The sequence below is a fragment of the Carcharodon carcharias genome, chromosome 6, assembly GCF_017639515.1.
Source record: "Carcharodon carcharias isolate sCarCar2 chromosome 6, sCarCar2.pri, whole genome shotgun sequence".
Taxonomy (NCBI): Eukaryota; Metazoa; Chordata; class Chondrichthyes; order Lamniformes; family Lamnidae; genus Carcharodon; species Carcharodon carcharias.
The window spans coordinates 72,137,141-72,389,830 of record NC_054472.1 but is presented as its reverse complement, the minus strand read 5'-3'; the positions used below and the strand labels follow the sequence as shown (position 1 = coordinate 72,389,830).

Below are 252,690 nucleotides of genomic sequence, written 5' to 3'. Positions count from 1 at the left end.
AATGCTTTATCTTAACCCTGCAGAATTGACCATGCGTCCAGCAACAGCAAGGACCTCAATCAGAGCTATTTTAAGCAAGTTAGTTGCTGATTGATTTTGACTGGCTGTTGCTGAATTATTAGAAATGTTTGGTGGTTTATTTTCTTGCCATCTGATTCAGCTCCGTTGCACAACCCAAGCATACATGGGAAGAATGCATATAATGAAAGTGATGCTGCCACCCGAAATGGCATTGGGTGCTCAAACAACGCATCCACTGCCTGGAATGCTCTGGAGGAGTCCTGTAGTTCTCTCCAGACCATGTCATAAATTAATTATGCTCTACTGCAACCTGCAAAACCTCACCATCATGAGGGCACAATCCTTGTTACCATGTATGAGGTGAGCAGCTGAGGTGGACGAAGGGGTGGAAGAGGCAGAGAAGGAGAAGGCAACTAACACAGCCTCTTTCTGGTCGTGCTGCCGGTGATAGGCTCATCTGACTGTGATACCACTGAAAATAACCACAATTTCCCATTTTATAACAGTCACACACCTTACCATTCCTCTGATACAGATTGTCCAGATTATCGAAGTGTCCATTTGGCCACAATGCTGAAATAAAAGCCACCAAAAAACAAACATTTCAGAATAGCTTTATCAAGAAAACCATCCAATATTCCATACAAAAGTCAACTGATCACCCTTGTACATTTGAGTAGTGCCTGTTTTCCATGTGTCTTTGCTTGTCCTAGTGGTCCTACACAGTGTTACCCCAGTGGCTGCAGCATAGCTGGTGAAAAACTGCTGACTTTCATATGACCATACGAATTAGGAGCAGGAATAGGCCATTCAGCTCTTCAAGCCTGCTCCACCATTCAATAAGATCATGGTTGACCTGATTGTGGCCTTAAAACCACATTCTGCCTACCCCCAATAACCTTTGACTCCCTCGTTAGTCAAGAATCTATATATCTCTGCCTTAAAAATATTTAATGAAGCTGCCTCTTGGGGGAAGAGAGTTCCAAAGATTCATAACCCTCTGAGAGAAAAAATTTCTTCAGTCTTCTGAACTTCAATAGATACAGGCCCAGTCTGTCCAACCTTTCCTTGTAAGATATACCTCCACAACCAATCCCAGGTATCAGTCAAGTGAATCTCCTCTGAACTGCTTCTAGCGCATTTATATACCTTCTTAAATAATGAGACCAAATCTGTACACTGTACTCTAGACGTTGTCTCACCAACACTGTGTACAACTGTCGCAAAACATCCCTGTTTTTATATTCCTTTCCCCTTGAAATAAACCACAATATTCCATTTGCCTTCCTAATCACTTACTGTGCCTGAATACTAACTCTTTGTGATTCAGGTACCAGGACAACCAGATTCCTCTGTACATCAGAGTTCTGCAATCTCTCAGCATTTAAATAATATGCTCCATTTCTATTCTTCCAGCCAAAGTGGACAAGTTCACATTTTCCCACATTATACTCCATCTGCCAGATTTTTGCCCACTCACTTAATCTATCTATGTCTCTTTGCAAACTCCTTATGCCCACTTCACAACTTACTTTCCTTTCTTTGTGTCATCACTAAATTTAGCAACCATACATTCCATCCCTTCATTCAAATCATTGATAGATATTGTACACTGCTGAGAACCCAGCACTGATCCCTGTGGCACTCTACTCATGACATTTTACCCACCCGAAAATGACCCATTTATCCCTACTCTCTGCTTTCTGTTCATTAACCAAACCTCTATCCATGCTAATATGTTACCCCCCTATACCATGAGCTCTTATTTTGCATTGCAACCTTTGATATGGCACCTTGTCAAATGCCTTCTGGAAATCCAAGTACAGCACATCCACAGGTTCCCCTTTATTGACGTTGCTTGTTACTTCCTCAAAGAACTCCAATAAATTAGTCAAAAATGACTTCACTTTCAAAAAACCAAGTTAACTCTGCTTGATTACTTTGAGATTTTCTAAATGCCCTGCTATAAGCTTCTTAATAATAAATTTCAGCAATTTCCCTACGACAAGCGTTAAACTAACTGGCCTGTTGTTTCTTGCTTTCTGTCTCCTTCCTTTCTTGAATAGAGGAGTCACATTCATTATTTTCCAAACTGATGGGACCTTTCCTGAATCTAGGAAATTTTGGAAAATTAAAATAATGCATCTACTATCTCAGCAGCCACATCTTTAAAAACGCTAGGAAGAAGTCCATCAGGACCTGGGAACTTGTCAGCTTTTAGTTCTAATAATTTTCTAAGTACCCTTTGCCAGATTATTGTAATTATTTTCAGTTCCTCCCTCCCTTTCACCTCCTGACTCACAATTATTTCTGGGATGTTATTTGTATCCTCTACAGTGAAGACAGATGCAAGATATCTGTTCAATTCATCCGCCATTTCCATTATTAATTCACCAGACTCTCTTTCAAGAGGACCAACATTCACTTTACTTACTCTTTTCCTTTTTAAATATCTGCAGAAACTCTTACTCTCTGTTTTTATATTTCTTGCTAGCTTTCTCTCTAATTTATAATTTCTCCCTCCTTATTAATTTTTTTTAGTCATTCTTTGCTGATCTTTATATTCTGTCCAATATTCTGACCTGCCACTCATCTTTGCAGAATTATATGCTTTTTCTTTCAATTTGATACAATCTTTAACTTCCTTAGTTAGCCATGGATAGTGTGTCCTTTCCTTAGAGTCTAAATTTCTCACAGGAATGTATCTTTTCTGAGTATTCGGAAATATCTCCTTTAATGTCTGCCACTACATCTCTGCTGACCTATCCCTTAACCTAGTCCTAAACCAGTCCACTTTAGCCAGATCTATCTTCATGCCCTCATAATTGCCCTTATTTAAGTTTAAAACACTAGTCTTAGATCCATTCCTCTCTCCCTCAAACTGAATGTGAAATTCAATCATATTATGATCACAGATACCTAGGGATTCACTATGAGGTTATTTATTAATCCTGTCTTATTTCACAATACCAGATCTAGTATAGCCTATTCTCTGCTAAGTGCTAAAATGTGTTGCTCTAAGAAACTCCTAAAACACTCTATGGGCAGAATTTTCCATTTTTGAAACGAAGTGCTGTGGTGGGAAGTTTCCCGCTTAAACTATCCACATGCAAAAAAAAAATGAGTGCACAGTGACCTTCAGATGTTCTCCCAGTCCATAGGGCATTAGATCCTCCCACAGAATGTGGCAGATATGATCCACCAAATCTCTTAACAAGCATAGACGGGCACAGCATTGTCCGTCCCTTAGGTGAGTCTTCTTCGGTTTACCCTTGGTCGTGCGAGTGGCCATTGTGGGATGGGTCTAACCTCCTCATCCTCTAGGTGTTGCTGGGGCTCCCCTGAACAATGGACCTGAGGCCAGGCCTCCTCTCAAAGCTGGGCTAGTCGCTGCTGGGCCCTTCACCGCTTCCATCAAATCACTGCCTTCAAGAAGGCAGCATTGAGCATAGGCTCTATTACTCGATCCCCCTTCCCCTGGGACTTATGGACGCAAGAGATTAATGAATACTGGGCAAACATAGCAGACTTCCCACTCACATACAGAAAGCCACTATCATGACCTAGAGCTGCGTCTGCGCTACTAGATTTTCACTGATACAGTCTTACAGCTGAGGCGCACACTCACACATCTAGGTGACAATGATGCCAACCCTGATACTTGACATCTCAATCCCACAGAGCTTGGCAGAGGTTTGGACACATTCATGAAATGTGCCACCTTACTAAAGGCACTCATGCAATCTCTGATCTGGTATGCTGATCAAGCTCAATTTGCACTTCAGCAATGACTGGAACCCCTTTGGCCCATGATCCATGCCAATTGAAAAAAGCACATTAAAGGCTTTCATTGATGATCTGGCAGATATGCAGCAGCTGAGCTTCCTTCTTGGTTGCCTGCATTTTCTATTCTCTTATTTCACTCTGTTAAAGCTCAAATGGAGCAATTGAATTGTGAAGCCAATGACTCCTGCAGGCTCTTGTTAAAGCGCAACAAAAGGCAATGGTGCCATTTGCACCTTCTGAAGGAAGTCTTCCTCTTTTCTCTCAATTCTAACTCCATTTCAATGTTTAGAGTCCAAGCAGTTAGAGAGTGTCCCCTGAAATGGGCCCCTGAAAGCAGCCCTGGGCTTCTCCCATGCCGACTCAAACATCTCCTGTTCAGATTCTTTTCCAGTTTCGATTTCTAACTGCACCACAACTTCGCGATAACAAGTTGGTGCTGATAAGATTTTATTTTGAGACAGGGAGCTTCAACCCTCCCCGTGTGAGTGTTCAGGTTCTTCCAATCTTCCTGGAGATCCACAGTGTGCAAGTAGAGCTCCCTCCTTTTATTCCCCAGTCTCCCCAGTAATCCTGGATCCCATAGTAATTGTGGTCGATATTCCAACCCTCCCACCTGAACCCATCACTGTGAATGTCCCCATTCCCAATGTAGACCTCACCCCTCCCCACCTCGAGGCTGTATGCACACTCATGTACAGAGGAGACCAGCCCCCAGGAGAGATTCAAATACTCTCCCCTGTACGACTTTTTCCCCTTTTACAAGCTGCAGATGCCTCCCCTAATCCTGACCATCCCATCTGCAGCCCAGTACCAAACCAGACAAGACCATGGCCATCAACTGTAAGACCATGACCATACCCTGCAAACCAAGCTGTGCCATATCCCAATTGAGCACACAGGCCTTACCTCTCCCTGGAGTGGGGCTGCAACGTGCGTGCCATGAATAGCCATGTAGCATGGCATGCAAAGCACCAGGATATCATTTAAACTCTCACCCTGACTATGAGGTGCACTAAACCACGGGACTGCCTTTAATCTCTGCCTCCGACCTTCTGGCCCCAGACTAGAGACTATGACTGACCTCTCCCGTTCCTTCTTTACTGATGAGAACACAATCTCCACCACCCTCCACCCTTCCTACCCATACCTCATGTGCCACACTAACACAAGCCCCCCTCATATTCTGGAGTCTGCATGCACACACCCCCATTCTCTATCTCGTATGAAGCCCTGTCTGAGCCCCAGATAACATCTCCCTGGAGTACAGAGAAAGTTAGTGAGGGTTGCAACCATACTCCCTCACCAGTGTAGCATCTCACTGACATTGGTGAGAACCCGGATTGGTGCTGTTGCAGATAGGATTGAATGTTACACACACCTTGAAGTGAGCGAAGTGAGAGCCAACAACTGCACGCCACTTATTTCCAAACATGATTAAGACTGGTCTAATTTCCTCCTGAAGTAACACTAGATTAGGACGGGCTACGTGATGCCTGCCAGTTGCGCTTTAATGAGCATTCATGGCATGGTAATGAATGCAAATGGTGTTCCCACCATGGATCAGCAGTAAACCCGACCCACCATCAGACCACCATGAAAATGGTGACGGGGAAATTCAAAACTGATTTCCTGCTAGTGCAAATTCGATTTTTGGCCTCCTCCAAATTTTCCAGTCCCACCCACCACAAAACCTGCTGCAGGCAGGAGGGAAAATTCTGCTCTATGAACTCATCACCCAGGCTTCCTTTGCCAATCTGATTTGCCCAATATATATACAGATTAAAATCACCCATGATTATTGCCATATACTTCTCACAAGCCCCAATTATTTCTCCCTTTATCCTCCAGCCTACAGTGTGGTTACTGTTAGGGGGAAGATAAACAACTCTTACAATTGAATTCTTATCTTTACTATTTATCACCTCTACCCAAATTGAATCTACATCTCCAGAACAAAGGTCATCTCTCTTTATTGTACCAATGTCATTCTTAATTAACAGAGGTCCCCCACCACCATTTCCTAGCTTCCTGTCCTTCCTAAGTGTCATGTACCCTTGAATATTCAGGTCCCAGTCTTTGCCATCCTGCAGCCATATCTCTGCAATGACTGTCAGATCATACATATTTATTTCTATTTGTGCTGTCAATTCATCTGTTTGTTATGAATGTTATGTGCATTCTGATAAAAAGCTTTTAATTCTGTCTTTTTACTTTTTTTGCAACTTCTAGCCTTATCTGCTTGTTCACTCTTAAGTTTGTACTCTCTGTCCCTTCCTGCCATGGTCCTTCCCCTCCCACTACAAGTTCCTCTCCAGTGCAGGGCAGATGTCCCGAATCCTGGCACTGGGCAAGCAACATAGCCTTCTGGATTCCTGCTCACGGCTACAAAGAACTATGTCTTTCCCACTTACTATACTGTCCCCTACTACCACTACATTCCTATTAGCTCTGCCCACTTGAATGTCTTCCTGTATCATGGTGCATGGCCAGTTTGCTTATCCATCCTGCAGCTACCACTTTCTTCCATACAGGCTACAAGAACCTTGAACCTGTTGGACAATTGCAAAGGCTGAGGCTCTTCCACTTCTACCTTCTGAATTCTCATACCTGCCTCACTCGTAGTCATGCTTTCCTGGCCACTGACCAAATCAGAAGGTCCTATCCTTTGGGGTGTGACTGCCTCCTGGTATAAAGTGTCCAGGTATCTTTCCCCCTCCTTGATGCATTGCTGTGTCCGCAGCTCGGCTTCCAGCTCAATTACTCTGAGCTGAAGATCCTCAAGCCGCAGGCTTGCAGGCGTGTTTGTCCTGGATCACCCTGATGACCAGGAACAACCGCATTCTACAATTGCAACATATTACCTGCCATGCCATCTTTATTAAATATTGTTCTGGATCGAGATGGGAGGACTGTGCATTAATTCTAGCCCCACTCCTCCACAGGTCATAACAATAATTTAAATATTTAACTCAACCCCAAAACTCGCCAACTGTTTTGCTTTGATACCATTATTCCCAGCATAAAAAGGCTTTAAGCAGGCTTCTTTCAGTAAACACTAAAAAAATTGAGTTATTATAAATCAAATTACTTTTTAAAAACAAGTTAATAAATGGATTAAATACTAGCTGTGGTTTAGAAAAGTAACAATTTTCCACTCTTAAAAAACAGATATCTAAACCCCAAAATAACATGATTTATTCCAATGAGATGTTTCTGAGGAAACTTTAACACAAAAGTGGGGCAGAGAGTGTGAAAGAATCTTTTTCTTTTAGCTTGCTTCTAAGGCACCCACACACACTCTGACTGAGAGTCTTTTAGACTAAGAGGTTCAAAAAATACTTCTCTTAGGCCAGGTGTTTTTAACCAATCAGCAAGAGCCTTTAGCTTGGCAACAGCAGTTCTTTGTTAAGTTAGAGAAACAAAGTATCTCTTCCCTCTCCAGGTGTTCTCACTGGACATCTCTGTTGACCCATGGTTTCTTGAAGAATAGCATATTCACAGTCCTGAATTAATCTTGCAAACTTTTAAAAATAACTCAGGAGGAAGAATGTCAAAAATTTGATTTCCTTCAATTTTTTTCCAAAAACTGGTTCTTCACAGTATTAATTAATTTATTTATTCTTAATTCATTTATAATTAATAAACTCTGCTATTCCAAATAGGCTTTACTACTGCTAGTAAAGCTTACTGCAGCTAATAGAACCTCACAATTACTAATAAATTACGAGTTCTGAAAATAAATGAGCAAAATATTCAACTAATCACTTACCTGTTTTCCTTATGATATCACACTTTGATTTTTCTCATAATACGGCCACTTCAGAGCCACAGATTGGACTGGATTGGATAGTTCTTCTAGGTGGTGGTTACTGCCTCTTTGTGCCTGCTCTCTTTCAGTATAGGATCCTGCAAATGCTTTTCAGGATTACTTCAAGCAGCTCTCGCCTCGAAGGCCTGGCTGTGGGCTGCACCATCTCGACATGCTCGGTAACAGTCTGGGCTAGCTAGCTGTTGGACAACAGCAAGGGCACAGGTGGAGTGACAGTGGTGGAAGGACAAATGCTGTAAACCTGAGGGTGGACAGCAGGTTTGTGCTCCATATAACCACTGCCATCCTCCGGGGGCGGTGCCTCAGCAACCCTAGCAATTCGTTGGAGCACAGGTTGCTGGACTGCTGTGATATCCTGAAAACCTCTTTGAGCACTGGTATCTACAGCAATGATGGAAGCAGTCATCTCATGGAGTTACAAAATGGCTTCAACACAGAAAGAGACCATTCAGTTCATTGTGTCTGTGCTAGCTCTCTGCAAGAGCAATTCACCTAGTGCCACTTTCCCAACCTTTCCCCATAACCTTGACATTTCTTCCTCTTCAGCTAATCATCCAATACCCTTAAAAAATCCATGATTAAACATGCCTCCAGCACACTCAAAGGCAGTGCATTTCAGACCTTAACCACTCATTGCATAAAAAAGTTTTCCTCATGTTGCCATTGCTTCCTTTGCCGATCACCTTATCCTTCCACCAATGAGACAGTTTCTTCCTATCTGCTCTGTTGAGATCCCTCGTGATTTTGTATATATTTATCAAATCTCCTTTCAATCTTCTCCAAGGAGAACAGCCCCAGCTTCCCCAATCAATCTACATAATTGCAGTTCCTCATCCCTGGAACCATTCTCAAGAATCTTTTCTGCACCTTCTCTAATGCCTTCACATCCTTTCCAAAGTGTGATGCCCAGAACTGGACACAATACTCCAAATGAGGCTGAGAACAATGTGGGAATTAACTCATTTTTAAATTACTTTTAATTTGCAACCATTAAACATTCTCTTTAGGAATAAAACCCCCACAGAAAAAGTGGTTCAACCATGACTAACAAGAAAAATTAAAGATTTAGTCTTAGTATACAGTATTAAATTAAAAGAAGAGGCTCATAATGTTGCCAAGAAGAATAATAAACCTGAAGGTTCAGAGGATTAAAAAATCAGCAAAGGAAGACCAAGAAGTTGATAAACAAAGAGAAAATAGGATATAACAGTTAACTAGTTGAGACATAAAAACAGATTGTAAATGCTTCTATTGGTATGAATAAATGAAGATACTTGCTAGAGTATGCATGGGCCCATTAGGGGCAGAGAAATTATAATGGGGGACAAGGAAATGGCAGAGACATGAAACAAATACTTCTTACCTTCAAAGTAGAAGACATATTAAGCTTTTCAGAAGTAGTAGGGAACCAAGTGTCAAGTCAAAATGAGGATCTTAAGGATATTGGTGTGAATAAAAAAAGTACCAGGGAAATTAAAGGATGAAAAGCTGACAAATCCCCTGGACCTGATCACCTACATCCGAGGGTTTTAGAAAAAGTGGCTAGAGATAGTGGATGCAATGGTTTTGAATTTACAGAGTTCTCTAGATTCTACAATGGCCCTTTTGGGTTGGAAGGTAGAAAACATAACCCAGCTATTCAAGAAAGGGGAAAGAGATAAAACTGGGATCTATAGATCAGTTAGCCTGACATCAGTAATGGGGAGGATGTTCAAATTTATTATTAGGGATGTGATATCAAGGCATTTAGAAAATCATAATATGACTGACCAGAGCCAACTTGGATTTATGAAAGGGAAATCATGTTTGACAAATCTGTTGTAACTAACAAGGTGGATAAGGGGAACCAGTAGATGTAGTGTGTTCAGATTTTCAAAAATAATCTGATAATGTGCCACATAAGAGATTACACAAAATTAGAACTCATGGGGATAATATATTAACATGGTTTGAGAATTAGTTAATGGACAGAAAACAGTCAGTAAGAGTAAATGGGTCACTTTCAGGTCAGCAGGCTATAACTAGTGAGATACCGTAAGGATCAATATTGGGGTCTCAGCTTTTCATAATCTATATTAATTAATTAGATGAGGGGCCCTAGTGTAATGTATCCAATTTTGCCAATGATACAAAATTAGATGGGAAAGAAAGGGAGGATGCAAAGAAGTTGCAAAAAGATTTAGATAGAGCGAGTAAGTGGGAGAGAACATGGGAGATGGCAAATACAATGTAGAGAAATGTGAAATTATACATTTGGGCAGGAAAATTGTAAAAGCAAAATTATCTCTTAAATGGTGAGGAACAGGGAAGTGCCAGTATTGAGAGGGACATCCTTTTACACAGAACGTTAACATGCAGTTCCTTCACCTGCAGTTCTGTCGCCTGGTCAAAACCCTGGAACTCCCTTCCTAACAGCACTGTAGACGTTCCTACAACACATGGACTACAGCAGTTCAAGAAGGCAGCCCAGCATCACCTTCTCAAGAGCAGTTGGGAATGAGAAATAAATGCTGGCCTAGCCAGCAATGCCCACATCCCATGAACGAATGAAAAAAAGAGGCACAGCAAGCAATTAGGAAAGCAAATGACATGTTAGCCTTTATAACAAATAGGATTGGAGTATAAGAGTGAAGAGGGCTGTTTAGCTCAGGTGATTAGTGCCTGTTCCTACTAATCTCAAAGTTTCAGTTTCAATTCCATGCTGCTAGCTCCATTTCTTTGTCTGAATGGTAGGCATTATATTTCTGCCTTGTGGTTCTAATTCTATTAACTTTCCGCCTGTTGTTTTAGAAAATATTTCTGCTGGTTGGGGAGTCTAGGACTAGGGGGCCTTTTGTAAAAATTAAAGCCATACATCCAGAAGTGAAATTAGGAAATACTTCAATATGCAAAGGGAGGTCGAAGTTTGGAACTCCTTTCTGCAAACAGCAATTGATGCAAGATTAATTGTAATATAAAAATTAATAGATTTTTGTTAACCAAAGGTATTAAGGAAGATGGGAAAAGGCAGTCCACATAATATCATTGGATGATGGAACAGGTTTGAGGGAGTAAATGGCTAAACCCTGTTCTTAGGTCCCTATGCTCTTAGGTTTTATTGTAATTATATAGGGCCCTGGTGAGAACACACCTGGAATACTGTGTACAATTTTGGTCATTTTGCCTAAGAAAGGAATTACTTGCCTTAGAGTAGAATGATGGTCCACCAGACTGACTCCTAGAATGAGGAGGTTGTCCTATGAGAGAGATTGAATGGAGTAGGCCCATATTCCCTGGAGTTTAGAAGGCTGCAAGGTGATCTCATTGAAACATTTAAAGTTTTCAAGAGGCTTGACAGGGTAGACCCTGAGGAGGATGCTTTCTCTGACTGGAGAGTCCAAAACATGGGGTCACAGTCTCAGAATAAGGAGTCATACATTTAGATTGAGATGAGAAATTTCTTCACTCAAAGGGTTCTGAAACTTTGGAATTCACTATCCCAGATTGCTGCAGATGCTCAGTAGTTGGATATATTCAAGACAGAGATTGAAAAATTTTTAGATGGTAAGGGATATGTTTTTTTTTTCATTATTCATTTACGGGATGTGGGCTTCACTGGCTGGGCCATCATTTATTACCCATCTCTAATTGCCCTCAAGAAGGTAGTGATGAGCTGCCATCTTGAACAGCTGCAGTCCATGTGCTGTAAATACACCCATACTGCTGTTAGAAAAGGAGTTCCAGGATTTTGACCCAGTGACAGTGAAAGAACGGTGATATATTTCCAAGTCAGGATGGTGAATGACTTGGTGGGGAACTTCCAGGTGGTGGTGTTCCCATCTATCTTCTGCCCTTATCCTTCTAGATGGTAGTTGTCATTGGTTTGGAAGGTGCTGTCGAAGGAGACTTAGTGAACTCCTGCAGTGAATCTTGTAGATGGTACACACTGCTTTTACTATACGTCGATGGTGGAGGGAGTGAATGTTTGTGGGTGTGGTGCCAATCAAGCGGGTCTGCTTTATCCTGGACGGTGTCCAGCTTCTTCAGTACTGTGGGAGCTGTACTCATCCAGACAAGTGGGAAGTATTCCATCACACTGCTGACTTGTGCCTTGTAGATGGTGGACAGGCTTTGGGGAGTCAGGAGGTGAGATGCTTGATGCACGATTCCTAACCTCTGACCTGCTCTTGTAGCCATGGTATTTATATGGCTAGTCCAGTTCAGTTTCTGTCACCCCCAGGATGTTGACAGTGGGGGATTCAGTGATGGCAATGCCATTGAATGTCAAGGGGCGATGGTTGGATTCTCTCTTGTTGGAGATGGTCATTGCCTGGCACTTGGGTAGCATGAATGTTACTTGCCATTTGTCAGCCCAAGCCTGGATATTGTCCAGGTCTTGCTGCAGTTGAACATAGACTGCTTCAGTATCTGAGGAGTCATGAATGGTGCTGAACATTGTGCAGTCATCAGCGAACACCCCTGCTTCTGACATTATGATAGAAGGAAGGTCATTGATGAAGCAGCTGAAGATGGTTGGGCTGAGGACACCACCCTCAGGAACTCCTGCAGCAATGTCCTGGAGCTGAGGTGACTGACCTCCAATAGCCACAACCATCTTCCTTTGTGCTAGTTATGACTCCAAGCAGTGGAGAGTTTTCCCCCTGATTCCCATTGACTCCAGTTTTGCTAGGGCTCCTTGATGCCACACTTGGTCAAATGCGGTCTTAATGTCAAGGGTACTCACTCGCACCTCACCTCAGGAGTTCAGCTCTTTTGTCCATGTTTGAACCAAGGCTGTAATGAGGTCAGGAGCTGAGTGGCCCTGGCGGAACCCAAACTGGGCATCAGTGAACAGGTTATTGCTAAGCAAATGCCGCTTGATAGCAGTGTTGATGACACCTTCCATTACTTTACTCATGATCGAGAGTAGACTGATGGTAATTGGCTGGGTTGGATTTGTCCTGCTTTTTGTGTACAGGACATACTGGGCAATTTTCCACATAGCCAGGTAGATGCCAGTGTTGTAGCTGTACTCTAACAACTTGGCTAGGAGCCCGGCAAGTTCTGAAGCACAAGTCTTCAGTACTATTGCTGGATTATTGTCAGGGCCCATAGCCTTTGCAGTATCCAGTGCCTTCAGTCATTTCTTGCTATCATGTGGAGTGAATCAAATTGGCTGAAGACTGGCACCTGTGATGCTGGGGACCTCCAGAAGAGGCTGAGATGGATCATCCAATCGGCACTTCTGGGTGAAGATTGTAGCAAATGCTTCAACCTTATCTTTTGCACTGATGTGCTGGGCTCCTCCACCATTGAGGATGGGGATATTTGTGAAGCCTCCTCCTCCAGTGAGTTGTTTAGTTGTCCACCACCATTCACAATTGGATGTGGCAGGACTGCAGAGCTTAGATCTGATCCATTGGTTGTGGGATCGCTTAGCTCTATCACTTGCTGTTTATGCTGTTTGCACATAAGAAGTCCTGTGTTATAGCTTCACACCTCATTTTTAGGTATGCCTGATGCTGCTCCTGGCATGCCCTCCTGCACTCTTCATTGAACCAGGGTTGATCCCCTGGCTTGATGGTAATGGGAGAGTGAGGGATATGCCGGGCCATGAGGTTACAGATTGTGTTTGAGTACAAATCTGCTGCTGCTGATGGCTCACAGCGCCTCATGGATGCCCAGTCTTGAGTTGCTAGAACTGTTCAAAATCTATCCCATTTAGCACGAAGGTAGTGCCACACAACATGAAGGAGGCAGGACTTCGTCTCCACAACAACTGGGCAGTGGTCACTCCTACCAATACTGTCATGGAAAGATGCATCTGCGGCAGGCAGGTTGGTGAGGATGAGGGCAAGTATGTTTTTCCCTCACCACCTGCCACAGCCTCAGTCTTGCAGCTATGTCATTTAGGACACGGCCAGTAGTGGTGCTACTAAGCCACTCTAGGTGGTGGACATTGAAATCCCCCACCCAGAGTACATTCTGCACCCTTGCCACCCTCAGTGTTGAGCACAACTTGGAGGAGCACTGATTCATTAGCTGAGGGAGGGTAGTACATGGTAATCAGCAGGAGCTTTCCTTGCCTATGTTTGACCTGATGCCATGAGACCTCATTGGGTCTGGAGTCAATGTTGAGGACTCCCAGGGCAACTCCCTCCCGACTGTATACCACTGTGCCACCACAATCTGCTGGGTCTGTCCTGCTGGTGGGATGGGACATACCCAGGGATGGTGATGCCTGGGACATTATCTATAAGGTATGATCCATGAGGATGACTATGTCAGGCTGTTGCTTGACTAGTCTGTGAGACAGCTCTCCCAATTTTGGTACTAGCCCCCAGATGTAGTATGGAGGAATTTGCAGGGTGGACAGGGCTGTGATTGCCATTGTCATTTCCCATGCCTAGGTTCATTCCTTTTCTGTGACTTTGTAGGGGTTTGTTAAGCCGTTTCAGAGTCAACCATTGTGTTGTGGGTCTGCAGTCACATGTAGGCTAAGTGAGGACGACTGCTTAGTGAATCAGATGGGTTTTTACAACAATCAACAATGATTTTATGGTCATCATTAGACTTTTAATTCCAGATTTTTATTTGAATAGATATCTTATTGAATTCAAGTTCCGCCATCTGCCATGGTGGGATTCGAACCCTGGTCCCCAGGGAATTACCCTGGGTCTCTGGATTACTAGTCAAGCAACAATACCGCTGTGCCAATGCCTCCCATGCAGGAAATTCAAGTTAATGATCTTACTGAATGGCAGAGCCATTGAATCTGCTGCCATTGCATTGCACTTGGGAGAAAAGGGGAAACTGGAAGAAGAGGGAGGGTGTCGGCCAGGACAGGGGAGACCAAGTATGAGAGATGGGTGTAGTAGTGCAGCAGGAATTGAACAATATAGAATCAAAGAATCATAGAATGGTTACAGCACAGAGGAAGTCAGAGGAACTCTGGCCACAAGAGCAGGTCAAGGGCTGGGAATTCTGCAATGAGTAGTCACCTCCTGACACCCCAAAGCCTGTCCAACATCTACAAGTTGGCTCCAACAACATTCAGGAAGCTCAATGCCATCCAGGAGAAAACAGCTCATTTGATTGGCACCCCATCTACCAACTTAAACATTCCAGCACTGATGCACAGTGGCAGCAGTGGGTACCATATGCAAAATGCGCTGCAGCAACTCACCAAGGCTTCTTCAACAGCATCTTCCAAACCCACCACCTCTACCAACTAGAAGGACAAGGGCAGCAGATGCAAGGAAATGCTACCACCTGCAAGTTCCTGTCCAAGCCACATCATCCTGCTTTGGAACTATATCACTGTTCCTTCACTGTTGTCTGTCAAAGCTCTGGAACTCCTTTCCTAACAGCACTGTAGGAGTACCTACAGCAAATAGACTGCAGCAGTTTAACAAGGCAGCTCACTACCACCTTCTCAACAGCAACTAGGGATGGGCAACAAAATGTTGTCCTTGTCAGCAATGACCACATCACAGTAAAGAATTTTTTAAAAATGACAAGTTAAATAAATGGACACACAGATGGCTCGTGGATCTATGTATAGTTAAACGTGAAGTATAGAATTATAGAGAATTTCTCAGGTCAGAGTAACTTGGCATGTGTCACTGAAGCAATCATAGTGCCAAAGGAAAGATGGAAGAGGTTGGAGGATAAGTTGAACAGTTCCTCTCTGAGCTAAACAAGTTCCTGGAATCAAACCACGCACTGTTCAAACTAGGAAAGGGGTGTGAGTTGATCTGAGTTCTGTTTCTCAAAATAAATGGTACCAGTCTTAAATCTATTTGGGGAAAAAGTAAACCCCAAAATATATACACTTAATAGAAAATCACTGAGGGATATGGATAAACAGAAACCTAGAAATTACAATACATAATTGATGGAAAGCAAATAAGAGCATAAAGTATAAAAGTGTGTTAATATCTACAAAACATTGGCTAGGTCACAATGAAGTACTGCATGTAGTTTTGGGCACCTAACTGCAACTGACATTAAAACCAAAAACATTGTCAGGAACAAAGATTCAGTAGCATGTACCAGATGTGAAAAACAATTGTCATGAGGAGAAACTTAAATTCCTGGGATAATTCTCACTGGTGAAAATACTAAGAGGAGACTTGTTAGAGTTTTATAAATTCATGAAATGTTGTGACAGTGAACCATGAAAAACTGTTTCCTTCAACTGGGGAGTTAATGGCAAGGGAGTCATCAATTTAAAATTATTATTGAGAGTAAGGAGCAAGGTTCAGAGAAACTTCTTCATGCATTGATGTTGGAAGATGAAATGCTTTGCCAGAGGGAGCAGTTGAGGCAGAAACCATTGCTTCTTTTAAGGGAAAAATTGATAAATGTTTGTTGCAGAGGCAGAAACAAGGTGATGGGAGGAGGTTGGGTGGGGGTAACATGGAGAGATGAGCAGTGGGGTTTGTTTTGGATTACCCCATCAAAGCGCTGGAATAGACACAAAGGGCTGAATGGCTTCCGGTGCTGAGAACTTCTATGGTTCTTTCATTCAGTGAGTCAAGATGAATTGCAGCTGTGGTATTGTCACTGGACTAGTAACCCCCGATGCACAGACTAACTCTCTGGGGACATGAGTTCAAATCACAAATCAGCAACTGGGGAAAGTAAAATTCAATTAATTAATAAATCTGGAATAAAAAGTTAGTCTCAGTAAGATGATCATGAAACTACCAGATTGTTATGAACATCCATCTGGTTCAGGGAAGGAAATCTGGCCTTCATGTGACTCCAGAACCACAGCAATGTCATTGACCCTTAACTGCCCTTTGAAATGGCCTAACAAACCAGTCAGTTGTATGAAACCATGACAGGAAAGTCAAATAAAAATAAAACCAGATGGACCACCTGGCACCAATCCAGGCACTGGAAAAGACAAAGTTACACCCAGCCCAGTCGGCCCTGCAAAGTTCACCTCAGGAGCATCTGGAGACTTGTGCCAAAATTGGGATTGCAATATAGTCTGTTCACTGAATCACACATGTCACAGACTCTACCACCATATCTTGGTTTGTCCTCTCCCATCTATAAGACAGCTTAATTAGAGTGGCAGCACAGTGGTATATAGTTGGGAGGGAGTTCCCCTGAGAGTCCTCAATTCTGACTTCAGACTCCATGAAGTTCCATGGCATCATGTCAAACATGGACAAGGAAGGCTCCTGCTGAATACAACCCACCATCCTCTCTGATGAAAAGTAGTGGCAAAAAAGCTAGTAAGGGCACAAAATGTACCCTGGGTAGGGAACTTCAATGTTCAGTACCAAGGGTGGCTTGTTAGCACTGCTACTGACTGAGCTGACCGAGTCCTGAAGGACTATCTGCCAGACTGGGGCTGTGGCAGATAGTAAGAGAATCAAGAAAAAAGAAAAACCTACTTGGCATTATCCTCACCAGCCCATCTATTACACGTGCATCTGTCTGTGACAGCGCTGATAGGAGTGACGCCACATAATCCTTGTAGAGGGCAAGTCCCACCTTCACTCTGAGGGCACCCTCCATCATGTTGTGCTAACTGGGTTAGGCTCAGAATAGAACTAGCAACTCAAAACATGAGGCATTGTAGGCCATCATAATCAGCTGCATAGTATTCCACCACATTCTGTAACCCCATGGCCTGGTATATCCATCCATCTATCATTAATATCATGCCAGGGGTTCAATGAGGAGTACATGAGACCATGCCAGGAGCAGCAACAGTCATACCCAACAAAGAGATGCCAACCTGTTGAAATTACAACTACGGAACTGTATGCATGATAAGCAGCATTCTATAGAAAAAGCTAAGCAATCCCACAACCAATGGATCAGATTAAATGCCTGCAGTCCTGCTACATCCAGTCATGAATGGTGGTGGATAATTAAACAGCTGACCAAAAGAGGAGGTTCCACAAACGTCCCCATCCTCAATTATGGTGGAGCCCAGCACATCAGTGTAAAGTATAAGGATGAAGTATTTGCAACCATCTTCAGCCAGGGTTGCTGAGTGGATGATCCATCTCAGCCTCCTCCTGAGGTCCCCAGCATCACGGATGGCAGACTTCAGCCAATTCAATTTACTCCACATGATCTAAATGTAACGTACCCTGATCTTAGCTGAATTCTTGGAACAAAACTAAATGCACCAGACAATGGTTTTGGTGCAACAAGTACCAGAATTTATTAAGTAAATGAACAAAAATACTTACCGATAGGCGATAGTTGACAAGCTGCTTTCAATCCTTACTCCTCAAAGTTGCTTGGACACAGGTGATGTTGTCTTCGGTTCACTCTGATGTCTTCTCTTCTCTGGCTCCTCCTCCTATGTATTGAGGTCCTCAACGTCCTTACTTTTTATATACTCCCCAGGGGCTGCCTACATGCAGTTTTGCACATAGCCCCCTGCCTATGTGTAACCTGGCTACCTGACCCCTGGTCTACGTGTGGCCTGGCCATGTAACCCCAGATTCACTGATGACATTTTTGCACTGCTCACCATCCGCGTGACACCGAGGTCTATGTTGGTGCCAAAAGTGGCAAGTATGCTTTTTTAAAATCGTTAATCTTTTCGCTTCTTCATTGCTGCAAACAGTACAAGCAAATACTATTACAATTCAGAACTTCTCCACAAATAATACAATCAACACATTGATCAGAACATCTTCACAAATTAAGACACATAGATACAATTTTCCACATCAAGAAATAGTATGCATTGGACACAGCAACGACTATGGACCCTGAAAACACCCGGCTGCAGTAACAAAGACTTGTTCTCCATAGCCAAGCTGTTCCAGTACAGCTACAAAACTGGTATCTAACCAACAATGGGGAAAATCCTATCCACAAAACCAGGACAAATTGATCCAGCCATTTACTGCCTCATCAGTCTACTATTGATCATCAGCAAAGTAATGGAAGGTGCCAGCAACACTGCTATTAGGCAGCATTTACTCAGCAATAACATACTCACTAATGCTCAGTTTGGGTTCCACAGGGCCATTTGGCTCCAGACTTCATTACAGCCTTGGTCCAAACATGGACAAAAGAGCTGAATGCCAGAGGTGAGGTGAAGGTGACTGCCTTCGAATTCAAGTCAGCATCTAACTGAGTTGGCATCAAGCAGCCTGAGCAAAACTGAAGTCAATGGGAACCAAAGAGAAAACTCTGCACTGGTTGGAGCCACAAAGCACAAAGGAAGATGGTTGTGATTATTGGAGGCTAATCATGTCAGCCCCAGGACCTCGTTGCAGGAGTTCATCAGAGTAGCGTGCAAGGTCCAAACATCTTCAGCTGCTTCATCAATGACTTTCCCTCCATCAACTGGTCAGAAGTGGCTGAAGATTGCACAGTCTTCAGTACCATTTGCAACTGTTCAGATACTGAAGCAGTTCACACCAGCACACAGTAAAAACTGGACAATATTTTGGCTTGGGATGATAAGTGGCAAGTAACATTTGCACTACACAAATGCAAGTAAGGATCATCTCCAACAAGAGCAAATCTAAGAATTTCTCCTTGATGTTCAACGGCATTTTCATTGCTGAAAATTCTACAGCAAGTAACTTACCTCCTCACTCCCCAGAGCCTATCCATCATCTACAATGCAGAAATTCTCTCCACTTTCTGGACTACAACTCCAACAACGCTCAAGAAGCTCAAAACCATCCAGAACAAAGCAGCCCACTTGATTGGCACCCCACCTACCACTTTATACATTTACCACCACTACATGAAAGCTGCAGTGTAGCAACTTGCCAAGGCTCCTTTGACAGCACCTTCTAAACCCACACCTCTATCACCTAATAAGACACAGCAGAATGCATGAGAATACCACTACCGACATTTCCCTCCAAATCATGCACCATCCTGACTTGGAAACACGTTACTGTTCCTTCATGGTTGTTGAGTCAAAACCTTGGAATTCCTTTGCTAACAACACTGTGCATGTATCTAGAGTCATAGAGTCACAGAGTTATACAGCACAGAAACAGGCCCTTTGGCCCATCATGTCCCCGCCAGCCATCAAGTACCTATCTATTCAAATCCCATTTTCCAGCAATTGGCCCGTAACCCTGTATGCTATGGCATTTCAAGTACTCATCTAAATACTTCTTAAATGTTGTGAGGGTTCCTCCTCTACCAGCCTCTCAGGCAGTGTGTTCCAGATTCCGACCACCCTCTGGGTGAAAATTTTTTTCCTCAAATCCCCTCTAAACATTCTGTTCCTTACCTTAAATCTATGCCCCCTGGTTATTGACTAAGGGGAAATGTTTCTTCCTATCCACCCTATCTGCCCCTCTTAATTTGTATACCTTTATCAGGTCCCCCCTCAGCTTTCTCTGCTCTAAGGAAAACAACCCTAGCCTACCCAGTCTTTCTTCATAACTGAAATCTTCCTGTCCAGGCAACATCCCGGTGAATCTCCTCTGCATCCTCTCCAGTGTAATCACATCCTTCCTATAGCGACCAGAACTGCACACAGTACTCCAGCTGTGGCCTAACTAGCGTTTTATACAGCTCCAACATAACCTCCCTGCTCTTATATTCCATGCCTCGGCTAATAAAGGCAAGTATCCCACGTGCCTTCTTAATCACCTTATCTACCTGTGCTGCTGCCTTCAGAGATCTATGGATATGTACAGCAAGGGCCCTCTGATCCTCTGTACTTCCTAAGGTCCTACCATTCACTGTGTTTTCCCTTGCCGTGTTAGTCCTCCCAAAATACATCACCTCACACTTCTCAGGATTAAATTCCATTTGCCACTGCTCTGCCCATCTTACCACCCCATCTATATTGTCCTGTAATCTAAGGCTTTCCTCCTCACTATTTACGACACCACCAATTTTCATGTCTTCTGCCAACTTACTGATCATACCTCCTATATTCACGTCTAAATCATTAATGTACACTACAAACAGCAAGGATCCCAGCACCAATCCCTGCAGTACACCACCCATCACAGGCTTCCAATTGCAAAACAACCTTTGACCATCACCCTCTGCCTCCTGCCACTAAACCAATTTTGGGTCCAATTTGCCAAATTGCCCTGGATCACACAGGCTCTTACCTTCTTGACCATTCTCTCATGCGGGACCTTGTCAAAAGCTTTACTGAAGCCCATGTAGACTACATCAATTGCACTACCCTAATCTAATACAACTAGTCACCTCCTCAAAAAATTAAATCAAATTTGTTAAACATGATCTCTCCCTGACAAAGCCATGCTGACTATCCCTGATTAATCCCTGCCTTTCCAAATGGAGATGAATCCTGTCCCTCAGAATTTTTTCTAACAGTTCCCCTACCACTGGTATTAGACTTACTGGCCTGTAACTACGTGGTTTATCCTAACTACCTTTCTTGAATAATGGTACCACATTCGCTGTTCTCCAATCCTTTGGCACCTCTCCTGTGGCCAGAGACGTATTGGAAATTAGCGACAGAGTCCCTGTAATCTTCTCCCTTGCCTCGCTTAGCAGCCTCGGATACATCTCATCTGGGCCTGGGAATTTATCCACTTTTAAGCCCTCTAAAACCATTATTTCCTCCTCCCTTTCAATGCTAATTTGTTCAAGTATATCATAGTCCCCAACCCTAATTTCTATATCTAGATCATCCTTCTCCATAGTGAAAATAGATGAAAAATAATCATTTAAAACCCCACCTACATCCTCTGGCTCCACGCACAGATTGCCACTTTGGTCCCTAATGGACCCTACTCTTTCCTTGGTTATCCTCTTGCCCTTAATATATTTATGAAATGCCTTGGGATTTTCCTTTATCTTGCCCACCAGTATTTTTTCATGCCCCTTCTTTGTTCTCCTAATAATACTTCCTATACTGTACTAGGGCTTCCGCTGTTTTCAGCCCTCCATATCTGCCATAAGCCTCCTTTTTTCCCTTATCCAATCCTCTATGTCCTTTGACATCCAGGGTTCCCTGGACTTGTTGATCCTACCCTTCACCTTAACGCAAACGTGTTGGCTCTGAACTCTCACAATTTCCTTTTTGAATGACTCCCACTGGTCTGATGTAGACTTTCCTAAAAGTAGCAGCTTTGGCCAGATCCTGTCTTATCATATTGAAATTGGCCTTCCCCCAATTCAGGACCTTAATTTCTGGTCCATCTTTGTCCTTTTCTATAACTACCTTAAATCTTACAGAGTTATGATCACTATCCCCAAAATGCTCCCCCACTGCCACTTGCTCGGCTTCATTTTCTAAGATCAGGTCCAGTACTGCTCCTTCTCTTGTTGGACTTTCTATGTGCTGGCTCAAAAAGTTCTTTTGGATGCACTTTAAGAACTCTGCCCCCTCTAAGCCTTTCACACTAAGACTATTCCAGTTAATATTGTGGAGGTTGAAATCCCATACTATTATTACCCTATTATTTTTACACTTCTCTAAGATTTGCCTACATATCTGCTCCTCCATCTCCCACTGACAGTTTGGAGGCCTATTGTACACTCATGGCAGTGATTGTCCCCTTTTTGTTTTTAAGTTCTACCCATATGGTCTCATTTGAGGAACCTTCTAGGATGCCATCCCTCCTTACTGCACTAATTGACTCCTTGATCAATAGAGCAATGCCACCTCCTCTTTTACATACCTCCGTCATGCCTAAAGATTCTATATCCTGGAATATTGAGCTGCCAGTCCTGCCCTTCCCTCAACCATGTCTCTGTGATAGCAACAATGTCATATTCCCATGTGTTAATCAATGCCCTCAATCCATCTGCCTTACTTGTAAGACTCCTTGTGTTAAAATAGATGCAATCCAGCCTTGCATTCTTGCCTTGTGCCAGGTCTATATTTGCTCTGCCTTCCAGACTGACTTAATTTCTCTTCTAGATTTGGATGTGCATCACTCCCTACTGTCCCTCCACTCTGTATCCCATCCCCCTGCCAAATTAGTTTAAACCTCCCCCACAACAGTACTAGCAAACCTCCCTGCAAGGATGTTGGTCCCATTATGTTTCAGGAACAATCACAAAGATTGCAACAGTTCAAGAAGGAGGATTACCAAGGACATTTAGGGATGGGCAATAAATGTTGGCCATGCTGGCAGCACTTGCATCCTGTAAACAAATATAAAAAGACTCAAAACAAAAACAGAATTACCTGGAAAACTCAGCAGGTCTGGCAGCATCGGCGGAGAAGAAAAGAGTTGACGTTTCGAGTCCTCATGACCCTTCGACAGAACTTGAGTGAGTCCAAGAAAGGGGTGACCTGCTGAGTTTTTCCAGGTAATTCTGTTTTTGTTTTGGATTTCCAGCATCCACAGTTTTTTTGTTTTTATATAAAAAGACTCAAACTGGTGGGCTTACAGTCTCTGCAGCTAATATGTGTCAGTGGAGATGAACAGTTCTCAATATGTCAAATAAATAGAGAATTCTGTTCTCACATGATTGATACTTCATCCTTTCTTAGCCATGTAAATATTCCAGCCATACAGCAGAGATCGTTTCAGAAGCTGTTGAGATATCATCAATTTGTTCATTTTGGCCTTCTAGATGAAGGAAAAGCTAATGAATATGAGGAGTGGAGTAGCTCTGAGGGAAAAAAGGAATCTTAAGTTGAATAAAAATTCTGTTCCTTTAGAAATATGGTGACCTATAAACCATTACTTTTTGTAAGCTGATACAGCTTTCTCCCTTATGCTGAAATAGTTCCTTTATTAGATGGTTTCAATTTACTCTTAGCTCACTTAATTACCAAGTACTTCCAATTAGAAACATGAAACCACCCTGTCAGCATGCAAAAGCATAATAGAATTCTGCCTTTTGGGTCGTGTCAACTCTCCTATATTAATGGATTTTGTGCATTTCATAAACTAATAGATGAACATACAGGCTATTATTTGAATTGGAAATATATCAGGTATCAGTTTGACATGATGACACAGAACTTGTTGCCAAAATAATGGCAAGATTAAAGGAGCTTACCGTTATAAATGTAAATCATGCATCAAATTCTGACAGGAAAGAGCTACCCCGTAAATTGTGAACGCCATGATTTACCAGACGATTTGTGCTGCTCCACTGTTAGCCTCATAAAAGCAGCAACTATCCCTTTATATCCCCATGAGTTTCAAGAAGTTGCTGCATTTGTGCATTAATTGTCCATTAAACTCCCCACAGGAAGTTAGGGTGAAAGCTTAACAGCATAAGTACCCTTTTAATGAGGAAATTTATGTTCCTGTAATGCCAATCAACTTTTCTGGCCCAGAAAGGTAGCAATTTAAGCTGTGCAGTCTCAGCCCTATGGATAGTAAATCGTAGTTAGAGATTTTGAAACTTAAAATGATTTCCTTTTAATTTGTTTCTTACTTTTTCCTTCTGTCTTATTTTTCTTGGCTTTCCCAGCACAGGAGAGAAACAGCCCATGACTGGAGGAGCAGCGAGCAATGGGAAAATGAATGGCAGTGCATTAGCCTTAGGTCTGAACACTGGAGCGGCGACAGTGAGAGAGACTGCAGGGGAGGGAGAGGCAGCATGTGGCCCACCACACACTCTCCCTCCCCTGCAGCCTCTCTCACCATCGCCGCTCCAGTGCTCAGACCTAAGGCTGCCAGCGGGTTGGGGGGAGGGGGCCATGGGGGAAGTGGGGCTGCCTGCCAGGTAGGGAGGAGAGCCTGTGTGGGAGCATCTGTCTGCCAGGGTGGCGCGAGGGAACAGGCTAAAAGGGGGTGGGTGGAGAGAGGTTGCCTGCTGGAGGGAAAGGGGTCACAGAACATCTTCTCCATCTGCAGAAGCAGTGAGCAGGTTTCAGCGCTGCTGGGAATTACTCTGGATTGACCAACGTCATTTTCCACTGTCATCCTAAAACTTAGAATACAATGATCACTGTCCCCTAAATGTTCCCCCACTGACACTTGATCTACTTAGCCCACCTCATTCTCAAGAACCAGGTCTAGCAGTTCCTCCTTTCTTGTTGAATTGGACACATACTGCTGTAGGAAATTCTCCTGAACACAATCTAGGAACGCTTGTCCCCCACTGCCTTTTACACTATCACTATCCTAGTCTATATCCGATTAAAGTCCCCCATTATAATGACTCTATGATGTTTACACCTCCCTGTAATCTCCTTGCAGATTTGTTCCCCAATATCCTTCCCACTAGCTGGTGATCTATATATTACATTGAGCAATGTAATTGCACCTTCTTATTCTTTAGCTCTAGCCAAATCGATTCTGTCCTTGAATCCTCTGACACATCCTCTTTCTCCAGTGCTGCAATACTCTCCTTAACCAAAAACGCCACCCCTCCTCCTTTTTTCCCTTTCCAATATTTTCTGAACATCTTGTAATCAGGAATATTTAACACCCAGATCTGCCCTTCCTTGAACCAAGTCTCCGTTATCACCACAACATCATAATCCCACAAGGCAATCTGTGCCTGTGACTCCCTAATTTTATTAACTGTACTCCGTGCATTCACATACATGCAGTGTAACCTGATTTAGACTTCATTACTTGCTCCCCTACTCCAACTCATTCTATTAACTTACTATTCTCTATTTTAGTGTTTTCTGCCTCTCCCAGCATTCTGTGCACCCTGGTATTACTTTTTAATATTCACTCCTGGTCCCCACACCCCTGCTGAGTTAGCTTAAACCCTGCCCAATAGCACCAGCAAAACAACCCGCAAGGAAGTCAGTCCTGGCTCTGTTCAGATGCAACCTGTCCAGCTTGTACAGGTGTCATCTTCCCCAGAGTCAGTCCCAGGGTCCCAGGGATCTAAGCTCCTCCCTCCTGCACCAATTTTCCAACCACACATTCAGCTGTCTTATCTTCCTATTTCTGTACTCATTTGCAGGTGGCACTGGGACTAATCCGGATGATTACTATTTTAGAGGTCCTGCTTGCTAATTTTCTACCTAGCTCCCTAAATTCTGATTACAAGACCACATCCCCTTTCCTACCTATGTCGTTAGTACCAATGTGGACCACGACTTTTGGCTGTTTGCACTCCCCCACAAGAATGTCCTGCAGCTGTTCTGTGACATCCTTGACCCTAGCACCAGGGAGGCAATAAACCATCCTGGAGTCACTTTGAAGGCTGCAGCAATGCCTGTCTGCTCTCCTAACTAAAGAATCCCCTACCAGTACTGCCCTTCTGCTATTCTTCCTCCCCTCCTGTACAGCTGAGCCACATGTGATGCCATGGACTTGGGTCTTGCTGCACTCCACCAAGGATCCACTGATATCCAGAATGGAAAGCCATTTAGTGAGCAGGACCTCTGGGAACTCCTGCACCACCTGCCTGTTTCTCTTGGACAGCTTGGCGGTCACCCATTCCCTATCTGCCTGCTTGCCCCTAACTTGCGGTGTGACCACCTCTCTGAACGTGCTATCCACATAGTTCCCTGCCTCATGGATGCACCTCAGTGATTCCATCCACTGCTCAAGCTCTGAAGCGCGGAGCTCAAGCTTGTGCAGCCAGTGACACTTCCTACACATGGGCTCACCTGGGTCACGAGAAGTGTCCACAACTCCTCATGTGCCAGAGGACGGGCATTCTGCTTGGCTGAGCTGTCCTGCCATGCCTTAACCTTAAACTTTTAAATCACTTTTTTTCTTAAAATTTAGTTACTTTAACTTGCTTTAACCTTACTCTTGTACTATTAGTTATAACCTGAAGATTAGTAGAAAGTAGAAATTCCTCGCCCTTACTCACAAATCAACTCCCCCTCCTGTGCTTTAAAATTCTTACTTTCTCTGTGCTTGTTTAGAAATTTACGTTTCTGTACTTGCACTATTTTCAATCTCCCAACTGTCTCTCAATTCACGCTGTTTTATCTCCTGAATTCTCGCAGTTTTATCCCCTGAACTCCAGCTGTTTTATCTCCTGAACTCCCACGTTTTATCTCCATTTAGGACAGCGAGGAAAACTTGTGATCTCAATCTGTCAACGTGGACTGGAGCTGTGTACCATTCAGGCAACGACAGCGAAAGATTTTGTAGGTCACATCTACCAGGGGTCTGTTGAGTCTGAAAATTAGGTAAGGACATCTATTTTATTATGTAAGCTAGCCAAACAACTTCCAAAGAAATCTCTCCTCAAGTGCTTTTATGGATGTTATATTATTCTCTTTCTGTGTCTGTATAATAAATAACTTGCATTTTTATGGTGCTTTTTATGACCTTAGGACATCCCTAAGTGCTTCACAATCAATGAAATACTTTGGAAGTGTAGTCACTGTTGTAATGAAGGAAATGTAATGAAGTAAATGATCAATTATTTTAGGGGAGTCTAAGACTAGGAAGCATAACCTAAAAATTAGAACCAGGTCTTTCAGGAGTGAGAAGATAGAAGTTTGGAACTCTCTTCTGCAAACGGCAGTTGATGCTAGATCAATATCAAAGCTTGATCAATTGTAATCTTAAATCTGAGATTAAAATCTGGGATGCTTTTTATTGTATTCTGTACCACTTAATTGCTTTTTACTTATGTAAGTCCTATCTCCCAGTTACTGTGGCCAGCAAAATCTGTGGGTCCACTTTCATTATAACTCCAGCAGAAGGTCCATGGAATAGGTTGGGTCTTGGATAGGCCAGTTCCCGGCCTGCACTGCTGTTGCCAGAAGTCCCGATAGGGACAGAACCTCTGATTGTATTTGGATGTGAGGAACTACTTTTGATGCAAAGAGGCTTACCAATACCAGGCAAGGCATGATCTACCTTGGGATCCGAGCATTGATGGGGGCATCAGGGATTTCTTGGATTCCAGGATCTGAGTCCAGGAGCTAACTAATGTTAACCAAGAATCCAGGCCTTCTCCAATAGGTAAATGCACTTGTAATGGCACAGATACCAATCCAGGGATATAAATCAGGAAATTTTCTCCATACTCTGACGAGATTAGTGATGGATACCCTAATTGGTAGATCCAGGTATCTGTGCCTGGATCAAATGCCTCTTGGAGTTCAGGGCCCTTTCTTGAGAGGAACAAAAAGAATCAGAACCAGCAAAACTCCACAATGTGTTGCAGGCAACCTGCTGCATGTTTCCTGCTGGGTCCCCTATTTTGAGAAATGCAGAAGTGCATAATAAGGTAAGGAATGAGTCTGTTCACTTACACAGTGTTCAGCTCTGTTTACAATTCATTTGATAATGAAGCAACCTATGCTAGCCTACAACAGGCTAGCCTGACAAGTGGCAGGAAAAATTTCTACCCTGAGTGACAGATAATAACAATCTTGAACAAGAAGAAGCTCAGCCACATCTGCCTGACTTTTAACAGCTCCACTACCAGCATCAAAATCATGGGATCGCTATTGACCAGAGGTTTAACTGGACAGCCATAAGTAGTTTGTAAACAAGTGCAGTGCAAAGGCTGGGGAACCTGCAATGAGTGGCCAGATCTCTGAAAGCTTCTCCACCATCTATGATGCAAAAGTATGTTGGAAGACTCACCATTCATAGTTGAGAAGCTTGACACCATCCAGGATAGAACAGTCACTTAATCAGCCTTATTACCACTGGATTTAGTAATCCACCATCAGTGTACTGTGGCTGCAATATGTACCATCTACAGAATAGTCGCTTGTTAGAACAGAATTTGAACTTTGCTGAAAAGGGAGACATGTTGCTTACGCTTTTTGTCTTGCACTGATCAGGACAAATGCAAGAAAGCCAAATTTCAAACAATCACAACAGGATGCTACAGGAGAACAGGGTGCTGATTGGTTAGCAAGTCGATTCTGAATAGCCGAGGTGTTGCCGTGGAGAAAACAACAGAGAACAAGGTAATTCAAAAAAGGTGCAAGGATTGAACACACTCCTTTTGTTTGCAGAGAACAGGTCCCCGCATATGAATGTATGCCACTTCTAGCAAACATAGATGAGCCAAGTTACAATCTTGAATAAAAGCAAAGTACTGCAGATGCTGGAAATCTGAAACAAAACCAGAAAATGCTGGAAAAGCTCAACAGGTCTAGCAGCATCTGTGGAGAGAGAAACAGTCAACGTTTTGAGTCCGTATGACTCTTCTTTAGAGTTATCATGAATGATTATCTTAAATTGATTATTAGTTTAGTTATTAGCACACTTAGGATTGTTCAGAAAGTGCTGCCCAATCACAGAATCAACTCCGACAAAGGATGTTGTGTTTTAGATTTTGCAAGCACGGATGGCTAAGTACAGTTTGTACTCTGCCTATTATGAACAACTGATTCAATCAGCCAATTTCTGGAACGCACAGCATATATAGCTGGCATCGCATGGCACTGATATTCATACACAACATTGCTCAATTGTTTAGGAAGCAGAATGTCTTTTTGGACTGACAGCAGCATCCTGTTAGTTCAAATTACCACTTGTGTAGCCATCGCATAGCAGCAGTATGGAACAGCTTAATTAAACTGTTGTTCAAATTTTTGAGATACTTTGCCTTTCCAGGTAATTTGAGGTAGACCAGGCACTTTTCAGGTCTGAAAGTGATGGCCTTAAGCCCATTTTGTGAATTAGTGTGATACACAGCAAGCCATCTGATCAGGATAGCCATTGTCCCACAGGATAAATCTGATGCACTTTATTTCTACGTCAAGCTTATAAGGTGAACAAATGTCTAGGCTCCTATTTAAAAGATTGCTGATGAGGCAAATCTTATAGCATGAACCTATACGAATCCCAGTATGTATAATGACTGGTGAAGGCAGGCTTGCGTAGACAGTAGTGGAGAACCCATTAGTGGATTTTTGAACTAGAATGTTGAGGAAGGGAGTGCATTAGACTGTTCTCATCTCAAAAGTGAATTTGAGTGTGAGATGGAGCTTATTAAGGTCTGTAATGGAATCCTTACATGTGTCTGCAGATTCAACCATACTCAACTTGCTCTTGCAAAACCCAAAACATAACATCTGCTGCTAGATGTGATTCTGCAATTGGGCAGCACTTGCTGAACATTCCTGAGTGTGCCAATTAGTACACTAACAACCAATTTAAGAGAGTCAGTCAAGCTTGTAACATGGCTCATTTATGCTTGCTAGAAGCAATACACATACATATGCAGGTACCCCTTCTCTACAAACAAACAGATTATGTTCAAGCCTGTGCTTTTTTTGAATTACCTGGGAGCTTGGGAAGCCTATAGCTCTCCATTACTTTCTCCAGGGCAATGCATCAGCTACTCAGTGTCCACTTGCGAACCAATGATCACCCATTTCTTCCGAAGGATAAATTGCTGAATATTGACTGGTGGCTTGAAATTTGGCATCCTTGTGTTTGTCTTCAGGAATGCATGGTGTGAAAAGCTTTGGCAACATGTCTCTCTTTTCAGTGATATCTACAGAATGCGCTGTAGCAACTCACCAATCTTACTTCAACGGTACCTCATTCCCTGGTGATCTCTCCCACCAAGAAGGGCAAGAACAGCTTTATTGCCACCTCCACATTCCCGCTAGGCCACACATTATCCTGAACTAGATGTGTATTTCTGTTGGTCTGTTATCATTTGCCCATTTTCCTGGAATTTCCTACCTATCAAAATTAAAGGAGCACCATCAGCACAGTAGTGGACAGTGATTCCATGAAAACAACCACCATCACCCATGGGAAACTAGAGGTGAAAACAAAATTTTAACAAACATTGACAGCTGAGCCATGCTGTTGGTGCTGACCAATGACAAGGCAGCAGGAATGGCTGCCTATGTTAGCTAATGCATTAGGTACTTATTTCATGTGTGTGTTGCCAGCACATTGGCTGAATGGGTCGGTGATCCCTGTGCTATATAAGGAGGCTAAGGCAAAAAATATGTGCAGGAAACCTTATCAGCCACCGAAAGATCTGTACTGTGGTATGAGTTGGATGTAAGACACTAAGTGATTCCATGCTATTGCAAAAACTACATAGTTAATTACATATTGGTCATTGCAAGGTCAAGCAGATATGGTTGGCACCTTTGTGTGTGAGTCCAAGTTGGCTTTAGTGTCTACTGATTTCCCTGACATGACTTTTTTCATCTACTACACTTAAGACATGAAATATTGTGGTTGAGTTGCTTTCAAATCACTGAGGTAACTGCACTTTCCAAAGGGCATTCATTGTGCTTGGTGTATTGCAGTCAGAAGCTTTTGCTCACCCACTACTTTCAACTGGTGTCTCGATAGGTGCTCAGAAAAGCAGTTTAAGATTGTAATTTGCGGGAAGGGATGGGGAATCAGTGCAGTTAAGTTAAACTGGCCATTTTAACTGCTTGTCACCTACCTTCTGCTGGGTGGGCAGTGTTAAAATTTGCTCTCAAGATTCAGCTGCTTCTCTCAGTTCACCAGCATTCACTCCACGGGTCGCTCTGGAACAAACAGGACAAACAACTGTAAATGTTAGTTGGCAACTATGTTAGCACTCAATATTAGTGAACCATAAATAGTTAATACACAAAATATTTGTTCAAAATTTTAAAAATGCATTAATACTGGAAATATTTGCTAAGACACAACACAAAAATTATTTTCAGAAAATTGTCTTTGTTTCATTATGTCCTTTTAGACTTAGAGTATAATTAGTCTCTCTTTACAATCTATTTATAATGTATGTATATGGTGTTGGGTGGGACTTCTGCCCAAAAGTCAAATATTTGAAAAGTCCTCATTAGCATGGTGTATCATTCCCATCATTACTCAGACCAAGTGAGTGAAGAATAGAGGCACATTTTCAATGGTCAAAATGCTTGCTTTCCAATTTCCAAAGCTCCACCAAGCTAAAACCTGTCACCAGTACCATTACTAACAAGTGGAAAATTGCTGCCACTAAGTCAGTTTGAAAGAATGCCATTATTAAAAAATGTAATTAATATTATAACTCCATGATGGTACAGTGATTAGGATTCAGTGCTGTCACTGCATCCTGAGTTCAATTGCCGGTCAAGATCTATTTGAACAAATTGAAACAGGCTTGTTAAATAAGCACTTCCTGTTTCTAACATTTCTAATGTTACCTTCCTTTGTTGTGTCTCCCTCAGTATTTTTTAAGCATGTATGTTTCTCTTGCTCTTTAAGTGTAATGTTCTGTGCCACACACACTGCCCTATTCCAGGCTGCTGCCATTGTTGTTCTATAACCCAATATCCAAAAATAATTACAGCACTACAAGACAAAATTACTGTATCTAGGATAGATCTTTTCTCTTTCTTTGTTTCTTGTTCGTTCACAAGATTCCTGCCCCAGGCAGTTCAATTTGTGAGTGCATGGGTTGAATGAGCTGCTGATATTCCTCACTCTCTCACTTCATTTGGCAATGTATCCAAACATTTATATGAGGCTCCTCAAATAGCACACACAAAATCAGGAAGTGGCTAGATCTGAACTTATGCATGAACATGCCAGGAATTCATGTCAAAGCTCATTAAAGCAACGCCTTCAGACATGTTTCTTTACATAAGTGGGAAACAACTGTATCGTTAATGACTGCACTTTAGTTTATGTTTTCTCATAATCGTTACAGTTGCTAGTTAACTTCTTTGTCAGCAGTGCTCACAGGTTAAAGTGCAAATTTCTGAATTTCGAGTTTTGATTTGAATTTTAAAAAGAGTTGCTTGACATTCTTTTGTAGCTGATAATATCCTGATGGAGTGTGACTGTGCCCCACATATTTGGGGCACAGTCAGAGAGGGTGTTCCCAGCACAAAGCACATGGTACACTGGAAAGATGCTGAGGCTGTGGGAGCAGGGTTTTTTTTATTATTCATTCACGGGATATGGGCTTCGTTGGCTGGGCCAGCATTTATTGCCCAGCCCTAGTTGTCCTTGAGAAGGTGGTGGTGAGCTGCCTTCTTGAACCGCTGCTGTCCATGTGGTGTGGGTACACGCACAGTGCTGTTAGGAAGGGAGTTCCAGGATTTTGGCCCAGTGGCAGTGAAGGAACAGCGATATATTTCCAAGTCAGTATGGTGAGTGACTTGGAGGGGAACTTCCAGGTGATGGTGTTCCCATCTATCTGCTTCCCTTGTCCTTCTAGGTGGTAGTGGTCATGGGTTTGGCAGGTGCGGCGAAGGAGCCTTGGTGAATTCCTGAAGTGCATCTTGTAGGTGGTACACATTGCTGCCACTGTGCGTCGGTGGTGGAGGAAGTGAAAGTTTGTGGATGTGGTGCCAATCAAGCAGGCTGCTTTGTCCTGGATGGTGTCAAGCTGCTTGAGTGTTGTGGGAGCTGCACTCATCCAGGCAAGTGGGGAGTATTCCACCACACTCCAGACTTGTGCCTTGTAGATGGTGGACAGGCATTAGGGAGTCAGGAGCTGGGTCACTCACTGCACTATTCCTAGCCTCTGACCTGCTCTTGTAGCCACAGTATTCATTTGGCTAGTCCAGTTCAGTTTCTGGTCAATGGTAACCCCCAGAATGTTGATAGTGGGGGATTCAGTGATGGTAAGGCCATTGAACATCAAGGGGCGATGGTTGGATTCTCTCTTGTTGGAGATGGTCATTGCCTGATACTTGTGTGGCGCGAATGTTATTTACCACTTTTCAGCCCAAGCCTGGATGTTCAGCAAGTCTGGCAGCATCTGTGAAGAGGAACACAGTTAATGTTTTGAGTCCGAATGATCCTTCAACAGAACTAAGTAAAAATAGAAGAGAGGTGAAATATAAGCTGGTTTAAAGGAGGGGGGGGGCGGCGGGGTGGAACAAGTAGAGCCAGTGATAGGTGGAGATAACCAAAAGATGTCACAGACAAAAGGACAAAGAGGTGTTGAAGGTGGTGATATTATCTAAGGACTGTGCTAATTAAGGGTAGAAAGCAGGACAAGCAAGGTACAGATGGCCCTAGTGGGGGTGGGGTGGGGTGAAGGAATCGAAAAAGGCAAATATAAAACAATGGATGGAAATACATTTAAAAATAAGGAAATAGGTGGGAAAGAAAAACCTATATAAATTATTGGAAAAAAAAGTGGGGGGATCAGAAAGGGGGTGGGGATGGAGGAGAGAGTTCATGATCTAGAATTATTGAACTCAATATTCAGTCCAGAAGGCTGTAAAGTGCCTAGTAGGAAGATGAGGTGCTGTTCCTCCAGTTTGCGTTGAGCTTTACTGGAATAATGCAGCTGGCCAAGGATGGACATGTGGACATAAGAGCAGGGTGGAGTGTTGAAATGGCAAGCAACATGGAGGTCTGGGTAATGCTTGCGGACAGACCGAAGGTGTTCTGCAAAGATGTCACCCAGTCTGCGTTTGGTCTCTCCAATGTAGAAGAAACCGCATTGGGAGCAACAAATGCAGTAGACTAAATTGAGGGAAGTGTAAGTGAAATGCTGCTTCACTTGAAAGGAGTGTTTGGGCCCTTGGACGGTGAGGAGAGAGGAAGTGAAGGGGCAGGTGTTGCATCTTTTGCGTGGGCATTAGGAGGTGCCATAGGTGGGGGTTGAGGAGTAGGGGGTGATGGAGGAGTAGACCAGGGTGTCCCGGAGGGAACGATCCCTACGGAATGCCGACAGGGGGGTGAAGGGAAGATGTGTTTGGTGATGGCATCATGCTGGAGTTGGCGGAAATGGCGGAGGATGATCCTTTGAATGCAGAGGCTGGTGGGGTGATAAGTGAAGACAAGGGGGACCCTATCATTTTTCTGGGAGGGAGAGGAAGGTGTGAGGACGGATGCGCGGGAGATGGGCCGGACACGGTTGAGGGCCCTGTCAACGACCGTGTGTGGAAAACCTCAGTTAAGTAAGAAGGAAGACATGTCAGAGGAACTGTTTTTGAAAGTGCCTAGTAGGAAGATGAGGTGCTGTTCCTCCAGTTTGCGTTGAGCTTTACTGGAATAATGCAGCTGGCCAAGGATGGACATGTGGACATAAGAGCAGGGTGGAGTGTTGGAAATGGCAAGCAACATCAGAACAAATGCGACGGAGGTGAAGGAACTGAGAGAATGGGATGGAGTCCTTACAGGAAGCGGGGTGTGAGGATCTGTAGTCGAGCTAGCTGTGGGAGTCGATAGGCTTGTAATGGATATTGGTGGACAGTCTATCACCAGAAATTGAGACTGAGAGATCAAGGAAGGGAAGGGAAGTGTCAGAAATGGACCATATGAAAATGATGGAGGGGTGGAAATTGGAAGCAAAATTAATAAAATTTTCCAGGTCCAGACGAGAGCATGAAGCAGCACCGAAGTAATCATCGATGTACCGGAGAAAGAGTTGTGGGAGGGGGCCGGAGTAGGACTGGAACAAGGAATGTTCCACATACCCCATAAGAGACAGGCATAGCTGGGGCCCATGTGGGTACCCATAGCCGCACCTTTTATTTGGAGGAAGTGAGAGAAGTTTAAGGAGAAATTGTTCAATGTGAGAACAAGTTCAGCCAGACGGAGGAGAGTACGGGTGGATGGGGATTGTTCAGGCTGCTGTTCGAGGAAGAAGCAGAGAGCCATTAGACCATCCCGGTGGCGGATGGAGGTGTAGAAGGATTGGACGTCCGTGGTGAAGAGGAGGCGGTTGGGGCCAGGGAACTGGAAATTGTTGATATGATGTAGGGTGTCAGAGGAATCATGGATGTAGGTGGGAAGGGACTGGACAAGGGGAGAGAGAATGGAGTCAAGATAGCAAGAAATGAGTTCCATGGAACAGGAACAGGTTGACACGATTGGTCTGCCGGGACAGTCCTGTTTGTGGATTTTGGGTAGGAGATAGAAGTGGGCCGTCCAAGGTTGGGAGACTATGAGGTTGGAAGCTGTGGAAAGAAGATCTCCAGAGGAGATGAGGTCAGTAAAGTCCTGGAAACAGTGGCTTGATGTTTAGTGGTGGGGTCATGGTCCAGGGGGAGGTAGGAGGAAGTGTCTGTGAGTTGATGCTCAGCCTCTGTGAGATAGAGGTCAGTGTGCCAGACAACAACAGCACCACCCTTGTCAGTGGGTTTGATGACAATGTCAGGGTTAGACCTGAGAGAACGGAGTGCAGCAAGTTCAGAGAGAGACAGGTTAGAGTGGGTGAGAAGAACAGAGAAATTGAGACTACTAATGTCGCGCTGACAATTCTCAATGAAAAGATCAAGAGAAGGTAAGAATCCAGAGAGGGAGCATCTTCCGACTAGGCACTTTACAGCCTTCCGGACTGAATATTAAGTTCTACAATTTTAGATCATGAACTCTCTCCTCCATCCCCACCCCCTTTCCGATCCCCCCCCCCCCTTTTTTTTCCAATAATTTATATAGGTTTTTCTTTTCCCATCTATTTCCATTTATTTAAATGTATTTCCATCCATTGTTTTATCTCTACCTTTTAGCCTTTTTTGATTCCTTCACCCCACCCCACCCCCACTAGGGCTATCTGTACCTTGCTTGTCCTGCATTCTACCCTTAATTAGCACATTCCTTTAGATAATATCACCACCTTCAACACCTCTTTGTCCTTTTGTCTGTGACATCTTTTGGTTATCTCCACCTATCACTGGCTCTATTTGTTCCCCACCGCTCCCCACCCCCCACCACCCCCCAAACCAGCTTAGATTTCTTCTTTTTCTACTTAGTTCTGTTAAAGGATCATTCGGACTCGAAACATTAACTGTGTTCCTCTTCGCAGATGCTGCCAGAATTGCTGAGTTTTTCCAGGTATTTTTGTTTTTGTTTTGGATTTCCAGCATCCACGCTTTTTTTGCTTTTATCAAGACTGGATATTGTCCAGGTCTTGATGCATTTGGACATAGACTGCTTCAGTATCTGAGGAGTTGCCATTGGTACTGAGCATTGTGCAATCATCAGCGAACATCCCCACTTCTGACCTTATGACAGAAGGAAGGTCAGTGATGAAGCAGCTGAAGATGGTTGGGCCTAGGACACTACCCTGAGGAACTCCTGCAGTGATGTCCTGGAGCTGAGATGACTGACCTCCAACAACCACAACCATCCTCCTTTGTGCTAGGTATGACTCCAACCTGTGGAGAGCTTTCCCCCTGATTTCCATTGGCTCCAGTTTTGCTCGGGCTCCTTGAGGCCACACTCTGTCAAATGCTGCCTTGATGTCAAGGGCAGTCACTCTCATCTCACCTCGAGAGTTCAGCTCTTATGTCCATGCTTGAACCAAGGCTGTAATGAGGTCAGGAGTTGTGTGGCCCTGGCGGAACTGGGCATCAGTGAGTAGGTTATTGCTAAGCAAATGCTGCTTGATAGCACTGTTGATGACCCCTTCCATTACTTTACTGATGATGGAGAGTAGATTGATGGGACGATAATTAGCCAGTTAGATTTGTCCTGCTTTTTTGTGTACAGGACATACCTGAGCAATTTTCCACATAGCCTGGTAGATGCCAGTTTTGTAGCTGTATTGGAACAGCTTGGCTAGGGGCGCAGCAAGTCTTGGAACCCAAGTCTTCAGTACTATCGCCAGAATATTGTCAGGGCCCATAGCCTTTGCAGTATCCAGTGCCTTCAGCGTTTCTTGATATCATGTGGAATTAATCAAATTGGCTGAAGACTGACATCTGTGATGCTGGGGACCTCTGGAAGAGGCTGAGATGGATCATCCACTCGGCACTTCTGGCTGAAGATTGTAGCAAATGCTTCAGCTTATTTTTTGCACTGATGTGCTGGGCTCCTTCATCATTGAGGATGGGGTTATTTGTGGAGCCTCCTCCTCCAGTGAGTTGTTTAATTGTCCACCACCATTCACGACTGGATGTGGCAAGATTGCAGAGCGTAGATCTGATCCGTTGGTTGTGGGATCGCTTAACCCCATCTATCACTTGCAGCTTTTGCTGTTTGGCATGCAAGTAGTCCTGTGTTATAGCTTCATCAGGTTGACACCTCATTCTTAGGTATGCCTGGTGCTGCACCTGACATGCCTTCCTGCATCTATCCCATTTCTATCCCATTTCGCACGGTGGTAGTGCCACACAACACGATGGAGAGTATGCTCAATGTGAAGCTGGGACTTCGTTTCCACAACGACTCTGCGGTGGTCACTCCTACCGATACTGTCATGGACAGATGTATCTGCAGCAGGTAGATGGTGAGGATGAGGTCAAGTATGTTTTTCCCTCCTGTTAGTTCCCTAACCACTTGCTGCAGACCCAGTCTAGCAGCTATGTCTTTTAGCACTCAGCCAACTCGGTTTTTAGGAGACAGCAACTATTAAAGGGCTGCTGGCTTCACTTAAGGCGGAACATTTTTTAAACTAATTACTTTCATTGAAATGGCCTGATTTGTGGTCAAGTATTGGAGGCCAAGCAACGGACGGTTCAGCAATGGAGTGAAGCCCTATATGGAAGAGAAGCAAAGTGAGATTTTGTAACAAAGCTCCCAAGAAACATCCATTTTAAATGGATGCTGAGCAATCAAGCGATTTTCAGGTTTTCCAAACAGATTATCAGTAGCTCCCTTAACTTACATGGAACCCAGCGTGAGTTTTGTGGTGAGGTAATTCTCAGGCTCAAAGCACATGTCACCCTATATTGTGGGATGCTGTGCAATGTGGCACTGAGTATGCCAGAAGCCTCAGCAGCAAACAATACAGGACACACAGACCTGGATTTTTACTCCCCAGTTGGGTTGTAGGAGTTGGGAAATTTCCTGGCTCACTGCGCCCAGCTTGCGAGTAGCTCACGTGAATGGCAGGATTTTCACTCTGAAGGGACAGGTGCCGCTGCCCCCGGATGCAGATCAGAGGCAGCTGAGGCAGGCTGTTTGAAAGACCTGCCAGGGTTCTCTGGGACTTAATCTGAGTTATCTTGTTAAACATTGAGCTCTCTACCCCTCACCCTGGCCCTATCCATGCCCTATCCATGCCAGTCCATACCCCCACCCAATCCAATGGCCCCTTAAAGTCGCCATGCCAACTTAATGCCAACTCATGCCAATCCACCCATCACTTTTTGCCCTTATACCCTCTGTGCCAACTCATTGTGTATCAATGACGGGCAGACCTCAGGAGCCATGTTGAGATGAAATATAATGAAGTTCGAAATATCTATTACAGCCTTTACTATAGAAAAATAAAACTCTGATTTATGAAAGCTGATTCAAAATGTTTAAATCTCAAGTACTTAATTCCTTATAAAAACAAACAGAAATGTATTCATAAGACAGCTGACCTTTTTATAATGTTTAAACTGTCAAGCAAACTGTGAACTTAGGATCCCCCACTGAGATAATGATAGATTGTGGAAAGCAGCCAAGCATTAATAATCACATAATTTTAAACCCTGGGGAAATGTCAACAAACTGCTATTGTAATTGCTGGAACAGATTTTTTTCAACTCTCCCTGACAGAGGCAGCCTATTTTTAAATGTTTTTAAAGGGCTGGTTATTTAAATAACTTAACAGCTTGACAGTTCTATAGACCATATCCAACCTTCAGGAGCATTTTTGGCTACTCTAAAAATTTGTAATTTCCACAGCGTAGAGCGAAAATGGGATCTGTTTGAGCTCAGCACTAAGTTTGGGGTACCATCATGTGTTAATCATGCCCTGCCTCCTTTCCCCTACTAATGAAAATGAAATCTATCAGAAACAGGGACTGGACTTCCAAATCCAAATCTCACCCGCCATTTTTAAAGGTCCACGGAGTCTCCACAACTCTGTGAAAATCCGGACAACAGTGTTTCATTGTAGGACTTAACCTGAGCACTGGGGACTGTACTTTGCCCTCCATATCATACAGCTGACGCTCTCTACAGCTGGTTCACAGCAGGGAATCTACAGTTGAACTGCTTGAAACTTTCGCACCTGCTTTACTTTTTACTTAAATTCTGGAGCAATATGCCTGACCCTCAGCATTCAGCATCAAGGGAAGCTCCAGAGAACTGTCACTGACTCTGCACCCAATTAGAATGTATCTGTTTTTTCACACAAGTTGTTGTGATCTGGAATGTGCTGCCTGAAAGAGCAGTGGGTGCAGATTCAATAGTAACATTCAAAAGGGGAATTGGATAAATACTTGAAAGGGAACAAATTTCAGGGCTATGGGGAAAAGGCAGTAGGGGAGTGGGCCTAATTGGATAGCACTTTCAAAGAGCTGCACATGCATGATGGGCCAAATGGCCTCCTTCTGTGCTACATCCTACTATGATTCAGTACGACTCTCATTCTAGGCTCTAGAAAATGAGCACCCAGTCTGGTCTGATTATCCAGCCAGTTCAACTGACCAATCCAGGTTTGAAATTGCTAGCACTTTAGATGTAAGACCATTTTTCTCTGATGATCTAGTATGATTAACTGGGATGGGAGTAACCACTCCCTAACTAGGTTATTGATATAATGTTATTCTGGACTACTCTGCTTAATATCTAAACCAATATATTTAAAAGCTCCACAAGCTTGATTCCCAATTTTAAATTGTAGTCAAATTTTATTAAGAACACACTTCTCAAATTTTGCAGTACCACCCCATAAGAAATCATCAACATGCATCATGAAAATGCCTGAATGTGTTCCTTTATGATACCAATAAAAAATTGAAGGTTCTGCTTTTAGTTGAACACAACCCATTTTCAGCAAAACAGATCTCACTGAAAATTACCACACCCCAGAAATATCATTCCGCCCATAGACATATGTGTTTAGTTTCCATGGTTTTCCTTCAGCATCTACTACCTATTTAAGCAGCTTCAGAAACACTTCTCTCTGAAAAGTTTCACCCCGCAGAAACACAACTTTTATGTTGATTGGCCTATGCTCCCATGAATGAGGACAAAAGATCTAAAATGATTTTTAAGATTACTTTTCCAGCAGTAGAAGAGTCCATTCCAATATCCGTATCACCTAGACATTCTTCAAAATACCTAGCAACTTGCCTCACTTTGGCCTTATATCTCATCTGCAAGAGTATTTCAGTATAAATCCATCCATGTGACAAAGCTCGTTGCCCCTTAACTGGTACCTCAGAATAAACTGCAAGCTCTCTCCACTTATTTAATTCACTTTATTTTGCCTCTCTTATTAGTTTATCCTCAATTTTATTGACATGCACAAAAACTTCACGAGGATTTCTGCTTCTATTTCTGTTCCAAGGCTGTTCTGTGGCCTTTTATTTCATTATCTAAACTATTCAAGCTACAGCCACTACTTGCACCTTTAGGTCTGCCAGGACTATCACTGTAATTGGAGCGTTTTTTTCTGGTACGTGATCATTTTCTAATGCAAGAGTCATTTCTGAATCCACTACCCGTGCTTGAATTGTGCTTTCTTATTCTCCACTTACACCCCTTTTTGCCAGTCCATGGACCTTGCTTCTTGGTTATCAACCTGAACATTGAAACAGTATCTAAAATTGCCAATAGCTTTCCATGACAACCCCACAATTGTCAAACCCGTCCATTCACTCAGAGAGGAAGTACTGACATCCTTGAAGGTGGATAAATCACCATGGCCTGATGGATTGTAACCCAGCTTGTTAAAGGAAGCCAGAAAGGAAATAACGGATGTTCTGAGGATCATTTTCCAATCCTCACTAGATACAACCGAGATACCAGAGGACTGGAGGACTGTGAACATTGTATCAATATTTAAATAGGGTGCGAGGGATGGCCATAAAATTTTATGTTGGTCAGTCTGACTTCAGTGGTGGGAAAATTATTCAAATCAATTCTGAGAGATGGGATAAACTGTCACTAAGAAAGGCAGGGACTGGTCAGAGATAGTCAGCATAGTTTTGTTATGGGGAGATCATGTCTGACTAACTTAATAGAATTTTTTGAGGAAGTAACAAGGAGGATTGGTGAGGATAGTGCAGTGGATATTGTCTACATGGATTTTAGTAAGGCATTTGACAAGGTCCCACATAGCAAACTTGTCAAAAAAGTGTGATCCCATGGGATACAAAGGAAGGTGGCAAGTTAGATCCAAAATTTTCCCAGTGACAAGAAACAAAGGGTAGTAGTTGATGGGTGTTTTTGCGAATGGAAATCGGTTTCCAGTGGCATTCCACAGGGCTCAGTGTTGGGGCCCTTTCTGTTTGTGGTATATATTAATGATTTGGACTTAAATGTGCGAGGAATGATTGGGAAATTTGCAGCTGACACAAAAATTAGCCGTGTAGTTGATAGGAAAGAGGGTAGCTGTTGCCTCCAGAATTATATTAATGGTTTGGTTGAGTGGGCGGAAAAGTGGCAAAAGGAAATTCAATCCAGAAAAGTGTGAGGAAATGCATTTGGGGAGAGAAAACAAAGCAAGGGAATACTCAATAAATGGGAAGATATAGAGAGGAGTTGAGGAAGTGAGAAACTTTGGAGCACATGTTCACAGGTCCCTGAAGGTGGCAGGACAGGTGGATAAGGTAGTAAAGAAAGCATATAGAATGCTTTCCTTTATTGGACAAGGTATTGAATACAAAAGCAGGGATGTGATGATGGAACTATATAAAATGCTAGTTAGGTCACAGCTGGAATTTTGTGTACAGTTCCGGTCACTACATTACAGGAAGAACATAATGGTTCTGGAGAGAATACAGAGGAGATTTACAAGAATGTTGCCAAGGCTGGAAAATTGCAGCTATGAAGAAAGATTTGATAGGTTAGGTTTGTTTACCTTAGAACAGAGGAGTTTGAGGGGTTGATCTCATTGAGGTTTACAAGATTATGAGCGGCCGAGATAGGATAGTCCAGAAAGACATGTTTCCCCTAGCTGAGGTGTCAATTACCAGGGGGCGTAGATTTAAGGTGATTGGTAGAAGGATTAGAGAGCACATGGGGAAAACCTTTTTCACCCAGAGGGTAGTGGCCGTCTGGAATTCACTGCCTAAATTGGTGGTTGAGGCTGAAACGCTCAACTCATTTAAAAGGTACCTGGACCTGCACCTGAAGTGCTGTAACCTACAAGGCTATGGACCAGGTGCTGGAAAATGGGGTTAAAAATAAGTGGCTAGTTTCTTTTTATCTACTTTTCTTTGGCCGGCGCAGCTATGATGTGCTGAATGGCCTCTTTCTACATTAGAACTTTTCTATGGTTCTATGGTACTATCTAAGTACCCAATCTGGGCATTTGGTCTTTGGATGTGCTGGCTTTGTCCTGTGTGCCATGATCACTCACATTACCACTATTCAGCCCTTGATCGATTTAATTCAGTACCTCAGTACCTTCATCACAAAACACATGAACACTTGAGGTACAAGGCATCTTGTTTACTTCTATCAGTCCAGAGCTCTAATTTTGTAATCATTTCCAATTAATCATGAGAAATGAACCTTAGCTTTTTGATTGTCATGTTTAATAAGCACTGTCGTCCTGTTATGACCTTTACCTTTCCAGGGTCTTTCCATTCCTCATGACATTGTCTTTTCTAATACCTAAGTTTCCTAAATTAAATTGCCTTGCACGGTCTTAAATGATGCCTCAGAGCTCTCAGAATTTTCTCTGAGATTTCAGCCTTCTTGAAAGCTCATCTGTCTGCAGACAAAGCATTTAACTATGCAGAAAAGTTGAACTAATTGTATTACCTTCACTGGTAGAAGGACTATCAGACAATACAAATGGCAATTTGGGATGTCCCTCAATCACAAATTGATCGGGATTGTATCCTCCAACCATCTGGAGTGAATTATTTTCACGAATTGACCATTCCAGGGTGGTTGTCAACTTAACAAATTTTATGCAGCATTTCATTAATGATTGTATAATTCCTTTCACAGAGACCATTGCTGAAAGGACTCTCAGCTGCAGTGTTCACATCTTCACATGTCTCTGAACTCATCATTGGCAAATTCCCCTCCATTATCAGTCAAAAACTTTGCATCCCCAGTTTCGTCCCAATCCATTTCTCCATAATTTTGTCTAGAATTACTCTTGTTCTTACCAAATATTATTATGGAAATGCTAAATATGGTCACAAGATCTGCAAAATGTCAAATGGAAATATTTCTCTCTTTGTCTCATTCTATTAGATCCATGGCAAGTACCTCATTAAAGTCATGTGCCAATGGAAAGCTGACAATAGGATGTGGTGGCATCCAATGATACTTTTTACAGATTTCACACTTCTCACTAATCTCTTCTATCAGCCTGTATGCTCTTCATCAATCGCACCTACATCCTTTAGTAAGATTTTAAACCATTGACAAATAGGTGAGAAAATTGCCTCTGTAAATTTAAGATAATTTGCTTTGTTCTCTCTGATTCTTATCACCGGATGCCATTAATACTTGTCTAAGACTCTGACAAGAAATATTCGGTTTATCTAAGGGGATACAATAACGTCCTGACTAGGTAAACTGCAGATCTGCTGACTTTCCAAAACCAATTGCCTTATCATGCTCTATATCAAGTTTCATTTGTATGTTTTTCATAGGTTTACTCAACAGCATGGCACCTCACAAGGGACCAGATCGGTACTTCTCCAGGTATTTCAGATGGAATTAAACTTTCCTTAGTGACCTCAATATGTTGTCATCACCACATGAAAAACAAATAGTACTTTTACCTTCCTTCACCTTGCCTCAATACTTAGCACTTATTGTATCAAGGTAACAATTTAATTAATTTGTTTCACATACTGTTGAAGAGCAAGTATTATCTAGCACTGCACAGTTAAACTAATCTGCAACTAACAGATTCATCACAGGACTCAAACCCCTTATGACTAGTATAATTTTTTTTTTATTCACCATTAGCTTGATCGTCTACTCTATAATTCTCTACTTTATGTGTCATTTCAAGGATCCTGCCTCACTGCTTTGGACAGTTCATCATATTTTAAGACACAGCTAAAGCACCTCTTGACAATTCTTTGGGAAATCCTGGATTCATTTGCCCATTATTGTTGTCCTAATTCTGTCCTCTGCAATAAAAAACAGGCCTACTAAAGGTGTTTTTATCTTTATTCTGTCTTTAACCCTATCATTGTATTGACACCTTTGTCCAGTATCTAGACCATTTTGAAACCTAGCAATCAGTGAGCCCTTTATTCTTTGTGTTACCATGGAATGTCCCATTTGCTACACAAAGGCTTAAGAAAATGATTGTTTCCACAGGATTTTTTTTCAAGGTAGCAAATATCTGATCCAACACAGTATCCCTCTCTGAGAACCAAAAGCTAGTCAGAACAAGGAGCCTGTCCATGTGAGATAGCTTTGCACATTCCAGCATTTTACACCCTAGCACTGATCGAGGCATCCCCAGATTGATTTCTGTTAACCTTTTCTACAATCTGTTGAAGCCCATGATACATTTCTCCATAGATTTCAGAAAACAGATGGCCATTTTTTAAAAGTATAATCATGCCTTATAGGCATTTAACAGATCATCTTTCATATGAATTTTGTCCAAGAACTTGAATAGAGGTTCCAAACCTTCATCAGTATCCAACTGACAGGCGTCCAACTCACCAAACATTTTACTTCTGATTTTACTTCTCATAGGAAGCAACAACAAGGCCGTACCTTGTTTCCTCTTTGGTAGGGATGTGACCCTTGTTCACATGTCCACTTCATTGTTCCACTGGTCATATAGTTCAGACTCCATGAACATCAGAGGGTAATCATACCTTAACAATTTATACTTGCTTTCTGTAATTTTTCAAAATGACTACTAGGATTGTCATTTTCTGAATTTTTTTCCCTTGGCTTCCAACCATCTTCTGTTACCGTGTCAATTCCAGAAAGCCAGTTGGTGAAGGATAGAACTAGACCCAATCTGTACACGTTTTTATATTTAACCCACAACCACAGTTTTAGTCCATGTCCATTTAAGTGAATCTTCAGTTAATGCTGTCACCTGCATGCAAGTAAACAACATTAGTATGCAATTAACACTGCGGATCCCATTATTCCCACTATGTTCCTGTTATTGAGCATGCAACATGAAGACAGCAATTGGGTTCAAAATTGAATATATGTTGTTATGTTAAAAATGATATGTTATAAATGATATGCTGGGTCAATATCCTGGGACTCCCTTCCTAACAGCACTGTGGGTGTTCCTACAACACATAGACTGCAGTGGTTCAAGAAGTCAACACACCACCACCTCCTTAAGGACAATTAGGGATGGGCAATAAATGCTGGCCTAGCCAGTGATACCCACATCCCATGAATGAATAAAAAATGAAATAAAAATAAATAAATAAGAGTACACAATATTAAAGACACCTGTAACACTAACTGTATAATGGACAGCTGAAAGTAATACACATGTAAAATCATTTTGTCCTGCATTTGCTGGAGTTTAATAAGTCGCCAGACATATATTAGTTAAGTGCTTAACAAGATTGTGCTAGTCCTTAGGCACAACATTCAAGAAGTTACTGAGTAGAAGCTACTAAATATGTTATGAATAGGAGATAACATTACAGCACCCTACTTTATTTTGCAACTTAAGTACCGTTTCAGTTGCAGACTGTGCATGACTCAGAGAAGGGAAAGATAATACCTTAAAGTGGGAATTTTACACTCAGGAAGGTTAGGCATGGCTATGAATTGGCCAAAAGCAAATCAGCCAACATCATAATCCTGCAAAAGATACCAAGAATTTCCAGATTCTTATGAGTGACCAACATAAATCTACAACAAAAGTCAAGAATTTTTAAGTCACAGTTGTTGAACATTTAAAAGATAAATCACTATCCATGCTTTGCAACTTTCTTTGTTATACTAACTTAATTCATTCACAATTTGTTTGAGCTTTTATTGCTTGGCTAGATGATGACGAGAAACAGGAGGTATATACTATATGTGACCAGCTGATCTCCTATGGCACTTCACCAAGCGCTGTTTTTAGGTGAAATGGAGTTAAAGGGTGTGGGATAATCACCCAGGGTGTGTAATGTAACTCAGCCCCATTTTAAAGTTATGCATTCAGCCCTAATTTCATACAGTATTTTGATTTTATGCATTAATAATTAAATAATAAAGCAGAGAAATTTGAGCTTAATATTTACAGGCAAGGGGAGGCAGGTTTGGGTGATTGTGAGAAGTTAAATCTCCTAAAATTGGCATGGATCAGGATCAAAATATGATCCTGCCCTCTTCTGTGTTTCACCTGGGCCCACATGAGGGTAAGTGGAGAATGCCACTGTAGCTGTCGGGTATGTCATTTAAATATTAAAATGGAATTACGTAGGATATGCAGCACAGAAACAGGCCATTTGGCCCAACCAGTCCATGCCAGTGTTTCTGCTCCACTTGAGTTTCATCATATCTTTGCTCATCTAAGTCTATCATCGTAACCATCTTCTCTTTCATATGCTTGTCCCTTTAAATGAATCAATACTATTTGCTTCAACCACTCTGAGTTCAACATTCTCACTACTTTTTGGATAAAGAAGTTTCTTCTTATTCCCTATTGGCTTTCTTGATGACTATCTTATATTGAAGGCCTCTGGCCATGCTCTTCCTCACAAGAGAAAACATTCTCGCTGTAGCAACTGTATTAAAACCTTTCATAATTTTAAACACCCCTATTAGGTCCTCACTCGACCTTTTTTCCAAGGGCAGCTTTTTCCAGTCGGTGAGCGGGGGCAGGGTCCACTCGCTGCCGCATAAAATGACATGGGGTGACATCAGGCATATGTCCCTTAATTGGTCCGCCCACGTAAGATGGCGACATGCCCCCATTTGGGGGCGCCAATTGGAAACCTGCCTGCCTGCGCCCATGCCCGCTCCTGCACAACCCCCCTGACGGGGGGAAAGTGCTGCCCCAAGAGAAAAGGGGCCCAGCCTGTCAATCCTTGCATACCCACATATTTCATTCTTGTAAATCTCATTTCTGGTATCATCCTTGTAGGTCATTAAGTTGTGTTTTATCTAAAGATTCTGACCTTAACAGCTAGGGGACCTATTTTCTAAGCTGTGAGCAACTCGCCAGGATCACCAAGGTGAGTGCATAGTGGGGAATGCTTCCATTGTGAAACTGACAGGCTGGGAATCCTTTGATCAGTGAAACTGCAGAGCTCCAGCCACAGCCAGGTGAGAGGCTACTGCTCCCAGCACTCCTTCGCAGAGTGTGCTTTCAGTGTTTGACAGGTAATTGGCAACTTCTCGATAGTGACTTCATCTATCTCGCACTTTATTGATCTTCAGCTACATTTCTCTGTTACCAGTCTTCATCACAGCTTGGGAGTAGTTTATGCAGCCCTATTTTGCATCTCTGACAAAGAGCAAAGGAAGCAGTAACACCAATAGCAGCAGCAACACGAACAATACCAGTATAAGCGTCAGCCACCTTCCCCTCAGTTACATCCTACTCCACAGGACAGAAGAATGGACCCAGAGGCCTGAATTTTCCTGGACCACTGGTAGTGAGCTGAAAGGTGCAAGGACTGACAAAATGGTTTGGGGCAGCACTGGGAGGGAAGACCGACATCTTCCAGCGCCATCCCATATTGTCAGCGACGGGAGACTTGGCAGCTTAGCCACTTAATTGAACCACTTAAGTGGCCAGCTAAGGACCACCTGCCTCTGTGGGAATTTTGCTCAAGTTGGGACAGCCCACCGTTACATAGGGAGATGGCCAGGTAAATCATGGCAGCCTCCCTGCGGGTTCCAACAGTATGCCTATTAAACTTCTTACAGCCAGTTGGTGAAGGAGGAGACCAGAATTCAATCTTTGCTGTTTTAGATTTATTCACAAGTGAGACATTTCAAATATATAACTTCTAACGTTACAACCACTACCAGTCTCAATAAATGTCTCTTTATATTCTTTAGGGTAAAACAATTAAACAATTGAATAAATTAACACTAGTCTGCTTGCTTCTCCTCCAAGAAGAGTAAACAGAGAGTTACAAATGTCTATAATGGCTTGAGTGGAAAGGAGAGAAAGGCAACATTTGTGGAGGGTGTAAGTGAGGGATTGGTGCCAGAGAGCAATAGGCTGAATGTGAGTTTGAGCATTGGCTGTGCAAATGGGGGCTGTGAGGTACTTGGAGAAAGAGGAATGAGTGAAGCTGCAGGGTGTGTTTTTCTGAGAAATACTGCTCAGGAAAATGCTGAGAAACTCAGAATACAAAGATTGGCACCTGAAAGTGCTATGCCACTCACCTTTCCTCCATTCCTGGCTTCCTCTTGGTACACTGTCTCCAGGTTGGACGGACCATACTTCTGCTGCTGACTTCCTCAGTTGCTTCAATCCATACCTGTTCGGTTGGAGAGGTTGGCCTCTTCCTCTCATCCTTGGGAGAGCTCACCTGACAGCAGCTCCTCAAATCCCACAGCAGACCTCCGTGCAAGAGTGAGAGATCTGGGGAGCAGCCTTCTCATGTCACCCCTCCATTTCTGTGGTTGCTGCAGCCTGAAAAATCCATGGATGCCTCTTCCTCTTTCCATCTTCTTCCTTTAACTCTCACTCTCTCTCCCCCACCTTTGACCCTTTTCTTTCCTTTCAAGTTGGAGTTGGTGGGAAAGAAGTTTCATGTGGGGTGAAGACCATGAGGAAAATATACTTTCAGCAGCTCCATTCTTATCTCCTATCCCAATACCTCATGCTTTCATCCAACTCCTCACTCCCATAACAACCCTATCCCATTCATCTTACCACTACCCTCCCTGTTCCTACCCCTTAACTCTCACTGCTAACCCCACCTCTATCTCCTCAAAACTACACACCCAATTCTGCATCCTCCCCTAATTTTTGCCCTGCTTTCGCTCACCTTATTTTTAACCCTTGATCCACTCCCATGTGCTGCTCCTTGTGGCAAGAGAACCCTCAACTTGTTTCTGTCCCCAACTCCCACTCTGACCTCTTTCCTTCAAAGAGACTTTGCTAGCTTTAAAAACTCAATGTGCTTTTAAAAATATTATGCCCGTTTGGCGTCGGGCGACTTGGCGGGTGGGTGGGGGGGGAGCAATATGGCAAGAAGGCCAAAAATCAGTTTCACGCCATCGTAAAACCAGTTTGCGATCCTCTGCTCCACCCGTCAATGGTGGGCCATGTTTCCCACCACCACATGTCGGGAACGTTATTTCAACACTTTAGCATCTCATTATAAGTCCTGCTCACCAGAATCAGCCTCCCTGACGCTGGATCATCGGGGCATGTCAGCGTACAACTGCACATAACAACATGCACCTGGTGAGCTGCACTTCGCTTGGGACTTCGAGGTTTGTTTGCCTACCTTGCTTCAGGCAGCACTCAAGGTCATTAACGCCAGGCTTCACAGGCATCACTTTTAGGGACCCTCATGGGCAGGTCTCTACCTACCAGAATCACCGTAAGGTAGGGGTGGCTTTTCAACAGCTGCTGGGATAGGGTTTATAGGGTTTGCTTGGAGAAGGGGAACAAGTGGCCTCAGGCAAGGGAAGAGGCTGCAGGGCAAGGGATGTAGTTGGGAAGTGGAGTAACCTAAGGTATGTGTGGGGGTCCATGTTAATCTGTGCAAGCGGCCTCAAAATGGTGAGGGCTGAGGAGGCAGTCTCCAGAGGAGATGAGACCAAATGGAGATGTGAGGGTATGTGTGATAAAGTGATTGGTGATGTCCCTTTGAGCTATCAGTGTCTGAGGTGCCAATGAATGTAATGGCCTTTGGAATATGTGAGTTTAGAGTGATAAGAAAGCTGCCTCGCCCTAGCAGTACGAATGAGATGATACATCTGTTTTCTGCACTGGATGGCCGACCGCTTGTGTGCAGCACTGGCACTGGCCACCTCTGCCACCACCTCCCAAGCCAGAGTGGTGAAACTGATGGGCCTCCTGCGGCAAGAGCCAAGGTAGAGGAATCACAGCAGGCCTCCACAGCAGCCAGAAGGTGTCCCAGGGATGCACACTGAATCGGGGAGCTGCATTCTTCTTGGCTTTTGGAGCCATGTCTTCACCGGAGCAGTTCTGGCCTGCAAGCATTGTGAAGTGTGGGCACGGCTGTAGTTTAAATATGGTACCTTGCATGAGGAAGCGGCAAGGTAACGGCTTGGTGGGCAAATCGGAGGCTGCCGGCCATCGAGATGGCGCATTTCCTGTGGCTGCATAATTAATGAGGTGGGAATGGGACGATACAGCATGAAAACCCACCATTGTGGCTGGTGGTTCAAACGTCCTTTCTCCAGCCCACTGCCACACTTTGTGCAAATCTGGGATGATCCTGCCTTATGTCACGCTCACGCAATATGGACACATAGATTTATGGGGCAGAATTTTCTGGCTGACGCGCATGTGATGGAGCCAATGTCACGGCTGATGTCAGCGTGCAGCATTGCAATGTTTAAGTGGGCGGGCATGCTATGCAGTGCAATGCACGCCCGCCATTAATTAAAGGCCTTGTTAAGGCCCTTAACTCAGCAATTGACGACGATTTTGAGGAGCCTGTGCGAACTTCGGCTCGGCTCTTGGGCCCAACAGGCAGGCGGGTAAGTGATTTTTTAACAAATCTCATCCACGGGTGGGATTTGTGGGCTCAGAGGGGTTGTTCATGTTTCCAATAGCTTTCTCTGTACTTTGAAGCTTCAGCTCACCTGTCTGCAGACAGTAATCTTTATCGGGCCTGCAGCTTTCCGGAGGCCTCCATTTAGCCTGGGTATGGGTTCTGACATCTCCACTGGAGGCAGCTCCTCTGAGGAGGAAGGGAAGGAATAGAATAAGGAAGAGGCCAGGAGTGGACAATCAGCCTCCAGGGGAGCCACCTTTGGGAGGCCAGGCACAGGCACAAGGGGCACAGGGCCAAGATGTAGTCCAAGGTGGAAGGGGCCGCAGAAGATGCCACTAACATGCTGCCGGGGTATACAAGCGGCGAAGCAGCTACTTCAATATGACTGAGGTGCAGTGCCGAAGGAGGCTCCGTCTGTCAAGGGAAACAGTCAACTATATCTTCAGATGATTGGCCCTGAGATCTCCCCTAACTGTGTGGGTGGACACCCCATGCCAGTGACGCTGAAGCTCACAGTTGCCTTCCACTTCTATGCCTCTGGTTCCTTCCAGGGCTCAGTGGGTGATCTTTGCGGTATCTCCCAATCAGGTGTCCACACTTGTGTCAGGCAGGTTACAGACGCTCTGTTCAGTTGTGCATTGACCTTCATCCACTTCCGGTGTGACCAGGCAAGCCAGACAGAGCGAGCCAGAGGCTTCGCGGCCCTTGCTGGCTTCCCCCGTGTCCAGGGTGCAATAGACTGCACACATGTGGCCATCAAGGCTCCAGCAGGTGAGCCCGGTGCCTTCGTCAACAGGAAGGGCTTCCAGTCCATGAACGTGCAGAAAGTGTGTGACCACAGGATGCTGATTCTACAAGTCTGTGCAAGGTACCCAGGCAGCTCCCACATGCCTACATCCTCAGACACTCCCAGGTGCTGGGTCTCTTCAGTGCTCCAGCCTGGCTGGATGGATGGCTGCTGGGTGACAAGGGCTATTCCCTCAGAAGGTGGTTCATGACGCCTCTCCGCCATCCAAGAACAGAAGCTGAGCAGCGCTACAATAGAAGCCACCCCTCCACAAGGGCTGTGGTAGAGAGAGCCATCGGTCTTCTCAAGATGCGCTTCCGTTGCCTGGAGCGCTCAGGGGGCACACTCCAGTACCCCCCAGATCACGTCTCTGTGATAGCGGTAGCATGCTGCGCTCTACACAATCTTGCACAGGAAAGGGGGGATGCAGTTGACGATGAAGACCTTGACACAGTGGATGAGGCTGCACATGATGAATCCAGCAGCGGCTCAGAGGATGAGGAAGCACAGGGCAATGATGAGGGGTAGTACACCGACCCGCTACTACACCAAGGAGGCAGGGACACCCGGGACAATTTAATCCAACGAACCTTCAGCTAGCTCCACACACATGGATCTGCAGGACCAGCATTGCCTAGCACTTCCCCACGTGGCACTTAGGTGCTACATCTTCCACCTCATCAGCTGCAACTAAGGGCTTAGAACAGAAACATCAATGTCCACTCAAACACTCATGAGATGTCTGTGAAAGATGCAAATGCAGCACAAAGGAAACACCCTCAGCCGTGATCAGAAAAGTGGACTTTATTCAGTCCAACATAAAACATAAACGTCGTTCTGACATACATAACAATTTTTTCCCTAATCTAGGGCTAACACAAAATCACCAGTGACATACCCATTGAGTGCCTAAGGTGCCTTATGCTTACGTTTGTGGGTGCTACGTCTAGGTGCCGCCCCATCGCTCGGAGTGGCTTGTGAGACAGCCTGCTGACTCTGCTGTCCTGTTGGCCTCGATGACCTTGGCGGGTGTCCTCTGGCCTGTGGAGCCTGTGACTGGACAGAACTGGCAGCTCCCCAGTTGTCGCAGCCTCAACGGATGTAACAGTCACTGACAGAGGGGCGGAGGAACTGCTGCTCTCATCCGGAGCGCCCTGAGAGGAGCTTGCAGCGACGACAGACAGATGCTGCACCAATGTGTGTTCACATTGGACCTCCCTGCTCACCACAGATGGATGGGCACCGAGCACTGACTCTTGGTGCCCAGAACATCTCCCACATTGAGAATGTCCATCTGTGGCCATTAGCGCTGTGAGGGCTTGCATGTCAGAGCGTAACCCAATCAGAAGATTCTCCATCCGATCGAAACCCCTCTCCATGAGAGTCGCCAATCTCTCAGTGGAGGAAGCCTGAAGCTCTGTCCTGAGGTTCATGCTTTCACTTACCTTCTGCCTAGACTCCTCCACCACAGAGACCAACTGAAGCACACCCTCATGCAACCCTGTCAGATGCTCCCGCGCACCCTGCCGCTTGTCCTGCAGCTGCTGCATGGCTGACATCTCCAGAGGCACATCATCACTGCCCGACGCAGCATGTGCCTGGTCCCCTGCAGTCCCCTGGCTGCTGGTGCCATCAGCACTCTCTGTCCGTGCCATCTCCTCCAGTGATTGTGAAGTGCCCTCTCCACTGTACCCCGGGACATTAGCCGACATTACATTCCCCACAGAAGTATTTGTCGCTGCGCTGGTGCCTGGCTCAACAAGATGATGTGCCGCAAGTTGCAAGTCTTGGCCCTCAGGTGTGGAGGGGGGACTCCAGACTTGTTGGAGGCGGCCATGTGGTGGTGATGCTGAAAATAACAACAATGGCAGTGCATCAGTTAGTGTTCAGTTCATCCCTTTCCCCCCCAGCCTCATAGGTCGCTCACCCTTCAAGAACCTAAGGAGACGAACATTGGTGGGGTGGTAAATAGTCAAGAGGAGGCCCAAACATTACACCCGCATACAGACAGGCTGGTCAGATAGCCTAAGGAATGCCACGTGGAATGTTATGTGGATAAGTGTTCAGTTAAGCACTAGGGCGACAAGCAAGGTACGGGAATACATGAGTAATGGTAGGACCGCGGGAAGTCACAACGATTACAGGGACCTTGCTGGGCAGACCCATTAAAGTAGCAGAACAAGTACATAAGGCTTTTAACAAGGTCGAAGCCAGACTTGCCTTCATTAGACGAGGAATAGAATGTAGGAAAAGGAAGGTCATATTGCAAGTGCAGAAAGTGCTGTCGAGGCCACATCTGCACTTCTGTGTCCAGTTGTGTCCTGCGCTTCATGGGAGGGATGGCATTAGATTGGGGAGAGTGCAGAGGTTCCTGACCTGGATGCATGCTGGCCTGGAGAGTTGGAGTGATGAGGAAACATTGCAAACACTTGCGACATTTGCTGTGGAGCACAGGAGATTGACAGGTCACATTATTGACCTTCATATCATTATGAGGGGCATAGAACGGTTGGACAGAAGGCAACATTTCCCCTTGGCGCAGGGATGACTAACGTGGTGGCATTTATTTAAGTTGAGGGACATGAGGTTGACGGGTGAGGTGCTGAGCACCTTTTGGACAGAGTAATGTAGGACACACTGACTGAAAGGGCAGTGGAGATATGAACCCTCCTAAGATGCAAAACATATTTGGATATGCAGCAGCAATGCCATGGCATGTTAAGCCATGGGGATAGAGGTCACAAATGGAATAAGGCGACTTTGGAAGGTGCTAGAGAAGGAGCCGAGGGACCTTTGCAGCATTAACAATTGCAGCAACCATCAGTGGTTTGGATGGTGGGGAGACAGAGTGGATGGAACTGTGGACCTCAAATACCTGGCCGCTGCACCCCAGCCTCACTGACACCTGTCGCCCTGGCCGCCTGCCTCCTCCCCAGCTCCATGGCCTGCTCCTCGTAGGTGGTGAGGCACTGCAGCATGGCGTGCCCACCACAGTCCGCTGGCGCTCCCTCAGATTGTGTTCTGTTTTTGCCTGCAGAACAGAGAAGAGCATTTATTGGGGCTGATTGCTCATGTACTCTGCACGCACACACCGCACCCCAACCACAGTGGCCCATCTGAGGCCTCCAGCATCTCCTGTCCACGCTACTGGTGATCAGTCCCCAGAAGGTAGTACGGCTGCTCCCAACCCCCTCCCCCAACGGACACCTTGGACACATTCGGCGTCCATCACTTTGAATAACACACGGGTCTTAGTGCCCATGGCAAGGAGGCGCAATTAAGTGCGGCGCTGAGGTCAGCAGATGGCTCTTGGCCACGACACCTTGAGGCTCCCCTTCCACCATCTCATCACCATCAGTCAGACATGGGTTGGAGTTCTGAGTATGTGCCTAGCTGCCTCCTCTGCAGGTTGCCCCCAGACAACTCAAATGCAACAAACACCAACATGTGCTGCGGGGAGAACCCATCTTCTCCTCAACCATGAAGGCTGATGTAAGCATGGTCACTATCTGTTTGCCAACCCTGCTTGCGCCAAATGCCCAATGCAGTAACACTGCTAAGATGTGGGGGTGGGTGGGGGCACCTCAAAGACTAAGGCTACCTGCTGGGTCAAATGGCCAAGGCTGACATGGTACTCACCCTTCCAGAGCACAACAAATCATTGAAGTGCTTGCGGCACTGCGTCCCGGTGAGCCACACAGTGTCATGGGTGCTTATAGCCACCGCCACCTCCTGCCACGCCTGCCTGGTGACATGGGGGACCCTCTGGATATAAAATATCCCAACGGTTGGACACCTCTTGGAGGAGGATAGCAAGGCAGGCATCTGAGAACCGAGGGGCACAGTGGCCCCCCGCTGGCCTCTCCTGCAGCCTGCCCCCCTCCTCCTCCTCCTGTGCCCTCAAACCAGCATGTCCTTCCCTATGATAAAAACAAAAAAGCTGCGGATGCTGGAAATCCAAAACAAAAGCAAAAACAGAATTACCTGGAAAAACTCAGCAGGTCTGGCAGCATCAGCGGAGAAGAAAAGAGTTGACGTTTCGAGTCCTCATGACCCTTCGACATGGGGTCATGAGGACTCGAAACGTCAACTCTTTTCTTCTCCGCTGATGCTGCCATGTCCTTCCCTATGAGTGGCCATGGTGCACTGCCTCAAGGAAGCTGCCTGGCCACTCTTTGTACAGATTGCCGGTTCCCCACTGGAACCGGAGGTCTGAACACGCCCGCCGCCGATTCAATTTTCCCGTTGTACATGGGAGTCGCAAACTCGCCCGCGCAAAATGGCGGTGCAGCCCATTTCGGTGGCGGCGATCTGCTGCCTGCCCACTGCCAAGTCAGTCAGGCCCGCCCGCCCGTCAGTCAAGGGCAAAATTCAGCCCATGGAGTATAAATTTGAAATTAACACTTTACCTTAAAACAAGATAGAGAATGGACACTTTATTTTTTTAAACAAAATGGAATTAAGAGGTCAAATGATCTTTTCTTTCCCATGAATGGACATGTAACTACCCAAAGCCCTGGAGCTAGCCTTCATGTCTGCACAAAACATTAAAATGCAAATAGACTTTCAGGACATCTCATTGAGAAGTCACTAAAATGCAACAGACCTTTCCTGTGGGTTAATAGCTGACCTTATTCAAATAATGAAAGCAATGAGTTTACAATGGACATGCAGACCATTTCGGTCTTGGAGTGAAATTTCAAAGAATGGATGTAGAAAATACCCTATTCTAACACAGTGATATGTGAATGGGTGAAATTTGGACCCTACTGTGTGTCAATGGCCGAGTTGTCAGAGACTATTTGTGAGGATAATGAAAAACAGATACACAGTCACATGACAGAAACCAGATTTCTGAGTAGGGACATTTAATAATTCACATTTCTTGAAGCAGAGACAGGCAAGAAGAGAGCAACCTACCTAAGATCAATCAGCAGGCAGAGAATTCAGGCTGGCCTTTACCTATCTATTTGAGGAACCAAACCAGATTTTCACAACAGGAATCTGACCGGAGTGAAGCAAGAGAAACATGCTACTGAAAGCAGCTAACCACTGTGAATCCGCCTTCATCAACCTCTGGACTCTTTCTTCAGTGGACCAAAAAGGAATCACAGGCCTGAAACATTTCAAGACTTCATCTCAAGAGAAGCTAGTGTGACAGGGATGTTTTTGGACTTTTTAAGACCTGAGTGTATGCTACCTCCTTTGCAATCACCATCTTATCTTTTGCGTGTGTGTGTGCGCCTGTGGCTGTGAATACATTTCAGATGTTGAGTAATAAACATTTATCCCTTTTTAAAACTGATGAGAAAACCTGTCATTTGTCTGTTTGTAATAGTCACAGCACTCAAGGGATTAAAGGACTTATTGTTCGGTCAGTGGAGAGGTAGCAAAAGGGGAAACCACCCGACCATCTCTGCCCTGTCCATAACAATTAAATCAGATCAGATTGAGCAACTAAACTTTTTGACTTTCTGGGCTAATTTTTACCTAATTCATCTGGTAGGAAACTGTTGGGATCAGATCATCCACCCAATTTTATCCTCAATTGACTTCAGTATCAGGCAGGGTTTGTAATGAGCAGCCAATCCAATTCGATCAGTTTTCTGCTTGCCAGGTTCAGTTAAAATGACCCTCTCTCCCTAATTATGTCTTTTCCTCTGTTCTGTCTGTCTCTCCCTTCCTCTGTCTCAGCTATAAACCTTTCTTTGTGGAATTCCAGTTTGTCTTCTCCACCCTACTCCTCTTTGGCCCTGGCCCTTTTCCAACTGTATAACACTTCAAAAAATGATTCTTTTCTGTTGTAGCGACTTTCACTTTTCTCTATGTGTGTTGGGGGGAAAAGATGTTTACTGTAAGTATTAGTACACTCCTGTGACTATTAGAACACACCTGTCCATTCACCAGACACAGCAATCTACCAAAAGAAAATCTTGCAATTGAAGAAAATCTGTTTCATTAGTATTCAGCAACAGAAACAGTATGGCAGTAAGTTACCAAATAGAGAAATCTAATGACAGATGGACAGAAATCTGATGACTTCAGGGACCCCCTTTGATGTGCTCAGGAAGCTCAGTTTACAAACATATGGTTGTATCAGGCACACACAATTGAGGAAGTATCATTGTATTTTTATTACTGTAAACAGCACTATTAATTATGCACAGTGAAAAGAGATAGCAGTATGTACAATCTATCTGAGCATTTAATACAACATGAAAAGGAACAATTACAAACAGTGCTTTACAGCAATTTCCCAGCAGAATTTACTGCAGCACCCTACAAGAGTCCAGTGACATTTGTCCAACTGCATCTTGCTCACCCTGTTCTTAGGTTGGCCAGCCCATCTGTCAGATGCAATATATATACACTAAGATAAAAGCAAAAAACTGCGGATGCTGGAAATCCAAAACAAAAATAAAAATACCTGGAAAAACTCAGCAGGTCTGACAGCATCTGTGGAGAGGAACACAGTTAATGTTTCGAGTCCGTATGACTCTTCAACAGAACTAAGAAAAAATAGAAAAGAGGTGAAATATAAGCTCGTTTAAGGGGGGGTGGGGGTGGGACAGGTAGAACTGGATAGAGGGCCAGTGATAGGTGGAGATGCCAAAAGATGTCATAGACAAAAGGACAAACAGGTGTCGAAGGTGGTGATATTATCTAAGGAATGTGCTAATAGGTGACATTAAGGGTAGAAAGCAGGACGAGCAAGGTACAGATAGCCCTAGTGGGGATGGGGTGGGGGGAAGGGATCGAAATAGGCTGAAAGGTAGAAATACCACAATGGATGGAAATACATATAAAAATAATGGAAATAGGTGGGAAAAGAAAAATCTATATAAATTATTGGAAAAGGGGTGATCGGAAAGGGGGTGGGGATGGAGGAGAGAGTTCATGATCTAAAATTGTTGAACTCAATATTCAGTCCGGAAGGCTGTAAAGTGCCTAGTTGAAAGATGAGGTGCTGTTCCTCCTGTTTGTGTTGGACCAGGGTGTCCCGGAGGGAACGATCCCTACGGAATGCCGCCGGGGGGGTGGTCCACTCCTCCATCACCCCCTACACCTCAACCCCCTCCCACGACACCTTCCCATGCAACCGCAGAAGATGCAACACCTGCCCCTTTACTTCCCCTCTCCTCACAGTCCAAGGGCCCAAACACTCCTTTCAAGTGAAGCAGCATTTCACTTGCACTTCCCTCAATTTAGTCTACTGCATTTGCTACTCCCAAGGCGGTCTCCTCTACATTGGAGAGACCAAACGCAAACCGGGTGACCGCTTTGCAGAACACCTTCAGTCTGTCCACAAGCATGACCCAGACCTCCCTGTCGCTTGTCATTTCAACACTCCACTCTGCTCTCATGCCCACATGTCCGTCCTTGGCCTGCTGCATTGTTCCAGTGAAGCTCAACGCATACTGGAGGAACAGCACCTCATCTTCCGACTAGGCACTTTACAGCCTTCCGGACTAAATATTGAGTTCAACAATTTTAGATCATGAACTCTCTCCTCCATCCCCACCCCCTTTCTGATCCCTCTTTTTTCCAATAATTTATATAGATTTTTTTTCCCACCTATTTCCATTATTTTTAAATGTATTTCCATCCATTGTTTTATCTCTACCTTTAGCCTATTTTGATCCCTTCCCCCCACTCCACCCCTACTAGGGTTATCTGTACCTTGCTCGCCCTGCTTTCTACCCTTAATGTCCCCTATTAGCACATTCCTGAGATAATATCACCACCTTCAACACCTCTTTGTTCTTTTGTCTAGGACATCTTTTGGCTATCTCCACCTATCACTGGCCCTCTATCCAGCTCTACCTGTCCCACCGCCGCACCCCCCCCCCCGCCCCCACCCCCACATCCACCCTTAAACCAGCTTATATTTCACCTCTTTTCTATTTTTCCTTAGTTCTGTTGAAGAGTCATACGGACTTGAAACATTAACTGTGTTCCTTTCCGCAGATGCTGTCAGACCTGCTGAGTTTTTCCAGCTATTTTTATTTTTGCAACATATATACATTTTGAATTCCATCCACTAGCAGCAGAATAATCAGATTAGTAAACAAGCATTATTTATTCAAATTGTTACAATCCCCATAGAGACCGATAACTTTTAAAGAGATATTTGAATTCCAGCGATCGACTGAAAGAGTCGCACAATATTTCAAGTTTTAAGACTTTTATTGTAATAATCAAACTAAAAGTAATATTTTCTAAACACTATTCAGTAGACAACTTGTATTGTAAACCACAGAAAAGACCCCAATTTAACTTTTAAAATGACTGAAAATCCCCCTCCACTGTTGTACTTTACCCTGCCCCTTAGGTGGACACTTCATTCTCCAGGAACCAATCCAAAGCTATTCTGAGCTTCTGATGAAATGCTTCTTTTTTTCCTTTAACAGCCAGGTAACTTCTGATCCCAGAACTGACTTTCAAGGTGACAGTTGCCCTGGGGATCCCTCCTTTTAGCTAGGCGAATCTTCCAGCCTCATTTTAATCCTCATGAACTTGGTCTCTTTAATCCAAGTGTGAGCTCCACTCAAATTCTGCATGGTAAACAATACTGGCTGCCTCTATCTCTCTGTTTTCTCTCTCTTTCTCTCTCATAGATTCTTGCAGACTGACTGCTTTTGAGGATAACCTGCAATCTGATCTTACAATGGTTCCCTGTGGGCTAATCCCTCCTGAAACCCATCCACAGGACAATGTGAATCAAATGGGTCTTGTATCTAAGTAGAAATGCTGATTAGCTATCCTTTAGACCCCCAACTCCATTCTATCTTGGAATTAAATAGACAAATTAAAGTATAACCATTTATTAAGCCTGACATTTCTAAAACCTTCCTGTGAGACTTTCCAGTAAGGTAACATAGACCCCCCCCCCCTTTAACCTTTAACAACCAAATGACCCAAGCTTGTTGCAGTATTCAGAGGTTACATGACCCTCTTCATTCCTCCATTTTACCCTAAGTTAAAGAGATAGTTCAAAACATAGTAATCTTATAAACTTCATATTTGTAGTAAAATATAATGATATGTATGAATTCACCAGTTACTTTTTGAGAGTCTTTCTTGAATAGGTTGAAGTTTTTACAGACCCCAGAAATGGAAAAGAAAAAAACTTACCTTTTTCAAAGCGAAGGATTTCTGAGAGACCAATTGGCTCATGGTGTGATAAGCGTCTGGGGGGAGTTGATGAGTGATCCTTAGAAGCTCCTTTGGTGGCATCTGTCATTTGGTTTTGGAATGTGGTACGTCTGACCACAGTTCACCTATGAGTACCTGGACTGGATATTTACTGTGAACATCAGAGTATAAGATAGATTTTTGTAACTTGTGTTATCCTTACAACACTGGCCCCCAGTTTTGGGAACTACAGTTCCCCTGATAGGCCTAAGCGGTTTCTGCCCATGTGCCAGTCCTGGAATGGCCACACATGCACAGTTCATTCTTTTTTGATGATTTTCAGTTCTGTGCATGTGCTGTCCGGAGAATGGCCACACATGCACAGTTGGTTGGGATTCCATTCTCCAAGCCTGTAAATGACCCTGCTTACATGCGCAGTATTTTCTTTTTCTGTTTTTTTTTTTTGGTTAACGGGAGCCCTGCACCTGCGCAAAAGAAGAAACAAAAACATAAGTGAAATTGGGAAAAAAATAAGATCAGGTGACTCAGAAGAAAAATGCCATTGCACAGAGAGGCACAGAAGAAGCTGGACATGAGAGTGGGAGCTGCAGAGAGCAGATTTTCCAGAAGAAAAGCAGAAAGTCCCAGAAACCAGGGAGAGGGACAGAACAAAGCCCCAGAATAACAGTTAAGTCAAGGAACAAGAACAGGAATTGGAAACAGGTCCTGTTCAGCGAAGTTAAAATGAGGAGCAGAGGAAAAGGCTTAAACTTAAAGAGAAAAAGCTGTGAGAAGCAGAATTAAGGAAAAGTGGGCTTGTGAGAAGCCAGAAGATCTGAGGAGACAGCCAAAGGTTGGTGACTACATTCTACGGACTTGTGAAGAAGTGGTGTTCTGTTGGCAGGGCTAAATCTCTGAGAGAGTGCATAGAAAGCAAAGCTTGATGCACGTGGTAATCCAGGAGAGAGGAATATCAGAGGGAGAGATCAAAACCTTGGAGGTGGATTCTTGTTGAATACAGCTGAGAGAAAGTGTTGTTTGGGAGAAGATTCTAAGGCAAGTTCTTCACGAGTAGAGATTGGAAACCCTTGTGTGAAAGACAGAGTTTCTGTGAGACCAATTGGTTCATGGTGTGATGAGTGTCCGGGGGAAGTTGATGAGTGATTCTTAGAAGTTGCTTTGTGGCATCTGTCATTTGGTTTCGGAGTGTGGTGTGTTCGACCACAGTTCATTTATTAGTACCTGGACTGGATACTTAATGAGGACATTAGAGTATAAGATAGATGTTTGTAACTTGTGTTATCCTTACAAATCTGTATATATTTGTAAAGGTATAGTTGTGGGTGAAGGAGTAGTGTAATATAGTTATAGTTTCTTGTTTAATAATTTTTTTTAAAAAGTTCATCAGCAGACGCCTGTGAATGTGTTCAGTAACCGCTCTCCACATTTCTAAACAAAAAATAAAAGTTAGGATCTATCAAGCCAGGTTCCACCCAGGGAGCTGACTTGTCCAACAGTAACATCAGCTGGGATCTTAACAGGAGCAAAATATAACGATATGTATGAATTCACCAACTACTTTTGAGGGTCTTCCTGGAATAGGTTGGAGTTTTTTAGTGGGTCCAGGCAGACCACTGGGCCATCTTTGAGTGCCCTCCAGTAATCCCCTTAAGGACTACTGGTTAAGTTAGTCAAGAACTGGTACAACTGGGCGAAATTGTACTCAAACACAATCTGTAACCTCATGGCTCGGCATATTCCCCACTCTACCATTACCAACAAGCCAGGAGATCAACCTTGGTGAAATGAAGAGTGCTGGGGGGCATGCCAGGAGCAGTACCAGGCATACCTAAAAATGAGGTGATCTGATCCATTGGTTGTGGGATCGCTTAGCTCTGTCTATCACTTGCTTCTCATGCTGTTTGGCACACAAGTAGTCCTGTGTTATAGTTTCAATTGTACAATTGAGTACATGCTGTGCCTATTTGTATGTGTATTTTGGAACATGTGCCCGACAATTAGCATTAGACCAAAATTTGCATATTTAAACAGTATTGTGCATGCTTCAGGCATATGGGCTACTTGTCCATTTACAGATCCACCTAAATATTGCATCAGGCAAGTTAATTGTATATTAATTGTGTTTAATTGCTCAAAAGTGATGGGTATTAACTGGAAATGCACTTGAGCCCCCTATAAACGGACACAGATTCAAATAGTAGTTGTTGGGTTAGGAAGTGTATCCTTAAAATATGTAACTGTAAATAAACATAAAAGTGGGTAAAGATTGGCTCCAGTTCTACCCTTCATAACTGGCTTTCTGGAATAGAACAGGGCAGACTTTGGGCATCAATGGGGTGCCTGTCCCTCCTCCATTCCTTGAGTTTTAACTGCTGGCCACAAGCTGAACTCTGCCCCATAAACCTTTTGGTGCTCCTAAATTCAAACACTTTGATTCAGTTCGTTTTCCCCTGCATCATAACCAGGTTAGGCTAAAGCACCTGCACATTAGCGTTTTGTTTTTGAATAAGAGAAGCCTTGAGCTCTGAGCTGCTTCCTGAGAGACTTTCAGATGTGTTTACATTAGAAATTAAGCAGACAGAAAAGAACTCCCGTCTACAATTAATGCCCCAGGCAGCCTTAGAAACACAGATAGTAATCCGTCTGGTTTTCAATACATTTGTAACATTTAGATATAAATCTGGCACTGAATAGATGACATTGCAGAAATCTATTGAAACTGGTTTCGGGAAACTCAAACCCAAATTTAGGTTTTAATGAGCTCTGAGCTGTATAAATTATAATAAATGTGGTACTTTTCTCTGACATAACCAAATGAAAGTTGACTCTTTAACCCTTCAATCCCATTGGGCCATTTTATTAGATAATAGGTAATCAGTACCTCAACTCCATTTACCAGCCCTTATTTAATATCCTTTGTTACTTAACAAGAATCTAGTGATGTCAGTCTTGAAAATTTCAATTGACCCTGTCTCCACCACCTTTTGGGGAAGCGAGTTCTACACTTCCTGCAGTTACCCTGTATGGTTGCGCAGAGTGGGTGTGGAAGTAAGAGTACATCATAAATAAAATGCAAAGATTGGGAATATGGGAGTGGAACTTATCAGGTAGGCATTCTACAGTATATTTCAAGCTGAAATTTAGTCTAACATTTTGAATTTAACTTAGAACTTTAAAAATCTGTAAAAGAAAGTGCAAGCCAGTTAACACAAACTGTCTGTCCACAGCAGTTCACTGTTAATCATCTGTAAGTGATTGCCTGAATAGAAACATAGGGCAGAATTTTCAGGTTGGCATGCGGGGGCGAGCCTGACACGCCGATGCGTAAAATGATGCGCAATGACATCAGGCGTGCATCCCAACTTCACCGTGCACCATCATGATATTTCAGTCGGTGGCCGCGCTATGAGTTCCGAGGTGCACTTGCCATTAATTAACTGGCCAGTTAAGGCCCTTGAGGCAGCAATTGAGAAAGATTTTCAGTGCATTGCATGGGCGCAATTGGCCACATTTTTAAAATGCTCATCCACGGGGTGGACAAGAGAGGTGAATGGACACACTAATGCGAGTAGTTAGAACTTTAGTTTATAACTTACTGCTACTTGCTTGTGCGAACAGGACAACTTCAATTGTCTTCAGAGCTGCTTTGACAGAAAGAACATGCTTCAGTTCAGGACTCTGGAGGAATCATAACACTTGGGGCCTTGAAGGTATCAGACAGCCTTTCCTTACCCTGGGAATGGGGATTGTGCTCTCCACTGGAGGCACCTCCTCTGAGGAGGAAGAAGGGGCCAGAAGGGGGAGGAGACCAGGAGTCCATATTCAGCCTCCAGGGGAGCCACCTGTGGGATGACAAGCACAAGAACAAGAGGCACAGGGCCAACAGGAAGTCCAAAGCTGAAGGGGCCTCAGAAGATGCCACTATCCTGCTGCCTGGGCTTACAGACAGCGATGCAGCTACCTCAATATGTCAGGTGCAATGCCGAAGGGGGCTCTGTCCCTCAAGGGAGACAGTGACCTCCATTTGTCAGATGATCGGCCCTGAGATCACCTTCAACTATGTGGGTGGATACCCCATGTCAATGGCTTTGGAGGTCACGGTTGCCCTCAACTTTTATGCCTCCGACTCTTTCCAGGGGTTGGTGGGTGATCTTTGTGGAGTCTCCCAGTCAGCTGCCCACAGTTGTGTCAAGCTGGTGACAGACGCTGTGTTCAGTTGTGTAATGACTTTCATTCACTACCGCTTGGATGAGGCCAGCCAAGCAGAGCGAGCCAGAGGCTTTGCAGCGATTGTTGGGCTCCTCCGCGTCCAGGGTGCAATAGACTGCACACATGCGGCCATCAAGGTGCCAGAGGGTGAGCCGGGAGCCTTCATCAACAGGAAGGGCTTCCACTCCATGAACGTGCAGATAGTGTGTGACCATAGGATGCAGATTCTGCGAGTCTGTGCAAAATACCCAGGCAGCTCCCATGACACCTACATCCTGAGACACTCCCAGGTGCCAAGGTCCTTCAGTGTTCCAGCCCGGCTAAATGGATGGCTGCTGAGTGACAAGGGCTATCCCCTCAAAAGGTGGCTCATGACACCTCTCCGCCATTCAAGAACAGAGGCCGAGCAGCAGTACAATCGGAGCCACACCTCCACAAGAGCAGTGGTAGAGAGAACCATCGGTCTTCTCAAGATGCGCTTCCAATGCCTGGACCGTTCAGGGAGCGCACTCCAATACCTGCCAGATCATGTGTTACTGATAGCGGTTGCATGCTGCACTCCCCATAATCTGGCGCATTGGAGGAAGAAGATGTAGACGCAGATGCTCTGGCTGCAGACGATGAGTCCAAAAGTGAGTCTGAGGATGAGCAAGCACAGGAGAATGCTAAGGGGATAGACACCACCCCAGGCAACCTCCTGGAAGGCAGGGACACCCAGGAGGCTTTGATCCGACACTCCTTCAGCTAGCTTATCAAAGATGAACCACCAACATGCCAGGGCTGCAGGCTCCATTCTTGATACCTGAGAGCAACATTTGCCTGGTCAGGAACATTAACTATGTGCCTTTTCAATAAAGCTCAATGACAAACAAGTCACACATAACATCGTGGGTTCCCCTTCACCTGCAGAACTAATGAAGCACCCGGAGGTTAACATTTAATGATTGCCAACTTGCATACAGAAATCAAAGTATATTAAAAGGTGTTGAACAACACACTTACTTAAAAAGAACTTAAATGTGGGGCAAAAGTAAATCACTAGTGATAAGCCCATGTTGTGCCCAAGGTGATTTACGCTTATGCTTGTGGGTGCTACGTCTAGGTGCTGCCCCCTCCCTGGGAGTGGCATCTGAGGCAGCCTGCTCACTCTGCTGTCCTGTTGGCCTTGATGGCCTTGGCAGGCATCCTCTGGCCCATGGAGCCTGTCCTGGCCCCTAATGGGAGGGAGCGGCCAGTGGCACGATTGGCATCTCCCCAGTCGCCACAGCCTCATCAGATGCCACAGTCACTGGCAGAGGGGGGGAGGAGCTGCAGCCGTCATCTGGAGTGCCCTGAGAGGAGCCCACAGAGACGACAGGCAGCTCATGTGACAACGTGAGGTCACTTTGGACCTCCCTGCTTATCTGTTGGAAGGGCACCTGGCTGGGATACTGAGTGCCCAATCCATCTCCCATAATGATACTGACCACCTGAGGTCAATGCCACTGTGAACACTTGCAGGTCCGAGCACATTCCCAGGAAGCCCTGATTGTTGTCCTGGAGGAGCCTCTCCATGAGACTCACCACTCTCTCCATGAGGGTCATTGCATTGCTCATGCTCTGCATGGACTCCTCCATCAGGGAGACTATGGCACGCATTCCCTCATGTATCTCCGCCAGATCCTCCCGCAGACCCTGTTGGACTTCCAGCATCTGCTGCCTCAGGGACGACTCTAGAGGCATATCATCAGCCACCAACTGAGCATGCTCCTGGTCCCCAGCATTCCTCTGACTGCCGGTGCCCTGGGCACTGTCTGCCTCCACCTGCACCTCAAGTGAGTGTGAAGTGCCCTTAACACTGTGCACCAAGATACTAGCTGACGATCTTATCCCCCCGAGGTGCTGATATCTGCACTGGTGCCTGCCTGGCTGACAGGGTGTGATGCTGGTGCGTTTGTATCTTCTGTGCCCTCAGGGGTCAGCGGCGGTCCCTCTGCCTCCTGAGTCCAGGCATGGTCCAGTGAGGCTACAAAGAAGAACAAGGTCAGTTGATTAGTAGAAGTCATTACACTGTTAATGTGCATGCCTGGCACCCGGATCAGGATGCGCTCCTCCTTCCATTATCAATGGGGAGCCCATGTTGGATGCTGAAATCAATATACAGTCAACAGTAGAATGTTTGCACTGACAGACATTGTGACCTCAGTGCATGGCACTCTTACCTCCCAGCGACACCCCAACCTCACCGCAGCCGGTTGACCTGGGTGCATGGTGCCTCTCCAGCTCGAGAGCCTCCTGCTCGTATCTGGTCATGATGAGAAGGTGGGGCTGCCCTCCACCAGTTCGCAGCCCCTCTGCATTATTGTGGGCTGTCTTCTCCTGAAAGGAGAGAAGAGCATTGATTAGTCCACACTGTACCTGCATTGCCAATGCAGCCTGGCCATGCCCACCTGAGTGAAACTCTGCAGGGCTCATCTGATTCATGACCCTGGAGCTGCCTTACACTCATTCCAAGCAGCCAGGGCTTGACCCCCTTTCCCAGATGCTTCCTTCATCACAGTTGCCACTCACACTCTAAGACCTTCCAAACCCACGAACACTACCACCTAGAAGGACAAGGGCAGCAGATAGATGGATACACCACCACCTGGAAGAGCCCCTCCAAGTCACTCACCATCCTGACTTTGAAATGTTTCGGCGCTCCACCACTGTCGCTAGGTCAAATTCCTGGAACTGGCCCCCAAACAGCACTGTGGGTGTTCCTGCACCACATGCAGCAGATCCAGAAGGCAGCTCAGCACCACCCTCTCAGGGGCAACTAGGAATGGGCAATAAATGCTGGCTCACCCAGCGAAGGCCACATACCATGAATGAATGAATACAGAAACAAAATTCTGAGTTGGGGGGCTGCCGGGGGGGCGCTAACCTAACTGCTGTGCTAAGTGACCTATGCTGTTTTTGAATGGGCTGCTGGCTCGCCATTGGCCTCCTGCCGTCGCCCGCCCCTTCCCACGGACCTTTGGAGCCCGTGTAAAATGACGGCGCGGAGCCGATCACAGGCGGCGATCGGCCTCAACATCCGCCTGTGGCATAGAATGGTTACAGCACAAAAGGAGGCCATTCATTCAATCATGTCTGTGTCGGATGTCTCTAAGAGCAATGCACCTGTGCCATTCCCTTGCATTTTCCCCACAGCCCTGATAATTTCTCCACCTGAGATAATGGTCCAAATCTCTTTTGAAATCTGCCTCCACCACACTCTCAGGCAGTGTATTCTAGATCTTAACAACTCGCTGCCTAAAGAAGTTTTTCCTTATGTTGCAATTCCTTGGTGTCCTCTGATCCTCAATCCTTCCACCAGTGGGAAAAATTTCTCCCTATCTACTCTGTCCAGACCACTCATGATTTTGAATACCTCTATCAAATCTCCTCTCATTTCTTCTTTTCCAAGAACAGCCCCAGATTCTCCAATCCATTCCTGTAACTGAAGTTCTTCATCCCTGAAACCATTCTCTTGATCTTTTTCTGCAACCTTTGATGCATTGACATCCTTCCTGAAGTACAGTGTCCAGAGCTGGATGCTATACTCCAATTGAGGGTAAACCAGCATTTTACACAATTTATCATAACTTCTTTTATTTTGTTCTCGACGCCCCTAATCATAAAGCCCAAGATCCTGTATGCTTTAAATGTTCTCACAATCCTTCCTTTCTTGTTGGATTGGAAATGTACAGGGTGTAGTGTAAGCTAGCAAGGGAATTGGCATTTCTGAAGATTATGGTCCCAGCATGGAGAGTGTGAATGTAACCCTCAGGAGAGAGCAGGCTAGGGCCACCACCAGCTGCAGAGCAGAACCCCCCAAGGTGGCTGCTTCTCCTTGTCAGCATCCAGTGTCCAGAACTTTGGACTTCCACCCCCGTCCCCACCCCACCCAGATGGCCTCACCCACTCATACCATGCCGCCGGGATTCTGTGATATCACTTCCTCATATCTCCTGGAATATGCCTAGCTAGAATTGGCAACCCTGCATGGCACTGGGAGTAGTCCCGAGATTCCTACATTTGAGGTCCTGCTTGCTAATCTTCCGAATCTATCTTCCTTTTTCTTCCTAAACACTGACAGCAGATAATTTATCTTCTTAAACACTGACAGCAAGACCATATTCCTCTTTCACCTGTGTTGTTGATACTTAGGTGGACCATGACTACTGGCTGTTCACCCTCCCCCATCGGAGTGCTTTCAGCTGTTTAATGACATCCTTGACCCTGGCACTAGGGAGGCAACATAACATCCTGGATTCGCATCTGCATCCACAGAAACGCCTATCCAATCCCTAACTATTGAATCCCCTATCAGTATTGTTTATCTAATCGTCCACCTGTCCTGTCATGCAGCTTAGCCAGCTAAAGTGCCATGGACTCGGTCTGGCTGCACTCGCCAGATGAACAATCACTTTCACCAGAATTCAGCATTATTCAGAACTGAATACTGGTTGGAGAGTGAGATACACTCAGCAGATTCCTGCGTTGCTTGCCTGGTCTTTCTTGACTACCTGGTGTTCACCAATTCCATCTCTGCCTGCATAAGTTTAAACTACAGGTGACCAAATCCATAAACATGCTATCCATGAATAGGTGCTCATTATTGCAAGCAGAAAAATCAGCACTTGTATCTTGGGTGTGGATCAAAAGGCCCATAAAAGTAAACTGTACCTTTCAAAGCACAGAGTGGTCATAAAGTGCAAAAGATGGAAATTTGGTGAGAGTAGGAATTCAGTGCAGATTGGGGACACTTAATGCAATTTAGTGTGTAGAAAACAAAAAAAAAAGTAAATATAAATATAAATAATCTAGCCTAAGAGCAGGTTGTATGCCTAGACTTAAGGATGTGGGAGTTTGTGGACAGCAAGGTTGTCCTAAGTGAACACATCTGCAATCGATGTTCTTGTCTCCACTCTCTCTGGCTAAGAGTCACTGAACTGGAGACTGAGTTGGAGTCACTATAAGACAAAGAAAGGGGGGTAACATCTGGAAAGTTTGCTCCAGACTTCAGTCACAGTCTGTAGAGAGCTGTAGATTCAAAACAGGCTGGTGTGACCAATAGGGTGCAGAGTAAGGGCAACCCACATGAAAAAACAAGAATCTGCAGAAACAGATCCTATCCAACAGTACAATGTAAATTCTACCTGTGAGGATAAGGATAAAGATTGTCAAAAGGTCAGCCAGAATTCAAACCTTGGAATACTGAAGCAGAAGGACATATGAAGAGGGGAGAAGGAGGAGAATAATAATGTGGTAGTTTTAGGGGATTCAAATAATTAGGGGGAGGACAAATTGCATCCTTTATAAACAGGATCAAGAATCTTATATGGTATGTTGCCTACCTGGTGTGAGGCTGAGGAACATCTTGATCTGGCTTGAAAGGATATTTAACAGGGAGGGGTCAGATTCAGTCTTTGTGATCCATGTTGGGACCAACAGCATTGGGAAGAGTAGTCGAGAGATCCTATTTGGAGAGTACCAGGAACTAAGAGCTAAATTAAAGATCAGGACCTTAAGGGCTATTTTGGATTGTTACTTGAGCCACGTGCAAATTGGTGCAGGGATAATCATATTAGGGAGGTGAACACATGGCTGAAGGAGTGGTTGTGGGAAAGTGGGATTCATTTCATTGAAGTACTATTACTGGCGTAGAGAAGAACTGCACCGCTGGGACAGGCTCCACCTGAACTAGGCTGGAAACAGCATCCTAGTGGGAAAGATAAATAGAGCAGCCACAAGGACTTAAGTGTACGGGGAGAGCCAAGGTGGAAAAGGTAATCTGAATAATAGTTCAAAAAAGGGAAAAGACTAGAGTAACAGTCAGAAATTATGCTTTAGGCACAACAGATAAAGGGAAAATGAAAAGATGTAAAAGAACTAAACCAAAAGGAGATGGTGGGCTAGTGTTAACGTCATTGGACGAGTAATCTAGAGGCCCAGGCTAATGCTGGGACATCAATTGAAATCCCATCATGGCAGCTGGTGGAATTTAAATTCAATTAATAAAATCTGAAATTGAAAGCTAGTCTCAGTAATGGTGCCCATGAAATGACCATATCGTAAAAGCCTATCTAATCACTGATGTCCTTTAGGTCTACATGTGACTCCGGATCCACAGCAATGTGGTTAACTGAACTACCCTCAATTCAAGGGCAATTAGGGATGGACAACAAATGCTGACTTTGCCAGTGACACCCACATTCCATCAAAGAATTAAAAAAACAGGAAGACAATTAAGAAATGCGTGAGTAATACATTAGAACCGAAGGACGGCTTAGGGTATCTGGCTAACTATGAAATTCTTTACACAAATGCATGAATTTTAAACAACAAATTGAATGAATTTCAGGCTCAAATTCAATAAGCAAGATATGACATAATAGCCATTACTGGGACATGGTTGCTATGTGGTCAGGACTGGAAACTAAATATACCATGTTATAAGGTGCACAGGAAAGATTAGGATAATGATAGAGGGAAGGAGCAGCTGTAGTGATTAAGGAGCAAATTTACAGCTGACCTGAATTAGGGGCTGTGCCTGATTTATCCCAATTTTGTTGATTTGGTTTTCATTTAAAAGATTATTAAGGAGCAAATCACTTCAATGAAAAGAGAGGATATAACAGACTGAATTTTCCCAGTTGGGTTGCAATCCTGATATCGACCTCATTTCTGGTTCGGGAACCTAGAAGTGGCCATGATGGGATGCCGTTCATGATCTTTCTGGAGGTGGCCAATTAAGAAGCTGCCTCCAGGAACCCTGTCCAATTAAGGACAGCAGGTGGACCAGTGAGGCAAGAGGCCCAATGGGATGGCCCACAGCGATGTCCAGCTGAAAGCATCACTGTGAGAGGTCAGCACTGCTGGCCAACAGGAGACTGCCTCAAAATAGAAGTACTCTCTGTAGCAGTGCGAAAGATTAAAAATCACTCATGATCACAGCTGTCAGGCTCTCATTGTGAAGGGGAACCTTTGGGATACCTCCATCTGAACAGGACTGGAACCAGGATCCTAGCAGATAGGGTGACCACAATGACTTTAGGCTGGTAAATGAGAAAAAGTTTATGGTAGAAAAGGTAATATTAACAATAAATCAAAATCGAAAAAAGGAAGAGAATAGACTAACAGTTAGAAATTGTATTAAGTAGTTAGAAATAAGTCAGCCTTACCTAAATCTAAAATTATAGTAGCTGTTTCACATTTCTCCTTTTCAAACATTATGTTCAACTCAATCATATTATGATCACTATTAGTTAAATGTCACACACTTTTAGGCTGTTAACTAAATCTGCCTCATTGCTCCTTACTAAATCTAATAGGCCTGTCTCCTTGTTAGTTCTAGGATATATTGTTGCAGAAAACTATCCCAGACACATGCAACAAATTCACTGCCTATCTGACCTGTGCTAGCCTGCTTATCCCAATCTATATGAAAGTTAAAATTCCCCATTTAAAACTTTACCTTTGCATCATGCTTGTCTAATATCTCCATTTATACATTCTACCACATCACAGCTGCTACCAGGAGACTTTTCACAGTCTTAAATCCTTCTTCAATTTTACCAAGAAAGCCCCTACTGCCTGTTTACCGCTCGTTGAGTTAAGTTTTCCCAGGCCTGTGGTGGGATGCAAGTAGGTGGGACCAGGAACAATGTTGGAAAATAGTGAATCAGGCCAGCTACCTGATGCTTTTCTGCCTCTGAGCAATCTTGCTGGAGGTGGGGTCCATGTCACAGAGGCTGGTAGCAGTGCCCTTATCTCAATTACCCTAGCATGGATCCACTGGGATGTGACAGCCATATAGTTTCTTCCTATCTAAATACTGGTGTCAGTGACCCACATTGCTGTGGGTTTGTAGGCCAGACAGGGTAAGGATGAGAGATTTCTTTCCTAAATGGGATTAATGAACTAAATGGGTTTTTATAACAATCAATGATACCATGATAGAGACTTGCTTTATGTCCAGATTTATTAATTGAATTTAAATTCCACTAGCTGCTGTGGTAGGAATTGAACCTGTGTCCCCAGAGTATCCTCTAGATTACTAGTCTAGCGACATTACCATTATGCCACCACCTCCCCCATGTGAATTAAAGAAAGTTCACCTGCAGGTACAGCAAGCAAATAGGTAGACAAAAGGTATGTTAGCCTTTATTACAAAGGGATTAGAGTACAAGAGTAAAGAAGTCTTTGTACAATTATTTCGGGCCTTGGTGAGACAACGCCATGAGTACTTGAACAGTTTTAGTCTCCTTATCTAGGAAGAATATACTTGCTTTAGAGGGAATGCAAAGGAAGTTCACAAGAATTTTTTTTTAATCTATTTGTTCATGGGATGCATGAATAACTGGCTAGGCCAACACTTATTGCCCATCCTTAATTGCCTTTGTTCAAAGAGCATTTAAGAGTCAACCTCATTGCTGTGGGTCTGGAATCACATGTAGGCCAGACCAGGTAAGGATGACAGATTTCCTTCCCTTTAAGGGCATTAATGAACCAAATGGGTTTTTCCTGATAATCAATTCATGGTTATCATTAGACTTTTTGACTCTTGGGTTCAAATTTTATTATCTGCCTTGGTGGGATTCAAACCCAGGGTTTCTAGAATACTAGACCAATGATAATACCATTATGCCACTACCTCCTCCTGAGATGAGAGGATTGGTCTATGAGCTGAGTTTGAGAAAACTAGGCCTGTTTCCCCTAAAAGTAAGAGTAATGAAAGGTGATCTAATTGAAAAATATAACAGTCTTAGAAGGCTTGACAGGGTAGATGCTGGGAGGATGTTTCCTGGCTTGGGAGCCTAGAATTAGAGCTCTCAGTGTCAGAATAAGGTGTTGGCCATTTGGGATTGAGATGAGGAGAAATTTTTTCACCCAAAGGGATGTGCGTCTTTAGAATTCTTAATCTAGGGAGCTGTAGATAATCAGTCATTGAGTAGTTTAAAGACAGAGGTTGGTAGATTTTTGCGTACTGAAGAAATTGAGGCATATGAGGATAGTGTGGTAAAGTTAGTTGAGGTAGAAGATCAGTCATGATCTTATTGAATGACAGAACAGGCTTAAAGGGATGAATGGCCTACTGCTGCTCCTAGTTCTTGTGAGCGTGTAATGATCTGGAGAATTTGTACTAATGTGCAGAGCTGTTGCTTTCCTATGGCATAATGGAAGCTCTAATAATCCTGCTTATTAGGTGAGAATTAAATCTGTGTTGCATGCACAGTACATCTTTGCAAGTGATGGAATCATTTGGGTAGACGGTGTCTCAGAGGTGGAAATATTAGCCATGATTTTATCTTTTGGTGGGTATCGGGCTGGAGCAGATGGAGTGTCCAGGCCTCATTAACACTTATCAATGCTGAATGTCACTCAAAACTGATGGGTATGAGGTGTGGACTGTCAGGCAGACATGAGACGTGGAAAATCATACAACTGCAGGCCACTTGGGACCAAAGTAAATGCTCCCCAGCAAATAAGTCAGCAAAACAATTGCTGCTGGAAAAGAGGAGGCTGGGTTGGTAGCCCAGGCTGGGGGTGGGGGGGCCCAAACTTTCCCTGTTGGGTGAGGATGTGCATTCCGGTTCCTCATGAGCCACAAGAAATCTTTTAAAAATGTAAGTTTGTTACTTACCTGGGCCTATTCCAGCTTGCTGCCAGCTTTTGCCTGTGGCTTGGTGACTGTGTGCGATACGTGCATTTTACAATTCAAATTATGTTAGGATTTGAATTAAGTGATTGGACCCCCTCATCTCAATATTTATGAAGCCATCTCATGCCTGCAGTGATCAACTTCCAGGCTCCCAAAAACACATTGTTAAAATGACAGTGGGTGAAATACTGCAGGAGCAAGGCGGGTTATGGGGTTTATTTAACAATATCCCACCCCACGTGCACGCACACAAAGTTTCTGACAGCAAGGGTTAAAAATCGGTATGTGGTATTGCATAAATCATAGAGACAGAGTTCAACCCAATTTACTGCTCCCTACAGTTGGCTCAAGTGCAGCTCTGGGACCAATCAGCTGCCAACCTTTCAGTCTGTGAATGCTGTAACATGGAGAAAATTCACATAACCTCAGAAAATAACTCACAAAATGTATGAATAAGGAGGAAATAATCATTAATCACAATAGCCAATTTTTCTCATGTTCTTTCTTGTGCTTCTCATCGTCTTTCACTGTCCCCTCCCATATGTTCCCTCCTCTTCTTACTGGACTCACTAAAGAATGTTTCCTGTGATTTTGGAATTTTTGATACTGGTGTGTTTGAGATTGTAGGTTTCAGTACTTCCCAACAGCTTGACAGTAGTCTGTTGAGATCCTATTAACATATTGACTTATTCTGACAGTGAGTTGTATTTTTGTGGATTGTATTCAGTTCTGTGTTGGCCTGGTATACTGCATTGTATTTTACTTTTGAACATTTTAGTTAACAGCTGGGATTTCAGTCAGCAACCATTGTTAACTTGTGCAAAGAAATACAATGCTGAAAAATACAACTTCTTAAGGAGGAGTTTCTTACGAGGTCAATTTTTCACAAAGAAATGCTCCCTCAATGACCAGCTTTGCAAACTGTGATCTCTCTCTCAGTGCCAAGAACAAAATTGTTGGGATAAGATCTTGGCAACTGAGGAAACACTGATCTTGCGTGCATCGAAAGCTGGCAGCACAATCAGAAATCACAGTATTTTCCAATTCTGGAACAGCATAACATTCCAGAAAGGTGTATGTAACAAAAACATAACCGTTTGTCTCTTCTAAAAATCTTTGACTTACATTTTATAGAGAGAAATAGCATTTAAGGGGTTAATACCCAAGATTACACAATACATTTTGTCAGCACAAAGCCTGCAATTGAAAACAGCTAAATTATCTGGGAAAGGACTTCAAGGGTTTGTCTGAAGTAGTAATTAGATAATCAACCATGAGCTGTTATTTGGAAACACAAACACCTTTGCCATTGTCAAACATTCAATATTAATAAATAGCAATTTGCTTTAATGCATTTCTAAGAGATGCAGGTGTCTACTGCATTTGTTTCAGCATAGCTGTGGGGTGGTTGAAAATCACCTGCAGAAAGATCAAAGGATAGGCTCTGACCTGGGGCGGCAGCTTTAATGCACAATTGTAGTTAATTCTGTTTAAAGGTGAACAGGCTCACGAGTTGGCTGGTGGCTTCATTGACTGACAAATCAGTGGTCAGAGATTTCCTTTCACTAAATCTTTTTGGGAATCCATAGTCAGATAGTAGGTAAATTTTGAAGCCAACTGCCAGGGGCATAGAGTTTGGATTTATAGACAAAACTAAGTGTCTCCAGCTTTATAGCCATCCAGACGAATGCATCCTCCAATTCTGGTTTCTTAACCAGCCCTGATTTTAATTGCTCTAGCATTGGCGGTGGTGCTTCAGGTGCCAAGGCCCTAAGCTGGAACTCCCTCCCAAAATCTCTCTTTAGTTCCTTGTAAAAATGCCTTGAGATGTTTTATTATATGAAAGATGCCATATAAAAACAAATTGTGGTTGTTGTGATCTCAGAAAAGCTACCCTGCCAAATGAATGGTGGTGGGCAATGAAGCAACTGTTAAGAGTAAGAGAAAGAGGCTTCCTGAATGTTCCCGTCCTCAAGGATGTTAGAGCCTAGTACAAGAATACAAAAGACAAACAGTGGAATTTTCCCTTCTGGGACTAAGTCCTGTGGTGGGACTGAAGATGGGAGTGTTTCCTGCCATGGAAGCCGTCAGGAATTTGCGCAATATCCTGCGTCCTTGGCCTAATTTATGCAGTCTGGGATTTACCGATGTTTTTTGCGGCAAAGCAGGCTGAATGGCGGCGCCCCGCCATCATAACCAGGCACCACATTTAAAAGGCACCTGAAAGCAACCTACACAACAACGTCAAATGAGGAGATGGCCAGAATAGGAGAGGGAGCTCCGGCGCCCAAATTCAGCAAAGCCTCCCTGGGTGCTCTGCTCGACCAAGTGGAGGCCAGGAGGGATATCCTCTATTCACTGGATGGGAGGAGGGGCCTGAGCAGGGAGAAAAACCCTGCAATGGACCAAATCCCCAGGGCAGTCAGTGCCCAGGTCCTCCAGCAGAGGACTATCTTAGCAAGCCAAAAAAGGATGAATGACCTCATCCACGTCACCAGGGTAAGTGAATCATCAACTGCTCACATTCACCTCAATGGGAACATGGGCCTCAGTGACAATTTGATAAGGTGATGCCTTATAGTCTCACTGCAGTCCATCTACTCAGGAGGGGGAGGCTACTGTGGGTCCCTCACCTTTTCACACAGCTACCTCACATGCTGTCTGAGATTGGCGGGGGAAGAGGCTCAGGCATTGAGGGCACCAGCAAGCACTGCTAATGACATGGCTCTCTGAGCCTTATCCTTATATCTGCATGGGCTCACCACTCGGGAGGTGCTGGCGCAGAACCCTTCTAGACAACCTGCAATGCATCAATCACATGGCACTTAATTCAGTGGGTTATTTGTAGGATTGGAAGTATGTGAAAGATACATGAAACCCAATTGCTCTCAACCCCATCTTCTCTCTTTGCACAGGGCAAGTTAAGCCATAATGGAAGAGAGAGGGAGAAGATGGGAGGGTGCCATCCACACTTGAAAGAACTGACCGACTTTGAGGACAGGCAGCCCAGCTGGCAGGGATGGAGCAGGACGGATCCATCAGAGATGGAGAGATTGGCTTATGGCCTCCATCCAGTAAGGATCCATGCATGTCATACAAACCTAAGGGTCAAGGGTGCCTTCAAGTTGGAGGCAGCTCATGCAGTCACTCGCGCTCTCCTCTCTCACTTACAGGTGCCACCAGGAAAAGGGCAAGGCCCCGAGAGAGGAACGAGGACATTGCTGATGAAGAAATTGCACATGTAGATGCCTCAGAGCAGACACCTCCACCCTCCACCAGCCCAGAGACACACGCCTTGCTGGTTATTAGTTCTAGTTTAGGAAGGGTCTCACATTCTAATGGTCACTGCATAGACATGTGTCCACAGCAGGAGGAGGCAGGGTCAGCCAAGCTCACCGCAACTTGGAGGAATGCTGGGGAAGAGACATCTGCGAGGATTGCACCTGATGATGGGCCTCCGGAATCCGTCTTCCAGGAGATTCTGGAGTTGCAGCAAGAGACAGAGGAGAATCAGGCAGAGATGTCAGAGGCCCTGATCCTGGTGGCACACGAGGCGGAGGAGACCATTAGCTTGCTGGCTGATGAAGTGGTGCCAACCTGTGCATGCATGGAGGTCTGCATGGAGAACTTGGTTTTGCAGAGTCTGCCAGGGATACATGCAGACCAGCTCTCCATTGCTGTAGCCATGGGTGAGCTTCTGCAGTGGATAAACGAGAGGGGCAGGTGGGCACCTCGACCTCCCACCAGGTGTCCCTTTCCCTCAAGGACTCAGGCAGGGGCCTTCTGGCACCCAAAGAGAGGAGCAGCAGTTGGACACCCCTGGGACCTCCATTCTGGATTCTCTGAGGGTATCCAGTCCTTTGGAATCCCCTTTCCTGTGACCCCTTCAGCCTTGTCTTCTGTGACCGCAGATGAAGCCCAAGTAAGCCAGGGTTCTCCAGACCTCGGGTCTCAAGAGGATGGCTGCCAAGTTTATTCATGGCAACAGGGCCAACTGCCTCCACCCCTGCTGCAGATGTCAGGGGAGCATGTTAGGGTAAGAAAAACTAAGAAGTTCTGAATTCACAAGTGGTTGCACAGGTGCACTATGATTGTTACATATGTCACACTTTTGTGAATATAGTCCACTTGCACTTTAATCATGTCTGGTGTCATTTATTTGGGATCGTCCTTAAGTCTACGCACGCCCCCCACAACATCTTTCAAGGGACACCCCATATTCCCTGGAATCAGGCACATGCAGGGAGGCAAAGGTCTTTGCCAGGGCCCTAGCGAACCATTGGCAAGAAGTCTCCCGTTTGTAACTGAATACGATGTGTATACACGGATTTCAATTCGTTCAAGATTCCTCAAAATCAACTTTGTAAGTTCTAAAAATGTGTCACAATGTTCTTCAGTCCTTAATTACTCAAATGAAATGTAGAAAAGAATTTTATTCAAGCTTTGTCATCAGCTTTCTATTCTGTATTGCACTGAGTAAGACTAATATACGCTTAACTGTGGGCAACCAATATTGAATTAACTTCATTTACACCTCCCCAACAGAGAGGGCAATAGGCTCAGATCTTGCAATATACCACAATCATTACCTCACCGTTTGCCCAAACATGCACCAAATTCTTCTGCCCTGCTGAGGAATCCTGGCCAGTGAACTGGCAGGAGCTGGAAGACAAAGTCACCACTCGCCTGCAGCGCTGAACAGGACTGTACCGAGTGCTATCCTACGGGGGTAGAGTGTTGGTCACAAACCAGCTGATTGCCGCTATGCTGTGGTACCAGCTGATCACTTTGACCCCCTGTCTGGAGTTTGTCAAAAAAATCCAGAGAAAGCTTGTTGATTTCTTCAGGGACAAAAGCCCGCACTGGGTCACTGCTGAAGTTCTGAGTCTCCGCTTAGGGAGGGCAGTCAGGCGCTGGTGTGCCTTTGCACCCAGGTGTCAACTTTCCACCTTCAGGCCCTGGGCAATACCTTTCAAGCCTCCTCTAAGATGGTGTGTCCTGGCGACGTATTTTTTCTGCCAAATGCATGGCCAGAATTATGGTGTGCAGCTCCTGTTTATAGACCTGAGGGGCCTTGGGGGCTCCTTGCAGGCGTTGCCCATCTTTTACCAGGACCTGATCAAAACTGGAGCGCGGTTGCCTTGCACCGCAACTCTCTGCCACTAGGAGTAGTGACTGTCATCAGGGAGCTGCTGCTCAGGAATCTACACCTCCACCACTTTGACTTTAAGTGGCTGGCGGAGGAGAGGGCTGTGGTTGCTGGGGTGACCAGAGACATGCTGGGTGGCAGAGGAGTGGGCCGAATGATCCCACAGGAGCTGGCGCTTCATGCAGCAGTGGACTTCAGGCTCGCAGCCAATGCTACCCACAACCTCAGGGTGGTTGTGCTCGGACACGACTGCATACATGGTCTCAAGGGGACATAGGTATGCAGTGGACTCCCTTCAGAGCAAACCCCTGTTTAGGTAGAATTCCACATTAGCCCCAAGCACTGAACCCTCCCTCAGGAGCCGGAGCCCCGCAACCTGAGCAACCTTGCAGAAATGCCCTCTGTACCCTTTCGTTCGACGTGGAGGGGTTTCCTGTAATGGCTGCTGCTGCACACCTTCTACCTCTTTGTCCTCGCCCACCGCCCAGACACGCTTTGGCATGCCATGTTGCTGTCTGGCAGCAGAAGTCCTCAGTGGGGCTGCTCTCTATGCGGGAGTTATCCCCCTTACCACTGATAATGTGGGGTGGAGGGTGTTGCACACAGCAGCCCCATACAACCATAGGATGCATTGGTTCACGGACTCTCAAGACACTTGCGTTTTTTTGCAGTCTTGCTGAGAGAGTGGACCATGTGTTGTAGGCTGCACCCCCTTATTCGTTATTTTAAGAACTTTTTTCTTCTGTTTTGTTTGCACTTCAGCCCCATGCTCCTGATCTACAGGAACCCAGTGTAGAGGGGGGCAGGGAGGGAGGAGGACCTGGTCTGCACTGGAGTGCTGCTTTGGGCTGCAGTAGAGTGCTAAAGTTGGCGTTTGGTGACTGAGGGAATTTAAGGGAATGAGATGATCCTTTGAGTACCATGAGTATGGTCGGGTAAGTATTTACTACTTTTATCACTTATAGTTTTTAAGGTCGTATTTTGTGGTTCATTGTTTGTAAGGGCTACATTCTGTAACAACATGGAGCAGGGAAGCAGGGCCCTTGAGTAATTGTTATTATTTGATATTAAGTATCTTCTAAAAGGTTTAATTTAATTTAAAGGGGTAAGTCATGGCAGGAGAGCTCAAAGCCATGGTGTGCTCCTCCTGCTCTATGTGGGAAGCCGGGAACATTTCCAGTGCCCGGGGCCAGCATGTGTGTAGAAGGGTCTCCAGCTGCAGCTCCTGAAAGCCCGTGTTTCGGAGCTGGAGCAGCAGCTGGGGACACTGTGGAGCATCCGTGAGGCAGTGTGTATCGTGGATAGCCCGTTTGGAGAGGTGGTCACACCGCAGGCTAAGAGTCCACAGGCAGGAAGGGAATGGGTGACCACCAGGTAGAGCAAGAGGCCTAGGCAGGCAGTGCAAGAATCTCCTGTGGCTATTCCCCTGCAAAACAGATACTGAATACTGTTGCTTTGGATACTGTTAGGGGGAATGGCCTCTCAGGGGAAAGCAGCAACAGCCAAATTCATTGAACCACTGTTGTCTCTGCTGCACAGGGGAGGAGTAAAAAGTATGGGAATGCAATAGTTATAGGGAATTCAACTGTAAGAGGAATAGATAGGTGTTTCTGTGGCCACAAACGAGACTCCAGGATGGTATGTTGCCTCCCTGTGCTAGGGTCAAGGATGTCTCAAACGGCTGCAGGACATTCTGAAGGGGGAGAGTGAACAGCCAGTGGTTGTGATACACATTGGTACAAACACATAGGTAAAAAAAGGGATGAGATCCTAAGTGCAGAATATAAGGAATTAGGAAGTAAGTTGGAAAGGAGGACCTCAAAGGAAGTGATCTCAGGATTACTACCAGTGCCACATGCTAGTCAGAGTAGAAATAGCAGGATATATTGGATGAATATGTGGCTGAAGAGATGGTGTGAGGGGGAAGGTTTCAGATTCCTGGGACATTGGGACCGGTTCTGGGGCAGGTGGGACCAGTACAAACTAGACGGGTTACACTTGGGCAGAACTGGGACTGATGTCCCACGGGGAATATTTGCAAGAGTAGTTGGGGAGGGTTTAAACTAAAATGGCAGGGGGATGGGAACCTATGCAAGGAGTCAGAGGAGGGTCAATCAAGGACAAGAACAAAAGACAGAAAGCGGAATAAGAAAAGTGATAGGCAGTGAAATCAAGGGCAAGAATCAAACAGGGCCTCAGTGAAAAATAGTGGGAACGGGACAAGTAATGTTAAAAAGACAAGTCTTAAGGCTTTGTGCCTTGACGCAAGGAGCATTCGCAATAAGGTGGATGAATTAACCACGGAAGTAGATGTAAACTGGTAAGGTACGAAGGCATGGCTGTAGGCTGACCAGGGATGGGAACTAAACATCCAGGGGTATTCAGTACTTAGGGAGGACAGATAAAAAGGAAAAGGTGGTGGAGCTGCATTGCTGGTTAAAGAGGAAATTAACACAATAGTGAGGAAAGATATTAGCTCCGATGATGTGGAATCTGTATGGGTAGAGCTGAGAAACACTAAGGGGCAAAAAAACATTAGTGGGGGTTGTATATAGACCCCCAATTTGTAGTGGTGATGTTGGGAATGGCATTAATTATTCATAGCATTAGAGATGCAATAAAGGAACATCTGTAATTATGGGTGACTTTAATCTACATATAGATTGGGCAAATCAAATTAGTAACAATACCATAGAGGAGGAATTCCTGGAGCGTATATGGGATGTTTTTGTGGACCAATACGTTGAGGAACCAATTAGAGAACGGGCCATCCTAGACCGGGTATTATGTAATGAGAAAGGAATAATTGGCCATCTAGTTGTGCGAAGCCCTCTGGGGATGAACGACCATAATATGATAGAATTCTTCATCAAGATGGAGAGTGACGCAGTTGATTCTGAGACGAGGGTCCTGAATCTTAATAAAGGAAACTACGATGGTATGAGACGCAAGTTGGTTATGATGGATTGGGAAACGTTACTTAAAGGGATGACGGTGGTTAGGCAATGGCAAATGTTCAAAGAGCGCATGGGTGAACTGCAACAATTGTTTATTCCTGTCTGGCGCAAAAGTAAAACAGGAAAGGTGGCCAAACCATGGCTTACAAGGGAAATTAGAGATAGTATTAGATCCAAGGAAGAGGCATACAAATTGGGCAGAAGAAACAACAGACCTGAGGATTGGGAGCAGTTTAGAATTCAGCAAAAGAGGACCAAGGGATTGATTAAGTGGGGGAAAATAATGTATGAGAGTAAGATTGCGGGGAGCATAAAAGCTGACTGTAAAAGTTTCTATAGGTATGTGAAGAGATAAAGATTGGTGAAGACAAATGTAGATCCCTTACTGTAAGAAACAGGGGAGTTTATAATGGGGAACAAAGAAATGGCTGACCAGCTAAATAAATACTTTCGTTCTGTCTTTACAAAGGAGGACAAAAATAACATATCAGAAATGTTGGGGAACACAAGATTTAGTGAGAGGGAGGAACTGAAAGAAATCAGTATTAGTAGGGAAATTGTTTTGGAGAAATTGATGGAATTGAAGGCCGATAAATCCCCAGGGCCTAATAATCTACATCCCAGAATTAAGGAAGTGGCCCTAGAAATGGATACATTGATGGTCATCTTCCAAGATTCTATAGGCTCTGGAACAGTTCCTACAGATTGGAGGGTAGCTATTGTAACCCCACTATTTAAAAAGGGAGGCACAGAGAAAACAGGGAATTATAGACCAGTCAGCCTGATGTCAATAGTGGGGAAAATTCTAGACTCCATTATAAAAGATTTAATAGCTGAGCACTTGGAAAACAGCGGCAGAATCGCACAGAGTCAGCATAGATTTAAGAAAGGGAAATCATGCTTGACAAATCTACTGGAATTTTTTGAAAATTTAACTAGTAGAGTTGATGAGGGGAAGCCAGTGGATGTGGTTTATTTGGACTTTCGACAAAGTCCCACACAAGAGATTAGCGTGTAAAATTAAAGCGCATGGGATTGAGGGGTAGTGTATTGAGATGGATAGAAAACTGGTTGGCAGGCAGGAATCAAAGAGTAGGAATAAAACGGGTCTTTTTCCAAATGGCAGACAGTGACTAGTGGGGTTCGGTGCTGGGACCCCAGCTATTCACAATATATATTCATGATTTAGAAGAGGGAACTAAATGTCATATCTCCAAATTTGCAGATGACACAAAGCTGGGTGGGAGGGTGAGCTGTGAGGAGGATGCAGAGATGCTTCAATGTGATTTGGACAAGCTGAGTGAGTGGGCAAATGCATGGCAGATGCAGTATAATGTGAATAAATGTGAGGTTATCCATTTTGGTAGCAAAAACAGGAAGGCAGATTATTATCTGAATGGCTATAAATTGAGAAAGGGGAATGTGCAACGAGACCTGGCTGTCCTTGTACACCAGTTGCTGAAGGTAAGCATGCAGGTGCAGCAGGTGGTAAAGGCGAATGGTATGTTGGCCTTCATAGCGAGAGGATTCGAGTACAGGAGCAGGGATGTCTTGTTGCAATTATACAGGGCCTTGGTGAGGCCACACCTGGAATATTGTGTGCAGTTTTGGTCTCCATATCTGAGGAAGGATGCTGTTGCTTTGGAGGGAGTGTAGCGAAGGTTTACCAGACTGATTCCTGGGATGGCGGGACTGACATATGAGGAGAGATTGAGTCGGTTAGGATATTCGCTGGCGTTCAGAAGAATGAGGGGGGATCTCATAGAAACCTATAAAATTCTAACAGGACAAGACAAGGTAGATGCAAGAAGGATGTTCCCAATGGTGGGGGAGTCCAGAACAAGGGGTCACAGTCTGAGGATACGGGGTAGACTATTTAGGACTGAGATGAGGAGGAATTTCTTCACCCGAGAGTGGCAAGCCTGTGGAATTCGCTACCACAGAAAATAGTTGAGGCCAAAACATTGTATGTTTTCAAGAAGGAGTTAGATATAGCTCTTGGGGCAAAAGGGATCAAAGGATATGGGGAGAAAGCGGGAGCAGGCTATTGAGTTGGATGATCAGCCATGATCATAACGAATAGCTGAGCAGACTCAAAGGGCTGAATGGCCTACTCCTGCTCCTATTTTCTATGTTTCTATGAACCTGCTCCTGGGCCTGGTCATCAATAGGCCTAGGCAGTGGGCGATCGAAGGGGGTCAACCAGCCCGACTGTCTGCCCCTCTTCCGCGGCTACTTTTGTAGCTGGGAGACCCTGGAGAGGGAGCACGTGGTGTCTGCTGGCATGATCGAGGCCTTCCATGCCTGGTGAGCACCGAGGGGACTGGGGTGCTTTATTGACCCCTTTAATCACATTTTGATTTGATGTTTGTAAGTTTTCTTTAAGATCAGTTTTTTCTTTTTGCAGTATTCCTTTAAACAGCTGCTCTTTTAATTTGTCCCTCATTTTCTTAATTTAGTTTAAGTGATTGCTCAAAAGAGTATAAAGAGAGTCAGGTCATCCAACCAGACTGTCTGCCCCTCTTCCATGGCTACATTCGTGGCCGGGTGTCCTTGGAGAGGTATCCACTGGCACGATTGAGGCCTTCTGTGGCTGGTGTGCACCGTGGGGGCTGGGGTGCATTGCTGGCCCCCACAACCGCATTTTGATTTGAGTTAGATAAGTTTCCTTTGACATTTTGTTTTGGTTACAGTGTCCCTTTCTGGGACTATCCCCCTATTTGATTTGATAATTTGTTTTAATTGCTAATCCAAAGGGCCAGACAAATGCTCTAGGGACATGAGTTCAAATTCCACCACTGCAGATAGAATTTCACTTTAATTAATAAAATCTGGAAATTAAAAGTTAGCCTCATTAATAACAGCCACTGTTGATTGTCATAAACATCCATCTGGTTCACTAATGCCCTTCAGGGAAGGAAATCTGCCATCCTTATCTGGCTTCCTGGCTTCCGGCACAGCAATGTGGCTGACTCTGAAATGGCCTAGCAAGCCACCCAACTTCAGGGCAATTAGGGATGGGTAACAAATGCCAGTGATGCCCACATCCTATGAAAGATGATTTAAAAATCTGTCTTGGATCCATGTAACATATATTCTCCTCCAAGTCACATGCCATGCAACCTTGCCCATTTATGATTAATCCTGGGTCAAAACCTGTAACTCTGTATGTAACAGGTTTATGGGAGCACCTTCACCACAAAGGCTGCATCAGTTCAAGGAGGCCCACCACCATCTCATCAAGAGCAGCAATGATCAACTGTCCTTTTTTACTAACGGGCAGCTTGATTTCATTCTTGATCATGTGCAACTTAGAATTATCAGAAAGCAAAGCATGATTTTCTTTAAAAAAATTAAAAAAATACAGTTCAGGATTAGGATAATCAGGTTTTAAGTTACAGTCCAAAAGAAACATGAGAGAAGCAGATTTGTTGCTGACATACAGCAGGTTGTGGATGGAGAAAGTAAATGTAGTGTGATTACAGAGAGGAAATAAATGACACCTTCCAGAGATGCCCACATCCTGAGAACAAGAATTTAAAAATTATGCCTTTGAGTGCTCTGGAATGTTGGACATACTAAGTTTTGTTCCAGAAGCTCCTGGCATAAATTTCATTCTAAATTCTCTTATTTCTGCCTTTCCATCTGCCCTTAAAAATGTGTGCTATAGTTTCAAAGATGCAGTTTGCGAGAACCTGGTCATCAAGGTAGATCTTTAGCAGCCTTTGTCTTGTGAAATGATGGTTCGCACCTTAGTGGTCAAATCTTAAACATCATCTGGTGTGGATCAGGAACCCCCCTCTGGTATGGCAGCTTCTGCCTCATTTGCTGCAGAGGAAGATAGTGGACTGAGAAGGTACAGGATTCACTGCCTCTACTTTCTTTGAACTCTCTTCTCAGCCAGCTGAGCTTTCTGTTTCTCCTCGCCTCTTCCAATGCCACTCCAAACAGTTAGCCTCCAGGGATCAAGGCCATCAACAACTGTTTCCCAATTTTCTGTCGATGTCCGCCATCTTCATACCTCATTTGCAGGTGTGCTTGTAGCGGAGGTATGGTTGTTCAGCAGATGGCAAGTTTGCTGTACAGAACGTCTTTGCGTATATAGCAGAAGTACTTGACTAACAAGACATTACCTAACTGAGCTTGCCTGTGGAGAATTTTGACTATATCTTGGGGCTCATTGCAAATGTTGGAATAATATTTTCATTATTATACCCATGAATTTTGCTTTAGCCTTGGAAAACACTGCATTTAAATAGAATTCTTGAGCTAACATCCAAAAGCTGCACAATGTCTTCCCAATGGGAATCCTATTTTACATGCTGAAGGAAGAGGAGGAAATGGAACACCAGGAGTCTGTAAAAGCAAATCAGCAATGCCCCATTACCCTCTTTATTATAGCAGCTCAATTTATTTAATTTTATTGTTGTGTGCTCCCATACAGATAACTGAGAAGGTCAGCAAATATTTTAGAATTGCTGGATTCTTTTGGATGCTGTTGGCTATTAATACATCCATGTGACAACACAGGTTCAAATGTCAACTTCCATATTTATATAAATCGCAAAGGCTTCCATTCCCTAAATGTACAGTTTGTTTGTAATGACAGGCTTAGTTTCTTACAAATGAGTTACGATATTCTGGGAACTGCCATGATACTTTGTCAGTCCAGTGTCTGAGCAGGGACAACAGCCAGAATATCTGTGGATGATGTAGGATATCCAGTACCCAAAGGCTCATGACACTTCTTCATAGGATCGTCAGCGCTGCAGAGGAATGTTACAAAGAAGCACAAATGGGCAAAATGATAAGAATCAAGTAAGTCATTGAAATTTTCAAGTACGGTGTCTGGATAGGTCACTAAGCACCTTCAGTTGAGTTGACTAACTTGCTTGAATTAATCAAGAAGCATGGAATGGTTTACAGATGATCCTGCTGGCTACACTTTCTGCAAACTGCCCCCTCAGATATTGGTGTTTAACAGGGCAATGGACTCCACTGAGAGGTAGTCTCATTATATGAGTTTGGGAAAGGAGATGGAGAAAGGAAACTCCAGAGGATAAGGCTGAGGCTACAATTAGTTAGGCAAACAGTGAGGGAATGCACTGTACATAAGAGGCCAGAGTCAGGGGAAAGAGAGTTTGACGGTGGAGGGTTTCAAGGCTGCCAGTTTTTACAAAAATAAGAAGGGAGTAGCCATGAGAAGATTTAAATACAAGGATAAGAATTTTTAATTTGTGACATTTTAGGACACGAAACCAATATAGCTCAGCAAAAGTAAGGTGAGTGGTATGGTACAGGATGGGGTACAGGATTAAGAGCTGAAGTTTACAGAGCATGGAGGATGTGAGCTTGGCCAAGAGAGCATTGGAATAGTCAAATCTGGAGATGACAATGTTATGGATGAGGGTTTCAGCAACATATTTACTGAAGCAGGGATAGACAAAGTTGAAGCAGCCTGCAAAACAACAAACAAGCATAATAGAAGTAATGGGTAGAGCAAGGGCTGAAGTTGCTGCTCCTGATGTTTATATATAATGTGACTGCTGTGAAGATTAAGCTTATTTCAGTGACAGTACAGGTGAATGAGAAGCCACTGACAATGGAAGTTAATACTGGTGCCTTAACTACGGTGGTAGGAGAGCACACTTTCAGGTCCCTTAATGAAGAAAGACAGCTTATAATCTGCTAAGGACAACTGCTAAATTAAGAACTTACATGGGAGAATCTTTTCAAGTGAAGGGCATCGCCACTGTCCCAGTCTCTTACAAGCAACAGACAGCTCAACTGCTTGTAATAATATTGAAAGATCCAATCTTTAGCTTGGAATTGGCTATAGAGGCTCAAACTCAACTGGTCTGAAATATTACACCTAAAATCAGATGGAATCCCAGAACTTTCAAGGAAATACAGCATGGTTTTTTGGGATGAATTAGGGGAGTTAAAAGGAATGCACGCCAATATACATGTTGATCCTCAGGCCACACCACGTTTCTCTAAGGCCAGGCCTGTGCCTTATACATTAAAAGAAAAGGTGGATGCAGAGCTGTGCAGGTTAGAAAAGCTGGGCATCATCCAAGCTGTCCAATTCTTGGAGTGCGCTGCACCCATAGTTCCAGTGGTTAAGCCTGACCACGCCATATGCGTTTGTGGGGACTATAAATTGACTTTAAATAAGGCAGCCAAACTAGATAAGTACCCCATTCCAAGGATAGGTTATTTATTTGCCAAGCTGGCTGGAGGCAAGTCCTATACGAAATTGGATACAAGCCACGCCTACCAACAATTAGAACTGGATAGCATGTCGAGAGGATACATGACTATTAACACACACAAGGGTCTCTATCAGTACACTCGTCTATCCTTTGGAGTCTTGTCAGCATGCATTATCTTCCAGAGAACAATGGAGAGTCTTTTGCAAGGACTCCCACAAGTGGTAGTATATTTGGATGATGTTCTCATTACTGGGTCAACTGAGACCGACCAATTGGATAACCTGGAGGAAGTGCTAAGAAGGTTCATGGAAGCTGGCATATAGTTAAAGAAGAAAAAAATACACATTTCAAGCACCAGAAGTCACTTGTCCAAGTCACAGAGATAAAAACAAAAAACTGCAGACGCTGGAAATCCAAAACAAAAACAGAAATACCTGGAAAAACTCAGCAGGTCTGGCAGCATCGGCGGAGAAGAACAAAGTTCACATTTCGAGTCCTCATGACCCTTCAACAGAACTAAGTAAAAATAGGAGAGGGGTGAAATATAAGCTGGTTTAAGGTGGGGGGGAGGGAGGGGGTGGGGGGAGAGAAGTTGAGGGGGGTGGTTGTAGGGACAAGCAAGCAGTGATAGGAGCAGATAATCAAAAGATGTCACAGACAAAAGAACAAAGAGGTGTTGAAGGTGGTGATAGTATCTAAAAGAATGTGCTAATTAAGAATGGATGGCAGGACACGCAAGGTACAGATAGCTCTAGTGGGGGTGGGGTGAAATAAGACTAAAAGGGCATAAAAGGTATAGATTTAAAAATAATGGAAATAGGTAGGAAAAGAAAAATCTATATAAATTATTGGAAAAAACAAAAGGGAGGGGAACGAAATGGAAAGGGAGTGGGGATGGAGGAGGGAGGTCAAGATCTAAAGTTGTTGAACTCAATATTCAGTCCGGAAGGCGATAAAGTGCCTAGTCGGAAGATGAGGTGCTGTTCCTCCTGTTTGCGTTGAGCTTCACTGGAACAATGCAGCAAGCCAAGGACAGACATGTGGGCAAGAGAGCAGGGTGGAATGTTAAAATGGCAAGCGACAGGGAGGTCTGGGTCATTCTTGTGGACAGACAGAAGGTGTTCTGTAAAGTGGTCGCCCAGACTGCAGTCTCCTCTACATTGGAAAGACCAAATGCAGACTGGGCAACTGCTTTGCAGAACACCTTCAGTCTGTCCGCAAGAATGACCCAGACCTCCCTGTCGCTTGCCATTTTAACACTCCACCCTGCTCTCTTGCCCACATGTCTGTCCTTGGCTTGCTGCATTGTTTCAGTGAAGCTCAACGCAAACTGGAGGAACAGCACCTCATCTTCCAACTAGGCACTTTACAGCCTTCCGGACTGAATACTGAGTTCAATACCTTTAGGTCTTGAACTCCCTCCTCCATCCCCAACCCCTTTCCGTTTCTTCCCCCTCCCTTTTTTTTCCAATAATTTATATAGATTTTTCTTTTCCCACCTATTTCCATTATTTTTAAATCTATACCTTTTATGCCCTTTTAGTCTTATTTCACCCCACCCCCCACCAGAGCTATCAGTACCTTGCATGTCCTGCCATCCATTCTTAATTAGCACATTCTTTTAGATAATATCACCACCTTCAACACCTCTTTGTTCCTTTGTCTGTGACATCTTTTGATTATCTGCTCCTATCACTGCTTGCTTGTCCCTACAACCACCCCCCCGCCACTTCTCTCCCCCCACCACCCCCCCCCACCCCCACCTTAAACCAGCTTATATTTCACCCCTCTCCTATTTTTACTTAGTTCTGTTGAAGAATCATGAGGACTCAAAACGTCAACTTTGTTCTTCTCTGCCGATGCTGCCAGACCTGCTGAGTTTTTCCAGGTAATTCTGTTTTTGTCTAGGTCACATGGTGGATGCCATGGGGTTTGCATCACGTGCTAGATAAAGTTCAGGAAATAAAAGATGCACCATCTAATGTAACAGAACTCAAGTCCTTCCTGGGTATGATCAATTACAATGGCTGCTTCTTACCCAACCAGTCAACTATTTTGGCACTATTACACTCGCTGCTAAAAAAGAACCACCATTGGTCATGGGGTTCACAACAGGAAAAAGCCGTTGTGAAAGCAAAGAAATTGCTGCATTTGTTGTGTTTGCTTGATACACAACGACCCATTCAAAGAGCTGGTATTAACATGTGATGCCTCTCGTTATGGTGTAGGAGCCGTGTTATCACATAAAATGGAAAATGGATCAGAAAGGCCCATTGACTATGTCTCGAGAACCCTTTCCCAAGCCAGGAAGGGCTATTATCAGTTAGAAAAAGAAGGATTATCAGTAGTACTCGGTGTAAAAAAGTATCACCAGTACCTACATGGACGATATTTTACCATTGTGTTACACCATAAACCATTAATAGGTTTATTCAGCGAGGACAAGACTATTCCGCCAATAACATCAGCAAGAATACAATGCTGGGCCCTGACATTATTTGCTTATGAGTGTACCTTTATCTACCGGACTGGCCTACATATTGCAGATTCATTCAGTCTCCTCCCGTTACCAGATAGTATTGTAAATACTTCCATTCCACAAGAATTAGTGCTATTACTGAATTTCTTAAATTATTCGCCTGTGGTTGCAAAACAAACTAGAAATTGAATGAACAGATCAAATATTGTTAAAAGTCAGAGGGTGCAATTTTCTCAGATTTGCACTGTGTGGTAGTGGGCGGGTAAAATGATGTTTTACCCACCCGCCGCGATGACGGGTTTTCATGCTGTATCGTCCCAATCCCACCTCATTATTTATGTACTCCCAGGAAACATGCGATTTCCATGGCAGGTGGACTCTGATTCGCCCACCGGACATCACCTTATCACCACATCATGCCGGGCACCATGTTTCAAGTCTAGTCACAAGCACAGCGCTCATTGCTTCCAGCTCAGCACTGCTGCACGGAAGACAAGGCCAGCAAAGGAAAAAAGACCGCAGGCCCCCACTTCAACAATGGATCCCTCAAGCAACTGCTGGATGCCATGGAGGCCCGCCGGGATGACCTGTACCACCGTTCTGGCCACAAGACCAATCCAGCTAGGGAGGTGGTGGCAGCAGTGGTCAGTGCCACGCCCTTCAGAAGAGGACAGCCACCCAGTGCCACTAGAGGATGAATGATCTCCTCCATTCCACCAGGGTAAGTCATTCTTCTCTTCACTCTCAACTCACACTCATCCACAGGGCCCTCACTCACTGCCAGTTCAAGGGACGTCATCATTCACTCTTTCACAAACGCCGTCATTGTCCTCATCCCATCCATGGGACCACTCACCACCCACACAGGCAAGGCATACTTATCATCTGGCATAGCTGGCATCTTGCTTATTCTTTCCCCATCTCTATCCATGCAGGACAAACTGGCACACAAAAAGCGAGAGAGGTTGCAGGCTGGTAGTGGAATGCCCGAAATCAAGGTCCTCACGGACTTTAAAAACACAGCCATCCAGCTGGCTGGCCACGATCTGGACCATTCCTGTGCTGATGGTGAGGTCGGCGCTGCTCTACCAAGTGAGGATCCAGCAGCGCAACATCCATAAGGCAACCATGACATGAGTGATGTATCCTGCTTCACAGGCCACTGCCATGCACAAATAATCTCTCCTTACTTTCACTGCCAAACAGCGAACAGAGTCCATGACTCAGGCCTCCAATCAAGCCCCAAAGAAACCTCTGGAGAGAAATCTGGAGGCACCCTCCCTGAAGTCTCATCACAGCGCTCACCGACACCCTCCACCAGCACAGAGACACACACCTCAGTGGGACCTAGCTGTAGAGTAACCCAGGAATCACAATCTGGTGAGCACATCGCACTGTCTGATCTACAGCAAGTGGCGGCAGGGACTTCCCAGGTGTCCGGCACTTGGAGGACCGCTGAAGGCCAGAACATTGCTGAGTCTGAATCAGATGACAAGCTTCTGGACTCAGTCACATCACAGTTGCTGGGACTGCAAAGGCAAGCTCGGGAACATCAGGAAGAGATGTCCACTGCACTCCTCAGATTGCAAGGCATGATGGAGTAGTCCGTCCGTCTTCAGGCTGAGGAGATAGCGCCGGCATGCCAATGCACTGAGGCCAACCATGATAGGATAGCAGCCGCCATAGAGACCTTGGTCCAGGACTTCGCTCCTTCACTGCTGCACAGGCTTGACTCCATCACTGATGCCATGGTTACCCTCCAACTGTATGTACACTAGTTGGTTGCCGTACAGCTCAATCTCATTCCAGCTACCCCTGCTCATTGAGGAGTCAGCCTGGGTCCCTCGGCTACCCAATGGGTGGAGGATCAGCAGGTGCACACTCTGGATCCATCCATCCAGGTGACTCCGAGAGTGTCAGCAGCTCTAGCTTCACAGGCAAAGGAGGGTGCCACTGACACAGAGCATGACCCCAAAAGCAGGCTGGGGCCCTCCAAGTCTCGGCCCTCCAGAGGACATCCACCAAAATCATCACAGACAGGGCATCACAGTCAGCAGGCTGCCTCCATCTCCACTGTGGGGCAACAAGATATAGAGGCATGGTTAGGAAAGATAAGGAGAATTAGTTGCACAGCCTGGGCACTGATGTTAATCACCTGTACATACTGTTCACTATTGTCAATAAACTCCCAAGATTGTCTCCCTGCCAATGGCTCCTTGTTCTGATGAGCAGTGTTCTTGTCACTCAGATGTGAAAGATTTCTGCATAAGCTAAAGGCAGGTGTCTCACTACAAGGCCTCTTCCCTGTGCTCTGTGCAGCCTTCAGGCCAAAGTGATGGTCCGGCCTCACACTTCCTGGAAACATTACTGATGCCTGCATCTCGGCGGCGCTTGTCATTGCTGCCAGAATGTAGTGGGCAGGCACCACAGAGTTCTCTCATTCCCTCCATGTGCCCTCAGCACCTTTAAGGTGCGGATGTCCCCCATCTCTTCAGCATTTGTGACCAGTGATGCTGTGCACCAGCTCTTGAAGGGCTCAGGTGCTGAAGGCAGACAAAGCATTAAAATTTTTAAAGTTTCATGGCTGCATCCCTATTATATGATCCTGATCACGGAGCGCAAGCGAGCTACCCTCGGCCAGACAGGAGTTAGACATTCTCAGAGGCTATGTGAAGATTTATGGAGTGTCCTCACTGCATGTCATCATCATCTTCCTGCAATCAAGCGACACTTCCATGACAGGAGCATTCTCACAGAGGGTATTCGCACTGCCATAAGCCAGACTGGAGTCAAATGTTCACAAATGTGATGTGAGGATCTAAGGGGTCACCTTACTGCATGTCATCATCATCCTCCACAAATCTTGCAGCTATGAGGACCTCCTGAGCGTGCTTGCTTTGTCTAGCCAGTGTGAGGGCCTCATCCCGTCATCGTCGCCTCTGAGAACCTCTTCAGCCACATCCCCGTTGGCGTCCTCCTCATTGGAGGAGACGTGAAGCTCCTCCACCTCCTCCTCAGCCAGCTCGGCTCCCTGTTGCAGTGCCAGGTTGTAAAGGACACAGCAGAAAGTGATGATACGTGACACCCTCTGTGGACTTTATTGCAGGACTTCACCAGATAGGTCCAGTCACCGGAACCTCAGCATCCTAATGGCCTGCTCCACCAAGTTGTGAGCTGCTGCAGGAGCCTCATTATAGCGTCACTCTGCTGCAGTCTGAGGCCACCGCACGGGTGTCATCAGCCACAGCCTCTGTGGGTAGCTCTTGTCCCTGAGGAGCCATCCCTTCAGCTTCTGTGGACTCTGGAAGATCCAGGGATCTGTGACCGACTCAGGGTGTAGGACTTGTGCACAACGCTGGAAACTGTGCGCACACCTGCAGAATGCGTTTCTGACGGTCACAAACAAGCTGCACATTCAGTGAGCGGAATCCCTTGTGGTTGATGTAGTCCACTGCATGTAGCGACGGAGACCTGAGTGCCACATGAACGCAGTCAATCGCACCCTGCACCTGTGGGAATCCTGAGATCAAGGAGAATCCAATGGCCCTTGCACCCTGGCTATCAAGGTCCCAGGTGAAATGCACAAAGTTGTGTGCCCTGGAGAAGATGGCATCCATGATCTCATGGATGCATTTGTGGATGGTGGCTTGTGATATCCCAAAGAGGCCACTTGTGAAGCCCTGAAAGGAGCCACTGGCAGTGGATACCTTCCATGTCCCTTTGGCACCAGTATCTGGCTGATGTGAGCAGGTTCCTGGGCAAGCACAGTCGTCAGCAACATTGATTCTCAGTCATCTGCAAGAATGACAAGCAGCATCCATGGACCCTGTGTGTTGCTAGACGCCAGCCAGCCATGGCTCGCTGTCGCTCCTGGGCAGCATGTGCGGAAGCCCCAGCAGCCCCTTCTTCCTAAGGTTGCTGCTCCTGCCTTTGAGCGACCAGGAGCCTCAGTCGCTCTCTCCTCCATCTTCTCCACTCTCTATAGGCCATCTGTCATACAGCTAGGTCACCAGGCTCCATGCTACTGATGTGGTCCTCCTGCAGCATGAAAGAGAGAGAGCCGTGGTTAGCATGGGTGTACTTAGCACCTTTCCTGGCCCAGTGTGATAGCTCCTTAATGCTTCCCGGAGGGTGCTGGTCACCCTTTGGATAGCCACACATGAGTGCACTGCGTGGCTGCCCTGGGATCCAACGCAGGGCAGGGATTGCACCCCCCCCCTCCCCCACTGACAACAACCGCCTCCAAGGCTGGGTAGCAGTTGTCCGCGGACACCCACCCGACAACAGCTGACCCCCCAACCCCCTGACAACAGTCACCTCCGTGACAGAGCAGCACTTCAGCCCAGGCCCCCCCACAACCCGCGGTGCCCCTGAAGCCTGTAAAACAAGAGGCGACCCTGGCGAACTCTGCAGAACAATGCTGTTCACTCACCTCCAGTTCCCCCAAAGTGAAGGCCACCAAGTGCACGTCACCTGCGTGCAGTTGTAAAACATGTCGAGGTGCTTTCCTGCCAACGTGGACAGATGATCCAGTGGGGGTCCAAGAGCCTAGCAGGATGGCCTTTTAATGATATGCCGATGTATTACAGTGAGTTCCCCGACCACCGTTGGCAGGAAACGCAGCCCATCATCGGTGCAGACCACCTATCACATCCACTGCCAGCGGGCACAGAAAATTCCACCCAGAGACTTGTTTAGCAATGATGGCCAAATTCGCCTGTATCTGAAGAATTGAGAACATTCCATGTCAGAAACACGGAATTAAGCTGTCAAAGTGGAATTGTGCTATGGGGTTCAAGAGTTGTCGTACCATCACAAGGTAGAGAGCCACTCTTTACAGAGCTTCACAGTGCGCATTAAGGCATATCAAAGATGAAAATGCTTGCGCGAAGTTATGTATGGTGGCCAGGCGTTGACAGTGAAATTGAAAGCATGGTCAAGCACTGTCTCCACTGTCAGTAACAGCAGTTGCCTGTTTCAGCTCCCTTGCATCCATGGGAGTGGCCTGGCCGGCCCTAGGTTCAACTACATATCAGTTATGTAGGAACATTCTTAGGTACCATGTTCTTGTTAATTATGAATGCACATTCAAAATGGATGGATGTGTACAAAGTCTAATCGCCAACGTCGAACGCAACTATAGAGAAGCTATGTCACTGTTTCAGCATACATGGCCTACCTGAAATTGTCATTTCTGATAATGGTACAGTCTTTATCAGCACCAAGTTTCAGAAATTTATGGATCTGAATGGAATCAGACATATGAAAACAGCTCAAAAATAAAAATACCTGGAAAAACTCAGCAGGTCTGGCAGCATCTGTGGAGAGGAACACAGTTAAAGTTTCGAGTCCGAATGACCCTTCAACAGAACTAAGTATAAATAGAAGAGAGGTGAAATATAAACTGGTTTAAGGGTGGGTGGGACAGGTAGAGCTGCATTCGGACTCGAAATGTTAACTATGTTCCTCTCCGCAGATGCTGCCAGACCTGCTGAGTTTTTCCAGGTATTTTTGTTTTTGTTTTGGATTTCCAGCATCCGCAGTTTTTTGCTTTTATATATGAAAACAGCTCCTTGGCATCCCTCATCAAATGGCTTAGCCAAGAGGGCAGTACAAACTTTGAAGACTGGCATGAAAAAATTATCGGAAGGTACTCTGGGATCTCGACTTTCCCAGTTTCTCTTTAGTTATCATACAATGTCACATTCGACTACAGGTTCAACACCATCGGAGTTATTAATGAAACATCATCTGCATGCACCTTTACACATGATGTTTCCAAACTTAGAGGGGTAGTTGCGCAGAACCAGAGTAATTGAATATTTAACCATGACATACACAATAGAGCTTGCAGTGTAAATGACACAGTATACATGCAAATTTTCAGCAGTGGACGCTGCTGGGCTCCGGGAGCCATTGTTTCAGAGACTGATCCATTATCTTTCCAAGTACAAGTGGGAGATAGAATCGTCCATAAGCACATAGATCACATCCGTGCCAAAGAACCCCATTCCAACAATTAGCTGATCAATCTGTGATTAACATTGAACCACCTGAGGTGTGTGATCGACCTAGAGCAGAAATCCCAGGTGTTTCAGAAGAGCTGCCAAATCCTAAATGATGTGTCTCATTGTGCAACTCCAGATCCTGTCGATCCTGTTCAGGAAGCTCCAGTGGTCGAGCTACGCTGCTCTAGCCATATAAGAAGAGCACCTCAGAGATTTGATTTATAATCACCTGAAGTTGTATACATGTTTATTGGATTGTTAAAATGTTTTTCTGTAAAGAATAATTGTAAAAAATAAAGGAGGAGAAAATGTAACTGGATGTGCAGTCACTCCCTCCTGTCAATCACTGGTCATAAAAGAGCATAAGAAATAGGAGCAGGAGTAGGCCATTTGGCCCCTCAAGCCTGCCTCACCAATCAATAAGATCATAGCTGATCTGCCCCAGGCCTCAACTCCTCTTTCGTGCCAGTTCCTTATAACCCTCAACTCCCCAATATTTCAAAAATCTTTCTACCTCCTCTTTTAAATACTTTTAGTGATCTAGCCTCCACCACTCTCTGGGGTAGAAAATTCTAGACGTTCACTACCCTCTGAGAGAAGAAATTTCTTCGCATCTCAGTTTTAAGTAAGTGCCCCCTTATTCTGTAACTATATCCCCTAGTTCGAGATTCCCCCACTAGTGGAAACATCTTCTCAACATCTACACTGTCAAGCCCCCTCAGAATCTTGCACATTTCAATAAGATCACCCCTCATTCTTCTAAACTCTACTGAATAAAGGCCTAACCTGTTTAGCCATTCTTGATAAGTCAACCCCTTCATCACAGGAATCAGCCTACTGAATCTCTTTTGAACTGCCTCCAATGCCAGTATATCCTTTCTTAAATACAGGAACCAAGACTGTATGCTGTACTCCAGATGGGGCCTCACCAACACCCTGTACAGTTGTAACAAGACTTTCCTATTTTTAAACTCCAACCCCTGTGCAATACAGGCCAAAATTCCATTTGCCTTCTTAATTACTTGCTGCACCTGTATGCTAACTTTTTGCGTTTCATGCACAAGAACACCTAGATCCCTCTGTGCTGCACTTTTCTGGAGTCTCTCTCCATTTAAATAATAGTCTGCCTTTTGATTTTTCCTATCAAAGTTCATGACCTTACACTTTCCTACATTAAACTCCATCTGCTAAGTTTTTGCCCACTCACTCTACCTGTTTATATCCCCTTGCAGATTCCTTATGTCCTCATCACAACATACCCTCCCACTTATTTTTGTATTGTCAGCAAATTTGGATACATTACACTCTGTCCCTCCTCCAAGTCATTAATATAGATAGTAAGTAATTGAGGACCTAGGACTGATCCTTGTGGCACTCCACTCATTACATCTTTCCAATCTGAAAAAGACCCATTAATCCCGACTCTCTGTCTTCGGTTTGTTAACCAATCCTCAATCTATGCTAATACGTTACCTCCAATACCATGAGCTCCTATCTTGTGCAATAATCTTTTATGTGGCACCTCATTGAATGCCTTCTGGAAATCCAAATATACTACATCTACCAGTTCCCCTTTATCAACACTGCTTGTTATATCCTCAAAGAATTTGACAAATTAACAAACACTGACCTCCCACTTAGCTTATTTTCCCAACCCACTTTAGGCAACTCTTCATACCTGTGTAATTGCCCTTATTTAAGTTGAGGACATTGGTTTGAGACCCGAATTTTTCGTCTTCAAACTGAATTTGAAATTTTACTATGTTGTGATCGCTACCCCCTAGAGGATCCTTAACTACAAGATCTCTTATTAATCCTACCTCATTACACATTAATAAGTGTAAAATAGCTTGTTCCCAGGTAGGTTCTGCAACGTATTGCTCTAAGAAACAATCCCTCTACAAGTTCATCTTCCATGTTATCCCTGCCAATCTGATTTGTCCAGTCAACATGCAGAATGAAATCACCCATGACAATTGTAGCACCCTTCTTACATGCCTCCATTATTTCCTGATTTATACTTTGTCCTACAGTGAGGCAACTCTTCAGGGGCCTATAGACAACTCCCACCGGTGACTTCTTCCCCTTGCTATTCCTTATTTCTACCCAAACTGATTCTACATCATGATCTATGGCACCTATATCACTACTCACCACTGCACGGATGCCTTTCTTTATTAACAAAAGCACCCCACCTCTCTTGCCTTTTTGCCTATTTTCCTGGAACGTCGAATAGCCTTGAATATTGAGTTCACAGTCTTGGTCAGCCTGCAACTACGTCTCTGTAATAGCTTTCAAGTCATTCCATTTATTTCTATTTGTGCCAACAACTCATTTATTTTGCTACAAATGCTGTGTGCATTCAGATAAAGAGGCTTAAGCTTCAACTTTTTACCATTATTACTCATTCTGGTTCCAATTTCTGCTGCACTCTTCTGCTTATATTTTCTGCTCCTTCCTGCCACACTTTGATTATCGTTCGCCTCTTCACTACCCTGCAACTCTGCTCTCTCGTTTCTTTTTGATTTTTTAAACTTCCCTTCAATTGAACCGTCCCCCCAGTAATTAGCTTAATTACCTATCTACAACCCTAGTTATATGATTTGCCAAGACACTAGTCCCAGCATGGTTCAAATGAAGCCCATCCCAACAGAACAGCTCTCTCTTTCCCCTGTCCTGGTGCCAGTGCCCCATGAATAAGAACCCATTTCTCACACACCAATCTTTGAGCCATGCATTTACCTCTCTAATCTTATTTACGCTACATCAATTTGCATGTGGCTCAGGTAGTAATCCAGAGATTATTACCTTTGTGGTTCTGCTTTTTAATTTAGTCCCGAGCTGTTCATATTCCCTCAGCAGAACCTCTTTCCTAGTTCTACTTAAATCATTGGTACCTAAGTGGACCATGACAACTGGATCCTTCCCCTCCCACTCCAAGTTCCTCTCCAGCCCAGAAGAAATGTCCTTAATTTTGGCACCAGGTAGGCAACATAGCTTTCAAGACTTTCTGGGCAGAATTTTTCCATCGGTGAGCTCGGGGCGGGGCCCACTCGCTGACATGAAAATGAAGGGGGATGACGTTGGGGGTTTTCCCGCCCCATTTAAATATTCAGGAAGGCGGGCAGACAGTGTGATCAGCTGTCTACCCACCGACCTGTCAATGGCCAATTGAGGCCATTGACAGGATAATTAAGCCAATTAAAAGCCCTGCCCATCCAACCTTAAGGTTGGCGGCAGGCCAGGAGCCTTGCCGGGCTTCTGAAAAAACATGAAATCTCTTCCACAGGCGGGATGAGGTTTCATGTCTGTTTTAAGAAAACTTTAATAAAATTTATGTGGCATTTATTAACATTGTCACATGAGGGGGACATGTTAATAATTTTTTTATTTTTCTATTTTTGAAGTTTGAAGCACTGTCAGTGATCGCCCTGAGGCAGCACCTAGTCTCAGGGAGCAGTTCGCTCTTTCGCTCGTATGCACGAAAGAGTGCACTCTGACAGTTGGGGAATCCCTCCACCCTCATACAGGAAGTGCATAGCGATTCCCATCTTAGCGCCTGCTGGACGGGCCTTAATTGGCCCGCCCACTTAAAATGGCGGTGGGGCCCGTTTCGGCAGCAGCGATCAGCTGCCCACCCGCAGCCGAGTCGGTGGGGCCCACACACCCATCAAGGGCAAAATTCTGCCCTCTATCTTTGCTGCAGAGAACAGTATCTATTCCCCTAACTATGCTATCCCCTATTACTACTACATTTCTCTTTTCTCCTCCCACTTGAAAGGTGCTCTGTACCACAGTGCTGTAGTCAGTTTGCTCATCCTCCCTGCAGTCTGTGCCCTCGTCCACACCGGGAGCAAGAACCTCGTATCTATTGGACAAGAGCAACGGCTGAGGCTCCTTCAAAGCTAAATTCTGGATCCCCATACCTGCCTCACATGCAGTCAGCCCCTCCTGTCCCTAACCACGGATCAAATTTGATGTAATTAATCTAAGGAGCGTGACTGCCTCCTGAAGCACAGTGTCAGGTAATTATCCCCTTCCCTGATGTGTTGCAGTGTCCGCAGCTCATAACTCTGAGCTGAAGTTCCTCAAGCAGCCAACACTTGCTGCAGATATGGATCGCACCAGTATCCACCAGCACCCAAATGCTACAGCTGCAATACATCACCTGCCCAGCCATCTCTATTCTATTTAATTAATTAATTTGGATGTTAAATATCTTAAAAGGGAATTTTTTAACTGTACTCTTCAGCTGTAATAACGCCTCTTGATTTAAACCACTTGGCCAATCAAAAGAGAGATTGGAAGAGATGCTCACCAATATGATATACTTTGGGGACTCCGCAGTGAGCTCTTTGCACAGGCAATCTGCGGGGCAGAGTTTTTCTGATGAAAGATCTGGTCAAGTATGCAAGCACTGAAAATGTCTCTGTAATAAAGTTTAACCGTTTCTTGACAAAATCAGTCTGCACCACAGGTTCATCACAGGTACCTAAATGGCCACATGGTGAAGGTGATGAAAATGATGTCCTGTGCTGTGGAAATGTCACACCATTCATAAAACTGCACCTGCATTATTGTTGAATCCTCATGCTGAATTTAAAATAGTCACAAGCATGACAAAACAAGTTATCTAAGATCCCTATAAAGTCATTGCAAATCATAAAGTAGTTGATCACATTACACTCTTTAATGAGGTTGAGGCAGTTCACCCATCCACAATAGATATATTGGCCTGGGTAGTAGTAAGTCTCAATGGATCTTCTATTATGGGCCCCTATTAAGGTGCTCTTGCACCTTGTACACTTCCCCCAGCATACCTACCAATACCTGCTGCTACATCTATACTGCTACAGGCTCTGGTAAAATTCACCAATAAATAGCTATGTAAAATGCCACCAACTTTGCTTCCTGCTTCATATCTGCATGTTTCCTTTGCTACTTGACGGCCAGGTTTAATTGGGCATCAGTAATACAATGTGCACATTATGTGAAATTTGAGTAATTTTGGAAAAAATCTCATTAAGTTACATTTAAGAAGCACTTAATAAGTAAAATAAAATGTTTATGCTGCATCTTAAACACAAGGGCTAATTTGAAAAGGGAAAAACATACACAAGTCAATGCAAATGTATAATGTTTCTATATTAATGAATAATTAGCACATGCACTAGATTTATTGCAAAAAAGTAATTTTCTTTCACATGAAACAAAAATTCTAGTTTTGAATGATTCACAAGCTGGAATAAACACCTGCCAACTGAAGGGGTCCGTGAGGGAACTAAAGAAAAAAATAGATAGGTCTGATGTCTATCTGCATCTGGCCTGCTGTTCCATGTCAAGCAATTAAATCGGCTTCAAAATGAAACCAAATGAGAACATCTATCTAAAATATATTAGAGGTTCTGTGCTCAGCACTCTTACTTCTCAATCAGAAGCTAGCAAGTACAAGTTCCAGTAAAGTATCAGATTTACTCCTTCACTTTGGCCGAACTTTCACCATTCAGGCGGAAGGCTCGAGTTGGGCAATTCCTGGATTTGGCGGACCTATCCCCATATAAATGGCCCCTGCATGTGCTATTTTCACTCCGGGGAGGCAGGGGTGGGATCTAGTTGGGCCCGCCAACCCTGGAATCAATTTGGGAAGATGGTGGCATTGTGGTAATGTCACTAGAGTAGTAATCCAGGGTCCCAGGCTAATGCTCTGGGGATATGCATTCAAATCCCACCACAGCAACAGGTGGAATTTAAATTCAGTTAATAAAATCTGCAATTGAAAGCTATCCTCAGTAATGGTAACCATGAAACTATCATTGATTGAACCATATGGTTCTCTAATATCCTCTAAAGAAGGAAATTGCCACCCTTGCCTGGTCTGGTACACATGTGACTCCAGACCCACAGCAATGTAGTTGATTCTTAACTGCCCTCTGAAATGGCCTGGTAAGCCACCCAGTTCAAGGACAATTAGGGATAGGCAACAAATACTGGCCTTGCCCATGATGCCTACATTACATGAAAGAATAAATTTTTTAAAAGCCATGGAAGCTGCTGAGTGCCAAAGTGGACTGGCTAGAAGCCTACCTTGGTTCTCTCAGGCTTCATCCCAATTGTATTAAAGGCTTTTAGGACCTCGAGCCCTGATCCCTCACACCCCTTGCCCACTCCATGGCCCCATACACCCCGTATGCACTATAGAATCAATGAGCCAAATAATGGCAAGTCTTGAAATGCACTTTAAAAAACACCCATTCAAAAATCTCCTTTGAAAACAACTGCAGCACCTACTACCTTATAAGGGTGTCAATCAGACAAAGCTATTATAGTATCAATAACAGAAGCTTCTTTTTTCGTATTTTTAATCTTTTTGAAATAAACATACAGACATTGAAATAAACCAAATAAACATACAGACATTGAAAGGAACAGTTCAAAGAAAAAAAAGTGTTATAACCTCATAAAGCTGTCAATCAAAGCAAACACTCCACTTGTATAGACAGACCCCTTGCTGAACTAATCCATTAATGACTCTTGAAGCTCAGCCAAGCAATAATAATACCATCTGGAGAAATGGATGCCTGGCCATTTGTCTCTGTTGATATAGTTTACAAATACAAAATATTTGTTAAAGGCAAAATACTGCGGATGCTGGAAATCTGAAACAAAAACAAAAAATGCTGGAAAATGTCAGCAGGTCTGACAGCATCGGTGGAGAGAAAGGTTTAACATTTTGAGTCTGTATGACTCTTCTTCAGAGCTGAAGAAGAGTTATATGGACTCGAAACGTTAACTCTGTCTTTCTCTCCACAAAGTATTTGTTCACTCTTTCAGCCATTTCCTGTTTCTGCCTCTAAGGGGTCAATGTATAATTTAGATATTCTCCTTTTTATATACTTGTAAAAGCTATTACAATCTGTTTGGATAGTTTACTCTTATATTCTATTTCTTTGCTTTTTATCAACTTATTGATAGTCCTTTGCTGGTTTCTAAAACACTTCCAATCCTCAGGTTTACTGCTATTCTTTGCAACATTTTAAGCCTCTTCTTTTATTCTAATACTATCCTAAACTTCCCTAGTGGGAAGATGGATCTTTCTTGTGAAGTTTTTGTTTTGTAATGGAATGAATCAGGAATTCAGGCATACCTCTGAAATCGTAACTTGTGCTCCCAGTACATGAAGCTTCAAGATGCGAATGTGAATTCATAAAGAAAATGGCCCTGTGGTGTTTTTTGATTGTTAATAAGTTATTAAAATATTTCTTCTAAAATTCCTGAAGCTTGGCTGTTAAAAAAACAGGTCTATATAATGTCTGCTCAAAGCTGGCTTCAGAACAGTGGAAACTTAAGATGAAACTGGGAGAAAATGGGAAACTTGAGACCAATGCATAAACTGAGGAAAAACACACAATGTCCCATTGGAAAATTGTTCCACATGCTTCAAATGCTCCATGTAGATGTCCATATAGCATGAGCAGGTCAGAGACTAGGAATCCTGCAGCACGTAACTCACCTCCTGACTCCCCAGAGACTGTCCACCATCTACAAGGCACAAGTCAGGAGTGTGGTGGAATACTCTCCATTTCCCTGGATAGGTGCAGCTCTATCAACACTCAGGAAGTTCAACATCACCCAGAACAAAGCAGGCCGCTTGATTGGCACCCCATCCATCACCTTAAACATTCACTCCCTCTACCACCGGCCCACAGTGTAATGTGTACCATCTACAAGATTCACTGTAGCAACTTGCTAAGAATCCTTTGACAGTACTTTCCAAAAGTCACGACCTTTATCACCTCGAAGGACAAGGCCAGCAGGTGCATGGGAACACCACCACCTGCAAGTTCCCCTCTAAGTCATACACCATCTTGACTTGGAACTATGTTGTCGTTCCTTCACTGTTGCTGCATCAAAATCCTGGAACTTCCTTCTGAATAGCACTGTGGTTATACTTACGCCACATGGCCTGCAGCAGTTCAAGAAGGCAGCATGCCACCACCTTCTCAAGGACAGTTAGGGAAAAATGCTGGCCCAGCTAGCAATACGCACACCCCATGAAAGAATAAATTTTTAAAAACATAAATTAACTTTAAGAGATTTTATATAAATATATACTTATGCACCCCTAATTAATAGTTATTACATCTGAAACATGTGCATTTGGATAGGTGAAATTTTAGTAACAGTTAATTCTGCATTTCAAAATATTTTATAGAATCATGGAATGGTTACAGCACTGAAGGAGACTATTCAGCCTATGCCAGCTCTCTATCAGAGCAATTTATCTAGCCCTACTCCCTCACTCTTTCCCCCAGCCCTGATTTTTTTTTCTCTTCAGGTGCTTATGCAATTCCCTATGAAAACCACGATAAAATTTGTCTCCAACATCTCCTTGGGCAATGCCATTAAGATCTTAACCACTTGCTGCGTAAAAAAGTTTTTCCTCATGTTGCCTTTTGTCAATCACCTTAAATCTGTATCCTTTGGCTCTTGACCCTTCTGCCAATGGGAACAATTTCTCTAACTATTCTGTCTAGACCCATCACAATTTTAAACACCTCTATCAAATCTCCCTTTTACGTTCTCTTCACCAGAACCATAGAATAAAAGAATACAGTTGCTTAGTAGTACAGAACTTAAATATTGCTGAAAAGAGGAACATGTTCCTGAAGCTTTTTGCCTTGCACTCATCAGGACAAATGGGAGAATGACAAATTTCAAACGATTACAACAATTTATACTACAGGAGAAAAAAGGTGCTGATTGATTGGCAAGTCACCTCTGATTGGCTGAGGCATTGCCATGGAGCAAGCAGTGGGGGACTATAGGCTCCCCAAGCCCCCGGTTAATTCAACAAAGATGCAAGGCTTGAACATATTCCTTTTGCTTTCAAAGAACAGGTCCTTGCCTATGTCGCCGCTAGCAAGCATAAACGAGCCATGCTACGAGCTCAACTGATTATCTTAAATTGGTTGTTAGTGTAGTTATTAGTGCACTCATTCAGCCAGTGCTGCCCAATCATGGAATCTCACCTAACAGTAGACATTTTTTTTTGGGCTTTGCAAGTGCAGGTTGGTTGAGCACGGTCTGTATTCTGCCTATTACTAACAGCCAGAGGAACATATTATTTCATTCAATCAGCCAGTTGTTGGGGCTTATGGCCTCTGTATCTGGTATTGCACCAGCATTGAAATTCGTATGTGGTGTTGCATCAATTGTGTGGTAGGCAGAATGTCAACCATGCCTCTGCTTGTAAATTCAATTTTTGGTTCCTAATTAGCTCCACTGCTCTTCTAAGTATCCTTTTACTATTTAAATGCCTATAGAAAACTTTTGGATTCCCTTTAATGTTAGCTACCAGTCTCTTCTCATAGTCTCTCTCTGCCTCTCTTATTTTGCTTGTCACTTCCTCTCTGAGCTTTCCATATTCAGCCTGATTCTCACTTGAATTATTAACCTGACATTTGTCATAAGCAGCCTTTTTCTGCTTCATCTTATTCTGTATCTCTTTCATCATCTAGGCAGCTCTGGCTTTGTTTGCCCTATCTTTCCCCCTCTTGGGAATGTAGTTCAGTTGTACCTGAACCATTTCCTCTTTAAAGGCAACCCATTGTTCTGCTACAGTTTTGCTTGTCAATCCTTCATTCTAATTTACTGAAGACAGGTCTGTTCTCAACCCACTGAAATTGGCCCTCCTCCAATTAAGTATTTTTTACTCTAGATAGCTCCTTGTCCTTTTCCATGGCTACTCAAAAGCTTACGATATGATCACTATTCCCTAATTTCCTCCACTGACACTTGACCAACCTCAATCCCCAGAATCAGATCTAGCTCTTTCCGGTTTGACCAGAAACATAATACTTAAGAAAACCCTCCTGAACACACTTCAGAATCTCTCCCCCCTCTCTACTCTTTACACTATTACAGTCCCAATCTATAATTAGGATAATTAAAGTTCCCCATTATCATTGCTTTATAGTTCTTGTACCTCTCTGCAATTTCCCTGCAAATCTTTTCCTCTATATCTTTGCCACTAGTTGGTGGCCTTTAGAATACATAAAGTAGTGTAATGACATCTCTATTGTTTCTTAACACTAACCAAATAGATGCTTAGAACATCGTCTCTCCTCAGCACTGTAATATTCTCCTTCATCAATAATGCTACTACTCCTCCATTCTTTCCTTCCCTATCTTTTCTGAACATGTTGCATTCAGGAATATTTAATATGCATTCCTGCTTTCTTTGAGCCTTGTCTTCTTTATCACCACATCATATTCCCATGTGCCTATTTGTGCCTGCAGCTCACAAGCTGTATTTACCACCCTTTGTATGTTTACATGCATACACTGTAAACCTAATTTAGACCTTACTGCATTTCTTTTCAGTCTCACCCAATTTCAGTCTCTCCTAACCCTTTGTGCACATGTTTCTCATTTCTAATGCTAAATCATGGTTCCCATCTCCTCATCAAACTACTTTAAACTCTCTGTCACAGCAATAGCAAACTGCCCGAGGACAATGGTTCCTGTCCTGCTGAGATGCATCTCATCCGGTCTGTGCAGGTCTCATCTCTCCAAAAACATGTTCCAATGTTCCAGGAATCTAAAGCCCTCCCTTGGGTACCATCTCTCCAGCTATGCATTCATTTGCACTATCCTTCTATTTCTATACTCACTTGCCTGTGGCAGTGGGAGTAATCTGAAGATTACCAGCTTTGTGACCCTGCTTCTCGACACCTTTCATAGCTCCTTAAAGTCTACCTTCAGGACCTTATGTCATTGGTACCAATATGAACCATAACATCCAGCTATTCACCCTCCTCCTTCAAAATGTTTTGCAGCCACTCATGATATCCTGGACCCTGATATCATACCATTCTGGAATCGCACCTGTACCTGCAGAAAAGCCTGCCTGTTCACCTAACTAGAATTCCTTATCACTATTGCTTTGCCAATCTTCCTCTTCCCCTCCACTGCCCAGCTAAGGCGCTTTTGGTGCTGTGGCTAAATTCCCCAGAGCAACTACCACCCTCACCAGTATTCTGAACTGAATGCCAGTTAGAGAGCGAGATGCTGCAGTACCTGCCTGATTCTCCCTAACTGTATCACTTTCACCTGCTCACTCTTAAGCTATGGGCTGACCATATCCAGAAACGTAGCATGCTCGTGGCTCTGAGCCTTGCAAATGCACCACAGTGATGCCAGCTGCTGCTCAATCTCTAAAGCCTAGGTCTCAGGTTTCTCTAGCTGATGACACTTCCTGCACATGGTTGCCCTAGACATAGGAAGCATTCTGAAGTCCCCAAATGGCACAGAATGTCCATTTAACAGGTTGGAGATGCCCTGTCATGCTTCTATTTATTAGACTAAGCACTAAATTAACAGAAATAAACTTAAGACTTAAATGAACACTCACCAGCTATTCACCAATCAGCTCCTTCCCTTGAGCTGATGTTACTATTTTATAAGTAGGTTAACTTAAATGTTTTTATTTAACTCTTATTTTGATTTACTGAAAAATGCAGAACCCTTTAATACTACCATTCCTCTTTATTTAATTTTAATGTTATGACCCAGATCTGATTAATGATACATTGATCAGTTATATAATAAATTATACAATATACAATGTATAAAATATAAGTTGGAGTTTCTGTATTCTATCAAATTGGCTTATTTTTAGTATTTATATTAATTCATTGATTTACAGCTTACTTTATAGGTTGATTAAATCAAATTAAATTCAATGTTTGCAAATTAAGTTAAATACTTACCTGTGTACTTAACCCTGTGCGTCTCCTTGTGCTCTGACATCACTATGCCACTTACCTTTGCCCCATTTGCTTCACAGTCTCAAAGTTAGCCTCAGACTTTATGCTGCTGCACTTTGCTCTCCGTTTCACCCTTTATCCTGCTATGCCCTTGATCTCATCCTTTATTCTGTGCTTTGCTCTCAGTCTCCTGCATTGAAAAATATTCCTCAATGTATTTAAGTGGTATTAATTTTATTAATAAAGCCGAACTTAGGGTTTATCTCAAAAAATAAGCTCTCTGAATTGAGTGTGAACAACCTGATTTTAATTAACTGAACATGACCTTACAAAACTATACAGAACAATTTATTAGTTTCATTGGCATACATTAATCTGTTTCTCTTTCTTTTTAAATAGTTAAACATCTTAAAAGGTGTCTGCTCGTGCCTTTGCACCTTAAAAAACAGACTCCTTGAAGGGCCACAAATGGGCACAATTGGTGTAAGACCGCTAAGGTGATTATGGCCATCTCCAACATGCCTGTTTATAAAAACGTAAACGTTTGTGATAACTCAATTTGCATTGGATATAACTTGCACTCGAAAATCCCCCATTTTTAAAACATTCATTGCAGGGATGTGAGCTTCGCTGGTAAGGCCATCATTTGTTGTTATTCGCCTTGAGAAGTTGTTGATGAGCCACTTCTTGAATTGCTGCAGTTCATTTGGTGCAGGTACACCCACAGTGTTGTTAGGGAGGGAGTCCAGGATTTTGACCCAGTGACAGTGAAGGAGTGATCATATAGTCAGCATGGTGCGTGAATTATTGAAGAACTTGGAGGTGGTGATGTTCCCATATGCCTGTAATCCCTATCCTTCGATTGGCAGAGGTCTTGGATTTAGAAGGTGCTGTCAAAGGAGGTTTGGTGAGTTGCTCCAGTGCATCTTGTATATTGTACACCTTGCTGCCACAATGCATCAGTGGTGGAGGGACTGAATGTTTAAGATGGTGGAGCCCTCAGATGCAATCATTATTCGATATATAGATTCACCATTACATTTCAACTTTTCCATTCAATAACTCTTGCCATAAAATCCAGTATTCCATTAGCTTTATTGTTCTGTCGACTTGAGAGTTCAATAATAGAATATGGTAAATTTATAACAGCATTATGTGACTTACTTATTTGCTGGCTCAGCTTTTGTTAATAGTTTCTAACCTATAACAACAAAAGCAAAATACTGCAGATGTAGGAATCTGCAATAAAAACAGAAAATGCTGAAATACTCAGCAGGTCAGGCAGCATCTGTGAAGAGAGAAACAGAGTGAATGTTTCAGGTTAGTGACCTTTCATCAGATAATTGACCTGAAATGTTAGCTATGTTTCTGTCTCCACAGATATTACCTGACCTGCTGAATATTTCCAGCATTTCCTGTTTTTTTCCAAAGCTATAATGTTCTATTTGCTGATCAAAAATGACAGACATCTAGGGCAGCATTTCGCAACCCCCCCCCCCCCCCCCCCCCCCCAAACCCCCATCAGGGGGCGGGGGGGTTGTGCGGGAGCGGGCACGAGCGGGCGGGTTCTTGATTGGCACTCCAAGTTGGGGACACGCCAAGTACTGCCTCAGGGAGATCAGTGTTACTCTTAAAAAGATAATAAAGGATGAGAAAAATTTTATTGACATGTCCCCTCATGTGACACTGTCACATGAGCTGGGACATGTCAATTACTTTTATTAAAAATGTAATACAAATTTTAATTCCCTCATGAAACCTCATCCTGCCTGTGGATGAGGTTTCATGTTTTATCTGAAGGCTGCCTGAGCTCTTCACCTGCCCGTCAACCTTAGGGTTGGACGAGTTGGTCCATTAATCATTTTACTTACTTTTTTAACGGCCTTAGTAGGCCGTTGACAGGTTGGTGGGTGCACAGCCGACTCAGCTACATGCCCACTGAACTGAGAACCTAAATGACACGGGGTGACGTCAGGACGCACGCCGACGTCACCCCACATCATTTTACGCATCAGCAAGTGGGCCCTTACCCCTCTCGCCGACCGGGAAATGCTGCCCCTGATGAAGACATGATAAGTCTAGTAGCTGAAAGCAATTAACAGACAAGGTTTGTTGTATTGTTATCCTGGAGGTATTACTTGGATATCCAGGATAAACCAAACACTCTTGAATCTATAGGGAATTGGGACTTTCCCAGAAATAGAATCTATGATACAGAATTCAAAATAATCCAGAATGAGAAGAATAAAATAAGAACAAGAATGTAACAGCTGGTTATGAGGAGTATCTAGATAGCTGCAGACATTTGAAATTACCACAATTTTCTTCCTTTCACTCATTCAACAATGTCATTTAACTTTTTTCATTCTAAATCAATGCATCTCAATTTAAAATAATAGTTTTATCCATTGTTGATGCAAAATCACACAACTGGAGTGTGTTTGAGTGAGGGAACATCTGGGCAATAGCGATCATAATATTATTAGGTTTAAAGTAGTTATGAAGAAGAACAAAGAAAAATTCAGGGTGAAAGTACCCAACTGGAAGAGTGTCATTTTCAATGATTTGGGAAGGGATCTAGCACAGATAGATTGGGAAAAAAAGATTGTCCAGGAAAACAATAAATGACAGCAGCTCTTTACAGTTGAGATACAAATTAAATACAAATACAAATCGGGTACAAATTAAGTCCTTTCTTATTGGAGAAAGATGGGGCATCCAAAGCTCAAGTTCCCTAGATGACAAAGGCAATAGGGATGAAAATAAAACAGAAAAAGGAGATTTGTGACAAATGTCAGATACAGAATAGAATTAAAAACCAGGTAGAATACAGAGAATGCAGGGAGAAATTGAAAAGGGCAAATTAAGAAGGGCAAAAAGAGAGTGCGAGAAAAGTTTAGCGGTAACCGAAAAGGAAACCCAAAATCTTTTACAAATATATAAAAAGTAAAAGTGTAGTTAAAGAAATTGTGCAGCTAATTAGTGAAAAAAAGGAAATCTTCTTTTGGAGTCAGAGGCATGACTGAGGTACTGAATGAATACTTCACACCTGTCTTCACAAAGAAGAGGATGTCACAGTAGCAGAGTAGGGAGTAGAGAAATTGGAGAGGATAAAAATAAATAGAAAGGAGGTGCAATATGGGTTTGCAACTCACTCAGTTGAGATCGAATGCATCATAGGTTGTTGTGGAATGCAAGGATGGAGATCAGAAGCTCTAACTGCAATCTTTCAATCCTCCTTGGAGTGGTGCCAGAGAATGGGAGGACTGCAAATGTTACATCTTTGTTCAAAGAAGGAGAGAGTGATAAACTTGGTAACTACAGACATCAGTATGGGAAAACTATAAAGAGACCACAGTCAAGGCAAAAATTAATTCTCACTTGGAAAAGCATAGGTTAATAAATAACAGCCAACATGAATTTGTTAAAGGAAAATCATGTCTGAAAAAGCTGATTGAGTTCTTTGACAAAGTCACAGAGAGGGATGATGAAGGTAGTGCAGTAGATGTTGTATGTTTGGACTTCCAAGTTATTTGATAAAGTAACTCATTACAGACTTATTTGGAAAATAGAAACAAATTATATTCAAGGAACAGTGGTAACTTGGGCACAAAATTGGCTCAAAGATAGGAGGCAGAGAATAGAGATGAACTGATGTTTTTCTGACTGGAGAGAAGTATGCAGTGGGGACCCCAGAGTTTGGTATTAGAACCATTACTTCCCTTGTTACATATAAATGACCTGGACTTTGAGTATAAAGAGCACAATTTTGACGTTTACAGAATACAAAACTTAGCATCATAGTATATAGTGAGCATAATAGAAAGCATTAATTTTGTGAAATTGGCAGACACATGGAACATGCAGATGCAATTTAATGCAGATAAGAATGCTAGGTTTACTGTTGAGGTATAATCAGTGTCTGTGTTTTGATGACATGACTTGAAATGGCATCATGACTGGAATTGGCTTGGTGTACATATTGTGATGACATACTATTAAAAAAGCTATACAAAACCTGTTTGCAATCATTGGACGGTTTTTTTTTTATAATTGTTCTTAGGACATGAGGGTTGCTGGCAAGGTATTGATTGTCCTGGAGAAAGTCTTGAACTTAAGTAGCCTGTATGATATTAGTACTCCCACAGTGCTGTTAGAAAGGGAGTTCCAGGATTTTGCTTCTATGTACTGGAATTGGTATTTCTGACTCTTAACTTATACTGTTGTTCTCTCTGTTATCACCAGATTTATTTAGTTAAGTTCTGATGAAAGGTCACTGACCTGAAACCTTGAACTGGATTTTATGGGGCACTGTATTCTTCCACTCTCCCCTCCCTCCTGATGAAAATGTTTGTTGGGAGCCCGTCCATCAAAATGCCAGCTAAACCTGGAAGGGCAGCGTTTTTTGGAGGGTGAGATTTCTGCCCCCATCTGGGAAGGAAGAGCAATCTTGAGAACTGCTGGCCAATCCAGTTGGCTGGCAACTCTGTGGTCCCAACAGCACCAGGTTTGAGTGGTGACCACTGTTGGAACTACAGCCAGTCCTCGAAGAGGAGGAGGTTATGGAGACTGGACTTCAGGTAAGTCCTGGATATGGGCAGGGCTTGGCTGACGGACGCAAGTGAGAGAATGGGGGCCAGGTTTGAGAGGCCAGAGGGTGAGGGATAAAGGGAGGATATGACCTTGGTGGAGGGGTGCCTCTGATGGGCACTGGGTGCCCCAAAGGATGGTTTCTCTCTTGTCTGACACGAGCTCGCCCAGTGAAAGCTGCCGGGGTACTCGCTTGGTACTGGGCGCAGGTAAAGAAGCAGTGGGAGCGGGATGAGGCACTTAAGTGGCCATTAATTGGGAGACAGGTCGGAGGTAAGTGGGATGGTGGCTGGCAGGCCGCGTGCTGCATTTTATGAGATCCCTGCTCTCAAACATGCAGGCTGAGGTGGAGGGGGCAGGGGGGGAGGAGGGGGGGTTTCAAAAAATCCAGCCCATTAACCCTCTTTCTCTCTCCATCGATGCTGCTTGACCTGTTCAGTATCTCCAGCATTTTCTGTTTTTGTTTCAGATTTTCAGCATTTGCAGAATTTTGCTTCTTTGCTTAGAGCTTTTTGGGCTAATATGCTAATATGCTAATGGGAAAAACTGTACTGAAGCCGATGCTTTTAAGATTCTGCCAGTAAAGTTCTTTATGGTACTCTTGATTTATAATTTCAAATTGCTGCCCTGAACAACTGCCACCAATACATCAGCCTAGCATTATGTAGCTCCAAATGTTTCTGTAGACACAATCCAAGTTAGGGCAATTCCACAGCCGGATGTTTTACATTGTTCAGGGGCACAAATATATTACCCGACCCTCATCACGTTTTACTATCACCACCTTTTTCGCTCAGGGAAATTGTGTGCTGGACAAGTCAATCTATCCTGAGAACCACTTACTAAAAAAGAAATATTATTTTGTAAGATATGCTGCAACGTCAGAAACAGAAACCTGTGACTGAAAGCTAAGGATGGTAGAATGGTTGCCAAGAGAGATCGGGGTTAATTGAAGGGAAAAAGAAAATGAACATCTATATCTATAATAAATTAAAGAGAGTGACTTAGTGATTGGTTGGCCAGGAAGCCGAGTTGGCCTGAGGGAGGCAGAGGTACGGCGCGGTGCTCGCGCGCGGTGCAGTTTGGGAGCTTTGCCCGTTGGCGTCCGCTGCGTGTCTCGCGGACTCGGAGCCGCTGGGGCTGGGGAAAGCACGAGCGGCTGGACACTGGATCGTGCGCGCGGCGGCGGCCGAACAAAAACCGCCGCTCAGTACCGGCTCTTCACCGCAGTCGGGCTGTACTCGGTGGCCCGACCGCTCCGCTCGTAACTTTTCCCAATTCATCCGGTGCCGGAGTTTGGCTGGCAAAGAGAAAGGAAGGGGGGGAAAAAAGGTTCTCGCGGGAAAGGAACCCTCCTCCCCCCCCTCCTCCCCACCCCCTTCCTTCCCCGGTCAGCGCTCGGATCAACGACCCCTCCCCACCCCCCCCCCACCCTCCCCCATTCCACACACACGATGTCCGGCGAAAGGAACAGGCGCTCACTGGCTTTCCGCACCGGAGCCGCCATCGCCAAGATCGAACCCGAACCCGGGCCCCACAACAACAACAGCAGCGAGGCTTCGAACGGGGCCTTCTCTTCGGTCACTCCAAGCAAACTGGCTGCCCTTCCTGCACTGGACGGCGTCGAGGCCGCTCCTGCTCCCGCCCCGGAGGAGGACTGGGTTGAGACGGTGGTGGTGGACGATGAGTACCCGGAGCAAGAGGTCTCGGTGCGGGTGGTCGACGGTGGCTCCATTAGCAGCAACGAGTCCGAAGAAGAGGAGGAGGTTCCGGCCGAGGAGGAGGAAGGGGTAGACGGGCCCGGGAGCGAGGAGCGAGCCGTGACCTCCGGGGAAGGAGCCGGAGCCAAAGTGGGACAAGACGACGAGGAGGAAAACAGCGGCTGCAGCCGGAAAGGAATAGGGCTGACCCTGCTTGGGCGGCCCCAGTCCTTACTGCTGCCGCAACAGCGCACTTTCCAGAGGTCGTGGCTGCAGGAGTTCCCGTGGCTTCAGTACGAGCAGGAGACGGGCCTCATGTACTGCTCCTGGTGCCTGCGGGCCAACAGCGGGCTGGGGAGCAACAATAACCGCAACAAGTTCGTGAAAGGAAGCCGCAATTACAGGAGAACCACACTGCTGCGGCATCACCTTTACACCGAGCACCGGGAGAATGACCCGTCGGCTGCAGTCTGCATGGAGGTGAGAGTGGCTATAAATTATACTGCAAAAGGCAGTCTCGGCTTCCTTTCCAAGTGGGGGATGGTGTTAAGTAGCCATTGCTGATCCTGCCTTCATTCCGATTGCTGTGACTCCATTTACTTCAGACTTAAAGCTCTGATTATATTAGTGGCTCTTCAGGTTACTCGAAGCTACGATAGGCGTTATGGTTTAGAGTTATCTTTCTCTGGCTCTCTCTCGCTCAATCCCATCCCCCGAGGTCCTTAATCCATTTACACAACAGATTGAATTCAGTTTGGATCTATTGATCGGAACGGAATTTGATCTTGTACCCTGTTTACATGGCACTGTGTCCCAAGGATCGGAACATAACACCGGGGGGATCACATTACTGACCAATGCACGCTGTATTTGGAAAAGGGACGAGAAGCGCAGGCAGCAACAAAAAAAAACACCAGATCTTCCACGTTTGTGAGTTCTAACTTTTTTTTCTTCACTTAAGTTTTGTTGCCCTCGCACAGCTATTATACAGTCTGGTTTGAGAATTTATTCTGCAGTAGTGCAGATAGTAATGCAAGTTGGTCAAGACAATTTTCGATAAATTAGAATTGACTCATTTTGAATCAAAGGAATTATTCTGTACGTTTAAGAGATTAGGTGCTGCATTTATACAGCTTGTACTTTTGAACAGTTTTGACAGTTAACAGTTTTAAACATTAAAAATAAGATTTTGAAAAAGAAAAATGTTGCTTAAAATCAAAAACTGAAGATATTGGAATACAGCAGGTTGTTTAGGCTCTGGAGAGAATACGAGTTACTAGGTCAGGTGTAAACCTTTCATCAGAATTTTGCAAAATGCTGTTTTCAAAGCTATAAAATTGAGTGGGGAATTAGTTTGGTTCAAGAACAAACTAGTCCATATTAATCTTCAAGGTTGTAAAACTTAATTATAGATATGGTTCTGCAATTTGTTCCTAGGTCCTAAATTAAATCTACCAAGTGACACTGGCCTGAGTCAGTTTTGATGATCAAGAAACCATCAGACATTGATAATGTCTTGCTGTGCATTTTGAGGAGAGCTGTAAATTATCAATTCTGTAAATACAATTTACAGAACTACACCAATGACTGCATTAGTTTCATTCTGCAGTTGAACCCTGATAATGGAGCGACATAAGTTTCTGTACCAGTTAATATCTGGAAGTTTTTAAAAATGCAAGTTTCTGATAACACAATTCCTATTGCAATAACCTATTCATAGTGCTACTTAAATTTGGTCTAGTTCAAATCCAGATTTTAAGCAACTCAGCCAGTGTTAACTTTTTTGATTTGGATTTGAATAGTACCAAGTCCGCTCTAATATAGATTATAGCACCAGGAATGATAGTTCTTTGCATTACAGAATTCATAACTAGGTTAAGAAAATCAAGAGCAGAAATGCATAGTTGATAACTGCCAGGCTTTAAAATTACAATGTTCTGTAACAAAACATACTGGATCTTTAACGTTGATAGACGAATTATATAAAACCTTCTTTATAACATGCCTCTTGCTGCAACATGCCTTTTTTACAACTCCCAAAGTCAGAATTATGGAGAGGGTAATTTGAAAAGGCACAGCTGCCTTGTGAAAGGTATTGTACCAGCCTCGAAGAACAGTCTGTCTCAAATTACTGTAATTGCATCTGCCCCAGATGAGTCCACTGTCACTCATTTACTTATTATCTGAAAGTCTTGTTCCCTTTTCGGTTCTTTCAGTTTTCCTCTTATGCATGTTTGTTTTTGTAGCATCACAGGTGGTGGGTATTGACAGGATGTAGTTTCATAGGAAAATGTTTATTAGATGCATAGAAGTTAACCCTGTGACTATTTCAGGGTGAAAATGGAATAAGCATGATGTACGTAGAATAAAATAATTGGGGTTGTAAAGATTTTAACAGAATCAAGGGGTTCTGAGAACATCAGTAACTTGGTGTGAAACTGGAAGTTACTAATGTGACTTGAAGTTTGTACAGTATTGCAGCCACATGTCATGCGTTATGATGTATTACAATACTTTAAAGCAATTAAATATTGTCTTGCAATTTTCTTGTGTTCAATTCTTTTTCACATCAGCTGTATGGCTGGATCCTGTTGCAAGCTTTGATGAAAATACCAAATAAAATTGTGCAGGTTTAAAGGAATTGTTGCTAGTGTGTTCACTATGCACCTGTATGAAGCATTCCCTTAGCTGAATAAGTATTGTTAACTCAGTTGTAGGGTTTTAAAATTTAACATATATTGAGGTGTTTGATATTTTAATAAGGTGGTAGTCAGACACTCTTCAAAACTTAGACCCTTTGAACTGGGCAAATAAGTAGAAAATTCCATCGATGAACTGTCTTCGATGTAGTTTCATTTCAGTTTCAAAGCTGAGTACTAGGTATTTACTTTACAAATGTACCATCTTGATTAGTCGCAGAAGCTGTCTGTTCTTTTTCTTTTTGAAGCTATCTTGGCAGTGTTTTTAAGGAAGCTATATTCCCTAGGGAGGCTTTTAACTAGGCTTTTCAAACAAAATGCTAGATTGAATTTTTGTTTCTGGGATCCATTGCTTTCCCAGTAGAGATTTTGTATAACACAAGGTTATTTAAAATAACACTACTTTTCCAAAATGCAGTTCTAAGTGGAACTGACAGAGCTAGACTTAAATATTCAATATTCCATTGTCAAAGCTGAACCCCCCCTTTAGAAGGTTTTATTATAGCAGTGTTACTGGAAATAATTTAAATTAAATATTGCCCCTTTAAAACCATCAGTAAAGTGGCATTTTCTCTGAGGGATCTTTGATGTACGATCTCATAATATTGAAGTAATGCTGCGTACACAATTTCCCAGTCTTCATCCTTGGCTGGTGTCTCAAGTTATTAAGTTCAGCTTTCAATTTTGATTGCATTGCTTTTACTATGAGGTTAGAAATTAATTAATATGCTCAGTAGCTTTTATTCTAGTTTTGTTTTCATGTATGTCTTTCAAATATCTTTCTTTTGTTATCTTTACCTAGACCTTACCCGCTTTCTATATAGATCTTTATATTTCTATTTCGATACAATAGACACAAGTTTGTAAAGTGAAAACTGGCATAATTTGAGGAAAGCTAACATTTGTGAATTATTTTTGAATTGATTTCATGCTACAATGAAAATCACTGAATTGATGGGTATAAATTGTTATTGCCAGGATTTGCGATCATTTAGTCGTGGCCTAGATTGATTTGTCTGTTTCTATGTTCTGTTCAAATTTATCAAATCCCCTTAGTTTGAAGTCCCTTCATTTGAAAATTGAATTTTTCTTAGTATTAAATTCCTAACGTGCTGTGTTTCTTATGTTGCTTAATTAAAATGTCCAAATAATTATTCATAATGTAAAATGAACGGAATCATTAGGTGCAAGTTAAAGAGCAGGTAAAGTAAGCTGAGCTATGAAGTTGGTAGAGATGAGGAATTCTTTTATCATTAAAGATGTGTTCACTGATAATCAAGTTCTGAAGGATGAGGTTTTAGGTTTATTGTGTATTTGGTAATTGAATCACTGCATTGTTTGTGTGGGACAGTTAGATGAAATGTACTATTTGAAGATTCTCTTTTAAATGGCTTTCAAGTTAAATTAGCATTTTACTAACACAGATGTGGAAATTAAAGGCAATCTGGTAGTTAAATGCACTTGGCTCATAAGAACCGGCTCTCATAACTCCTTCTGGAGAGCTAAATTTAGTTCAGATGTAGCTTAAAGATATTGTACCAGAATTTTCTCCTGCTTTCCAAGTTCCTGGTGGATCTTAACTTAGAAAGTTTGTGACCCATGGTTATTGTCTTAAATTTGTGATTGGCAACAAAGGTCTGAAATCATGAGTAAAAATTGTGTACTTTACACAACCAGTGTTGTATCTAGAACAAAAACAAAAATACCTGGAAAAACTCAGCAGGTCTGACAGCATCTGCGGAGAGGGATACAGTTGAAGTTTCGAGTCCGTATGATCCCTCATCAGAACTAAGACATATAGAAATGAGATGAAATATAAACTGGTAGAAGGGGTGGGACAGGAGAGCTCGATAGGGGGCCAGTGATAGGTGGAGGCCAAGAAGAGATTACCAAAGATATCATAGACAAAAAGACAAAGGACATTGACGGTGGTGATATTATCTAAAGGATGTGCTAATGGGGACATTAAGGGAAGCAAGCTAGTGGCAGATGGCCCTAGTGCGGGTGGGGTAGGGGGACGGGATCGAAATGGGCTAAAAGGTGGAGATGAAACAATTGATCAAAATAAATTTTAAAATAGGAGGAAAAGAAAAATATATAGTTGTCAAAAAAATTATAAATTATTGAAAAAAAGGGGGATCAAAAAGGGGGTGGGGATGGAGGAGAGAGCTCATGATCTGAAATTGTTGAAATATTAAGTCCAGAAGACTGTGAAGTGCTTAATCGGAAGATGAGGTGCTGTTCCTCCAGTTTGCGTTGAGCTTCACTGGAACATTGCAGCAGGCTGAGGACGGAGACATGTGGGCATGAGAGCAGGGTGATGTGTTGAAATGGCAAGCGACAGTGGGGTCTGGGTCATGCTTGCAGACAGACCGGAGGTGTTCCTCAAAGCGGTCACCCATTCTGCGCTTGGCCTGTCCAATGTAGAGGAGACGGCATTGGGAACAGCGAATGCAGTAGACTAAATTGAGGGAAGTGTTGTATCTAGTAGTGCATCAGTATATTTTATGGAGCATTGGGTTTTATACTCATTCAATAAATTAGTTCCCTGTTTTTACATCAGTTATTGGGATATTCAGTAGATGATCTGGATTGTACCTTCTATCTGATTTTGTGAATTGCAACTGCATCCCTTTATAGTGGTAGTGTTTTTGAGCCAGGATTTATGAAGCAGATCAGTTTTAGGATGTGAGCTGAAACAGTTAAAGGCAGCTTACGTGGTGACTGAAGTGCAGATGATACAGTTGTGTTGAATTAAACTGATGAATTTAAGATATGTAAGCTTGTAACAACTAATTTTCTCAACTAATCATGTGAAGAAATTTCATTATTAGAAATCAGATGATCAATATGAAACAATCCATATAATCTCCACCTGAATAAAGTCTCAAATTTTGGACTTTAATTTCTAGCATTTTTATTGTTTATATTAAAACTCAAGACTAGGTCCTTCAGTGTAAACATCCCTGATTATTCAGCAATGTTTGATCTATGAAACACATTCGCCATGTTAGTGGGCTTTCTGGTCAGGCCATCATGTTTGCTGAATTTCTGACTGGGCATAGAAAATAGACCCTGTCGTCAACTAGTTCTCAGGGCCCTGCTGATTGGAGTTCAAAATCATTACTATGGGACTGAGCTGTATAAATGTGAAAAATCCTGGATTTGATTCCTGAACTTGACAGGGCCAGCCCATCCCCTGATCATGTGACCCATCTTGGAAGTGTGCCCACATAGGTGTTGGGCAAGGATAGAATTAGATAAAAACAAAAAACTGGGGATGCTGGAAATCCAAAACAAAAACAGAATTACCTGGAAACTTTTCTTCTCCGCCGATGCTGCCAGACCTGCTGAGTTTTTCAAGGATAGAATTAGGTTGGCTGTGGTTGCCCTACAGTAAACATTTGGGTGAGGAGTCAGTGGGCAGTCTTCATGTTGTAGAAAATGAGAATTAAACAGGAAATAAGGAAAAGATCCCAAGTAAAAATAAACGAAGATTATTTCAGTGTAAACCAAGAACATCTACCACATTATGCGCTGAAGCTGAAAGTAAAAACCTAAAACGATGAAATTTACTGCTATGAATTCCATGGTGTCTATTGTATGAAATATGCAAATAGAAATTATTGTCTTAATTTACCAGCTGTCACTTTTATTTTTTATTTTAATCCTGCGCTATATAAGCAAGATTATTTCAAGGGGTTCACCAGAACCAAAATACAGGTTCCTGAGTGAGCAAAGTTCATAAATTCCTATTGCTTCATAACATTTCAACAGTAAGAACGTGGGATCTCCGGTATCTCCAAAACTGGCTTTCATCAACTATGATAAATGACATTCATCGATTCTAAGTACCTCACTGTTCAGTTACACCAAAGATGTGATTTCAAATTGCTACAATCATGATTTTGGTGTTAAAAGAATCAGAAAGGTCAGTAGGTCCTTTTTGTAAAAAAAAATACTGTTCTCTCTTTGATCTGTTTTGACTTGTGCAAAGTTGAAAAGCAAACTAATCATCAAATTTGCAAGCAGTTCTGACCAATAATTCTGTTCCTGCAAGCACTTAAAACGTAAAGGGTAATTTGGTGTAGCGCACAGCAGTGGAACAAAAGATTTGCGGCCTGTTTTGTTGAACATAACATAAGAAATAGCAGCAAGAATAGGCCATTTGGCCCTTGAGCCTGCTCTGCCATTCAATAAGATTGTGGTTGATCTGATTGTGGTCTTAACTCTACTTTCCTACCTGCCCCCTATAACCTTTATCTGTCTTGTAGGTCAAAATTCTGTCTATCTCAGCCTCAAAATATATTCAATAACACATTCTCCACTGCTCTCTGAGGTAAGAGAATTCCAAAGATGTATGACCCTCTGAGGGAAGAAATTCATTCTCATCTTTGTCTTAAATTCGCAAACCCTTGACCTGAAACTATTCCTCCTATGTTTAGACTCCTGCATAAGGAGAAAAATCCTCTCAGCACCTACCCTATCAAGCCCCTTCAGAATCTTGTATGTTTTACTAAAATCACCTCTCATTCTTCTAAAGTCCAGTAAGTATAGGCCCAATCTGCCACCCTTTCCTCAAAACAAGCACCATCTTGATTGGCACTCTATCCACTACTTTCAACATTCGCTTCCTCCACTACCTATGCGCAGTGGCAGCAGTGTGCGTGTGATCTACAAATGCACTGCAGAAATTCACCGAGACTCCTTTTTTATTCATTCATGGGATATGGGCATCACTGGCTAGGCCAGCATTTATTGCCCATTCCTAATTTCCTTCAAGACTACCTTCCAAACCCACGTCCACTACCACCTAGAAGGACAAGGGCAGCAGATGCATGGGAATACCACCACCTGCAAGTCCCCTTCCAAGCCTAACTTGGAATTATATCTCCATTCCTTCACTATCACTGGGTCAAAATCCAGGAACTACCTAATAGCACAATGGGTGTACCTACACCACATGGACTGCAGTGGTTCAAGAAGGTGGCTCAGCACCACTTTCTCAAGGGCAAATAGGGATGGGCAATAAATGCTGGCTTAGCCTCTGAATAAAGAAAAATTCCTTCATTTCATCATCACAGGGATCAACCTAGTGAACTTTTTAATCTGCCTCCAAAGCAAGTGTATTTCCGCCCCTCCCCCCAAACTAGTAAAACTGTTGGCAGTTCTCTGGGTGCAGTCTCATCAATACCCTGTACAATTGTAGCAAGACTTCCCTACATTTATACTGTATCCCCCCTTTGAAATAAAGGTCAGCATTCCATGTACTTTACTAATTACTAGCTGTACCTGCATGCTAACTTTTTGTGTTTCATGTAGGGAGACACCCAGATCCCCTTCCACTGCAGCATTCTGCAGTCTCTCTCCATTTAAATTTATTTTCCATTCTTCCTACCAAACTGGGCAACCTAATTTTCATACAATACATACTCGCTCTTTCCAATTTTACTCTCCACTCACTTAACTTATCTGAATCTCCCTGCAGAATCTATCCTTTTCTGCCTATCAACTTGCTTTTCTGCCTTTCTATGTATTATTAGAAAATTTGGCTACAGTAGAATTGGTTCCTTCATCCTAGTCATGAAAATAGATTGTAAATAGTTGTGACCCCAGCACTGATCTTTGTGACACCTCAATGGTTAGTTTGCCAAACTGAAATGACCCATTTATCCAGATTCTGTTTCCTGTTAGTTAGCCTATACCACAAACAATTATCTTTAATGAGGCACCTTATTGGATGCCTTTTGGAAATCCAAATACACTAAATCTATAGGTTCCCCTTATCCACCCTCTTGTTACATCCTCAAAGAACTTCAATAAATTTGTAAAACACAATTCCCTTTCCATACAATCAAGCTGAGTCAGCATAGTTTTATTATGATTTTGTAATTTCCTGCTACTACTTCCTTAGTAATCAATTTCAGCATTTTCCCAATGACAGGTGTTAGGTTAACTGGCCTAGCTAGTCTGCGAACTGAATGGAGACTGGGCTCATCTTGTGGTTAGCTCAACACAAATGTTAGATGGCCTGGAAGCAAATAGCCCAAAGCTAAAGCAAGGCCATGGAGCCTTGCTCCTCTGAGAAAGGATGTACCTTTACAAAAACTAAGAAAAGCTCTTTTGATTTTTATGGTATAAAGTGTCAGCTTATTGTTCCAATCACTCTGTTTCATGTATGCAAATATTCACAAGGTGAAACAAGAAGATACCTTGTACACTTATGAAGTAAGTGTTTGATCCTAGACCTGAGTGTCAAGACCTGTACAGCTGAGCAAGTATGCTTGGACCACTAAGTATGTATTAATGACACTACTGCCCACTCTTGTTTTGACTAAGATAAGTCCCATTTTTCAGTGTTTGTATTAAACAGTTTGTTCTGTTTTTGAGTTGTAAATTTACAATAAATTATAAGTTGTTTCATCTAAATATTATAATTCCAACAAAACCTGACAGTAGTTTGCACTGAGTATTGAAGCACATGCTTGAAAACTACTTATTAGAAAGCTTACTCGGATTAAAACTAACGTCAGTATCATGTTGAATGAGGAGATTTAGATCCAGCCAGCCTTTAAATAGTTAAACTAGCATGGTCTTCTACCATTTCGTGTTGCATCCTCAGTTTAAAAAGAAATAGGGGAAGGGGAGGTTTGCGTTACTTATCATTGTGGGCAGGGACTTCAGCGATGACCTTTTTAATTAGAGATACATATCCACTTATTGCTGTTATGTTAAACATATGTTGCAGTGAAAGCAAGTCTCTTATTTAGATATAACTGAAGATTACTCGCAAGGAAAAGTGGGATGGTCCTTCAGGAAGTTAGTGGGAGAACGCTTTAACCCCAGGAATACAGGAGCCATGTAATTTAAACTTGTAAATTAGTTTAAACATAGACCTATAGTTATGGATAGATCAAAATATAGAATTTCAGCTCTGATAATCCAGTATTTTATTGTATTTTGTTTTTAATTTAGAGCATGTAAATTAGGGGGTTAACAGATCAGATTAATTTATACACCTGAGTAGCTCGAAATAGTGAGTTTATCAAAATGCAGATGAAAATTCTTACAATTGTGATCATCTGGACCAGTGGATTCCCCATTTCATTTGAGTGTTTAACCTTTGAATCCTTGGTGCAAATATTAGGAAGTTAATTGATAGCAGTATGTTGGAAACTGATATCTACTCCTATTTTTAAAATTAATATATCTGAAGACTTGCCTCAGGTATACCCTCTGCAAAAACAAGTTAGATATTCAAACAATAAAACTGGAAATTTTAGTCCATTGATACATGAGAGTTATCAAATGAATATGCTTGATTAATTTGTATTTGGATTTTGTTAAAGTTTGTTAAATTAGCTTGGCTAGAGGTACATGAGTTCCATTGTGGTCAAATGGAATGATGAGAAAATAGTTTACAATGCAGGTAAGCATTACACTAGTCATTTAATAAAGTAGACATTTGAATCAGTTACTATACATAATGGTGAAACATTTAAAACACTTAAAACCAACTTAATCCAAATTATTAAAATTGGAAAGATATCTGCAAGGGATTTTTTAAAAAAAAAAACTAGCTTTTTTAATATAGAATGGAGATTAATTAAATTTGTATAACCTAGAGTGAATTATTTAATTGTTTCAAGTTGGGGAAAGTAATATTAAATCCAACGTTTGGCTACAGCATATCTTGATTTCATTTTGATGCCTAATGCACTTGTTTGCTCAATATGACAAACATTGAATTGAATAATCAAAACCTAATTTTAATATTTCTGTATCATTCATTATGTATTAAAATTTCTGCAGTGTTTTAAGTTAAGCTCAATTGCATCCATGAATATTCTCAATTCTCAGATTTAAAAACTGTCTCGGCTCTGAGCATATTTAGTGATGGAATACCCACCCCTCTTGGGTAGAGAATTCCAAAGATTCTCAATACTTTGGAGAAGAAATTTCTCTTCAGTCCTAAGTGATAGACCCCTTCTATTCATATACATATTCAATTTGACAATCAAAATTGAGTGTATTTCTACATACTGTTTGTATGGTGTACTTTTATTCCCCTCAACAATCTCAATGAGTTTACTGAAAGCCCTGTTTAATATTGCAGTAATGGGTTAAGTTGTTTTGGAAATCTGGGAAGCATGCCAGAAATTTGAGAAAACAAAAATGCTTCATAGCACCAGGTGATATTATGCATACCTTTTTACTTGTAGTAGTATAGTTCTATGATGGATATGTTAACATGTATATTAAATTTTCTGAGAAAGATTTAAACTTCCAAAATACTAACAATTTTGGTCTCTACCTAAAAAAGGATTCACTTGCGCTCGAGGCAGTACAGTGAAAGTTCACTGGATTGATTCCTGGGATAAAAGTTTTCTCATTTGATGAGAGTTAAGTAAATTGGGCCTATACACTCTAGAATTTAGAAAGAGGTGACCTCATGCTACATACAAGATTCTGAAAGGGCTTGACGGGGGAGACACTATTGTCCATTGGCTGGGTAATTTTGAATACGGGCACAGCTTCAGAGTAAGGGGTCTTATTTAGGACTGAAGAGAAATTTCTTCTCAAAAGTATTGTGCATCTTTGGAATTCTCTACCCAAGTGGGTTGTGAGTATTCCATCATTGAATATGTTCAGGGCTGAGATAGACAGCTTTTTTATCTGAGAATTGAGGGATTTGGGGATCAGGGTGGGAAAGTGGAGTTAAGACACATGATCAGTCATGATTGCGTAGAAAAGCAGAGCAGACTGTATGATTGTCTTCTATTTTTTGTGTTCCTATGCTACATGAGAAAAGATATCAAATCAACATTTGTATAAAGAATAATGGATCTATCCATTATCTTTTCTGTTTACATGGGTATCCTGTCAAGTTATTACACTTGTAGCAGGGCCTGATTGTCTCTTATGATAATGTTTATTGATTGATGCACATGTCTGGATTATATTCTAGTCTAGGATCTTATAGGTAGGGTACTCCAAATCCAGCTCTCCAAAAACCTGACAGTTTTCTCTCAGTCCACAGAACGTTGGGGTGAATGGAGAGAAAAAAATAAATAATTGCAAGCTCTTTGAAATACAATATGTGGTTAATGGGTGCTTACATAAATCACATCCTTGAAACCACTGAACAGTATTTTTTTGCCACCCCTCATTCTGAAGCCTGGATATCAAATATGAGGATGAAATATGAGAACCACTCCTCACTGCGGGTTAATACAGGTGTCAGGAGGAATTGCTGACCTCTGAGGCAAAAGATGGAACAACCTCAGGCCAGTTCAGAAACTTGCAAATAAAATGCTTCATCACCTGCCCGCTGACTTCTGATCCAGCGGGTAGTCCAAAGTCTGAAACAGTCTTGGTCCTGAGGGTGCCAGACTTTGGACCTGTAACGGGTAGCACTGGAGTGCTACTTTGAACAAGAGTGTGGGAGTTGGGATGGTGAGGGAATCTTAATCTCTTAAATTTCTAAAACACTAATTTTGTTTCTAACATTTAACATCCGACTAAAATTTACTCTTTAAATTCTAAATTTCATCCAGGCTTAAGCAGGGACTTTTCTCTCTCAGCTCTCAGCTGGAGAGCAATTGAAGTTAGTAAATTAAGAAACTGGCTTAAACTTTTTTTCTGTATCTGCAGCTGAGCTAAGTCCTTATTTTCAGAGCATATAAATATGCCTCTTAGTGTGACTTTGAGCAAGAATGCTGGGAGTTGGGTGACTGAGGGAGTTAGGGAGGGAGGTGCTCCTTTGCTTTTTCTAACCTTTTCACCCTGTAGGAATTGGTTCTTACTCTACTACAGGGGAAGAAACTAGCTTTTTGGTGAGTATCTGGTAAGCGGTTAAGGTCTAATCTATTCCTAAGGTTTAAAATAGTATGTGAACTGCCAGTAAAGTTAATAAAATGTATGAAAAAAGGAAAATAATTAATTGAATAAAATATTTAAGTAGTTAATTAAAACAAATTAAGGGTGGTGGGATAGGTAAGGTGTCAGAGCTGCAGAATGTGGGAGCTGTCAGATGCCATTGTGATCCAGGGCAAGCATGCCTGCAGTAAGTTTTTGTGGGTCGAGCTCTGGCTCAGAGTCATTGAGCTGGAGGCAGAGTTGCAGGCACTGCAATGCATCAGCGAGGGGGAAAAGTTGCTTGGACACTTCATATTAGGAGGCAGTCACACTCCATAGGATAGTGTCTTCTGATTTGGTCGGGAACAGGAGGATGTGACTGCAAATGAGGCAGATAATGGGCAAAGGGCAGGAGTGCATTAGCTTCAGCCTTTGCCATTGTCTGACAGGTTTGAGGTTCTTTCAGCTTTTTTGGATGAGAGTGGGGGCTGCAAGGTGAATGAGCTGACTGGCCATGGCACTGTTGTACAGGCAGCCATTCAAGTGAAGGTGCAAAAAGGAATGTAGTGATAGGGGACAGTACAGAGGGGGATTGACACTGTCCTCTGCAGAAAAGATTGAGAGTCCAGAACTCTATTGCCTGCCTGGTGCCAGGGTTTGGTACATCTGCTCAGGGCTGGGGAGGATCCAGTCCTCATGGTCCATGTCAGGCAGGACAAGGAAAGAGGTTCTGAATAGTCAGTATGAGGAACTGGGCACCAAATTAAGGAACAGAACCTCAAAGTTAAGAATGCCTGGATTATTACCTGACCCATGTGCAAATTGGCATAGGCAAATAAGATTAGAGAAATGGCTCAAAGACTGGTGTGGTAAAAGTGGATTTCGATTCATGGGGCACTGGCACCAATATTGGGGAAAGTGGGGGCTGTACCGTTGGGACGGTCTGCATCTGAAACGTGCTGGGACCTGTCTTCTAGTGAGCCGTGTAACCAGGGAAGTAGGGAGGATTTTGAACTAAATAGTTGGGGGCAAGGGATCAAATTTGAGAAGATATAGTAAATCGAAGAGTAGTGACAAGGCTAGAGAGGAAGGTACTCATATGGGAAATGATAAACAGACTGTGACAGGAAGAGTTGGAGGGTACAAATCTAAGAGTAAATCAGATAAGACTGGAGAATACTAAAATAATATAAAGACAAAACTAAAGGCTCTGTATCTGAATGCAGTCAAAAAAGATGAACTGATAGCTCAAATAAAAATAAATAAGTACAATCTGATAGCCATTACAGAGACATGACTGTAGGGTAACATAGATTGGGACCTGAATATTGAAGGAAGGACAGGAAGCTAGGAAAAGTTAGAGAGGTGGCTGTTTATTAACGATAATATTAGCACATTAGAGAGGGGTGACCTAATTTCAGGAAATAAGGATATAGCAGTGGTTTGGTTGGGATGATAAGTAATAAAGGCAATAAGTCACTTTTGGGAGCGATGAGAAGACCCCCTAACAGTACCCACATTGTAGGATGGGGTAGAATGGAAGAAATAATGGGAGCTTGTCAGAAAAGTATGGCAATAATCATGGAGGCTTTAAATCTACATATAGACTGGAAAAATCACATGGGCAAAGGTAGCCTAGATGAGGAATTGATAATGTTTTTGGAATAGTTTCTTAGAACAGCACGTTCTGTAGCCAACCAGAGCACAGGCAATACCAGACCTGATATTGTGCAACAAGTTAAGATTAATTAATGACCTCACAGTGAAGGTGTCCCTAAATAGCAGCGATCTTAATATTATGATTGAATTTTGCTTTCAGTTTGAGGAAGAGAAGAATGCGTCCAAGACTAGTATTTTAAACTTGAATAAGGGTAATTGCGAGGGCATGAAAGCAAGCTAGCTAAAGTGAACTGGCAAATTAGGTTAAGGGATAAATCAGTAGAGATGCAGTGGCAGACATTTAAAGGGCTGTTTCAGAAAACACAATAGATACATTCCAACGAGAGAGAACAATTCCGAGGGGAGAACCCACCATCTGTGGTTAACTAAAAAAGTTAAAGACAGCATCATAGAAACACAGACAAAAGGAGCAGGAGTAGGTCGTTTGGCCGTTTGAGCCTGCTGCAGCATTCAATATGATAATGGCTGATCCTCTACACCTGCGCTTTTCCCATACCCCTTGACGCCTTTAGAGTCCAGAAGTCTATCTATTTTCTCCTTAAGTATATTCAGCAAGTTGGCCTCCACAGCCGCCTTTGGTAGAGAACTTCATAGGTTCACCACTCTGAGTGAGGATGTTTATCTTCATCTCAGTCCTAAATGGCCTACCAGTATCCTGAGACTGTGACCCCTTGTTCTAGAACTTCCAGCCAGAGGAAATATCATCCTTGCATCCAGTCTGTCCATCTCTGTTAGAATTTTACATGTTGCAATGAGATCCCCTCTCATTTTCCTAAACTCTGGTGAATAAGGCCTAGTCGGTCCAATCTCTCCTCGTACGACAACCCTGCCATCCAGGAATCAGTCCGGTGAACCTTCGCTGCAGTCCCTCTATGGCAAGTATATACTTTGAGATAAGGAGACCGAAACTGCGAACAATACTCCAGGTGTGGTTTCACCAAGGCCCTGTACAGCTGCAGTAAGACATCCATGCTCCTGTACTCAAGTCCTCTTCACAATGAAGGCCAACATACCATTTGCCTTCATAACTGTTTGCTGCTCCTGCATGCTTGCTTTCAGTGATTGGTATACAATGATACCCAGGTAACTCTTGTACATCAACATTTCCCAATCTATCACCATTTAAATAATACTCTTGCCATTTTGTTTTCCTACCAAAGTGGATAACTTCACACTTATCCACATAATGCTGCATCTGCCATGAATTTGTCCACTCACCTAACTTGTCTAAATCACCTTGAAGCCTCTTAACACCCTCCTCATCGCTCACATTCCCACTAAGTTTTGTGTCGTCAGCAAATTTGGAAATATTACATTGGCTCCCTCATCCAAATCATAGATATATATATTGTGAATAGTTGGGGCCCAAGCACTGACCCCTGCGGTACCCCACTAGTCACCGCCTGCCACTCCGAAAAAGACCCATTTATTCTTACTCTCTCTATTTCCTGTCTGCTAACTAATTTTCAATCCATGCCACTATATTAGCTCCAATCCCATGTGCTTTAATTTTACACACTAACCTGTTATGTGGGACTTTATCAAAGGTTTTCTGAAAATCCAAATACACCAAATCCACTAGTTCTCCCTTATCTATTTTGCTAGTTACATCCTCAAAGAACTCCAGTAGGTTTATCAAACATGATTTCCCTTTTGTAAATCCATGTTGACTTTGATCCAGTTGACATTTTCTAAGTGTCCTGTTATCACATTCTCTATAATAGACTAGCATTTTCCCTTACTACTGATGTTAGGCTAACTGGTCTGTAATTTGCTGTTTCTCCCTCTCTTTTTAAATAGTGGGGTTACATTTGCTACCCCCAATCTGCCTGAACTGTTCCAGTATCTACAGATTTTTGGAAGATGACAACCAACGCATCCACTATTTCCATGGCTGCCACCTTTCGTATCCTGGGATGTAGATTTTCGGGCCCTGGGGAATTATCGGCTTTCAGTCCCATTAATTTCTCTAGCACTATTTTAGTATTACTAATTTCCTTCAGTTCCTCCTTCTCACTAGACCCTTGGTTCCCTAGTATTTCTGAGAAGTTATTTGTGTCTTCCACCATGAAAACTGCCTGGAAGTGTGGTGGAGGCAGGTTCAATTGAGGCATTCAAGAGGGCATTGGATGATTATTTAAATAGAAACAACGTGCGGGGTTATGGGGAAAAGGCAGGAGATTGACACTAAGTTAAAATGCTCAGAGAGCTGGTGCAGACACAATGGGCCAAATAGCTTCCTTCAACACCGTAACAATTCAATGATTCTGAAGACAGGACTAAAGTTGTTTAATTGCTCTGCCATTTCCTTGTTCTCTATTATAAATTCTCCCGTTTCAGACTGTAAGGGATCTACATTTGTCTTCACCAATCTTTTTTTTCTTCTTATATACTTATAGAAACTTTTACAGTCCCCTTTTGTGTTCCTTGCAAGTTTGCTTCATACTCTATTTTCCTCCTCTTTATCAATCTCCTGGTCCTCCTTTGCAGAATTTTAAAGTGCTCCCAATCCCCAAGCCTGCTTTTTCTCGCAGCTTTATATGACTCCTCTTTGGATCTAATGCTACCCTTAATTTCTTTTATTAGCTATGTTTGGGCAGCTTTTCCTGTTGTATTTTTGCATCAGAAAGGAATCTATAACTGCTGCAATGCGTGCATTCGTTCCTTAAACATAAGCCATTGTCTACCCACTGTCATGCCTTTTAATGAAGTTCCCCAATCTATCTTAGCCAACTGATGCCTCATACCTTCGTAGTTTCCTTTAAGATTTAGGACCTTAATTTCAGATCGGACACCTTCATTTTTCATCCTAATGAAGAATTCTATCATGCTATGGTCACTGTTGCCTAAAGGACCCCGCACAATAAGATTATTAATTAAACCCTTCTCATTGCACAATACCAGATCTAGGATAACCTGAACACCTTCGGTCTATCCGCAAGCGTAACCCAGACCTCCCTTTCGCTTGCCATTTCAACACACCACCCTGCTCTCATGCCCACATGTCTGTCCTTGGTCTACTGCAATGTTCCAGTGTAGCTCAACGCAAGCTGGAGGAACAGCACCTCATCTTCCAACTAGGCACTTTACAGCCTTCCGGATGTAACATTGAGTTCAACAACTTCAAGTCATGAACTCTCTCCTCCATCCCCACCCCCTTTCCAATTCCCCTTTTTACAATAATTTATATTGTTTATATATATTTATTTTCCCACCTATTTCCATTATTTTTAAGTGTATTTCCACCCATTGTTTCATCTCCACCTTTTAGCCTGTTTCGACCCCCTCCCCCCCACTCGGGCTATCTGTCACTTGCTCGCTCTGATTTCTACCCTTAATGTCACCATTAGCATATTTCTTAGCTAATAGCACCACCTTCAACACCTCTTTTTCCTTTTGTCTATAACATCTTTGGCAATCTCTTCTTTGCCTTCACCTATCACTAGCCCTCTATCTAGTTCTACCTGTCCCACTCCACTCAACCAGCTTATATTTCACCTCACTTCTATGTTCCCTAGTTCTGATGAAGTCATTCAGACTCGAAATGTTAACTGTATTCCTCTCCACAGATGCTGTCAGACCTGAGTTTTTCCAACTATTTTTGTTTCAGATTTCCAGCATCCGCAGTATTTTGCTTTTAACCTGTTGCCGAATCAGTTCCCCCACATACTAGTCTAAAAAGCCACCTCATTCACACTCCAGGAATTCATCCGCCACAGTATTATTGCTAATTTGGTTTGTCCAGTCTATATTTAAATTAAAGTTACCCATGATCACTAGCACCTTTGTTACATGCATCTCTAGTTTCCTGCTTAATGCCATCCCCCACTTTATCACTACTGTTTGAAGGACTATAGACAACTCCCACTAATGTTTTCTGCCCCTTGTTGCTGCTTAGCTCCAACCAGACTGATTCTACATCTAGATTTTCTCAGCCAGTATCCTCTCTCTATCGCAATGATTTCATCCTTAACTAAAAATGCCATGCCGCCTCCTTTTCTTTTTTGCCTGTCCGTCCTAAATAACCAGTACCCTTGGATATTCAGTTCCCAGCCTTGGTCACCCTGCAACCATGTCTCCGTAATTGCAATCATATTGTACCCGTTTACATCTGTTTGCGCTGTTAATGCATCTACCTTATTGTGAATGCTCTGTGCATTCAGTGCCTTTAGACTTGTCTTGTTAACATTTTTACACATCCTTTTTTGTACTATGGCCTTATTTTTTGCTAGCCCTTGTTTCCCTTGCCTTCCACTTTTGCTTTCTACTTTTCTGTCTTCCATTCCTATCTTTGTTTCCCTCTCTTGTGTCTCCCTGTTCAGGTTTCCATCCGCCTGCCACTCTAGTTTAAACCCTCCCCACAGTACTAACAAAAACCCTTGCGAGGATATTGGTCCTGGTCTTCAGGGGTGCAACCAATCTGGCTTGAACAGGTTCCATCTTCCCCTGGAATCGGTCCCAATGCCTCAGGATTCTAAATCCCTCCCTCTTACACCATCTCTCCAGGCACTTATTCGTCTGGTCTATTCTCCTATTCCTGATCTCGCGAACATGTGGCATTGGGAGTAATCCTGAAATCATTACCTTTGAGATTCCGCTTTTTAATTTATTTCTTAGCTCCCTATATTCTGTTTTCAGGACCTCATCCCTCTTTTTACCTATGTCGTTGGTACCGATATAGATGATAACTTGTTGCTATTCACCCTCCCCCTTCAGAATGTCATGCAGATGCTCAGTGTCATCCTTGACCCTGGCACCAGGGAGGCAACATACCATCCTGGTGTCACACCTGTGGCTACAGAAACGTTCATCTGTTCCCCTCAAGATAGAATCCGCTATCACTATTGCTCTGTCACCCCTCCTCCTCATCTCCCCCAACAGTGTCCAAAACAGAAAATCTGTTGGAGGGGGAGATGGACCCAGGGGATTCCTGCACCTGCCTAGTGCTTTTACTCTTTCTGGCAGTTACCCATTCCCTTTCTGGCTGTGCACTCTTTTTACCTGTGGTATGACTACCTCACTGTATGTGCTACCCACAGCGATCTCATCCTTGCAAATGCTCCATAGTAACTCCACCGCAATTCCAGCTCCGAAACACAGATTTTGAGTAACAGCAGCTGGAGGCACTTCCTGCACACATGGTTGCCCTGGACACTGGAAGTGTCCCTGCCTTCCGACATCACACAGGAGGAACATTCCACTTGGCCGAGCTGCCCTGCCATGATTTAACCCCTTTACTTTTACTTCCTCTAGTTTAGAGAATATTAAGGACAGAAGAAATGCTTACCAGGTCCGACTTACCAAGGCCTCCACTCCTCTTAGTGAGGAAAGGTAGAAAATGAAAAGATCACCTCCTTCTCTCTTCAGCGAACTCCCGCTCTCATCAAGCTCCAACTAAAGCACCCCAGTGCGGCCCAAAGCGGCGGCCCAAAGCAGCGCCCCAGTGCGGCCCAAAGAGGCACTGTGGATGGTTTGGATTTATGCTGTCTGAATCTAGCTTCTGAAAATCTATGTAAGCCAGTTAACTAATTTACTAGCTGCAGTTGCAAGCAGGGCCTGTATAACCCCTTCTTTAAAGCTGGACTAAAGCTTACCTTCTCCCAACCCAAAGAGTAACTTTTAGTTAGTTGCTAATTTAAAGAAAGATTAGATTGTAGATAGAAATTAACCCTTAAGTCCCCCTCACCAGACTCCAACTGAAGCACTCTAATGCAGCTCAAAGCACCACTCCAGTGCAGACTTGAAGAAAAAGCATATAATTGCACAAAGACAGGTCAGAAGGTTGGACAAAATATAAAGACCAGCAAAGAATGACAAAAAGATTCTTAAGGAGGATAAAGTTAGTGTGAGGGAAAGCTAGCCAGTAATATAAAGGCATGTAGTCAGGTTAGACAGGAATTTAGAAGAGTAAGAGCTTACTTGATTGATGCCTTTAAGATCCTGAAGGTTCTTGACAGGGTGAATGTGGAGAGGATGATTCCTCTTGTGGGAGAATCTAGAACTAGGGGTCACTCATTTAAGACAGAGGTGAGAGTTTTTCTTCTAAGGGTGGTGAGTTGGAACTCTCTACCTTAAAAGGCAGTGGAAGCAGAGTCTTTGAATCTTTTTAAGGCAGAGCTAGATATATTCTTGATTAACAAGGGAGTGATAGGTTATCAGGGTAGGCAGGAATGTGGGGTTGAGGTTACAATCAGATCAGCCATGATCTTATTGAATGGCGGAGCAGGCTTGAGGAGCGAGTGGCCTACTCCTCCTAAATCACATGTTCGTAAGAGTTTCAATAGATATTTAAATAAGAAAAGAGTTAACAAAGTGAACATTGGTCCAATAGATAGTGAGCCTATGGAATTAATAATGGAAAATAAGGAGATGACAGATGGATTGAACATGTATTTTGCATTGGTCTTCATTATAGAGGATGCAAGTAACATCCAATGGCTGTAAATCAGGAAGTGGAAGGGAGGAAGGAACTTGAGAAAATTACAATCAGCAGGGAAGCGGACTGAGCAAACTGTTGGAGCTGCGGGCTGACAAGTCCCTGAGTTCTGATGGACTTCACCTTTGGGTCTTGAAAGAAGTGGCTAGTGAGATTGTTGATTAATTGGTTTTAATTTTCCAAAATTCTCTAAATTCAGGGAAGGTTCCATTAGATTGGAAAATGATGAATGTAACTCCTTTTTTCAAAGAGGAAGAGAAATAGAAAGCAGGAAACTACAGGCCAGTTAGCTTAATGCCTGTCATAGGGAAACTATTATTAAAGGTGTTATAACCAGGGCACTTGGATAAATTCAAGATAATCAGGCAGAGTCAACATAGTTTTGTGAAAGGGAAATCATGTTCAACCAATTTATTGGAGTTCTTTGAAGAAGTAACATGTGCTGTGGATAAAAAGGAAACGGTGGATGCACTGTACTTATATTTCCAGAAGGCATTTTATTAGGTGCCACATCAAAGGTTATTGTGTAAAATAAAGCTCATGGTGTAGGGGATAGCATATTGGCCTGGATAGAAGATTGGAAACAGAGTTGGAAAAAATGGATCATCTTATGGTTGACAAGATGTGTGCTACAGGGATCAGTGCCAGGGCCTCAACTTTTTACAATTTATATAAATTACTTGACATAAGAGCATAAGAAATAGGAACCGGAATAGGCCATTTGGCCTATCAAGTCTGCTCCACCATTCAATAAAATCATGGCTGATTATCTTGTGCTTCGATTTCCACATTCCCATCTAACCTCGATAACCTTTGATTCCCTTGCCTAACAAGAATCTATCCACCTCTGCCTTAAAAATATTCAATGACCCTGCCTCCACCACCTTCTGAGGCAGAGAATTCCAAAGTTGCACAACCTTCAGAAAAAATTTCTCCTCATCTCTGTCCTAAAAGGGCGATCCATAATTTTAAAACAGTGCCCCCTAGTTCTGGACTCGCCCACAAGAGGAAACACTTTGTCAAGGCTGTTCAGGATCTTGTATACGTCAGTCAAGTTGCTCCTCACCTTCTAAACTCCAGTGGAAGCAAGCCCAGTCCAACCTTTCCTCATAAGGCAACCCACGCATTCCAGGTATCAATCTAGTAAACTCCTTTGAACTGCTTCCAATGCATTTACATCCTTCCCTAAATAAGGAGACCAAAATGGCATACAGTATTCGAGATGCGGTCTCACAGTGCCCTCTACAAAAGCAAGGATGTTATGCTTCAGTTATATTCAATCCCTCTCACAATAAAGGTTAACGTTCCATTAGCCTTCTTAATTACTTGCTGTACCTGCATACTAACTTTTTGTGACTCATACTAGAACACCTAGATTCCTCTGCAACTCAGAATTATGCAGATGTTCTCCATTTGAATAATACTCTGCTTTTTTGTTCTTCCTGCCAAAGTGAACAACTTCACATTTTCCCCACATTAAACTCCATTTGCCAGATCTTTGCCCACTCACTCAACCTATCTATATCCATCTCCAACCTCCTCATGTCCTCTTCACAATATACTTACCTACCTATCTTTGTGTCATCTGCAAATTTAGCTACCATGTCTTCACTCCCCTCATCTAAGTCATTGATGTAAATCATAAAAAGTTGAGGCCCCATTACAGACCCCTGTAGGATGCTGCTCATCACATCCTGTCAATTAGAAAAAGGCCCATTTATGCATACTCTCTGCTTCCTCCCAGCCAGTCAATCTTCTATCCATGCTAATATATTACCCACTACACCAGATGTGGTGCTTTTTTCCGTAATAATCTTTGATGTGGCACCTTATCAAATGCCTTCTGGAAGTCCAGGTACAGTATGTCTGCAGGCTCCCCTTTATCCACTGCACATGTTACTCCTTCAAAAAACTCCAATAAATTGGTTAAACATGATTTTTCTTTCGCAAAACCATGCTGACTCTTCCCAATTGCCTTGAGCTTTTCTGAGTGCCCAGCTATAACCTCCTGGATGAAGGGATCAAAGGTATGGTTACTAAATTTGCTGATTAAGATAGGTAGGAAAGTAAATTATGAAGAGGACATAAGTAGGCTACAAAAAAGATACAGATAGGTTAATTGAGTGGACAAAGGTCTGGCAAATGAAGTATAATGTAGGAAAATGTGAAATTTTGGCAGGAAGAATAAAAGGGAAGCATATTATCTATGGTGAAAGATTGCACAATTCTGAGATGCAGAGGGATTTGGGTGTCTCAGTGCCTGAATCGCAAAATATTAATGTACAGGTAGAGCAAGTAATTAGGAAAGCTATTGGAATGTTATCATTTATTGAAAAGGGAATTGAATAAAAAAGTAGGGAAGTTATGCTTCAGTTATACAGGGCATTGGTGAGACCACATCTGGAGTACTGTGTACAGTATTGGTCTCCTGATTTAAGGAAGGATGTAAATATGTAGGAAACAGTTCAGAGAAGGTTTACCAGACTGATAGTTAGAATGGGCGGGTTGTCTTATGAGCAAAGGTTGGACTGGCTATCCACTGTGGTTTTAGAAGAGTAAGTAGTGACTTGATTGAAACCCGAAGATCCAGAGGGGTCTTGATCAGCTGGATGTGGAAAGGATGTTTCCTCTTGTGGGATAATCTTGAACCAAGGGTCACTGTTTAAAAATAAGGGGTCGCCCATTTAAGATGAAAATGAGAATTTTTTTCTGAGTGCCGTGAGCCTTTGGAACTCTTCCTGAAAAGGCGGTGGATGCAGGGTCTTTGACTATTTTTAAGGCCCAGTGCGATAGATTCTTGATGAGCAAGAGGGTGAAAGGTTATCAGGGGTAGGTGTGATTGTGGAGTTGAGCTTACAGTCATGAACCATGATTTTATTGAATGGCGGAGCAGGCTCGAGGGGCCGAATGGCCTACTCCCTATTCATATGTTTACAAAAGAAAAGGTGATTTTAATTTTGTTCTAGATATAGAATGAAAATTAAATAAATTTGTGTAGTACAGGAAATGTTAAATAATATAACTTTCTGGATGTATACGTGATGGGTTTCCAATTTTTCTAATTTTCACTTGCCACATCATGTCAATTTTTTTTTAGATTGCCTAGTTGTTGCAAAAATAAGCCAGGACCCTTCATAATCATGTCCATTAACCTGGTTACATTAAATTAATTGTGTCAATAGTACTAATATGGCTTTGATTGTTGGAGGCCAGTCATTTCAGTTCCAGGACATCACTGCAGGAGTTCCTCAGGGTAGTGTCCTAGGCCCAATCGTCTTCAGCTGTTTCGGCAATGACTTTCCTTCCATCACAATGTCAGAAGTGGGGATGTTCGCTGATGATTGCATCATGTTCACCATTTGTGACTCCTCAGGTACTGAAGCAGCCCATGTGCAAATGCAGCAAGACTTGGACAATATCCAGGCTTGGGCTGATGAGTGGCAAGTAACATTTGTGCCACACGATTGCCAGGCAATGATCATCTCCAACTGGAGACTCGAACCATTACCCCTTGACATTGCCATCGCTGAATCCCCCACTATCAACATCTTGGGGGTGATCATTGATCAGAAACTGAACTGGACCAGCCATACAATTACTGTGGCTACAAGATCGGGTCAGAGGTTAGTAATCCTGCGGTAAGTAACTCATCTCCTGACTCCCTAAAACTTGTCCAGCATCTACAAAGTCAGGGAGTGTGATGGAATATTCTCCACTTGCCTGGATGAGTGCAGCTCCAAGAACATTCGAAGCTTGACACCATCCAGGACAAAGCACCCCATCCACAAACATTCACTCCCTGCACCACTGATGCATAGTAGCAGCAGTGTGTACCATCTATAAGATGCACTGCAAAAACTCAAGCCTCCTTGGGCAGTACCTACCAAACCCATGACTATTATCACCTAGAAGGACAAGGGCAGCAGCCACATGGAACACCACCACCTGGAAGTTCCCCTCCAAGCCACTAACCATCCTGACTTGGCAGTGTATCGCCATTCCTTCATTGTCACTGGGTCAAAATCCTGGAACTCTCACTAACAACACTGTGGGTATACCTCCACCACATGGACTGCAACGGTTCAAGGCGGCAGCTCACCACCACCTTCTGAAGGGAAATTAGGGATGGGCAATAAAATGCTGACATAGCCAGTGAAAACCGCATCCCATGAATGAATAAAAAAATACTTTGACATAAACATACACCTATGGGAATTGTTGAATGGACTTATTGAGAGTATGGAATTTTGCAGCTACTGAATCGATAATGACACAGTTAAAAACTGTTTACCCAGCAGTGGCTCAAAGTCTCTAATTTATGAAGCCTGTTTTGAAATTCTATTTTAACTGATTTTAAAAGTTGATTCTTGTTAAGTTTCGAACCTTAAGTTTCCTTGTCAATTTCTTCATTTGATAGAAGCTACTATGTATGCTACATGGGCTTCTGCTAAGATGCTCAATAGATAGGAAAGCCTGTTACTCCTTGGGCTTAGCTATAATGTTCATATCTTCTTAACTAGGAAATGCTTTTTGGGAATGGAATTCGCTTAGATCAAGCAGAGAGTGAAGAATGTATTGAGATTGTCTACAAGGTTAATTGTGTCCTTCCAGTGTGGTCAAGAAACAGGTAGATACTCTTGGCTCCACATAGAATGGTGACAAATTGGGCCAACCTTTGGGTATGGCCATTAGCTTGTTGCTAAGTAGAGTTGATCACTATTAATTGTTCAAAAGCATCGGATCAGTTTGAGTTGACCCTGTCTGAACAGGACAGTTCAAAACATAGAATGAATCTCTTGATTAGTGAAATAATCCAGTGGTAGGTTTTGTTCTGTATTTAGATTATGTCCAGAGAGGATTTTAAGCTCTGTTACGTTAAGGTGAAGTATTAGTGGTTAAATTTTGGTGGGAGTAATTTGAGATGATGAATTAAAAGGATTATGTAAGAAGCATATAACTTAAGATTAAAGCTTATTGGTTTAAGTACAGTTTCCTGTAGCATATAGGTAATGATATATTAAATGTACCTAGCAATAATATTGGTTTGGATTTGTTTGTGTAGCGTGACCAAGGCAAGTGGATACTTATAATGCATTTCCTCATTATCTCTCAGATGGATAATGACAGGCAATGTGTTCTTGTTTCAAGAGCTTTGAAACTTCTGGAATAAGCACTGGAAAAGATGCAAGCTGAGCAGTATGTCATTTGAGTCCAATTGCTTTATATGGGGTGGGGTGGTGATGGTAACATTTTAGCCACTCCATGGCAAGCCCAACAAGGTGAGTGGGGGCGGGATGGTGGTTTTGAGGGGTGTGGTCAGGGGAATGATTAGTCCTGGATTTCGTTTTAAAGAATGAAGTTGGGCAGGTAGAAAGTATATCAGTGAGAGGGCACTCATGGTTGCGCTCATTAGTTAGTTAGGTTCAGTATAATTATGGAAATGAAAAAGATAAAATAGGAATAAAGGTTTTTGAATTGGAGGAAAGTCAGTTTTATTAGGCTGAGAATCGATTTAGCAAAAGTGGACTAGAAGCAACTACTTGAAGATCAATCAGTGTTAGCATTGGGAGACATTAAAGACGTTTGAGAGGTTCAGGTTAAATATTTTTTTTCAAAGGTAAAGGGTGGGACAACCAAACAGTCTCCTGGATGACCGGGTGCATAGAAGGTAATCATCATCATGTGTGCTGTGCCATACTTTAGTTCATGTTTGCTTCATCCTGAGCCATTTATTTGGCAGTTTTGAAAACACAAAACTGCGGATGCTGGAAATCCAAAGTAAAAACAGAAATACCTGGAAAAACTCAGCAGGTCTGGCAGCATCGGCGGAGAAGAAAAGAGTTGACATTTCCAGTCCTCATGACCCTTCAGCAGAACTGAGTGAATATTAGGAGAGGGGTAAAATGTAAGCTGGTTTAAGGTAGGGGGTGTGGTTGTAGGGACAAGCAAGCAGTGATAGGAGCAGATAATCAAAAGATGTCACAGACAGAAGAACAAAGGTGTTGAAGGTGGTGATATTATCTAAACAACTGTGCTAATTAAGAATGGATGGCAGGGCACTCAAGGTACAGCTCTAGTGGGGGTGGGGTGGAAAGGCTAACAGGGCATAAAAGATATAGATTTAAAAATAATGGAAATAGGTGGGAAAATAAAAATCTATGTAAATTATTGGAAAAAACAAAAGTAAGGGGGAAGAAACGGAAAGGGGGTGGGGATAGAGGAGGGAGCTCAAGACCTAAAGTTGTTGAATTCAATATTCAGTCCGGAAGGCTGTAAAGTGCCTAGTTGGAAGATGAGGTGGTGTTCCTCCAGTTTGCGTTGGGCTTCACTGGAACAATGCAGCAAGCCAAGGACAGATATGTGGGCAAGAGAGCAGGGTGGAGTGTTAAAATGACAAGCGACAGGAAGGTTTGGGTCTTTCTTGCAGACAGACCGCAGGTGTTCTGCAAAGCGGTCGCCCAGTTTACATTTGGTCTCTCCAATGTAGAGGAGACCGCATTGGGAGCAACGAATGCAGTAGACTAAGTTGGGGGAATTGCAAGTGAAATGCTGCTTCACTTGAAAGGAGTGTTTGGGCCCTTGGACGGTGAGGAGAGAGGAAGTGAAGGGGCAGGTGTTGCATCTTTTGCGTGGGCATGGGGAGGTGCCATAGGTGGGGGTTGAGGAGTAGGGGGTGATGGAGGAGTGGACCAGGGTGTCCTGGAGGGAACGATCCCTTCTGTCATTTGATTATCTGCTCCTATCACTGCTTGCTTGTCCCTACAACCACACCACCACCCCCCCAACTTCTCCCCCCCACCCACACACACACACACACACACCTTAAACCAGCTTATATTTCACCCTTCTCCTAACATTCACTCAGTTCTGTTGAAGAGTCATGAGGACTCGAAATGTCAACTCTTTTCTTCTCCGCTGATGCTGCCAGACCTGCTGAGTTTTTCCAGGTAATTCTGTTTTTATTTGTCAATGATGATTTACCATTGCTTTCCACTCCCGGGGGAGAGAATGAACAGGCAGATCCCAAGTCTACCTCAGCCAGAACAGGGATCAAACCTGTCCCGTTGGTGTTATTCTGCTAACCATCAAGCTAACTGGTCCCGATAGTGAGTAAAGTAAGACAAAAACGGGAAACTTATATCATAGACCGCTAGCTTAATACTGCAGAAAGCCCAAGAAAGTACAGAAAGTGGAGGGGTGAAATTAAAAGGACAATTGCAAAAGCAAAGAGAGGGCATGAGAAAACATTGGCAAGTAAAATCAAGGATAATCCAAAGTACGTAAAAAGGAAGAGGATATCGAAGGAAAGGATAGGGCCTATTAGGGACCAGAGGTAACCTGGGTGAGGAGGTGGAGGATTTGGGAAGGTTCTTAATGAATATTTTTGCAGCTGTCCTCGCAAAATGAGGGATGATGGTGACATTTTAGTTAAGGAGGATGATTGTGAACTATTGAAAGTGATAAACATTGGAAGAGAGGGGGGGCATTAAAGGGTTTGACATCTTTGGAAGTAGATGAATTGTGAAGCCCAGATGAAGTATATCCCAGGTTGTTGAAAGAATCAAGGTAGAAATTGCAGAGGCTCTGACTGACCATGGTATTTCAGTTCTCCCTGGCTACAGGAATGGTGCAAGAGGATTGGGTGACTGCAAACATTGTACTATTGTTTATAAAGAGGAATGGATAACCTGAGCAATTATAGGTCAGTTAGTTTAACTTTGGTTGTAACTAAATTATTGGAAACAATTCTGAAGGACAGTATAAGCCTTTATTTAGAAAGGCACAGATTAATCAAGGAAAGTCAGCATGGATTCGTTAGGGGAGTGTCATGTCTGACTAACTTATTGAATTTTTTTTGAGGAGGTAATCAGTGTGCTTGCACATGAGCAGGGGAGAGACTTCACCCTGAGGGAGACACAGCTAGAGTGAGTGTGGGAATTGGCAATTTGGTGCACAGTGGGAATTTGGTGCAGAGGGGAAGAGATGTTCTTTACATTTTTTCTTTGCTATCCAACTTCTTAAATCTTCAGAGTGGCCTTGCCCTGCTGCAGCATTGGAGGCTACAAGGGAGAGAAATGACTGGTAAGTAGTGGGTAAGGTTGGGTAAATATTTACTACTTTTATTGCTTATAGCTTAAGGTCTTTTTGTGGTTTATAGTTTGCATATTCTGTAGTAACAAGGATCAGGAAAGAAGGGCCCTAGAGTAATTGATTTAAGAGGTTTAATTTAAAGGGATAAGTCACGGCTGGAAAGCTCAAAGCCGTGGTGTGCTCCATGTGGGGAAGCCGGGAACATTTCCAGTGCCTGGGACCATCATGTGTGCAGGAAGTGTGTCCAGCTGCAGCTCCTGGAAGCTAGGGTTTCAGAGCTGGAACGGCGGCTGGGGACACTGGAGCATCCATGAGTCTGAGAGCATTGTGGATAGCACTTTTAGAGAGGTGGTCACACCGCAGCTGAAGGGACTTTAGGAAGGAAGGGAATGGGTGACCACCAGGCAGTCCAAGACAAACAGGCAGGTAGCTTAGGAGTCCCCTGGGGTCCCGCTCGCAAATCGGTATTCCATTTTGGAGGCTGGTTCCTCCAGGGAGTGCAGACAAAGCCAAGCTTCTGGCACCATAAGCAGCCTGTCTGTATAGGAGGGGAGGAAGAGCAATAGTAATAGAGGATTCTATTAGTAGGGGAACAGATAGGCGCGACTGTGGCTGTCACCGTGACTCCAGGATGGCTTGTTGCCTCCCTGGTGCCAGGGTCTGGGATGTCACTGAATGGCTGCAGGGCATCCTGAATGAGGAGGGTGATAAGGCAGACGTCATGGTACATGTTGGTACCAACAACAAAGATTGAAAGAGGGATGAGGTCTTGCATCAAGAATTCGGGGAATTGGGCAGCAGACTGAAAAGCAGGACCTCTCGGTTTGTAATCTCTGGATTACTCCCAGTGCCACGTGCTAGCGAGCACAGAAATAGGAGAATAGCGCAGATGAATATGTGGCTTAAGAGTTGGTGCAGGAGGGAGGGTTTTAGATTCCTGGATCACTGGGACCGTTTCTGAGGAAGGGTGGACTTGTACAAGTAGGATGGTCTACATCTGAACCAGAGCGGGACTAACATCCTTGCGGGCGGGTTTGCTAGTGTTGTTGGGAGGAGTTTAAACTAATTCAGCAGTGGGAGGGGACACAATGTTAGCAGAATAGAGACACATCATAATACAGTAAAACAATCAAGTCAGAGGGAGTACAGCTGCAATAGATTTCAAGGGAGTAAGGCAAGGCTGGATGACATCTGCCTTAACGCTAGGTGTATTACAGGTAAAACAGATGAGTAAAGGGTGAGAATTGACACATGGAATTGTGATATAGTAGCAATCACTGAGACGTGATTGAGGGAGGGGCAGGATTGGCAGCTCAACATTCCGGGATATAGAATTTTCAGGCGAGACAGGGGAGGGGGTAAAAGAGGAGGAGGCATTGCATTATTAGTTAAGGAGTCAGTTACTGCAGCAAGGAGAGATGCTATCTTGGAGGGGGCATTGAATTAAGCTTTGTGTGTAGAGCTTAGGAATAAAAAACGGGCAGCCACATTGTTAGGTGTTTATTATAGACCCCCAGATAGTCAGTGGGAAATTGAGGAGCAAATATGTGCACAATTTGCAGAGGTGTATAAAACAATAACAATGGAGTAATTATATCAGGTGATTTCAACTTTCCCAACATTAATTGGGATAGACATTGTTTTAAGGTTGGATGGAGTGGATTTCTTGAAATGTGTACAGGAGAACTTTTTAAGTCAGTATGTAGAGGGTCCAACAAGGGACGGTGCAGTGCTGGACCTAATTCTGAGGAATGAAGCCAGACAGGTGGCTGAGATGGTGGTGGGGGAGCATTTTATTGATAGCGACCACAACATGGTACAATTTAAGCTTGTTATAGACAAAGAAATAGACAAGTTGCAAAAAAAATGTTTTGGATAGGGGGAGAGTGTATTTTAGTAAAATAAGGCAGGATCTGGCCAAGGTAGACTGGGAACAGCTACTTGTGGGGAAATCTACAGAAGAGCAGTGGGGGGTCGGGGGGGTGGTGATGTTCAAAAAGGAAATGAGGAGGGTACAGGCTCAACATGTTCCCTGTAGGGCGATAGGAAGGAGTAACAAGCCCAGGGAATTATGGATGACTAGAGATATTCAGGATATGATGAGAAGGAAAAGAGAGGCTTTTAGCAGGTACAAGCAAATCAGCAGAGGCATTAGTGGAGTACAGAAAGTGCAGGGTGGAGCTTAAGAAAGCAATTAGGAGAGCGAAGAGGGGTTTTGAGAAAGCTCTGGCTGGTAAAAGTAGGTAAAATCCCAAGATATTCTCGTAAGTATATCAATGGGAAGAGGATAACCAGGGAAAGAGTAGCACCCATTAGGGACCAAGGGGACAATCTGGGTGGAGCCAGAGGACATCGGTAGAATGTTGAATGAATACTTCACATCCGTCTTCACCCAAGAGAAAGAAGATGAAGTTATGGAACTTGAGGAGAGGGACTGCAGGGTTCTTGAGCAAATTGATACAGGGAGTGACAAGGTATTGAAGGTGTTGGCAGGCTTAAAACTGGGCAAATGTCCAGGCCCAGACTGCTGAGGGAGGCAAGGGAGGAGATTGCAGGAGCTCTGACCCAAATTTTTAATTCCTTTTTGGCTACAGGGCAGATGCCAGAGGACTAGAGAACAGCTAATGTGGTTCTGCTATTTAAGAAGGGTTGTAGAGATGAGCCAGGGAACTACAGGCCAGTGAGTCTCGTGTCAGTGGTAGGGAAACTATTGGAGAAAATTCTCAAGGAGAGAACCTATCTCCACTTGGAGAGGCAAGGTTTGATCAGGGATAGCCAGCATGGCTTTGTCAGAGGGAGGTCATGCCTAACAAACTTGATTGAATTTTTTGAGGAGGTGACCAGGTGTGTAGATGAGGGTAGTGTAGTTGATGTAGTTTATATGGATTTCAGCAAAGCCTTTGACAAGGTCTCACATGGGAATGCAAATGCACATGGGATACAAGATAATTTGATAAGGTGGATTCAAAATTGGCTTAGTTGTAGGAGACAGAGGGTGATGACAGAAGGCTGCTTTAGTGATTGGAAGCCAGTGTCCAGTGGCGTACCATAGGGATCTGTGCTGGGTCCCCTATTATTCGTCATTTATATAAACAACATAGATGACTATGTTGGGGGTAGGATTAGTAAGTTTGCAGATGACACAAAGATTGGCTGGGTGGTTAACAGCGAGGTTGAGTGTCTTGGGCTACAGGAAGATATAGATGGGATGGTCAAATGGGCAGATAAGTGTCAGGTGGAATTTAACCCTGAAAAGTGTGAGGTGATACATTTTGGAAGGAGTAATTTGACAAGGAAGTATTCAATGAACGGCATGGCACTAGGAAGTTCTGAGGAACAAAGGGACCTTGGTGTGTGTGTCCATAGATCTTTGAAGGCGGAGGGGCATGTTAGTGGGGTGGTGAAAAAGGCATATGGGACACTTGCCTTTATCAATCGAGCCATAGATTACAAAAGTAGGGAGGTCATGTTGGAGTTGTATAGAACCTTGGTGAGGCCACAGCTAGAGTACTGTGTGCAGTTCTGGTTGCCACATTATAGGAAGGATGTGATTGCATTGGAAGGGGTGCAGAGGAAATTCACCAGGATGTTGCCTGGGATGAAACATTTAAGTTATGAAGAGAGGTTGGATAGACTTGGGTTGTTTTCATTGGAGCAGAGAAGACTGAGGGGCGACCTGATCGAGGTGTAAAAGACTGAGGGGCATGGACAGGGTGGATAATGAGCAGCTGTTCCCCATAGTTGAAGGGTCAGTCACGAGGGGACACAAGTTCAAGATGAGGGGCAGGAGGTTTAGGGGGGATGTGAAGAAAATCTTTTTTACCCAGAGGGTGGTGACAATCTGGAATGCGCTGCCTGGGAGGGTGTTGGAGGCAGGTTGCCTCACATCCTTTAAAAAATACCTGGATGAGCACTTGGCACCTCATAACATTCAAGGCTATGGGCCAAGTGCTGGTAAATGGGATTAGGTAGGTCGGTCAGGTGTTTCTCACATATCGGTGCAGACTCGATGGGCTGAAGGGCCTCTTCTGCACTAAGATTCTGTGACAAGCAGGGTTGATGAGGGCAGTGTGGTGGCTGTGGTCTACATGGTCTTCAGCAAGGCTTTTGACAAGGTTTGTATGGTAGGCTGGTTTAAAAAAAAAAGTGCTTGGCATCCTAGTGAGAGTGCCAAATTAGATCCAAAATTGGAAGGAAGCTAAAGGTAATGGTTGACAGGTGTTGGTGTGACCTGAAAGGCTGTTACCAGTGCAGTTCTCAGGGTTCAGTACTCGGCACCTTGCTTTTTGTGGTTTATATTAGTAATTTAGACTCAAATGTAGGGGGTGCGAAAGAGAAGCTTGCAGATGATACAAAATTGGCTGTATGGTTGACAGTGAAGAGGAAAGCTTTAGACTGCAGGAAGATATAGCTGGTCTGGCCAGTTGGGCAGAAAAATGGAAAATAAAATTCAATCTGGAGAAGCTTGAGGTGAGGCATTTTGGAGGTGCAAATATCAAGGGAATACACTTTAAATAGAAGGATACACTTGCTTGTGATCTCTATTCATATTTGTTTAGTGTAAAAACAAAAAAACTGCGGATGCTCTCTCTCTCTCTATCTATCTCTCCGCCCCCCACACACGCACCTTAAACCAGCTTATATTTCAACTCTTTCTTGGACTCAAACTCAAGTTCTGTCGAAGGGTCATGAGCACTCGAAACGTCAACTCTTTTCTTCTCCGCCGATGCTGCCAGACTTGCTGAGTTTTTCCAGGTAATTCTGTTTTTGTTCTGTTTGGTGTATGCTTGTGTACCTTTCTTGTTTGTTGCCTCTTTAGTTAGTATCTAAAGTGGTGTGTAACATTGGTGAATCATGGCAGTAGTAGCAGCTCTGAATGAAGAGGGGAACTGCGATTCTAAGCTGTGGTTAGGAGTGACCAGTTAGAATAACTGCTTCCAGGCGAGCAGAAGAAAGCAACCTCAAGAAATAAAGAGCAATTTTGCCAAGGCACAATATGGCAAGGAGCACCCAAGCATATTTTGGATGCAGAATAGCCAGTGTTGGTGAGTGGAAGCCTAGTGCTGTCTGACCCCCTGGGCATTCAATTTGATGCTGGTCAAAAATCTGCAAGTTTTACTACTATCTGTTGTGTTTCATAATTGTGTGCCAGAATCCGAAACTTTGGTAAAAGAGACTGGTGATAGGTGTTTGTTTAGAAAATAGACCATGAAGTAAATTTACCAAGTTTGTGCAAGACATTTGTTGACTAAAATTAGAGCATGCGGCACAAATGCTGATGTTGGAGCCATGCCTATTCAGTGATTTCTTTCGGACAGTGCTGAAATGAGGTAAGCCACCACATAAGGATGACTCCAGTTCCAGAGGAGGAAGTGCCTGCCAGATGCAATGGTAAATGTCTATTTTGGGGATGTATTTGATGTGCATTCTCTGTTCCTCTGCACAAACATTCAGTGCATTAATTTAGCTATTGCTTAACCTGTTGTGGTCAGAAATTCATTTGAGGTAATTCTGCTCAGATAGTTAAGCTGCCGCAAGGGTGGCAATTGCGGAGGCTCTGGTTACAATTTTTAGTTCTCCTTGGATTGAGTGGTGCCAGAGGAGGGGAGGATTGCAAATGTTACACCCGGATTTTGTTTTTTAATAAAGGTAAGCTATAAACAGGACAACTATAAGCCAGTCAACCTAACATGGTGGGGAGATTGTTTAGAGACCATAATCCAGGAAAAAATGTATTGGCATTTGAAAAAGCATGGGTGAATGGAAATTGGGATGGATTTGATGAAGTCATGTTTGACCAACTTGATTGAATTCTTTACAGTAATGTAGAGAGGGTTGACAAGGATGTTCCCTTGATGTGTATCTGGACTTTCAAAAGGTGCTTACTCAAGTGCCGCATAATAGATTAAAATTGAAACCCATGGGATAACATGACTAATGGGAGCACGGTTACGAATTTGACTAAAGGATAGGAAGCAGGGAGTAACGGTGAATACTAGTTTTTCAGACTGAAGGGCTATATACAGTGTTCTCCAGGGGTTGGTATTAGGACCACTACTCATTTTGATATATACTCATGATCTGGACTTGGGCACATGGCATAATTTCAAAATTTGCAACTGACATGAAACTTGAAGTAATTAACAGTGAAGGGGCAAGTAACAACTTCAGAATGAGAGAAACTAGTAAAATGGACAGACATATGGCACATGAAATCCAATGCAGAGGAATGTGAAGTGATAAATTTTGTATGAAGAATGAGGAGAGGTAATATAAACTAAATGGTGCAATTTTGGAGGGCATGCAGTAACAGACTTAAGTATGTATTTGCACAAGTCTTTGAAGTTGGCAGGGTAAGTAGAGAAGGCTGTTTTTTTTTGAAAATTGGGATTTTTAAAAAAATTGAGGTCAAGACTATAATAGCAAGGATTCTGTGCAAATTTGTAAAACATTGGTTGGCCTGGAGTATTATGTCCAATTCTGGACACAGTACATTAAGAAGAATGCCGAAGCATTAGACAGGATGCAGAAGAGATTTACTGGAATTGTACTAGGGAATGCTTTCCTTAAGATTGAAGAAGGTTAAGAGGAGATTTGATTTGAGAGATGTTCAAAATGATGAAGGGTTCTGTTAGCAAATAAGGAATAAGTGTTTTCAGTGGCAGAATGTTCGGTAACCAGAGGACAAAGATTGAAACAATTTGGAAAAGAATCAGAGGTGCCATGAAGGGGAAAGGCAATTGCTTAGTAAATTATGATCTGAAATGCTCTTCCTGAAAGGGTGCAGGAAGCAGATTCAACAATTTTCAGTAGAGAATTGGATAGATACTTGCATGGGTAAATTTTGCAAGGAAATGGGACTAATTGGATAGTTCTCTTTCGGCGTGCAGGCATGATGAGCTGAATAGCCACCTCCTGTGTCATTTTATGACCTGTTGGCTTGGTACCTTAGAACAGGACCTAATGATCTCCCCAAGAAATTGTCTTGGGCAGCTTTCTGTGATCTTATGTGATTTTCTGTTGAATCCAAGTAAAAGCTTTGAAGGTTCTCATTTTACAGAATAGCATATTTAGGGCCTTTGATCAATTTAAAGAAACCTTTTAAAGCCTAAAAATCGTTCCAGGCATCCTTAAAGAATTTAGCAGCATGCATGTTTTTACGAGATATTGTTTTGCCAACTTCAGGCACCAGCTTGTTGGCATACTGTGCTTCAAGTCAGCCTGACAATACTAAATCCTCTCAAGCCCAGCTGTCAATTTTGAACTATTCTGTAATAGTTTCTTTGAGGAACTTGAAATCAAGAAAAAAAATTAAGATTGTTTACTTGTAGGTTGGTTTTTTAAAACAAATTAAACCTATAAATAGCAAAGCTCCCTCTTTGCGTATCATGTGTTTTCCTTGTGACCTGAAGTGGCTGCTGTTCTAGTTATGGATCTGTGCTTTAATGTTTTTGCTGTTGGAATGTGTCTCCTCTAGGCACAAAAAGCTAAGGACTCAAACCGAACAAGATTTGTATACAGCAGAATGAAGCAAAGATTGCCTGACAAGCACATTTTCTGAGTAATTATACCAGTAATTTCCCCCAACCCCCCCAAATGCAGTGTGATAGAAGCTTTTTATTTCTATGTGCATTTCAGAAAGTAAGGATACTTGCAACATGAAATCTAAGTTGCTTAAGCTTAGTTCAAAAGGAACCCAAACATATTTGAACAGGAGCTGACCAAAGCTGACCATACCATTTCACATTTACAGCCAGTTTGTCTTTGGGAATATTTTGAAATGGTTGAACTTGATCACAAGATAAGTTAATGACCACAGTGAAGGTTAAACCTGAGTAATAGCTACCTTTCCTACTTGTATTCTCCTATCTCTAATCAACAAACGCAGCACAGATGGGGGAATCAACTGCGGAATACATGCATCGGCTAAGTGCTTCCTTAATGCAGTACCAAATCTCATTTTTGACAAACTTGTGCAACACAGTTTTATTTTGAAACATAACCACTTGCAAGCTTTTCAACCAGGCATGGTCTTGAAATTGTTGATTTTTCTCATAATAGCACAAGATTGTGGATCAATTGAAATCATTGCTTTGAGGTACCTTTTGTGGATATCAACATTATGGGGGTTACCATTGACTAGAAACTGAACTGGACCAGCCAAATAAATGCTGTGGCTACAGGAGCAAGTCAGAGACTGGGAATTCTGTGGCAAGTAATTCACCTCCTGACTACCCAAAGCCTGTCCACCGTTTACGAGATGCAAGACAGGTGTGTGAGTATTCTCATTTGCCTTGATGAATGCAGCTCCAACAACATTCGAGAGGTTCAACACCAGTCTGCTTGATTGGCCTTAAACATTCACTCCACTGATGCACAGTGACAGCAGCGTGTATGATCTACAAGGTGCTTGGCCTAAATAGCCAAGTGGTTATGGTACTGGCTTTGTAACCCCAAGATCAAGAGTTCAAATCTCACCATGGCAAAATTATAAAGGCTTGGCCTAAATAGCCAAGTGGTTATGGTACTGGGTTTGTAACCCCAAGATCAAGAGTTCAAATCTCACAATGGCAAAACTATGAAACATGTAACTTCATCTGAAACAGATGGAAACAGGTTTGTACTCGAAAGAGTATCAAGAGTTCAAATCTCACAATGGCAAACTATGAAACAATGTAACTTCATCTGAAACAGATGGAAACAGGTTTACTCAAAAGAGTATCAAGAGTTCACATCTCACCATGGCAAACCATGAAACAATGTAATTTCATCTGAAACAGATGGAAATGGGTTTGTACTTGAAAGAGTTACAGTAGGAGGTGGTGGCACAGTGGTATTGTCACTGGACTAGTAATCCAGGGTAATGCTCTGGGGACCTGGGTTCAAATCCCACTATGGCAGCTAGTAGTATTTGAATTCAATATATTATTGCTTGGCCTAAATAGCCAAGTGGTTATGGTACTGGGTTTGTAACCCCAAGATCAAGAGTTCAAATCTCACAATGGCAAACTATGAAACAATGTAACTTCATCTGAAACAGATGGAAACAGGTTTACTCAAAAAGATTATCAAGAGTTCAAATCTCACAATGGCAAACTATGAAACAATGTAACTTCATCTGAAACAGATGGAAACAGGTTTACTCAAAAGAGTATCAAGAGTTCAAATCTCACAATGGCAAACTATGAAACAATATAACTTCATTTGAAACAGATGGAAACAGGTTGTACTCGAAAGAGTATCAAGAGTTCAAATCTCACAATGGTAAACTATGAAACAATGTAAATTCATCTGAAACAGATGGAAATGAGTTTGTACTCGAAAGAGTTACATGTGCCTTCCTTGAGCTTGGCCTAAATAGCCAAGTGGTTATGGTATTGGGTTTGTAACCCCAAGATCAAGAGATCAAGAGTTCACATCTCACAATGGCAAACTATGAAACAATGTAACTTCATCTGAAACAGATGGAAACGGGTTTGTACTCGAAAGAGTTACGATCTACAAGGTGCACTGCAGCAATTTGTCAGGGGTCCTTTGACAGCACCTTCCAACCTATTAAATGCTACCACTGCCACCTGCAAGTTCCTTCCAAGCCACACACCATCCTGACTTGGAACTATATCACCATTCCTTCACTGTCACTGGGTCAAAATCCAGGAACGCTCTTCCTAATAGCACTGTGTGTGTACCTACATTACGTGGACTACAGTGGCTCAAGAAGACAGGTCGCCACCACCTTCTTTAGGGCAGTTAGGAATGGGCAATTAAAACTGGCCTAGCCAGTGACACCCACATCCCATGAAACAATGTAAAAAAAAATCATGTTTTCTTGGTCAGTTATTGCAAAGAATTATGTTATCTGAACTTTATCTCCTGAGGAAAAGCACTTTTATGGTCAGGGGAGAGGGAGAAACGAGGAAGATGTTTTGGATGGAACACAGCTCAACGTTGCTTTGTTTTATTATGTCCAGTCAGATGATTCATGTCATCAGGAGAAATAGATCATAGCTTCAATTTTGGGTGCTTTAGCCTGCTTTTCTGTGCAAGAATTTATAAGTATTTGGGTATGATTATGTTTCTTTTTATCTTAAGAACAGACAGAATTCAAACACGATTTTGTAAACAGACTACAATATATTCAAGGTCTTGTGTATAATGCGTAATTCTTGTGTCACACTTTAACACTCTCCCTGTTATATCCCAGTAAGTGGATCAGTCCTCATGCTGCCCATGCCAGCATTCTGTGGATATAGTTAACTTTCACATATACATTGATGACACTCAGCATTACTGCTATCACCCCTCTCGACCTCTTCCTTGCCTCTGTGTTGTTTGACATTAGCCTTGGATAAGCTGCAATTTCCTCCAGCTAAATCTGGGAGGGCCAAAGCCATTACCTTCATCTTCTGCTGTAAACTTTGTACCTCTGTCAACTTTGTACTTCTGTCACTAACCATTCACCTACTTGGCCACTCTTCTTAGGAACATAGGAACAGGAGTATGCCATATGGCTGTCGAGTCTGTTCAGTTATTCGAATTGATCATCTACCTCAATGCCACTTTCCTGCAGTATCTCCATATCCCTTGATGTCATTGGTCCCCAGAAATATCTGTTTCTGTCTTTAACATGCTCAATGATTGAGCTTCCACAGCCCTTTGGGGTAGAGAATTCAAAAGATTCACCACCCTCAGAGAGGAAATTCCTCCACATCTTCTGTTTTAAATGGCCTGCTCCTTATCCTGAGATTGTCCCCTGGTTTTAGACTCACCAGCCAGGGGAAACATCTACATCCACCCTGCCTTGCCCTGTAAGAATTTTGTAAGTTTCAATGCTGTCACCCTTCATCCTTCGAAACTCTAGGGGATACAGACTCAGTCTCCTCAACCTCTCCTCAAAATAATCCCTCCTACCCAGGGATTAACCTGGTGGACCTCTGTTGCACTCCTTCTTTGTCAAGTATATCCTTCCTTAGATAAGGGGACCAAAACTGTGCGCAATACTCGTGGTGAAGTCTCACCAAGGCTCTATATAACTGCAGCAAGACATCCTTATTCTTTTACTCAAAGCCCCTTGTGAGGGTGGCCAACATGCCATTTGCCTTCCTGATTGCTTGCTGCACTTGCATGCTAGATTTTAGTGACTCATGAACAAGGACATCCAGTTCCCCTTGGACAGGCATACTTTCCAACCTCTCCCCATGTAAGAAATACTCTGCCGCCTTGTTTTTTTCCTACCAAAGTGAATAACTTCACACTTATTCACGTTATATTCCATCTGCATGTTCTTGCCCATTCACTTAGCCTGTCCAAGCCCCCTTGAAGCCTCCTTGCATCCTCCTCACAACTCCCCTCCCCACTCAGCTTGGTGTCATCAGCAAATTTGGAAATATTACAATTGGTCCCCACTTCCAAATTATTTATATAGATTGTGAACGGCTGTGGATCTAGCACTGATCCTTAGGGTATTCCACGAGTAACAGCTTGCCATCCTGAGAATGACCTGTTTATTCTGACTCTCTGCTTTCTGCCTGATAACCATTTTTCAAGCCATAATAGTGTGTTTCCCCCAATCCTGTGTGCTCTAATTTTGTCTACCACCCTCCTATGTGGGACCTTATCAGAAGCATTCTGGAAATCTAAGTACGCCACATCCAGTGGTTCTCCTTTATGCTACGAGTAACATCTTAAAAAAAAAACTGAAATTGGTTTGTCAAACATGATTTCCCTTTTCATAAATTCGTATTGACTCTGCCTAGTCGTATAATTATTTTCCGTGAAGAAGACGTAAAGTAACTTTAGTTTCTCTGCCATTTCCCTGTTCTCCACTATCAATTCTCCTGTGCTCACCTGTAATGGGTCCAAATTTGTCCTCGCTAATCTTTTCCTTTTCACATACCTAAAGAAGATTTTACAGTCTGCCTTCATATTCCTTGCTAGTTTGCATTCATATTCTGTTTTCCCTTTCCTAATCAATTTTCTTGGTCGCCTTTTGCTAGGTTCTAAATTGCTCCCAATTCTCAGGCTTGCCGCTTTCTCTTATAAACCATTTTCTTTAATGTAATGCAATCTCTATTTTTGTTAACCATGGTTAATTTACCTTTCCTTTTGGGTGTTTTGTGCCTTAGACTACCTGTTGTAGACCTGCCTATCGACAAATCTCTTAATATATTTTCTCAATCCGCCATAGCCAACTTGTCCCTCCTACAGTCGTCATTTTTTTCTTCAGATTTAAGATCCTAGTTTCAGAATGAACTATATCGCATTCAAACTTAATGCAAACTTATGGTCACTATTTCCCAAAGTTTCCTTTACAGCAACGTTACTAATTAGCCCTTTCTTATTAGATAACACTAAATGTAAAATAGCCTGATCACTAGTTCGTTCCTTAACGTACTGCTCCAGAAATCTCTCGTACACACTCTAGGAATTCCTCCAGAGCATTAGGGCTGATTTGGTTAACCCAGTCTGTATAAATTGAAGTCACCCATTATTATTGTATTACCCATGTTACATGCATTTCAGATTCCTGATTCATACCATGCCCAGCATCACCACTAGTTTGATGGCCTATAAACAACTCCCACCAATGTTTACTGTTTATTAGCTCCACCCAAACTGATTCTTCACCTTAATCCTTAGATCTAAGATCCTCTTGCACTAATATACTGATCTCATCCCCTATTAACAGTAGTACCCCACCTCCTTTTCCTCTTCACTATCCTTTCTTAATGCTGAATACCCTGGATATTTAGTTCCAATCTTGATAACCCTGTAGCCACATCTCCAGAATGGCAATTAAATCATACCCATTTACCTCAATTTGTGCATTCAAACCATCAGTTTTTTTGCAAATGTTATGTGCATTCAGATAGTGTCTTTAATTCTGCTTTTTTAACTTTATTCTCAATACTGATGCTATTTGATAGGTGGCTATGCTTTTATTGTCTTCTATTTTTTGCTTTATACTTTTCTACTTCCTTTCATCAGCTTTGATTCCCTTAAACCTGAACTCCCTCTTGGGTTCCCATGCCCCTGCCAATCTAGGTTCAAGCCTACCCAACAGCACTAGTGAATCTCCCTGCTAGGTTGTTAGTCCTGGTCCTGCCGAGATGCAGCCCATCCATCTTATACAGGTCCTGTCTGCCCCAGAACCATTCCCAATGCCTCAGAAATCTAATGTCCTCCATCCTGCACCAGTTCTCCAGCTGTGTGTTTCAATCACTCAGTTGTCTTATTTCTATTCTCATTAGCACATGGGTCTTGAAGTAATCCTGGGATTACTGCTTTAGAGGTCCTGCTTTTCAATCTCATTCCTAGCTCCCTGAAATCTGCTTTCAGGACCCCACCCCCCAACTTCCTACCTAAGCATTGTTACCAGCGTGGACTATGACTTCTGGCTGTTCACCCTCCCTCAGAAAAATGCCCTGCAGCTGCTCAGTGATATCCTTGACCCTGGCACCAGGGAGACAACGTACCATCTTGGCGTCACGCCTATAGCCACAGAAACAGCTGTCTGTTACTTTAACGAATCCCCTCTCACGACCGCACTTCCCCTGCTGTACAGCTGAGCTTCCCGTGGTGCCACGAACTTGGCTGTGACTGCACGCCTCTGGAAGCACAACCTTTACCAGCATCCAAAATGGAAAACTGACCAGCGAAAGGACCTCCAGGGACTCCTGCACTACCTGCCTGGTTCTTGTAGACTGTCTGGTGGTCACCCATTCCCTTTCTGCCTCCATTCTCTTAGCCTGTGGGTGTGACCACCTCTCTGAACATGTTATCCATGTAACCCTTAGCCTTGCGGATGCGCCACAGTGACTCCAGCCACCGCTCGAGGCTCCGAAACCCAAAGCTGAAGTTTGTGTAGCTGGTGATACTTGCTGCACATATGGTCATCTAGGTCACCGACAGCGTCCACGTTCCCACATACTACAGGACATGCATTCCATGCGACTGAGCTGCCTTGTCATGTCTTCACTTATGTTAACTTTATTTTACTTTGCATTAACTTAGTAAACCTTACTAGTACTGATAAATCTGACTCATACTTAGCGCACTTTACGAGTTGCAACAAACCTTAATTAAAGCACCTCTTTTCCCCCGTGCACTGAATTCCCACGTGAATCTAATTCGCTACTAACTCGGCCTCTGTCTCACTCAGGTTGCCTCCTGTCTCCTCATGCGCCCTTTACTCAATGGTTTTGGGTGAACCAGCTGTTTGGTAATTTTGGTGTCCTATGTGATTCCAAGCTGTGCTTCTGATCCATAAGACCACACGTTTCTTAAACAAATATCCCACCTGAGTCAAGCTGTTGCTAGAACCTTCATGCGTTTGTTACAGTGAAACCACAATGAGTCAAACTCTAATGACGTGAAATTCTGGTTACATTGAAGTTGTAAACCACTCCATCCTGCAATTAGCAAATCCCATAGAATGGTGCCCATGATAAGCCGAAATTCCACACTGATAACTCTGGATTAGCTGAGCCTGTCTAAGCTTGTTATATGACCACGCCAACCAGGGTTAGACCATACGAGCGAGAAATCATAGCGTGTTGGTCAAGCCGTCATTTGACATTGAGACTTTCCTGTGAAAGAATGTGCAAAGCCTGCAAGTATAGCTAAACCTGTGAGAAAGTTAGTGTTGTTGATTAGAGCGAAGGTGATACAGCAAGTGGGAAACCATGACATGGAGCAGAAAGCGGTCATTGTGAAGGAGTGGGTGATCCTACCATAGAGTTTGTTACCATTATGAAACACAAGCTGAACAATTTGACAAGCAGGCATCCAGTCCAGCAAGGAGGAGGATGAGAATGACTAGCATGGTTCAAGGTAGCCCGAGCAGAGATCATCCCCATCTCCGGCCCAATCCTGCAGGAAAGGGGAGTTGCCCTGGCAAAGAAGCTGGGCCACATAGAGTTCACCTGCAGCGACGAATAGCTGGACCAATTCAAGACATGGCGTAGAATTGGTTGTTACCCTAGCCGATACCACAAAGGCCATAGAAGTGCTCTGGGTTTCACATTGCAGCATGAAAACACCAAAAATATGTTTGACTGTATTGACAACATGGTGTACTGTATTGCACAAGTCCAAAGATAACATGCTAAGCAGAGGAAGATTAGAGTTTGTCCGCGCTCACTCTAACATTTTTCAATGCAAAGCCTCAGCCTTTTACAAGGTCAGGCCATTGTAAGGTGTGAACAAATTGAATAAAGACTTTTTCTCGCATTTACTGCTTTACTATGTTTTCATTTGGCATTTGAATCTGTTGTTTTAGACATGGAGAGCACTTGTAGGCATATCGGGTTACATAGAGTTGCATTCATGTGGGAAAGGGGACTCCTAGCCTCCACACAGCTCCATTTAACACACATTTGTGGGCAGATCCCCTGGGATTCGACACATCAGGATTTTACTTCACTTCTAAATGATCATTCAGCTGGCTTCCCATTCTGCACCCTTCGTAAATATCAGCTCATTCAAAACTTGGCCGCTCAGTCCTGTCCTGAACGCCTATTCTCGCTGTTCTTGCTGACCTACACCAGCTTTTAGTTAAAATTTTTATTCTTTCATTTAACTCCCACCACCTCTCGAACATTTTTTTTGGCTCTGACTTCTTCAGTACTTGCTTTGCCCTACCATTAGTGGCTGTGCTTGCCACCACATAAGCTCCATGTTCTGGTATTTCCTTGCTAGCTTCCTCAATCCTTTTAACAGCCTTTTTAGAACATGAGACTTTTTGATGTCTCCTGCTTTGGTATGACTTTTTTGTTTTGTATCCATTAAGTACTTTTCTGTGTTTCTAGGTGCTATATTGATGATGGTACTAAAGGCACTGCCTTTAGTTGTGAACTGCAGCCAGTACTAACATGACAATACGATTTGGAGATAAAACATCCTTATCTCTAAAAGGCTTTGCAGGGATTTTCTCATTTCTCACCTTTCTTGTGCTGTCTCCACTCTGACAAACCCCATCAAATATGGAGATAAGAACAAAAAAACTGCGGATGCTGGAAATCCAAAACAAAAACAGAATTACCTGGAAAAACTCAGCAGGTCTGGCAGCATCGGCGGAGAAGAAAAGAGTTGACGTTTCGAGTCCTCATGACCCTTCGACAGCCATGAGGACTCGAAACGTCAACTCTTTTCTTCTCCGCCGATGCTGCCAGACCTGCTGAGTTTTTCCAGGTAATTCTGTTTTTGTTTCCCATCAAATATGGGACTGCTAACAGCAGCATGTTGCAAATGTCATCCAAGCCTCAGTAGTATCCTTGGTTACAGTTTAGGCAATCCTTCATCTCGAGGACCAATGAAGAATGATAAATCTACAGTTTAAAGTTGCACAGCCTGGTGACTTGTGCAAAAGCACTCTAACTGTATGTTAGCGACTTACCACAGGAAGGCTCTGTTGCCACATACATGTAGTTGGTAAACTTTGGTAGATGGGTCAACTTTGAAACTGCATTCCTTTGTTCAGCTCTGAACATGGAATGTTGCCATGCCTCTGAATTCAAGTAAACCATTGCCTGCAGATAATTTTTGTTTGAGACATTGGGCTTCCTCTCCTCAACCAATTGAGAATATAAAATTTTAATCAAGATCAATAAATATCAAGATTACCTTCATGATATGACTTCAAAGTCAGATCCTATTTTGGCAATGCCTTAAAGCATAGGCTAACTTTATTCTTCAAAATTCAGGTATTTATAGGAACTTGTTCAATTTTGATTTGGTTCCAGAGAATCACTCTTATTTTTGATACAATGTCATGTGGCCATTCCTCTTATGCACATGTGCTCTCTTGTACACTTGCTTTTTCACATTCTCATTTGTGTACTTGCCCAACATCTGTGACATCACTAGTTTTGAGAAGTTTCTGAAAGCTCTTGGCTTTGCTTCACTTTTATTTGACTTCTGGGGGTTTTTTTCAGCAGGCTTTAGGAAAGACAAGTACAGATTTTGGCTGTTAATTGTTTCCTTTTATTTTGATACATATTTATTTTTCTTTCAGTTAATTCTTTATTTCCAAGCTTGGCCAAGGTCAATGACTTTTTAAAATTCATCTGGCAAAGTCAACTGTTCTGATTCTTGGATTGTTAAATCTTTATGCGTTTAATGTAAACCTATAAAGCAAATACTTGATATTCTCGGATAGTCCAGTGAATTTTTTTGTTCCATTTGACTGTGAGCCACTTTGGGATATCTTGTGAAAGGTGCTATATAAATGCAAGTATTTATTTTGTTTTTGTTTTTATCAGCAATATCACTAGAATATAGCTTTTATTGATAACTAATGCCTATTGGGTAGCAGTGTAAGATTTAAGTTCGGAAGTCTCACGCTACCCAAAAAGGGGTTTGAGCTCGTGATTTTTAGACTAGTTTGTTAAGGAGCAAGAGTTTAAATATGATGCTTAAGCTAAATAGAGAAGAAAAGCATACAACCCATGACAGGTGAGGACGGCTTACTGGTCTTGGAGGGCAGATGAAGACGATTTCTGCAGCAACAAATCTCTCTTGTCTGTTGTTTGCAGCGGCCTTCTGTTTTGCTCTCTTCAACTATCTGAAGCGCTAGACCCTCTCTCCCAGTTTCCCTCTGCTGAAGAAAACTGTCCAGCATGGATCACTTTGAAAAACTTCTTTTCCTTCCTGTCTGAAGTATTTTTTTTATCCTCTTGAGAACCTGTTTATAACCTTATTCTTAAACAATCAGTCTAAGTATGGATCATGAGATCCAACCTTAGCAGAAACTTCTGCACTAGTGACTTGTCTTTTGCAGACATAAAAGGCCTGTCCTGTATTTATTGCTGCTGTGGAAGCTTTCTATAATTCCAATAAATTTCTTTAGATTTTATAAGGTTGATATACAATGATTTCTTACAGCAGGTACAGCCTTCCAAGCTTGAGCTTGGTGCCCAACTTCATCCCTTGAGCCCAGCTTCATAGATGCATATAAAGTTTGGAGTTTTTAACTCTAGTTTTGAGCAGTGACTTAGACTACCACAAGGAAAGAATACAGTGAAGGAAATTTTAACTTTTCTGGACCGTTGAAAAATGGATGCTCAAGAGAAGGCAACCTGTTTTACACCTCACTTTATTTTCTTTTCCATTAAAGTCAGTGGATTTTTTTTGGTCCTCTGTTGTGTCTAAGATATTTTTGAGAAGATTTGGAATAGCTGGTTGGGTGTGGTTTTTGTTCTGTTCAGAGCCATTTATGAAAGGCATTGTGTAAGGAAACTTCTTTGCACAGTTCCATTGAAGAAATAGGATGTATGAAATACTTCACTGAGCCACGTTCTGGTTGACAGGTTGGTGATCACATAAATTCAAATTATCACATGATAATTATGTATTCAGACAGCCATTTAACCCATTTTTATTACCTTTTTAGAGAGATTATAAACTCTCTTCACCCCACTTCAATATCTGTTTTTAAAGAGCCCATAGTTGTTGCTTCCGCCACTCTATCTGAAAGTTACTTCATTAATTAACTTATTTAATTATTTAACTTAATTAATTTCCACTTCATTAATTAACTTGCATCTCCTCTGAGATCATCTCTCAAACATCAGGTTTAACATATTCTGATAATTTATGTAAACTGGAACCTGTAGTGGCCCTAATAACTAACTCCTGGACATGCTATTTGGTATTTCCTCTTGCTACTTCTCCCACCTGGAGGATTGCATTCAGTTCTGAACACTGAACCTCAACTAATGAACAGTTACAGTCCTGAAACATTAGCACACTCTGGACAGATAGTGGCAGACCAATGGAGTATTTTCAGCATTTTGTTTTTGTTTAAGCAGTTTTCTATGGGTAATCCAGATCAAGGGGGTATAATTTTGATTTAGAGCTACTTCATTCAGGAGTGAGATTAGGAAGCTCAAAGGAGTGTGAAAATATGTAATTCTCTCTGCTCCTTCCCTCATCCTCCCAAAGGCTGGGCCAATTGGAATTATTAAGACTGAAATTGCCAGATTTTCATCGGAAAAGAAAAAATATGTTGCCGAGTGTCTTTCATGATCTTAGGACGTCCCAGAGGATTTTACAAGCGGTTACAAGATCTAGCAAATGGAGTTTAATGTGGGGAAAATGTGAAGTTGTTCACTTTAGCAGGAAGAATAAAAAAGTAGACTATTACTTAAGTGGAGAGTGGCTGCATAATTCTGAGGTGCAGAGGGATCTAGGTGTTCTGGTACACGAGTCACAAAAAGTTAGTATGTAGGTACAGCAAGTAATTAATGGCTAATGGAATGCTATCCTTCATTACGAGAGGGATTGAACGTAACTGAAGCATAACATCCTTATTTTTATATAGCGCATTGTGAGACCGCATCTCAAATACTGTGTGCAGTTTTGGTCTCCTTATTTAAGAGAGGATGTAATTGCATTGGAGGCAGTTCAAAGGAGTTTTACTAGATTGATACCTAGAATGAGTGGGTTGCCTTATAAGGAAAGGTTGGACAGACTGGGCTTGTTTCTGCTGGAGTTTAGAAGAGTGAAGTGATTTGATTGAAGTAACAAGATCCTGAATGGCTTGACAAGGTGGACGTTGAAAGGATGTTTCCTCTTGTGGGTGAGTCGAGAACTAGGGGCACTGTTTTAAAATTAGGGGTTGCCCTTTTAGGACAGATGAGAAATTTTTTCTGAGGATCGTGCGATTTTGGAATTCTCTGCCTCAGAAGGCGGTGGAGGCAGGCTCATTGAATATTTTTAAGGCAGAGGTAGATAGATTCTTGTTAGGCAAGGGAATCAAAGATTATTGGGGTTAGATGGGAATGTGGAAATCGAAACACAAGAAACAATAAGATTCATGATCTTATTGAATGGTGGAGTAGGCTTGAGGGGCTGAATGGTTTCCTCCTGTTCCTATTTCTTAAGTATGTTTCCAAGTGTGACATAAGAAAATTAAAATGGATTAAATGGCCTTTCAAATGCATAATTATCATGTGATAATTTGAATTTATGCATCGTCAACCTGTCAGCCGGAACGTGGCTCTGAAGTATTTCATGCATCCTGTTTCTTCAGTGGTACAGGGCAAAGAAATTTCCCTACACCATGCCTTTCATAACAGAACTAAAATCACACTCAACCAGTTATTTCAATTCTTCTCAAAAATACCTTAGACATAACAGTGCACCAAAAAATAATCCACTGACTTTATTAGAAAAGAAAATAAAGTGAGGTGTAAAACAGGTTGCCTGGTCATCAGCATCCATTTTTCAATACAAAAACAAAAACAGAATTACCTGGAAAAACTCAGCAGGTCTGGCAGCATCGCGGAGAAGAAAAGAGTTGACGTTTCGAGTCCTCATGACCCTTCGACAGAACTTGAGTTCGAGTCCAAGAAAGAGTTGAAATATAAGCTGGTTTAAGGTGTGTGTGTGAGGGGCGGAGAGAGAGAGGTGGAGTGGGGGTGTGGTTGTAGGGACAAACAAGCAGTGATAGAAGCAGATCATCAAAAGATGTCAACAACAATAATACAAAAGAACACATAGGTGTTAAAGTTGGTGATATTATCTAAACGAATGTGCTAATTAAGAATGGATGGTAGGGCACTCAAGGTATAGCTCTAGTGGGGGTGGGGAGAGCATAAAAGATGTAAAAAAAAATAAAAAAAATAAATATTTTTTTTTTTCTTTTTCTCTTTTTATAATGGAAATAGGTGGGAAAAGGAAAATCTATATAATTTTTCAATGGTGAGGTAGGAGACGTAGCAGCCAATTTGAGCATAGCTATGTTCCATAAACAATACTATGATAATGACCAGATAATCTTGTTTAGGCATTAGTTGAGGGATAATTATTGGCTAGGATGTCATGAAGAACTCCACTGCTGTTTGAATAGTGTACAGGAACATTTGCATTCAAATGTGAGGGCAGATGTGGCTTTGGTTTATTGTCTTACCTGGGAGATGGCATCCAAGTCTGTGCAACATGCTCTCAGTACTGCACTGAAGTGAAACCGTACTTGTGTTCAAGTCTGGAGATGAATTTGAACATACAAACTTCTCATTTAGAGACATAAGTGCTACCACTAAGCCATGGCTGACATCATGGATATGGATCAAAGGCAGGTAAATGGAGTTGAGTTGCAGATCATCCATGATGGTGAAAATGACTTGAAGGGTTGAATGGTCTTCCCCAGTTCCTCTAAGAACTCATTTTTGACCCTTTAGCTCATTTCTTAATCCATTTCCATGGTTTATCCTGAATCTATGCAATTTTGAGTTTAATGAATAATTTCATGTTGAACTTTGTCAAATGATTTTTGCAAGTGAAGACATACCATATTAATGGCCGTTTGGTAGTACAGAATTTGTATTGCTGAAAAAGATATTTTGTCAAAGCTTTTCGTCTAGCACCCATCAGGACAATCGCAAGAATATCAATGTCAGGGGAAGCAACAACTTTATACTGTATAAGAAGAGAGCATTGACTGGTTGGCAGTTGGACTCTGGTAGAGGCATTGCGATGGAGAATCCACCAGTTGATGGTAACTGACAGTTAACTGCTAAGCATTGTTTGAAATTTAAACCAGACAGCTTGATTCTGGTCAAGATATGGCCCTGAGGAATGAACCAGCGAATGGCTATCACTTATTTTGTTTAGCTGAAACAGACACAATGTGTGTACATGTTCTTCCTGTCTGCACAACGGAGCCCTGTATATTAATATATGTAGCTTCCAGTACACGCAAATGCGCCACACTGCAAGCCTGACAATCTTAAATTGGCTGAGAGTGTAATTTTTAGCACACTGAGGATTATTGAGCAAATGTTGTCCAATCGTGGAATCACAGCTGCGTGTGCTAGAATCCAGTGTCCAACATTAGATATGATTCTGCGATTAGACAACATTTGCTAAATAATCCTTAGTGTGCTAAATATTACATTGACAACCAATTTAAAATTCATTTGGGCTCAGTGTGGCACATTTGCGTGCACTGGAGGCGACATATATAAATACACAGGGCCCTGTTCTGTGCAGACAGAAAGACCATGGACATGAGTTGTGCCTGTTTCGGCTAAACAAAATAAGTGATGGCCGTTCACTGGTTCATTCCTCAGGGCCATAGCTTGACCAGAGTCAGGCTGCCTGGTTTAAATTTCAAACGATGCTTGACAGTTGACTGTCAGTCACTATTCACTGGTGCATTCTCCATGGCAATGCCTCTTATCAATCTGAGTCCCCTTGCCAGCCAGTCAGCACACTCTTCTCTCACAATATAAAGTTGTTGCTTCCCCTGACATTGGTTTTCTTGTGATTGCCCTGATAAGTGCAAGACAAAAAGCTTTGACAAAATGTTTTTTTTTCAGTAAATACACCCTATATTGTATACTTGCTAAAGGCCAGTTGGGTTTCACTTCCCCCAAGAAGTTGGTCAGGCAGGAATTTGCCCTTCTGAATCCATATTGGCTAAGTAGTTGTTCAGATACTGTAGCCAAGTTTGTTCCTGATCCTTTCCATTGTTTTACACACAACAGGATGGGATGTAGGTGCAGGTGTATGTTTTTTTGAAAATGAACATCTTATTAACTTTTTTCCAGTCCCAGTTTCCAATGACTCCCTCATTAGGTGTGTCTCTGCCTCCTAAATCTTTTTCAGCACTATGGATAAAGACCACCTACTACTGGAGATTTATTTAGTTTGAACCTCTTTAATCTATCCATGACTTCAGTCTCATTAACATTGAATCCTTGACTGAGGTTAACTCTATTTGGGACAATATGTTTGTAATGTTGTCCCTTGTGAATATTTGTGTGAAGTAATAATTCTGAACGTTTATTATTTTGTTGCCTTCCTCTGTTTAAAACCTGTTTGCATCTTTATCAGTATTACTTATTCTCTTACTGTTCCCTTATTGTAGCTCTGAAAGAATCTTTTATCATTACGTTTAGTCTACATTTTCTTTGGTTCCCTTTTAATATGTTTGTGTTCTTTTTCAGTAAATCCCATTCCTTTATACAGGATCTGTGTAGATCCTTTTTACTTCATTTTAAATCTGTTTATTAATTTATTTTGGGACAAGTTTGCTGACTTTGGGAATGTATTTATGCTGCATGCTCAGCATTATTCATTTTAATTTGTTCCACTTAAATTGCTACAGAATTTTTGTTGAGCAGCATATTTCAATTTTGTTTCAGCTATCCCTGCATTTCTCTCAATTTATCCTGTTTAACATTATATCTCTCTCCTGATTTTTGAGTATTTCTGAATTCCAGATGCCGTTATGTTTATCAGAGTCCTATAACTTTACAAATTGTCTCAATCTTTAATGAATGATGAGCACTCCTTCTTGTAGCCTCATTGACACACAACTAGTTAAAGAAGCAAAAACAAAAATTTCTGGAAAAACTCAACAGGCCTGACAGAAGCTATGGCGAGGAAGACAGAGTTAATGTTTTGAGTCCGTATGACGACTTCATCAGAACTTATTTCTCTTTAGTTCTGTCTTCCTCTCCATAGGTGCTGTCAGACCTACTGAGTTTTTCGAGCAATTTTTGTTTTTGTTTCAGCTTTCCAGCATCTGCAGTATTTTGCTTTAATTTTAGATAAGGAAGCAGTTGTGCATTGTATTGACTAACCCTGAACATTAAGTACTTGGCTTTTCCAGTTTGTTTAGCTAATTGAAGTCTCCCATTAAAATAACTTGTTTTCGCATGCCTTTTCTACCTCTTCATAAAGTACATTTTCTTCCTCCTATGTTAATATGTTCACAAGTAGCATTCCTGTAGTGCAGACTTTTTTTTTTTTCTATTTGACTTAAACTGAACAGAGCTAAGATAGAAGCTCTCTTCCCCCGCCCCCCCCCCCCCACCACCGCCGCTGCCGCCGCCGCCACCACCATCATCACCCCGCCCCCCCCCCCCCCCAATGGATCAGTTTCAAACTTGAGTGAGTGTTTACTGAAAGACAGTTGTGGACTGCTTCAAATTTTACTCTGATCAATTGAAGCGGGCAAGAATGCATTTGAATGACCCTCTTTAGTTCTGTGCCCTCCACTAATTTACCCTTCGCACGTGCTAAGGGATATTACATATGAGAATTTCACTGTATTGTGACAGGGCTGGCAATGCTCGACTGAGTGAGTTTTCTCAGATCTGGCTGCTTTTACCATATTAGAATGCCCTAGATGTAAAGGAATTCGTGGGACTTCTTAATAATTGTGGAATCTGTCCTTTCAGACCTTTTCTAGTTCCCAAGACTTTTCAGAAGTTGGTCTCAGTAATTGCCACACACCTACACCTGCATTATATTCACACGTGTGCCTGGACAAGAACTTTGAGGCTGAACGTCCAGCAAGGAATCTATAGTTGTGGCAGCTAGCGTTTTGGTCAGCTATGAGAAGTCCCACCTGGATTCCTTGCAGAAGGTTCTAAGAGTTTTGGAAATTCAAATGTAAGCTTTCCTGCTTTGAGGCTGGTTGTGTTCAATGATCTAATGTCTGGCTTGGTGGAAGTTGTTGCTCTCTCTGGCAGTGATGGAGGACAGTATAGTCAGGGGAATAGATATTTTTCTCAGCAGATGTGACCAGGAGTTCTGATGGTTATGTTTCCTGTGTCTGGTGCCAGGATTAGAGATGTCTCTTTGCATCTGTAGAAGAATTTGGAATGGGAGGGGGAGGGTAGAGTTGTGTCCACGTAGGAACCAATGAGTTTGAGGAGTTAGTGTTCAAATTTAAAAGCTGAACCGGTAGTAATCTATATTGTTTTTAGAGATATACAGGTTAAATGCGTGGTTGAATGAATGGTATGGGAGGCATGAATTTCATTCTTTGAGGGCCACTGGCATCAATGCTAGGTAAAGAGGGAGCTATTCTGTTGGGACAGGTTCCATTTAAACTAGGCTTGGACCAGTGTTCTGTCAAATTGAATAACGAGCAGTAGACAAGACTTTAAACTAATAAAGGAGAAGGTGTTGGATGGGGATTTGGGAGAGGGTAAGTTCAGAAGCAACAATGGAATTGTCAAGGCAACAAGCAGCACTTTGTGTGTTTTTTAAACAAAAAGCAGTGTGTGTCAAGAAAGGACAGAATAGAGTACCAAAGGTAATAAAAGATTAGTGACTCAGGTGACGTTGGGGAAAATTAGAAAATAGTCAAAGCTAAAGGTATGATATCTGAACGTGTATAATATTCACAACAAACTGGGTGAATAAATAGCACCGGTGAAAATTATTAGGTTTGATGATATAGCCATTAGAGACGTGGTTGCAAAGTGACCAAAGTTGGGAACTAATGTTCCAGAATATTTAACTTTTAGAAGAACTAGACAAAATGGAAAAGGGGAGACATGGTGCTGATAAAGAATTGGATAAAGACAGTGGATAGAAAGTGGGAAAGCAGTATATAGCAAAGTCGACAAATAGAATATATTTTGCATTGTATAACGTTATATTACTGAGGTCTGGACAAGGGCCATTTTACTTGGCTTCATTTACTCAGGCTACTATTGATATTACTTTTCTCAAACATTATCTTCGTTATGCCTAAGGCACAGCATGGAAGTGAACCCAGGTGTATTTGTACAATCCTTACTATTTTTCCACCTTTCATAAACCTCTTTATTTGATCTCATACCACATCGATCAGAACATACAGGAAGATGACTGTTCCTTAGGGATATAAAGTTGTAGAATTTCGTTTTTTCAGTTTGCTTATGTAAGAAAGTTAAGTATCCACTCACTATTAATGTTGCACGTTTAGAATGCTCTGTAGATGTGAGACTACTGTATTTTTCTACATGCTCAATACAGGCATTATGTTTTTAATGTTATTGTTGAGAGAGATTGCTGCAGTTTGATTGCTCATTATTGCACAATTACTTGGTTAGTGTAGGTTCAAAATTTATCATATCAATATAAAAGTGGTTATTCCTACCACTTCTACTTAAAATACAAGTAACCTAGCCAGAAGTATTAGTGATTGCATGGGTACTGTAGCACAGTAATTATGTTACAGGACCAGCAATCCAGAGGCCTGAACTAATGATCCAAATACATTAGTTTGCATCCCACCTTGGCAGTTGAGGAACTTAAGTTCAGTTCATTAAATCTGGAATAAATTGCTAGTATCAGTAATGGTGAGCATGAAATTACTGGATTGTTATTAAAACACATCTGGTTTACTCATGTTCTTCTGTCCTCCTTAGTTTACCAGGCCTGTATGTGACTGGACCCACAACAAATTGGTTGACTTATAACTGCCCTCAAATGGCACAGCAAGCCATTCAGTGGTAGTAAACTATTACACACAAGAATAATAAAACTGACAGACCACCTGACGTCGATCTAGGCAACAATCACAAAGGCACACCCAACGCAGTCAACACTGTGAAGTCCTGTTTTGGGAGACTGTCCCAAAGATTAGTCAAGCAACAGCCTGACCCAGTCATTAACACAGAACCATATCTTTCAACCAGCGTTCTAGACTCCTCCATAGTCCCTGGGTATGCCCCCTGGGTATGACCTGCCCCACTGGTAGGACAGACCCACCAGAGTGGCACAGTGGCATAAAGTCAGGAAGGATTGGCCCTTGGATCCTTAATATTGGTTCCTGACCCTGTGAAGCTTCACTGCATCAGATCAAATATGAGTAAGAAAACCTCTGATACCACCAACTACCTCCCCTCAACTCCTAAATCAGTACTCCTTCATGTTGAACTAAGAGGCACTAGGGTAGCAAAGGCACAGAATGCACAGTTGGTGAGGACTTCAGTGTTCATCAACAAGAATGGATTGGTAATTATGCCACTGACTTTACTGACTGAGTCCTGAAGGAGGTGGAGTTGAGGGGAGTCCTTTGTTACTCTATATCACTGTGCCGCCACTACTGGTGGTGAAAGAGGGAACAAAGTCTATTTGACACCTCCCTCACCAATCTAGTTGTCGTAAATGCATCTGCCCATGACTATTGTTGTGTGATAACTGCACAGTTCTTATGGAGAAGGTGTCCAGACTTCACACTGAGGACATCTATCATGTTGTGTGGTGCTACCACTGTGTCAAATGGGATAGATCCAGAATAAATCTAGCAGCTCAAAACTGGGCACCTGTGTGGAACTGCAGAATTGTATTCCACCACAATCTGTAACCTCGGCCTGGAAACTCCCCCATCTAGTCTTACCATCAAGCCAGGGGACCAAGAAAACCCCAGGAGTACAGAAAAACATGCCAGGAGTACCACCAGCCAAACCCAAAACTGATGTGCCAATCGGGTGAAACTATGACAGTTTCATACTAAACAGTGGAATTAGCATGTCTAAGCAGAAGTAAGCAATCCCATACCAATGGATCCGTTCGAAGCCCTGCAGTCCCAAAACAGTCTTGGATAGTGATGGACAATGAAGCAACTAACTGAAGGAGGAGGCTCCTGGGACATAGTCATCCTCAATGATAGTAGAGCTCAGAACATCAGTGCAGTAAACAAGGATAAAGTGTATACAACCATCTTCAGCCAGTAGGGCTAACCAGATGACCCATCTTGGCCTTCTCCTAAGGTCCCAGCATCAGATCACAGTCCTCAACCACTTTTTAAAAAATTTTTCATGGGAGAGCATCACTAGCAAGGCCAGCATTCGTTGCACATCCTGAACTGACCTTGAGAAGGTGATGGTTTTTGTCACCAAGAACTATCTATCTGATGTAGGTACGTGCATCTGTACCCACAAGGAGGGAGTTCCATGACATAGTTCCAATCAGGATGTGTGGCTTGCAGGTGGTGCTTTTCCCAAGCATCTGCTGCCCTTATCCTCCAACATGGCAGGGGTTACAGGTTTGGAAGGTGCTGTCAATGGAGTCTTGACAAGTTGCTATACTGTATCTTGTATAAAGTATAGACGGCTGCCACTTGCAATGGTGGTGGAGGGAGTAAATGTTTAAGGTGGTGTACAAGTGGGATACGATGCTTTGTTCTGGGTGTTGTCGAGCTTCTTGCCTGTTGGAGCTGCGCTCATCCAGGCAAGTGGAGAGTATTCCATCACACTCTTGAGCCTTGTAGATGGCTTTGAGGAGTTAGAAGGTGAGTTACTCACTGCAGAATTCCCTGCTCTGGTAGTCAGTGTTTATTTGGCTGGCCCAGTTGTGATGGGAACCCTAAGAATGCTCACTGGGGATTCAAAGATGGTAATACCATTGAATGTCATGGGGAAATGATTGGATTCTCTCTCATTGGAAATGGTCATTGCCCAGCACTTACGCAGCGTGAATGTTACTTTCCACTTAACAGCCCAAGCCTGCGTGTTGTCCAGGTCTTGCTGCATGTGGGATGCAGACTACTTCAGTATCTGAGGAGTTACAAATGGTACTGAAAATTGTGCAATCATCAGCGAACATCCCCACTTGTGACCTTAAGATGAAGCAACTGAAGATGGTTGGGCTTAGAACACTCCACTGAGAAACTTCTGCTGTGATGTTCTGAGACTGAGATGATTGGCCTCCAATAACCACAACCATCACCCTTTATGCCATTTATGACTCCAATTTGATTCCCTCCATATGATAAGAATGGTTGAGTGCATTCTGCAGCAAAAACTGGGGATTGTGACGCTAACCCATCTGTGCTGCTGAAAACTCTGGATTCCAGAACTAGTCACTCTTCTAGCCAAGCTGTTCCACAACAGCTATAACACTGGCATCTACCTGACCAAGTGGAAAATTGCATAGGTATGACCTATTCACAAATTAGGACAAATCTGACCTTGTCCATTACTGCCCTAACAATACGCTGTCAATCCTAAATAAAGGAACATACTCAGAAGCAGCAATGACTCACCAATAACTTGGAACACCAACGCTCAGTTTGTGTTCTGCCAGGACCACCTGGCTCCTGACCGTATTACAGCCTTGGTCCAAATGCAGATAAAAGAGCTGAATGCCAGAATGAAGTGAGTGTACCTGTCCATGTATCAAGACAACATTTGACTGAGTGTGGTATCATAGTGACCTAAAAGGTGGGTATCATGCCTAAGCCAAAGGAAGATGATTGTAGTTGTTGAAGGCCAGTTATCTCAGCCCTGGGACTTCACTGCAGGACCTTAAGGCAGTGTTTTAGGTCTGGCTATCTTCAGCTGCTTCAAAATGACTCTCATCATAAGGCCTGAAGTGGGGATGTTTGCCTGAATGTGTGGTGGAGACATTCAATCAAGGCTTTCAAAGGATAAACTTGAGCAAACATTTTCTGGACTGTGAGGAGAAAGGTGGGGGAGTCGGGCTAGGTGAGTTCTTGCAGACAGCTGTTATGGATATGACTGGTCGAATGCTATCCTCCTGAGCTGGAACCATTCTGTGATTGAGAATTTGCAAATTGAAATGTTCAATGAGGCAGCCAATGCCCACATACAACAATGACATAGACAGTATGCAGACCCAGGCTGGTGAGTAGCAAGTAACATTTGCACAAGTGCCAGGCATTCAATAGCATTGCCATCATTGAATCCCCCACCCTTAACGTCCCAGGAGTGAGGAAGTGGGAGGTCATTGTTGACCAGAACCATAACTGGGATAGCAACGTAAATACTGCAGTGATGAAAGCAGGTCAGTGACCGGGAATTCCGTGGCAAGTAACTCACTTCCTGACTCCTCAAAGCTTGTCCACTGTCTCCAAGGCACAAGTCAGGAATGTGATGCAATTCTCGCCACTTCTCTGAATGAGTGCAGCTCCAATACACTCGAAGCTTAACACCGATCAGGAGAAAGCAGCTGGCTTGATTGGCACCCTATCCACTTAAACATTTATTCCTTCCATCATTGACTCACAGTGGCAGAATGTATACCATCGGCAGCAGTGTTCAACGAATGGGCTGTGGCCTAGAGTCTAGCCTGCCAAGGGTTTCTATCTGATCCATGGACCATAGTTCAAAATGCAGTTAAGTGGAAATGATAGATTCTGCAAAGAGCTGCTCCTCCAATTGCAGGCATTTTCTCTCCTGCATTTGCTGTGAACCTATCAGTTGGCAAACAGTGGGCAGGTGAGAGTCAGCACTCAGCCTGAGGCCTGAACATCAGAGCTGCAGTGGTGAATCTGCAGGGGGCTGTGGAAAGAGAGGCTGCGAGGATGAGGCTATGGGTGGGGGTGGGAAAGAGGCTGCTTGCGTTGGGTGTGGTGGAGAAGCTGCCTGCTGGGGAATTTTAAGGGGTTGGGGTGTTAAAAACAGCCTGCCTGCCCCTGATTGGGTGAGTATCAGTCAGTCAGGAAGTTGATGATCTTGTGTATGGGTAGTAAATGGTGGCATTATATTCAGCCACTGAGAATCTGACAGCCAAGTCCAATCCTATCCTCTACTATGCATTTTCCAGCAAGGGTCACTGAGCAGTGATCAAGTGCAGAATGATTTCTTCTTTCACTTCACAAAGTCTGGACTAATGAGGCCAATTGGTTATCCAGTCAGCACCTGAATTTGGAATCTTCCTGGTCTTCATGGGTTGGCTTCGCACATTGCAGTGCCTTTAGCTTTTAACCTTCAAGGAAATTTCTTTTTCTGTTCTACCTTGGCAATTTATGCATTGGATAAAGTACATTATTTTCATAAGCAAGTGAATGCTCTATTGTACAAAATGAGAGTCAAGGTAAAGTTTTACTGATGTTGGTTTGAAAAAACTCGAGTGATATCTGGATGCTTGTCTTTTTTGTTCTAAATTTCCACTGACCCTGATTTCAATGTGACAGAATAGTAATGGTCTGTTTTTGAACACCTTTGAAAACCTGAATGTAGGGTGCAAAATTATTGACTAATGCTGTGGAAAGGACAAAGGAGATGTTACTGTTATTAATAGAGAACTGTTTCAACACCTTTATACTATCACCATTTGGGTTCCTGTGACCATTTATTTAATTTTTTTATGGACATCTAGACATGCTCTCTTAGAGGTGTTTAGGGAGGGAATTCCAGAGTCTCAGTATGTGCTTTGGGGGAATGGGGGTTGATCTGATCTGTCCCCAGAAAGCCACCATTCTGGATTATGTATGCATAGGTAAATTAGAGGTAATTCAAATGCATCTGCATCGGGCTACTTAGGAATCATCTACCACATTGGTGTAGCATTGTAGCGGCTACAGTGCCAGACATCTCGCTAAATCAGCCTTCAATATTGTGACGAGAAAGTAAACAAATAAAATTAGTCTTCTCATTTGAAACTTGTACTTGGAGTGCTTTTTTTTGTTTTGATTAGTGATAAGATAAAGTTCTAATGCCTTTCTGAAATTTGCTCACCGGCGCTCTGAGTGAGGAGGAAGTATTGAAATGTGGCCCCTCACGTGAAAAGCTTGGACACCCCGATCCACAAGATGCACTGCAGCAATTCGCAAAGCTCCAATAGTACTTCCCAAATCTGTAATCTCTACCGCCAAGAAGAATAAGGGCACCAGGACTATGGGAACACCAACCTCCAAGCCCTGCACCACCCTGACTTGGAATGATATTGCTGATCCTTGACTGCCACTAGGTCAAAGTCTTAGTATTCCCCCTCTAACAGCACTAGGGGAGTACTGACATCAGGTGGACTGCAGCAGCTCAAGAAGGCAGCTCAGAACCATCACCTGGGGCAATTCGGGGTGGGCAATAAATGCTGGTGATGCTACATCCCATGAATGAATAAATCAAAAGCGCTATAATACTCTGCCTCGATTCTTAGCCAATTTTTAAAGTAATTGCTGTTTTTTAATTTCCTGACAAACCTTGAATGGATAAGCTCTGTGCTGGAAGTGCCTATTTAGCAAGTTTGTTTTTTGTTTTAATTCTGCGATGTTGGCCAAACCTCTTGTTGCAATACATAGGCACAGATAACTCAGTCAAAATAACCTGCTAATCAAATACACAAAATGTGATTCAGTTAGCTTTTGCTTTTTTAGTATGTAATTGGGAAGTCCTATGTTGAGTGGCAATAATTGTAACATGCTCCATTAAAACAGTAGTTTTCCTTTTTAACTTTGGGGAAATGAGATTTTAGTCATCACATTATTAACTATGCACTGAAGTTACTGCTCTGGCGTTTCCATTTGATTGTCGTGGGCTTTTTTTGCGCAATTCTCCCAAAATCAACATAACAGACGTAAAAGTTCACATAATTTTAAGTGCAAATCTCATTAATTGCAATACGCATTTCTGAAATCTGTTACACTGGTTTTAAAAATGTTGCATTAGAAGCAGGCCCTGTCCAGAACACTGGCTGCTCCCCTGCCTGAATTGATCACCATAGTTGGCTTCTGCTAATTACTCTCATTTGCAGACCATTAAGACAAAAATAAGCTAAACATTTGGACACCAATAGGTATGCTATGAAAGATTTTGATTTTTTTCTTGAAGGTACTAAGAAACTCACCACTATAGCCCAGTCCAACCAGAAAGCTTTGTATATTTTAAGTCCTTTAAAATCAGATACACTCAAGTGATGAATTAATATTGATTTTAAAATGTTTTTTTATGATAAGTATTTTCAGCTGTATTAAATTTTACCAAGTTGCTACAGTGAAATATATTAAGGAATATTTTTGATGGAATTTTTAAAAAATCACATTTTGCGCTGGTTCATGGTTGCTTTCGTTTGGCAAAATGCGAATGAATGAAACTCGGTGGTGGGGATGGGGGGGAACAACATCTCAATTGGTGCTGAAATTGTCAATTCCACCCAAAGAGGAAATTATGCTTGCTGTGAGGCTCAATGAGTGTCCAGTAGAGGTGAGGTCATGGTGTTCTCCCAGAAAAGAGTGGGTTGCTCTTTCCAGGTTGGGGGGGTGGGGGGGGGGGACCAGCTTCCCTTGGCAGAGGAGTTTAAGTATCTCAGGGTCTTGCTCGTGCGTGATGGCAGAGGGGAGTGTAAGATTGACCAGCAGATTGGCTGCAGCCCTGCAGGCGCTCTACTGGTTCGTGGCGGTAAAGCGGGAGCTGAGTTTTAGAACACCACTTTCAGTTTACTGGTCGATCTACGTACACATCCTCACCTATGGTCACGAACTATGGGTTAGGACCAAAAGGAAAGGATTGCGGGTACAAATGGGGGAAATGAGGTTTCTCAACAGGGTTGCTGGGCGTACTCCAGGATAGGGCGAGGAGTTCAGCAATCCATGAGAGCCTCAGAGTAGAGTTGCTGCTCCTCCAGATCAAGAGGGGCTACTTGAGGTGGTTCGGCATCTGATAAGGATGCCCCCATGTAGGATCCCACTGGAGCTGTACCGGGCATGACCCATTGGGTGGAGACGTCGAGGCAGATCTAGGACACAATGGAGGAATTACACCTCTCGGTTGGCCTGGGAATTCCCCCAGGAGGAGCTAAAATCTGTGGCTGAGGAAAGGGAAGTCTGACCGGCCCTGCTCAGCTTACTGCCATCGTGACCCTCGCCAGGAGAAGTGGTGTGAAAATGGATGGATGAATCATCTTATAGGGCCCTGGCCATTGGGAATTCTTGAAAAGATTGCATATTTGAATCTGAAGGAAATTGTAGTATACCGACTTGTGTTGTGCTAGTTCCAAGCTAATGATGATATACTGAACAGCCAAGAACTAGAAAGATGTTGACCTCTATTTGAATATAACACTTCATCTCCTCTTTTCCTCCCCATGGAAGTTAGCAAATGTAACACTGCTAATCAAGAAAGAAGGGAGAGAGAAAATGGGGAACTACAAGGCTAGTTAATCTGATGTCAGCCATCAAGAAAGTGCTGAAATCTATTATTAAGGAAGTCTCAGTAATGCACTTAGACAAGCATAGCATAATTAGAATAAGTCAACATGGCTTCCCTAAAGGGAAATCCTGTTTAACGAATGTATTAGAGTTTTTTGAGGATGTAACCAGTAGGGTAGAGAAAGGGAAACCAGTAGATGTTGTATACCTGGATTTCCAAAAGGCATTCTATAAGGTTCCACACAATAGGTGATACACAAGATAAGGGCTCGTGAGTTGGGGAGGTGATATGTTAACGTGGATACAGGATTATTTAACGGACAAGCAGCAGAGTAGGGATTAAAGGAGAATAATTTTCAAGTTGCCAGGCTGTGACTAGCAGAGTGCTGCAGGATTAGTGCTGGAACCTCAAGCTATTTACAATCTACATTAATGACTTGGATGAAAGAGACAGTTACTATCTTAGTTTGCTGATGATACAAAGTTAGGTGGGGCGGTAAGCTGCGGAGAGGACGCAGAGAGGTTGCAAAGAGATATACCCAGGCTGAGTGAGTGGGCAACAAGGCGGTAGATAGGGTATCATGTGGGGAGGTGTGAGGTTATTCACTTTAGTTGTAAGAATAGAAAAGCAGAATATTTTTTAAAAGGCATGAAACTTGTAAATGTTGATGTTCAGAGAGACTGGGTGTAAGGAACTTGTACAGGGAACCCAAAAAATATTAGCATGCAAATACAGCAGACAATTAAGTAAGCAGTTGGCTTATTGACCTTTATTGAAAGGGAATTGGAGTACAAGAATAAAAAAGTCTTGCTACGATTGTACAGGACTTTGGTGAGACTACACCTGGAATACTATGTGCAGGCTTGGTATCCGTATTTAAGGGAGGACAGGAAGGGGTTTAATTTAAAACAGCCCTGATTCCTCCCCTCACCACCTGTCTGTAAACATGTGTTTTTGATTTTTTAATTTCTCCTTTTATAAGTGGTTGCATATTTTACCCAATCCCTCAGTTTTGGAATGATCCAATCCTCCATTAATAACCCCATGGCAAACTTGAGATAGAGTAAGATCAGAGGGTTAGTTTATTTTACACATATGAAACGTGGGGAGGGAGTGTTGCTATGCAAGCTGGGTACATTCACACAATAAAAGAGGGGTAAAAGAAAGAGGTACAGGGCAAGACCACAGAGAAGATGAAAATTATTGTTTCACACGAGTCCAGAATCAAAAGCCCAATGGTGTATTCTTTCAGAGACGTTAGCTGGCTGGGCGGTATGATCCACTTTTCCAGTAGCGTTGACTTCCACAATGGGAGAAGCATGCAGAGATCAATCAGCCTTGCAGTAGGCACTGGTACATAAATTCAGACCTTCCGGTAGAAAACAGTGTGGATTTGGGCCAGGCAATTTAAACCTAGACAGAGCTCTGTTTCTGCTGTTGCTTTGATGGAAGATGGCAGACTGCCTGGATTCAGCTCCACAAGACAGTAAAGTACAGGTTCTAGCAGTTTGGGGGGTGTCATGTGACACAACTCCTCCCACTTCTTTCCTTTGATTTGGACAAATGATGTATATTCCTGGTCTGGATTTTTGAGATGGTTGATGTTGCACCATTAATAAGTTTTGGTGGTTTCAGGGCCCCTTTGTCCTCACAGACGCATCGTCTCCATTAGCCAGAACTCTGCTTTAGAAATGTAAAAGGTCTTTGTGCATTTTCTTGGAATTTGATTTCTGCAGTCATGGAGTATTAGCAACTCTTTAGAGTTAATGAGATCCTTGTTGTTTCCTGGAGGCTAGATGTTTACCTTCATGTCTTCCGAGCATGATAATATACTTGCAGGTTGAGTAAATTTGGCCTATATGCTCTGGAGTTTAGAAGAATGAGAGGTGATCTAATTGAAACATTCAAGATTATGAAGGGGCTTGACAGAATAGATACTGAGGCATTGTTTCCCTTGGCTGGGGAATCTAGAACACGGGGCACAGCTTCAGAATAAGGGGCCGATCATTTAAGACTGAAAAGAGGAGAAATTTCTTCACTCAGGTTTGTGAATATTTGGAATTCTCTATCCCAGAGTGTTGTGGATGCACCATCATTAAGTATATTTAAGGCTGAGACACAGATTTTTGGGGTCTCTGGAAAAAGAGGGATAGGGGAAGCGAGTGGGAAAGTGGAGTTGAAGCCAAGATCTGCCATGCTGTTAAATGACAAAAACAGGAGTGACAGGCCCTATGATCATCTCCTGCTCTTATTTCCTCTGTCCCTTTGTTCTGAAGTTCCTGTTAATCTTCCCATTCTTCTTTCTCGTTATTTTAGGTTTCCTAACGTACACAACTTTGATACTGCAGGTTTGAAGGACTGATTTCTGGACTGGGTAATTTTGGAAATTTTCAACTCAAACATTGAAGTTTTGAACAAATCTTAATTTATACAGTAATAAAGCTATTTAAAAACCATAAGTAGAGTTTCCACTCATGGTAGCAACATAAACATTTCAATTGTTGTCTTCCTGCCACTCTTCCTACTTACTACTTTTCCTTTCTTTATGTTTTTTTTGAAAGTTTTTAATGGAAGGATGAAAAAGTACAAAAGAGCATCAAAACAATGCATTTTGTACATTGAGATCTGCAGCTATTATGATAGTATTTAATTATTTAGTTTTTCCTTCAATCTAATCTGTCTTTTGTTAGTGATTTCTCACTTCTAAAAAGTAATTTTTAAAATTAATCTTGCCTTCCTTCTGGCTTGAAATTTAACTTTCTGGAAATTGTTCCCACTTCCAAAATGTAACTGGCAACAAGATCCATTTTTAGCCAGTCAAAAGCTTGATTTATGGCAATTTGCTTCTAATCGGGTCACTCTGGACCTTATAAAATAGGAAGGGGCTGTCACATGAAGAACATACAACAACTGTGAACTGACAAGTATCTGTAGGTGAATTAGCTGACGTATCAAGAGGTAAGGATTGCCTCCCCTCTCCCACTACCCCCCACCCAAACCACCTATTAATTTGGAAGTTAAGGTTTGTTTTTGATGGGCTGCCACAATGGGCCTGTTTTTCAACCTGTTCATGTAGTTGGTGTCAGCCATGACATAGTTGTAGTACACTCACCTCTTGAGTCAGCGCGTTTTGGGTTCAAGTCTTGAGCACAAAAATTGAGGGTGATTGTTCAGTGCAATACTGAGTGTGCCAGGTTTTTGGAAGTGCCCTCTCTTGGGTGGTTGTAAAAGATCCCTTGGTACTATTTGAAGAGCTATCCTCCGTGTCTTGACCAATATTTATCCTTCAGTCAGCATCACAAAATCAGACTATCTGGCATTCTCACATTTGCTGTGCGTGGGTTTGCTGTGTGCAAATTGGCTGTCGTATTTCCTACATTACGTCAGTGACTATCCTTCACACGTACTTCATTAGCTGTAAAGTAATTCAAGACATCTGGTGGACATGAAAGGTACTATATAAGTATAAGGCTTTCCATCCTTTACTATCAAAATCCAAACATTCATATTTATATGACATAGCCATCTTTGCTATAAGATTCTATAAATCGGTATAATTTAATGCTTTTATTTCATCCATGTTGTTTGTGGATAACAATGCTCCTGAGTTTTGAGTTCTTTATGATAAACCTGTATAAAACCCTGGTTTGACCTCAGCTGGAGTATAGTGTTCAATTCTAGGCATTGCGCTCGAGGAAGGATGTGGAGGCTTTCGAATGGTTGCAGAAAAGACCCAAGAGAATCATTCCAGGGATGAGTAGCTTCAGATTCATGGAGAGATTGGAGAAGCTGGGTCTGTTCTCCTTGAAGAAAATATTGAGGAGATTTGATGGAGATTTTCAAAATCATAAAGGGTCTGAACAGAATAGATGGGGAGAGACTGTTCTTGTTAGCAGAAGGGTCAAGAACAGGAGGACACCAATTTAATTTGAGTGGCAAAAGAAGCAAAGGTGACATGACAAGGTTTTCTATGCAGTGAGTGCTTTGGATCTGGAATGCTCTGCTTGAGAGTGTGGTGGAGGCAGAATCAGTCAAGGCCTTCAAAGCAGAATTGTATAATTAGTCTAATGTGAAAGGCTTGTTGGGCTACGGGGGAAAGGGGGTCAGTGGGATTAGGTGAGTTACTCCTGAGAGAGCCAGCACAGACGCGATGGGCCAAATGGCTACCTTTGGTGCAGTAACCATTCTATGAATCTGTAATACCACTAATATCCATTTATTAAAAATATTGTATGCATTCCCGACCTGTAGAATTTGACTTTGTCACATTTGTCACACTATTTCTTAGAAGTTGGTTTGTCAACAGGAAACTATAGGCTAGTTAACATAATGTCTGTCATGAAGCAATTGCTAGAATCCATTATTACGGCGGTTATAGCAGGTGCTTAGAAAACAATGGGATCAGGCAGAGTCAACATCGTTTTGTGAAAGAGAAATCATGTTTGACAAATACATTAGAGTTCTTTGAGGGAGTAATGGACAAGGTGGATGAAGGGGAACCTGTACATGGGCGTATTTGGATTTCCAAAAGTCATTTGATAAGGTTACCAAGCAAAATCAGAGCTCATGGACTATAGCAGGGTTGTCCAACCTTTTCGCGTGAGGGGCCATGTTTCAATTTCCTTCTAAACTCTCAAGGGGCCGATGAGCAAATTTCAGAAGGATAAGGTTTGGCGCAGCATCAAATATGAATTTTTAAAAAAATGTCAAGCAATAAATTGATTTTTTTTAAAGGGTAATAAAAATGACTATTTTGACAAGTGTCAAGCAGCAGAGCTAACTGATTAAACTATTTTTGCTTTTTAGCACAAGAAGCAGAGCTAGAGTCAGACAGACTCTGCCCCAAGCCCTGGCCACCAGGGAAGAGACCAAGCTAAGTTTGGTCTTAAAACCAAGCAGGGTTTAACTAACACTGACCTTGCATTTACCTCTGGTGGCACACGCTCCAAGCTGACCTCAGTGAAATTTAAATGAAAGTGGGGTTTGGAAGTGGGTCACCTTTTGGCCTAGGTTTTCCTCCTCTCCTGGCCTACTTTGTGGAGGGAGATGGGGAAGGGGGTGTGTATGTCCAGCTCACTCCCAGTTTTGGTTCACGTGTTCGCACAGACTCGCTCATTCGCCGCCTGGGCATGCGAGGTTTGGGCATGTTCCCACTGAGGAGGAATTCAGGATGGCTGTGAAGGTGCCAAGATGCACTTCCTTACTCTGCCCTGTCAGAGACTCCACTTGTCCCACATGAGGGACTGAGTGAGTGCTGTTGTTGCAACTGTTGTTCCTCATGGCCTCTCCAGCCTGCTCTGCCAATTTGACCCCTGTGCTCCTTTGGGGAGCCAGTGCCTGCGTTGGGGGGGGGGGGGGGGTGAGAGGGAGAATATACCATGGCCACTCACCTTCATGCTGCTCCTCCAATCACAGACTGTTTCTCTCCTGCATTTGCAAACACAGGAGAAAAACAGCCTGTGATTGGAGGAGCAGCTCCTTGTCAATTCCAATTACCTGTATTTTGAACAGTGAGTTCGTGGGCTGGTTCGAGAGGCTTGGTGGGCTGGATTGTATGTTGGACAAGCCTGATCTAGAGGGTAACATAGAGGATTGATTAGCTAACAGGAAGCAGACAGGGATAAATGGGTCTTTTTCCCCACAGAGATCAGTGCTTGGGCTCAACTATTTACATTAATGACTTGGAAGGACCAATTGTATGGTAGCTAAATTTGCCAATGACACCGAGGTGTAGGAAAGTCAATTGTCAACAGGAGGTAAAGAACCTACAAAGGCATATGGATAAAGTGAGTGGGCGCAAAATTTGGCAGATGGAGTATAATGTGGGGAAATGTGAACTTGCCCACTTTGGCAGAAAGAATGCAAAAGCAATGTACTAATTAAATGGAAAGAGATTGCACAACTTGATGGCACTGAGTGATCTGGTACATGAATCTCAAAAAGTTAGTATGCAGGTAAATCAAGTGATTAGGAAGGCAAACGGAATTTTGGTGTTTGTTGCAGAAGAATGGAATATAGTCGTGGGGAAGTTTTACTGCAGCTGTACAAGGCCTTGGTAGAGACCACATGTGAAGTGCTATCTAGTTTTAGTCTCCTTATTTGAAAAAGGATGATGTAATTGCGTTCGAAGCAGTGCAGAGAAGGTTCACTTGACTCATTCCTGAGCTTGAAGAGCTTATCTTTTGAAGAAGGGTTAGGGCTCAACCTGCAAAACCTATTGGAGTTTACAAGAAAGAGAGGTGATCTTACTGAAATACAAGATCCTGAGTGACTTGATAGAATAGATACTGGACAAATGTTTCCTCTTGTGGGAGAGGCTAGAACTAGGGAACACAGTTTAAAAATAAGGAATCTTCCATTTAAGATGGCGATGAGGATCTTTTTCCCTCTAAGAAGGTAGTTAGTCTGTGAAATGCACTGGAGGCTGGGTCGTTGAATTTATTCAAAGCTGAATTAGATAACGTTTTCATAGATAAGGGAGTCAAGGGTTACGGGGGCAGGCAGGAAAGTGGAATTTGAGACCCCAACTAGATCAGCCATGATCTTAACAAAGGTTCAAAAGGCCAAGCAGCCTACACTTCCTGAATCCTATGTTATTATATAATACGATTGGGGAATGTGAATACGAGTTCCACACACTGCTCAAAATAGTGTTCGTTCCATTTGCCATTTTTTGTGTCTCAAATCCAATATTTTTATTGAATTGTCTTGTCAACCTTTCCCAAAAACCTGGACTTCACTTGACATTATTTTGCCCAGAGTGGTGACTTAGAGTTGAATTTGGAATGTACATCATGAGTCTGCAGTGCATCATGAGAGTCTACAGTGTATCTGATTTATTAGGATGAATATCTACCGTACAGTTAGCTGTTCTGATGGAATATTTTGACAATTCCTAGTAGCTTCTTCTCTAAATTTATTTTGTTAAAAGTTGATGGGCAAACTTTTAAAAATTATTTATGCTTGGGTAAAATTTATTTTTTTAAAGAGATTGTGTGTGGGTAAAGGGCATTAGGGAGAGACAGACTACTGATCATGTGTAGTTCTTGTTTTGCATCCTGTAAACTTCAGGAAGTGAATTAAATTCTGTAGTAGAGTACCTTTCCATGTGATGAAGTTCATTTCCAAAAAAAAATAATTTTTGAAGGGAACAGCTGATCATCTCACCTGATTATCAACTGCATTGTTGCCAAAACAGCCTGATCTCACCTGTTATTCTGACCACATTAAAATGTAAACAGTTTAATTTCTCAATTATCAGAAAGAGACCAAGTCTTTCCTCAATTGAACTTCAGTAGCTTTAACTGTGTTTTGCTGATGGTAATTAGATAATTTACATTTGAATGTGACAAACTTGTGATGCCACACATTGTTTTCTATCTCTGCCCATGTTTTCCCCCTCCTCACATCTGACAGATGCCAAGAATCCACAAGAACTTAAAAATCTGATTTCAACTAGATCTCTGACAAACCTCAGCTCTGCCCATTGCAGTTCTGCTCAAGTTCCCCCTCTACATTGATGCCAGATCAAAGACCTTTCCACCCTCCCCATGCAGTTCTGCAAAACCCCAAGAACATTCAATCCCTAGGAACAGTTCTCAGTTCAACCAAAACCCCCAATAACTGCTGGATCACATTATCTCACCTCAGGACAGTTGTCTACATATATCTGCCTCCAATTAGTGATTTTTGCATACCACATACTTGTAGTTCAGCATTAATAATTGTAAATGATAAATGCATTGCTTTTGTATATGTCCCCCAGAATCCATTTTAACAAGCATGAAATATGATTTATTCAATCTAGACTAGTTGTCCAGATGTTGCTGCATTCATGCATCTTTATACAACGGTGACTAAGGATAAGCTCATTAAAAATTGGGAGCAGCAGTAGGCCATTTGACCCATCAAGCCTGCTCTGCCACTCGATAACATCATTGCTGGCTTGATTTGTGGCCTGAACGCCACTTTCCTGCTGCCCCTATAACCCTTGACTCTCTTGTCGATCAAAAACTTGTCGAACATGGCCTTGAATATATTTAATGATCCAGCCTCCACTGCTCGCTGAGGAAGAGAATTCTAAAGACTAATGACTCTCTGAAAGAAGAAATTTCTCATCTCCGTCTTAAATAGGAGACTCCCTATCTTTAAACTGTGCACCCGGTTCTAAATTACCCCACAAAGTGAAACATCCTCTCAGCATCTATCCTGTCAAGCCTCCCCGAATATTAAGTTTCAGTAAGGTAACCTCTCATTCTTCTAAATTCCAATGAGTATAGGCACAACCTGTTCAACCTTTCCTCATAACCTTTTGTCCCAGAAATCTGCCAAATGAATCTTCTATAACTGCTTCCAATACAAGCGTATCCCTTCTACCCCCTTGCACTGAAGGCCATCATTCCTTTTGCCTTCCTAATTACTTGCTGTACCTGCATGTTAACCTTCTGTGGTTCATATACAAGGATACCTAGGTCCCTCTGTACTGCAGGATTCTGCAGTCCCTCTCCTTTTACATTATATTCTGCTTTTCTAATCTTCCTGCAAAAGTGGGCAGCCTCAACATTATACTCCGATCTGCCAAATTTTTGCCCACTCATTTAACCTATCTATCTCCCTTTGCAGATTCTTTGTATTCGCCTCACAACTTACTCTCCTATCTTTGTGTCATCAGCAAACTTGACTATAATAGTCTGTCCTTTCATCTAAGTGATTAATGCAGATTGTAAGTAGCTGAACTCCAGCATTGATCCCTGCGACATTCTGCTAGTTAGTTTCCCAACCTGAAAATGACCCATTTGTTGCAACGGTTTCCTGTTAGCCAATCCTCTATCTCTGCTAATATATCATTCGCAATGCCATGAGCTCTTATTTTCTGCAGTAACTTGTATATAACACCCTATGTAGCCTTTTGGAAATCCAAATACAGTACATCTGCTGGTTTTCCTTTATTCACCCTGCTTGTTACCTCCTCAAAGAACTCTAATAAATTTTGTCAAACATGATTTGCCTTTCACAAAACCATGTTGACTCTGCCTGATTGTATTATGATTTTCTAAATAGCTTGTTATTTCCTCCTTAATGGATTCTAGCATTTTCCCAATGATAGATGTTTGTCTAACTGACTTAGTTTCCTGTTCCCTTTTTCCCTCCTTTTCTTGAATAGTGGTGTTACATTTGTGATCTTCCAATCTGCTGGAATCTCTCCAGAATCTAGGGAATTTTGGAAGATTACAATCTATGCATTTGTTATCACTGCAGCCATTGTCCTTTAAGACACTAGGATGCTAGCCATCAGGTCCAGTGGATTGTCAGCTTTTAGCCCCATTTGTTTCCCAGTACTTTTTCTCTTAAGTCCCTCTTCCCTTTTTTCCTCCTGCTTTTCTACTATTCTTGAGAGTTTTTTCTTTGTGTGGACAAATACAAAACGCTGGTTGAAAGTCTCTGCCGTTTCCTTGTTTCCCATTATTAATTCCCCAGCCTCACCCTCTAAGGGACCAACGCTTACTGTCCCTACTTTTTCCTTTTATGTACTTGTAGAAGCTTTCACTGTCTTTTCATATTTGCTTAACTTTCTCTCATGCTCGTTTCTCTTTTTATTATGTTTTTAGCAATCCTTTAGTTTCTAAAATGTTTCTAATCTTCTAGCCTACCTTTGTAGCATTGTACATCTTTCAATTTGATACCATCCATAACTTGCTTAGATGGTGCATCCCTTCTCATACATTATTTATGTGGAGAGTAATGAAATACCTTCTTCGTTTGCTACTGGCTCTATATCATCTTGCCTTTTAACCCATTTGCCTTCGTACTCTTGTAATTGCCTCTCTTTAAGACACTAGTTTTAGACCCAAATTTCTCACCCTTGAAACTGAATGTGAAATCCTTCCATGTTATGATCACTGTTACCTAGAGAATCCTTTACTACGAAGTCATTAATTAATCTTGTCTCATTACAGATTACCAAGTCTAAAATAGCCTATTCCCTGGTTGGTTCCAGAATGTAGTGTTCTAAGAAATTGTCCTGAATTTGATGACCTTGTCCTCCAGGCTGCTTTTGCCAAATTGGTTCGTCCAATCTTTATGAAGATTAATATCTCCCATGATTATTGCAGTACCTTTCTTACAAGCTCCCATTATTTCTTGATATATACTCTGTCCTATAGTACAGCTACTGTCAGAGGACCTATCGACCTTTTCCAATAGTGACAACTTTCTTTTGCTGTTTCTTATCTCCGTTGAACTGATTCTACACTTGGATCCTTTCGAACCAAGATCATTTCTTGCTACTGATCTTATCTTTGATTAACTGTGCTGTCCCACCTCCTTTTTCTTTCTTCCTGCCCTTCCAAAATACCCTTTAGTTCCCAGCTGTGGTCACTTTGTAATCGCATTTCTGTACAAGTATCAAATCATATTTACTTCTATTTGTGCTATTAATTCATTCATCTTTTTAATGAATGCCGCATGCATCAGATAAAGAGCCTTTTAATTCTGTCTTTTTACCATTTTTCCAGATTCTAACTTTATTTGCTGGTGCACGCTTATGTTTGTATGCTCTGTCTCTTCCTGTCAGACATAATCACCTGCAAGTTCCCCTCCAAGCCCCTTGCCATCCTGGCTTGGAAATATATCGCTGCTCCTCTGTCGCTGGGTCAAAATCCTGGATCCCCATCCCAACAGCATTGTGTGTACACCGACACCACATGGACTGCAGTGGTTCAAGAAGGCAGTTCATTACATCTTCGCAAGGGCAATTAAGGATGGGCAATAAATGCTGACCTAGCCAGCAATGCCCACATCCCATGAATGAATAAAAAAAATACTCTAGTTAAATACTACCCTGCACTATTCCCTTGTCCTTCTCTTTAACGTTTCAAATGCCCTTTCATGTGACACCTCCTCTCTCTCTCTCTCTCTCCACCATCACCCCCCCCCCCCCCCCCCCCCACCCCCCCACACTATTTAATTTAAAGTCTTCTTTATAGCCCTAGTTATTATTCTCCAGTATACTAGTCCTGGTGTAGTTCAGGTGAAGGCTGTCCCAACGGCCCAGGTCCCCCTTTCCCCAAGACTGGTGCCAGTTTCCCATGAACCGAAACTCCTGACAAGTGAACCACACCACTTGAAATATTGTAATAAATTAAAAGTCTCGTATGTAAGTCCATTTCTAGTAAGGATCACCGTGCTGGTAACACTTGCTTTGTTGAATTTCACTGATGATAATCCTGATGTAAAATATCATATTCACCACAAGGAATGCTGCTAAAGACTTGTTTGTGTTTGCAAATATGCTGAATTTTATAGTAGTGAGATCTCTAATGATTTTGTTTTTTGTTTTTGGAATGAAAATAAAAATAAGTTATTTTAATTAGGTCATAAAACATTTTCTTTATAAAGAGGATAATGAACGAATGTGCTGCAGTCCATTTGCCCATATCTGAGCAATGGTTGTTAGCATCTAATTAATCTTTCTGCAGGGGTTTTCATAATATTGATGAGGAAACTGAGTAACAATTTCATCCTATTGAACAGGAGCAGCCTATTTAGACCTTTGAGTCTGAGGCAACATTTAATTAGATCATAGTTGATCTGCACCTCGTTTCCATTTCTCTTCAAAAAGAAACATGCTAAATATTATGAAGGGTTTTGATAAAGTAAATGAGAAACTTCCCAGAGACAGAAGGGTAGGTAACCGAAGAGCACAGATTTAAGGTCATTGTCAAAACAACCATCGGTGAGATGAGAAATTTTTATGCAGTGAGTTATGGTCTGGATTGTACTGCCTGAAAGGGTGATGGAAGTAGTCAGTACTAATTTTCAAAAGGGAATTGGATAAATACTCGAAGGGGAAAAAGTTGTGGGATCGTGGGGTAAGTGTAGGGGTGTGGGACTAATTCCAAAAAACTGGTGCAGGCACAATGTGCTGAATGGCCTCTTTGTGTTTTATAAGCCGTGCAAATGTTGACAACATTTGAAAGTTATGCTCGTGTTGGATTTAACCAGACTTGATAAAAATATAAATACATAACCTGGCTGGGGGCAACACATTTCTTGCATTCATAATAATAATGTTAAATGCTTGGATTTTTTCTGATCAGCGACTAGGTAAAATATCTTCTTTAGGGAGAGGTGAGATGACAGAGTTATTCTTAATAGATTTAGTTGCTAATTTATCATGCTAAAGTAACTGCACGTCATATCAAAGACTTACAAATAGATTATTTTTTTTCCCTATTCAGATAAATATAAATAAATTAGCTTTAAAATGGAGCTGCTGATTACCTGTTAATATTTTCATTAATGGCTGGATGGTGTTTCTGACAGCAGGTACTGAATTTTAACCTTCCAGAGTGGGTGGATGTCTGTACATGCAGGAGGATAAAGAAGTGAAAAACTGCTAGTTGCCAGTATGGCAGGAACCTGCCATCTTCAACATTTAATCGTGCACATTTGTTAGTGTGCAGTAAACCTCTGTGGAATAGATGGAGCTTGTAATGAACATATGCTTGCAAGCAATTAACTGCATCTTTAATCTTGGATTCAGGCTTTAACTGCTAGTCCACAGGTTTCCCAAGCTTTCTGAAACTCACCAGGTTGAACAAGGCAAGAGGACAGAGGGGATTGATAGGGCTGAGAAATTGTCACGCTGGAAAGCCTTTAATTATTAAGTTGCTTCTTTGCCTAGGTGAAGGCTTTTGCTCACAGGACTTGGTCTGAGATTATATTTTACTGCTTTAGAGGTGATTTCTTAGATATTGGAGGTCATTTATGATAACTTAGGCTTTTTTGACTTTGATCTGCACTCCCCAGCTGTCAGCCTTCTCAGCAGCATGGAAGTAGCTTATACAGCTCTGCCTTGGGCCTCTGATGAAGAACAAGAGGATAAACATCACATTAGCAGAAGGAGCAGCAGCTTTCTCAGGCACCTGCCGCTCTAGAGGGCAGAAGGTTTGAACACACTGCTCCAGCTCGCGGGAGGTGATACCTCCAACATATGGTATACTGGCAGATGATGAGCTTTCGGGATATAGCTGAGCACCAGTGCCTTGGGAGGCTCAGACTTTCATGGCAAGTTGTTGCTGACAGTTGCAGCAATCTGGAACAAGACCTCCTGCTAAGTGGACCAGGTGGGCACACTTTGCCAGTGGCAGTCAAGGTCACTGCAGCCCTCAATTTCTTCACCCCTGGCCCCTTCGAGGCATCTGCAGGTGACAAATGCATCTCCTAGGTCACCAATGCCATGTTGCCAAGCCTGCTACTTATGTCAACTGTGTGCTGCTGATGAGGACAGCCAGAATGAGGGGTGCTTGGGTTTCTTGCTCTGGCTGGATTCCAACAGGTAGAGGAAGTCATGGACTGCATGCATGCAAAAATCAGGGTGGCCTCACATCACCAATACTCATCTAAATGGATTCCAATCCATTAATGATCGGCTGATATGTAACTACCAAAAGATTATCATGCATGCCTGCATGAGATATCAGGAAGGCTCTGTGATGTCTTCAGTCTGCACCAGTCAAGTTGGCACAGATATTTGCACCTCCAAGCAGAGTCAGTGAACTGCTGTTTGCGGGATTGGGTCTACTGCCTATGGATGTGGCTGATGAGACCTCTGAAGAGCACTACCATTGATGCACAGGAAAGGTGTAACCGTGGCCACAGGAACAAGAGTGCTCATTGAACAAGCCATTTGAATGCTGAAGGTGTGATTCCAGTTCCCTGACATGCTTTAAGATGTCCTGCAGTATACACAGTAACGGTGTCCAGATACTGGTCACCTGCCCCTTGTACAAGATGGCACAGCAAAGGGGACAGGAGTTGCAGGAGGAGGAAGGTGAGGACTACTCTGCATCTTCAGAGGAGGTCGTTCTGCTGTGGTCAGGGTACCTGGAGTTGCAATCTTGGCTGCTAGAGGTGCATAGGATAGATTCATTCAGGCAGGCTTCAGTTTATCTGAGGCAGAGCATCTATCAATCACATCAGTTCTGAACCCGCTGTGTCTTCCCCAGCACAAAATAGCCCCATGGTCATCAATCCATCCCTCAGTGGCACCCATTGCTCGTCGTCTTCTCTTGTCATGTCATATATCATTTTTCTCAAGGCTGAATGTCACTTGACTGGCAACCAGCAACAATGGGAATAACTAGACAGGAGAGGCTTGAAATAAAGTTTATGGTACATAAATATTAAAGGTTTGGTAAGTTGTCAGTTGGATTATCAAACACGCAAATAATTTCCCCTTTTCAAGCTACAAGGTATTTTTCTTTACCTTTCATAAACTTGTGTGGTGCCACTCCTGTGGCTTCAGTACAGCCAGAAACAAGATGTTCCTTTGCTGCTGTGACTGCTGAGATGTTCATAGCTGATGCCCTCTGGGTTTTGGAGCCTCACAGGTCAAGCTCCCTCACCTGCACTTGTATAGGGCAGACTTGGCCATAGGAACAGGAGGCAGCATGTGGGACTCTGACTAATGGGGGAGGGCAAGGGAAGATGGGTGAGACATGTTCGAACAGAGTCCCCTCTTCCATGTATCTTTTCCCCATCTGCCCTCTCATAACCCACCTGCACTTCTTTGACAATAAGAGCTGGAAAACACTTTGCTGCACTTCAATGAGGTGCTGAGGGGCAAAAGCAAGACTTTCCTCCATCCTATTTAAGCTGGCATTCTGACTGCAGATCATTGGTAAAGGATAGCATGCATTTCCTTGCTTGCTGAGACTGATGGTCCAAATAGATTACTCTTACAAGCATTCTTGCTATGGAGATAGGCATCTGTGCAAAGGCCTGAGAAGAGGTAACTTTCCCCTCGCTGCTCCTGAATGATGCTTGAAGCACCTGTGGGAGATGAAAGCTGTAAATTAGAATTTGCAAAGGTAAAAGGGTTCAAAGCAACATTATGCAGATAATCATGTTTCATTGGCTGCTGACACCAGATAAATGAGTGTTGTCTGCCATGTAATATCTAATTTTGTCATAGAGTGCCTGGGAGACCTGCATTGTCGCCAGTGGCCCTGCATTCTGAGACTGTTTATCTGCAGTGCTTCATCCTCCACAGCTGCTTAACTTTCCACAAAGGTCAAGGTGACTGTGAATGGAGGGCTATCCCCAGTTCCTGTTGTTCTATCATCTCTTCTGCAGAGGCAGGAAGAGGAGTTAAGAGTGTGAGAAATGGATTACTTAGTCCCTGTATGAATTTATTTGATGCAAGTCACACTGCAATTCAGCTTCTGGGCCTCAAATGTGTTTCTTGAATAAAATAGCATTATTAAAAGGATGAAAGGACACCATTTATGGAGGATGACCTTGAGGGATGGAAGCGATTGGTGTTAGGAAATAGAGATAGTGTAAGCAAGTTGTATTTGCATTTGTGGGTGTTAGGAATAAGCTTTAGCTTTGAGTTTAAATTTCAGCTTTAAGTGTAATGTATATTTTTTATTTGTGGGTTTAAAAAGGTGAAACCTGGGATCTAGTTTCATTTTAGAATGGAGACAGCAGGGTCTAAGGCTTTGTTTGTGTGTCTGCATTCTAATGAAATTTTATGACTCTTGAAGGGAAGGTAAAGCAAACACAAGGTAGAAAAAAATTGTGCTCTTGCCTAGCAACAGGACCCCCACAGACACTGAAAAGTAGTTTCAGTTCCATTTGAGTGCGGTTGGTCAGTGTGCTCCAAGGTTAAAAGGAGTTGCCAGCAGAACCTGCATAACAGAAGGAAAGATAGCAAGCCTTAAAGTAATGTTGGATACAGTGGCCAGTAGAAGCAGGACAAGAGAGAAAACTGCAAGGAGCATATTCCAAAAACCAAACAAGAAAGTCCCCAAAACCAGGGAGTGGAGCAGGAAAGATCCCAAGGGGACAGTTAAGTCAAAGGACAAGGACAGGATCCTGGAAAAGGTCCTTTTTGAGTCAAGAATGAGGAGCAGAGAAAGGATCCAAGCTTAAAGGCAGAAAGCTGCAGGACACAGATTTGAAGCAATATAGGCTTGCGCGAAGCCAGCAGATCCAAGGAGATAGCTGAAGGTCTGAACTCTTTACTATGGGCTTATGAAGCAGTGGTGTTGCGTTGGCACAGCTGAGCATTTGAGAGAGTGCATGGAAGGCAAAACCTGAATGCACATGGCGTTCCAGGGGAGAGGGACAATGGAAGGAGAGTTCGAAACCCTGGAGCTGGACCCTTGTGGAAGGCATCTGAGAGAGCCTGTCATTTGGAAGAAGATTCTAAAGTGAGTTCTTAGAGAATAGAGATTGGAAACCCTGGTGTGAAAGACAGTTCAGTGAGACCAGTTGGCTCATAGAGTCGCGTGCGTCTGGTGGGGGAATTGAGGAGAAATCCATAGCATCTGTTTGGGGTGGTATCTGTCACTTGGTTTCAGAATCTGGTGTGCCTGACCACAGGCCGCTTATGGGTTTACATAGACTGCACTTATTGTCATCATGAGACTATAAGGTAGCTTTTGTAATTTGTGTTGCCCTTACTAATCTGTTAATATCTGTAAAGATATAGTTGTGGGTGAAGGAGTATTGTAATATAGTTCATCCTTTCTTGTTTATTAAATGCTTTATTCTTTTGTTTAAAGCTCATCAGCTAACTCCTGTGATTCTGTTCAGTAGCCACTCTCCACATATCTAGACAAAAAATAGTTTGGATCTATCAAGCTGGATTCTACCCTCCAATCTGGCTTGTCCAGTAGTAACATCAACGGGATCATAACAACGGCAATAAGATGAGGGTGTGTGTCAGTGGTGGCTGTTAAGTTGGGGATGTGAGGGAGGTATCTTGAGAGAAAGGGATAGGTGAATCCTGCAAGTTTGGTTGGTCTGAGGAGTGCTGTGCAGGAGAAACCTGGGGAAGTCAAAGTGAGGAGGTTGGCAATTGAAGTTGGCATGCCACTCATGTTTCCTGCCCTGACAAAGCCAGTAACCTCTTGCGGCACCATATCCAGCATCCTCGAACAATCTGACATTAATTCAGAGGCAGGATTTTTCCTTTCTGTCCAAAAAGTTCTCTGCAGGCCCTTGTAGCTCACAGCATGATTTCCAGGGATGCCTCAGAAAACCAAAGTGCACCCTTCCTCTTTGCGACATTGCATCACTCCAGTTGTTATGTCTCAATTGCCACTTGTAGAATGCCTCCATTTTGCCCTTCACTGGGGTCCCTTAAATACGGAGGCTTCTGCAGTCAGTTGTGGGTCTTGATCATGTTCGTCTGCTATGGTTGGAAAATGTGTAAATGTGATGCTAATGTTGTGGCTCTGTTAGAAAGTCATGGAAAAACCAGCTCCATGAATATTTAGGCTCCCAACCAGTTTTCCCTGTTACGAATGGGTTCTACCATTGAAATCGAGCCCTACTTTTCTGCATAAAATATATTATTGTTTCCACCTCCTGCTATTCTCCATCCCCTTTTTAATGGGACAGAATTTGAGAACCTTTTCTGATTTTAGTGCTTGTAGACTCCTTGTTATTCAAGTATATCCAAGTTATAAGTTAATTTATTATCTCCCATGGGTCCTCATGAGTCTGATACGAGCTTGGCATGGAGATCTACAGAACTGGCAGATCGTGTTGTCATTATTGGTGCTTCAGGGAACTTCTGCAGCTGCTTCACTTCTGGCCTGCCCATCAAAGTTGAATTTTCTGGAGGGTGATTTCTGTGCAGATGAGCCCAGCACGATGAAGGACCTCCTCGTTGTTTGTGATTTTTGTACTACCATTGAATTATCATGATTTCAATATTATTAGACTTATGAGGTGGAGCAGAAGCTTTGCACATCAGCTTTGCACTTGAAGCAGGGGGTAGTGGGAAGTAATGGGAAGATGACGTATGTTCAAATAATCACTGGATAGTTTGGCTGTGGGGGAGGTGATGGCATCGTGGTATTGTCATTGGACTGGTAATCCAGAGACTCAGGGTAATGCTCCAGGCACCCTGGTTCGAAACCGGCCATGGCAGGTGGTGGAATTTGAATTCAGTAAAAAACTGGAATTAAAAGTTGAATGACCATGAAACCATTGTCAATTGTTGTAAAAATAAATTTGGCTTACTAATGTTCTTTAGGGAAGGAAATCTGTCGCCCTTACCTGATCTGGCCTACATGTGACTCCAGATCCACAGCGATGTGGTTGACTCTTAATTACCCTCTGAAATGGCCTAGAAAGCCACTCAGTTGTATCCGCTACAAAGTCACAAAAAGGAATGAAACCGGACGGACCACCCAGCATCGACCTTGGCACTTGTAACGACAACGGCAGGCTCAGCCCTGTTGACCCTGCAAAGCCCTCCTAAATAACATCCAGGGGCTAGTGCCAAAATTGGGAGAGCTGTCTCACAGACCAGTCAATCAATAGCTTTACGTAGTTATCCTCACAGAATCATGCCTTACAGACAATGTCCCAGGCACCACCATCATCATTGCTGGGTATGTCCTGTCCCATAGACAGGACAGACCCAGCAAATGTGGCAGCACAAGTAGCATGCAGTTGTGAGGGAGTTGCCTTGGGAGTCCTCAAAATCAACTCCGGACTCCATGACATCTCATGGCACCAAACATCTGCAGTCCTGTCATTTCCAGCCGTGAATGGTGGTGGGCAATTAAACAACTCACTGGAGAAGGGGCTCCACAAATATCCCCATCCTCAATGATGGAGGAGCCCAGCACATCAGTCCAAAAGACAAGGCTGAAGCATTTGCCAGGAGTGCCATCTTGGCTTCCTCCGGAGGTCCCCAACATCACAGATGCCTGTCTTCAGCCAATTCTATTCACTCCATGTCATATCAAGGAACGGCTGAGGGCACTGGATGCTGCAAAGGCTATGGGCCCTGACAACATTCTGGCAATTGTACTGAAGAATTGTGCTGCAGAACTTGCTGCACCCCTAGCCACGCTGTTCCACTGGCATCTTCCTGACTATATGGAAAATTGCCCAGGTATGTCCTGTACACAAAGCAGGAAAGATCCAACCCGACCATTTACTGCTCCATCAGTCTATCTCAATCATCAGTAATGTAGTGGAAGGGGTCATCAACAATGCTTTCAAGCGGCTCTTGCTTAACAATAACTTGCTCATTGACACCCAGTTTAGGTTCCACTCAGCTCCTGACCTCGTTACAGCCTTGGTTCAAACACGGACAAAAGAACTAAGCTGCAGAGGCGAGGTGAGAGTGACTGTCCTTGACATCAAGGCCGCATTTGACTGAGTGTGGCATCAAGGATCCCTGGTAAAACTGGAGTTAATGGGAATCGGGAAAACTGTCCACTGGTTGGAATCATACCTAGCACAAAGGAAGATGGTTGTGGTTGTTGGAGGTCAGTCATCTCAGTTCCAGGACATCACTGCAGGAGTTCCTCAGGTTAGTGTCCTAGGCCCAACTATCTTCAGCTGTTTCATCAATGACTTTGCTTCCATCATAAAGTCAGAAGTGGGGATGTTCACTGCACACTGCACAATGTTCAGTACCATTCGTGACTCCTCAGATAGTGAAGCAGCCCATGTCCAGAGGCTTGGAATAGTGCGACGAGAAACTCACCACCTGACTCAAAGCCTGTCCATCTACAGGGCACAAATCAGGAGTGTGTTGGAATACTCTCCACTTGCCTGGATGAGTGCAACTTCCACAACACTCAAGCTTGATACCATCCAGGACAAAGCAGTCTGCTTGATTGGCACCACAACCACAAACATTCACTCTCTCTACCACTGATGCACAGTAGTAGCAGTGTGTACCATCCACAAGATGCATTGCAGGAATTCTCCAAGGCCCCTTCAATAACACCTTCCAAACCCACGACCACTACCATCTAGAAGGACAAGGGCAGCAGATAGATGGGAACACTGCCACCTGGAAGTTCTCCTCCAAGCCATTCACCATCCTGACTTGCAAATATATCGCTGTTCCTTCACTGTCAGTGGTTCAAAATCCTGGAACTCCCTCACAGCAGTCTGGGTGTATCTACACCACATGGACTGCAATAGCTTAAGGCAGCGCACCACTGCTTTCTTGAGGGCAACTAGGGATGGGCAATAAGTGCCGGCCCAGAATGAAACATAAAAATGGTCTCGTGGGAAAATCGTGGGGTGCAAATTTATATCATCCTAGTACATAGTGTGATAACTTAATTTGTGTCGTAAATTGTTTTCTTGTATAAACGATGACGTTATTTGAAAGGGTGAGTCATAGCCTGAATGATATAGTAGAAATATTCTCTTGCTGTTTATGGTGTCCAATTATGACAAGGGAATATATTTCCAAACGTGAGCAGAAATATGTGATTGTGCTTTGCTTTTTTAAAAATTGTGTTTGTTATTCTGTCCAGAAGTTAGTAATTATTTTACATCCATAAAAAGGGGGAAAAATGTCTTTCTGTCTAAATGTACTAGCCCTTGAGAAATTCTGGATTGCACTCAGTGGAAATTTTGGCCTTTTTTCTCTTTGCCACCCCCCTCCCTCAATATATAGATTTCGGGTAATAAAGACATTTGTAAGTGAAGAGTAGGCACTGTTCACTCATAATTAAAATCACTCAATAATTGAAATTTAGCATAAGTTTGCCGTGTAACGTAGATGTTTTTGCATTTTAGGTGAGCATTGAAAAGATCTAGCTTCTTTCCCAATGAAACCATTAATTTCAAGTGCTTCATGTATTCTATTTCAGTTCAGTCCCCTACTTGTATTTTCTCCAGACATTGATTGATCCCTGTATTATAAGTTCAAACTAAACCTAAAATTAATACAAATATATAGAACAAATGAAATGGATTTTCAAGTTAATTTGTTTAAACTCTGGTTTTAGGTAATTGCATTGAAATTCTCCAAATTGCTGTAAGTTTTAACTATAAAAATCATTCATGTTTTGTAATGTATCTATTTGAATTGTCTGAATATTTGAGATTTTGTTTCATTTTATAACTTTTTAGAGGAACTCATATTTATAAAATTGTGAAGAAAAATGATTTTAAATTGTTTGGAATGTACTGGTCTTCTGAAATGTAATAGATGTATAAATAGCATTGTTTCTTTTCAGTTCCTGCACTGTTATGCTCCACCTGATACTGATACATTAGAACAATGAAAGCATACCAAAACATTGAAGGAAGAATAGTCGCCAGGCTATTGTGCAGCAGGGAAACCATGTCACCTTTTCTCGCTTGTAAGAAATCTCAGGAATGGAACAGGGAAGGGGAGAAAAACAAGGGTCATACTGCACATGAAGAATATTGATAAATTATTGTAGAAACAAAGTTATGTTTTCAGTGTTCTGCACATTATTTGCAAATTTACCTTCTAAGTACAATTAGATGTCTTTTTTAAAAACTGCTCAAGCATGTTACTGATTCATTCCAGTACTGTATTAGTTGACATTCAACACTGAAACTGTTGCACAGCGCAAGTAAATAATTAACACATGATGAGAGATCAACTTATGTGGTGTTCTGAAAAATGTTGTATGTTTGTGGGAATTCCTATTACACAATTCATCAAGTAGGCCGTCTCATTTAGATGGTTTCCAGAAATAAATAATTTTTGGGAGGGACTGATTAGTCAGTTTTTGATGGATCTGAAAATCACTGATCCAGGGAGGGAAGAATTATCCCTGATTCATGCTCCTAATTGTTAACCAGTGTCTCCCACCAGTCGTGCACATCTTAGTGTTGCCTGATGACAGGACCAGGTGTAAGTGCTAAGGATGAATAGCCTGGCACTACAGTATTAAATATGGGGGGAAAATATGGGCAGTTTTGGCAAGTTGTTGATTGGAGAAAAACTAGCATCCAAAACCTTGTACCCAAGAATGTGCCATTTCCTTCGTGAAGGGGGTAGAACAGGAGAAAAATAGAACCGAGAAAAACCAACATACTATGGTGTTTAAAAACACAGGACGCACTATTGTCTCAAATGAACATTGTTAATTGCTGTCAAGCTCCTTACTTCCCATTTTAAAATCTTTATGCCTTTTTCTTCATTCAAATGTGGTACCCTAAGACTGCTATCCAATTAACTTGTTGGAATGACAGTGCAGCAAACAAGCTAGGAGTAGAAGAAAATAGATATAACAGTGAGATCCAAACTGCCTTTCATTTCAGAGGCTTGAATTTGAATCAAGCCTAAAGGAATAGAAATAAAATCTGCTTGTCTCCTGAGGACCTTAAATCAGTTTGATATTCTGGTTAATTTAATGGGTACTAGCCTCAGCACAAACCAATGGTACATCAACAGTTCACATTGTGAATGAGAAATGATTTGCATAGATGCAGAAGGACTTGCATCACATTATTGGAGGAGGGTAGAGTGCTGTGTATTGCATCTAATGCTTGCAGGTTCTGGTTCAAAATCCAAATTGTTTGTTCTCAGTACTGAAATTCCTTCTCCCCCACCCTGACTTATTTTACTACAGACAGGAGAAAGACTTCAAGATTTGTAGTGGAACATGATTTGCGTTTAATTTTTTTTTAATTCCTATATGGTTTGTTTTTCTTTCCAGGAGTCTGCGATTGCATCCAAATCGACAGATGAGATGTACAGTGAGTACAAAAGTGACCGAAATGAAATTTCCTATTGTTATCAACTGCTTCAGGAACTGAATGAACAGCGGCAGCAAGGCATTCTGTGTGATGTCAACATTGTGGTGAAGGGTCAGGTTTTCAAAGCCCACAAGAATATATTAGTTGCAGGCAGCCGTTACTTTAAGACTCTCTATTGCTATACTCCGAATGAGAGTTGCGACCAGGTCACAGTAACTCACCTCGATGTCGTTGCAGTACAAGGTTTCACAGTCATTCTTGATTTCATGTACTCTGGACATTTGGTTTTAACCAGCCAAAATGTAATTGAGGTAATGTCTGTAGCAAGCTATCTACAAATGACTGACATTGTTCAGGCTTGCCGTGGTTTCATAAAGGACGCTCTAAACATCAGTACAAAATCCACTGCGGCAGAGAAAATAATAATGCAGTATGAGAAGGTAAAAGCCTCCAATCGGTCCCAAAGAGACAGCACCGTAGCTATGTTGAAACATGAGCCCAGCAGTCCTTGGATAGTCAAATCTACAAATGCATTGAATAACTGTGCTACAGGCGGACTGCATGAAGAAAGAGCCAGATATGAAATGGAGGGCTACAGTTTAGATATGGGTTCAGTAATGGACCAAAATGAGAGCTACCAGATTAATGATTCTGCCTGGAGTCAAGATAACTTTTCAGATTATGGTGGAAAAGATCTGCAGATGGGGCTACCTCAAGATCAGAGTCCTGCTTTCTCGTGGGGAAATTTGGGAAAACTAATGCTGCATCAAACAGTCCCTCGAAGCGGAAGAAGAAAAAATCACATAACCAGAAGAATTGTATACGACGTTACACCAAAAGTTGAAGAAGGAGTTGGAGATAACTTAATGATACAGCCACCTATGGCATTCTCTGAGGATGGATTACAGGAAATTCCTGTTGACTCATTTACAGGTACTGTATACATATGTCAGTCAAGAAATGTAAGCAAAGCATGTAACACAATTCAGAGTGCTTTTTTTCCTGTATAAACTTTCTCCCTTTTTCTTGAAGGCAGGAACTTATGAAATAGTTTTCCAATTGCCAGGAAATACTTAAAACCTAGCAGAGACCCACAAAATATTTGCAGTCAAGTTAGTATACTTATCTAATTCCATCATCATAGCCACTCTTCCCATGCTATCCATTTACCCCTCCCATCTACCAAGTAGATACAAGACACGCCGAGGAAATAGGCCCTTTGTCAGCGCCTATTTGAACAAATAACCCTAATCATATTTACTACACCGCTCTTGCATTCACCTTTCTAAATCTAACCTTGAATACAGGCAGTTGCTGCCTCACTCACTAATCCTGGAGGTGAATTCCACAGCCTCACAATTGATTCCTTAGCTATTGGAAGTAGCCTGTTTCTTTTCACCCCATTCCATCCTTACAAAATTTTAAACACTTGTATTATACCATCCTATAATCTGTGTTGTTCTAATGAAGTTGAGACAAAATTGATGTCAGTAGGAATTGGGGAATGCTCTCCACTGGTTGGAGCCATACCTAGCACAAAGGAAGATCGTTGTGGTTGTTTGAGGCCAATCACCTCAGTCCCAGAGTACTTTCCCTTGCCTGGATGAGTGCAGTTTCAACAACAATCAAGGAGCTCAGCAGCATCTTGGCCATTGCAGTGCATTGGATTGGCACCCCATTCACCAGCAATGCAGAGTGCCAGCAGTGTATACCATGTACAAGAGGCACTGCAGCAACTCGCCAAGATTCCTTCAACAGTATCTTCCAAACCCATGACCTATACCATCTAGAAAGACGAGAGCAGCAGACGCAAGGGAACACCACCAGCTGCAAGTTCCCCTCCAAGCCCCACACCATCCTGACTTGGAGCTATATCGCCATTCCTTCACTGTTGCTGGATCAGGATCCTGGAACTGTCTTCCTAATAGTACTGTGGGTATATCTACACCAGATGGACTGCAGCAGTAGTTCAAGAAGGTGGCTCACTACCACCTTCTCAAGGACAATTCGGGGTAGGCAACAAATGCTGGCCTAGCCAGTGAAGCCCACATCTCATGGAGGAATAAAAGGAATGGAAAAGCCTCAATTTTTTAAAATAATCCTCTAGTATGGAGCCCAGTATTACACCCAGTACTCTAACCAAGCTCTTAAGATTTTATATAGACTTTTATTTGCCTCTTGGTTTTTATTATATACCTCATGAGAAAAACTAGAATTCCATTAACTTTATTTTGAAGGCTTAGCCTGTGATGCTGTCTCTAATGTCCTGTGAACCTGTACCTCCAAATTGGTTTGCTGTTTCTGCAGCACTGAACCTAAATTCGATTCAGAGTATAGTTACTGCTATTTTATTTAAACCAAGATGCATCACATCACATTCACTGACATTGAATTCCATCTGCTACATTTAGACCCATTCCACACCTTATCAAAATCCCCACATCCAAAGAGAACCTCTGGTATTTTAAGGAATTAGATATACCTCCTATTTGTGTTGACGTCACCGCCTGGATTTATCCAAATTATTGATATACACAGTGAACAAGAGTAACTGCAGAACCAACCCCGTGGGTCACTGCTAAGTTTTTCCAGGGTGATTGGAAATAGAATCTTGAATTCCCACTCTTTGTATTCTTAGCAACTTGCCCTGCTCCCCACTAATTAAGGTCTCTTTCAGTCTTCTCTAGTAATTGGCAGTACACTAAAGTGCATACACACCATACTCACTGCATTTTCCCCTTCTACCATATCTGTATCCTTCTCAAATAATTGAGGTTTATTAAATAAGATTTATCTTTTGGAAATTTATTCTGCGACTTCTAACTGTTTGCTCTTTCGTTCTTAATTTAAGATCTTTTTCTGCCACTGAGAAGCTAACTGGTTTATAATTATCTAAATTTGTTCTGCCTCCCATTTTTCCCATTCTCCAGGTCTCTGGCAACTCATCCACACTCAATACTGCCCTGAAATATCATTTTTAGGGTATCTGCAATTTTGCCTACTCTGGTGGTCTGTCTTTGGTAAAACCTTTGTTATTCGTGATGTTTCTCACCTGAGTGAGTAACTTCATGAGTCACCACCTGTCTGATATCTTTCTCTTCAGTGAAGAACAGTGCAAATTCTGCCACTTTTTGCCCAGGGGTTTTTATTGATGTTGTTTGGGAGTTTGGTGTTGACCAGGACACTTAGGATAACTTTAAAGAAAAGCAGGGAAGTGGTGCTGTGGGAGATCTTTGTGCTCACTTGTGGGTGGGGACAGGGTCTCAGGTTGGTGGCTAATCCAAAAGGTGATACCCCAACTGTGTAGCATTCCTTCTGTGCTGCACTGGAGTGTCAGCCTAGATTTCATCCTCTTGTCTCTGGAGTGGAGATTTAATCTCTGTTTTCTGACTCAGAAGCAAGAATGGTACCAAATAAACCATGGTACATGTGCATGTGTGCACTTTGGTGCCCGATCCTCTGCCAAATTAGTTAAAACCCTCCACTGCAGCACTGCCTAATCTGCCAGCAAGGATACTGGTCCCAACTCTTCAGATGCAATGCATTCATCTTGACTTGGACACCCCGCGCCAACAACAATCCTCTCCTCAGCTCAGGGTCCCACCTTCCTTGGGACTCCTTTTTAAACTGATAAACGCTCCATTGTGCCTTTCGGTGTTATTTGAATATTTTTCCTCATACGGTCTTACATTTTCTTATGCTGCTCTTAACCTCTATTCTAAGATTCTTAAATTCTCCTTTAGTTTTTTATTATTGTTTTTCTTGTAGTCCTCATTGATTCTCTTGAATTTGATTGGTTTCTAACCTTCATGGCATCTTCAAACTGTTAACAGTTGCCTTTTTTAATGGGATATATTTATTCTGAATCTTTGTGAACTTGTTTTAAAAAATCACCCCATTTGTTGCTGTACAATCCTTTGTGGGGTAATTTTCCCTTCCACTTCCACTCAGCTAGTTTCCCCCTCGTCTTTCATTATCTCGCCCAAGTGTGGAAATGGGGGAAGTGTTTGAGTTGAATTGATGCTCAGTTCAACAAAGACCCCTAGTAAGAAATGTATTTTCCACCATAAGCTGAGGGTATGCTATAGCCAGTTGCAGTGGCTGGAACTCTGTGCAAACCCAGGGAGTGTACCTAGGGTCCCCTTGATCTGAATGGCTCAGTCCCATACCAGGTGGTGTGCCTTTTCAAGGAACCATAATGAAAGCCCATTACTTGTGTGATTTCAAAAACATGTATCACAAGCTTGCCATCTGTTTGTCTGGCCCGCCACCAACCAAAAAAAAAGTCCAGAAATTGGAAAAGTGGAGGATTTTGTTTTTGAATTAGGCAAGGGCATTAAGAGAGATGAGCCAAAGTCAATGAGTGGAATTAAAATATGCAGCCATTAGCTAACTGAATGGGGAAACAGGCTAGAGGTATTGAATGGCCTACTTCTGTTCATGTGTTCCTAAACATCTGGGGATCCATTCAAATAAAATCTGCTTACAGAATCTTTGAGGCACTTACCAAAATTAATGCAAACAAAATAATAGTAATGAAGAAAATAATAGCATTAAAGAATGACAAATCCCCAAGTTTATGTGGTTTCCACCCCAGGATTTTGGAGGGACTAAGTGAGAACATTGCAGATACTTCAACTGTAATCTGAAATGAAAGCAAAATTATGCATATGCTGGAAATCTGAAATTAAAGCAGAAGATGCTGGGACAACTCAACAGGTCTGGCAGCATCTGTGGAGAGAGAACCACTTAACATTTCGAGTCCATATGGCTCTTCTGAAATGCCCTCGATTTGGGAACACTTCCTTTAAATTGCAAAACTATGCATGTTACTCTGCTGTTCAGGAAACTTGAGAGGGAGAATTATAGATTAGTTAGCCTAACATCTGTTGTCGGGAAATTAGTAGACCCAATCATTAAAGATAGATGGAATATCTTAAATTTTCAACTGGTCAGAGAGAGAAAGCACAGATGTATAAAAGGTAAGCCACAGCTAATAAAGCTGACTGAATTTTTTTTTCAAGAGGTGACGTCATTTATGCATGTTATTTATACGGACTTGCTGGAACATATTTGATAAAACCCCTCGTAAGACACTATTAGCTAAACTTGAAGCCCATGGAATTGAAGGCAAATTGTTGACCTTGTTAGGAAATTGGCTGCGCAGCAGGATTCAGCATAGTGATACCTGGCAGGTATTCTAATTTAATCTGTTTTAGGGCGTCAGCTATTTGCTGTATTTGTGATTTTGATGGTGGCATAGAAAGCCACATACCCAAGTTTGCCAATGACTGAAAGATAGGTGGCATTGTACAAAGTGTAGGGAAGCATAAAGCTACAGAGAGACATTAATAGATTGAGTGAACAAAACTGTGACTAATAGATTTCAGTTAGGCAAATGAGGTTATTCACTTTAAAAGGATGGAACAGAGTACTTTCTAAATGGTGGTAAGTTAGACAAAGTGAAACCCTGAGGACTCTTGGAGATTTGAGATGATTAAAATGTCATGAATAGGTCCAGAAAATAATCCAAAAAGGCAAATGGAATTCTGGCCTTTAACCTCAGGGACTAAAATGCAAGGGGCTCCAGCTAAACAAAGCTCTGATTAGACAACTCGAGTACGGTGAACAGTTCTAAGTACCCAAGTCAGAATCCGTTCTGATAAAAAGTCGTCGACCGGAAAGGTAACATCTATTTCTCTCCTGATTCGAGTATTTCCAATATTTTTTGTTTTTAGTAAATTTCCAGCATCCGCAGTATTTTGCCTTTGTACGTATGAATTTAGGTCACATTTGAGCCGTGAATGAACAAGCTCAAGAGGCTAATTAACCTCTTTTTTTCGTTTTCACTATGTTGCTGCTGATGTATTCGTCCACAAATAAGTTAACATTGGCTCAGATGTGATGAGATAGTTCTATGAGTAAGATGGGCATTATCCAGACATCTTAATTCTGGATTTCATATTTTGACACCATACACAGGAGTAGTTTACTGTTGGAGGCATTCCACTTTGCAGACAAGCCTTGTTGAGTTTATCTAGTTTTGCGGATATGAAAAATTTTAGTTCGTTTTGATAATGTTGAAACTATCACAGAAGCCTTCAAAACCTGATGGGAAACCTAAAGCTAAACTTGTTGTGATTTCCACCCGCATGACCCCCCCCTCCCCACCCTTTCTCATGCCTCCATCCTCACAAAAATATGTTTATTAAAGCTAATAGTGTTGTTTCTGAGAGAGAACCGGCGTTACTCGTGCTCCAGAATATCAGGCAGAACTTCAGTTCACAGGATTTCCCCTAAATTTAAGACCATTTGTTTTCTCAGTCAGTGAGAGCTCCATCTATTGATCTGATTGCTTTTGAACTATCCTCAACAACTGCTTCAAAGAATTTTTCTCCAGCTTGCTTCCCACACCATTGCAGGATAATGAAATTTTATGTGGCAAATGTTGGTGTTAAAATAGTTGTTGCAAGTACAATTTGTAAATTTTTTTGTAGTCTAGTCTTCACATATGAAAAATCTTCCTGTTTCTCATTTCTCTTGTATACTTGCAAATAAAAAATATAAGAATTTTAGTGTAATGTTAATTACTAACGAAAATGATTTCCCTGTCATGAAACTCAAAGACCATTATTCACTTGGTGTTTTCTCTTCTCTGGGTTCAATTGTATGTGGAGATTGAATTACAAATAAGTTTGAATAAGACCGTTCTTATTAAGGTAACAACACACATTGTCTTTGCAAACAATACTGGTGTTTCTGACAAAATATTTGTAATTGCTTTCCCGTTTTCCCATGGCCTCCTGAGTAAAATTTGCAGGATGAAGTAAGAGATCTCAGATTTACGTCACCCTAGCTCAAAATTTCACGTTAATTTACTTGATCTAAGGGACCAATACGCTATTGTCCAGCAACATTATGTAAATTGCTTCAGGTAGCAAGCTATACCCTACAGATGATGTCAAAAGAAACCATCTGTATATTGGTTATGACTTGAACAGTTTGCTTCTGAACTAGGCAGAGTGTAGTAGGAAAGATTTTTAATTAGCTTCCAAACGGTGTTATCAGGAACAGTTGACCATGTGTGCACTTTTCCAATTTTATTCCACCACCACCAATATCACCTATTAAATAGCTGACAATATGAATATACCACTTATATGATTTACCACGAAATTGTAGTTACCTTGAGTACTAATGACTATTGTCATTATTCTCATACTGTTATAGAAATATGCTTTGTAAAATAAGTGTCAGGTTATGAAATAAAGCTATTAATTATACAACCTTTAAATTTCTAGGAAGAGATGGCACATAATGGTCTGCTTTTACTAGCCATTTTAACTGGTGACTGATACATCTACATTGTGGGATAACCTCAAAATTGTTATAAATGGAAAGATGGCAAAATGTTGAACAAAGATAAGGTGCTATCAGTTCTTTTTACATCCCTGGGTTGGGTAAGGGAATAAATGTCACAACTGCTGCTTCTGATTACTATCCAGTAATACCTGCTGAGGATACACATCTTCAGATGTGTGGTGAGATGATAGGTTTGGCCTCTGTTTTGTTGCGTTCTATTGTAAAGAACCTGTCAATATTTATTGGACTCCTGTGAATAATAGCAGCTTGGATCAGGTTTTGGTTAATGCCTGTGGAATAATACCCCATAAATTAGTTAATGCCGTTGGGAGAGGGTAAATCAAGTAGCCTAAAACAAAATGTTATTAATGAAATGCTTTTCTCTTTCCAGCTGGAACTTCAGATCAATTCAGATTTGGACTGTTACAAGAAGCGCAAAATAGAGAAACATGGTTAAATGGTAAGTATTTTCCCAAGTAAATCTTGGGAGAAATTAGTGTTTAACCCAAAGCAATAAGCAGATACTGTTTACATAAAACTTACATTAAAAAATGTGAATTGAGTACATTTCCTGTCCACAGACTGGTATCTTTTGTCAGGTCATTGTCATTTTATCATTGTCAGGTGCTCTGCAAACATTTGTAATGGGAATTCTTATGTAAAACGTTAGATAAACTGGAGTTTCTATTTTAAAAGATTTTTTTTACAGTAAGTTAAGCATTCCCCAACTTATTTATCCATTGAATTCATTTGTATTCTTAATGCCTTGTAGAATTTTTAATTGAAGGCAATTCATTCACAAAGATTTGGGATTACGCTTGATACTTTTGTTCAAAGCTGTGACCTAATTGAAGCCAAATAATGTAGTATGATGGTATGCAGCATGACAATTTTCCAAAATCCATCATGCTATTTAAGCAGCCAAGGTGGAATATTTTTCTACAGCTTCCAGCAGTTCTGGTTATTCACATTTTTAAAATCCAAGATCACAGGTGGATTTTTAAAAGGTTATTCAGATAAAAATTTGTAATCTAATTGCACAGGAAGGTTGTGTGTCTCCATGCACATACATATGTGAGATAAATAACAGGCACGTGCAAATGCACATACACACAGCCACACCAAATGTGGGTCCCCCTCTCCACCCAGTGCCATCAGGCAATGTTCAAACACCAGGAACCCACTGGTTAGCTAAATCTCTGCCTCAGTTTTGTTTTCCGCTGTGGTGCCAGGCAAGACAAACCCTTATCCAAATACTGCCAAAGCCTAGGACTCCCCTTTAAGCACAGCTGCATTCCACTCAACTCAGTACTGCTAAAAATCAGATATCTACCTCCACGGAAACATCTGGCATGTCATTTTGCAAGTATTCAGCTTATCCTAAGGGAGAAAAATACATGGGTAAAGGAAAGCTGTGTCAAGAATCTGGAACTCCCTCCTAACAGCAGTGTAGGTGTACTATGCCAGATGGTCTGCTGTAGTTCAAGAAGCTGGCTCACTGCCGCCTTCTCCAGGGCAATTAGGGATGAGCAATATTTTTTTCTAATCATTTACAGCGTGTGAGCTTCACTGGCTGGGTCAGCATTTATTGCCCATCCCTATCTGCCCTTCAGAAGGTGGTGCTGAGCTGCCGCCTTGAACTGCTGCAGTCCGTGTAGGGTTGGTACACCCACAGTGCTGTTAGGAAGGGAGTTCCAGGATTTTGACCTGGCGACAGTGAAGGAAAGGTGATATATTTCCAAGTCAGGATGGTGAGTGACTTGGAGGGGAACTTCCAGGTGGTGGTGTTCCCATCTATCTGCTGCCCTTGTCCTTCTAAATGGTAATGGCCATGGCTTTAGAAGTGCTGTCTAAGGAGCCTTGGTGAATTTCTGCAATGCATTTTATAGATCGTACACGCTGTTGATACTGTGCGTTGGTGGTGGAGGGAGTGAATGTTTGTGGATGTGGTGCCAATCAAGTGGGGTTGCTTTGTCCTGGACGGTATCAAGCTACTTGAGTGTGTGGGAGCTGTACTGATCCAGACAAGGGGGGAATATTCCATCACACTGCTAACTTGTTCCTTGTAGATAGTGGACAGGCTTTGGGGAGTCAGGAGGTGAGTTACTTGTCACATGATTCCTAGCCTCTGACCTGCTCTTGTAGCCACAGTATTTAGATGGCTAGTCCAGTTCAGTTTCTGGTCAATGGTAACCCCAGGATGTCGTTAGCGGGGGATTCCGAGATGGTAATGCCTTTGAATGTCATGGGGCGATGGTTGGACTCTCTCGTTGGAGATGGTCATTACCTGGCCCTTGTGTGGCGCAAATGTTACTTGCCATTTGTCAGCCCAAGCCTGGATATTGTCCAGATCTTTCTGCATTGGGACATGGACTGCTTCATTATCTGAGGAGTCGCGAATGGTGCTGAACATTGTGCAATCATCAGCAAACATCACCACTTCTGACCTTATGATGGAAGAAACATCATTGATGAAACAGCTGAAGATGATTGAGCTGAGGACACTACCCCGAGGAGCTCCTGCAGTGATGTCCTGGAGCTGAAATGACTGACCTCCAACAACCATAACCATTTTTCTTTGTGCTAGGTATGACTCCAAACAGTGAAGAGTTTTCCCACTGATTCTCATTGACTCCAGTTTTGCTCGGGCTCCTTGATGTCACACTTGGCCAAATGCGGCCTTGATGTCAAGGGCAGTCACTCTCACCTTGGGAGTTCAGCTCTTTTGTCCTTGTTTGAATCAAGGCTGTAATGAGGTCAGGAGCTGAGTGGCCCTGGTGGAACCCAAACAGGCTGTCAGTGAGCTGGTTATTGCTCAGCAAGTGCCACTTGATAGTACTGTTGATGACCCTTTCCATGACTTTACTGATGATCGAGAGTAGACTGATGGAGCAGTAATTGGCCGGGGTGGATTTATTCTGCTTTTTGTGTGCAGGATGTACCTGGGCAATTTTCCATGTACGGGTGGATGCTAGTGTTGTAGCTGTACTGAAGCAGCTTGGAGAGGGGCATGGCAAGTTCTGGAGCGCGAGTATTTACTGGCCTTGCCAGTGACACTTATGCCATGAAAGAATAAAAAGAAATCAAACAAGTACTTTTCATAGAATAATGGACAGAGTTGTGGAATTCAGTCCTCAAAAGCAGCAGTAAAAATTCCAGAATACCATTTAATATAAAATTTGACTTAGTCACTCTAATTTAATGATGATGTGCCCTAAATGGCATAAATACCTCTATTAGTATAAAACACTTAATACTCCTTGTGCCCACACCTTAGGAGATCTTCTAGTATTTTTATGCTTGAATATTGTGTAATATGGGATAAGGAATTTTAATGGATGTGAGCTTTCATTATGGTAATTTCTGCTTTAATGCCTCAATTGAGTTAATGGTCTTAATGTAATATGTTTAGGGGGAAAAAAAACTATATTTGGTCATGCAATTGTGCTGCATATTGGATTGCCTGTAAATGGTCACCTACATGCACTCTCACAATATGAATATCTAATTGTGGAATATGTTTCTGAATAATTTGACAGAAAATGCTGGAAAAACTCAGCAGGTCCAGCAGCATCTGTGGAGAGAGAAACAGTTAACGTTTCGAGTCCGTATGACCCTTCAGTGCTGAAGAGAAGTGGAAATGTGATTAAATTTATACTGTTTAATGGGGATGGGGCAGGTGGAGCTGGATAGAAGGCCAGCAATAGATGGGGACAAAGGAGGGATTGGCAAAGATGCCATGAACTGAAGAACAAAGAGAGTGTTGGTGGTGGTTAGTGCTAAAAAAGATGCTACTAATGGCATAAAGATAAGAAAGCAGAATGTGACTATAGCAGGGGTAGCATTGTGTGAAAGAACAACATGGAACAAATAACAGATGGCCCTGTGGGGGGTGGGGTGTGGGGGGGAGGGGCGGTGGTGTGAAGAAGAAAAAGGATAGAAAATGGGATAAAAAGGGCAATAAAACCACAGATAAATGAATAAAAATGGGTGGATAAAAAATAAAAACGAATGTAGGAAAAAGGGAATTAAAAAAGGGGGGTGAGGATGGAGGAGAGTGTTCATGGTCTGAAGCTGTTGAACTCGTTAAGTCCTGAAGGCTGTAAGGTGCCTATTTGGAAGATGAGCTGCTGTTCCTCCAGTTTGCGTTGAGCTTCACTGGAACATTGCAACAGGCCAAGGACAGACATGTGGGCATGAGAGCAGGATGGTGTGTTGAAATGGCAAGCAACCGGAAGGCTTGGGTCATGCTTGCAGACAGACCCGAGGTGTTCCGCAAAGCGGTCACATTGCTTGCCGTTTCAACACACCATCCTGCTCTCGTGCTCACATGTCTGTCCTTGGCCTGCAGCAATGCTCCAGTGAAGCCCAATGCAAACTGGAGTAACAGACCTAATTTTCCAAATAGGCACCGTACAGCCTTCTGGTCTTAACATAGAGTTCAACAAATTCAGACCATGAACACTCTCTTCCATCTTTACCCCCTTCTTTAATCCCCTTTTTATTACATTCATTTTTATTTTTTATCCACTTATTTTTATTCATTTATCTGTGGTTTTATCACCTCTTTGATCCCATTTTCTATCCTTTTTTTCCCCCCACACCACTGCCCCCTTCCCCCGCCCCATCCCCCACAGGGCCATCTGTTAATTGTTCCATGTTGTTCTTTCACACAATGCTAACCCTGCTATAATCACATTCTGCTTTCTTACCTTTATGCCACTATTAGCACCTTTTTTAGCACTAACCACCACCATCAACACTCCCTTTGTTCTTCAGTTCGTGACATCTTTGTCAATCCCTCCTTTGTCCCCACCTATCTCTGGCTTTCTATCCAGCTCCACTTGCCCCATCCCCAAAACAGTATAAATTTAATCACATTTCTGCTTCTCTTCAGCTCTGAAGAAGGGTCATATGGACTCGAAACTTTTAACTGTTTCTCTCTCTCTACAGATGCTGCTGGATCCAGCATTTTCTGTTTTAGTTTCAGATTTCCAGCATCTGCAGTATTTTGATTTTAATCTGAATACTTTGATTTTTTCTTAAAGACTTTCTTTGTTATACCAGATTGTAACATTGCTCTGCAAATTTGTTTCCATGTGAGAATTAAATGCATTTATGAAAGTATAGCAAGCAGATGCCAATATGCTTGTTTACTTTTGGAGATTTCTAAACTAGAGTGTACTAGAATCTAATGTTGCCACTAGAAATAATCAACTATATGGCCCATTGAGCCTGCTCCACCATTCAGTACAATCATGGACTTCAACTCCCCTTTCCCACCCACTCCCCATATCTGTTGATTCCTGAGATCAAAAATCTGTCTATCCCAGCCTTAGATGTATTCAACGATGACACATCTACAACTTCCTGGAATAGAAAATTCCAAAGATTCACCATCCTTTGAGTGAAACAATCTCCCCTCATCTCATTTCCAAATGATCGGCCCCTTATTTTGCCCTGATGTTTTTGTTTCTGCTGGTCGAGGAATCTATCTCTCAGCATCTACCCGATCAAACCCCTTCCGAATTTTGTAGGATTCAGTGAGATTACCTCTTATTCTCTGGGAATTTAGAAGAACATAAGCCCAGTTTACTCAGCCTCTCATTTTAGGACAGCCCCCTTATCACAGAGATAATATAGTGAACCTTCATTATACTGCTTCCATTGTAAGTACTAAAAATTTGAGACCAAAACTGCACGCATTACTCCAGATGTGGTCTCACCAAAGCCTTGGATAACGGTAGCAAGACTTCATTATTACTGTACTCAAATCTTCTTGCAGTAAAGGTCAACATGCAATTTGCCTTACTAATTGCTTGCTGTACCTGCATGCTAACTTCATGCATTTCTTGTACAATCACACCCAAATAATCTCTCTGACCATTAAGCCATTGCAGAAGGCAGTTAAGAGTCAACCACCTTGCTGTGGGTCTGGAGTCAAGTGTAGGCCAGACCAAATAAGGCTGGCAGACTTCCTTCCCTAAAGGATATCAGTGAACCAGATGAGTTTTATGACGATCATTGACAATCACTGTTCTGAGATTATCTTTCAATTCCAGATTTTTAAAAATTAATTGAATTTCAATTCAATTCAGCTGCCATGTTGGGATTTGAAGCCATGACCCCAGAGCATTCACCTGCGTGTCTGGATTACTAGTGCAGTGACATTACCACTACGCCACTGTCTCCCTTGTGTATTGTACAAACATTCCATATGTGGTCCAATTAAGGCTCTACTGTAGCAATACTTTGTGTATCAGACGGGTTTTTACAACAATTGATAGTTTCATTATCACCATTCCTGAGACTAGATTTGAATTCCAGATTTATTAATTGAATTTAAATTCCACCAGCCACTGTGGTGGGATTTGAATCCGTGTCCCCAGAGCATTTAATGGATTAATAGTCCAGTGACATCACCACTACCTCATTGTCTCCCTGAGAAATGTCCCATTTAAGCCCACTCTCTGCTTCCTGTCTGTTAAGCAATCATCTTTCCATGCTAATATATTATCCCCAACTCCATAATCTTGCTCATAACCTTTTGTGTGATACCATATTGAATGCCTTTTGGAAATCCAGGTGTACTACATCTACTGGTTCCCCTTTGTCTATCCTACTAGTTACATCCTCAAAAAGCTCTAATAAATTTGTCAAACAAAATTTCTCTTTTGTAAAACCATGTTAACTTGTTCTAATCTTACTCTATACTTTTCTAAGTGCATTGCTAAAACTTCTATAATAGATTCCAGCACTTTCCTGATTTATGTGAGTCTAACTGGCCTGTAGTTCCCTGTTTTCTCCCTCCTCCTTTCTTAAAGCTTTGTTACATTTGCCAACTTTCAATCTGATGGGACTGTATTTGAATGAAGAATTTTGGAAAATCATAGCACATACACTATCTCTGTAGCTATCTCTTTTAGAGCTCGAGTGTCAGCCTTCATATCCCAGGAATTTGTTGGATTAGCCAGTTTTAATGTAGATAAACTTCCAGAGGATTCTTAAAAATCTGCAGATTAGTTCCGTTCCCAAGAAGAATACTAACCATTAGCATGATGATAAGAGTTCATTTAATTTACAAAACAGTCTGTGGCAGGAATATGGGTTTTTCCTACAGAAAACTAATTTAAACAAGCTATTGATAAATGAAACCTAGCAGTGGAAGTTGCACTTTTTACATAGACTGACCTCATTTGCCATTTGCAGCCACATTTTAATGCTGCCAGGACATGACCGCTGAGTTTCCAGCTTTGATTAATTCATGGGCTGTGGGCTTCGCTGGTTGGGCCAACATTTATTGCCCATCGCTAGATGCCCTTGAGAAGGTGGTGGTGAGCTGCCTTCTTGAACCGCTGCAGAGTTTGTGGTGTAGGTACACCCACAATGCTGTTAGGAATGGAGTTCCAGGATTTTGACCCAGTGATGGTGAAGGAACAGCGATATATTTCCAAGTCAGGATGGTGAATGGCCTGGAGGGGAACCTCCAGGTGGTGGTTTTCCCATCTGTCTGCTGCCCTTGTCCTTCTAGATGATAGTGGTCATGGGTTTGGAAGGTGCAGTCTAAGGAACCTTGGTGAATTCCTGATTACTGTTAAGGACTTGCTGTGTCCGCACCTTATCTTCCAAGGAGGAAAGTGTTCATGTAAGTGAAGTCCCCAGCAATAGATCTTTCTAAAGGTTGCATACTTTGATATTGCATCTGGGCACCAGAACATTAATTTCAGTTAATTTTTAATTTCCAGCTGCCATCACCTATGAGATTTGGCTCACCCAGACCATCTGGCCTACAGCCAATACCCTAGTATGGCTGGAGGATACCCACTTTCTTTCAGCTCTGACCGTATGTGTCTAGGAGAGGGAGATGGAAGGAAAGACTTGAGGAGTGAAGATAAGTTAGCTGCAAACAGTGAGAAGTATCTGCATGAGGTGTACACAGAGAAAAAGATGATACACAATCAAAGGGGAGCGAGACAAAGAATAAGGTAGCAGGAATGAAGTATAAATAGTTCTTAAAAGCTAGCCTCAGTAATAGTGACTATGAAAACATAATCAATTGTTGTAAAAACCCACCTGCTTCACTGATGTCCTTTAGGGAAGGAAAATCTGTCTTTCCCTGGTCTGGCTGACATGTCCAAATCCACAGCAATGTGGTTGACTCTTTTTAACTGTCCTCTGCAACGGCCTAGTAAGCCACTCAGTTCAATGGCAATTAGGGATGGGCAACAAGTGCTGGCCTTGCCAGTGACATCCACTTCCCATGAAAGAATTTTTGGAGGGCATAATGCAAGATGAACATGCAAAATACACTGTTACAGTGGGCAATGCTCCTGTGTACTTCTAAGTTTGTTGGGTAAACTTCAGGGAGGTAGTGTATTTTTGCCTTGACTGTGGAGTGTAAATCATCCCAATCATGTTCTCTTAATATTGAAAACATCTGTAAAACTTTCCCATTTTTTTTGCTTTCCTAAAATGCAGGCAATAAACTGACAACCCAGAAATTAGCAATAAATCGAACAGTTGCAGGAAGTCGAGATCCTTTGAACAGTTATGTTAGGTCCCCTGCTCTCACAATATGCAGTAACCATCTATCCCAAAAGACAGTGGCATAAGCACCAATGCAAATCAGTTACTTTGCTACATGGCAATTGGCTAAGAATCCAATTTGCGAGCCTTCATCTTTGCCACAGATGGTGCAGGCATAAATTACTAGGCAAGATGGTGAAGCCTGCACAATGTTAACTCTTAATCCTGATGCACTTTCATCTTTTCTGTCTTCTCTTTCCTCTGTTCAGCTCCCTGATGCTGCACAACCCTTGAAGTGTGGCCTGTTTGCCATATCTTTCCAGCTTGTAGTATCAGTGTTAAGCTTGTGAACACCTTTTACCCTGAGCCTTGGTCACCCTGTAGCTTTGAAGCACCTGCAAACTTGCCAAACAAAAGATCCTTTGCATATGGCCATCTTATGATCTAAGCCAACTTGAGCATTAAAGTTTCCTGGTTGGAGTCGCTCCCCTGCTGGTAGCTTCCTGATGACTCTTAAGGATTTATCAGCACCTTACTTTCCATGGAGGAGGAAAGTGTTCATCTAAGTGAAGTCCCCAGCAATAGACCTTTCTAAAGGTGGCGTACTTTGATATTGCATCTGGGCACCAGAACATGGATTTCAGTTAATTTTTAATTGCAAAGCCACCTTTGTTCATTGTTATTCTGTTGGCTTTTACCATACCAAAAGAAGGCTCAATATATCTCGAAGGAAGAGCTCTCCTCTAGTGTCTCAGGGTTTCACCAGCTATCAATGATGGTAGCCTTTCAGTTCTCTAGCAAACTTGAGATCATTTGACATCAAGAGCCTCACATTTCAATCCAGGAATAGTAGATTGGAAAGAGTTTTTTTGATAACTTTTTGGGTGAGGGCGAACAGGGCTGGTTGTTCTTTAGGGCTGCTGTGGGACTCTCGGCATGCTTTGTACAGATGAGGGTGACTCGTGTACACGTAGCCAAAATGAACAAAGAAACAATGGGACAAAAGCCCCTTTTTAAACTGTACTGATTGGGACCAAATACTTGGAAGGCTATGATGTTTGTAAGTCTTCACAGCTGCAAGCAGTGTTAGGGCAGAACTGAATTGGATTGCCAACCATCACAGTGGTGAAGACATAGAGGGATTTGAAAACAGGGATAAGAATTTTAAAATTAAGGCCTTGCTTAACTGGGAGCCAGTGTAAATGAGCGAACGTGGGATTGATTGACAGATGGGACATTGTATAAACTAAGACATGGCAGCAGAATTTTGGATAACCAAGTTTACAGAGGATGGAATGTGGGAGGCTGGCCAATTGGTGGAATAGTCCGGTTTAGCGATAACAAAGAAACGGTTGGGTGTTTCAGCAGCAGATGATTTGGGGCAAGGCGGTATTGGGCAATGTGGAAATAGGTGGCCTTAGTGATGACGTGGTTTTGTGGCCTGGAGGTCATCTCAGGGTCAAATATAAAATTGTGAACAATCTGGTTCTGCCTTCGACATTTGACAGGGAGAGGGATGGAGTTTGTGGCCAGGAAATGGAGTTTGTGACAGAGACCAAAACATTTAATTGGAGGAGAAAACTGCTCATCTAGTACTGGATGTCGGGCATACTGTCTGACAATTTGGAGACAATGGAATGGTCAAGGAGAGACAACTGGATTCTGTCAATATTTGTATGGAAACTAGCACTCTGTTTTCTGATAAATTCACTGAGGGGCAGGATGTAGATGAAAAATATGAGGGGACCAAGGATATAAGTCCTTTGAGGATGCCAAAGGTAACAGCGCAGAGTAGAAGAGAAATCATTGCAGGTGATTGTCTGGCTACAATAAGATAATGGAAGCGGGCGAGTAGTTCCACCTAGCTGGCAGATGGTGAAGAGATGTTGGGAGGAGGATGGTGTTCTTCCTACTGAAATGAATCACTTCTCTGCAGTGAACTGCATTAGCCATTTGTTCACCCATTCCACCAACTTGTCTATGTCCTTTTGAAGTTCTACTCTATCCTCCTCACAGTTTACAATGCCTCCAAGTTTTATTTCATTCACAAATTTTGAATTTTTAAAAATTCTTTTATGGGATGTAGGCTTTGCTGGCTGGGCCAGCATTTATTGCCCATTCCTAGTTGCCCTTGAGAAGGTGATGGTGAGCTGCCCTTTTGAACCACTGCAGTCCATGTGGTGTAGATACACCCCCAGTGCTGTTAGGGAGGGGGTTCCAGGATTTTGACCCAGTGACAGTGAAAGAAAGGTGCTATATTTTCAAGTCAGGATGGTGAGTGACTTGGAGGGGAACTTCCAAGTGGTGTTCCCATCTGTCTGCAGCTTTTGTCCTTCCAGATGGTAGAGGTCATGGGTTTTGAAAGTGCTGACTAAGGAGCGTTGGTGAATTCCTACAATGCATCTTGTAGATGGTGTATACTGCTGCTACTGTGTCGGTGGTGGAGAGAGTGAATGTTTGTGGATTGGGTGCCAATCAGGTGGGCTGCTTTGTCCTGGATGGTGTCAAGCTTCTTGAGTGTTGAGAGAGCTGTGCTCATCCAGGCAAGTGGGGAGTATTCCATCACACTACCTACTTGTGCTTTGTAGATGGTGGACAGGCTTTGGGGAATCAGGAGATGGGTTACTCATTGCAGGATTCCTAGCCTCTGACCTGCTCTTGCAGCCACTGTATTTATATGGCTGACCCACTTCAGTTTCTGATCAATGGTAACCCTCAGGATGTTGTTAGTGGGGATTCAGCAATGGTAATGCCATTGAATGTCAAGGGGAGATGCCAAGGTCTAGGCCATTTAATATGTATCAGGAAAAGCAAGGATCCCAACACTCACCCCTGGGGAATTCCACAACAAACCTTCCTCCAGTCGGAAAGCATCCATTCACTGTTACTCCCTGTTTCCTATCACTTAGCTAATTTTGTATCCTTGTTGTTACTGTCCCTTTTACTCCATGAGCTGTAACTTAGCTCATAAATCTGCTTTATGGCACTGTATCAAATGCCTTTTGGAAGCCTGTGCACCAGATCAACAGCATTACATTCATCAACTCTTGTTATCTCTTCAAAAAATTCCTGCAAGTTAATTAAACACCAGTTGCCCGTAACAAATCACGCTGGCTTTCCTTAATTAACCTGCATTTTCCCAAGTGACTGTTAATTTTGTGCCTAATGATTGTTTCTAGAAGTTACTCCACAGCCGAAGTTAAACTGACTAGCTTGTAGTTGCTGGGCTTATCTTTGCACTTTATGAGGTCCTTTGCAATGAGGATTCTGCCACAACTCAAGATGATAACATTTAAAAGAAAACTGGATAACTTTCTTCCTTTTCAGGTACTTATCACTCAGGGGTCTTGGGACAAGGTTTTGGGGTTGCGAGTTCTGAGGCCGTATTGGTGGTTGTGGAGTGGAGACTCTGTCGGAAAAGTCCTGGGACAGACTCCAAGGTCCCATGATGGATGGGCCCAGTTTTTCTTTTTCCCTGTTTGCAGTTCGCTGGGAGGAAGAAATGAACAAGTTTCGCACAGGCAGTCTCCAAAGTGCACTGGTCTGCATCAAATTTCTATTGATCAAGCATTGGCAATTAGATGTGCTCTATCAACCACGCTGCCAGATTTTGAGAGACTGTGTTGCAACGTGCATGCCTATGTGTCTCATTAGGCCTGTAAGATAACATTTTCATAAAATAGTTTAAATTGAAGTACATGATTTTCATATGTTTAAAGTCGGTATTTCTTTAATAATTAAATAGTGATGGTTACTATCCTGCTGTTTTATTTTGGTGCCGCCCCACCTTGCTCTGGTGTCACTGGGAAATATTTTGGGAAGCACAGAGAAATAATACCTCAAAACAACAAGAAAATATGACCATAATAGTTAACCCCAGAGGTGATACTGATGCAGGTCTGGCAGGCCTCTGCTTATTACTATAAGGAACATCTTTATACTGGTATCAGAATTTTGGATTTGTGTTCAAGTTTTGAAAATTGCATCTGGATAGTTAATTCATAACAGTCTATCATGTGACGATTAAGTTTAGGTTGCATCTTTTAAGAAGTGAAGTATTCTATAGCACAGAAATAGCCAAATTTACTGAACCAAAGAGCTGCATACGATAGCCTTCAGATATTCAAGAGTCGCAAGCCTGAACAAACTTTACACAGGCTGATTACAGCTAATAGAGGTCTCGTGGGGCCCTATCCTGGGCGCAATTCTTTGAAAATCCAGCTGATGTGTTGTCAAGTCTGTAAGAAGGAGCTCCGTCAAGTGTTGCTTTGTAAGGACTGCACAATGTTTCAACTTTACAACCATCATTACAGAGTACAGTGATTCACAGCACTATGTTGTGCTGAAAATTGAAATGAGTCTCATACTAGTTTTCTTGAGTTGAGGATATTTTTGTTTCTGGCACTTGCTTTCAGAACTTGATGCATAAATCGCAATCTACAATCATCTTTAGACCCTAGTTCGACAGTTCCATTTCTACAACAGACGTTTCTTGTAACCAGAGGTTCGGGAATCGGACAGTCGTTGTTGACCACATCAACCATAAATGGGTTAACAAGAAAGGTGAAGCAGAATCTCAACTTATGCAAGTCATCAAACCTGGCTTAACTTCTCAAGCAGTCCTTGTAATTTATCTCTGTATTCTTCGTGTTTGTGATCTTTTACTTCAATATCAGGGACTGTGTTTACCCTCCTTTTGAGATGGGAAAGTGGTTGAAGTTTCTTGACAGTATGTCTCTTTACAAAAGCCTTACTTTATTCTGGAAGCTGAAAACTCCGAGTAAGGTCAGAACTAATCTTATCCTTCCCCTGAAGTGCCAAGTTGAGAGTTTGTAGATTTTTCCTAATATCAGTAAGAAACGTCAGATCCTGTATCCATTCTTCATCTTCTAGCTGTGGATAGGATATTTTCTTCAAGTAAAGCAGTGATAGGCTCCAACAGTTCCACAAACCTATAAACAACATTGCTGGTTGACAACTACCTCACAGTGCAGTAGAAAGAGACATCTTCAGGCTAGTCTTCAAAATCCAGCTAGTCAATAACGTTTTTGAACTATCGGTGAGTTTTTCAATTTGAGCGGTGAAATTGACAATTTCGAAGACTATTTTCATAACGTTGTCGTACTTGAAGTATCTGGCTGCTGGATGTTAACGATGAATGATGAAATAAATAGGGAGAAACTCCGGAAATTTAAGACCACTTTAAGAGTGGAATTAGGCCTGCATTTTTCCCCACCATTGCAGACACTCCATCCATTGCAACACTGATGAGTTTATTCAGTGGTACATTGGCATTTGTCCATGCTCTGCCAAGTGCGTTTTTATGTCTACACCATGTTGTCTCTTTTAGCACCACTAACTCCAACATTTCTTCTTTCACAATTACATTTGAGGGAAAACAAACAAGTATCGCCAGTTGTGGGTCGTCTTGTATGTCTGTGGATTCACCAAGAGCTAAACTAAATGCTTGTGAATTCTTCAGATCATTTAGTATCTTGCTTGCAACATCACTAATCTGGGAGATATGCCTCTCCCTATTGTTGCATGAAATTGGAAATTGTGTTATTAGTCCCTGAATTTGTGTGTTTTTTGGCTCTAAAACTGCAATAACTTCAATATTTTTCTTAAATTCTCCAACAAAGTATGGATGTTTAGCCCGAGCAATATACCATGATGTAACAAAATCAGCTTTGGTTGTTGTGTCAGCTTCCATACTGAATGTTGAAAGTATTGTCTGCTGGCTATTTGGGGATGATTTTAACACGGTTAACTTGTTTTTCAAAATTCTGATTTAGGAGGATACGAGACAAAAGTTTTGGTGATCTTCCTCCCATTCTGGCTTAAAATTTCTGTTTTTATCTTCATACTTTTGTTTCCTACAGTTTGACAATGTCATTTTCATTCATTAAGTTTACACAGGGTTAACACTTAAATCTAAAGCTATTTAAATGCAACTTATGTTTATGACCTGTAAATACAATTTGTATCCTGAGTGCCTCATGAGGATTTTCAGTCTTCACTTCTGAAGATTCTGTCTTGGAATTTTCTCAAAGATGTTCCAACTTGAATGGCTTCGACAATGGCCCACCTTATAGGATTTCAGTCTCACCTTCTGAGATTCATGTGCCTGGATTCCCAAGCACCAACTTACAAGCACCGTTTCAGCTCTTTGGCTGCTCTAAAGGAGTGAAGGGTTATAGGGGGTAGGTGGGAGTGTGGAGTTGAGGGTACAATCAGATCAGCCATGATCTTATTAAATGGCAGAACAGACTTGAGGGGTCAAGTGGACCTACCTTTAATTTGAATGTATCATACTTTTGCCCCAGTAGCCCGGAGCATGGAGTCACCTATATTTGGCTGCCTTCTTGGATCTTCAGGTCTTCTCCCGAGTAAACCTCGTTTAAAGTCTGCTCCCTGCAGTGCTTTCTTTGATTGGAGACTATTTCTCCTTTTCTTAACTCAACTGGAATCTATTCCTGTCCCTTGTTTCTTGTCCCTGCCTTGGGACACACCTTGGGACCTCCCCCTGTCCCCCTCCTTTGTCTCCCTCTCTGAGACAGTTCCTGACTATGATATTAAATGATGTTCAGACAATATTTTTCCATGTATGTATTTGTAAGTGCCAAAGAGCTGCATGCAGCTCGCAAGCCACGGTTTGGCCACGCCTGCTATAGAAGGCAAGGTATTCAGATAACCTTCCAAAATGTGATGCAAAATATATTGCATTTTTGGAATCGGAACAGCTGGATCTAAATTGAAAAATTAGATTAGCTTACTGACTCAATTTAGTTATACTGAAATGGCCATTAAGTGCAGTTGCATGACGTTTTTCATTGATGAAGTAATAATGTTATTCAGAATCCAGTGGAAAACGTAGCCTTGACTAATTGGGAGGGTAGATTTGCACAGGAGGAATGCTATAAAGCCAAATGTTTATCCCATTGGTCAACCAGTGAATGACTTCATTTCTATATTATAACTTGCTTTGATTGAAAACAGTAATTCTTGCATTGATATTTTATGCATGAGTTGGAATTATCCTGTCTTCTCTTATTTCTACTAGTAAATAAAACTAATGGGAAAAAAACATGTTATACTTGAACGAGCATTGTGTATTTGTTGCAGGTGGAACTTGCCTGAGCATTTATGTTTCTGCAAGTGAACAGACTGCAATTCTCCTTGTAATCATAATGCAGTCTCTACTGGTTCCAGATGCTGTGATCATTCTGTTAAATTGCACTGCACATCAGAATTAATTGATTTAACCTTTACTACTGCAAGATCTGTTGCAATATGTTTTTGGAAATGCAAAGCAGGTCTAGACTCATTGCTGAAAGTTGAAACAAGATCATCAAATCTTGATTCCTCATGTAGAGATCTAATGGCCTGGGTCAACACAACTTAAAAAGAATTGCCTGAGCAAAATGTTCCCACAAAAGTTGGCTAGTTTAAAATGCTTTAGAACTTCTCCCAAAGCACAAGCTCCCACAAAATCTGTCAAGCCAGTCCATTTTATAGATTCAACTATCAGTCAGTTGAACTACTAATAGCATTTGTCTTAGTTATGACCAGTTGTTTTGATGGGAGATGATGTATCGCATTCACTTCAAAGCTAATTCAAAGATGAGTTCTACAAAAGCAGAATGTTTTACTACTGGCTTCCAAAAGCTGTAAGTAAAAATTTAAAAGGAAGGTATGCAAAAATAGTCATGTGGATTGCAGCATATAAATCCACCCAGCATAAAAGACAACCTAATTCTATTCAGTATTAAAAGTTGTGTTTAGGCCTACACTTGACATAGAATTCAACCCCCGCCCCACTTTTTCTACTGAGACATACTATACTCACATTTGGAGTCCGTCTCAATTTTTCCTCTTAAATGCATGTTTTTCTCACCCTATATGTTGGCGCATGGGATCCAGCAGGTGATACAGGCCGTATTGCTGAGAAGATGCGCAGACGTCACATGGTAAATTAACATAAATGGGCCCTCCTGAAAAAAGAATGAAGTACAAAGCTGGTTTCAAGCTAAAGGTCACAACATTTGCTAACTCGTCAAATAATTATGCTGCAGTGATGGAATTTGGTGTTGGTTTAAAAAAAAAACTGGTGCAAGAATGGAGAAGGAATCCACCTTGAAGAAGATGCCTAAAACTGTGCAATGAGAACAGGGACCAACCTTGTTGATATTGAGAAGCATCTACCCAAATGGGTCCTCAAATTGTCAGAATGGTTACATCGTCATCAGGAATGCAATGTTTATGAATGCACTTAAGTGGACCAAATCAAACTCCAAGTCCATTCAAGATTTCCGAGCAGCAGTTATTTGGTGTGGCTGCTTTATGAAGCAAAACTGTCTAGTGCTCTTGCAGAAGACCAAGATGCTTCAGAGACCAACAAAAGGCCCTAATGCCAAAAAGCAATTCAGGATCACGTGGTGGCAAAAACACAAGAACTCATTATATCAAGTTGGCCACATGGATGAAACGCCCTTGAATTTCGATATGCCTTGCAGCCAAACTGAGGACTGGAAAGGTTCAAATAGTTCTAGTGAAAAGCACAGGATATGAGAAGATAAGATTCATAGTGGTGCTTGGCTGATGGAACAAAACTAATGCCCATGGTAATTTTCAAACATAAAACCATGCTGGACATCAAGCTCCCTGGAGGAATTTTTGTGCATGTCTGTAACAATGGTTGGATGAATGAAGAGTGAGTGAAGTCATGGATTGATGATATGTGGAATAAGCATCTTAGTGGCCTATGTAAAGAATGCAGCTTATTAGTGTGGGACATATTCAGATCCCACATGACCGATGAGATCAAGAGGTGCTTAAAAAGAAATAACACCCAAATTGCAGTTATGTGAGGAGAGCAGAAGTCTAATTCAACCTTTAGATGTGTGCCTAAATGAGTTATTCAAAGATCATGTTCACGCCAAATGGAATCGGTTGGATGGTTGATGGAGAACAAAACTTTCAGAGAGGAGATATGTGCGCTGCCCTACTTCATGTTTTGTGTGGCTTCGTCATCAAATCATGGGATGCCATTAATGCACAAACTATCATCAGATCATTCTTAAAAGGCAGAATATCCAATTCAGCGGATGGCGAGGGAAATGATTTGTTGTGGAGAGGTGATTCTGAAACCAAAAGTAACACATCTGATCCAGAATGTGATCCTTATGATGATGCCATGGACAAAGTGACAATATCAATTCAACGAATCCATTGTGTTGGATGCAGAAGAGAATGAAATTGACACTTTTTAAAACTTTTTGATTGTGGTTAAAGACATGCTTGCAGAATTAATTGGTTAAATAAAAAGTGTCACATTGATTGAATTGCCACTGGGTTTTTTTCCCACGTTTCAAGATGGTAACCACCTAAATCAACACTGACGGTTCACATTTTATACTGTGTATAAGTCAATCCTCATTTTTGGAAGGTTTTTCGAGCCTTCAAAGGTTGACTTGTGCGCTACGATCTACAATATGTTTAAAGTTTATTTTTTTCCAATTCATTCTACGGCAAGAGCAGTTTCAGGGTCATTACTTCTCTTATGCAAGGTAGACTTTACAAGCAGTCTGCTTAAACCTATAGAAGGCACTAGGCCCCCTAAGTTCATTATATATACAAAATTACTGGTGTCTGTTTCAATTAACTGAATTGTATATATGTTGCATATTTTTATGCTAAGTGTAAAGTGATGTTCAGACCTATAAAGATGCATGAATTCGAAGAACTTTATGTTGTGCATTTCCTTAAACACTTGATGCACATAACCAGCAAAGTTAATCAAGTCGAAAGTATTTTCATTGTTGGCTATATAACTTATGATATCATATGAATTATGAGCAGGAGTAGGCCACTCAGCCCCTCGAGTCTGCTCTGTAATTTAATAAGATCATGGCTGATCTGATTGTAACCTCAACTCCACATTCCTGCTTACCCCTGATAACCTTTCACCCCTGTGCTTCGCAAGAATCTGTCGACTTCTGCCTTAAAAATATTCAAAGACTCTGCTTCCACCACCTTTTGAGGAAGAGAGTTCCAATGACTCGAGACTCATTACATCAATAACTGAAAATAGTGTTGTTCAAAACTTTTAATAGATTGTAGTAAATAAACTTACATATGAATTTTATGTCTGCTAGGTGATGCTTCAATTGGTAGTCAAAACAAATTCAAATGCCCGCATTGTAATTACATTGCCAAGTATCGGCGCACGTTGAAAAGACATCAGCTGATACATACTGGAGTGCGGTCTTTTGCTTGTGACATCTGTGGAAAGTTGTTCACACGAAGAGAACATGTAAAGAGACATTCCTTGGTAGGTATAATGGCTGTTTTTAAACATTGTACTTCTATGACTGAAGATTTTAGAGTCTTGCGTGCTTCAAATTGGGCATAAATTTATTTGGTATACAACAATGTCTTGATACAGGTTTTTGTTTGAATCAATGCATGTTGCTTTCTTCAGGCAAGAACCAAATGAAACTGAGCCATTTATTTCAGGGATGTTTTAATTGTACTTTATATAGCAACTTAATGGTGAGAGGGGCCAAAATATTTAATTTATAATAGCCTTTGTATTGCTATTCAACATAATGTAAAAACAGGAGGCAATACATGAGCTCCTTGTACTCGTTTGAAGTGAGGGTGGAGGGGAAAGGAGTTCAAGGAGTTCTGGATTGGAGTAAAGCAGTTGAGGATTATCTTTTTCAGTAATATTGCTTAAGTATTGATGCAAAGAGAGGACCAAAGTTTAGGCAATAGGAAGCTTGGAAATGCATTTGTAAGTCACTAGGGAGAGATGACCCCACACACAATTTCTAATATGGAGCTATTATCAAAGAGATAACTAACACAATTGTATTCTCACCACCAACTGAGATCTGCTAACTTATCATGAACCAGGCACTAGACTTACAACTGTCTTATTCTGTAATGCTAGGCTACATAAGAATTTACCTATTGAGTCATTAGATTAATTAAGAGTGAGCATGCATTTAAAGATTGCTGACCAATTGCAGCAAGGTCTCGCAACAAGAAATTTTAAAATGTTGACCCAAGATACCAGGAGAGCTTCCTTGTTCTGCAAATAGTTCAATTGAGGGGGGAGTCGGCCTAGGTTTAACATCTCTTTTGAAAGAAAGCACTTTTCACCACGCAGCATTTTTTCCATACTATACTGAAGTGTTGGCGACCCAGAGGCGAGAGTGCTAAGGCTGACAGTAGTTGACTAGTAGGATATAAACTTCTTAAAGGAACAGCTTTTCAGTACAGGAAATAGGAGATTCCATATTGTGTGTGAAGAGCAAAAGAATGAAAATTGTACATTTGGATGTCTCTTCCCAACATTGCATGAAAAATACATTTCACACTATCTCAATTTTATCTCAGCAAGTCTCGCCTGTAAGATTGACCACTACTCAAGTGCATCTGCTGCTTCCCTTTCTCATTATGCACCAGGCCAAGCCTCTCCCTGAGCTCATAACCACTCTTTATGCCCTCCTCAAAAAAGCTACTCTTACCCCCTCTGTTCTTGTAAACTACTGCCCCTCTCTGACCCCTTTCCATGAAATCCTTGAACTTGCTGCCTTCCAATTCCCTGCGTATCTCCTTGATCCATGTTTGAATTGTTCTGATCAGATTTTCAATACTGCCATATCACTAAAACACGCCCCAATCAGAATTACAAATGATATCCTCTGTCTGTGATGACACCTTACCTGTGACATTTAACACTCTCAGCAATGCCAGCCTTCATTAACATTTCTCTGGTATACAACTCTAGGACTCCTCTTGCTTGTCCCACTCTTAAATATTTGACCATAATCAGAGCATCACCAGCAATGACTTGCCTTCCTGTGCTGCACCATTAACTCCAGTGTCCCCAAGGATCTGTGCTTTGTCCCTTATCTTGCTTATTTACATGCTACACTTTGGTGATATCGTCCCAAGATATGTTTCCACAAGTATCCCTACCAAACCTAGTTCTATCACTTCCCAGAATCCCCCCTCTGCTTCTGTTATCCAACTGCTTGTTGGACATACAATTTTAGATGAGCCACATTTCTTCAAGATAAACATTAGGAAGACCCAAAGCCCCATCGCATCTTCAGTAGTTGCCATGAGTTCCATTGTCTTGGGCTGAATCGCTTGCCACAGCTAGTCAACGATGAACACCTGACTCCACATTGCCTCCATCACAACATTTGACTGTTTTCTTCATCAGTCCATCTGTCACTTAACCCTCATCCATATCTTTATCTTCAGACTCTGTTTGTTCCTGTGCTATCCAGATTGGCCACCCATTAATTTCAGCTCATCTAAAACTTAGCTACCTGTATCCTAACCCACATGCCATCCTCCTCACTGATCACCCTGTCCTTTCTGACCTACATTGGCTGTTTCTCCCGTGTCTTTAATTTACAATTCCTATTCTCATGTTTAAATCCCTTCATGGTCATACCTCTTTCTACCTCTAACCTCCTCCAGCCTTGCAAGCTGTCACAAACTCTGTGTTGTCCAGCTTGACCTTGTGGATTTTCTCCAGCCTTGGCCTATCATTGGTAACCATGCCTTCAGTCACTTTGAATTTCCTTCCTGAAACACCCTCTGCCTCTTCATCTTCCACTCTTCATTTAAGCACTTCCAAATAAGAAAATTTAAAAAAAAAAATAAAATCCACTTTGACCAAGCTTTTGGCTTCCCCCTCCTAATATCTTTTGGTTGTCTGCATATCTCCTTGATCCATGTTTGAATTGCTCAGATCAGATTTATTTATTTCACAGAATCTCTCAGTGCCATATTGAGTCTGCATTGACACATGAAAAACACCTGACCTACCTACCTAATCCCACTTACCAGCACTTGGCCCATAGCCTTGAATGTTATGATGTGCCAAGTGCTCATCCAGGTACTATTTAAAAGATGTGAGGAAACCTGCCTCCACCGCCCTCCCAGGCAGCGCATTCCAGATTGTCACTGCCCTCTGTGTAAAAAAAAAAAAGTTTTTCCTCACATCCCCCCTAAACCTCCTGCCCCTCACCTTGAACTTGCGTGCCCTCATAACTGACCCTTCAACTAAGGGGCACAGCTGCTCCCTATCCATGCTCCTCATAATCTTGTACACCTCGATCAGATCGCCTCTGTCTTCTCTGCTCCAACAAAAACAACCCAAGTCTATCCAACCTCTCTTCATAACTTAAATGTTTCATCCCAGGCAACATCCTGGTGAAACTCCTGCACCCCCTCCAGTGCAATCACATCCTTCCTATAATGTGGCGACCAGAACTGTGCACAGTACTCCAGCTGTGGCATCACCAAAGTTCTACACAACTCCTACATTACCTCCCTATGTTTGTAATCTATGGCTCGATTGATAAAGGCAAGTGTCCCATATGCCTTTTTCACCACCCCACTAACATGCCCCTCCGCCTTTAGAGATCTATGGACACACACGCCAAGGTCCTTTTGTTCCTCAGAACTTCCTAGTGTCATGCCGTTCATTGAATACTTCCTTGTCAAATTACTCCTTCCAAAGTGTATCACCTCATACTTTTCAGGGTTAAATTCCATCTGCCACTTATCTGCTCACTTGACCATCCCATCTATATCTTCCTGTAGCCCAAGACACTCAACCTCACTATTAACCACCCGGCCAATTTTTGTGTCATCCGCAAACTTACTAATCCTACCCTCCCCTCCCCCACAACTGAATAATAGGGACCCAGCACAGATCCCTGTGGTATGCCACTGGACACTGGCTTCCAATCACTAAAGCAGCCTTCTGTCATCACCCTCTGTCTCCTACAACTAAGCCAATTTTGAATCCACCTTATCAAATTATCTTGTATCCCATGTGCATTTGCCTTCTTTATAAGTCTCCCATGTGGTGGCCATATATCTCTCTGTGAAGCATTTTATGATGATTTTTGTATTGTATGGTAAGTTTGATGCAGCACACCTTCCACTTATAACCCCGGTTACCCTGGGTGTTCCAATATCTGCAGCTGGCCCTATGCCCTACTTATAGGATAGTAATCATATTTTTTGAACTTGGCTACCCCTTTTCAGGTTGGTAAGGTAAACAAAGCCATCCTTAGGAATCAGTAAACAGTGCTCTAGGCACCACCTGGGGGGTGGGGAGGGGGAGAGCATTCTAACCATTAGCCGTCTTTTTACACAGTGCTTGTCACCTTTTAAGATGTGTATAATTTTACAACCTCAGCTGAAATCCTTGGACTGAAAAATGTGGACTTGAAAAGGGCTTATTGTAGACTTGGAGGATTCTCAGCTGAGACAGCATTCCAACTTCCTCTTCCCACACTGTCCAACAAATTAATTAGCTTTCTCTTTGTAGAAACATACATTTGCATGTTCAATAGAAAAGCTGAATAATGTTATGATGCAGTAGCAGCCATTACTTCAACCACGAGCTTAACCAGAAAATAAATATTAGCAGTAGGATATGCAAGTTTTTCTGTTTCTGTAGAAGTTTATTTCACATGTTAATTACGCCTGATTTGTTTTTTTCTTTTTCAGGTACATAAGAAGGATAAAAAGTACAAATGTATGGTTTGTAAAAAATTCTTCACTCTGGCAGCCAGTGTTGGAATTAGGCATGGATCGCGACGTTATGGCGTATGTTTGGATTGTTCCGGGGGTGATAGACAGCCAAAAGGTGACCATGGTGGCATGGACCTGATGGTTGATCCAGAATTTTTTAAGGAACAGCAGGAAGAACAAGAACAACCAGGAGGACTGGAGCAGGAAGAAAATGAGAGAATGGTTGATGAAGATGTAGCAGATGAAGATGGAGGAGGGGAGATGGATAGAGAGCAGTGGGAAGATGTTGGGGCTAGTGAGACCTATGTTATATTAGACAATGACTAGCTGGCACTTAAGCCATTATGTTATAAAACTGAAAAGTGTAACTATGGTTGTTCACTGTATAGACCCTATGAATTTTATCTGAATTGCAATGATTATGGATTGGCAACAAAACACTAAATTTTCCATATTTTGCTGACAGCTATGAACATTGGATAATTATTGATATTTTAATTGTAGTAAGAGTGGTTTCACAACAGTAATGATGAAAAGAATATTGGAGTCAGTGATGGGCAATTCCTTAAAATAACTGGGATTGAAATTACAATTTCACTTCCCTAGAATCTATTTGGAAAAAGTATTGTGCAAAAATGCAGTAGTCTGTGACTTGAAGTACATCTATTGTACAGGAGTGCAGGAGACTGTCTCACTGACTGGAATATAAAACAAATTTCATTTGAGTGAACACAGAATTTCCAGTAAGACTCAGCAGGTCTGGCAGCATTTATGGAGAGAGAAGCAGAGTTAACATTTCGAGTCTGTATGATTCTTCAGAGCTATGAAGAAGTCATATGGACTTGAATTGAAACATTAACCCTGTTTCTCCCTCCACAGAGGCTGCCAGATGTGCTGAGTTTTGCCAGTATTTTCTGTTTTTATTTCAAATTTCCAGCATCTGCATTATTTTGCTTTTATAACAGAATTTCCAGTAACAGGAGAAGGCTGTTAGGTCCAAACAAACACATCATTTCTATGTTTATCTTTTTCAAAATATTTCTTCTGTCAGAAAGCTCATTCAATTGTTTATTGACCCCTTTAATACTATCTATTTCACCTAGCCTTTCCTGATGATTGCTCCATAACTAATGTAACCCTTTGGTTCCTTCTAATTTCTGCATGTTGTTCCTTCTAATTTCTCTCATTTTTAATTTGTCTTTACTATTCCTTTACCATAGTGAAGCATTTTACTAAATCAGCATGTTGATTCAGCTTGCAATCTTGAAAACTCCACTTGGATCACTTAAACTCTCGTTTCATCCAAAGAAAATGTTTTTGGCTTCCTTAGCCTTTTCTTGTAACTTAAATTCCTTCACTCAGGATCTAAGTTTACCTGTCTACTTTCTTGGCAATAATAATCTTCCAATGATAGTTGAGCTAAACTGCACACAGTATTGCAGTTGGGCTCTGACCATCATCTTGTAAAACAGTGATGGAAGAATGATTGGGATTTGAAATTTCTGAAAGGATTGGGTCTGAAATTCAACTTCTGAGGTATTTGTTTTTCTATGCATTTTCAAGTTTCAGCCTTTCAGATAAGAAAACCCATCTAATGACTATTTTGTGTAGGTGCTAGTGACTTAAGTTTTTAAAAAATTTTGTGCTCTTTAAAATAAATAAAGCCAACATACAATTTTATTGCAGCTCATGGGGAAATAAGCTGTAAAATTAATGGCAGCTTAAGTAAATAACTGCTGATTTTAGAATTTAAAAAAAATCACTGTGTGGCAATGAAAATCATATATATAATCCTATTTCTGAGAACTGAGTGAAAGCAGTTGGATGTGTACATTTTAAGTGGTCATTAACTTGTTATGAAGCAAACTAAGTTGGGTTCTTACTGAATAAATTAGTCACCAGTGTAACTGAGTTCTGATTAACCAAAAGCAATGGATACAACCTTCTCCCTTTTTAAAGGAGGGGAAAAAGCAATGTTGTCGGTCTTAACTGGGTGTGAAACATTTTTTAAAAGCTTTCCACCTTCTGTAATGACCGATTTAACACTTAGTTGCATGCTCCTCCCCAGCGTTCTTAATTCTGTATCTATTTACACACTACATTATGAAAATATCACTGCATAATAATGGTTTTATATATAAAAAAATCACACTTTAAACATTGGACCTTCGGTTTATCTGCATTGTTGAGTCTGGCCTTTGTTCTTAACTCTGAGAAAAATAATGGGCTGCTAACATGTTTGCCTCTGCCTTTAATTTGCACTTGTGTTTAAAAACAAGACATTTTTGCATTTTTTTCTTTCCTCCCTTAGATATACAAGTGGGGTCTGTGGTACTACAGATCCAGTGTGAAAAATGAAATTGCTGGGAAAGGGGATGATTATTTGATCTAATAGGGTAATTTCTGCTTGTGACCCACTTCAAATTAAATAAGCATAATATGGAGATAGATCGTTATCAAATAACGGACAGCTTATTGAATTATACCTAAATAATTTGATATGGTCTTAAAGTGAAACTGCTTCAACAGACATGGTCTGCTTAACTAGTGCTTAATTGAGAATTTAGGAATGTTACTTCAATCTAGGCATTTTGAAGGATAGGCACAGGGGAAGTGAGAAAACAAAAATCCCATGTGAAAGCCAGAAAGTTGCTTTATTTTCCCCTCAACAAAAGCATTCCAGCTATAGCTGCAACCTGTGATTTTTTTAGCACTTCATAGCTGCTGACAATGGTGTGGTTCGAGGGGTTGACAGAATAAGGAAAGGCAGATATTTGCTTTTAATGTTTTTTTTTAACAGGTTAAGCAACAATTAATTTATTTCCTAATGTTGTGGATAATTCCACTGTTGTGTCACCTTTTCAAGAGATATTCCCACTTTCCGAGCACAGGTTGATTTCAGAAAACTGGGCTTCCTGTATGAGAAATTAAAACGATTTTATTAGTGGTCTAAAACGCCTTGAAACTGAAGTCAAGGACTTTTACGAGGCGGGAGTGGCGAACAAACTGGAAGAAAAGTCGCCAAGAGGCCAACATGACTAGAACAAATCAGACCCCAGCCATAACACACTGGAGGCAGGCTAAGTTGGTTGTGTGAGGGACTTCTGCCCCTCAGTGGGAGGAAGCCCCACTTTTGGAAACTTCCGGCCAATCTGATTGGCTGGCAACTCCAGCAGTGCCAGAGCATAGTAGTGGGCAATGCTGGGTCTGTAGAAAGGAGGACGAGGAAGATCATGGTTGTCCCAGAAAGGCAAGTCCTGTGGTTTTAGGGCAAGGAGGGGTCCAAGAGCCCAGAGGGAGATGGGGGGTCTGGGTTTTGGAGGGCAGGTGGCACGAAAGGAAGGGAGGGGTGACACCTTGGGGTGGGGGTGCTTCCCTTTTTCATCTGGGCCTTTAAAAAACAGCCTGCCCACTCCCACATGCCTGCCCACAGCAGCCCTATTTTGGCATAGGCAGTGCATTATTCAGATCAGTAAGCTTGTTAACAAGCTTAACATATGGCAGGTGGGCTGCCAATTTCAATGCCTGTCCACCTAGCATACTATGGGGGTCACGCAGGGGTGAATGGGAAAGTGGTGAGCTAGCCACCGACCTATTTTACATGCCCCCCCAAACCCCGTCGAAAACATGGATGGCAGGGACGCGCAAAATCCAGCCCCATGACTCCAGTGTCAGTGAACTATTGAAGAAAAGAGAGCACTGGCTGATATGGAAACAATTGGATGCTTTTTGATAGTTGCCTGTTACTATCAGTGAGCACATATCTAATGAAAATAACATCTTGTTGGATTTGTTCAATATATCTCTACAACTATTTTATTTTTTAATGACACCAAAATTTCCATGAGGCAATGTGTACATCCCCACCTGGCTGAGACAGCTATAGTGTTAATTTTTTTTTTCTAGGTTTAGCTTTGGAGAATATAGAAGTTACATCAGTAATTTAAAGGGAAAATTATTCTGTTTAAAAAGTTCCCTTTATTATGTTTTGTATTATGAAACATTGTCTCTTCAGCATTTCCCCTCTTCATTTTCCATGCAGGTTTTCTTCTGTCCTAATCTGAAGATGCTAGTGTATTGTTCCACAGGCTCCAGCATCTCCCCAATACGTTGAGCCCCTTGTGGCCAGTTTTCATATGTGGGTTTTTTAGGGACATCAGAGCTGAGCCTGACCTCACTCTCACCCGACATTCACATATGTTCTTTTTAATTGGTGTTGCTGGAAGTGATCCAAAATGGGAATGCTCTGCCACAGTTGTCCTGGCTGAGATCAAATAATTCAGCATAGATCAAGCTTGGGACCCCCTGGTCAGTACAACCAAACGTAGTGCCACATCAGATGCAATATTTTCTCATTAACCTATGGAGAGAGTTTATTGGAGCAATGTTAGGCATGGGATCTTTAACATTAAATTCTGCCTACAGCTGGCAGGACTGGCACAATGTAATTGGCATAATGGGGAATCTCTGTGGTCTGCACCAGACAGATAGGTGAAAGTTCCAGTTTGATCTGGGCTTGTTCAATTTTTTGATTACAGTGCAAATGAGGCCATTTGGCCCATCACGGTCTCTGAAAGAGGTGTACCTTTAGCCCCATTCCCCTGTCATTTCCTTTATATCTCCATTTCAAACATTTATCTTTTTCCATTTTAAAATATTTCATATTCTCTGCTTCCACTAGTGATTCTGGTATTCTCTGTTTGTATTGGCCCTTTCTCTAATATTATCAATACCTATTACAGGAGAGATTTAACCCAAAATGTCTGTTTTCCTGCCTATTGAACTAGCAATTCTAAAACCAAACAAAAGTTATAAGTTTAAATGTTCCTTTATTATTTCTAGAACTCTGAAAATGCATTTCCCTTTTTAATTTTACAAGTTGCCTTATGGAAAATTATGATAGTTTAAGATAATTTTGGGATTGTATTCCGTAACCCTTTAAGCAATCTGGTATTTATGCTATTATAGGGTGGAATTGATGCACTTTTTCATGTTTGTAAACAGAAGGGCACATTGGGAATTGTGGATGTTGAAGTGAACTTTTACTTTGTCTTTAATAAATGTAAGTACAAAAACTGCAGTATAAAAGCTTGAGGTCCCTTTGATGTCAGGTCTGCATAAAATGCTATTTTGAACAGTTCCTTTTATAGCCTAGTTTTTTTTTCCAGAAGGTAGTGCAGTCTGACAGATCATCCCGAACAGTTTTTCTTGCAACCTAATCATGGTTGTTGTATTTGTTTCTGAGGACATTTTAATGTGATTCCCACTTTTCGGTTTCCATCCATTACCTGCTAACTGACATCATGGACATGTAATTTCCACTTTGCTTTCTAACAGTATATTAGATCTATAAGTTAGAATATGATTTAGTGTTTTCCTTGTTAATGAGCACCTTGCCACACCAATCAGTAAATTTAAAGTTGAAGAGACCCTTTTTGAGCTCATTAGAGCATTGACATTGGTACAGAAGTGAACTGCTAGTCTTTAATATAATTTACTTTGCTGTTCCGGCCCTTACCCTTATAACTTAATTTCTTAATGGGTCAGCATTGTATAGTAGTGTAAAGAGAGTGTCTTGGTTTTTAAAAGTGTTGGTGTGTAGACTATGGATAATTTTATGAAGTAAATTTCTTAGAATTGTCAAAGCTAGTGTCACAGTAACTTGGGCCATGGCTGGTAAGGTGGGATTTTCTTTTTCGAAGATGGACTGCAATCCCTTGTCCTTTAGATTTCAGTAATCATTACTACCAAAGATATGTGATGACAGAGCATGTTTAAAATATTATGGTTACTCCAGTGTGTAAAGGACAATTATTCCAAAATTCCAATTGCAGAAAACTGGATAATAATTTCTCGGAGATCCTTCCAGTTACTAGAGTGATTTGAGTTTATTAAAGCAATTTTATTCTTTAAAGGGTGATGACAAAATATTTAAAAATTATTGTGAATTAAATATTTAAGTGTATGAATTAGGATCAAACAAATTAGTGTATTGTGATTTTATTCTGTGAAGAAAACTTGTTTTTACACATTAGATTACTGTCTTTAGTTGTAATTTTACATTTGATATTGACAAATGTTTTTAATTTAAATTGGCGTGCACCAAAACAACTGATTGAATTGAACCCCTTCTGTCTGGAGTGTGATGATTTTGAATTGTTTGGAACTAAACAAGATTTAGGAACATCATAATGCCATGAATTGGGACCTGTGAGGATTTGCCCACCACTGATTTCAGTGGAACATAGCATTCTATTGTTTTAAGGCAGTTCTGTGTCTAATCCATAGACAAAAGTTTATATTGTATATTGTGATCAGCAAGTCTGACAGTTTGTAACACTGCAGTTATGTTAATAATCCATGAGACAAAATGAATAACAAGCTGTGCTTTTGAAAAGTAAATTTTGCAAACCTTTAAACATAGTAAATTTTAGTCCCACATTTGTTTCCTATCAATTATTTATTTAGCACAATGGATTTATTTCCACTGTATAGACTGCTGTGTGTAATAAATATCCGTAGTTTATAGTGGCAGCATAAAGCAGCTGATTTATTTATATTGGGGAGGGAGAATTTGCGACTAGAAGAATGAGCTAATTAAATCTTCGCATCTGTAGACTTGACCTTCAATCCAAACTGTAGAAAGGAAATGAAAATTTCCTCACTGAAGAATTCTAAATCAATTGAATTATGCTAATCCTAATTAGCCCTTGGAATTTACCTCAGATTTAGAAGTTGTGGCTTTTGAATGACAGGTTGGTTGATCTATTCAGTACTGATGTTGGGAATATTTGGGATTCAGTCCACAGACTAAGCATTTTCAATTCTGCAGCACTGAAATTTTTTGTACCAAAAGAGGAGAACAAAATTAATGAGCACACAGTAGCAAAAATGCCACTGAGTCACTTAAGAATTGACCTGCTAGTCATTTCCAAAGGATAAATTAGGAGGAGCTTCTGTATAGTGCATCATATCAGCTGATGTAGCTTAATACAAGTTGAAAATTAAGCTTTTTTAAAACACTTTATACAAATAATATATACACTGCAGCAACTATCTATTTTCCTATTTGTATAATTGCAGCTCAATTTAAACCATATTTTTTAGTTGTAATAAATGCATTCGTTCGTAAAAGGATTAATGTTCCATATGCATCTGTGTTTTTATAGATTTAAGCACAGAGGATTTTCTTTGTTTGCAAAAGTGGTTTGCAAATGTATTATTTGGGATCAAAAGAGTGGACCGGTCTAAGTCCGGATTTTGATAGGTCAAAACAAAAATCTATTCTTGAATTGAAATTTTAGGTTTCATTATGTTCCCGCTTCCTGGCAATAGTAGATAATTATGGAAAATTAAGAGTAAATGATCAAAAAATGATTTGAGAGCAAAGTAAAAGTGAACTATAAAGGGTCGGTTGTGTATGTGTTGGGAAAGAATTAAAGAATTGTAATTTTAAATGAATGGGCGAACCAACTGGTTCAGGTAGTAACAAGAAAGTAAACACTATTGAATTTGAGTGCACATTGGGCAAGAGCAGTAACCCAGAAAGTAAAATTTTCAGCTCGGTGTGGACATTAACAGAAAATAAATGCCATTTGGAACCTGAATCCAAAAGGATTGTGTACCATTAACATCTACATAATTGCCTAATGGAAGATTAAATCTTACTGTATTGATTGTTTTGTAAACGTTGACTGAGAAACTTTGCATTTTAATTTAAAAAACTTAGATCAACTGTGTACCGTTTTTGTTTGTGTCAAAATATAACACCCTTGGCACCAAGTACACATTTTCCTTCCTTAGTTGCTTTTTGTACATAAATTTGTGCATTTTGGAGCACTGAAAAGAACACAAAATATTTGTTCATACGAATGTGACACAAGTTCACCAAGTTAAATTCTTTATGCTGTGGGAGCATAGCTTCTATGTAAAATGAAAATACTTTTCTCTTTGGAAAATATTGATTAGCAACTTTTTGAACTTGTTAAAGAAACTCCAAGCTCTAAATTACTTCTATTTAATACACTGAAGTCTACTGTATATTGTTCTTCCACAATTATTCTTTCAATTGCACGTTAATGCAATTTCAATATTTTAGATTTTACATTTTGCTAGTGATTAAAACCAAGTAGTTTCCCCTCTATTTTGGTCAAAACAAATTAAACCTCAGGAAGCACACCAAGGCACTATTTTGAGAAACAGGTAAAAGATGTTCTTCAGAGTCCATCTTTTGAGTCAGCTGGTAAACGGAGAAGCTGCCTATTCGGGAAGATGTTAAAGATCCCATGATACTGTTCAGATAAGAGCAGGGAGTTTTTTCAGCATATACAATCATTCTTCCCTCAACCAACACTGCCATCAAAGGTTGGTCATTTCATTGCTGTTTGTGGAATCTTGTTTGCAACATTTTTTGTGTTCATAGCACATTATTGCATTATTGAAGTAATTCATTCTATTCAAGGCTCTTTGAGATATTTGAAATATAAAATATTACAGTATATAAAAGCAAGGCTTTTAATCTGAATGTGTGTTCTTTATGCAAAACACACACATGAGCACACAGCAAGCCACACAAGTTCTAGTTTCTTATTTTGTAGCCAGGAGCAAGTAACCTGGCATCATCTGATGACGTAAGGCTATCATTTTTTCTGATGTACTTAACGGCTGCCCTCAGGTAAGATAAAACATCTAGTTTGAATTCTGTTTTTACTTTGGAGATGGAATGATAAAGTTGAGTTAGAGCCAGGAGTGTTCTGTGTATTAAATATGTTGCATTGATGGCTGGAGCTTTCTTTAAAAAGGGGTGGGGAAATATTTTAGTTTGAGAAAATAAATTATTTCCTTCTCTCTTCAATCCTTCACAATCTTTTTCCAAAGGCTCAGGGTAAACGTAATTACATACATCATGGATATGTAAAATAAAGGGTTTACTTTAAATAATGGAAAATTGTTCTATGTTGCACATTCACTTTTTCTTATCACTGATTTTCATTTAGATAGATTTGATGTGATTTAATATTAATCATGTAAATTTGATAAATGATCAGTTTGTAGATTGTATGCAGTAAACTGTAAATTCTTTTTGTACAGTCTTAAATATTATTGGTGACTATTTTGCTTGTCTAAGCTGGTGCTATACTTGTACTAAACTCAACGCAAATGTTGAATGATTTGTTTTTGATACCCTGGATCTTCAAACCTTTTTTCATATGTTTCACCATTGAATAAGAACGTATGATTTTAATCAGCCAGCTGTGTTGAATTTGATTTCCCATATAAATACACACAGTTGGTATGTCATATGTTGGAGTGACTGATTGTAATAATGTGTTAACTCATGCCCTCAGAACTAACCTTTAGAAATAGATTTTAGCAATTTTAATGAAATAAGGTTGTTTATTTTCTGTTAAAATTATTACTAGAAAATTAGTGTTATTTTAATTTACTTATTTCCTGTTTCATGTCTGCACTTCGCTGCTTTAAATTTTTTTTTGTTAACCCTGAGCCCATGAATACTAATCACAGAAATTGCACTTATTTCCAGCAAACTTGTGCATTGAGGGAGGAACAGTGAAAATCACATTTATGTTGGAGGGAAAAAGTGCAACTTAAAGGTATGGATCAGGTATAAGAAATGGATCAGGTATAAGAAAATATTTGGAAGAACAGACAAAAACACATTTTGTGAACCACTAAAGGTTCTAAATTAACTTAAAAATGCAGTGGTGGCCTGCTTTATGTAACACAGAGGGAAAATGTGGAAATATGTAATAGTTCTGTTGGCTTTATTGTGGGGGGTCAGTGGGGAGAAAGGTTTGGTTAATGTTTCATGTGCAATTTTACATTTGGACTGAAAGCAAAGATTAGCATTTAATAGGGTTATGAAAATAAGCAGGAGAAGGGAAAAAATAACATTCTAGTCACAGAAAGGAAGTTCATGGGTTGAATAATTTGCAAACCAAGCCCAGAACAAAAGGCAAGTAGCTATGTTTCCCTCCCTAAGAGCACTGTGGGTGTACCTATGCACATGGACTACAGTGGCTCAAGAAGGGGGCTCACCGCTCCAGTTTCGGGCATTTGGGGATGGTCAATAAATACTGGCCTTGGCAGTGATAGGGTATGAGAAAGGCACACACAAGGAAGAAGTTTGGAAACATCGTAGATTTAAGAGATCAATAGCAAATTTTTAAATGTGCAGTATATCTGTCAATTGTGGAAAATCACAAAAGTGGGTCAATGCCCTTGGTATAGGCAACTCGCACCTTGGGCTGGATTTTACACACCCCCAGCAGCAGGTTTGAAAGTGGGGTGGGGGGGCACATGTCTGACATTTTACAAGGTGGCAGGGGCGGTGTTGATGACCCACTCAACCATGGGCTTAGTGAGGTCCTCAATTGGCCATTAATTTCTCACTTCAGGGCCTCATCCCACCCCTGCCAATATTTTACCTGTGAAGGGATGGGCCCTTGCCATGCGGAAAGCCCAGCAGCTTTAGTTGCAGAGGCTGGTGTTGGATAGTAGGGAGAATCACCTTTGTGGATCCTTCACTGATCAGAGGCACCTCTTCCCACCCAAGATCAGTCCCCCCTCCTCTGGTAATTGTCTGCCGCCACCACCTCAGGCCTTGCTGAAGCCCCTGACCCTGGACTTCTCAACATGATGGGACTGCCTGTAAACCTAGGAGTGGCCACTGCTCCTGGCTGGTGCTGCTGGGACTACAGACCTGCCAGCTATCCGATTGGCCGGCAGCGCTCTATGGCAGCATTCACTATTAAGATAGGGGCAGAAATCTTGCTTTAAATCTATTATCACTAATCCCAGTGTTAAATTGCTGCAGGGGAGCTGTTTTGGAATCATGTGTGGGCTCCCCTTGATTTTTTAGCAGGGTGGATGGGCCGCCCCATAAAATCCAGACCCTATCTTCTGATTTATGGATCTACATCCAAGATGCCAACTTGCCATTTCCTGCACTCCTTGGCACTGACTGCTGTAAAAAAAAAAAAAGTGGGGGGGGGGGGTTGGTGTGTGGTTTGGGGGGAGAGCATATACATCCTAAATTCATAGCGTAGCGTTGTTGCAATTCTCCCAAAATTGGCCACAGTAGATAACACAGGAATTTCAAGTGCAGCAGAAATAAAGTTTCAATGATATTTTGATACTGGTTCAAAAACATTAGCCTTGAAGCTGACCATGCCACAAAACTGGTCACGCCTTCAAAAATAAGTAATAATTATAGAGATTCTGACAATTCCGCCCATTTTCAGGCCTTCAAGGAAGCTCTTTGCTGTTTGGATATTAGGCACGAAGGCAAGGCATCAGTTGTGCATTTTGAAAGTTTATACATATTAAAAGAATAATTTACAAAGAAACCAACTATTGTGCACCAATTAAACTAGTAAATGATTGTTTAGTTTTTAAAGTTATTTTCAAATATTTAAAATCAGGTTACTGAAATGATAGACTAGACCTTTGTTTAAAAATGCTTATTTTTTTGTAGTAAACCCATTTTCAGTTGTATTAATAAAACTACACCAGGTTACCACCATATCAAGTTTTTTTTACATACAAGGGGGACAAACAACAATTGCATTCTAAATCCCCAATTGCACCAGTTAATTTGTGCTTATGCAAATGAGTTTGAATGTAAATGAGTTTGAACACAAACTTGAATCATGACTTCACTTCGGAAAAGCAGCATAATTCACAGCTGAATCATTGATACTATTCAAAACAAAAACTACCCCAATATTCAGACTAGAACTACAGCGAATGCAGAGGTAAGGTGAAATTCTGTTCCAAAAACTAAATATTGAGTTTTGGTTGAATCGTTACGGATGTGACAGGCAGATGTTGGGGGCGAGAGGAGTGTTTGAAATAGGCAAGCCACAGGGAGATCAGGATCACATTTAAAGATAAAATGGATTGTTTATCAAAGTGATCACCCATGTGGGGAGTGTTTATTCTTCCACGTATATGAGAAAGCAGTGAATACAGTATACCAGGTTGGAGGAAGTATGTGTCAATTGTTGCCTCACACTGAAGGAGAGGTTGAGGTTTTGGGCAATGGTGTAAGAATAGATGAATGAACAGGTGTTACTTTGCTATGTTTGTAGGACAGTGGGCAACTGAAAGAATGAACAAGGATAACCTGAAGGAAACAATCCATTTGCAAATGATGGTGAATGGAAGATATACTTTGTGGTGTGACTTTGAGGTAGATGATTGGGGTCCTGTTATCAAAGGAGATTTAGAGGTGTGGGAAGAGTGATGGATGTAGTCAAAAAGTATATATCAGAGTTTGGATACTTCTTGCCTTTGCAATGTAATCTTATGGAAAGTGAATGGAGAGGGAAAGAGAGAGAGAAGGCCATGGAGGGAAAAGTCCAGGGTAGACTGCAAAATTAATAGAAATTTGCAGCACAAAAGCAGAAAATTCAGCCCATGTCTGTGATGGTTGTTTATTAGAGCAATGCAAACCTAATCTCACTCCCACATTCTCTTATAATATTTTATCTTCCCCTTTTTAAATATTGTCCAGTTTTCCTTGAAGATGCAATGGGTTCTACCTCTGCAACTTGCTTTGGCAAAATCATTCTATAAGTAATATGCCACAGTGAAGAAATTTGCTTTTTTTTCCCCCCACTCTTATGGCAATTTGAAATTCCTGACCCAGACAAAATAGTTTTTCCTATTCACTCGTTCACTAATGCCTTTGAGGGAATGACCTGCCACCTCTGCGTAACATGTATGTCATATCCTCTGATTCACTGAGGAATGTGACATGAGATCTGCTTGTGTGTGTATGCAAATATGATGTATAGGTTTATAATTAAATCTTTAATGATTTAGCTTTTGTTTTTGGAGACAATATAGAAGCCATTCAAGATCCAAATAAGTTACTTAAAAATAGGATCTACCATGAGGCACTTTTTTTAAAGAGGATAATGAATTAGAAAACATTGGAGAGCAAGAAAAGTTATACAAGTTAGGAATAGGAAGAAAATGTAACAATATTGACAATTTTACAAATTCATTTCTAAAATAAATGGAAAAGGAAACAGTAGAAGGAAGGTTTCAAAATAAGTGTTTGAAATAAAAAATAAATTGGCTGAGATCATTGTGTAAAATGGTTGTCCTAACTGGTGATTTTGTTGAGAGCCAATAGATTTTAGTGTCAACTCATGTTTGGGACCACTATGGTAGAAAAATATTTTTGCCTCAACAAATTTCACGATTTTCATGAAAAACTGTGCTCTGCCCATTTATAAATGCATTTTATGTTGCTCTTTTTAGAAGCAAACATTTAATTGTAGATAGACAGTAGCTAGATCCTTTGACAAATAAGTATGTTCAAGATATAGATTATAGAAGAAATTTTGCAGAGGCAGAAGGGTCAGTAACCTGAGGAAATGGATTTAATATAATTGGCAAAAGAATGAGAAGTGAGATAAGAATTTTTAAGCATTGAGTTGTAATGATGTGGAATGCAATGCCTGTAAGGGTGGGTGGAAGTGGATTGAACAATAGATTTCAAAAGGGAAGTGAATTGGTACTTGAAAGGGAAAATTTGCAGGGCAATGGGGAAAGGGCAGGAGAGTGAAACTAATTGAATAGCTCTTTCAAACAGCTGGCACTAACATGATGGGCATAATGGCCTTATGCTGTATCATTCTTTGATTTGTACATATGACTCCAGTTCCACAGTACATTGTGATTCTTAATGCTCTTGGGGCAACAAGGGACAGTCAAATACCACCTTATCAGCATCACCAAGCCCCAAGAATGAATATATTTTTTAAAAAGCTGTAGAATTTAAAAAAAACTTTTTGCTTCCCCTTGGCTTTCTCTGCTCCAGCAGAAATAGTTCCATTATCTTGAGTTTTTCTTCATAACTATAATTCCTTAGCTGTAGCATCATCATTGTGAATATGTACGGTAAGTTCTCTGGCTTTAATATCCTTTTTGTAATGGAGTTCCCAAAGCAATGCACACTACTCCATTTGTGGCTTGACCAATGTTCTTCGCTCTCATACTAAATGGCCCTATTAATCAACCATAAAGTGTTAGCTTTTTAAAAAAATTATAACTATCTTTTACACTTGTACATGCTTCTTATAGCTTCATGCTTCTAGCATCTTCCCAATGAGGTATACTTGTTGTTTCCTCCAGAATTATTACTTCTCACTTCTCCATCTGTCACTTGTCTGCCCAAGCAGCTAACTTTTACCTTCCTGAAATCTTTTACAGTGCTCCTGACTCCTTTGCCCCTGCAATTTAGGTTGTCAGCAAATTTTTAAATTGCTGGAAAAGCTCAACAGGTCTGGACAGCATCTGTGGAGAGAAAGGCAGAGTTAATGTTTCAAGTCCATATGACATTTCTTCAGCGCTAAGAGAAATAAAAATGTGGTGAAATTTATACTGTTCAAGGGGGCTGGAGCAGGTGAGGCTGGATAGAAGCCCAGCAATAGGGGGAGGCAAAGGAGAGATTGCCAAAGATGTCATAAACAAAAGGTCAAAGGGGTGTTGACGATGGTGGTACTGGCTAAAGGAGGTGCTAATGGTGATATTAAGGACAAGGGTAAGTACTTTGGAAAGACTAACATGATGGCCCACTGTCCCCACCCCCACTAGGGCCATCTGTCATTTGCTCATGTTGTTCTTTCTAGAGTGCTTACCCTTGTCCAGCTATTATCACATTCTGCTTTCTATCCTTAAAAGTCACCATTAGCACCTCCTTTAGCCAGTACCACCACCAACACACCTTTGACCTTCTATTTATGACATCTTAAGTGGCTCCACCTATCACTAGCCTTCTATCTAGCCTCACCTGCACCATCCCCCTTAAACAGTATAAATTTCACCATGTTTTTACTTCTGTTAGTTCTGAAGAAGAGCCAAACGGACTTGAAATGTTAACTCTGTCTTTCTCTCCATAGATGCTGTCAGACCTGCTGAATTTTAACAGCATTTTTTGTTTTTGTTTCAGATTTCCCGCAACCACAGTATGTGCCTTTAAGTTTTTAAATTGTTTCCTTTGCTCAAGTCAATCATCTTTTTTACAAACCAGGAAACCCTGTGTCATTTTGAACCTCCTTAAATCATATCATCTGCCATTGGCCTTTTTGAGTTTCTTGTTAGAACTTACTATCCGTAGTGCTACAACCGCAGCTGATAGTCACTAAGCAAGCCAAATCCCAGAGGGAAACTTGTCTTCCTGATCATAACTTTTTTTTATATTTTGAAAATGAGGGGAAAACTACTGATCCCAGAAGCATAGAATCCAAGTAATGCTTTTAGGATTTTAGAGTTAAAAGATTTATTAACGAGAAGAAAAAAAACCTTAAACACACGAATAAAATTACACAATTGAACCAGTCTTACAAAAGATTCCCCAAAAATCCCACTTGGTCACAACACACAAGTAAACTACTTGGCAACAACTCCCTTATAGATTTCTACTGTGGAAACCTAAAGGAAGTTCAAAAACATTCTGCTTTCTGAAAACAAAGACTTCTCTGGCTTGAAACTAGGTGGCTGCTTCAAATTCACAACTTTTCTCAGCACTGAGCTGGTCTCAGTACACCTCCCTCACACAGCCACATCAACTCAATTGAATATTCTTCCTTTAAATATTTTTTTTTATCCCTTTCATCCTAGACTCCATTGTCTTTGACCTCTTTGAACTCAACATTTCCAAAATATAAAAATCTTTCATATCTTCCTATTGCTTCCACTTTTGGGTCCAAAATTGAATAACCTTCCCTTATTTACTTATGAAACTTCTGTAAGTTGTAAAAGCCCCTTAAGCTCTTTTTGAAATTTAGCAGCTGAAAAGTCAAGTCCTTACCAATCACCTAATGCAATTTTTAAAACCTAACTTATTGTAATTCCAACTTCACCATAGCCTTGCATTACAAATGCATGCTTCTAGTACCTTTAACTTTCATCTCTCAGTTCCCACAGAAAAGCTGTATTATTAACCTTCCCCCAGTCTAATTACCCTTGGGCTGACGCACACAGCCTTCTTTACAGAATACCATCATGTTCCCAAAGATATTTTTTTAAAATTCATCTTCACAATAGTATATTTTGTTCTTGCAAATCTTTTGTAAAATATCCTACCAAATGTCTTATGAAAATTTATATATACTGCATCTGCTTTAATTGCTTTAATATATTGGTCACATCTTCAAAAGGTTTTGATGAATTTGTTAAACATGTCTTAATAGGTTGGAACCATGCATTTTAAAATGCTTATTAATTTTATCTCAGATTATGATTTTTTTCAAAGTTTACCCACAATTAACAATGGACTAACTGGTCTACAGTTCCCCCAGTTTATCCTTCCTCCTCCCCCTTCTTTGAACAAAGGTGTGCTACATTTATTATCCTCTAGTTTCCTGCCAGAACTTCCATATTTAAGGATGATTGAATAATTATGACAAAAACCTATGCTAAGTCCTCTCTGACTTGTAGTCAAACATGCATGCCACATTGAGTTTTGCTTTTTTTTTTGATCACTTGCATCTACTTAATGCCTTTAAGTTTAAGTAACAGTCTCATGTTGTTTCATCTAAGTATAGAAACAGGAGTAGGTAATTTTCTCTCAAGCCTGTTCCCCATTCAATGAGATCATGGTTGATTTGTGACTTAACTCTATTCACCTGTCTTTGCCCCATGTCCGTTATTGCCTTTGGTTAACAAAGATCTATCAATCTCTATTTTAAATTTAGTGATTTGCTGTTTGTGCAAGAGTTCTAAACTGTGTAGAAGAGGTTCCTAACTACACTCCTGAAAGGTGTGGCTCCAATTATTAGATGTCCCTGGTCCTAGACTTCCCAAACAATGGAAATAGTTTCTATCCACCCACTCTATCTGTTCTCTTTAATATCTTAAATTTTTAATACCCCTTAACCCATATTCCAAGGGATACAGTTCTTAATCTCTCCATGTGATTTACTCTTTGAGCCCACATATCATTCTCATAAATCTACTTCGCGTTCTCTCCAAGACAAATATATCCTTCCTCTGGTATGCTCAGATCTGCTCGTGATATTCCAGGGGCATAAAATTTGTTAACCCTTATTTTTGAGCTCAAGCCCATGCCTGTTGGAAACAGAATGGGTAAGCCATAAAATTCAGCTACCCACCTTATTTGCATGATTGTGGTTTGGCAGGGTGCAGTCCCGGTATATTTCAGTGCAGACATCTTGTGCACACTCCAGGGTGCTGAGTAATGTTCTGTAGAAATTGCGTGCTCCAGGCAGCCTTCCCTTTTTAAAGGCACAGTACCTGTAAAAGGCAAGCTGCAGCAGTGTACTGCAGGCTGCTGTATAATTGCTTTTTGCCCCTGATAGAGAAGACCTGCCACCCGAGTGGATGGAATGGGCTCCCAGATTTAGCAATGCCACTGTGGACACTCTACCAAGAGGTTGGAGCCAGGAAGAAAGCCATTTTTTTCAGCAGTATGGAAGAACCCTCACCCTGAGAAGGGAGTTGGGAAGCAGGGTAGTAAATGCCCAGAGTGCAGCAACATGGATCTGATAACAGTACTGTAAATGACCCCCCTCAGATGGTCAGGGTGATTGGATGCCTCAGCAGATCACATCTCTTTCTCACTTCTGTAGTCCAAGGGGACTTTGTCATGGGGAGTGTTAAATGGATATATTTTAAGAGAATGGTGATTTCATGTTGGAGAAGTTCCTTTCAACTTTACTACGCAGTCTATCTCACTCCATCCAATGTGTGAGGTCTCCTTCACTTTCTTCTCCTCCTCCTCCTCCTCCTAACAGTGGGGAGGGAGAAGTTCCAGATCCCAGACTGTGGATGGGCTCTCATAATTACAAGACTGTGGAGGATGCAGCACACTACATATGTGGGGGGATCCTCCTGGACATGTACTGCAGAGATCCCCTAAGTGATCTAGGCAGCAAAATCTCTGCTTTAGCAGACCGATGGCTTGCTCCATGTTGTGTGCCTCCATGGCTCCAGTTGAAGGCCCTCTGACTTTGCGTGACAGGCAGGTGAAAGTGGGGTATCTCTTGTCTCTGAGCAATCATCTGTCTGCATTGGAGGCCCAAAGCTGGTATTGCTTACTATTTAAGGATGAAACCTGATGGATGTTTCAGAATAATGGCCACTTTCACAAAGAATTTCTTTATGTGGCTGCACACCATTTCACATTGACAAAGTAATAGCCCTTACAGTTGAGGCATTGGTGCCTGTTGACAATGGGGGGGGGGGGGGGGGGTTCCACAGAGACACGTGTGTAGTCAATGGTGCCCTGTACCATCATAAAGCTCAGTATCCTGACGGTCCCATATGTGTTCTCACCCCTGGTCATCTCTGTCAAGAAGAGGATGAAGGCCCTTCTCGTGTAGAATGCCTGTTACTTCCCAGATGCTTCTGTGGACAGCAAACTCTGACACTGCTAATGATGCCAGCCCCTGCCTGGAAGGAGTTTGTTACAAAGAACAAAAGGATGATGACAACCTTCACTGGAAAGGCCTGGTTTTTGCCTTGGTTTGTCTCCAGGTCTTTGTGAGGGAGGTGACAGAATTCTGCTTCCATTTTGTCAGTAAAGCAAAGTCGCCTGAGACACGACTGGGTAGGACTGGTGTTCCTGGAAGACCCTTGCTGGGTAGGGTCTTCTAAAGAGATCCTTCTTCCTCCTTGCAGAGGTTCCCCCCTCTGCCTTCTCTTCTGCCTTTCCTCATGTTGCAGAGCAAGTTGCACTCCAGCTACTGCCCCCATATGTATGCACGGCAATGTTATTTTCTGTTTTGCTGTGGTCAGCAGAAACAATCAAATTCCTCCAGGAACTCGATAGTGTTCCACCAATTTTACCCAAGCATAGGTCAAAAGCACCTCAGCTGCGACTTGAGTGGCCCTTTAAATTGCCCCAGAACAGGTCCAATCTTGCTTGCTAATGGTTGCTTCAGAAGTAAATAAGGAATGTGGCTTCTTGGAATAGAACATTCCCTGCGGACTTGACCAATTTTAATGTTAGTGTGTTGCATCAAACTATTGAACTGGAGGAGTGCTACACAATCTAATTTTGTGCTCAGTGTGTTCTAACTAGAGCTTTGTGTAGCTAAAGCATGACTTCTACCTCCTTGTATTCATTTCCTCTAGATATAAAAGCCAGCATCCCATTTGCCTTTCTGATTATTTTCTGTACATTGGCCTTTAAAATGTCATGCACATGCACCTGAACCCTCAAGTCTCTTTGAACCTCCATGCTTATCGCTTTTCACTCTACCAAATACCATTCTATCCTTTCTAGGCCCAAAGTGGACAACCTTGCATTTACTTTTGTTGAAATCCTTTTGCCCTAATTTTGCACATTCAAAGAACAAAGAAAAGTACTGCACAGGAACAGGCCCTTCGGCCCTCCAAGCCTGCGCCGATCATATTGCCCGTCAACTAAAAGATTTTGCACTTCCAGGGGTCCATATCCCTCTATTCCCATCGTATTCATGTATTTGTCAAGCTGCCTCCTAAACACCACTATCATACCTGCTTCCACCACCACCTCTGGCAGTGAATTCCAGACACTACCCTCTGCGTAAAAAAACTTGCCATGCACATCTCTTCTATCGTTTTCTCCTCTCACCTTAAATCTATGCCACTAGTAATTGACTCTTCCACCCTGGGAAAAAGCTTCTATCTACTCTGTCCATGCCACTCACAATTTTGTAAACTTCTTATCAAGTCGCCCCTCAATCTCTGTCGCTCTAGTGAGAATAATCTGAGTTTCTCCAACTTTTCCTCATAGCTAATAACCTCCAGACCAGGCAGCATACTGGTAAACCTCCTCTGCACCCTCTCCAACTCTTCCATATCCTTCTGGTAATGTGGCGACCAGAATTGCACGCAATATTCCAAGTGTGGCCTAACCAAGGTTCTATACAGCTGCAGTATGACTTCCCAGCTTTTATACTCAATATCCCTGCCATTGAAGGCAAGCGTGCCATATGCCTTCCTACCTTATCCACCTGTGTTGCCACTTTCAGTGACCTGTGGACCTGTACACCCAGATCCCTCTGCCCATCGATGCACTTAAGGGTTCTGCCATTTACTGTATAATTCCTGCCTGTATTAGACCTTCCAAAGTGCATTACCTCGCATTTGTCCAGATTAAACTCCATCTGCCATTTCTCCGCCCAAGTCTCCAACTGATCTATATCCCGTTGTATCCTTTGACAATCCTCTTAACTATCTGCAACTCCTCCAACCTTAGTGTCGTCTGCAAACTTACTAATTAGCCCAGTTACATTTTCCTCCAAATCATGTATGTATACTACAAACAGCAAAGGTCCCAGCACTGATCCCTGCGGAACTCCACTAGTCACAGCTCTCCATTCAGAAAAGCACCCTTCCAGTGCTACCCTCTGTTTTCTATGACCAAGCCAATTCTGTATCCATCTTGCCAGCTCACCTCTGATCCCGTGCGACATTACCTTCTGTACCAGTCTGCCATGCGGGACCTTGTCAAAGGCCTTACTGAAATCCGTGTATATAGCATCCACTGCCCTTCCATTGTCAATCATCTTTGTCACTTCCTCGAAAAACTCAATCAAGTTAGTGAGACACGTCCTCCCCTTCACAAAACCATACTGCCTCTCACTAATACACCCATTTGCTTCCAAACGGTAGTAAATCCTGTCACGAGGAATCTTTTCCAATAATTTCCCTACCACTGACGTAAAGCTCACCGGCCTGTAATTTCCTGAATTATCCCTGCTACCCTTCTTAAACAATGGAACAACATTGGTCATTCTACAGTCCTCTGGGACCTCACCTGTAGCCAGTGAGGATACAAAGATTTCTGTCAAGGCCCCAACAATCTCCTCCCTTGCCTCCCTCAGTACTCTGGGGTAGATCCCATCTGGCCCTGGGGACTTATCCACCTTAATATTCTTCAAGACGCCTAACACCTTTTTTGATCTCAACATGATCCAGGCTATCTACACACTCTTCCCTAGACAATTCGACCGCTAAGTCCTTCTCTTTGGTGAATACTGATGAGAAGTATTCATTTAGTTATCAATATCTCTTTGTAAAATTACATTCCAATCTACACTGATTACGATGCAGTATTGGAAGCAAGTTGGATTGGAGAAGAGTGAAATGGGTCAGGAGCAGAACAATGAAACGGACTGGGAGCGGGTTATGATCTGAGAGACTGAACCAAAGAGATGGGGAGGGGAGAAGTTGTGAAGCGATGTCATAGGACAAGGAGTCATGTAGGGTGAATATACTGGTAAGCATTTAATCTAAGTTACTATAAAGTAAGACTTGATTAATGCAAAAACAAGCCAATTTGATAATTTACCATGTAATTAAAATCAGTGCTCAATCAGATCTTGGGAATAAAATTAAGATTAAATACTAGGAAATCGGAAAACTAAAGTCTGAATTTTTCAGTCAATTAAAATCTAAGGTTTTTAGATAATCAAGTAAAAACATTAAGTTTCTATTAAATAGAGACATGGCAGGGCAGCTAGGAGCCGTGAAGTGTTCATCCCGTTCCATGTTTAGGCAACCACATGCACATAAATGGAGACATGTCAGCTGCTGCAGCTCAAGCTCTGTTTCACAGCTTGAACAGCAGCTGGTGCCACTGTAGTGCATCTGTGAGAACTGGTGTTTCGTGCATAGAACATTTATAGATGTGGTCATCCCTACAGCTTAAACGTATGCAGGCAGAGGGGGAATAGGTGACTGCCAGGCACTCAAGAGGAACAATGCAGGCGGTGCAGAAGTCCCCTGAGCACATCTCACTCCAAC

General features: G+C 42.3%; 1 protein-coding gene across 1 annotated transcript; it reads left to right on the top strand.

Annotated features, from left to right (window-relative positions):
• Positions 1–115,270: 115,270 nt before the first annotated feature.
• On the top strand, positions 115,271–231,630 carry zbtb10 (zinc finger and BTB domain containing 10). Its single transcript, XM_041189375.1, has 5 exons — positions 115,271–116,008; positions 200,394–201,366; positions 208,187–208,255; positions 226,479–226,654; positions 230,875–231,630. Exons 1-5 carry the CDS (start codon positions 115,283–115,285, stop codon positions 231,223–231,225), a joined length of 2,295 nt encoding a protein of 764 aa, XP_041045309.1. The 5' UTR covers positions 115,271–115,282; the 3' UTR covers positions 231,226–231,630.
• Positions 231,631–252,690: the final 21,060 nt, after the last annotated feature.

What these genes read in the sequence shown, in the direction of transcription:
- zbtb10 (XM_041189375.1), top strand. Translation starts at nt 115,283, where the DNA reads ATGTCCGGCGAAAGGAACAGGCGCTCACTGGCTTTCCGCACCGGAGCC. An exon ending in TCCTGTTGACTCATTTACAG is followed by an intron (nt 201,367 to 208,186) that starts GTACTGTATACA and finishes TTCTCTTTCCAG; the next exon opens with CTGGAACTTCAGATCAATTC. An exon ending in ATGTAAAGAGACATTCCTTG is followed by an intron (nt 226,655 to 230,874) that starts GTAGGTATAATG and finishes TTTCTTTTTCAG; the next exon opens with GTACATAAGAAGGATAAAAA.